Raw genomic sequence first — 284,525 nt, forward strand, 5'->3', positions numbered from 1 at the left:
TCACCGCCATACAAGTTTTGGTTTCGCTAATTGTGTTACAGAATTACCTGCCGGTGACTTTTAGCACACCATCTCACAGCCCTCTCTCAGAGACAAAATATGTAACTGGCCCTTCCCACCTCTGGCCCGAACAAAGCTCCTACACCTCTTCCCTGCCCAACACAACTAGACTCATATCTTGACATGAGGGATGGTGTGTAAAGTAAGTAGAGGGAGGGACATTGTAGTTGTGTATATTACTGCTGGTTGGTCAGTAGTAGTAGAGGGAGGGACATTGTGGTTTTGTATATTACTACTGGTTATTCAGTACAGTATTAGCTTTTAGTTCTGTACAGTTCTTTGCCATTTGTTTCTCCTCTATTCGGTAAGGTTCTGTTTCTGTGCATTCTTGCCCTTGTGTGTTAATTTGGTATGTGAATATTCATTGTCTCTATTTTTTCCTGTTAAAGAACCACTACCATTCTACTTTCCATGTCTGCTTGTGTATGTCAATAAAGTATCCCTGTGTGTAACTCTGAGGTTGAATCATTCCCCATATCCTCTGACCGGGGACAGTGCTAGCGGGTAACAGACCAGCAAAATACAGAGAATGGTGTATATTACTGAGCACAGTGGTGTGCAATTATTGATGTACATCATTACATAATGTGTAGGTCCCCTTGTATGTCCAGTGCCCTGACCACTGTTTTGTTTCGATGTACTTATGGAGACAACACTGTTCCTACCAAAACAACACCACAACCCTGATGACCTCCACCTGTCTGCCACAGAACAAGCTGAAGAAGTCAAGATTAATTTGGATAAGTAATAAATGCTGTATCCCACATGCTACAAGTTGCACTGTGCCAGGGTATCTGTGATGGGATCTGGTTTGTTGGTTTGATGTGAGGACTGTTAATGATGTTTGTTGTACTAATGATTCTGATGTGCTGCTTGAAAAACGAAATCTGTTAATATCAAGCAAAGGAAACCCAGTGCCTAAATTGGTCTTGTGGTCCTGTGAAACAAATAGTCAATTTCTCTCTGTTACCTAGGTAGAGGAGACATTGCCCTGCCCTATATCTCCCTAGACTCTAAGGGCACGGGGCTGGATTTCTACTAAGCTAACATATTGAAATATTTTAAGTTGGTCATACCAAGGATAGTTTAGCCATTAGATGTATAATTGTAGGATCCCTGTAGGTATAAAACGAATATAAAAAATATATAACAAAAATATTTTTACATGTATTTGATGAAACTTACTGCTATTATCCTTTCGAAACACATTGAACCATAACAGATTCATACATGGAAAAAAAGATAGTCAAAAAATAAATCAAAAGGACATTTGTTTTGAAGTGTCTGTCCTATCTATGTGGTAGATCTACATCTCTTGTGTTTGTTAGAGTCTCATCTTTCGATAGAGTGGTCATAATAGTTTGTAGCCCAAACTGTTCGGCATACAGACGTTTTCGTGAGAAGACCGAATTTCGTAATGTCTCCTGGACTTTCAAACACCTCCGTAGCTCTGCCACTTTTCACCGCAGATGCGGAAGGCCGATATCGGCAGATGCTGAGGATTGAGACTTGGCCCATTAAACGGACAGATTTTGATGGGGATTGTATTCATATGCTAATTAGATTTTCGCACAGGTGCATGCATTGACTCCATATTTTAAAATGATGTGTGCATGTGTTGGAGTGTCAGTGTCAGTATGTGTGAGTGTATGGGTAGAGTCCAGTGTGTGTGCACAGTCAAAAAATAGTAAAAGTGTCGTTGCAGATTGTCCGGGTAGCTATTTGGTTAACTATTTAGCAGTCTTATGGCTAGAGGTAGAAGCTGTTCAGGAGCCTTTTGGTCCCAGACTTGAATGGCTGGAGTCTGACAATTTTTAGGGCCTTCCTCTGACACTGCCTGGTATAGAGGTCCTGGATGGCAGGGAGTTCGACCCCAGTGATGTACTGGGACATATGCACTACCCTTATGGACGGATGCAGAGCAGTTGCCATACCAAGCTGTGATGCAGCCTGTCCAGACACTCTCCATGGTGTTGCTGTTGAACATTTTAAGGATCTGAGGGCCCATGCCAAATCTTTTCAGCTTCCTGAGGCGGAAGAGGCGTTGTCGTGCCCTGTTCGTGACTGTGTTGGTGTGTTTGGACCATGATAGGTCCTTAGCGATGTGAACACAAGGAACTTAAAGCTCTTGACCCACTCCTGTACAGCCTAGTGAATGGGGGCGTGTTTGGCCAGGATCCTTTACTGGGATTCATGGACATTAGCTGCAGCCACCTCGTCCAGTCAGCCACCTCGTCCAGTCAGCCACCTCTTCCAGTTCATCTTGAGTGAGTGATTTATTGAAAATATTGAAAAATACATTTTGAAAATGTTTGAGAAACTGCCCTGTCATTGGATTATAAGAAGAATTGTTGACATTCAACATTCATTAATTGGAGAGGGATGACATTCCTCAGCTGTATACCTAAACTAATGTGGACTGTGATGCACATTGTCAAAAGGCACATGGGTGTCCTCTTCCTTTTCCACAAAACTTTGAAAATGAGCTATGTGAGTGCATTGCCTAATGCAGATTTAATGCGACATACTGTTTAAGTAATTGAGATTCAGTAGATACTGTTGATAAATGGTTTAAGGAACTAAAGCTAAATCGACATTTTTTAAGAAAGAGACAAAGTTTTTCAATATAATAAGAGGGTGAAGCCATGAAGATAGGATTAATCATGAAATGTTTTAAATATTCTCTGCATTCTGTTATCCTCTTTTTGATCTCAGTCCTTCCTGTTTCTCCAATTAAAGTATCTGTCTCGTCTTTGAACTTCTTTCCCAGATGTTTTTAGAATATTTTGCACTTGTTTTGATGTTTCTATCACAATCAATGCAAAAGTTATTGCGAACAAGAGATTTAAATGCATTTTTAAATGATTTCCTTATTTCTATCAAATCAACACATACATTTTTATGCAAATCAAAGGTTGTATCTGGTGTAATTCTCCTGTCTTATCTGGTGTCCTGTGTAAATTTAAGTATGCTCTCCCTCTCGAAGGACCTGAGCCCTAGGACTAGGCCTCAGGCCTGATGACTCCTGGCTGTCCCCAGTCCACCTGGCCGTGCTGCTGCTCCAGTTCCTGTTCACCGGATGTGCTACCTGGTCCCTGACCTGCTGTTTTCGACTCTCCTTCTCTCTCCCTCTCTTCCTCATCTCTACCACACCTGCTGTGTCGACCTCTGAGTGCTCGGCTATGAAAATCCAACTGACATTTACTCCTAAGGTTGTAACCTCTACAACCACTGATTATTATTTGACCCAGCTGGTCATCTATGAACGTTTGAACATCTTGAAGAACAATCTGGCCATGTTCTGTTATAATCTCCACCTGGCACAGCCAGAAGAGGACTGGTCACCCCTCAGAGCCAGGTTCCTCTTTGAGTTTCTTCCTAGGTTCCTGCCTTTCTAGGGAGTTTTTCCTAGACACCGTGCTTCTACATCTGAATTTCTTGGTGTTTGAGGTTTTAGGCTGGGTTACTGTATAAGCACTTTGTGACATCTGCTGATGCAAAAAGTGCTTTATAAATACATTTGAATTGATTTATAAAAGTAGGCCAGACATTTTTTGAATAATTAGCACTTATTTTGATGTTCCTATGACAATCAATGCAAAAGTTATTGCGAACAAGAGATTTAAAGGTGAATGTCTGATATAAAACCTACTTTACCTCGGTGAGGGACCTCATAACTATAAAAGGAATTGATTTTGCAAGTAGGAAGTGACACTTTTGTGACAGCAGCAATCTGAACGCAGATGCTGTGTGCAATTGTATTCAACGTGTGATGGCTTTTGACATTGATACACTGTAGGCCAAGCCCATCTTTCACATTCACTTATTTTGGCTACTACGACTCTGACATTGGGGCAGGACACATTTTGCGACTGTAGTCTGGGGTTATGCCCCCATTTTAAATAAAAACTCATTTTAAATGCTCATTTGAGAAAAGTATTCAGACAAATCTTAACTTGCAAATGTACAAGGATTTAAGGGGGGCCTTGCAGCGGGGAACTTACTCTGGTACAGTCCAATCATTCTTGGGGGCCATGGCCATTCATACTGTACTGAATACTGGTGTGACTGTAATGTGAATATATTCAATTAAACTACCATTTTGTACTTTTTCTCTACTACTGTATGAATAATTTCCCAGTATTTTTCTTACTTCCCCTATTTCAGGATGTTACTACTGCTGCTCTACACACGGTATGGTTTGAAACTTAGCAAAATATTTTCAATGTATAATACAGTTACTTTACTGTAATAATAAACAGAAACATACAGTTGAAAACATTTACAAAAAAATGTTGGTATGGCAGGTCAAACTCAAATCCACTCTACACAATTATCAAAAATAAAATCATGGCTGCCTCTCTCTTGCATGAAGTTAACACATGCAATACACTATTACAGATCATCAATCTATAAACTCTATGATTTTGGAGAGGCACTACCTGCCATGGTGGAGACCTCTGCTGGTTATGGGTACCTGTCCCACTCCACTGCTAGTGATGTAGGCATCTGCTGGTTATGGTTAACTATGTCACCCCTCTCCACTGGTAGTGGTGGAGACATCTGTTGGTTATGGTTACCTCTCCTACTCCACTGGTAGTGGTGGAGACATCTGCTGGTTATAGATACCTGTCCCACTCCACTGGTAGTAATGGAAGAATCTGCTGGTTATGGCTATATGTATTCCACTGGTAGTGGTGGAGGCCTCTGATGGTTATGGCTACCTGTACCACTCCACTGGTAGTGGTGGAGGCCTCTACTGGTTATGGCTACCATGTCAACCTGCTCCACCTGCTCTACTGGTTATTAAGCCTGTCCCACTCCACTGCTAGTGACGGAAGCATCTGCTGGGTATGGTTACCTGTCCAACTCCACTGGTAGTGGTGGAGACATCTGTTGGTTATGGTTACCTGTCCCACTCCACTGCTCATGATGGAGTCCTCTGATGGCTATGGTCACCTGTTCCATTTCACTGCTCGTGATGGAGAACTCTGCTGGTTATGGTTACCTGTCCAACTACACTGGAATTAGAGGAGACCTCTGCTGATTATTGTTATCTGTCCCAATCCACTGCCCATGATGGAAGCCTCTGCTAGATATGGTTGCCTGTCCCACTCCACTGGTAGTGGTGAAGGCCTCTCCTGGTTATGACTACCTGTCCCACTCCACTGGTAGTGGGGGTGGCCTCTGCTGGTCATGGCTACCTGTCCTTCTCCACTGGTAGAGGTGGAGTACTCTGATGGTTATGGAAGCCTGTCCCACTCCACTGGTAGTGGTGTAGGCCTCTGCTGGTTATGACTACCTGTCCTACTCCACTGGAAGTGGTAGAGGCCTCTGCTGGTTGTGGCTACCTGTCGTACTCCACTGGTAGTGGTGGATGCCTCTGCTGGTTATGACTACCTGTCCAACTCCACTGGTAGTGGTGGAGTACTCTGCTGGTTAGGCTTACCTGTCCTACTCCACTGGTAGTGGTGGAGGCCTCTGCTGGTTATTGTTATCTGTCCCAATCCACTGCCCATGATGGAAGCCTCTGCTAGATATGGTTGCCTGTCCCACTCCACTGGTAGTGGTGGAGGCCTCTTCTGGTTATGACTACCTGTCCCACTCCACTGGTAGTGAGGGAGGCCTCTGCTGGTTATGACTACCTGTCATACTCCACTGGTAGTGGTGGAGGCCTCTGCTGGTTATGACTACCTGTCCAACTCTACTGGTAGTGGTGGAGTACTCTGCTGGTTAGGCTTACCTGTCCTACTCCACTGGTAGTGGTGGAGGCCTATGCTGGAAATGAGTACCTGTCCCAATCCACTGCCCATGATGGAGGCCTCTGCTGTTTATGGTTACCTGTCCCAATTCCACTGCTTCTGATGGAGGACTCTGATGGTTATGGTTGCCTGTCCCACTCCACTGGTAGTGGTAGAGGCCTCTGCTGGTTATGGCTACCTGTCCTACTCCACTCATAGTGGTGGAGGCCTCTGCTGGTTATGACTACCTGTCCAACTCCACTGGTAGTGGTGGAGTACTCTGCTGTTTAGGCTTACCTGTCCCTCTCCACTGTCAGTGGTGGAGGCCTCTGCTGGTTATGACTACCTGTCCTACCCTACTGGTAGTGGTGGAGGCCTATGCTTGTTATTGTTACCTGTCCCACTCCACTTGTAGTGGTGCAGGCCTCTGCTGGTTATGGCTACCTGTATCTTCCCACTCCACTGGTAGTGGAGGAGGCCTCTGCTGGTTATGACTACCTGTCCCACTCCACTGGTAGTGAGGGAGGCCTCTGCTGGTTATGGCTTCCTGTCCTTCTCCACTGGCAGAGATGGAGTACTCTGATGGTTATGGAAGCCTGTCCCACTCCACTGGTAGTGGTGTAGGCCTCTGCTGGTTATGACTACCTGTCATACTCCACTGGTAGTGGTGGAGGCCTCTGCTGGTTATGACTACCTGTCCAACTCCACTGGTAGTGGTGGAGTACTCTGCTGGTTAGGCTTACCTGTCCTACTCCACTGGTAGTGGTGGAGGCCTATGCTGGAAATGAGTACCTGTCCCACTCCCCTGATAGGGGTGGAGGCCTCTGCTGGTTATGGTTACCTCTATCTTCCCACTACACTGGTAGTGGTGGTGTCCTCTGCTGGTTATGGGTTACCTATCCCATTCCACTGGTAGTGGTGGAGGCCTTTGCTGGTTAAGGTTACCTGTCCTACTCCACTGGTAGTGGTGGAGGCCTCTGCTGGTTATTGCTACCTACGTCACCCACCTCCACAGGTAGTGGTAGAGAAATCTGCTGATTATGGTTACCTGTCCTAACAAACTGATAGTGGTGGAGGCCTCTGCTGGTTATTGCTACCTACGTCACCCCACTCTCCTGGTAATGGTGGAGAAATCTGCTGGTTATGGCTACCTGTATCTTCCCACTCCACTGGTAGTGGAGGAGGCCTCTGCTGGTTATGGTTACCTGTCCCATTCCACTGGTAGTGGTGGAGGCCTCTGCTGATTATGGTTACCTGTCCTAACAAACTGGTAGTGGTGGAGGCCTCTGCTGGTTATTGCTACCTACGTCACCCCACTCTCCTGGTAGTGGTGGAGAAATCTGCTGGTTTTGGCTACCTTTCCAACTCCACTGGTAGTGCTGGATGCCTTTGCTGGTTATGGCTACCTGTCACACTCCACTGGTAGTGGTGGAGGCCTCTACTGGTTATGGTTGCCATGTCAACCTGCTCCACCTGCCATGGAGGAGACCTCTGCTGGTTATGGTTACCTGTCCCAATCCACTGCCCATGATGGAGGCCTCTGCTGTTTATGGTTACCTGTCCCAATTCCACTGCTTCTGATGGAGGCCTCTGATGGTTATGGTTGCCTGTCCCACTCCACTGGTAGTGGTAGAGGCCTCTGCTGGTTATGGCTACCTGTCCTACTCCACTCATAGTGGTGGAGGCCTCTGCTGGTTATGACTACCTGTCCAACTCCACTGGTAGTGGTGGAGTACTCTGCTGTTTAGGCTTACCTGTCCCTCTCCACTGTCAGTGGTGGAGGCCTCTGCTGGTTATGACTACCTGTCCTACCCTACTGGTAGTGGTGGAGGCCTATGCTTGTTATTGTGTACCTGTCCCACTCCACTTGTAGTGGTGCAGGCCTCTGCTGGTTATGGCTACCTGTATCTTCCCACTCCACTGGTAGTGGAGGAGGCCTCTGCTGGTTATGGTTACCTGTCCCATTCCACTGGTAGTGGTGGAGGCCTCTGCTGATTATGGTTACCTGTCCTAACAAACTGGTAGTGGTGGAGGCCTCTGCTGGTTATTGCTACCTACGTCACCCCACTCTCCTGGTAGTGGTGGAGAAATCTGCTGGTTTTGGCTACCTTTCCAACTCCACTGGTAGTGCTGGATGCCTTTGCTGGTTATGGCTACCTGTCACACTCCACTGGTAGTGGTGGAGGCCTCTACTGGTTATGGTTGCCATGTCAACCTGCTCCACCTGCCATGGAGGAGACCTCTGCTGGTTATGGTTACCTGTCCCAATCCACTGCCCATGATGGAGGCCTCTGCTGTTTATGGTTACCTGTCCCAATTCCACTGCTTCTGATGGAGGCCTCTGATGGTTATGGTTGCCTGTCCCACTCCACTGGTAGTGGTAGAGGCCTCTGCTGGTTATGGCTACCTGTCCTACTCCACTCATAGTGGTGGAGGCCTCTGCTGGTTATGACTACCTGTCCAACTCCACTGGTAGTGGTGGAGTACTCTGCTGTTTAGGCTTACCTGTCCCTCTCCACTGTCAGTGGTGGAGGCCTCTGCTGGTTATGACTACCTGTCCTACCCTACTGGTAGTGGTGGAGGCCTATGCTTGTTATTGTTACCTGTCCCACTCCACTTGTAGTGGTGCAGGCCTCTGCTGGTTATGGCTACCTGTATCTTCCCACTCCACTGGTAGTGGAGGAGGCCTCTGCTGGTTATGGTTACCTGTCCCATTCCACTGGTAGTGGTGGAGGCCTCTGCTGATTATGGTTACCTGTCCTAACAAACTGGTAGTGGTGGAGGCCTCTGCTGGTTATTGCTACCTACGTCACCCCACTCTCCTGGTAGTGGTGGAGAAATCTGCTGGTTATGGCGACCTATGTCACCCCTCTCCACTGTTAGTGGTGGAAGCCTCTGCTGGTTATGGGTCCCTGTCCCACTCCACTGGTAGTGGTGGAGGCCTGTGCTGGTTATGGGTTACCTATCCCATTCCACTGGTAGTGGTGGAGGCCTCTCCTGGTTATGTCTACCTGTCCTACTCCACTGGTAGTGGTGGAGGCCTCTCCTGGTTATGTCTACCTGTCCTACTCCACTGGTAGTGGTGGAGACATCTGTTGGTTATGGTTACCTGTCCCACTCCACTGCTCATGATGGAGTCCTCTGATGGTTATGGTTACCTGTCCAGTTTCACTGCTCGTGATGGAGAACTCTGGTGGTTATTGTTACCTGTCCAACTACACTGGAATTAGAGGAGAACCTCTGCTGGTTATTGTTATCTGTCCCAATCCACTGCCCATGATGGAAGCTTCTGCTAGATATGGTTGCCTGTCCCACTCCACTGGTAGTGGTGGAGGCCTCTTCTGGTTATGACTACCTGTCCTACTCCACTGGAAGTGGTGGAGGCCTCTGCTGGTTATTGTTATCTGTCCCAATCCACTGCCGATGATGGAAGCCTCTGCTAGATATGGTTGCCTGTCCCACTCCACTGGTAGTGGTGGAGGCCTCTGCTGGTTATGACTACCTGTCCAACTCCACTGGTAGTGGTGGAGTACTCTGCTGGTTAGGCCTACCTGTCCTACTCCACTGGTAGTGGTGGAGGCCTCTGCTGGTTATGACTACCTGTCCTACTCCACTGGTAGTGGTGGAGGCCTCTGCTGGAAATTAGTACCTGTCCCACTCCCCTGGTAGGGGTGGAGGCCTCTGCTGGTTATGGTTACCTCTATCTTCCCACTACACTGGTAGTGGTGGTGTCCTCTGCTGGTTATGGGTTACCTATCCCATTCCACTGGTAGTGGTGTAGGCCTCTGCTGGTTAAGGTTACCTGTCCTACTCCACTGGTAGTGGTGGAGGCCTCTGCTGGTTATTGCTACCTACGTCACCCACCTCCACAGGTAGTGGTGGAGAAATCTGCTGGTTATGGCTTCCTATGTCACCCCTCTCCACTGTTAGTGGTGGAGGCCTCTGCTGGTTATGGTTACCTGTATCTTCCCACTCCACTGGTAGTGGAGGAGGCCTCTGCTGGTTATGGTTACCTGTCCCATTCCACTGGTAATGGTGGAGGCCTCTGCTGATTATGGTTACCTGTCCTAACAAACTGGTAGTGGTGGAGGCCTCTGCTGGTTATTACTACCTACGTCACCCCACTATCCTGGTAGTGGTGGAGAAATCTGCTGGTTATGGCGACCTATGTCACCCATCTCCACTGTTAGTGGTGGAAGCCTCTGCTGGTTATGGTTACCTGTCCCATTCCACTGGTAGTGGTGGAGGCCTCTGCTGGTTTTGGCTACCTTTCCAACTCCACTGGTAGTGCTGGATGCCTCTGCTGTTTATGGTTACCTGTCCCATTCCACTGCTTCTGATGGAGGCCTCTGATGGTTATGGTTGCCTGTCCCACTCCACTGGTAGTGGTGGAGGCCTCTGCTGGTTATGTGAACCTGTCCTACTCCATTGGTAGAGGTGGAGTACTCTTCTGGTTATGGTTACCTTTACAACTCCAGTGGTAGTGGTGGAGTACTCTGCTGGTTAGGCCTACCTGTCCTACTCCACTGGTAGTGGTGGAGGCCTCTGCTGGTTATGACTACCTGTCCTACTCCACTGGTAGTGGTGGAGGCCTCTGCTGGAAATTAGTACCTGTCCCACTCCCCTGGTAGGGGTGGAGGCCTCTGCTGGTTATGGTTACCTGTCCTACTACACACGAAGTGGTGGAGGCCTCTGATGGTTTTGGCTACCTGTCATACTCCCCTGGGAGTGGTGGAGGCCTCTGCCTGTTATAGTTACCTGTACTACTCCACTGGTAGTGGTGGAGGCCTCTGCTGGTTTTGGTTACCTGTCCCACTCCACTGGTAGTGGTGGAGTCCTCTGCTGGTTATTGCTACCTACGTCACCCCACTCTCCTGGTAATGGTGGAGAAATCTGCTGGTTATGGCTACCTATGTCACCCCTCTCCACTGTTAGTGGTGGAGGCCTCTGCTGGTTATGGGTACCTGTCCCACTCCACTTGTAGTGGTGGAGGCCTCTGCTGGTTATGGTTACCTGTCCAACTCCACTTGTAGTGATGGAGGCCTCTGCTGGTTATGGTTGCATGACCCATTCCACTGGTAGTGGTGAAGGCCTCTCCTGGTTATGACTACCTGTCCCACTCCACTGGTAGTGGTGGAGGCCTCTGCTGGTTATTGCTACCTGTCCCATTCCACTGCTTGTGGTGGAGGCCTCTGATGGTTATGGATGCCTGTCCCACTCCACTGGTAGTGGTGGAGGCCTCTGTTGGTTATGACTACCTGTCCTACTACACTGGAAGTGGTGGAGGCCTCTGATGGTTTTGGCTACCTGTCATGCTCCACTGGGAGTGGTGGAGGCCTCTGCTGGTTATGACTACCTGTCCTACTCCACTGGTAGTGGTGGAGTACTCTGCCTGATAGAGTTTCCTGTACTACTCCACTGGTAGTGGTGGAGGCCTCTGCTGGTTATGGTTACCTGTCCATCTCCACTTGTAGTGGTGGAGGCCTCTGCTGGTTATGGTTGCATGACCCATTCCACTGGTAGTGGTGGAGGCCTCTGCTGGTTATGGTTACCTGTCTCACTCCACTGGTAGTGGTGGAGTCCTCTGCTGGTTATTGCTACCTACGTCACCCCACTCTCCTGGTAATGGTGGAGAAATCTGCTGGTTATGGCTACCTATGTCACCCCTCTCCACTGTTAGTGGTGGAGGCCTCTGCTGGTTATGGGTACCTGTCCCACTCCACTGGTAGTGGTGGAGGCCCTTGCTGGTTATGGGTACCCGTCCAACTCCACTTGTAGTGTTAGAGGCCTCTGCTGGTTATGGTTACCTGTACTACTCCACTGGTAGTGGTGGAGTACTCTGCCTGTTATAGTTACCTGTACTACTCCACTGGTAGTGGTGGAGGCCTCTGCTCGTTATGGTTACCTGTCCCACTCCACTGGTAGTGGTGGAGGCCTCTGCTGATTATGGTTACCTGTCCCACTCCACTGGTAGTGGTGGAGGCCTCTGCTGGTTATTGCTACCTACGTCACCCCACTCTCCTGGTAATGGTGGAGAAATTTGCTGGTTATGGCTACCTATGTCACCCCTCTCCATTGCTAGTGGTGGAAGCCTCTGCTGGTTATGGGTACCTGTCCCATTCCACAGGTAGTGGTGGAGGCCTCTGCTGGTTATGGTTACCTATCCCACTCCACTTGTAGTGGTGGAGGCCTCTGCTGGTTATGGTTACCTGTCCCACTCCACTGGTAGTGGTGGAGGCCTCTGCTGGTTATGGTTACCTATCCCACTCCACTTGTAGTGGTGGAGGCCTCTGCTGGTTATGGTTACCTGTCCCACTCCACTGGTAGTGGTGGAGGCCTCTGCTGGTTATGGTTACCTGTCCATCTCCACTTGTAGTGGTGGAGGCCTCTGCTGGTTATGGTTGCATGACCCATTCCACTGGTAGTGGTGGAGGCCTCGGCTGATTATGGTACCTGTCCCACTCCACTGGTAGTGGTGGAGGCCTCTGCTGGTTATTGCTACCTACGTCAACCCACTCTCCTGGTAATGGTGGAGAAATTTGCTGGTTATGGCTACCTATGTCACCCCTCTCCATTGCTAGTGGTGGAAGCCTCTACCTGTCATACTCCACTGGTAGCTGTGGATGCCTCTGTTGATTATGGTTACCTGTCCTACTCCACTGGTAGTGATGGAGGCCTCTGCTGGTTATGTTTACCTGTCTGATTCCATTGATAGTGGTGCAGGCCTCTGCTGGTTAGGCCTACCTGTCCTACTCCACTTGTAGTGGTGGGGGCCTCTATTGGTTATGGTTATCTGTCCCGCTCCACTGGTAGTGGTGGAGGCCTCTGCTGGTTATGGTTGCCTCTCCCACTCCACTGGTGGTGGTGGAGGCCTCTGCTCGTTATGGATACCTGTCCCATTCCACTGGTAGTGGTGGATGCCTCTGCAGGTTATGTTTACCTGTCCGATTCCATTGATAGTGGTGGAGGCCTCTGCTGGTTATTGTTGGCTGTCCCACTCCACTGTAATTGGTGGAGGCCTCTGCTGGTTATGAATACCTGTCCTACTCCACTGGTAGTGCTGGAGGCCTCTGCTGGTTATGGCTACCCGTCATACTCCACTGGTAGCTGTGGAGGCCTCTGCTGGTTATGTTTACCTGTCCGATTCCATTGATAGTGGTGGAGGCCTCTGCTTGTTATTTGTTACCAATCCCATTCCACTGTTAGTGGTGGAGGCCTATGCTGGTTATGTTTACCTACGTCACCCCACTCCACTGGTAGTGGTGGAGGCCCCTGCTGGTTATGGTTACCTGTGTCTTTACACTCCACCGGTAGTGGTGGAGGCCTCTGCTGGTTATGGATAGCTGTCATACTCCACTGGTAGCTGTGGAGGCCTCTGCTGGATTTGTTTACCTGTCCGATTCCATTGATAGTGGTGGAGGCCTCTGCTTGTTATTTGTTACCAATCCCATTCCACTGTTAGTGGTGGAGGCCTATGCTGGTTATGTTTACCTACGTCACCCCACTCCACTGGTAGTGGTGGAGGCCCCTGCTGGTTATGGTTACCTGTGTCTTTACACTCCACCGGTAGTGGTGGAGGCCTCTGCTGGATATGATTACCTGTCCCACTCCATTGTAGGGGTGGAGGCCTCTGCTGGTTATGGTTGCCTGACCCACTCCACTTGTAGTGGTGGAGGCCTCTGCTGGTTATGGTTGCCTGACCCACTCCACCTGTCATGGTGGAGGCCTCTGCTGGTTATGGTTACCTGTCCCACTCCACTGGTAGTGGTGGAGGCCTCTGCTGGTTATGTTTACCTGTCTGATTCCACTGGTAGTAGTGGAGGCCTCTGCTGCTTATGGTTACCGAGGTCACCCCACTCCACAGGTGGTGGTGGAGGCCCCTGCTGGTTATGGTTACCTGTCCTACTCCACTGGTAGTGTTGTAGGCCTCTGCTGGTTATTATACCTGTCCAACTCAACTGGTTAATGCAGGAGGCCTCTGCAGGTTATGGGCGCCTGTCCCACTCCACTGGTTGTAGTGGAGTCCTCTGCTGGTTATGGTTACCTGTGTCTTCACACTCCACAGGTAGCGGTGGAGGCCTCTGCTGGATATGGTTAGCTGTCCAACTCAACTGGTTAATGGAGGAGGCCTCTGCTGGTTATGGTTACCTATAGCACTCCACTGGTTGTGGTGGAGGCCTCTGCTAGTTATGGATACATGTCCAACTCAACTGGTTAATGGAGGAGGCCTCTGCTGGTTATGGTTGTCTGTCCCACTCCGCAGGTAGTGGTGGAGGCCTCTGCTGGTTATGGCTACCTGTCCCACTCCACTGTTAGTGGTGGAGGCCTCTGCTGGTTATGTTTACCTGTCCGATTCCATTGATAGTGGTGGAGGCCTTTGCTTGTTATGGGTTACCAATCCCACTCCACTGGTAGTGGTGGAGGCCCCTGCTGGTTATGGTTACCTGTGTCTTTACACTCCACTGGTAGTGGTGGAGGCCTATGCTGGTTATGGCTACCTGTCCCACTCCACTGGTAGTAGTGGAGGTCTCTGCTCTTTATGGATACCTGTCCCACTCCACTGGTAGTGCTGGAGGCCTCTGCTGGTTATGGCTAACTGTACTCCACTGGTAGTGGTGGAGGCCTCTGCTGGTTATGGCTACCTGTCCTACTCCACTGTTAGTGGTGGAGGACTCTGCCGGATATGGTTACCTGTCCCATTCCACTGGTAGTGGTGGAGGTCTCTGCTGGTTATGGCTACCTATGTCACCCCACTCCACTGGTAGTGGTGGAGGCCTCTGCTCGTTATGGATACCTGTTCCACTCCAATGGTAGTGGTGGAGGCCTCTGCTGGTTATTGCTACCTTCGTCACCCCAATCCACTAGTAGTGTTGGAGAAATCCGCTGGTTATGGTTATCTGTCCCATTCCACTGTTAGTGGTGGAGGCCTTTGATGGTTATGGTTACCTACGTCACCCCACTCCACTGGTAGTGGTGGAGGCCTCTGCTGGTTATGGATACCTGTCAAACTCAATTGGTTAATGGAGGACACCTCTGCTGGATATGATTACCTGTCCCACTCCATTGTAGGGGTGGAGGCCTCTGCTGGTTATGGTTGCCTGACCCACTCCACCTGTAGTGGTGGAGGCCTCTGCTGGTTATGGTTGCCTGACCCACTCCACCTGTCGTGGTGGAGGCCTCTGCTGGTTATGGTTACCTGTCCCACTCCACTGGTAGTGGTGGAGGCCTCTGCTGGTTATGTTTACCTGTCTGATTCCACTGGTAGTAGTGGAGGCCTCTGCTGCTTATGGTTACCGAGGTCACCCCACTCCACAGGTGGTGGTGGAGGCCCCTGCTGGTTATGGTTACCTGTCCTACTCCACTGGTAGTGTTGTAGGCCTCTGCTGGTTACCGTTAACTGTGTCACCCAGCACCACTGGTAGTGGTGGAGGCCTCTGCTGGTTATTATACCTGTCCAACTCAACTGGTTAATGCAGGAGGCCTCTGCAGGTTATGGGCGCCTGTCCCACTCCACTGGTTGTAGTGGAGTCCTCTGCTGGTTATGGTTACCTGTGTCTTCACACTCCACAGGTAGCGGTGGAGGCCTCTGCTGGATATGGTTAGCTGTCCAACTCAACTGGTTAATGGAGGAGGCCTCTGCTGGTTATGGTTACCTATCGCACTCCACTGGTTGTGGTGGAGGCCTCTGCTAGTTATGGATACATGTCCAACTCAACTGGTTAATGGAGGAGGCCTCTGCTGGTTATGGTTGTCTGTCCCACTCCGCAGGTAGTGGTGGAGGCCTCTGCTGGTTATGGCTACCTGTCCCACTCCACTGTTAGTGGTGGAGGCCTCTGCTTGTTATGGGTTACCAATCCCATTCCACTGTTAGTGGTGGAGGCCTATGCTGGTTATGTTTACCTATGTCACCCCACTCCACTGGTAGTGGTGGAGGCCCCTGCTGGTTATGGTTACCTGTGTCTTTACACTCCACTGGTAGTGGTGGAGGCCTCTGCTGGTTATGGCTACCTGTCCCACTCCACTGGTAGTAGTGGAGGTCTCTGCTCTTTATGGATACCTGTCCCACTCCACTGGTAGTGCTGGAGGCCTCTGCTGGTTATGGCTAACTGTACTCCACTGGTAGTGGTGGAGGCCTCTGCTGGTTATGGCTACCTGTCCTACTCCACTGTTAGTGGTGGAGGACTCTGCCGGATATGGTTACCTGTCCCATTCCACTGTTAGTGGTGGAGGCCTATGCTGGTTATGGTTACCTACGTCACCCCTCTCCACTGGTAGTGGTGGAGGTCTCTGCTGGTTATGGCTACCTATGTCACCCCACTCCACTGGTAGTGGTGGAAGCCTCTGCTCGTTATGGATACCTGTTCCACTCCAATGGTAGTGGTGGAGGCCTCTGCTGGTTATTGCTACCTTCGTCACCCCAATCCACTAGTAGTGTTGGAGAAATCCGCTGGTTATGGTTATCTGTCCCATTCCACTGTTAGTGGTGGAGGCCTTTGATGGTTATGGTTACCTACGTCACCCCACTCCACTGGTAGTGGTGGAGGCCTCTCCTGGTTATGGCTACATATGTAATCTCTCTCCACTGGTAGTGGTGGAGGCGTCTGCTGGTTATGGTTACCTGTCCGATTCCACTGGTAGTGGTGGAAGCCTCTGCTGTTTATGGTTACCAAGGTCACCCCACTCCACAGGTGGTGGTGGAGGCCCCTGCTGGTTATGGTTACCTGTCCTACTCCACTGGTAGTGGTGTAGGCCTCTGCTGGTTACCGTTAACTGTGTCACCCAGCACCACTTGTAGTGGTGGAGGCCTCAGCTGGTTATGGATACCTGTCCCACTCCACTGGTAGTGGTGGAGGCCTCTGCTGATTATGGTTACCTGTCTCACCCCTCTCCACTGGTAGTGGTGGATGCCTCTGGTTACATGTGTAACTCCAATGGTGGTAATGGAGGACTCAGCTGGTTGTGGTTACCTGTGTCACTCCACTCCAATGGTGGTGATGGAGGACTCAGCTGGTTATGTTTCCTGTGTCACCCCACTCCACTGGGGGTGATGGAGGACTCAGCTGGATGTGGTTACCTGTGTCACCTCACTCCAATGTTGGTGATGGAGGACCCAGCTGGTTATGTTTCCTGTATTTGTTTTTTTTACGTGTTATTTCTTACATTGGTTCCCCAGGTAATCTTAGGTTGATTACATGCAGTCGTGAGCTACTGGATATAAGAGAAACGTCATCTCACCATCATTTCGACCAGTAATACGACTATCCTGAAGCGGACCCTGTGTTTTGCCCTCCACCCAGGATAATGGATCGGATCCCAGCCGCCGAACCAAAACAAAGACTCTGTAAAAGGGGCAGTCGAAGCGGTCTTCTGTTCAGGCTCCGGAGAAGGGCACATCGCGCACCGCTCCCGAGCATACTGCTTGCCAATGTCCAGTCTCTTGACAGCAAGGTTGATGAAATCCGAGCAAGGGTAGCATTCCAGAGAGACATAAGAGACTGTAACGTTCTTTGCTTCACGGAAACATGGCTCACTCAAGACACGCTATCGGAGTCGGTACAGCCAGCTGGTTTCTTCACGCATCGTGCCAACAGAAACAAGCATATTTCTGGTAAGAAGAGGGGCGGGGGTGTATGCCTTATGATAAACGGGACGTGGTGTGATCACAACAACATACAGGAACTCAAGTCCTTCTGTTCACCTGACTTAGAATTACTCACAATCAAATGTCGACCGCATTATCTACCAAGAGAATTCTCTTCGATTATAATCACAGACACATATATTCCCCCCTAAGCAGACACATCGATGGCCCTGAACAAACTTTATTTGACTCTATGTAAACTGGAAACCACATATCCTGAGGCTGCATTCTTTGTAGCTGGGGATTGTAAACAAGGCTAATCTGAAAACAAGACTCCCTAAATTTTATCAGCATAACGATTGTGCTACCAGGGCTGGTAAAACCCTGGATCATTGTTATTCTAACTTCCGCAACGCATATAAGGCCCTCCACCGCCCTCCTTTCGTAAAAGCTGACCACAACTCCAATTTGTTGCTCCCAGCCTATAGACAGAGACTAAAACAGGAAGCTCCCGTGCTCAGGTCTGTTCAACGCCGGTCCGACCAATCTGATTCCGCGCTTCAAGATTGCTTCGATCAAGTGGATTGGGATATGTTCCGCATTGCGTCAAACAACAACATTGATGAATATGCTGATTCGGTGAGCGAGTTTATTAGCAAGTGCATCGGCGATGTCGTACCCACAGCAACTATTACAACATTCCCAAACCAGAAACCGTGGATTGATGGCAGCATTCGCGCGAAACTGAAAGCGCAAACCACTGCATTTAACCAGGGCAAGGTGACCGGACACATGACCGAATACAAACAGTGTAGCTATTCCCTCCGCAAGCCAATCAAACAAGCTAAACGTCAAAATAGAGACAAAATAGAGGCGCAATTCAACGGCTCAGACACAGAAGGTATGTGGCAGGGTCTACAGTCAATCACGGATTACAAAAAGAAAACCAGCCCCGTCGCGGTCTTGCTCTCAGACAGACTAAACATCTTCTTTGCTCGCTTTGAGGACAATACAGTGCCACTGACACGGCCCGCTACCAAAACCTGCGGACTCTCCTTCACTGCAGCCGACGTGAGTAAAACATTTAAACGTGTTAACCCTCGCAAGGCTGCAGGCCCAGATGGCATCCACAGCCGCGTCCTCAGAGCATGCGCAGACCAGCTGGCTGGTGTGTTTATGGACATATTCAATCAATCCTTATCCCAGTCTGCTCTTCCCACATGTTTCAAGAGGGCCACCATTGTTCCTGTTCCCAAGAAAGCTAAGGTAACTGAGCTAAACAACTACCGCCCCGTAGCACTCACTTCCGTCATCATGAAGTGCTTTGAGAGACTAGTCAAGGACAATATCACCTCCACACTACCTGACACCCTAGACCCACTCCAATTTGCTTACCGCCCCAATAGGTCCACAGACGACGCAATCGCAACCACACTGCCCTAACCCATCTGGACAAGAGGAATACCTATGTGAGAAAGCTGTTCATCGACTACAGCTCAGCATTTAACACCATAGTACCCTCCAAACTCGTCATCAAGCTCGAAACCCTGGGTCTCGACCCCGCCCTGTGCAACTGGGTACTGGACTTCCTGACGGGCCGCCCCCAGGTGTTGAGGGCAGGTAACAACATCTCCACCCCGCTGATCCTCAACACTGGGGCCCCACAAAGGTGCGTTCTGAGCCCTCTCATGTACTCCCTGTTCACCCACGACTGCGTGGCCATGCACGCCTCCCACTCAGCAATCAAGTTTGCAGACGACACTACAGTGGTAGGCTTGATTACCAACAACGACGAGACGGCCTACAGGGAGGAGGTGAGGGCCCTTGGAGTGTGGTGTCAGGAAAATAACCTCACACTCAACGTCAGCAAAACAAAGGAAATTATTGTGGACTTCAGGCAACAGCAGAAGGAGCACCCCCCTATCCACATCGACGGGACAGTAGTGGGGAGCAGCTGCCAACATACTGACTCAACTCCAGCCACTTTAATAATGGAAAAATTGATGTAAAAAATGTATCACTTGCCAATTTAACCAATGTCACTTAATATAAAGTTGACATATCTTACATTACTCATCTCACATGTATATACTGTACTCTATACCATCTACTGCATCTTGCCATGCATCTTACATGTAATACATGTATCACTAGCCACTTTAATCAATGCCACTTTTATATGTTTACATAGCCTGACATTACTCATCTCATATGTATATACTGTACTTGATACCATCTACTGCATCTTGCCTATGCCGTTCTGTACCATCACTCATTCATATATTTCTATGTACATATTCTTCATCCCTTTACACTTGTGTGTATAAGGTAGTTGTTGTGAAATTGTTAGGTTAGATTACTCGTTGGTTATTACTGCATTATCGGAACTAGAAGCACAAGCATTTCACTACACTCGCATTAACATCTGTTAACCATGTGTATGTGACAAATAAAATTGTATTGGTTTATTTCCCATCCCTGTTCCCACTGTCTGACCTCAACCTAACTCATATTACCCCCTCTCTGTTCCAACTGTCTGACCTCAACCTAAGTCATATTACCCCCTCCTTCTTCCCACTGTCTGACCCTCTGCCCTTTCCCACTGTCTAACCTCAACCTAACTCATATTACCCCTCTCTGTTCCAACTGTCTGACCTCAACCTAACTCATATTACCCCTCCCCGTTCCAACTGTCTGACCTCAACCTAACTCATATTACCCCCTCCTTCTTCCCACTGTCTGACCCTCTCCCCTTTCCCACCCTCTGACCTCAACCTAACTCATATTACCCCTTCCTGTTCCCACTGTCTGACCTCAACCTAACTCATATTGCCCCCTCCCTGTTACCACTGTCTGACCACAAGATCCTTCATTCTCTCTTACCTCAGCTGAGGTTTCAATACAAGGTTAAAGGATGAGTAGAGGGATTGATCCTTGAGATTGTAAAAAAAGATTAGCTGCAGTTGAAATCAAGCAGGTAGACATTTGAAGTAGAAGTATGAGAAACATTCTTAGAAAGTTTCTGATTACTGTTGCTTGGTTTTATAGTTAGGTACAGTAACTCCAGTGAATTTGAGCAGGAAGTTAATGTATTATAAAAGTATTATATGTTTCCACTACGTGGAGCAGTGTCCAGTAATACAGTGGAAATAAATAACTATTGACTGCCAAGCTGATTAGACAGCACCAACTTTTTGAAGGTTCTACATTTGTTAAATAACAGTTTTGTATTTTACTAACCTAATGCAACAGGTTAAACTGATAAGGTTACTGGAAATGGGTTTTGGGATTGTTTCTTTTCATTTCAGTTTGAAATTGGGTATACAGAAGGATGGAAATGTTTTTAAATGTTTTTAAATAGTTTCAGTAGGTCAGGGAAAGGACAGGGAGAGGAAATATTTGAATGGTGTCGCATGCCCTCTATAACTGACTTTTACATTGAGGCCTGATCAATCTCACTGGAACTGACAGGAACAGGTGGGATTTAATGATAAAATGACTGAGAAACAGCAAATCAAATTAAAATAAAATCAAATTTGACATCAGCTGATGTCTCAAAGTGCTGTACAGAAACCCAGCCTAAAACCCCAAACAGCAAGCAATGCAGGTGAAGAAGCACGGTGGCTAGGAAAAACTCCCTAGAAAGGCCAAAACCTAGGAAGAAACCTAGAGAGGAACCAGGCTATGAGGGGTGGCCAGTCCTCTTCTGGCTGTGCCGGGTGGAGATGGCCAAGATGTTCAAATGTTCATAAATGACCAGCATGGTCAAATAATAATAATCACAGTAGTTGTCGAGGGTGCAACAAGTCAGCACCTCGGGAGTAAATGTCAGTTGGCTTTTCATAGCCGATCATTAAGTATCTCTACCGCTCCTGCTGTCTCTAGAGAGTTGAAAACAGCAGGTCTGGGACAGGTAGCATGTCCGGTGAACAGGTCAGGGTTCCATAGCCGCAGCCAGAACAGTTGAAACTGGAGCAGCAGCACAGCCAGATTGACTGGGGACAGCAAGGTGTCATCATGCCAGGTAGTCCTGAGGCATGGTCCTAGGGCTCAGGTCCTCCCAGAGAGAGAAAGAAAGAGAGAATTAGAGAGCGCATACTTAAATTCACACAGGACACCGGATAAGACAGGAGAAGAACTCCAGATATAACTGACCCTAGCCCCCCGACACATAAACTACTGCAGCATAAATACTGGAGGCTGAGACAGGAGGGGTCAGGAGACACTGTGGCCCCATCCTATGATAGCCCCAGACAGGGCGAAACAGGCAGGATATAACCCCACCCACTTTGCCAAAGCACAGCCCCCACACCACTAGAGTGATATCTTCATCCACCAACTTACCATCCTGAGACAAGGCTGAGTATAGCCCACAAAGATCTCCGCCACGGCACAACCCAAGGGGGAGCGCCAACCCAGACAGGAAGATCACATCAGTGACTCAACCCACTCAAGTGACGCACCCCTCCTAGGGACGGCATGGAAGAGCACCAGTAAGCCAGTGACTCAGCGCCTGTAATAGGGTTAGAAGCAGAGAATCCCAGTGGAAAGAGGGGAACCGGCCAGGCAGAGACAGCAAGGGCGGTTCGTTGCTCCAGAGCCTTTCCGTTCACCTTCACACTCCTGGGCCAGACTACACTCAATCATATGACCCACTGAAGAGATGAGTCTTCAGTAAAGACTTAAAGGTTGAGACCGAGTCTCAGTTATGAAAATAATAAAACAATCAAAAAGGTAAGTAACCTTCATAAAAACCCTTACAATGTCATTCTAAATATAAAACCCTTCCTCGCACACACCTCTCTAACAACTGTTATATCATACTGAAAAGGAAGATTAAGGACTAACCCATACAAGTGAACAGATATTCAGAAGGTCCAACATCATTTGTCATTCAGCAACTGTTACATTGAGTACATGGTTATATTCTGTTATACTATGTGTCTACTTTAAACACATTCCTCATCCCAATCATAAGGGACAGTCACCCTTTTGACACATAGCACAGAAAATTGGGTACATTTCACAACATCATCTAGTTTGCCTATTTGCACAAACATCAAACATTGCAGGTTTAGGTATTATTAATTTACCTGTCATGGGGGATTTGCAACACAGTATACAATTGTCCATTCTATGTTTTTTGGCTGGCCCACTTATACCAGCCATTTTTTGTTGCTTTTCAAAAAAATCTATGTTTGATTCAGGAGTAGTTTCTGCATTGTAGCCTCCCCAGTTGGTAACAGATCTTCTTCATCAACCCACTTTCTTGTGGTTTTGTCATTGTCTTAGTTGGTGTAATATGCTAGTGGGAGATGATTTTACAATTTCTTCTAGGTTTGCCGCTGTTACTTTCAAGGTCATTCTACCGTTCTTCATCTGTCCTGGTTTCCACTGTCTGTTAGGAAGACCATGTGAGTGCAGAGAAGTTGATGGTAGGGAGTCTCCTTCCCATTCTCCTGTCGTTGTTTCTCTGTCCCCTTGGACAGTGCCTCTGTCAGGGGTATCTGCCAGAGTAGGTGTGTCACCAGGAGCAACAGGCATGTCACTCCTCCCCATCCCTGGACTCTCTGGATATTCAGGAAACATTGCAATCAATATATATTTACGCTCAGTGTGTCATCAGAGTTCTCTGTTGGAATTGCCCGTCTTCCTGTTGGAAAGTTAATCTGTTTGTTTCTCCACGCCATTTCCGGTCACAACTTGCAGACTTGTTTACGTGTTGCTGTGCCTTTTGTTGCCAACCTTACTTTGCTACCTGACAACTTTACGGTGTTTGCTTTTTAATTACCGTTTATATTTTTGTTTTTTCCCTCACTCAACTTTTTTTCAATTCAACTTTTTCACTTTTTCACTTTATCTGGACATGGTTCATCAGGACCACCACCAGCCGAAGCTAAGTAGTAACATTAACACGATGCCTTCTAATTGCTGTCGCTGTACTCATAATATACAGGAGAACGATCACCTTAAGGCGAGGATAGTTGTGATGCAAGCCCAGCTTCAGACGTAATCGTTAGGCAAGGGTAATTTCAGTGTAGGAAAGGATGAAACAGTGTCTGTGCCACCAGTAAATACAGATAGTAACGTTAGTATAAATCTCCTCGCACGGTCCCTGCAGCCGGACAACTTTCTCATGGCTTCTGAAGGGAAATGCTGTACGAATGCTCAACCGGTGTTGCTCATTCAGCCGACAGAATCTTTCAACTGGTTTTCTCCATTAAGCAGCGAGTCAAAGTCTGAGGCTGTGCCTTCTCTTGTCTCTACTCCTCCCGTTACGGGGTCTGAGCTTCCCACCATTAGCTCTGACAAATTGAAAACCCTAGTCATTGGCGACTCCATTACCAGCAGTATTAGACTTAAAACAAATCATCCAGTGATCATACACTGTTTACCAGGTGGCAGGGCTACTGATGATGGTGCTGGCTAAAGCTATAACAGGCGAGTGTAGAGAGTATGGAGATATTGTTATCCACATCGGCACCAACGATGTTAGGATGAAACAGTCAGAGGTCAACATAGCTTCAGCGCGTAAATCAGCTAGAAAGTGTCGGCATTGAGTAATTGTCTCTGGCCCCCTCCCAGTTAGGGGGAGTGATGAGCTCTACAGCAGAGTCTCACAACTTAATCGCTGGTTGAAAACTGTTTTCTGCCCTTCCCAAAAGATAGAATGTGTAGATAATTGGCCCTCTTTCTGGGACTCACCCACAAACAGGACCAAGCCTCACCTGCTGAGGAGTGACGGACTCCATCCTAGCTGGAGGGGTGCTCTCATCTTATCTACCAACATAGACAGGGCTCTAACTCCTCTAGCTCCACAATGAAATTGGGTGCAGGCCAGGCAGCAGGCTGTTAGCCAGCCTGCCAGCAAAGTGGAGTCTGCCACTAGCACAGTCAGTGTCGTCAGCTCAGCTATCCCCATTGAGACCGTGTCTGTGCCTCGACATGGGTTGGGCAAAACTAAACATGGCGGTGTTCGTCTTAGCAATCTCACTAGGACAAAGACCTCCTCCATTCCTGTCATTATTGAAAGAGATCGTGATACCTCACATCTCAAAATAGGGCTACTTAATGTTAGATCCCTTACTTCAAAGGCAATTATAGTCAATGAACTAATCACTGATCATAATCTTGATGTGTTGGCCTGACTGAAACATGGCTAAAGCCTGATGAATTTACTGTGTTAAATGAGGCCTCACCTCCTGGTTCCACTAGTGACCATATCCCCCGTGCATTCCGCAAAGGCGGAGGTGTTGCGAACATTTACAATAGCAAATTTCAATTTACAAAAAAATGTATGATGTTTTCGTCTTTTGAGCTTCTAGTCATGAAATCTATGCAGCCTACTCAATCACTTTTTATAGCTACTTTTTACAGGCCTCCTGGGCCATATACAGCATTCCTCATTGAGTTCCCTGAATTCCTATCGGACCTTGTAGTCATAGCAGATAATATTCAAATTTTTGGTGACTTTAATATTCATATGGAAAAGTCCACAGACCCACTCCAAAAAGCTTTCGGAGCCATCATAGACTCAGTGGGTTTTGTCCAACATGTCTCTGGACCTACTCACTGCCACAGTCATACTCTGGACCTAGTTTTGTCCCATGGAATAAATGTTGTGGATCTTAATATTTTTCCTCATAATCCTGGACTATCGCACCACCATTTTATTACGTTTGCAATTGCAACAAATAATCTGCTCAGACCCCAACCAAGGAGCATCAAAAGTCGTACTATAAATTCACAGACAACACAAAGATTCCTTGATGCCCTTCCAGACTCCCTCTGTCTACCCAAGGACGTCAGAGAACAAAAATCAGTTAACCACCTAACTGAGGAACTCAATTTAACCTTGCGCATACCCTAGATGCAGTTGCACCCCTAAAAACTCAAAACAGTTGTCATAAGAAACTAGCTCCCTGGTATACAGAAAATACCCCAGCTCTGAAGCAAGCTTCCAGAAAATTGGAACGGAAATGGCGCCACACCAAACTGGAAGTCTTCCGACTAGCTTGGAAAGACAGTACCGTGCAGTATCGAAGAGTCCTTAATGCTGCTCGATCATCCTATTTTTCCAAATTAATTGAGGAAAATAAGAACAACTCGAAATGTATTTTTGATACTGTCGCAAAGCTAACTAAAAAGCAGCATTCCCCAAGAGAGGATGGCTTTCACTTCAGCAGTAATAAATTCATTAACTTCTTTGAGGAAATCATGATTATTAGAAAGCAAATTATGGACTCCTCTTTAAATCTGCGTATTCCTTCAAAGCTCAGTTGTCCTGAGTCTGCACAACTCTGCCAGGACCTAGTATCAAGAGAGACACAAGTGTTTTAGTACTATATCTCTTGACACAATGATGAAAATAATCATGGCCTCTAAACCTTCAAGCTGCATACTGGACCCTTTTCCAACTAAACTACTGAAAGAGCTTCCTGTGCTTGGCCCTCCTATTTTGAACATAATAAACGGCTCTCTATCCACCGGATGTGTACCAAACTCAATAAAAGTGGCAGTAATAAAGCCTCTCTTGAAAAAGCCAAACCTTGGCCCAGAAAATATAAAAAGCTATCGGCCTATATAGAATCTCCCATTCCTCTCCAAAATTTTAGAAAAGGCTGTTGCACAGCAACTCACTGCCTTCCTGAAGAAAAACAATGTATTCGAAATGCTTCAGTCTGGTTTTAGACCCCACCAAATCACTGAGACTGCACTTGTGAAGGTGGTAAATGACCTTTTAATGGCATCAGACCGAGGCTTTGCATCTGTCCTCGTGCTCCTAGACCTTAGTGCTGCTTTTGATACCATCAATCACTATATTCTTTTGGAGAGATTGGAAACCCAAATTGGTCTACACGGATAAGTTCTGGCCTGGTTTAGATCTTATCTGTCGGAAAGATATCAGTTTGTCTCTGTGAATGGTTTGTCCTCTGGCAAATCAACTGTAAATTTCGGTGTACATTTCAATGAAACATGGTGAAGCCCCAAAATTGCCCTCGCTAGAAGCCTGTGTGTCAGACATAAGGAAGTGGATGGCTGCAAACTTTCTACTTTTAAACTCGGACAAAACAGAGATGCTTGTTCTAGGTCCCGAGAAAATCTGACAATTAATCTTAATGGTTGTACAGTCGTCTCAAATAAAAGGACCACGGTGTTACTCTGGACCCTGATCTCTCTTTTGACAAACATATCAAGACTGTTTAAAGGACAACTTTTTTCTATCTACGAATCAGAAACTTTCTGTCCAAAAATTAAATTATGCAGAAAAATGTATCCATGCTTTTGTTACTTCTAGGTTAGACTACTGCAATGCTCTACTTTCCAGCTACCCGGATAAAGCACTAAATAAACTTCAGTTAGTTCTAAATACGGCTGCTAGAATCCTAACTAGAACCAAAAAATGTGATCATATTACTCCAGTGCTAGCCTCCCTACACTGGTTTCCTGTCAAGGCAAGGGCTGATTTCAAGGTTTTACTGCTAACCTACAGAGCATTACATGGGCTTGCTCCTACCTATCTCTCTGATTTGGTCCTGCCGTACATACCTACACGTACGCTACGGTCACAAGACGCAGGCCTCCTTATTGTCCCTAGAATTTCTAAGCAAACAGCTGGAGGCAGGGCTTTCTCCTATAGAGCTCCATTTTTATGGAATGGTCTGCCTACCCATGTGAGAGACGCAGACTCGGTCTCAACCTTTCAGACTTTACTGAAGACTCATCTCTTCAGTGGGTCATATGATTGAGTGTAGTCTGGCCCAGGAGTGTGAAGGTGAACGGAAAGGCTCTGGAGCAACACACCGCCCTTGCTGTCTCTGCCTTGCCGGTTCCCCTCTTTCCACTGGGATTCTCTGCCTCAAATCCTATTACAGGGGCTGAGTCACTGGCTTACTACTGGTGCTCTTCCATGCCGTCCCTAGGAGGGGTGCGTCACTTGAGTGGGTTGAGTCACTGATGTGATCTTCCTGTCTGGGTTGGCGCTCCCCCTTGGGTTGTGCCGTGGCGGAGATCTTTGTGGGCTGTACTCGGCCTTGTCTCAGGATGGTGGATGAAGATATCCCTCTAGTGGTGTAGTGGCTGTGCTTTCGCAAAATGGGTGAGGTTATATCCTTCCTGTTTGGCCCTATCATTGGATGTCTCCTGACCCCTCCTGTCTCAGCCTCCAGTATTTATGCTGCAGAAGTTTATGTGTCGGGGGGCTAGGGTCAGTTTGTTATATCTGGAGTACTTCTCCTGTCTTATCCGGTGTCCTGTGTGAATTTAAGTATGCTCTCTCTCTTTCTTTCTTTCTTTCTTTCTTTCTTTCTTTCTTTCTTTCTTTCTTTCTTTCTTTCTCTCTCTCGGAGGACCTGAGCCCTAGGACCATGCCTCAGGACTACCTGGCATAATGACTCCTTGCTGTCCCCTGTCCACCTGGCCATGCTGCTGCTCCAGTTTCAACTGTTCTGCCTGTGATTATTATTATTTCACCATGCTGGTCATTTATGAACATTTGAACATCTTAGCCACGTTCTGTTATAATCTCCAACGAGCACAGCCAGAAGAGCACTGGCCACCCCTCATAGCCTGGTTCCTCTCTAGGTTTCTTCCTAGGATTTTGCCTTTCTAGGGAGATTTTCCTAGCCACCGTGCTACTACACCTGCATTGCTTGCTGTTTGGGGTTTTAGGCTGGGTTTCTGAGATATCAGCTGATGTACGAAGGGCTATATAAATACATTTGATTTTGATTTTTGATTTGATCCATCTGCTTCCAAGAAGTCTTTTGTGGTTATAATGGATACTCCAGAGTCCCATTCAGGAATGTTCTTATAGTATAGATGTTTTGGCGGTTGTCGGTCCTCGCATTAAATGGTACATAATTTATAGCTGCAGACTAGTAGAAGATTTGCTCTTATTCTGTCGGCATCGATAGTCTCAGAGTTTAACCATTTCCACTCGTGTAGCCAATGCTTCACGTGGTTTGGTTAGGAATTCAACAACCATTACAACCTTAGCCTATACTGAGGTTTTTGTGGTCTCTAGTCAAGCATTTGCCTGGTCTGAAGTGGATTTCTCCAGATGGGGGTTTTATTCGGAAAAGTAGAAAGGGCTGTCCAATGAGCCAGATCATGTCTGTGCTCAGGGGGGCGGGCCAATGACTTAGTTAAACTTTGAAGGGAATACAATTCTCTCATAATAATGTTTCAACATCCACTTACATAATTTCACAAATAGTTTCATCTTTACTCATTCATTTTCTACAATAATTAGACTCACACCTCATAACGGAGGCTCCTGTATAAACAGTTATGGTAATGTGGCTGTATTGTCTTTCATAAGGTCACAAATTTAAACAAAACGGACCAGGTCGTAGCTGGCTTCTCCACCGACTGTTTACACATTCTCCAAAACATGGATATTGTTCAGTTCTCAAGTTCTGTGATGTAGAAGAAGTTCCTTTGTTCTACTGTGAAACTCTCTCTCTATATATACTGCATGGCCAGGGGAGAGAGTCTCCTCCAGGAATTTACGACCTGAGATAACAAAACCTGGGTGTTGGGGAAAGAGAGAGGTGGTGAGAGAGAGGGGGATGGTACTCGCTATACCCAAAGAGGGCCACGTCAAGACAACTGTCAGCAAATTACTTCAGCCCTGTGACCACACCTTCTCTCCACTGAACTCTGCAACTCCTTCCTTCAGTTTTTCAAGGACAAATCACCAAAATAAACTCATCAATGACTGATCAATCTCACTCAGACACCCATCCCTCTGTCAACCTCCCAACAGTCACCCCTGAAACCCAGCCCTCTTAATTTGCCCCCATTGACTCTCCCTATATCTCAAAACTTATCATGTCATCCAAGACTACAACTTTCTCCCTGGAACCTCTCCCTACTGTTCTCATCAAAGTCTGCCTGCCTGCTCTCTAACCATATTTCACACACATCGTCAACCTCTCTCTCACCCATGCTACTGTCCCCTCTAATTACGAAACAGCTGCTCACCCACATCTTAAAAATGCCAGCACTGGAAGTCACCATCCTCAATAACTTCCGCACCATTTCCAAACCCCCCTCCTTGACAAGATTCTGGAAACATACTGTTGCCTCCCAATTACAAACCCACCTGCTAATCAACAACCTGTTTGAGCCCCTCCAGTCTGGTTTCCGCCCCCTCCACAGTAGTGAAACTGCACTCCTCAAAGTTATTAATGAACTCCTAACCTCTGCTGAGGGCTTGGGTGTTGAGGGAACTGCCCTCTCCTGGCTACAATCATACCTCACAAACTGGACCCACTACATCACCCTCAATGGCCAGATCTCAGACTCAGCTGCAGTTATAAAGTTTGTCCCCTGGGGCTCTGTGCTATGGTCCCTCACTCTTCATCCTCTACATCCTCCCCCTTGGTCAGATCCTCAATCATTTCAACATTGACTTCCACTGCTTTGCCGATGACACCTTCTGGAAACAGAAGATACTCTACAGGAATGACGGAGTCCATCCAAATCATCTTGGCTCCTGGACTCCTGTCCACGCACTTCAAGGCTGCGTTGAAACAATTATTTATCAATGACCCAAGACCAGCTCAGCTAATCCCTACCATTGTGACAATAATTGCCCTGAATACCTTTGTTAATCCTACGGCTATTGGATGCGGTAATCATAAGCCTATGAACCAGAGTTACACTGTTAGCACTGAGGCGGTGTGCAATAGTAGGAAGAACACTTTGTGCAGCTCACCCTACACTATCAAGTCTTCTTTTGATAAGCTTCCCATTAAAGCATTACAAACAGTCAAGCAACCCAGAAAAGTGCTAAAAAAAAAACATATTAACATATGCAGCCTGATTATTAACAAGGTCCATGAAGTCAATGACTTGCTTGTAACAGATGGCATTCATATTCCGACTATCGCAGAAACCCACCTGAGGGCACACACTTAGTCTGTTGTGGAATCTGTAATGAATGTATTGTAACGTTTAAAAATTTGGATAACTGCCTTAATTTTGCCGGACCCCAGGAAGACTAGCTGCTGCCTTGGCAGAAGATAATTGGGATCCATAATAAATACAAATACACTCAAATATTCCAGTCAGTTGCTCTATACAGAAGTGGTCAGATGACTCGGATACTATGCTAAAGAACTGTTTTGCTAGCACAGATTGGAATATGTTCCGGTATTCATCCAATGGCATTGAGGAATACACCACCTCAGTCATCGGCTTCATCAATAAGTGCATCGACGACGTCGTCCCCACAGTGGCCGTACGTACATATCCCAACCAGAAGCAATGGATTACAGGCAACATCCACATCGAGCTAAAGGCTAGAGCTGCCGTTTTCAAGGAGCGGGAGACTAATCCGGACGCTTATAAGAAATCCCTCTATGCCCTCAGAAGAAACATCAAACAAGCAAAGTGTCAATACAGGATTAAGATTGAATCCTACTACAGGTTTTGTACATATGTTACTCTGAATCTCGTTAGATGTGGCAGGGCTTGAAAACTATTATTGATTACAAAGGGAAACCCAGATGCGATCTGCCCAGTACCTACCAGATTACCTAAATGCCTTTTATGCTAGCTTCGAGGCAAGCAACACTGAAGCATGCACGAGAGCACCATCTGTTCTGGATGACTGTGTGATAACGCTCTCGGTAGCCTTTTAAACAGGACAACATTCACAAAGCCGCTGGGCCAGACAGATTACCAGGATGTGCACTCAAAGCATGCATGGACCAACTGTCAAGTGTCTTCACTGACATTTTCAACCTCTCCCTGACCGAGTCTGTAATACCTACATATTTCAAGCAGACCACCATAGTCCCTGTGCCCAAGGAAGTGAAGGTAATCTGCCCAAATGATTTTGTCACGAAAAGATGCTCGACTATGCATATAATTGACAGCTTTGGATAGGAAACACCCTGACGTTTCCAAAACTGCAAAGATATTGTCTGTGAGTGCAACAGAACTGATGTTACAGACGAAACCCAGATAAAAATCCAACCAGGAAGTGCCGCATTTTTTGAAACCGCCTCATGCCAATGATTCCTTATATGGCTATGAATGAGCTACGAATGAGCTTACTTTTTCCACGTATTCCCCAATGTGTCTACAGCATTGCGACATCTTTTTACGCATTTCCATTGAAGAATAGCTGTAAGGGACCATATATAGCAAGTGGTCACATGGTGTCTCCCGCAGAAAATCTTGCGTAAAATACTGAGGTAGCCATTTTTTCAATCGCTTCTTATGAGAAACCAATTGCCTCTACGGATAAATTATCGAATATATATGTTAAAAACACCTTGAGGATGGATCCTAAACAGCGATTGCCGTGTTTCTGTCGATATTATGGAGCAATTTCTTTTTAAAGTTTGGCGTTGTAGTGGTAGCATTTTCCAGTCGATTTCTCAGCCAAGCATGATGAACAATGGGAGCTATTTCGCCTACAAAAATAATAATTTTGGAAAAAAGGAACATTTGCTATCTAACTGGGAGTCTCCTGAGTGAAAGCATCCGCAGTTCTTCAAAGGTAAATGATTTAATTTGGTTGATTTTCTTATTTTCGTGAAAATGTTGCCTGCTGCCTTCAGAGCCTAGCACAAATGCTTGTCTAGCGTTGGCTGTAACGCATATTTTGAAAATCTGAGATGACTAACAAAAGGCTAAGCTTGTGTTTGAATATATTTCATTTGCGATTTTCATGAATAGGAAAAGTTTCTAGGGGTATTAATGTCCCCTGCGTTATGCTAATTCGTTTGAGGCTATGATTACGCTCCCGGATCTGGGATTTCTAGTCGCAAGAAGTTAACTGATGCCTCCAGAGAAGAAACCTCTCTCATTGTCATCAAAAGCATAGGTTTACCTCCACTGTAATCACATTCTACCATACCCTTGTCTGTACATTATTCCTTAAATATTTAATCTACCACGCCCAGAAATCTTCTACTTTTATTCTCTGTCCCCAACGCACTAGACGAACAGCCTTTAGCCGTACCCTTATCCTACTCCTCCTCTGTTCCTCTGGTGATGTAGAGGTTAACACGGGCCCTGTAGCCCCCCGTTCCACTCCTATTCCCCAGGAGCTATAATTTGTTGACTTCTGTAACTGTAAAAGCCTTGGTTTCATGCATGTTAACATTAGAAGCCTCCTCCCTAAGTTCTTCTCACTGCTTTAGCACACTCCGCCAACCCTGATGGATGTCCTAGCCGTGTCTGAATCCAGGCTTGGGAAAGCCACAATAAATTCTGAAATTTCCATCCCCAACTACAACATTTTCTGCCAAGATAGAACTGCTAAAGGGGGTGGAGTTGCAATCTACTGCAGAGAGAGCCTGCAGAGTTCTGTCATGCTATCCAGGTCTGTGCCCAAACAATTCGAGCTTCTACTTCTAAATATCCCCCTTTACAGAAATAAGTCTCTCACTGTTGCCGCTTGTTATATAGACCCCCCTCAGCCCCAAGCTGTGCCCTGGACACCATATGTGAAGTAATTGCCCCCCATCTATCTTCAGAGTTTGTTCGGCGACCTAAACTGGCATATGCTTAAAAACCTCTTAAGGATCGACCCCATTTTTTTACAGTTTTCTACTAAAATGACATACCCAAACTACCTGTAGCTCAGGCCCTGAAGCAAAGACATTCATATTATTGGTAGCATTTGAAAGGAAACACTTTGAAGTTTGTGGAAATGTGGTAGGAATGTATGAGAATATAACACATTAGATAATAAAGATAATAAAAGTAAAGTAAAAGATAATACAAAGAAAAAAACAACCACTCTTTTTTCTTTTTTTGTACCATCATCTTTGAAATGCAAGAGAAAGGCCATAATGTATTATTCCAGCCCATGTGCAATTTAGATATTGGCCACTAGATGGCAGCATTGTATGTGCAAAGGTTTTTATCTGATCCAATGGACCATTTCATTTCTGTTCAAAATGTTGTGTCAAGACTGCCCAAACGTGCCTAATTTGTTTATTAATATCTTTTCATGTTCAAAACTGTGCACTCTCCTCAAACAATAGCATGGTATTATTTCACTGTAATAGCTACTGTAAATTGGACAGTGCAGTTAGATTAACAAGAATTTAAGCTTTCTGCCAATATCAGATTTGTCTATGTCCTGGGAAATGTTCTTGTTACATACTCATGCTAATGGCATTAGCCTACATTAGCTCAACCGTCCCACAGGGGACCCACCAATCTTGAAGAAGTTCCGGCCGTCATGCAATCTAATTTAGATGTCCTCAATCTCACACAAATTATCATGGAACCTACCAGGTACAACCCGAAATTCGTAAACACGGGCACCCTCATAGATATCATCCAGATGAACCTGCCCTCTAAATACACCTCTGCTGTCTTCAACCAGGATCTCAGCGATCACTGCCTCATTGCCTGCGTCAATAAGCATTTTTTTTCAATAAGCATTTTTCTACTGCTGGCCATGCATTCCACCTGGCTACCTCTCCCCCGGTCAACAGCTCTGCACCCCCCACTACAACAAAAGAGCACTCTTCCTTTGGCTAAATGGAGAAATCTGGAAATTGATGAAAGAACGAGATTATGCTCTAAAAATAGCCCTAAAATCTAAATTAGAGCATGACAGACGTAGGTTTACCATGTTGAGAAATAAGGTGATGAAAGAAATCAGACAGGCCAAGGCAAACTTTTTTATTAACATAATTGGTGAAGCAAAGGGAAATTCTAAATTGATATGGGAGAATCTAAAAAAGTTAACAGGGAAAGACCATAGTAACACTGCAAAAAGACTAGAAATCATGGTGAATAACAATCTAACACAGGATGCAGTCGAAATAGCAATAGCCTTCAATTCCTACTTTATTGACTCTGTCAGGGTACTGACACAGAACCCCTCCACTTGTTTCTTGGGCTCAGTGCTAGTGAATGACACTCAACCTGTCTTCATCATAAGGGAGGTTTCTGAGTCAAAGGTGAACAAGGTGATTAGCTCACTAAAGAACTCTAAAGCCAAAGGTGTGTTTGGGATGGACTCTACCTTTCTTAAAAACTACAAAGAGTCACTCATTGGCCCCATTACTAAGGTCACCAACACATCTATTGGTCTCGGTGTGTTTCCAAGGGTATGGAAGTCGGCCATAATAACGGCCATCTTTAAATCAGGCGACCCTGCTAACGTGAGTAACTACAGGCCCATTAGTATATTACCTGTGGTGTCAAAGGTTGTTGAAAAGTGTGTAGCAGAACAACTGATTGCCCACCTCAACAACAGCCCCTTCACATTACACTCCATGCAGTTTGGCTTCAGAGCGAAACACTCCACAGAAACGGCCAACTGCTTTCTTCTGGAAAATGTGAAGTCCAAGATGGACAAAGGGGGTGCTGTTGGGGCTGTGTTTCTGGACCTAAGGAAGGCTTTTGATACTGTTAACCATGAGATTCTCATCACAAAATTGTCCAAGTTCAACCTTTCCCCTGATGCCTTGAGATGGATGAAATCATACCTTGAAGGCAGAACTCAGTGTGTCAGAGTGAGCAATGAGCTGTCGCCCACTCGTAGCTATGATGTGGGCGTGCCCCAAGGGTCAATACTGGGGCCCCTCCTGTTCAGCCTGTACATTAATGATCTGCCTTCTGTCTGTACTGGTTCTGAAGTTCAAATGTATGCAGATGATACAGTGATATATGTGCATGCAAAGAGCAAACAACAAGCTGCACAAGAACTCACTACTGTAATGGTCCAGGTTACAAAGTGGCTCAGTGACTCGTGTTTGCATCTCAATGTGAAAAAAACTGTTTGCATGTTCTTCACAAAGAGGGCAACATGGGTGCTGGTCATGGGTGCACCTCAGCCACGCTCAAGGTCCTAAATGATATCATAACCGCCATCGATAAGAGACAGTACTGTGCAGCTGTCTTCATCGACATGGCCAAGGCTTTTGATTCCGTCAATCACCACATTCTTATCGGTAGACTCAACAGCCTTGGTTTCTCAAATAACTGCCTGCCCTGGTTCATCAACAACTTCTCAGACAGAGTTCAGTGTGTCATCTCGGAGGTCCTTTTGCCTGGACCTCTGGCAGTCTCTATGGGGGTGCCACAGTGTTCAATTCTCAGGCCGACTCTTTTCGTTGTATACATCAATGATGTTTCTCTTGTTGCTTTTGATTATCTGATCCACCTCTACGCAAACGACACCATTTTGGAAACCACTCAGCCCTTCTTTGGACACTGTGTTAACCTACCTCCAGATGAGCTTCATGCCATACAACTCTCCTGACATGGCCTCCAAATGCTCTTAAATGCAAGTAAAACTAAATGCATGCTCTTCAACCGATCGCTGCCCGCACCAGCCCGCTCGTCTAGCATCACTACTCTGGACAGTTCTGACTTAGAATATGTGAACAACTACAAATACCTGGAAGTCTGGTTGGACTGTAAACTCTCCTTCCACACTCACATCTCCAATCCAAAATTAAATCTAGAATCGGCTTCCTAGAATCTCAGCTCACTGGTCACCATAGCAGCACCCACCCATAGCGCGGGCTCCAGCAGGTATATTTCACCTGTCAACCCCAAAGCCAACTCCACATTTGGCCGCCTTTCCTTCCATGTCTCTGCTGCCAATGACTGGAACGAACTGCAAAAATTACTGAAGCTGGAGACTCATATCTCCCTCTCTAACTTTAAGCATCAGCTGTTAGAGCTGCTTACAGATAATTGCACCTGTACATAGCCCATCTGTAGATAGCCCATCCAACTACCTCATCCCCATATTGTTATTTATTTGTTTTGATCCTTTGCACCCCAGTATCTCTACTTGCACATTCATCTTCTGCACATCTATCACTCCAGTGTTTAATTGCAAAATTGTAATTATTTTGCCCCTCGGCCTATTTATTGCCTTTCCTCCCTAATCTTACTTCATTTGCAGAGACTGTATTTATATTTTTCTATTGTGTTATTGACTGTATGTTTGTTTATTCCATGTGTAACTCTGTGTTGTTATTTGTGTCACACTGCTTTGCTTTATCTCGGCCAGGTCGCAGTTGTAAATGAGAACTTGTTCTCAACTGGCCTACCTGGTTAAATAACAATAAAATAAAAACATCAATGCAACAAAACATCCTTAAGCTCAACAGTGATAAAACTGAACTCCTCCTTATAGGCACCAAATCCATCCTCACCAAAGATGACACCACGATCTCTCCCTCCATGCACACAACTACACCCTGTCATTTGACCACCACATTAGACAGACTGTCAAATGCTCATTCTTCCACCTTGCCAAAGGCCTCGTCCGTCCTGCTGCTGAAATCCTCATGACTACTGCTACTCACTACTCTCCGGCATCAAATTAAGGGCCCTCCATAAGCTCCAAAGGGACTCCTCACCCACACTAAGTCCTGGCAGCACATCACCCCTGTCCTCTGTGAACTCTACTAGCTCCCAACGAAATTGAGAGACTTGGATCTCGACCTTTAAGTCTTCATTGAAGACTAATTTCTTCAGTAGGTCCTATGATTGAGTGTAACCCTATTACTGAGTCACTGGCTACTTGTGCTCTTCTGTGCCGTCCTTAGGAGGGGTGCGTCACTTGAGTCATTGACATGATCTTCCTGTCCGGGTTGGCACCACCCTCGGGTTCGTGCCATGGGGGAGGTCTTCATAAGAAAGTTGGTGGTTGAAGATATCCCTCTAGTGGTGTGGGGGCTGTGCCTTGGCAAAGTGGGTGGGGTTATATCCTGCCTGTTTGGCCTTGTCCGGTGGTATTGTCGGATGGGGCCACGGTGTCTCCCGACCCCTCCTGTCTCAGCTGCCAGTATTTATGCTGCAATAGTTTGTGTCTGGGGGCTAGGGTCAGTCTGTTATATCTGAAGTAATTCTCATGTTGTATCCGTTGTCCTGTGTGTATTTAAGTATGCTCCCTCTAATTCGCTCTCTTTTTCTCTCCCTCTTCTCTCGGAGAACCTGAGCCCTAGGACCATGCATCAGGACACCCTGGCCTGATGACTCCTTGCTGTCCCCAGTCCACCTGATCATGCTGCTGCTCCAGTTTCCACTGTTTTGCCTGCGGCTATGGAACCCTGACCTGTTCACTGGACGTGCTACCTTGTCCCGGACCTGCTGTTTTCGATTCTCGCTACCGCACCTGCTGTCTCTTACTCTGAATGATCGGCTATGAAAAGCCAACTGACATTTACACCTGAGGTGCTGACTTGCTGCACCCTCTACAACCACTGATTATTATCTGACCCTGCTGGTCATCTATGAACGTTTGAACATCTTGGCCATGTTCTGTTATAATCTCCACCTGGCACTGCCAGAAGAGGACTGGCCACCACTCAGAGCCTGGTTCATCTCAGTTTCTTCCTAAATTATGGTCTTTCTAGTGGGGTTTTCCTTGCCACCTTGCTTCTACATCTGCATTGCTTGCTGTTTGGAGATTAAGGCTGTGTTTCTGTTCAGCACTTTGTGACATCAGCTGATGTTAAAAGGGCTTTATAAATACATTTGATTGATTGATTACAAGCTCCTCCTTCTGACCTACGAACCTTTTCTCCCCCACCAATCAACACGCAGACTCCGTTCCCCCACAGCGGGCCACCTTACCATCCCCCAGGTTGAAGCTCCAGAGCTTCGGCCACAGGGCTAGGCTCTGTAACTCTCTCCCTCCAGCCACCCATGACTCAGAGTCCATCACTATCTTTCAGTCCCCCCTAAAGCTTTTAAATGAAACAAGCATTCACAATAATTCAAAATAAAATCTTTATTATTCAATGAATAATGGAGTCATGGTTTCTGTCCTCAACACACAATATCAAACAATGAAGCCAACACACATGCGGAACATGGGTAGCTCTGCATCCAGTTATTTCACAATAAAACAAATGTCAAACTAGCCTTCTAAAAAGCACGGTTTGGCAGCGCCAGTCCAATATACATCCAACTTGAGTGAGGAATAACATAGAATAACACAGGCGCGGAATCCGACATGAATTTAATTAATTATTATTACCCATGTCCAGCTTCTGGTATAATTCTAGATTAAATAAATATTCAAGTAAATGTAAAAATCTAGAGGATTTGGGAATCAGCCAATTGATTGCCATGGCTTAATCACTCCTCCATCAGTGGGGCCCCACTGGTTTTGCCTGTGCTGAAATCACACAAACTTTGTTGAGAAATGTAACAAAAAGCCTGGTCTAAAGGGGCTGTGATGAAAGCCTCAATTCTCATCACACATATTAGGAACAATAACAACAAGACGTGCTAACAAATTTTCTCCCACAAGGAATAACCTAGCTGAATGAGCTACTGTAAACAGTCAATGCCAAACACAAGGATAGTGGTGTAGCTGTCAATGACACAGTTTTTTTTCTACCCCAAACAGAAATAAACATATATTTACACTCAATACACAATAAAAGGTGTCTCCATTTAGCAATCACTAACTATAGTCATAAGAAATGTCACTGACCATCAACATCATCATCATCATTTCTTTCCTGTTAATACGACAACAGCTTTATTTTAAACTAAGGCGAAACCTTGTACCTAAAAATGGCATGTCATTCAGAGTCATTTTCACACCTCCGTCAGTCATATTCCTCCATGACAAATCTAAACAAACATAAAATATTCCACTGTAAAATTGAATAAGAGTTAAAAAGAAATGCAATAATAATCCTGAAGCTCAACAACATGACCTCATGCTTCGGCTTGTATTAAAAAAATCCACTACAAATCATCCATTCTGTTTCCAACAAGACCGTTAAGTAATACGGCAAGACAACTCGGCAAAGATTTTTACTTTCTGGCATAAATTAAAAATGAAAGTATTGGGTCAAATCCAATGCAAAGTGAAACTGTCTGTATTTTCATGTTATGGGTGTGCTTGTCATCAGCAGGGACTGGAGAGTTTGTCAGCCTCAAATTTAAAATGACAATATCTCCAAATTATTATGACTTAAAAACCTCCAATTATAAATGATAGAAATTCATATACAAAAATTGAAAGCATTTAATAAGAAAACTAAAAGGTGTGCAACATGACATGCAAATGACCTGGTTTGACTGTTTCAAGTTATCTATAAGGGTGAGTGACTAATTGTGTACTGTTTTGGTGGAGTGAATGTACAAGACAACTCTCATTTGGCTTCAGTCATGGCTGCTGCATTTCTTAATGGGCAATATGAAAAATGTGGCTAAATGAGGAAGTTCAGTCCCCCTTTAACCATTAGTTGGGCAACTTCTTCCTTCTCCGTTGAAACTTCCAGACCAATACTGATGGAAGCCCGGTATGAAACGAAGCATCTATCCTCAAGCTATAATTTGTATCACAATAATGCTTGGTTTGATTACAATTTTCATATTTGATCTTGTGAAACAATGTGTGTGCATTAGTGTGAGTGTGTGTATGTGTAATACCATTTTCACTTCATGGATTGATACTCTGGTCAAGCAGGGGAGATTTTCATGAAAATGCACGTTTCACAATAATCTCAAGATTCGTTAAGTGCATATTTCTCGCACTATACATGTAATCATATAATATCACAATTAAGGTGAAGGAGAACTACTAACAACTGGGGGATTGATGCAGTAACTGTGGCAGCCGCCAGTACTACAACAAATGGTTTGACGTCCTAGGCTCCTAATCACTTTATCGCTCAAATTAGCATTGTATAATTTACCGTGACAGAAAAGTCTCTTCAAATGGATCCCATTATAAGCCAAAATAAAACAAACACATTTTATATTTGTCATGAATAAATACTTCCTCCAACCTTATAGTCTTTCAGCTATCTCAAAACTCACTTTGTTGCATTGCCAAATAAACAGGCCAGTAGAGAGAGAGGATATGTGCCATAAGGGCTAATATACTGTATATTATCTGAGTAACAAACTCCTTATCAAATCTCATGATCATGAACTACTTTCAAGAGTTCAAGAGATGATAATGACATTAAACAGTCAAGCTAAAATGGTAGACCGTTGGAACAATAAGAAGATAGCCCTACCTTTCTGAGCAAGCTGGGTCAATGTACATATGCACACTTGTATATAAGTACAGAAATATACACTCTTAGGTGTGCATATGTATGTACAAAGACACACTTACATGGACATACATAGGTTTGTTTATCTATACACAGGGGCGACAGGGTAGCCTAGTGGTTAGAGCGTTGGACTAGTAACCGAAAGGTTGCGAGTTCAAACCCCCACTGTTCCTAGGCCGTCATTGAAAATAAGAATTTGTTCTTAACTGACTTGCCTGGTAAAATAAAAAAAATAAACATACATACATACAGCTACAGCATACATTGAGAAATTCTGAGGAAAGCTACTGCAAACCCAGTTTCATGCTGGGTTGCTGCTACGGTAATACTGGTAGGCAGGATATCACAGTTTATATATAATAAGTCTTCATTGCAATGAGGCTGGGTTGGATTTTTTGTTCGCATTTGTTTCACTTCTGCCTAAAGTCTGATGTGAGGACAGGGAAGGGCTTGTGCTAGATTAGAGGAATGGCCTCACACCTGTCTCTCCGGCTGTCAGTCGGACAGAATGTGCACAAAGGACATGGGGAAAACTCCTTTCCTCTCGGGATGTCCTTCTATGTGCCCGATCTGAAAGAGATAAAAAAAGAGTTGGATAATGATGAATACATATTTTACTGTGACAGCTTCACAATGAGGCTGACATGAGTGACACGTACATGAGTATACTCTCATACTTCAATAATTTGGTGTACTTGTTTTTTTTATCTTTACTTATGATCCCTGATCTAAAAGGATTGGAAAGGAGAAAAATTCATGGCAGAAGCTTCCCCTAGCCTACCTGACAACTTCTGCCATACAGTATCGCCGTCACCTTTCTGGTATAATTGTTTACAATTTCATCATTTAGCAGACACTTTCATCCAGAGTGACTTACAGACAGTTGTCAGTCAGCCTAGTCCTCTTAGATCATCAAAGAAAGGCAATGGATTTGGTTACGTTCAGGAGTGTGCAACCTACTGAATGTTGATGATAGAAATGCTTTGAATAAAACTTTGAATAGGGATTCCTTACTCTAAATATCACAGAGGCCTCTGTTCATATATTAATTTCTTAGCAATACACAATATTGTGCCCCACTGAACGGGGACCAGATTTCAAACCTCTCATCAACAGTTTATGGCTCTCTTGAAATGATAAACATGTCAAATGTAAGCAACACTGTGGAGTTACTTTTCAAACTCCCAGAGATACTTCTTAGTTCTCAGACGAAGCTTCATTGCCATGAATGCTGACAGGTGAGGCTTTGGCCACATTAACATTTTGTGTCTGAATATTTCAGACGGAGCCAATGCTTTTTCAATAGGATAAATCCGTTGCCAGATGAATGTCAACACAGATGGTTGTCCAACAAAACCACACAAATTGTCAGTCTTTTAACTTATGCAACTCATCTGAACTCATCCTAAAAAAAAGAGATGAGTTGCACTTTTGATGGACAAGAACAGACAATGATGTACGCCATATAGGATTTTATCCATGTTCATTTATGAGTGTGGCTGCAGCCTGATGCAGGACAAATACTCACCCACCACTCCGGGTCCTCTTCTCCTGTGACGATGATAACCTCTCCCTCTGCAAAGGTCAGCTCATCATCGTTATCTGCCTGGCAGTCGTAAATGGTCTTCACCCGTCTAGTTTTACTCTTCCCCTGGTTGAAAATGCAATAAGCTTAGTATGTTTACATTACTGTCAGAGTACATTGATATATTTTCACATGGTGTATGTCTTGATAAAATTATACTTTGAGTTGTAAAAATTGTTCTTGTTAAAACCAGTTCAGCCTTGAAAGGTTTTAAGCAGGGTTGAAGGCAATGTTTACACATTCATGGTAAACGCTGCATATGTCAGCTTAATCGGAAATGACCTAACGCGGATCTCCCGCGATTTCGGATTGAATCCAGCCATAGGTACTACAACAAAAAGCACTATCTTTAGTCAGCACTCACAGTGTTGATCTTCCGAGGCAGCGGCACAGGCATTTCCACTGCACATGGCGGGGATCCATTGGTGTCCTCGCTGGCCTGTCTGGGGGATAGCTCCACCTGTTGACTGCAAGACTGCTTGTCCATCGCAGTCTGCACGGCCTCGCCCAGAGGGAGCCGCTCACTGACAGGGGGCTTTGGAGGGATTTCGCTCAGTTGAGGCTTGGGCGGGAGGTCCTTGAGCTGCGGTTTGGGCGGGAGATTCGACAGTTGTCGTTTCGGGGGTCGGTCAGAGAGCTGGGGCTTGGGGGGAAGATCTGACTTCTGGGGCTTGGGAGGCAGTTCACTTAGCTGTGTTTTTTTAGCCAATGGGGCCCTCTGAGGCATGTCTCCGGGGGTCTGCAGTGGCTGGGGCGATTTTTGGTAAGACTCTAGTTGGGCGCAGGTTGACCTCTGTAGAACCTCCGGAGGTTGGCAGAGCTTGTCCACTGAAGGGAGGTGGATAGTGTCGATCTTCCGTAGTGCCACTTCAAAAAGACAGGGTGAGGCGTTAAAAAGTGTCAACTTGCATGAACTTATTTTGGTATATTTTGGGTTAACAGTATCCTTAATAAATTGTACACATGTAGTGCTGGTTTCCAGACAAATTAAGCTTGTCCAGGACTAAAAAGCATTCTCAATGGGGATTCTCCATTGAAACAACGTTTTAGTCCAGGACTAGGCTTAATCTGTGTCTGGTAAACTGGCCAGTAATCTATTCTGTGTGATTTCTTTCATTGTTGCACATTTTCTGTCAAATAAGAGAGAAAACATAATACCTTTTTGAGGTAGTTTGGGTAGAACCCTTGGACCAAGTGTTGACTTTGTATTACTAATGGTAGCGCTGAAAGAGAGATACGATGACCCATTATACAATGTGATCTTAGCCTCTGAAGGTTGAGGGGTCCATTTCTGAATGTTTGCATGTACTGTGTAAGTGCTTAAGTTCTAAGCCATCTTTTTGGTTGTTGACTCTCATAATCAAATCAAGTTATATTGGTCACATACACATATTTAGCAGATGTTATTGCGGGTGTAGCGAAATGCTTGTTTTCCTAGCTCCAACAGTGCAGTAATATCTAACAATTCACAACAACACATGCAAATCTAAAAGTAAAATAATGGAGTTAAGAAATATATAAATATTAGGACGAGCAACGTCGGAGTGGCATTGACTAAAATACAGTAGATTAGAACACAGTATATACATATGAAATGAGTAAAGCAGTATGTAAACATTATTAAAGTGACGAGTGTTCCATTATTAAAGTGACCAGTGATTCCATGTCTATGTACATAGAGCAACAGCCTGAAGGTACAGGTTTGAGTAATCAGGTGGTACCCGGCTAGTGATGGCTATTTAACAGTCTGATAGATAGAAAGCTGTTTTTCAGTCTCTCGGTCCCAGCTTTGATGCACCTGTACTGACCTCGCCTTCTGGATGGTAGCGGGGCGAACAGGCCGTGGCTTGGGTGGTTGATGTCCATTATGATCTTTTTGGCCTTCCTGTAACATTGGTGTCCTGGAGGGCAGGCAATGCGCCACCGGTGATGCGTTAGGCAGACTGCACCACCCTGTACAGAGCCCTACAGTTGCGGGAAGTGCAGTTGCCATACCAGGCGGTGATACAGCCTGACAGGATGCTCTCAATTTGACCATTTTAGATCGTCGGTGATGTGTACGCCAAGGAAGAATTTCACCTTCTCCACTGCGGTCTGGTCGCTGTGGATGGGACGTGCTCTCTCTGCTGTTTCCTGAAGTCCACGATCAGCTCCTTGATTTTGTTGATGTTGAGTGAGAGATTATTTCCTGGCACCGCTCCACCAGGGCCCTTACCTCCTCCCTGTAGGAAGTCTCGTCATTGTTGGTAATCAGGCCTACTGTTGTGACGTCTGCAAACTTGATGATTGAGTTGGATGGGTGAACAGGGAGTACTGGAGGTGGCTGAGCACGCACCTGTGTGGGGCCCCAGTGTTGAGGATCAGCAAAGTGGAGGTGTTGTTTCCTACCTTCACCACCTGAGGGCGGTCCATCAGGAAGTCCAGGACCCAGTTGCACAGGGCGGGGTTCAGACCCAGGGCCCCCTGCTTAATGACGCGCTTGGAGGGTACTACTATTTTGAAGGCTGAGCTATAGTCAATGAATAGCATTCTTACATAGGAATTTCTCTCATCCAGATGGGATAGGGAAGTGTGCAGTGCAATGGCGATTGCATCATCAGTGGATCTATTGAGGCGGTATGCAAATTGAAGTGGGTCTAGGGTGTTAGGTAAGGTAGAGGTGATATGATCCTTAACTAGCCTCTCAAAGCACTTCATGATAATAGACGTGAGTACTACGGGAACAATGGTGAAGCAAGTGGGGACAGCAGACTGGGATAGGGAGAGATTAAATATGTCCGTAAACACGCGGCTAGGGATGCCATCTTGGCCAGCAGCCTTGCGAGGGTTAACACGTTTAAATCTTACTCACGTCAGCCACGGAGAACGAGAGCCCGCAGTCCTTGGGAGCGGGCCGAGTCGGTGGCACTATGTTATCCTCAAAGCGGGCGAAGAAGGTGTTTAGCTTGTCTGAGCGCAAGACATCGGTGTCCGCGACGTGGCTGGTTTTCCCTTTGTTTTGTAGACCCTGCCACATAAGTCTTGTGTCTGAGCCGTTAAATTTGTATTCGACCATATTCCAAAATACGTAAACTGTAAGTCATCCACAAAATTAAATACCTCTTTAATTGTGAGCACTGTTGATAAATGCATCTGCTAAATATGCGATTGGCACTATTGCGCTGAGCCTGGAAAGGCTGAATGAGTGAGTTGAAGCAGCGGGGATGGTACTGTACCTCTGCTGCTGCTCAAACTTGTTTCCAGGTGAGGTCCTGTTTGTAGGCGGGTGAGTGGACACGCTTCCTGTGTGGGAAACAGAGTGAAGATTTATGGCCACATGCCTTACTGGGGCATGCTGAGATTTGGAACATACATTTTTGGATTTTTAAATGAATTATATACAGTGTACAGCTATTAATACTTGAAGAATATAACTTAGAAATGCCTGATGAACTTAGTTTCAATGTCATTGATGTTCAGTCCTTATATGAATAGCTCTGTCTATACGTTTGAGCGCTAACATTTCTCCAGCCCCATCCCTCATCTTTTTAAAGTGGGGGGTGGGACCGATTTATTGTTGTTTCAATCCAAACTACCCCTTTAAAGGGACAGTTAACTCCAAAATCAAAGTTTAATAGATATTTTCAGACATCAAAAGATGAGATAAGTCCATGGCCATGTATCAAAATGGAAAAGATAACTTTGGAAACAAGTATATTAATTAAGACTTTTAAGTGCTTATCTTCTGGGGATCCAAGGAACTGCTTGTTGTATTATTTGTTATGGAAAGAAGTGGAGGGCGCTTAACCAACGTTAGTCAAGGTGCAACCCAAGTTAGCATCTTTGAAAAAGAAAAGGTACAATGATTGCACACGATCAGAAATGTAGATGAAGGCCATTGATGAAGGCCCAAACGTCAAGCTTTTAATAGTGTCTTAAATAAAATAACATGTTTTTAATGGTGAGTGAGTGTTGCACCTTTTCAATGTATAATCATAGATCATTATGGAACTGTATAATAATAAGATATGAGAGGCCCTCTAGCTGATATATTAATGATATATGCCAACCATGCCTTTTTGCTCAGTCATACAGTTTCACAATGCTCTAAGACTGTATCCATTAGTTAATTAATGTTTATAAGCCAATATAAATGCTTGAATTCCAATGGAGGGTTTATGTCAAAATGAGTCATATGAATTACAATTAAAAACTTATATGGGTGTTACACATAAAGGGGCGGTTTTCCAGACACAGATTAAGGCTAGTCCTGGACTAAAAAGTATTTTCAATGGAGATTCTTCATTGAACGCACAATTTAATATCCAGGACAATGCGTAATCGGTGTCTAGGAACCACCCCAAAATGACTCAAATGTAAACTACTAAACTTGGTTGATCGTAAGGAAAAATACATAATATGTATCAGCAATATGTGACAGTGGGAATGCATTCAGCACTTGGCCTCTATTTCATTTTTTCTGCTCGCAGAGGAAGTGAAACAAAATGAGAAACAAAGAGGAACAGAAGGGACGTTCAGATATAAATATGTTCTGTAGAACAAACATGCCCCTGACACGTAGAATAAGAAATCTCGTCAGCTCTATTCATAGCATTTCTTCTGCAGCGTTTGACAATTTTTCGCTACTGAACATGGCCCTGGGGTAAACTATCGAGCACATATGGTAGAGTGCAAAATGCGTGGAATTGAATAAATAGGCTGTTATCAATAACATAATGGTGGTGCATTCCATTCCCAACTGGTGCAAGTGTAGCCCAGTCTGATCCAGTAAACCATAGATTTCCCCTTTAGAGACTATTCATTAGAGATTTGAGTAATACTAAATATAAGGAAAGACTATGTACTCTTTTCTCTTTTGTGTGTTCAGGAGGATGCAAAGTTACAGAACATCCAGATAGAAAGGGATCATGTGAACCAGATCTTATTGTATGTAGTGTAGAATAGGGAATCCAGTCAGCACTATTTACTTCTATATATAAGGTTCACAACATGTCACTGGAAACATGCACAGTGTTGTTTTAAACTTTTTGACCGCCGTCCCACTCACCCCAACCGGTCCCACCCGTGCTTTGGGGGCCTTGCAGGACTGGGCTGGGGGGGTCTGAGAGGGTACGCTTGTGCCCGGGGGGAGGGGGTGGGGGTCTCTTCTTAAGGGTGGAGATGCCCCCGCTGCCTCCAGTCTGGGAGCCCAGGGGAAGGGAGGTAGGCGGGCCAGTAGAGGGTGCTAGAAAATACAGGTAACGAGAGGCATGCTGTGATTGGTTAAAACAAGAGGGCAAAAATCTTGTCTTATGGAGGCATGCTACAGAGCTGTTATCTATGATCAAAGCCATATTTAATTCAGAAAGAGGGTACTGTAAAGATGCAAAGATTGAACAAGATGTTCAAGTTGATTTCTCTGACACAAAGCGGAAGGCACTATCATTCTATTTTGACATGAACAAACTATTCAAAAACACTGGATTATTCCATGCATGAACTGCATAATTGTGAAAACTCTGTACATCAGTCAATCAAATGTATTTATAAAGCCCTTTTTATATCAGCAGATGTCAAGCTGGGATTTTGGAACATACATTTTTACATCTTTAAATTAATTATATAGAAATGCGGGAAATAAGGGAAAGGGGGATACCTAGTCAGTTGTACAACTAAATGCATTCAACTGAAATGTGTCTTCCGCATTTAACCCCTCTGAATCAGAGAGTTGCGGGGGGCTGCCTTAAATCGACATCCACGTCTTCAGCGCCCGGGAACAGTGGGTTAACTGTATACAGTGTACAGCCATTAATACTTGAAGAATATAACTTAGAAATGCCTGAAGAGCTTAGTTGCAAAGTCATTGATGTTCAGTCCATATATCAATAGCTCGGTCTATAAATTTGAGCGCTAACATTTCTCCAGCCCCATCCCTCATCTTTTTAAAGTGGGGGGTGGGACCACTTTGTTGTTGTTTCAATCAGACTGCCCCTTTAAAGGGACAGTTCACTCCAAAATCAAAGGTTAACAGATATTTTCAGACATCAAAAGATGAGATAAGTCCATGGCCATGTATCAGAATGGAAAAGATAAACACCATATAATTTCTTGATTTCATTGGGTTTTACCATCAAGGACCACTTTGGAAACAAGTATATTAATTAAGGCTTTTAAGTGCTTATCTTCTGGGGATCCAAGGAACTGCTTGTTGTATTATTTGTTATGGAAAGAAGTGGAGGGCCAACTTTAGTCAAGGTGCAACCCAAATTAGCATCTTTGAAAAAGAAAAGGTGCAATGATTGCACACTATCAGAAACGTAGATGAAGGCCATTGATGAAGGCCCAAACGTCAAGCTTTCAATAGTGTCTTAAATAAAATAACATGTTTTTAATGGTGAGTGAGTGTTGCACCTTTTCCTTTTCACCCCAATTGTAGTTTTTTTAGGTCTGAAAACATCTGACAAATGTTGATTTTGGAGTGAACCTTCCATTAAGATAATGGAACACTTTAGTTGAAGGACCTTGTTATACTGCTTTCAAACCAGTCATAGAGCATTATGGAACTGTATAATAATGTACATCAATCAATCAATCAAATGTATTTATAAAGCCTTTTTACATCAGCAGATGTCACAGTGCTGTACAGAAACCCAGCAACAAAAAAAAGCTATCCATTCAGATATAGAAGCACTGTGACCAGGAAAAACTCCCTAGAAAGGCAGGAACCTAGGAAGAAACCTAGAGAGGAACCAGGCTCTGAGGGGTGGACAGTCCTCTGGTTGTGCCAGGTGGAGATTATAAGAGTACATGGCCATTTAGGCCAGACCGTTCTTCAAGATGTTCAAATGTTCATAGAAGACCAGCAGGGTCTGATTAAATTCAATTGACGCCGACTAGAATTCAATAAATCTTTCCAGAGTTGTTTATGCATTGTCTTTGTTTAAAAGCTATGCTTGATTTACAGACGTTTGTCTGGTACAATGAAATATTCCCTGTTACAATGGAATATTTATATATAATGGAATTCATATATTTGGATTTCACCTAAACCTGTCTTTGGTTTTATTGTGTATGTGAAAAAGAGCTACTATTTTAACACGGCAATGTGGGTGTGATTGAGTTGAACACCAAGTGTTGGTGTATTGGTGGCGTAGCCTGCAACTATAACATTCCTTGTTAAGACTTATGGAAACTGTGCTGTGATCCTCCATAACACCTTTCTCTTATTCCGCCCTCCAAAAAGCAGCAATCTTTCGGTTGACAAAGAGACCTGATGTATTTTATAAAATACATGATTCTCAGTTGCTACTGCCATAACCAGGACCATTGGAAAGACTCCTATGCAAAGCACATTTATTTTTTCTTTATATAATAGATTAAAATTAGATGAATAATATTATTCATATTACCTTTCCCTGCTGTCCTGCTGGGTAGTGTAGTCCCGTTAGGTCCTGGTGAGGGAGACATGTCTGTGGAGGTGTTGTAGACTGGGTTGGCAAAGGCCCCGTAGGATAGGCGCTGTTTGTCCCTGTGAGGGGTGTAACCCCCCGGGAGTGTCAGCTTGTCCTGAGGGGAGGACATACTGGAGGAGTGGCCGAAGCTCTGGGGCTGCGGAGAGCGGTCTTTTTTCACAGGACTTGGCTGTGAGGGGTCAATAGTAAGAGGTCAGAGACTGCTCATACCTATCCAGGACTGCAAGAAGAATGGCATCATATTCCCTATTGTGAATAAATACAGTACCAGTCAAAAGTTAGGACACACCTACAAATTCAAGGATATTGAAGACATCACAACTATGAAATAGCACATGTGGAATCATGTAGGAACCAAAAAAATGTTAGATTTCAGATTCTTCAAAGATGCCACCCTTTGACTTGATTGAATGCTTTTCCAACCGTCTTGAAGGAGTTCCCACATATGCTGAGCACTTGGTGACTGCTTTTCCTTCACTCTGCGGATCAACTCATCCCAAACCATCTCAATTGGGTTGAAGTTGGGTGATTGTGGAGGCCAGGTCACCTGATGCAGCACCATCAATCTCCTTCTTGGTCAAATAGCCCACACAGCCTGGAGGTGTGTTGGGTCAAGTGTGCCTTGAATTCTAAAAAACAGACAGTGTCACAAGCAATGCACCTACACAATCACACCTCCTCGTCCAATCTTCACGGTGGGAACCACACATGTGGAGATCATCAGTTCCCCTACTCTGCGTCTAACATGGACATTGCGTTTGGAACCAGAAAATTTGGACTCATCAGAACAAAGGACAGATTTCCACTGCTCGTGTTTCTTTGGCCAAGCAAGTCTCTGCTTCTTATTGGTGTCCTTTAGTAGTGGTTTCTTTGCAGCAATTCAACCATGAAGGCCTGATTCACACAGTCTCCTCTGAACAGTTGATGTTGAGATGTGTCTGTTACTTGAACTATGTAAAGCATTTATTTTGGCTGCAATCTAAGGTCCAGTTAACTCTAATGAAATTATCCTCTGCAGCAGAGGTAGCTCTGGGTCTTCCTTTCCTGTGGCAGTCGTCATAAGAGCCAGTTTCATCATAGAGCTTGATGGTTTTTGCAACTGCACTTGAAGAAACTTTCAAAGTTTGACGTGTTAAAATAATGGACTGTCATTTTCTTTGCTTATTTGGACTTGGACTTGGTCTTTTACCAAATAGGGCATTCTTCTGTATACCACCCTTACCTTGTCACAACACAACTGATTGGCTCAAACACATTAAGGAAAGAAATTACACAAATTAACTTTTAACAAGGTACACCTGTTAATTGAAATACATTTCAGGTGACTACCTCATGCAGCTGGTTGAGAGAATGCAAAGAGTGTGCAAAGCTGTCATCAAGGCAAAGAGTGGCTACTTTGAAGTATCTCAAATATAAAATACATTTTGATTTGTTTATTAGGTTACATGATTTGGTTACGTTACATGATTCCATATGTGTTACTTCATAATTTTGAAAATAGTCAAAATAAAGAAAAACCCTGGCATGATTAGGTGTATCCAAACTTTTGACTGGTATTGTAGGTCCTTTCAGAATGACTAACAGACAAATAGGCTAAATGGACTATCTGAGTTGTCCCTTGTATTTTATTATTATTTTCCATGCACACTCACAGGGCCCTATATACTTTACTTAAAACATTTCATTTCACCTTTATTTAACCAGGTAGGCCAGTTGAGAACAAGTTCTAGGAAGCCGATTCTAGATTTAATTTTGGATTGGAGATGCTTAATGAGTCTGGAAGGAGAGTTTACAATCTAACCAGACACCTAGGTATTTGTAGTTGTTCACATATTCTAAGTCAGAACCGTCCAGAGCAGTGATGCTAGTCGGGTGAGCGGGTGTGGGCAGCAATCGTTTGAAGAGCATGCATTTAGTTGTACTAGCATTTAAAAGCAGTTGGAGGCCACGGAAGGAGTGGTGTATGGCATTGAAGCTCGTTTGGAAGGTTAACACAGTGTCTAAAGAAGGGCCAGATATATACAGAATACTGTCCTGTGCGAAGAGGTGGATCAGAGAATCACCAGCAGCAAGAGCGCATCATTGATATATAGAGAGAAAATAATTGAACCCTGTGGCACCCCCATAGAGACTGCCAGAGGTCCGGACAACAGGAATCTATCTGAGAAGTAGTTGGTGAACCAGGTGAGGCAGTCATTTGAAAAACCAAGGCAGTTGAGTCCACCAATAAGAATTCGGTGTCAAAAGCCTTGGCCAGGTCGGCTGCACAGCACTGTCTTTTATTGATAGTGGTTCTGATATCTGATATTGATAGTGGTTCTGATATCCTTCGGCTGAGGTGCACCCATGACCAGCTCTGAAACCAGATTGCTTAGTGTAGAAGGTACAGTGGGATTCGAAATGGTCGGTGATCTGTTTGTTAACTTGGCCTTCAAAGACTTTAGAAAGGCAGGGCAGGATGGATATAGGTCTATAACAGTTTGGGTCTAGAATGTCTCCCTCTTTGAAGAGGGGGATGATCGGGGGCAGCTTTCCAATCTTTGGGGATCTCAGACGATACTAAAAAGAGAGGTTGAACAGGTTAGTAATAGGGGTTGCAACAATTTAGGCTGATCATTTTAGAAAGAGAGGGTCCAGATTGTTTAGCACAGCTGATTTGTAGGTATCCTGATTTTGCAGCTCTTTCAGAACATCAGCTGTCTGGATTTTAGTGAAGGAGAAGCGGGGGTGGGGGGGCTTGGGCAAGTTGCTGCAGGGGTTGCTGAGCTGTTGGCCGGGGTAGGTGTATAGCCAGGTGGAAAGCATGGCCAGCCGTAGAAAAATGCTTATTGAAATGATCGATGGTGGTGACAGTGTTTCCTAGCATCGGTGCAGTGGGCAGCTGGGAGGAGGTGTTCTTATTCTCCATGGACTTTACAGTGTCCCGAAAGTTTTTGGAATTAGTACAACAGGATGCTAACTGACTGAGTATATTGGTTCCTGACTTCCCTGAAAAGTTGCATATTGCCGGGGATATTCGATGCTAATGCAGAATGCCACAGGATGTTTTTGTGCTGGCAGTCAAGTCTGGGGTGAACCAAGGGCTATATCTGTTCTTAGATCTACATTTTTTGAATGGAGCATGCTTATTTAAGATGGCGAGGAAAGCACTTTTAAAGAGCAACCAGGCATCGTCTACTGACTGGATGAGGTCAATATCATTCCAGGATACCACGGCCAGGTCAATTAGAAAGGCCTGCTCGCTGAAGTGTTTTAGGGAGCGTTTGACAATGATGAGGGGTGGTCGTTTGACCACGGACCCATTACGCACGCAGGCAGTGATTGCTGAAATCATGGTTGAAGACAGCAGATTTGTATTTAGAGGGCAAGTTGGTCTGGATGACATCTAAGAGGTTGCCCATGGTTATGGATTTAGGGTTGTACCTGGTAGGTTCCTTGATAATTTGTGCGAGATTGAAGGCATCTATCTTAGATTGTTGGACAGCCGGGGTGTTAAGCATGTCCCAGTTTAGGTCACCTAGCAGTACGAGCTCTGAAGATAGATGGGGGGCAATCAATTCACATATGGTGTCCAGGGCACAGCTGGGGGCTGAAGGTGGTCTATAACAAGCGGCATTGGTGAGAGACTTGTTTCTGGGAAGGTGGATTTTTAAATATAAAAGCTTGAATTGTTTGGGCACAGACCTGGATAGTATGACAGAACTCTGCAGGCTATCTCTGCAGTAGATTACAACTCCGCCCCCTTTGGCAGTTCTATCTTGTCGGAAAATGTTATAGTTGGGGATGGAAATTTCAGGGTTTTTGGTGGTCTTCCTAAGCCAGGATTCAGACACGGCTAGGACATCAGGGTTGGCGGTGTGTGCTAAAGCAGTGAATAACACAAACTTGTGGAGGAGGCTTCTAATGTTAACGTGCATGAAACCAAGGCTTTTATGGTTACAGAAGTCAACATATTAGAGCGCCTGGGGAATGGGAGTGGTGCTGGGGGCTGCAGGGTTAACCTCTACATCACCAGAGGAACAGAGGAGGAGTAGGATAGTGAAATAAGATAGGGGTTCAACAGTGAAATAAGATAATAATCACTGACCAAAACAGCAATAGATAAGGCATTTTGACATTATGGAGAGGCATGTGTAGCCGAGTGATCATAGGGACAAATGAGTCAGGGAGCCAATTCAGTAGTTGTTACTACGCTAGGTGAGCTGGAGACACGGCGATTCAGACAGCTAGCAGGCCGGGGCTAGCAGATGGGCATCAGGCAATGTCGCAACGGAAGAACCTGTTGAAACCACCTCGGACGGTTACGTTGCCAGACCAGTTGTGATGGATTGGCGGGGCTCCGTGTAGGCAGTAAAGAGTTCAGGCCAATTGGCAAAATAGATATTGTAGCCCAAGAATTGGCTGGTGGACCTCTTTGGCTAGCCGGGAGATGGGCCTAGCTCGAGGCTAGCTCCAAGCTAACTGGTGCTTGCTTCGGGACAGAGATGTTTCCCAGGATTAGCCACTCAGTGGCTAGCTGCGGTGATCCGGTGTAAAGGTTCATAGCTTGCGGTAGGAATCCGGAGATGAGGTAGAGAAAAAGCAGTCCGATATGCTCTGGGTTGATATCGCAATGTGCAGACTGGCAGGAGTTGACCGGGCTGAGGCTGGCTGATGTCCGAGTTAATGTTGAGGACCGCTAGCAGTGGCTAACTGACTACTAGCTAGTAGCAAGTTAGCTGGCTAGCTGCTGATGGGGGTTCCGGTTCTAAAGTATAAAAATAACAAATCCGAATCACATTGGGTGAGGAGGGTTGCAGGAGAGGATATCCAGTCCGTAGATAGAAAGTGAGATGAAAATATATACAAATTATATACGACGAAAATTATATATACACGGAACAGGTCAAAACACACGTCCGACTGCTACGCCATCTTGGAACTACCACACACTTACACACACTGACACTCCAAAACACACACTCCATCATTTGCACACACGCACAATACGCACATAGATTTACACTGAATTGACACACACACAAACACACACCATCATCATATACGCTGCTGTTAATCATATATCCTGATGTCTAGTCACCTTACCCCTATACATATCTGCCTCTACCACTCCAGTATCCCTGTATATTGTTAATATGGTACTGACCCTGTATATAGTCACCTTACCCCTATACATATCTACCTCCATCACTCCAGTATCCCTGTATATTGTTAATATGGTACTGACACTGTACATAGTATGATTACCCCTATACATATCTACCTCCATCACTCCAGTATCCCTGTACATTGTTAATATGGTACTGGTACTGTATGTAGTATGATTACTTACTTGATAGTGTTCTTCATATTCTTATTTTCATACTGTGTGTGCTTTTGTTTTACCTTATTCGTTTTAATATTACATTGTTATTGCATTGTTGCACTTGCAAGAAAGGCATTTCACTCTATTTGTGCATGTGACATTAAAACTTGAAACTATAACCAAACAAGATCACTATAAGTATAAGAAACAAGACCAGATCGATGCTGCTGCCTTTGTCTTTCCAAGTGTGCAGTTTAACGTATGACATGGATACATATTGTAGCGCATTCTGAACGTATTCAGACCCCTTCACTTTTCCACATTTCTCTGACATGACAACCTCATTCTAAAATGGATTAAATAAAAACAATTCTTCATCAAGTGTCACGTCTGTAGGGAACCTGGCACCATCCCTAGGGTGAAGCATGGTGGCAGCATCATGCTGTGGGGATGTTTTCAGCGGCAGGGACTGGGAGACTAGTCAGGAGCGAGGGAAAGATGAACGGAGCAAAGTACAGAGAGATCCTTGTTGAAAACCTGCTCCAGACCACTCAGGACCTCAGCCTGGGGTGAAGGTTCACCTTCCAACAGGACAACGACCCTAAGCACACAGTCAAGACAACGCAGGAGTGGCTTCGGGACAAGTCTCCGAATGTCCTTGAGTGGCCCAGCCAGAGCACGGACTTGAACCCGATCGAACATCTCTGGAGAGACATGAAAATAGCTGTGCAGTGATGCTCCCCATCCAGCCTGACAGCGCTAGAGAGGATCTGCAGAGAAGAATGGGAGAAACTACCCAAATTCAGGTGTGCCAAAATGATAAAAAACAGTTTTTCCTTTGTCATTATGGGGTATTGTTTGTAGACTGATGTGGGGGGGGGGGGGACTTTTAATCCATTTTAGAATAAGGCTGTGAAGTAAAATGTTTTGGAAAAGTCAAGGGGTCTGTATATTCATTAAATTCAATCATTCATTGTTTTGTTAATTCAGTCATGATGGAGTACCTTATCATCAAGGTCATCATCACTCTCGTCTATTTCCTCCAGTCGCAGGTTCCACTCATACTCCACATGGACGTGAGCGTTAAACTTCCCCTCTGCCGCCTCCATCAGCTAGAGGGTGAGAAGGAAAAATAAAGCTATAAATAGAGGGAGAGTGAGAGACAGACATACAGACAGATTGAGAGAGAAAGAGAGACAGAGAGAGAGACAGTGAGACAGAGAGAATGAGCGAGATACATACAGAGAGAGAATGAGCGAGAGAGAGAATGAGAGATAAACAAAGGAGAAAAAGGCTAAGTTACAGAGTGTGACAATATTAATAGTATATATTTACATGACCATATCACAGACAGGATAGATTATGGGAAGAGGCAATAACAGTGTTGTGTGCAACGTGTGAAAAAGTGTATGATATGATAATTCCCATAGTTGAGAGTACTAGCATGCTTTTCTACATGAAGCAAAGCCAGTTCAGCTAAGACTTCCTAGCTTAACATGGCGGCCTATTTAAGTTGAGTTCTGCACACGCATCCTCTGCTCCTGCACTGCAAGCTTTGCGCTGGAGTTTCTTGCTGCCCATGCTGCAACTATGCTGTTACTCGCTACGCATTGTCTGTTTACTGCTAAACCAGCACAACCCCAGCCTCCACCTGTCAGGGGGATTGGTACAGCTATACCTGTAGTTTATTATTATGGTAACGATTGAGCATCGCTATGGCACTGAGCTACCCTGAAGCTGCAGAGCCTAACAACAAGACCTAATGTATTCTAATTTACTTCTAATAAATGGTTAAATCAATACATTGTTTTCCCTGTCTGAACAGACCAGGTTACATTGACTAGTTACATTGTGAGAGCTAGTCACAATACTGAAAAAGTTGTACTGGTAGACATGCAATAGTGTAGTCATGTCATATAGTACAGTACCTTCAGAAAGTATTCATACCCCACAATTCCACTGTTTTACAGACTGAATTCAAAATTGAAGAAAGAAATGTTTTTCTCACCCATCTACACACAATACCCCTGAATGAGAAATAACTAGTTTTTAGAAATGTTTGCAAATTTATTGAAAATTAAATACAGCAATATCTAATTTACATAAATATCCACACACCTGAGTCAATACTATGTAGAATTAGTTCCGTTCAGTTTCTTTTTAAATCCTGAAAAACTCCCCAGTCCTTAATGATTACAAGCATACCCACAACATGATGCAGCCACCACTATGCTTGAAAATATGGAGAGTGGTACTCAGTAATGTGTTGTATTGGATTTTCCCCAAACATAACACTTTGTATAAAGGACAAAAAGTGAATTGCTATGCCACATATTTTTCAGTATTACTTTAGTTACTTGTTGCAAACAGGATGTATGTTTTGGAAAAAATGTATTCTGTACATGCTTCCTTCTTTTCACTCTGTCAATTAGGTTATTAGGTTATCAATAACTACAATGTTATTGATCCGTCCTCAGTTTTCCCATATCACAGCTATTACACTCTGTAACTGTTTAAATTCATCATTGGCCTCATGGTGAAATTGATACACCATCCAAAGTGTAATTAATACCTTCACCTTGCTCAAAGGGATATTCAATGTCTGCTTCTTTGTTCTCACCCATCTACCAATAGGTGACATTTTTTGCGAGTCATTGGATTTGCGAGTCACTCCCTGGTCTTTGTGGTTGAATCTGTGTTTGAAATTCACTGCTCGACTGAGGAACCTTACAGATACAGTAATTGTATGTGTGGTATTCTGCCCTTGAGTTGCGTTCCCATGCAAAACTAGACAGATAGCTAACAACTAAGTCCCAAGGCGTGACTTTTCTTGAATTAATATATTGAAAACGTTTATGTTGTGAAAAAACTTATATTTTCCAAGGCTGAAGCGTGACAATAAATAACTACATTGAAAGACCTGCACCATAGCGTTGTTTGTAGCTGCTTCTATGCGTGCAGAACAAATTCTCTACTTCCTGTTTGCGTAGTCTTTCTAAGTACCAGAAAGCTCCACTAGTGGGCAATTAACACCATTGAACACAATGAAAATCCAATTTAACCATTGTAATAAAATAATCTGTTACCTTCTAACAGGAAGGCAGCACATGTGGTGTACAGAGATGAGGTAGCACATTTTTACTCCTGAACATATTTAGGCTTGCCATAACAAAGGGGTTGAATACTTATTGACTGAAGACATTTCAGCACTTTAATTAATTTAATTTGAAAACAACAAAATGTAGAAAAAGTCAAGGATTGTGAATACTTTCTGAAAGCACTGTACATACTGTATGCCACTTGATGTTTGTATTATGTGATTGGATGTGGTGATACTGTGGGAGGTTTGTTTCAACCACTAGCTGCCAGGTTGACAGAGGTATTCAGGGGAGTTAAAGAAGCATACGAGGGTGCTCACATTGTCCGCACTTCGACGGGACATAACATGCTTTCCTTGTATTCATATTGTATTCATATTCAATATTGTAGTCGTAAAACCCTAATACGTACTTTCAGATTTTCCTAACTTAATTGTTACATTTCTTTTTTTTCTCTTCTTTAAAAAAAAATCACTTGTACTGTTCACACTTAAGTCCACAATGTAGGGGGGAAAGAGGTTCTAAGTGTTGTGTTCTAGGTGGACAGATCAGCTAATTAGAATCAGAAGTTGTCCTCTGTTGCTAGTAATGACAGGGGGAACTGGAGCACTAAAAGACCATGTCTGTCAGTCTCTAAAACAGTTTGATGTTGCTGGAAATAATCCAGCCTTCTAGATATTGATGCCTATAAGGCTGATACTCACCGATTCCTCGTACTGGGTATCTCGCAACCTTCTTGCAATGTCCAGAGCAGTCTCTCCACTTTGATTGGCTGAAAGAACAAGTAGCCAGCGGTCACCATAAGTGCGGAGCCTCATGACGTGATTTGTAATTTGATGATGGTTTTCTTATATGGCGGGATAAATTAAGTTGTAATGAATTGATTTGAAATGACATTACATGACATGCATCAACAAAAGTCAGATGATGTTTTAATGTTGTGAGGGAAATTATGGTTTTAGAAAAACAGACTGGATAAATACTTAATAATTGTTAAATTGTTAAATACTGTGATAAAGGAGCAGATAATTACTTGACTGCTTTTTACAATTACAGTAGTTACTTTTCCTAAACTATTTGATATATGCCTGAAAGTAAGAAAGAAAATATTTCTGAAGAAAAAAAGTAATTGTAAAGTAGTTGACATATTTCATAGCTATCCAGAACAAACAAATCATGTCTCTCTCCATCTCCAACCTCTCCAAAAAAACACCTTGGTTTGCCTCACATATTTCAGTCATATGAAATCTAAGATTAAAAACATGCAATGAGATGACAAGTCCGACAGGGACAATCTGAGAGTTTGCACACACCGATGTCGATGGCTGGTTTGCCCCGCAGTAGCAGTTTCAAACATTCTTGTTTTTCGTACAGACAGCAGTAGTGTAGTGCAGTGTTTCCATTCTCCGTCTGCCTGTCTAGATTACCACTGGGGGTGGAGAGTGAGAGAGACTGATAGTCAAATTCTAGTGATACAAAGAATAAAAAGGTAAACCTTAAGATAATCATTAGTAAGTCATTAACAAGTATTTAGTAAAAGTGTTGGTTATACGTTCCAACTTTAAATGTGTGATTGAGTTCCCTCTGCCGGGACACTAGCGTCATATACCTGTTTTGCACCAGGAAGTCCACTAGATGCAGGGAGGTCTGGTCAGCAGTCCTCACAGAGTAGTGGAGGGCAGTCTCACTGAGCTCCTGTTGGGAACGAGTCTGTGTTTCAACTACAGTACCAGTCAAAAGTTTGGACACACCTACTCATTCAAGGGTTATTTATTTATTTGTACTATTTTCTACATTGTAGAATAATAGTGAAGACATCAAAACTATGAAATAACACATATGGAATCATGTAGTCGCCAAAAAATTATTAAACATATCAAAATATATTATATATTTGAGAATCTTCAAAGTAGCCACCTTTTGCCTTGATGACCGCTTTGCACACTCTTGGCATTCTCAAATCAAATCAAATTTTATTTGTCACATACACGTGATTAGCAGATGTTAATGAGAGTGTAGCGAAATGCTTGTGCTTCTAGTACCGTCAGTGCAGTACTATCTACCTTATACACACAAATCTAAAATATATGTATATGAATATGTACATATAAATACCTGGATGAGTGGTATAGGCATCGTGCAATAGATGGTATAAGGTACAGAATATACATATGATATGAGTAATGTAAGAAATGTAAACCAAAATATTTGATCATTTACTCCATAAGAATATGTACATATAAATACCTGGATGAGTGGTATAGGCATCGTGCAATAGATGGTATAAGGTACAGAATATACATATGATATGAGTAATGTAAGAAATGTAAACCAAAATATTTGATCATATTACTCCAGTGCTAGCCTCGCGACACTGGCTTCCTGTCAAGGCAAGGGCTGATTTCAAGGTTTTACTGCTAACCTACAAAGCATTACATGGGCTTTCTCCTACCTATCTCTCTGATTTGGTCCTGCCGTACATACAGTGGGGCAAAATAGTATTTAGTCAGCCACCAAATGTGCAAGTTCTCCCACTTAAAAAGATGAGAGGCCTGTAATTTTCATCATATGTACACTTCAACTATGACAGACAAAATGAGAAAAAAAATCCAGAAAATCACATTGTAGGATTTTTTATGAATTTATTTGCAAATTATGGTGGAAAATAAGTATTTGGTCACCTACAAACAAGCAAGATTTCTGTCTCTCACAGACCTATAACTTCTTCTTTAAGAGGCTCCTCTGTCCTCCACTCGTTACCTGTATTAATGGCACCTGTTTGAACTTGTTATCAGTATAAAAGACACCTGTCCACAACCTCAAACAGTCACACTAAAAACTCCACTATGGCCAAGACCAAAGAGCTGTCAAAGGACACCGGAAACAAAATTGTAGACCTGCACCAGGCTGGGAAGACTAGGTAAGAATAGGTAAGCAGCTTGGTTTGAAGAAATCAACTGTGGGAGCAATTATTAGGAAATGGAAGACATACAAGACCACTGATAATCTCCCTCGATCTGGGGCTCCACGCAACATCTCACCCCATGGTCATTCACTAGATCCCCCCCGTGTGGTTCTGGGATTTTTGCTCACAAAAACAGTGAGCAAAAATCCCAGAACCACACGGGGGGGATCTAGTGAATGACCTGCAGAGAGCTGGGACCAAAGTAACAAAGCCTACCATAAGTAACACACTACACACAAATCCTGCAGTGCCAGACTCCTGCTTAAGCCAGTACATGTCCAGACCCGTCTGAAGTTTGCTAGAGAGCATTTGGATGATCCAGAAGAAGGTTGGGAGAATGTCATATGGTCAGATGAAACCAAAATAGAACTTTTTGGTAAAAACTCAACTCGTCGTGTTTGGAGGACAAAGAATGCTGAATTGCATCCAAACCATACCTACTGTGAAGCATGGGGGTGGAAAAATCATGCTTTGGGGCTGTTTTTCTGCAAAGGGACCAGGATGACTGACAGAGTAAAGGAAAGAATGAATGGAGCCATGCATCATGAGATTGAGTGAAAACCTCCTCCCATAAGCAAGGGCATTGAAGATGAAACGTGGCTGGGTCTTTCAGCATGACAATGATCCCAAACACACCGCCCGGGAAACGAAGGAGTGGCTTCATAAGAAGCATTTCAAGGTCCTGGAGTGGCCTAGCCAGTCTCCAGATCTCAACCCCATTGAAAATCTTTGGAGGGAGTCGAATGTCCGTGTTGCCCAGCAACAGCCCCAAAACATCACTGCTCTAGAGGAGATCTGCATGGAGGAATGGGCCAAAATACCAGCAACAGTGTGTGAAAACCTTGAAGACTTACAGAAACCGTTTCACCTCTGTCATTGCCAACAAAGGGTATATAACAAAGTATTGAGATAAACTTTTGTTATTGACCAAATAATTGGTCTCTCATATTTTTAAGTGGGAGAACTTGCACAATTGGTGGCTGACTAAATACTTTTTGCCCCACTGTACCTACACGTACACTACAGTCACAAGACGCAGGCCTCCTAATTGTCCCTAGAATTTGTAAGCAAAAAGCTGGAGGCAGGGCTTTCTCCTATAGAGCTCCATTTTTATGGAATGGTCTGCCTACCCATGTGAGAGACGCAGACTCGGTCTCAACCTTTCAGACTTTACTGAAGACTCATCTCTTCAGTGGGTCATATGATTGAGTGTAGTCTGGCCCAGGAGTGTGAAAGTGAACGGAAAGGCTCTGGAGCAACGAACTGCCCTTCCTGTCTCTGCCTGTCTCTGCCCTCTTTCCACTGGGATTCTCTGCCTCTAACCCTATTACAGGGGCTGAGTCACTGGCTTACTGGTGCTCTTCCATGCCGTCCCTAGGAGGGGTGCGTCACTTGAGGGGTGCGTCACTGATGTGATCTTCCTGTCTGGGTTGGCGCCCCCCCTTGGGTTGTGCCGTGGCGGAGATCTTTGTGGGCTATACTCGGCCTTGTCTCAGGATGGTAAGTTGGTGGATGAAGATATCCCTTTAGTGGTGTAGTGGCTGTGCTTTTGCAAAAAGGGTGGGGTTATATCCTTCCTGTTTGGCCCTATCATCGGATGGGGTCACAGTGTCTCCTGACCCCTCCTGTCTCAGCCTCCAGTATGTATGCTGCAGAAGTTTATGTGTCGGGAGGCTAGGGTCAGTTTGTTATATCTGGAGTACTTCTCCTGTCTTATCCGGTGTCCTGTGTGAATTTAAGTATGCTCTCTCTAATTCTCTCTTTCTCTCTTTCTTTCTCGCTCTCGGAGGACCTGAGCCCTAGGACCATGCCTCAGGCCTACCTGGCATGATGGCTCCTTGCTGTCCCCAGTCCACCTGGCCGTGCTGCTGCTCCAGTTTCAACTGTTCTGCCTGTGATTATTATTATTTGACCATGCTGGTCATTTATGAACATTTGAACATCTTGGCCATGTTCTGTTATATTTTCTCCACCCCGCACAGCCAGAAGAGGACTGGCCACCTCTCATAGCCTGGTTCCTCTCTAGGTTTCTTCCTAGGTTTTGGCCTTTCTTGGGAGTTTTTCTTCTACACCTGCATTGCTTGCTGTTTGGGGTTTTCGGCTGGGTTTCTGTACAGCACTTTGAGATATCAGCTGATGTACGAAGGGCTATATAAATACATTTGATTTGCTTTGATTATTAAAGTGTCATTATTTAGAGTGGCATTGTTTAAAGTGACTAGTGATTGGGTCTCAATGTAGGCAGCAGCCTCTCTGAGTTAGTGATTGCTGTTTAGCAGTCTGATATCCTTGAGATTGAAAAACAGCTTCTGTCTCTCGGTCCCAGCTGTGATGCACCTGTACTGACCTCGCCTTCTTGATGGTAGCAATGTGAACAGGCCGTGGCTCGGGTGGTTGTTGTCCTTGAAGATCTTTTTGGCCTTCCTGTGACATCGGGTGCTGTAGGTGTCCTGGAGGACAGGTAGTTTGCCCCCGGTGATGCATTTCGCAGACCACACCACCCTCTGGAGAGCCTTGCGGTTGAGGGTGGTGCAGTTGCTGTACGATGCGGTGATACAGCCCGACAGGATGCTCTCGAATGTGCATCTGTAAAAGTTTGTCAGGGATTTTTCAGCCTCCTAATATTGACGAGGTGCTGTTGTGCCTTCTTCACCACACTGTCTGTGTGGGTGGACCATTTCAGTTTGTCAATGATGTGCACGCCGAGAAACTTAACTTTCCAACTTCTCCACTACTGTCCCTTTGATGTGGATAGGGCGGTGCTCCCTCTCTCTGAGAGGTTGTTATCCTGGCATCACACTCTGAGTGCCCTGACCTCCTCCCTGATTACCGTAGTTGTTGGTAATCAAGCCCACTACTGTTGTGTTGTCTGCAAACTTGATGCTTGAATTGGAGGTGTGAATGGCCACGCAGTAATGGGTGAACAGGGAGTACAGAATGGGGCTGAGCATGCACCCTTGTGGGGCCCCAGTGTTGAGGGTCAACGAAGTGGAGACATTGTTTCCTACCTTCACCACCTGGAGGCGGCCCATCAGAAAGTCCAGGACCTAATTGCACAGGTCGGGTTGAGACTCAGGGCATCCAGTTTAATGATGAGCTTGGAGGGAACTGTCGTGTTGAATGCTGAGCTGTAGTCAATGAACAGCATTCTTACATAGGTATTCCTCTTGTCCAGATGGGATAGGGCAGTGTGCAGTGTGATGGCGATTGCCTCGACTGTGGACCTGTTGGGGAGGAAAGCAAATTGAAGTGGGTCTAGGGTGGCAGGTAAGGTAGAGGTGATATGATCCTTGCCTTGTCTCTCATAGCACTTCACGACGACAGAAGCGAGTGCTACCGGACTGTAGTAATTTAGTTCAGTTACCTTTGCTTTCTTGGGTACAAGAACAATGGTGGGCATGTGGGGACAGCAGACGGGATAGGGAGCGATTGAATATGTCAAAAACTCTCTAGCCAGCTGGTCTGCGCATGCTCTAAGGACGCAGCTAGGGATGCCGTCTGGGCCAGCAGCCATGCGAGAGTTAACATGCTTAAATGTCTTACTCACATCGGCCACGGAGAAGGAGAGGGGGGGGCCACGTCCTTGTTAACGTGCCACGATGGTGGCACTGTATTATCCTCAGAGGGAAAATAAGGTGTTTAGTTTGTCTGCAAGCAAGATGTCAGTGTCCGTAACGTGGCTGGTTTTCTTTCTGTAGTTCGTGATTTCCTCTAGACCCTGCCACATACGTCTCGTGTCTGAGCCGTTGAATTGCGACTCCACTTTGTCCCTATACCAACATTTCACTTGGTTGATTGACTTGCGGAGGGAATAACTACACTGTTTATATTTGGCCTTATTCCAGGTCCTCTTTCCACGGTTAAATACGGTGGATCGCACTTTCAGTTATGCGCGAATGCCGCTATCCCTCCACGGTTTCTGGTTAGGGTAGGTTTTAATAGTCACAGTGGGTACAACATCTCCTATGCACCTCCTTATAAACTCACTCACAGAGAGAGCGTATAGATCAATGTTATTCTCTGAGGCTGACCGGAACATTTCCCAGTCCGCGTGATCAAAACAATCTTGAAGCGTGGATTCCGATTGGTCAGACCAGCGTTGAATGGTTCTAGTCACAGGTACATCCTGTTCGAGTTTCTGCCTATAAAGACGGTAGGAGCAAGATGGACTCGTGGTCGGATTTGAGGAAGGGAGGGCGAGGGAGGGCCTTGTATGCATCGTAGAAATTAGAGTAGCAGTGATCGAGTGCATTGCCCTTGCGAGTGCTGAAATCAATATGCTGATCAAATTTAGGTAGCCTTGTCCTCAAATTTTCTTTGTTAAAATCTCCAGCTACAATATATGCAGCCTCAGGATATATGGTTTCCAGTTTGCATAGAGTCCAGGGAAGTTCCTTGAGGGCCATTGTGGTGTCTGCTTGACGGGGAATATGCACAACGGACAAGAACCCTTCTTCCCAGAGAGGTGTTTATCTCTGTCGGCACGACGCATGAAGAAGCTCGATGGCTTCACCGACTCCAACAACGTATCCCGAGACAGCCATGTTTCCGTGAAACAGAGAATGTTACAATCTCTGATGTCTCTCTGGAAGGCAACCCTTGCTCGAATTGTGTCTACCTTGTTGTCAAGAGACTGGACATTGGTGAGTAGTATTCCCGGTGAGTGGTGGGCGATGTGCATATCTATGGAGCCTGACCAGAAGGCTGCTCCGTCTGCCCCTTCTGCAGTGGTGTTGCTTTGGGTCGACTTCTGGGATTAGGTCCATTGTCATGGGTGGGCGGTCCAAACCAAGGATCCGCTTCGGGAAAGTCGTATTCCTGGTCGTAATGTTGGTAAGTTGACGTCGCACTTATATCCAATAGTTCCTACCGGTAATAACGCTTAAGATTTTCTGTGCTAACAATGTAAGAAATAATACACACACCAGTAAGAGAGGCGACCATCGCTGTCGGTGCCATCTTGTGTCTCTCAATCAGCTTCATATGGAATGCTTTTCAAAATGTCTTGAGGGAGTTGCCACATATGCTGAGCCCTTGTTGGCTCCTTTTCCTTCACTCTGCGTTCCAACTTATTCCAAACCATCTCAATTGGGTTGTGGTTTGGTGATAGTGGAGGCCAGGTCATCTGATGCAGCACTCCATCATTCTCCTTCTTGATCAAATACACAGCCTTTGCACAGCCTGGAGGTGTGTTTTGGGTATTTGTCCTGGTGAAAAGCTCTCAAGGCAAAGGGTGGCTACTTTGAAGAATGTCAAATATAAAATATATTTTGATATGTTTAACACTTTTTTGGTTCTACATGATTCCATGTGTTATTTCCTAGTTTTGATGTCTTCACTATTATTCTACAATGTTGAAAATAGTAAAAATAAAGAAAATTAGTAGGTGTGTCCAAGCTTTTGATTGGTCCTGTAAATAAAATATACATAAATAAAATACATCAAATAACGCCACTTTCATAACCACATCTTCGTCCAGTGATGCCAAATTGTTTTGGAATTGTGACCACTTGAAGCTTTCTGAATTGTTTTCTGACTCGTTGTGCACTTCAGTTAATATGCTATTTAAGAATAAAATGAACACAGCTACCCTTACCTTTCCTGCCTCGGGCAGGGGCTCCATAAGCTCCGCCCCCTCGGCATAAATCTGGATAAGTAACAGCAGATCTCGGGAGCGCACCGCCTCCGACAACTTGCCTGGAACCGTGGCTTTGCCAGTCTGGTGGGCAAATTTGTGGTCCAGGTATTTAGCGTTGATGTACTCCTTCCTCACCGTCCTGCCATAGAGAATATAAGGTTTGTTTCTTATCATAATTATCTGTTTGCCAGTGAACTAATACTTAGGCCGGTATCAGAAATGCATTTGATTTGCACCATATGGAGATCATTTATATTTATTGACACAGTCAGGGGTGAAAGTAAGCAGGTACGGGTCAAGTAAATAGTGGTGGTACACCGTATCGGTAAAAGATTTGCCTATCACAATAACAGCACTCCCTGGTTTGAACCTTTGAAGTTCAGATGGAACAGTTGAAAAAGTAACTGGACTGACTGTAGGCCTCCTGCAGAATCCTTGCAGTAAAAATAATAGACCAAATGTTCATTTTTGTCTCGGAACAGGATTAGAGAAATATGATTTCTCTCGTTCATTTTTTCTCTCGTTCATTTTTTCCCCCACCAAATAAAATATGCATCCATATTAACTGAAATGTTATCAGAAACATGTTGGATCGTTTTCACAGATTTTAAATTCCTTAAAACCAGTTTAACTGTTGTAATTTGGAAATTTTGCACAGAAAATCTTCCTGGTACCTAAACCAAATCTAATGATATTCGTCACATGCTTCGTAAACAACAGTTGTAGACTAACAGTGAAATGCTAACTTACGGGACCTTCTAACAATGCAGAGAGTGAAAATTAAAACATAATAATAAAAGTAATAGATACACAATGAGTAACAATAACTTGGCTATATACAAGAGGTACCAGTACCGAGTCGATGAGCAGGGATACGAGGTCATTAAGGTAGATATGTACATAGAGTATAACTTGAGTATACATTTTTACATCCATCAAATGGCTGGTGTGCTTTTGGAATTAATTTACAGGGGATGAACGTGTGCAGCAGTGGAGGCTCCTCAGAGGAGGAAGAGGAGAACCACCCTACTGAGTGATTTTTTTTATTCTTATAGTGAAACATTGAAAAAGTTATAATTTTTTGACAAAACTACCCTAAATACAGTATACTTATTTAACTGATTAAAGCACACTGTTTTGAAATTAAGGTCTATAGTAGCCTCAACAGCACTCTCTGGTGTAGCACAATGGTGTACCCGGAGGACAGCTAGCTTCCGTTCTCCTCTAGCTACATTGACTACAAAACCTAGGAGGCTCATGGTTCTCACCCCCTTCCATAAACTTGGAACATGGAAAATATAAATCTAGCTGTTTTTTCTATATATCGGCAGGACAGAACAGCTGTGTCCAGTAAGGTGACGGAAGGGGGTGTGTCTCTTTGTCAACAAAAGTTGGTGCGCAGTCTCAAGGTTCTGCTCATCCGAATTAGAAAACCTCATGATAAGCTGTAGACCACACTATTTCCCAAAAGAGAGCTTTCAAGAGTTTGCAGCTGTCTATTTACCACCAGGCCATAAGCAAATAAAAAAATGCAGAAGCTACATCTGGTAAGAGGAGGGGTGGGAGTGTGTGTTTTTTTTGTCAATAACAGCTGGTGCGCGATGTCTAATAATAAAGAAGTCTAGTGGTATTTGCTCACCTGAGGTAGAGAACCTTATGGCAAGATGTAGACCAAGAGAGTTCTCATCTGTATTATTCGTAGCCGTCTATTTACCATCACATATCGATGCTGGCACTAAGATTGCACTCAACCAACTCTATAAGGCCATAAGCAAACAAGAAAATGCTCACCCAGATGTGGTGCTCCTAGTGGCTGGGGACTTTAATGCAGGGAAACCATTTTACCTAATTTCTACCAGCATGTCTTATGTGCAACTACAGGCAAAAAAAATCAAAATCACATCTACTCTACACAGAGATGCATACAAAGCTCTCCCTCGCCATTCATTTGGCAAATCTGACCATAACCTCATCCTCTTAATTCCTGCTTACAAGCAAAAACTGAAACAGGAAGTACCAGTGATGAGCTCAATATGGAAGTGGATCGATGAAGTGGATGCTAAGCTACAGGAATGTTTCGCTAGCACAGATTTGAATATGTTGTGGGATTCATACTATGGCATTGATGAGTTTACCACATCAGTCACTGGCTTCATTAATAAGTGTATGGACAATGTAGTCCCCCGAGTGACCGTGCATAAATAGCCTGACCAGAAACAATGGATTACAGGCAACATCTGAACTGAGCTAAAGGCAATGAGCGGGACACACATTTGGATGCTTATAAGAAATCCCGCTACGCCTGTGTACGAACAATCAAACAGGCAAAGTGTCAATACAGCACTAAGATCGAATCCTACTAAACCAGCTCTGATGCTCATCCGATATGGCAGGGCTTGCAAACTATGATGATTGACCAAGGGAATACCAGCCACAAGCTGCCCAGTGACGCGAGTCTACCAGACAAGCTAAATGCATTCAATGCTTGGTTCAAGGCAAGCAACACTGAACCATGCATGAGAGCACCAATTGTTCCGTAGCCGATGTGAGTAAGGCTTTTTAACAGGTTAAAATTCACAAGGCCGCAGGGCCAGACGGATTACCAGTACTCAGAGCATGAGCTGACCAGCTAGCAAGTGTCTTCACTGACATTTTCAACCTTCATCCATTGTAGGGTGCCGTCTTTCATATGGGACGTAATGTCTTGACCCTCTGTGGTAACTAAAGATCCCATGGCACTTATCGTAAGAGTAGGAGTGTTAACCCCAGTGTCCTGGCTAAATTCCCAATCTGGCCCACATACGATCATGGCCACCTAATCATCTCCAGCTTCTAATTGGCTCATTCATCCCCTTCCTCTTCTCTGAAACTATTCCCTTGGTAGTTGCTGTAAATTAAAATGTGTTCTCAGTCAACATACCTGGTAAATTAAGGGTTAAATAAATACAAATAAAATGTAATACCTACATGTTTCAAGCAGACCACCATAGTCCTCATGCCCAAGAACGCCAAGGTAACCTGTCTAATGACTACGTCCTGTATGCCCTGTAGCACTCAGATCTGTAGCCATGAAATGCTTTGAAAGGTTGGTCATGGCTCACATCAACACCATTATCCCAGAAACCCCTGACCCATGCCAATTTGGAAATGCCTCCAAAGATGATGCAATCTCTATTGCACTCCACACTGCCCTTTCCCAACTGGACAAAAGGAACATCTATGTGAGAATGCTGTACATTGACGACAGCTCAGTGTTCAACACCATAGTGCCCACGAAGGTCATCACTAAGCTAAGGACTCTGGAACTTAACACCTCCCTCTGCAACTGGATCATGGACATTCTGATGGGACACCCCTAGGTGGTGAGGGTAGGCAACAACACATCCGCCACGCTGACCCTCAACACGGGGGCCCCTCAGGGGTGCATGCTTAGCTCCCTCCTGTACTCCCTGGTCACCCTCGACTGTGGTGCCGCACACGGCTCCAACACCATCATTAAGTTTGCTGATGACACAAAGTTGTAGGCCTGATTACTGACAACGATGAGACAGCCTACAGGGAGGAGGTTAGAGACCTGACAGTGTGGTGCCAGGACAACAACCGCTCTCTCAACGTCAGCAAGACAAAAGACCTGATAGTGGAATACATGAAACGGAGGGCCGAGCACGCCCCCATTCAAATCGACGGGCTGTAGTGGATACGGTCGAGAGCCTGAAGTTCCTCGGTTTCCACATCACTAAAGACCCATCATGGTCCAAGCACACCAACACAGTCGTGAAGAGGGCACGACAACGCCTCTTCCCCCTCAGGAGGCTGAAAAGATTTGGCATGGGTCCTCTGATCCTCAAAACGTTCTACAGCGGCACGAGAGAGCATCGTGACTGGCTGCATCACCGTTAGCATGGCAACTGCTCGAAGGTAGTGCGTATGGTCCAGTACATCACTGGGGCTGAGCTCCCTGTCATCCAGGACCTCTATACCAGATGGTGTCAGAGGAAGGCCATGAAAAGACTCCAGCCAAAGACTCACAAAGTCAAAGACTCACAGTCTGTTCCCTCTGCTACCGCAAGGCAAGGGGTACCGGAGTGCCAAGTCTGGGAACGAAAGCCTCCTGAACAGCTTCTACAGCTTCTACGACTGCTGAATAGTGAATAATACAGCTACCCGGATGTTTTGTTTTTCACCCCCTACCTACATGTACATAGCACTTCAATCAATAACCTAACCAAACCTACATGTATATATTACCTCAATCAATAACCCCAACTGCCTCATACCCCAGTACACTGACTCAGTGCCAGTACTCCTTGTATATAGCCTCGTTATTGATTTATTTGAAAATCAGATTGAAACATTATGACAAAAGACATATCTTTTGAAACAAAAGACATCATTATTAATTATGCCCCTCCAGATAGGAGGTCCTGTACCGGCAAGTAATTACATTTACTTTCAGCCCCGGACACATATATTCGCAACCTGCTATGATGACAACCATTTTAGATTTCAGATGGGTTGAAAAGGTTAGATTCACATTGATTTCAAATGACTGATGTTAATTCAATAACACTCACATGTCACTTGATGGGGTGGGCTTTGGCGAGGGACATGGAATATTGCCTTCCATGATGCCATTGAAACTACTGTTCCCTATGTTCTTAGCCAGCTGAGGAGAGAGAGCAGAACAGGTGGGTTGAATAACATGTAAACTGCCTTTGAAACAGACAAAGTTTAGGAGTTAAACATACCATATACTGTGCCTTTCAAACGTATTCAGACCCTTTGGATTTCTTCGCATTATATTGTGTCAATACATGTTATAAACACATTTGGCATCGATTACAGATGTGAGACTTTCTGGGTTGGATTGTACAATATTTGCCCATTATTCTTTTCAAAATTCATCAAGCTCTATAAAGATGTTGGGGATCATGACTAGACAGCAATTTTTAAATCTTTCCATAGATTTTCAAACATATTTAAGTCAAAACTGTAAGTTGGCCACTCAGGAACATTCACCGTCTTCTTGGTAAGCAACTCCAGTGTAGACTTTGGCTTGTGTTTTAGGTTATTGTCCTGCTGAAAGGTGAATTCTTCTCCCAGTCTCTGGTGTAAAGCAGACTAAAGCAGGTTTTCCTCAAGGATTTTTCCTGTGCTTAGCTATATTCCATTTATTTTTATCCTGAAAAACTCCCCAGAATTTGCTGATGTCAGGCATACCCATACCATGATGCAGCCACCACCATGCTTGAAAATAAGGAGGCAGTTATTCAGTGACATGTTGTGGTGGATTTGCCCCAAACATATATATATTTTAACATTTTATTTCACCTTTATTTAACCAGGTATGCCAGTTGAGAACAAGTTCTCATTTACAACTGTAAAAATAAAGCAAAGCTGTGCAACACAAACAACACAGAGTTACACATGGAATAAACAAACGTACAGTCAATAACACAATAGAAAAGTCCATATACAGTGTGTGCAAATGAGGTAAGGCAATAAATAGGCCGTAGCGGCAAAGTAAATACAATTTAGCAATTAAACACTGGAGTGATAGATGTGCAGAAGATGAATGTGGAAGTAGGGATACTGGGGTGCAAAGGAGCAAAAAATAAATAACAGTATAAGGATGAGGTAGTTTGATGGGATATTTACAGATGGGCAATGTACAGGTGCAGTGATCTGTGAGCTGCTCTGACAGCTGGTGCTTAAAGTTAGAGGGGTTATGAGTCTCCAGCTTCAGTGATTTTTACAATTCGTTCCAGTCATTGGCAGCAGAGAACTGGAAGGAAAGGAGGCCAAAGGGAGAATTGGCTTTGGGGATGACCAGTGAGATATACCTGCTGGAGCGTGTGCTACGAGTGGGTGCTGCTATGGTGACCAGTGAGCTGAGATAAGGCGGGGAATTACCTAGCAGAGACTTGTAGATGACCTAGAGCCAGTGGGTTTGGCGATGAATATGAAGCGAGGGCCAGCCAACGAGAGTGTACAGGTTGCAGTGGTAGTGTCACGCCCTGTTCTAAGTATTTTGTGTTTTTTTTCATGTATTGGGTCAGGCCAGGGTGTGGCATGGAGTTTTTGTATTGTGGTGTGTTTTGTCTTGGGGTTTTGGTGTGTATGTATTTGGGATTGTAGCTAGTGGGGTTATCTAGCAAAGTCTATGGCTGTCTGGAGTGGTTCTCAATCAGAGGCAGGTGCTTATCGTTGTCTCTGATTGGGAACCATATTTAGGCAGCCATATTCTTTGAGTTTGTCGTGGGTGATTGTCCTTAGTGTCTTTGTTCCTGTCTCTATGTTAGTTTACACTAGTATAGGCTGTTTCGGTTTTCATTACGTTAAGTTTGTTGTTGAGTCTGGAAGGATCGGTTGAAGAGCATGCATTTAGTTTTACTAGCATTTAAGAGCAGTTGGAGGCCACGGAAGGAGTGTTGTATGGCATTGAAACTCGTTTGGAGGTTAGTTAAAACAATTTCCAAAGAAGGGCCAGAAGTATATAGACTGGTGTCGTGTGGGTAGAGGTGGATCAGGGAATCACCAGCAGTAAGAGTGACATCATTGATGTATACAGAGAAAAGAGTCGGCCCGAGAATTAAACCTTGTGGCACCCCTATAGAGACTGCCAGAGGTCCGGACAACAGGCCCGTCGATTTGACACACTGAACTCTATCTGAGAAGTAGTTGCTGAACCAGACGAGGCAGTCATTTGAGAAGCAAAGGCTGTTGAGGCTTTGTATTTAGGCCAAAAAAGTGTATTTCTTTGCTGTGTTTTTTCCCCTCAGTATTCTTTAGTGCCTTGTTGCGTACAAGATGCATGTTCTGGAATATTTGTATTGTGTATGTTTGTATTATTCTTTTCACTCTGTCATTTAGATCATTATTGTGGAGTCTCAACATTGTTGTTGATCCATCCTCAGTGTTCTCCCATCACAGCCATTGAACTGTTTTAAAATCACCAATGGCCTCATGGTAACATCCTTAAGCAGTTTCATTCCTGTCCTGCAGCTCAGTTCAGAAGGAATCTGTTCTTTAAATTCAATACTTGACTGAGGGAACTTACAGATGTTGTATGTATGGGGGACAGAGGAAGGGTTAGTCATTTAACAATTATGTCAACCCCTTTAGAGGATTATTTCACACAGAGTGAGTAACTTATTATGTGATGTGTTCAGCCAAATCTTGCAAAGGGGCTGAATACTCATGAATACTCATGGAACAATTATATATATATATATATATATATATATATATATATATATATATATATACACACACACACACACACACATATACATATATATATATATACTGCTAAAAAAAATAAAGGGAACACTTAAACAACACAATGTAACTCCAAGTCAATCACACTTCTGTGAAATCAAACTGTCCACTTAGGAAGCAACACTGATTGACAATAAATGTCACATGCTGTTGTGCAAATGGAATAGACAACAGGTGGAAATTATAGGCAATTAGCAAGACACCCCCAATAAAGGAGTGGTTCTGCAGGTGGTGACCACAGACCACTTCTTAGTTCCTATGCTTCCTGGCTGATGTTTTGGTCACTTGCAGATCATCCAGGATGGCACATCAATGCGAGCTGTGGCAAGAAGGTTTGCTGTGTCTGTCAGCGTAGTGTCCAGAGCATGGAGGTGCTACCAGGAAACAGGCCAGTACATCAGGAGACATGGAGGAGGCCGTAGGAGGGCAACAACCCAGCAGCAGGACCGCTACCTCCGCCTTTGTGAAAGGAGGAGCAGGAGGAGCACTGCCGGAGCCCTGCAAAATGACCTCCAGCAGGCCACAAATGTGCATGTGTCTGCTCAAACGGTCAGAAACAGACTCCATGAGGGTGGTATGAGGGCCCGACGTCCACAGGTGGGGGTTGTGCTTACAGCCCAACATCGTGCAGGACGTTTGGCATTTGCCAGAGAACACCAAGATTGGCAAATTCGCCACTGGCGCCCTGTGCTCTTCACAGATGAATGCAGGTTCACACTGAGCACGTGACAGACGTGACAGAGTCTGGAGACACCGTGGAGAACGTTCTGCTGCCTGCAACATCCTCCAGTATGACTGCTTTGGCAGTGGGTCAGTCATGGTGTGGGGTGGCAGCCCTCCATGTGCTCGCCAGAGGTAGCCTGACTGTCATTAGGTACCGAGATGAGATCCTCAGACCCCCTGTGAAACCATATGCTGGTGCGGTTGGCACTGGGTTCCTCCTAATGCAAGACAATGCTAGACCTCATGTGGCTGGAGTGTGTCAGCAGTTCCTGCAAGAGGAAGGCATTGATGCTATGGACTGGCCCGCACGTTCCCCAGACCTGAATCCAATTGAGCACATCTGGGACATCATGTCTCACTCCATCCACCACGCCACCAACAGACTGTCCAGGAGTTGGTGGATGCTTTAGTCCAGGTCTGGGAGGAGATCCCTCAGGAGACCATCCGCCACCTCATCAGGAGCCTGCCCAGGCGTTGTAGGGAGGTCATACAGGCACGTGGAGGCCACACACACTACTGAGCCTCATTTTGACTTGTTTTAAGGACATTACATCAAAGTTGGATCAGCCTGTAGTGGGATTAAAATATAAAGTGGGATTAAAATAGATTTAATTTAACACTAAATGTGAGGAAATCTAAGGGGTCTGAGTAGTTTTGCAAGGCACTATGATTAAACTAAGATACAATAAAAGTATATGTTGACAGGGAACATTGTCTTGGACAGTATATATACAAAATCACACACCTGGACAAAGAAATTAGGAACGAGATTAAGCAGAGTCCTAGACTAAAAATATGCAGTAATTCCATAGAGATAAATTAGTCTGAGTCATGGAAACTGACCCTTTAGACATCCATCACAAACATAACATATACATTCATTGCATAATGCCAATGTCAAACACATCATGCATCTCATTGACAAGAAACACAAAGTAACACAAATACACCAACATATTTATTTTCATATTGTGTATAAAAAAATGACTCCAAGCTACACTTGAATGTTTAAAACCTGATAGAAAGTATGTAGAATTATAATGGACCGATATCATTTTTGATACCGGCCCAGAAATTCATTTTGACAAACAAATTGTGTGGCCCTGGAGCCTCAAGATGTGTCAGGATACCAGTATACACTGAGTGTACAAAACATTAAGAACACCTTCCTAATATTGATTTGCACTCCCCTTCTGCCCTCAGAGCAGCCTCAATTCGGCGGGGCATGGACTCTACAAGGTGTAGAAAGTGTTCCACAGGGATGCTGGCCCATTTGGAATCCAATGCTTCCCACAGTTGTGTCAAGTTGGCTGGATGTCCATTGGGTGGTGGACCATTCTTAATACACACGGGAAACTGTTGAACGTGAAAACCCCAGCAGCGTGGCAGTTCTACCTACTACCATAACCCATTCAAAGGCACTTAAATCTTTTGTCTTCCCCATTCACCCTCTGAATGGCACAGACACAATTCATGTCTCAATTTTTATAAGGAGACATCAAAAAGGGATCATAGCTTTCAACTAGATTCACCTGGTCAGTCTATGTCATGGAAAGAGCAGGTATTCATAATGTTTTGTACACTCAGTGTACGCGTCAACATACCAAGAGTTCGGAGCTCCCCAGTTTGTCTAGCTCCATGGACTGGATGCGGGAGATGTGGACACCCATTTCCCTGTGGATCCCAGAGCACTCGATACACGTCAGGATGCCAAGATTAGTAGACAGCCATTTTGGCTCTGCAAAGAAAGAACAGATGACAACAGTGTCCGGGGCAAGTCTAGCGGGTATGTCTCCACCTTCAGCACACACTATAAATTATACCCTTGTGCATGGCATCGAATCGTGGTACCACCGCTATATACTATACACTCCCCTCGCTCTAGGACCCCTCTCATTCAACGCTATCGCTCTCTTTATCAATAATACAAAAAAAATACAAGAGGATGGGAATTTCCTAAACAATAAGACAACAGAAGTTGAGGGCGCATGCACACTAATAATTCAATATTAAACTGATTATTGCAGTAGGCCGAGTATGGCATTAGTCATACAAATACCTTACTCTGCTTATCTTAATCGGTGTAAGGTCATAATCGAAGTAAGCATATGTTGATTAAAATGCTTGTATTATTTTGCAATCTTTCTAATTATTAGGACATGTAAACAGCTTAAGTTCCAGCAGTGTATTTGATCTGCGCCATGTGCTAGCAACGCAAGCCTCCCTCTTACGCATGAGTGAAGTATAGTTTTAAAACAAACAAACTTTACATGTCCAAACTCAGAATCAAATTGGCTTCCCAAAAATAACAAGTTGCTGTTTTGGAACATTTATTTTGGTTAGGGACTTTTCTGCATTTATCAAAGTTCCATCAGGTAGCCTGATTTCAGATCAGGCTACCTGATTATCAGGGAAATCCTTCTTCTTGAAAAGCATGTAAACATTTAATCAAACTATTATATGAATCTCAGTACTCACAATAATTGTATTGTGTGCATGTAAATGTACCCACTGAAGTAAATTGACAACACAAAAACAATCAAAGGTTTATGTAGGGATTTAAGACACAATTACACTAGATATAAATAACAAACCAAATTGTTCAGCATTGAAGAATGAATTCATTACGTCTATTGTTTTGTCAATACTCAAAAAACATTGCAATGTGAAAGATGCGGGAAGCAGATAGCACCCTTTAAATAAATGCATTTGAAAAGCCATGCAAATATTGGGTGGTTGTTTAATGAGAACAAAGAGAAAGGGAGAAGAAAAAGAGAGAAAGAAAGGGGCAAAAGAGGGAGAGAGAAGGAATGGGACATATACACATGGGGTGAAAGAGGGGGAGAGGAGAGACAAGGAAGGAGAAGGGGAGCAGAGAGAAGGAATGGGGCAGATACACATGGAGTGAAAGAGGGGGAGAGAGGAGAGAGAAGGAAGGAGAGGGGGAGAGGAGGAATGGGGCAGATACACATGGAGTGAAAGAGGGGGAGAGGGAAGAGAGAAGGAATGGGGCAGATACACATGGAGGGAAAGAGGAGAGAAGAAATGGGGCAGATACACATGGAGTGAAAGAGGGGGAGAGGAGAGAGAAGGAAGGAGAGGGGGAGAGGGGGGAGAGAAGGAATGGGGCAGATACACATGGAGTGAAAGAGGGAAAGAGGGGAGAGAGAAGGAAGGAGAGGGGGAGAGAAGGAATGGGGCAGATACGCATGGAGTGAAAGAGGGGAGAGGGGAGAGAGAAGGAATGGGGCAGATACGCATGGAGTGAAAGAGGGGAGAGGGGAGAGGGAAGGAATGGGGCAGATACACATGGAGTGAAAGAGGGGGAGAGGGGAGAGAAGGAAGGAGAAGGGGAGCAGAGAGAAGGAATGGGGCAGATACACATGGAGTGAAAGAGGGGGAGAGGAGAGAGAGAAGGAAGGAGAGGGAGAGCAGAGAGAAGGAATGGGGCAGATACACATGGAGTGAAAGAGGGGGAGAGGGAAGAGAGAAGGAATGGGGCAGATACACATGGAGGGAAAGAGGAGAGAAGAAATGGGGCAGATACACATGGAGTGAAAGAGGGGGAGAGGAGAGAGAAGGAAGGAGAGGGGGAGAGGGGGGAGAGAAGGAATGGGGCAGATACACATGGAGTGAAAGAGGGAAAGAGGGGAGAGAGAAGGAAGGAGAGGGGGAGAGAAGGAATGGGGCAGATACGCATGGAGTGAAAGAGGGGAGAGGGGAGAGAGAAGGAATGGGGCAGATACGCATGGAGTGAAAGAGGGGAGAGGGGAGAGGGAAGGAATGGGGCAGATACACATGGAGTGAAAGAGGGGGAGAGGGGAGAGAAGGAAGGAGAAGGGGAGCAGAGAGAAGGAATGGGGCAGATACACATGGAGTGAAAGAGGGGGAGAGGAGAGAGAGAAGGAAGGAGAGGGAGAGCAGAGAGAAGGAATGGGGCAGATACACATGGAGTGAAAGAGGGGAACCTCTCTGATTCAGAGGGCTTATCTTCTCTAGGGTAGGGGACAGCATTGGAAATTTTGGATGAAAAGCGTGCCCAAATTAAACTGCCTGCTACTCAGCCATAAAAGCTGAATATGCATATAATTAGTAGATGTGGATAGAAAACACTTTCTAAACCTGTTTGAATGATGTCTGTGAGTATAACAGAACTCATATGGCAGGCAAAAACCTGAGAAAAAATCCAACCAGGAAGTGGGAAATCTGAGGTTTGTAGTTTTTCAACTTTTGGCCTATCGAATACACAGTGACTATGGGGTCATATTGCACTTCCTAAAGCTTCCACTAGATGTCAACAGTCTTTAGAACCTTGTTTGATGCTTCTACTGTGAGGTGGGGGCGAATGAGAGGGGAATGAGTCAGAGGTCTGCCAGAGAGCCACGAGCTGGCCACGCTCGTTCACGTGATAGTTAGCTTGCGTTCCATTGCAATTCTGAAGACAAAGGAATTCTCCAGTTGGAACATTAATGAAGATTTATGTTAAAAACATCCTAAGGATTGATTATATACATCGTTTAACATGTTTGTACGGACTGTAATGGAACTTTTTGACTTTGTCTGCTCCTAGTGAATGAATTTGGAATACTGGGCTAAACACGCAAAAAAAAAAAAAAGAGATTTTTGGACATAAATTATGGACTTTATCGAACAAAACAAACATCTATTGTGGAACTGGGATTCCTGGGAGTGCATTCTGATGAAGATCATTAAAGGGAAGTGAATATTTATAATGCTATTTCTGACTGCCAACATGGCGGATATCTGTTTGGTTTGATTTGTTGTCTGAACGCTGTACTCAGATTATTGCATGGTTTGCTTTTTCCGTAAAGTTTAAAAACAATCTGACACAGCGACTGCATTGAGGAGAAATGGATCTAAAATTCCATGCGTAACAGTTGTAACTTTTAGCAATGTTTATTATGAGTTTTTTTGTAAATTGATGTGGCTCTCTGCAAAATCACTGGATGTTTTGGAACTACTGAAGGTAACGCGCCAATGTAAACTCTTTTCGGATATAAATATGAACTTCATTGTGTAACATGAAGTCCTATGAGTGTCATCTGATGAAGATCATCAAAGGTTAGTGATTCATTTTATCTCAATTTCTGCTTTTTGTGAATCCTCTTTTTGGCTGGAAAAATGGCTGTGTTTTTCTGTGACTTGGCTCTGACCTAACAATCGTTTGGTGTGCTTTCATTGTAAAGCCTTTTTGAAATCAGACACTGTGGCTGGATTTACAACAAGTGTATCACTAAAATTGTGTGAAATATTTGTATGTTTGAGGAATTTTAATTATTGGATTTCTGTTGTTTTGAATTTGGCGCCCTGCAGTTTCACTGGCTGTTGACGAGGTGGGACGCTAGAGGTTAAATGTGGAAGACACATTTATTTTAAATGCATTCAGTTGTGCAACTGACTAGGCATCCTTCCCTTTATATTAATAACCTCTACATGATCAATGTCTTGAAATTGGGACAATTGTTGCTCAATATGTGACTAGAATGGCATTGCAAATAACAGACAACTTTCCGGGACAACAAATTATTGTTAATCTGCAAAGTCCAATTTACAGTAGCTATTACAGTGAAGAAATAACATGCCAGAAGTTTGAGGATAGTGCACAACAACAAAACACTTTTATCAAGGCAACTAGTTTGATACATTCACTTCTGTTGGTAAATACTTTACTTACATTCAGTAATCTTGCTCTATTTTGTCATCCTGAGGGTCCCAGAGATAAAATGCAGCATAGTTTGGTTTGATAAAATAAATGTTTATATCGTAACACGATCCATGTTGAATACAGAGTTTTGCATGGATTCATCAAAACAATTTATGAAATCTAATTGGCAAAACTTTGCTTAACCCAGTCAAGTTCAGTTTCTGTGCAATCCTCAGACACTCAACCAAACGTGTTTCATCATTTTACATTACGTATTGGCTACACAACACGTCAATTGGCTACACAACACGTCAATTAGTCCAGGAAGGTCAGCCATCATTATACACCAATGAGACGAGCGGTGTTCATTTGGTCCAATGAACATCAATCGTTTTGAAATATAGCTAGCTAGATAGCAAATGAGCTGGACTTTCCAGCATTCAGCAAACAGCCATCATGTTAGAGCAGTGCGCAACAGTTTTCATTCTAAGAATGAAAGCAAACAACGCATGGTACTTTACGCTACACAGCGGTTCGTTCTCTTCTACAAACTTTTCTTAAAACTGAAAAAGTGAAACATGGCTACTAAGAGTGGAAAAGCTAAATAGAAGTCCAAGTATATTAATTTGGATGAGATTATTGCAGAAATTTATCGGGAGTGTGACACAGAACGAATGGATGAGGACTCCGAGTGAGCACAATTTTGATTCTAGCGCGAAATAAACATTTGGAAGGAAAATATCCACTTTTAGATCAGTAAGTAAAATAAGTTTTTGCTTCTCATGCTAATACAGTTGTTTAAATGTGACCCGTTTCAGGAAACTAGGCGTATGTCGCTGGTCACTACTTCACACGAGAGCCATTTGAATGTAAACTTTTTTTATTTATTAAAATGCATTTTGGGGCAGAAATGCCTTCTGGAACATGTGAACTTTCATGTGCCTTAATAACAAAATTGTATACCATCTGTAAATATGAATACAATTGTTAAATTACGAGCTTAGTTGATTTGGCCACAGAAAAAGTCAACAACCTTCTTGCTAGCCATGATTGGCTAAGATAATGAGCTGGACATGCCGAGAGATGAGTTCAGATTGGTCTGCCATGTAGCACGCTTCTGTCTACTTGAGCTGGTCTGTATGTGTAGGTGTTACGAATCCCTTTTGGCCCGACAGTCTAGGGGGGATGGTAATGAGACCCGTAACATAACTCATACAAATTCTAATAGTGACAAAGTAAAAGTGAGAATGAAATAACTACGACAACTGAAATCTACCGTCAAACTCAGGGTTTATTAATAAACACACGGTAATGGGGGGAGCAGTAAAAGGGGCTGAGCTGGACCCAAGGAAAGAAACAATAAGTATTCAAAAACACCCCTAAGCTAGACTAGCCTACTTTAACAACAGCTAACTAACTAACCAAAAATACAGTGGGTGGTCCGCCTAGTTCTAACTAGTTTATTTAACAAAGTAACCTACGGGTAGTGTATGCCCATGGGCGACTTGTCTTGGTTCCCCCTTTTCCCAACAGCAAACAAACAAACACCATAACCAAAAACAATACTCACAGGTGATGACAAAGTGCTTATGGAGGTGCTCAAACAAAAGAGAGGTCAATACACAAAGAGAGAGTGAAACAGAGAGACCTACAGACATGGCATTTACAGAGAGATTGAGCTCTACAGCAAACAAAGGGTTTTTAAACAAAGGGAAAGGAACGGTGATTGGGTAGGAAACAGGAGGAGGTGTGTCTTCTGATTGATGATTGTTGACTGATTGTGGAGTGATGATTTTCACCTGTGAGGGGAGAAGGAGAGAAAAGAAACACACACACAGGATACTTGTATCCGTAACAGTAGGTAATCCTGTTGAAGCAGCTTTAAAAAATATATATTGCATAGTAGAACTGCGTAAGTGTTGCTCTCCACTTTCTGGAGGACCGAGGTTTGAAATCAGTGGAATTAGAGTATGATAGCTAAGGAGATGAAGAAAACACCTGTCTCTGGATTACATCTTCAAACTAAGGTCAACCATGGCATCCGTGACAGGGAGAAGAGTCCGCTCATGATGTTCATGTGTAAGATAGTCTAGCTAGCTAAATGTTCAGATATTACACATTTCACATTTTTACAAAGTCATTTTCATTTCAATTTAAAGTGTACTGTTAGCTAGCTAGCTGTCACAATCGTTGTAAGAACATTTGGACCAAAGCGCAGCGTGATATGGGTTCCACATATTTATTGAAGTGAAACGCACAAAACAATAAAGAACAAACGAAAAGGGATGTCAATTAAGTGCTCACAGGCAATTTTTTTTAAATATTAATTTTACCTTTATTTTACTAGGCAGGTCAGTTAAGAACAAATTCTTATTTTCAATGACGGCCTAGGAACAGTGGGTTAACTGCCTGTTCAGGGGCAGAACGACAGATTTGTACCTTGTCAGCTCGAGGATTTGAACTTGCAACCTTTCGGTTACTAGTCCAACGCTCTAACCCCACCCACCACTAGGCTAGTGGTGGGTGGTATAAGGTGCTTTAGTAACAAAACGGATGGCTCTGTGATAAACTGCATCCAGTTTGCTGAGTAGAGTGTTGGAAGCTATTTTGTAGATGACATCGCCGAAGTCGAGGATCGGTAGGATAGTCAGTTTTACTAGGGTAAGTTTGGCGGCGTGAGTGAAGGAGGCTTTGTTGCAGAATAGAAAGCCGACTCTAGATTTGATTTTAGATTGGAGATGTTTGATATGAGTCTGGAAGGAGAGTTTACAGTCTAGCCAGACACCTAGGTACTTATAGATGTCCACATATTCTAGGTCGGAACCATCCAGGGTGGTGATGCTAGTCGGGAGTGCGGGTGCAGGCAGCGAACAGTTGAAAAGCATGAATTTGGTTTTACTAGCGTTTAAGAGCAGTTGGAGGCCACGGAAGGAGTGTTGTATGGCATCGAAGCTCGTTTGGAGGTTAGATAGCACAGTGTCCAAGGACGGGCCGGAAGTATACAGAATGGTGTCGTCTGCGTAGAGGTGGATCAGGGAATCGCCCGCAGCAAGAGCAACATCATTGATATATACAGAGAAAAGAGTCGGCCCGAGAATTGAACCCTGTGGCACCCCCATAGAGACTGCCAGAGGACCGGACAGCATGCCCTCCGATTTGACACACTGAACTCTGTCTGCAAAGTAGTTGGTGAACCAGGCAAGGCAGTCATCAGAAAAACCGAGGCTACTGAGTCTGCCGATAAGAATATGGTGATTGACAGAATCGAAAGCCTTGGCAAGGTCGATGAAGACTGCTGCACAGTACTGTCTTTTATCAATGGCGGTTATGATATCGTTTAGTACCTTGAGCGTGGCTGAGGTGCACCCGTGACCGGCTCGGAAACCAGATTGCACAGCGGAGAAGGTACGGTGGGATTCGAGATGGTCAGTGACCTGTTTGTTGACTTGGTTTTCGAAGACCTTAGATAGGCAGGGCAGGATGGATATAGGTCTGTAACAGTTTGGGTCCAGGGTGTCTCCCCCTTTGAAGAGGGGGATGAATGCGGCAGCTTTCCAATCCTTGGGGATCTCAGACGATATGAAAGAGAGGTTGAACAGGCTGGTAATAGGGGTTGCGACAATGGCGGCGGATAGTTTCAGAAATAGAGGGTCCAGATTGTCAAGCCGATAAACAGCTGCCTCTGATTGGAAACCATACCAGGCCAACATAGAAATCAACAACCTAGATTACCCACCCTAGTCACACCCCGACCTAACCACAATAGAGAATAAAAAGGATCACTATGGTCAGGGAGTGACACTAGCTAACGTTAACACAATTGGGAATGTAATATTTTGTCATACAGTGAATAGTTGGTCTGGATTTACAGAACCAGAAATGTATTAAACTGTTGTTTTGTTATGTCCTCTCTCAAAGTTATGGCGACAGTGACTACAGACGGTATCTTGATGCATATAAGGAATAAAGCGATGAGAACAGTGTGAGCTTCACCCCCCTTAACCGTCTGAAGAAAGGGCGTCAAATGCGTTCACTATGACCTTGTCCTTCACCACTTCTACCGTGAGACTGAGCCAGCAACCTGTACACAGCATCCAGTCGAAGCTATCAACTGCCTTATCACTCATGAGTCATGAGTCCACTTGGAGTGAGCAGGGAGAGAGATCCCGTCCAAACTTCTCTCATGCTGCTGGTGCACTGGTGGGAAAATGGACAAGACATAATGGACTGTATAGGGCAGTGTCGGCTCAGGTGAGAGACATTATCTAGGGTCATCCACTTTGAACATGTGCCATTGGGAGGAAGAACTGAAACACTATCTAAAGCAGAATATGAATAGACGCTGGAAGAAGAGTGCAGGGAAGGAGGGGGGTGGTCAACTGTGTCTGTACATTTATTTAGGATTGGTTTTGGAGGTTTACACACTGGGAAGCTTATTGTAATTTAGATTAAAATGCATTGAGATACCGATCTGTTATTAACATGTCACTTGTTACATTGTAAAACAGGGATGAACAAGGGCTGTCATGAAAAAAGTTAATACTGGTAATATGAGTAGTAAAAACTGTCTATATACGGTCCCCTGTTTGTAGATGTACATTCTAACCGCGTGTGCTTAGTTGAAGGTCTTCAATTTGAGTGATAGACTCAACGTGAAGCACTAAGGACTGTCATTCTAAATTTGGGTTGAAAAAGTTTTACCATGTTAACAGAATTCTCATGTTAAGGCGTATCAATACATATGGCTTTCTGGATGATATATAGCACAATTGACTTGAGCATGTTTTAGTATGTTTATAACAATATAAGTGGACTAGCAGCAGTGACTAACGTGTTATGGGTTAGGTGGAATGATTATGTGGAAATGTTTTTGTAGCAGAAGGCTAAGAACATACGGGGCCATGTGTTTGAGACAATGTTTGCATAAGGGTGTTAGTTGCAGATTCTAGCAGATATAGTGTTGTCATTTCAGACACTATTGTCAAATTTCAGTGACAAATAAAAAAGGTACAACACATGAAAGAATAGCCACAGATCCCTGTACACAGGAGGCCACATCACTGGAAGGGAAGTTCGCTGTAGTAGTAGCATCATATCTCCTGCAGAGGGGGCCAAATGATAGGTGACCATTGCTGTACATTCATACTCCAGGGTGAGGGTAACTTAATGAACTATTCTAACCTGATACAAACTTGTCTTTTTGAGAGTTATTCATAAGACTGGGCGTAAGATCCTTTTGGGTGCGACTGCAGCATGTGAGACATCCCGTGGTTTTACTATCTGCAGGAAGTCAGCTGTATGGAAACTTGCATGAAGGAGCACATTATAGTGTGAACTGTGACAACACACAGTTATAACAGTTGAGCTCTCATGCTATCTTAATCTGCATAGACAAACCGTCGCTGTTTCCACCCATCTGCTAAACTGCCACGAAGACAAGATGTACTTTCTATAAAAGCTGAGAGCCAACCGTTCATTGGGCTTTTAACTCTGCACTGTTGAGTGGATTGTTAACCACTCCATTTTTGCAAATCTTTAAATGAAGTTGTTGTTTGAAGAATCCACAGTCTCTCTCTTCCATTTGGTTATAATTTCCACCACATTCCTAACTACTGGCGATGTTTGTTGGTCTTTCTGGCGCTTATAGCTGCCGAAGCGTCACCCAGATGAGTGCTACGCTTCAGTAGTGGACTATCCAGCCTACCTACAGAGGAGGCAGCGACAATGTACGAGGTGCCTGATGAAGATCTCCGGACCAGTCTAAGTAACTGACTGACTCTGCGCCATTGAAGCTCCTTCCGCTTAAACTAGTACTCAGCCTTTCTGAACTGCCTGGCTGAACAACACCTTACCATCTGAAGCTGTGGAGTGGAAGATCATCGCCCAAGACCTGCCAGATCTACATTTGTTTTGTTCGTTTTAAAGTTGTATTTGAGATTGTCTTTGTAATGAAAAGCGCTTATATAAAATAAATCTATTATTATTGTTATTACTATATGTTTGGGGTGATGAGAGATCACAAACCACATGAGGGTGCAAACAGACACACACTCTCTCACTCACCAGATGCACCACAGTCACAGCAGATTTCGTTGCCAGGTATCCGTAGCACGTCTTCTATGATGGCTTTGGTCAGGTCCTCCAGGGTGTCCTCTCCTCCTGTACTCTGCTCCCCGTGGAACGCCTTGTTCAGTGCCTCCTCTTTACTGTTGGTCAGCACCGATATCCAGCTGCACACATATATATACTGTATACAGTGACACCCTTGAGCAAAAAGGACTTCATAAAATAAATCATTCAAATACTGAGCTATATTGTATGCTAAAAAAAATTGGGACATTATTCTATACTAATACAATTTCTCAGAGAAAGAGATTTTGTTTAAAAAGTAATACATTTTTTTCTCAAAGAGACGGGACAAAATTATTGACTCCCCTGTTTTCAATACTTCACCTTACGAGGATAATGGCACCAAGATAAAAAAATATATATATGTTTTATGAGATTGGATAATACATTGGGAGGGTTCTTAGACCATTCCTTATTTCTTTTTGTGGTAAATTAATAATGTTGATGTGTGCTTGGGGTTATTATCTTTCTGAAGATCCATTTGTGGCCAAGTTTCAGCCTCTTGACAGAGGCAACCAGGTTTTAACTAAAAATGTCCTGGTACTGGGTAAGGTTCATGATGCCATTGACCTTAACAAGGACCAGTGGGAAGCAAAACCGATCCCCCACCATATTTTACAGTCCCCAAATGCACTAAACACCATGTCAGAGTCTCCTTCATACTGAGCACTGACATTCAGGTGTGCACATGCACACACAACATATAGTCGATTATCTTACATCACAAACTCCTGTTCATCTTCAGCCTGGAAATGATATGTGCGATTATCTGTAAAAGAGAAATGACAGACATACCTTAGTGCATAGCTAGTATTACTAGATTAGAATGACTAGAAGTAAAAACACTGTGGGAGCCCTATTTTTACACAAACAAAAAGACAAAGAGCTTCTCCCTCACTGTCTCTGAGCCTGGGCTTGGTGAAACACATAAAATACTTGAACATTGAAGTGTGTGCTGTGTTTTGGTATAGTGGTAGCAGACAGGGGGTCCATATCTGCGTTAGTCCTTCACAGTGTCACTTTCTTTTTGAAGTATTTGTCTTTATTCAAACAGTAGGATATATCATTGTCTTCTGTCAGATACCGCGACATCTGCACTGATTTGTCTCGTATCTCTCCAAGACTAATGGGATAGATCAAAAGAAGTCCGGCGACAATGATCATAACTTTCCAAAATATATCCTCGGTTGTAATGATGCTTGGTCATAGCTCGTGCCTCGTCTCTTAAAAAAGCTTTCCAGAACATGCAAACTGCTTTTTATACTGTTCAACATACAGTGGGGAGAACAATTATTTGCTACACTGCAGATTTTGCAGGTTTTCCTATTTACAAAGCATGTAGAGGTCTGTATGGAGGTGGAAATGTGATTTTCTGGATTTTTGTTTTAGATTCTGTCTCTCACAGTTGAAGTGTACCTATGATAAAAAAAATACAGACCTCTACATGCTTTGAAAGTAGGAAAACCTGCTAAATTGGCAGTGTATCAAATACTTGTTCTCCCCACTGTACCTTGTGTCAATTGAAGCTTATCCTCAATACTGACAAAACTAAACTATCTAATGCAAGAAATAGACCTCTGAACCTTTCACCTATTACTACCTGTCAGGGCAAGGAGATTGAGGTTGTAACCTCATATATATATATCTTGGAATTGATGACGGCCTCTTTTAAATTGCATATTCAACAACTTACAAAAAAATTGAAGCTGAAGCTGAAATTGGGATTTTATTTTAGGAATAAGGCCTGTTTTTCTTTTGAAGCCAGAAGGAGGCTAGTATCAGCTACATTTATGCCTTTACTAGACTATGGGGATATTTTATATATGAATGCTTCCGCTCAGTGTTTGAGATCAATTGACACTCTTTACCATGGCACTTTGAGATTTATTTTAAACTGAAAAACCCTTATTCACCACTGCACTTTGTATAGGGTAGGCTGGCCTTCTCTAGTCACTCGTAGGCTCAGTCACTGGTATACTTTTATTGACAAAGCCATTTTGGGTTTACTACCTTTTTATCTGTGCATTTTTATTGTTCAGAAATGTGGTGGGTATTCTCTTCGTTCGCTGCTAACTGTTCCAAATGTCCGAACTGAATTTGGTAAAAGTGCGTTTTATTTTTTTACTCTGCGCCATCGTCTTGGAACACCTTCCAAAATACTTTTAAACTGGAAGAACTTGTCCCGATTGGTGTTTTTAAATCACTGATGAAAGATTTTGAGGCGGATTCCCTGACCTGTCAATGTTTTTAATTTGCTGTTTTATACTCTTGTGATTTCAATGGTTTTTACTAGATTACTTGTAGTTTTTCATGTTGTCTGACTGTAAATTTTGTAATGACTTGGTTAGCTATATATACAAGGCCTAATCCGTAGGTTCTTTTCAATGTGTTGCCACATTTAATAACATACATTTCAAGGCACAAACGACATGCTAATGCCATGTTCCCAACTGCCGACATGTTCTGACGCATACGCCCTAACAGACAGTATGAATTACTTTGAAAGTTGACCAACTTGGAAACTCACTTTTGAGAAAACCGTCTTTCAATGTTTTGGTACTACTATTGAAGAGCCCTTCTTTGTCTACACCCATTCAGCATTGTTCACACCCTCTTACGCCAGCCCCACCCAACTCTTTAAGGATTCACATGTGAGGTCATGTGCTAAACAGTGAGTAGTGTCCAGATAAGTGTCCAGATAAAAATATTTTATAAATATTAGATGATGTTTACTCAGACACACTTGTCTAAATTGATGGGTCATGTGACCACTTTCAGCGGTGGAAAAAGTACTAAATGGTCATACTTGAGTAAAACTAAAGATGCATTAATCGAAAATGACTCAAGTAAAAGTAAAAGTCACCCAGTAAAATACAACTTGAGTAAAAGTCTAAAAGTATTTGATTTAAAAAATACTTAAGTATCAAAAATAAATGGAATTGCTAAAATGTACTTAAGACTTTTGAATCCAAAATGGCGTAGCAGTCAGAGGCCTTTGTCCTGTCGTGTCCCTTGTATATATCTTTATCTTCGGATATCATTTAAAAAATATTTTCCTAAACCTCAACTTCCAAATACTCTCCTGCAACCCGCCTCATCCAATGTGGCGTGGATCTGTTCTTTTTCTTATTTTTTTCTAAAGTATTTCTATTTACTTCAGATCTGGAATCCCTCAACTGAATCTAGCCAGCTAACTACCTACCAGCTATCAGTCAGCAAACCATTGCTAGCGGTCATCAGCGAACCTTTAGCTCGGAAAGCTCTCGCCAGTTCGAACAACATGACTCAAACCACAGCATAATGGACCTATTATTATTCTTTTTTTTTATCCCACATCCCCGGATTCCTACCGCAAACTCTGAACATTTTCATCTGGATCTTCGTAACTAGCTAACCGCAATCCCGGGTGACTACTCCTGGTTAGCGTTTCCATCCTGGAGCAAGCCCACTCCTGGGCTATAATATCAGGACCCCTTCTACTGCCGGTACGGGGCACGGAACCCCGCCGATCCTCTACGACTGGAATACCGACATAATCTGCCCAAGGACTCCAAAAGGTCCCTCAGGCGCGACGCCCGCTGAAGGCCCATTCTGCTAAACACGGCCTACTAGCTACCTAGAGCTACTTGGAACCCTACTAATTCCACGACTGGTCTATCGACATCACCGCACAAAGAGGCAAAAACAGACTTACCCCCATCGCGACGTCCCCCAAAGGCTAACTTGCTAGCACCAGTCTGTTAACTTCTAGAAGGCTTGCCACTGTCTGCTAACTGCTAGCCCCGGTCTGCCAAGTGTTTGCTTGCGAACCCAGTCTGATAACTGCTAAATTGCCAGCCCCGGTCTGTTAACTACTAGCTTGTTTAGCCCCGGCCTACTACTGTTAGCATCGGCGTGCTAAATGTCTGAATCGCCGTGTCCCCAGTCAGCCCAACGACTCACTGGACCCATATGTTCACATGCTTAAACACCTGCATTGCTTGCTGTTTGGGGTTTTAGGCTGGGTTTCTGTACAGCACTTTGAGATATCAAAGTTATTGATGTACGAAGGGCTATATAAATCAATTTGATTTGAAAAATACATTTGATTTACAGTTCTGCTATTGAGTCAAGGACATCTAGTTGAAAATAATAAAATTGATGGAAAATATATTTTCTAAAATGAATGTATTATTAAAGCTGTTTTGACATTTATTTCCTTTTCTTCACTGTCTTCATCCATAATCGTTGATTACAAGATTATACAATTACTGAGCTAGCCCTACATGTCATAGAGTTGGTGGTACCATTCAGCCAAACTCAGGCACCAGACCTTCACTTTCAACTATACTAATCTCCCATGGACATATTCTGCGTGTAGACCAAGATAATCTACCAGGACCGAATGGAATGCGTGAAATCCGAGCAGCATTAGTTCAGTGGGGTGGAGACTCAATTTCTAACACGTATGAACACAGAAGTTAATCACGCAGCTGACCAAATTACACAAGATTTTACAACTCTTCTAATCTCATCTACCCCTCCCACTTGTATCCTCACTCTACTGCTACCAAGAAATAGTATATTCTAAGGGATTACGTTCTCCTTCAAAAAAGTTGATGTGCTTTATGATTAGCTACGATTAGGGGGTTCACTATGATTAGCTATTGAGCTATGAATATTTATCTAAGATTTTGACAACTATTACTGCATTGTATCAGGCACAGCCCAAGTATGTGAAAGTATTTGACATACAGTATTCAACCCAGGTCTGGTGCAGACGGCCGATTCCATTCCTGTAGAGTCAATTATTAATAAAACTGTCTGCTAATTTATCATGTCATTAATATATGATGTTATATATTATATCATTCTAAAATAATATTATAGGAACTCACGGGAGATGAGGTCAAAGCACTTCTTGTCCTCCCCACTGGGTTTGACCTGGCAGGTCAGTAGGTTCAGTCTCACCGGCTGTCGGTTAGACTAGATGACAGAGAGATAAATAACATACGCAATAGGTGAAGAAATTAAAGGATGAATTAATCAGCCAGTTGTTGAACATCAGTATTTTGAAAAGATATGACATGTTGATAGAACGTTGGTTCAAATTATTTTTGTCCGGTAGGATTTGGCTTCTGGACAAGAGTGTAACTCTGATACTGTGTTGCAATGGATTATGGGTAATGTAGTGCAATATAGTACTACTCACTGTGGCATGTGCGATAGTGAGAATGCCGCTCTTCACAGAACATTTCCTCCTTTGCCACACCTTCCGTAACCTAGGAAAAAAGGAAATACATTTAGGAATAACATTTTTTACACTTCTTAATCTTAAAAATGTACCCAGATAACCCAGACAAACAAACTCTGACAAAGTGCCTTCAGAAAGTATTCATACCCCTTGACCTTTTCCAAATGTTGTAATGTTACAGCATGAAATCAAAATGATAAAAAAAAAATCTCACCCATCTACACACAATAGCCCATAATGACAAAAGTGAAAACATGTTTTTAGAAATATTTGCAAATTTATTGGAAATTAAAAACATAAATATTTAATTGACATAAGTATATACCCCTGAGTCAATACATGTTAGAATCACCTTTGGCAGTGATTACAGATGTGAATTTTTCTCAGTAAGTCTTTAAGAGCTTTGCACACCTGCTTGCCATAGATTTTCAAGCCTATTTAAGTCAACACTGTAACTAGGCCACACAGGAACATTCACTGTCGTCTTGGTAAGCAATTCCAGTGTATATTTGGCCTTGTGTTTTAGGTTATTGTCCGACTGAAAGGTGAATTTGTCTCCCAGTGTCTGGTGGAAAGCAGACAACCAGGTTTTCCTCTAGGATTTTGCCTGTGCTTAGATCTATTCCATTTATTTTTATCCTAAAAACTCCTGAGTCCTTGCCAATGACAAGCATCACTGCTTGCAATGGCTGCATCACTGCTTGGTATGGTAATAGCACCGCTCTCGATCGCATGGCGCTACAGAGGGTTATGCAGACAGCCCAGTACATCACTGGGGCCGAGCTCCCTGCCATCCAGGACCTATATCAGGCAGTGTAAAAAGAAGGCCCAGAGAATCATCAAAGGCCCCAACCACTCAAGCCATAGACGACTTTCTTTGCAGCCACATGGCATGAGGTAACGGTGCATCAAGTCTGACACCAACAGGCTCTTGAACAAAACTCGCTCCATCATCTTCTCACTCACACATAATATGCACAAAGATTTATACTGACTCTACACACCTGCAGACCCACTCATATAGAAGCTGCTGCTACTCTGTTTATCTTATATCCTGATGCCTAGTCACCTTACTCCTATACATATCCACCTCTATCACTCCAGTATCCATGCACATGTAAATATGGTATTGGAACTGACTTTTAAATATTTCCTGTATTCAAACTCAGCAAAAAAAGAAACGTCCTCTCACTGTTAAATCACTGCGTAAATATTTGTATGAACATAACAAGATTCAACAACTGAGACATAAACTGAACAAGTTCCACAGACATGTGACTAACAGAAATGGAATAATGTGTCCCTGAACAAAAGTAACAGTCAGTATCTGGTGTGGCCACCAGCTGCATTAAGTACTGCAGTGCATCTCCGTCTCATGGACTGCACCAGATTTGCCAGTTCTTGCTGTGAGATGTTACCCCACTCTTTCACCAAGGAACCTGCAAGTTGGTATAGACTTGACGGACTAGACGGGTCTCATTCCCTCTCAAACAAAAAGGACAAATCTATAATTTCTCTCTGGTAGACACGGCCTACCTGGCACCCCAAACAAACAACAAGTCAAAACTGTTACAGTCGTCATTAAAAAATTATGTTAAACACTATTAATGCACACAGAGTGAGTCCATGCAACTTATTACGTGACTTGTTAAGCAAATATTTACTCCTGAACTTATTTAGGCTTGCCTTAACAAAAGGGTTGAATACGTATTGACTCTTCAGCATTTCTTTGCAAATTCAATTGTAAAATAAACGTTTTCAAAATAACCTCATTCCACTTTGACATTATGGGGTAGTGTGTGTAGGCCCATGACACAAAATATCAATTTAACAAATTGTTAATTCAGGCTGTGTGAATACTTTCTGAAGGCACTGTATTGTAAGTCAGCGTTCACATCACCACATCTCCAAATTTACCCATCCATCCACTCTTTCACCATCCACTCTTTCACCCACCCATCACTTTTCTTCATCAAATTGCCCTTCTTCTCACTGCCAAAGTCCTTGTTCCCCTGTAGCTGGTGCATATTGTATCCACTCTGCTTGCTCTGAGAGTCCTGAAATACCCAGTCACAGGGTTCAATGTACATAGACACACTCCTTCACATGCTCACACTACTTTACACAGACACACTCCTTTAGACACACTACCAGAGATAAACACTAATTTACAAAGACACAATCCTTTACACAGACACACTACTCCTTTACATGCTCACACTACTTTACACAGACACTCCTTTAGAACAACTACCAGAGATAAACACTACTTTACAAAGACACACTCCTTTAGACACACCACCAGAGATAAACACTACTTTACATGCTCACACTACTTCACACACACACTCCTTTAGAAAAACTACCAGAGATACACTACTTTACACGCTCACACTACTTTACACGCTCACACTACTTTACACGCTCACACTACTTTACAAAGACACACTCCTTTAGACACACCACCAGAGATAAACACTACTTTACATGCTCACACTACTTCAGACACACTCCTTTAGAAAAACTACCAGAGATAGACACTACTTTACACGCTCACACTACTTTACACGCTCACACTACTTTACAAAGACACACTCCTTTAGACACACCACCAGATATAAACACTACTTTACATGCTCACACTACTTCACACAGACACACTCCTTTAGAAAAACTACCAGAGACACTACTTTACATGCTCACACTACTTCACATGCTCACACTACTTTACACAGACACATTCCTTTAGAAAAACGACCAGAGATAAACACTACTTTACAAAGACACACTCCTTTAGACACACCACCAGAAATAAACACTACTTCACACGCTCACACTACTTCACACGCTCACACGCTCACACTACTTCACACGCTCACACTACTTTACACGCTCACACTACTTTACACGCTCACACTACTTTACACGCTCACACTACTTTACACGCTCACACTACTTTACACGCTCACACTACTTTACACGCTCACACTACTTTACACGCTCACACTACTTTACACGCTCACACTACTTTACACGCTCACACTACTTTACACGCTCACACTACTTTACACGCTCACACTACTTTACACGCTCACACTACTTTACACGCTCACACTACTTTACACGCTCACACTACTTTACACGCTCACACTACTTTACACGCTCACACTACTTTACACGCTCACACTACTTTACACGCTCACACTACTTTACACGCTCACACTACTTTACACGCTCACACTACTTTACACGCTCACACTACTTTACACGCTCACACTACTTTACACGCTCACACTGCTTTACACGCTCACACTGCTTTACACGCTCAAACTACTTTACATGCTCACACTACTTTACATGCTCATACTACTTTACATGCTCATACTACTTTACACAGACACACTCCTTTAGAAAAACTACCAGAGATAGACACTACCTCACATGCTAACACTACTTTACAGAGACACACTGCTTTAGAAAAACTACCAGACATACACTACTTCACATGCTCACACTACTTTACATGCTCACACTACTTTACATGCTCACACTACTTTACATGCTCACACTACTTTACATGCTCACACTACTTACATGCTCACACTACTTACATGCTCACACTACTTTACATGCTCACACTACTTTACATGCTCACACTACTTTACATGCTCACACTACTTTACATGCTCACACTACTTTACATGCTCACACTACTTTACATGCTCACACTACTTTACATGCTCACACTACTTTACATGCTCACATTACTTTACATGCTCACACTACTTTAGAAAGACTACCAGAGATAGACACTACTTTACATGCTCATACTACTTTACACAGACACACTACTTTACACAGACACACTACTTTACACAGACACACCCCTTTAGACAAACTACCAGATAAACACAACTTTACATGCTCATACTACTTTACAGACATACTCCTTTAGAAAAAATACCAGAGATACACTACTTTACATGCACACACAACTTTACATGCTCACACAACTTTACATGCTCATAGTACTTTACATGCTCACACTACTTTACACAGACACACTACTTTACACAGACACACTACTTTACACAGACACACTACTTTACACAGACACACTACTTTACACAGACACACTACTTTACACAGACACACTACTTTACACAGACACACTACTTTACATGCTCACACTACTTTACACAGACACACTACTTTACATGCTCACACTACTTTACAGACACACTACTTTACATGCTCACACTACTTTACACAGACACACCCCTTTAGACAAACTACCAGAGATACACTACTTTACACAGACACACTACTTTACACAGACACACTACTTTACATGCTCACACTACTTTACATGCTCACACTACTTTACGTGCTCACACTACTTTACACAGACACACTACTTTACATGCTCACACTACTTTACATGCTCCCACTACTTTACACGCCTACACTACACAGACACACTACTTTACACGCTTACACTACACAGACACACTACTTTACATGCTCACACTACTTTACATGCTCACACTACTTTACACAGACACACTGCTTTAGAAAAACTACCAGACATACACTACTTTACATGCTCACACTACTTTACATGCTCACACTACTTTACATGCTCACACTACTTTACATGCTCACACTACTTTACATGCTCACACTACTTTACATGCTCACACTACTTTACACAGACACTACTTTACACAGACACACTACTTTAAACAGACACACTACTTTACATGCTCACACTACTTTACAGACACACTACTTTACATGCTCACACTACTTTACATGCTCACACTACTTTACATGCTCACACTACTTTACACAGACACACTACTTTAAACAGACACACTACTTTACATGCTCACACTACTTTACAGACACACTACTTTACATGCTCACACTACTTTACATGCTCACACTACTTTACATGCTCACACTACTTTACACAGACACACTACTTTACACAGACACTACATGCTCACACTACTTTACATGCTCACACTACTTTACACAGACACACTACTTGACATGCTCACACTACTTTACACAGACACACCCCTTTAGACAAACTACCAGATAAACACTACTTTACATGCTCACACTACTTTACATGCTCACACAACTTTAGACACTACTTTACACAGACACTACTTTACACAGACACACTACTTTACACAGACACACTACTTTACACAGACATACTACTTTACATGCTCACACTACTTTACATGCTCACACTACTTTACATGCTCACACTACTTTACACAGACACACTACTTTACACAGACACACTACTTTACACAGACACACTACTTTACACAGACACACTACTTTACACAGACACACTACTTTACATGCTCACACTCCTTTACACAGACACACTACTTTACACAGACACACTACTTTACATGCTCACACTACTTTACACAGACACACTCCTTTACACAGACACACTACTTTACATGCTCACACTCCTTTACACAGACACACTACTTTACACAGACACACTACTTTACACAGACACACTACTTTACACAGACACACTACTTTACACAGACACACTACTTTACACAGACACACTACTTTACACAGACACACTACTTTACACAGACACACTACTTTACACAGACACACTACTTTACACAGACACACTACTTTACACAGACACACTACTTTACACAGACACTACTTTACATGCTCACACTCCTTTACACAGACACACTACTTTACACAGACACACTACTTTACAGACACACTACTTTACATGCTCACACTCCTTTACACAGACACACCCCTTTAGACAAACTACCAGAGATACACTACTTTACACAGACACACTACTTTACATGCTCCCACTACTTTACATGCTCACACTACTTTACGCAGACACACTACTTTACATGCTCACACTACTTTACACAGACACTACTTTACACAGCCACTACTTTACATGCTCACACTACTTTACACAGACACACTACTTTACATGCTCACACTACTTTACATGCTCACACTACTTTACATGCTCACACTACTTTACGCAGACACACTACTTTACATGCTCACACTACTTTACAGACACACTACTTTACATGCTCACACTACTTTACGTGCTCACACTACTTTACGTGCTCACACTACTTTACGTGCTCACACTACTTTACGTGCTCACACTACTTTACACAGACACACTACTTTACATGCTCACACTACTTTACATGCTCACACTACTTTACACAGAGACACTTCTTTAGAAAAACTACCAGAGATAGACACTACCTCACATGCTAACACTACCTCACATGCTAACACTACTTTACAGAGACACACTGCTTTAGAAAAACTACCACACATAGACTACTTTACAAGCTCACACTACTTCACATGCTCACACTACTTTACAAAGACACACTACTTTACGTAATCACACAACTTTACGTGCTCACACTACTTTACACAGATACACTACTTTACATGCTCACACTACTTTACATGCTCACACTACTTTACACAGACACACTACTTTACACAGACACACTACTTTACACAGACACACTACTTTACATGCTCACACAACTTTACATGCTCACACTACTTTACACAGACACTACTTTACATGCTCGCACTACTTTACACAGACACTACTTTACATGCTCGCACTACTTTACACAGACACACTACTTTACATGCTCACACTACTTTACACAGACACACTACTTTACAGACATACTCCTTTAGAAAAACTACCAGAGATACACTACTTTACATGCTCACACTACTTTACATGCTCACACAACTTTACACAGACACACTACTTTACACAGACACACTACTTTACACAGACACTACTTTACACAGACACTACTTTACACAGACACACTACTTTACATGCTCACACTACTTTACATGCTCACACTACTTTACACAGACACTACTTTACACAGACACACTACTTTACACAGACACACTACTTCACATGCTCACACTACTTCACATGCTCACACTACTTCACATGCTCACACTACTTTAGACACACTACCAGAGATACACTACTTTACAGACACACTCCTTTACCTTACAGACACACTCCTTTACAGACACACTACCAGAGATAGACACTACTTTACCAATAAATCCCAAATAATCACAAACAGAGTGGGAAATGGTTACAGGACAAAATAAAGAAAGCCAATGATTATTATTGAGGGGACAGCACTTACTCTCCTAGACTTCAGTCAGAGAATGCAGTGAAGGGAAGACAGGCTGTATGTCAGAATGCACCAATGTTGAAGTATCAAGAACAGGGGTCTCCAACAGGTAGATTTGCAAGCTACCAGTAAGCTCGCAGCCCACCTATGAGTAGCTCGCCAAGCAATTCTGAAAGTAGATGGATTTTTTTCAATTGTTCCATCACAAACTGTCATAAACATAAATCTCCTGCCGACTATCCAATCAAAGCCACAGTATCCCACCCCTGCTTAGCCACTATTAACTTAAAAATCCAAACGTAACAATATCTGACTTAATTTGCAGCAATATTGCCCGTCTGCCTGTTTGGTGGTCGCGCTTATCACTCTGTATCTAGCCAGTTAGCGATGCTAATGAGAACTGTGTTGTGGGTAGACAAAGACTTTCTCCATAAACCTTCTCAAATAAACATTAACTGCAAAGTAGGCTGACTATACAGTTGGGCAAAAAAGTATTTAGTCAGCCACCAATTGTACAAGTTCTCCCACTTAAAAAGATGAGAGAGGCCTGTAATTTTCATCATAGGTACACTTCAACTATGACAGACAAAATGAGAAAAACATCCAGAAAATCACATTGTGGGATTTTTAATGAATTTACTTGCAAATTATGGTGGAAAATAAGTATTTGGTCAATAACAAAAGTTTATCTGAATACTTTGTTATATACTCTTTGTTGGCAATGACAGAAAATTTCTGTAAGTCTTCACAAGGTTTCCACACACTGTTGCTGGTATTTTGGCCCATTCCTCCATGCAGACCTCCTCTAGAACAGTGATGTTTTGGGGCTGTTGCTGGGGGCAACAAAGACTTTCAACTCCCTCCAAAGATTTTCTATGGGGTTGAGATCTGGAGACTGGCTAGGCCACTCCAGGACCTTGAAATGCTTCTTACGAAGCCACTCCTTCGTTCCCCAGGCGGTGTTTTTGGGATCATTGTCATGCTGAAAGACCCAGCCACGTTTCATCTTCAATAGCCTTGCTGATGGAACGAGGTTTTCACTCAAAATCTCACGATACATGGCCCCAATCATTATTTCCTTTACACGGATCAGTCATCTTGGTCCCTTTGCAGGAAAACAGCCCCAAAGCATGATGTTTCCACCCCCATGCTTCACATGGATTTGTTAAAATCATAATTATATGTTACCCTCCCCGCCACAGCAATAACCTGCTGGTTATTATAGAGAGGTAAATCTCTGTATGGTGTTCTTTGGATGCAACTCAGCATTCTTTGTCCTCCAAACACGACGAGTTGAGCTTTTACCAAAAAGTTATATTTTGGTTTCATCTGACCATATGACATTCTCCCAATCTTTTTCTGGAACATCCAAATGCTCTCAGACGGGCCTGGACATGTACTGGCTTAAGCAGGGGGACACATCTGGCACTGCAGGATTTGAGTCCCTGGCGGCGTAGTGTGTTACTGATGGTAGGCTTTGTTACTTTGGTCCCAGCTCTCTGCAGGTCATTCACTAGGTCCCCCAGTGTGGTTCTGGGATTTTTCCTCACCGTTCTTGTGATCATTTTGACCCCACAGGGTGAGATCTTGCGTGGAGCCCCAGATCGAGGGAGATTATCAGTGGTCTTGTATGCCTTCCATTTCCTAATAATTGCTCCCACAGTTGATTTCTTCAAACCAAGCTGCTTACCTATTGCAGATTCAGTCTTCCCAGCCTGGTGCACGTCTACAATTTTGTTTCCGGTGTTTTTTGACAGCTCTTTGGTCTTGGCCATAGTGGAGTTTGGAGTGTGACTGTTTGAGGTTGTGGACAGGTGTCTTTTATACTGATAACAAGTTCAAACAGGTGCCATTAATACAGGTAACGAGTGGAGGACAGAGGAGCCTCTTAAAGAAGAAGTTACAGGTCTGTGAGAGCCAGAAATCTTGCTTGTTTGTAGGTGACCAAATACTTATTTTCCACCATAATTTGCAAATAAATTCATTAAAATCCTACAATGTGATTTTCTGGATTTTTTTCTCATTTTGTCTGTCATAGTTGAAGTGTACCTATGATGAAAATTACAGGCCTCTCATATTTTTAAGTGGGAGAACTTGCACAATTGCCCCACTGTATTATGATTATTTACATAAATTGGGTGGCCATTATTTTGCTAACTTTGCCATGAGAGGCTGCAGCAGCAGGCCAAACAGCAGCATCATAATTAGACCAACACATTCCGCTCTTGCTAGAAGCAGTGAATTATGTTTTCTTCCAAACCCCCAAAATTGTCTTCTGGTGTGATTTAAGCATTGACATGGACTCAGAACATACATTTTCATTGTTGGTCTATGAATAACTGTAATACAAAAAAACTGGAAAAAGAAAACAAAAAAAAAAAAACGGGAAAATACATAAGATGATTTTATGGGGCCTGTCATGCCAAATATTGTTTTATGAACCACTATTTTACCAGGTGTATCGACAGAAGAGCAGAATGTACCTATTTAAAAGCTCTTTAAAAAATGTGTAGCTTGCGACATTCTTTATAAGTAGCCCTCGTGCTAGAAAGGGTTGGATACCCCTGATCAAGAAAACAGTAAATACAGAGAGTGGTTAGTATTATTAATTTCAGGAAAAATACCACTCCTCAGGTAATTGGCTACTATAAAAGGGAATAAGGGATGCCTATATCCACACCTTAAAAGTGCACTATGCAGAAATCAATCCACCGTTTCCTGGTTGCTAAAATGTTTATAGTTTGTCTAATTTCAGATTATGTGACAAAAAAATGCAAGAATAGGGTAGAGAATCACTGTACCATCTAAACCGCCGTGAAATATATTTTCCAGAACCCAAACTATTTTATTTCTGCTGTTTTGAAGCTGGTGTACAAAACTGAAAAGACACAAAAACTAAATTTAAGAACGGTAAGCATAGGAATAGAGCACATAGAACAGATTTACCGCTTCTTAGACTTGCTTTCAATAACAAATCTATAACTCACATGTCTATGTTGATTTGGTCAGGTCCCCCAAAACATTACATACTGCAGCTTTAACAGTTATATTTAACAATATTATTCCTGCTTTTAAGGCTTGAGGGGAAGTAAAACGATGTTGAATGGACTTTGACTGGGATGTGATTTTGGGTAAATTCTGATTAATAAAGAGGGCAACATTTTATGGTTGAAGATTTACCTGTAAGTATTCAAATACAAATCCGAGACCCACCATGGCTAAATCAGATCTATACTATACTCTTTTCAGAAGGATGCTAAATACCATTAGGGTACGGTATGGTTTTCCTTGTGGGACTATTACTCCCTGCACCAAGGACATACTGTATGGTTACGGCTCCGGAAAAGAAGAGTGTTCCATCAGGGACCACGTTGGAAACAAGTGGAATGGCTTTAAAGTGTAATCCCCTGGGTTGTACTCAGTGCATCACCCCCCCCCCCCCCCCCCAATAAATGTAGCAGTGAATAAATAAAAAAATAACATGATCTAAAGACACATCCATTATCCAATGCTCAAAACAAACCAGGTTTATATTAGACTGAGCAGTCAGTGTAGCACAACACTGGTTCCCAGCAAGGGGTTACTTGACACTGGCTACCAGCATGGTACAGCACTGGCCACTCTGACTTATCTAAAGCTGGCTTAAGACAATGAAAAGTCTACTAAATGTGGGGTAAAGTAAAGTGCTTTCGGAAAGTATTCAGAGCACTCAACATTTTGTTACGTTTACAGCCTTATTCTAAAATGTATTCAACGTTTTTCCCCCCTCAATCTACACACTATACTCCATAATGGCAAAGCAAAAAACAGGTTTTAGAAATGTTTGCACAAAAAATTGAAATATTAAATTGACATAAGTATTCAGACCCTGTACTCAGTACTTTGTTGAAGCACCATTGACAGCGATTACAGCCTTGAGACTTCTTTGGTACGACGCTACAAGCTTGGCATACTTATATTTGGGGAGTTTCTCCCATTCTTCTCTGTAGATCCTCTCAAGATGTCAGGCAAGATGGGTAAAGTTGCTGCACAGCTATTTTCAGGTCTCTCCAGAGATGTTCGATCGGCTTCAAGTCCGGGCTCTGGCTGGGCTACTCAAGGACATTCAGAGACTTGTCCTGAAGCCACTCCTGTGTTGTCTTGGCTGTGTGCTTAGGGTCGTTGTCCAGTTGGAAGGTGAAGCTTCGCCCCAGTCTGAGGTCCTGAGCACTCTGGAGCAAGTTTTCATCAAGGATATCTCTGTACTTTACTCCGTTCATCTTTGCCTCGATCCTGACTAGTCTCCCAGTCACTGCCGCTGACTGGGAGACTAGTCTCCCAGTCCCACAGCATGATGTCTCCACCACCATCCTTCAGGGATGCTGCCAGGTTTCCTTCAGATGTGACGCTTGGCATTCAAGCCAAAAAGCTCAATCTTGGTTTCATCATACCAGAGAATCTTGTTTCTCATGGTCTGAGAGTCTTAGGTGCCTTTTGTCAAACTCCAAGCCGGCTGTCACGTGCCTTTAACTGAGGAGTGGCTTCCGTCTGCCACTCCATAAAGGCCCGATTGGTGGAGTGCTGCAGAGATATTTGTCCTTCTGGAAGGTTCTCCCATCTCCACAGAGGAATTTCGGAGCTCTGTCAGAGTGACCATCGGCTTCTTGGTCACCTCCCTGACCAAGGCCCTTCTTCCTGATTGCCCAATTAACCCGGGCAGCCAGCTCTAGGAAGAGTCTTGGTGGTTCCAAACTTTTTCCATTTAACAATGATGGCTGCAACCGTGTTCTTGGGGACCTTCAATGCTGCAGACATTTTTTGGTACCCTTCCAAAGACCTGTGCCTCGACACAATCCTCTCTCGGAGCTCTACGGACAACTCCTTCGACCTCATGGCTTGGTTTTTGCTCTGACATGCACCATCACCTGCGGGACTTTATATAGACAGAGGTGTGTCTTTCCAAATCATGTCCAATCACTTGAATTTACCACAGCTGGACACCAATCAAGTTGTAGAAACATCTCAAAGATGACCAATGGAAGCTCAAATTTGAGTTTAATAGCAAATGGTCTGAATACTTTTTGTATTTTTAATACATGCACGAGAGCTACATGAAAAAAATTAAATGTTGCAAGCTAAAAAATTTTTTTTTACAGCTTTTAAATAGGCACATTCTTCTCCTTTGTCAAAATACCTGGTAAAATAATGGTTATTAAACAGTGACATTCCACCTAAATGTATATTTTATAATTTCCCAAATTCTGTTAACTCGGTTTTATTTCCCTGTTTTTTTCTGTTTTTTACTCTCAATATTAAATGGATGTTCTGAGTCTGTCAATGCTTAAATAAAATCAGAAGTATATTATCGTGTATTTATTTTCTGTCTCTCTAGACAATGCAGACTGGTCTCTTATCAGATCACCCTGGAGTGGATGCTTAGGGGAGAACAACTAGGTCGAGGCCAACGACGGGTACTCCAAGCCTCTGTGGCTACATTGGATTCAAGGAAGTAGAGGAGGCTAATATGAACTTATACGAATAACATTTTCAAGAAATAACATTGTAGTAAATGTTTTTAATATAAACAATTTAATGTTATTATAAAACACATAACAATTTCACAGTTAATATGCCATTCACACAGTCACTCAGCATTAGTTAGACCTGGGATTTACAAACATGTTCCTGGAGAACAAACTTCTTGTAGGTTTTCACTCCAACAGGTTTTGGAGACAGCTAGTCTTGGGGTCTGACACAACAAATACTGACACAACAAAGACATTACAGACAAAAATAATTACAACTTACAAACACTACCGTTCACTATAGCACAATTCTAGTGGGTCAGAAGTTTACATACTGTACGTTAACTTGACAGTGCCTTTAAACAGCTTGGAAAATTCCAGAAAATGTCAAGGCTTTAGAAGCTTCTGATAGGCTAATTGACATAATTTGAGTAAATTGGATGTGTACCTGTGGATATATTTCAAGGCCTAGCTTCAAACTCACTGCCCTTTTGCTTGATATCATGGGAAACTCAAAAGAAATCAGCCAAGACCTCAGAAAAAACATTGTAGACCTCCACAAGTCTGGTTCATCCTTGGGAGCAATTTCCAAATGCCTGAAGGTATCACGTTCATCTGTACAAACAATAGTACGCAAGTATAAACACCATGGGAGCACGCAGACGTCATACCACTCAGGAAGGAGACGCGTCTCCTAGAGATGAACGTACTTTGGTGTGAAAAGTGCAAATCAATCCCAGAACAGCAGCAAAGGATGTTGTGAAGATGCTGGAGGAAACAGGTACAAAATGATCTATATCCACAGTAAAACAAGTCCTACAGTGGGGCAAAAAAGTATTTAGTCAGCCACCAATTGTGCAAGTTCTCCCACTTAAAAAGATGAGAGAGGCCTGTAATTTTCATCATAGGTACACTTCAACTATGACAGAAAAATGAGAAAAAAAATCCAGAAAATCACATTGTAGGATTTTTAATTAATTTATTTGCAAATTATGATGGAAAATAAGTATTTGGTCACCTACAAACAAGCAAGATTTCTGGCTCTCACAGATCTGTAACTTCTTCTTTAAGAGGCTCCTCTGTCCTCCACTCATTACCTGTATTAATGGCACCTGTTTGAACTTGTTATCAGTATAAAAAGACACCTGTCTGCAACCTCAAACAGTCACACTCCAAACTCCACTATGGCCAAGACCAAAGAGCTGTCAAAGGAACCCCAGAAACAAAATTGTAGACCTGCACCAGGCTGGGAAGACTGAATCTGCAATAGGTAAGCAGCTTGGTTTGAAGAAATCAACTGTGGGAGCAATTATTAGGAAATGGAAGACATACAAGACCACTGATAATCTCCCTCGATCTGGGGCTCCACGCAAGATCTCACCCCGTGGGCTCAAAATGATCACAAGAACGGTGAGCAAAAATCCCAGAACCACACGGGGGGACCTAGTGAATGACCTGCAGAGAGCTGGGACCAAAGTAACAAAGCCTACCATCAGTAACACACTATGCCGCCAGGGACTCAAATCCTGCAGTGCCAGATGTGTCCCCCTGCCTAAGCCAGTACATGTCCAGGCCCGTCTGAAGTTTGCTAGAGAGCATTTGGATGATCCAGAAGAAGATTGGGAGAATGTCATATGGTCAGATGAAACCAAAATATAACTTTTTGGTAAAAACTCAACTCGTCGTGTTTGGAGGACAAAGAATGCTGAGTTGCATCCAAAGAACACCATACCTACTGTGAAGCATGGGGGTGTTTTTCTACAAAGGGACCAAGACGACTGATCCGTGTCAAGGAAAGAATGATTGGGGCCATGTATCATGAGATTTTGAGTGAAAACGTCCTTCCATCAGCAAGGGCATTGAGGATGAAACGTGGCTGGGTGTTTCAGCATGACAATGATCCCAAACACACCGCCCGGGCAATGAAGGAGTGGCTTCATAAGAAGCATTTCAAGGTCCTGGAGTGGCCTAGCCAGTCTCCAGATCTCAACCCCATAGAAAATCTTTGGAGAGAGTTGAAAGTCCATGTTGCCCAGCAACAGCCCCAAAACATCACTGCTCTAGAGGAGATCTGCATGGAGGAATGGGCCAAAATACCAGCAACAGTGTGTGAAAACCTTGTGAAGACTTACAGAAAACGTTTGACCTCTGTTATATACCCTTTGTTGGCAATGACAAAGTATTCAGATAAACTTTTGTTATTGACCAAATACTTATTTTCCACCATCATTTGCAAATAAATTCATTAAAAATCCTACAATGTGATTTTCTGGATTTTTTTTCTCGTTTTGTCTGTCATAGTTGAAGTGTACCTATGATGAAAATTACAGGCCTCTCTCATCTTTTTAAGTGGGAGAACTTGCACAATTGGTGGCTGACTAAATACTTTTTTGCCCCACTGTATATCAACATAACCTGAAAGACCGCTCAGCAAGGAAGAAGCCACTGCTCCAAAACTGCCTTTGAACCTGTTAGGGATAGGGGACAGCATTTTCACTTTGGATGAACTGCGTGCCCATAGTGAACTGCATCCTACTCTGTCCTAGATGCTAACATATGCATAGTATTATTACTATTGGATAGAAAACACTGAAGTTTCTAAAACTGTTTGAATTATGTCTGAGTATAACAGAACTCATAGGGCAGGCAATCTTCCAAACAGGAAGTGGAAATTCTGAGGCTGGTCGAATTTGAAGTCATCGCCTATTCACACCCTAATAAGATATGGATCTGTTCACACTTCCTACGCCTTCCACTAGATGTCAGCATTCAGTAGAACGTGGAATGAAGCCTCTAGTGTGATATTTGACTGAATGGGAGGGGAATGAGTCACTGGCCTGACAGAATGCCATTTCCTGGTTGCACAATTTTCTGTTGATATCGCCTGCGTTCCATTACTCTGTAGACAAAAACGAATGCTCCGGGTGGAACGTTATTGCATATATATGAAAATAACATGGATTGATTCTCTACTTACTTTGACCAGTTTATTCGACCTGGAATGTGTATTTTTGACGTTTTCGTCCGAGTTCGCCTGGACCAGCTCCAGATATTGGGCATGTGAGCTAAACGTGGTAGCAAATGCAGCTAATTGGACACTAGTAATGGACATTATGGAACAAAACAACGATTTATTGTGGAACTAGGACTCCTTGCACTGCATTCTGATGAAAGATCACCAAAGGTAAGGGAATATTTATGATGTAATTTCGTATTTCTGTTGACTCCAACATGGCGGAGAAATATATTTACTTCTGAGCGCTCTCTCAGATTATTCTTTTTTCGGAACGTTTAAAAAAAAAAATCTGACACAGCGGTTGCATTAAGAACCAGTATCTGTAATTATATGTAAAACATGTATCTTTCGTCAAAGTTTGTGATAAGTATTCCTGTATTACTGACGTAGCTCTCTGTAATTACTCCTGATATTTTGGAGGCATTTCTGAACATGGCATCAATGTAAACCGATATTTGTGGATATAAATATGCATATTATCGAAGAAAACATAAATGTATTGTGTAACATGATGTCATATGAGTGTCATCTGATGAAGATTATCAAAGGTTAGTGATTAATTTGATCTCTAATTCTACTTTTGTGACCATCTTTGGCTGGGAAAAATGGTTGTGTCTTTTTGGATTTGGTGGTGATCTAACAAATATATGTTGTGTTTTCACTGTAAAAAAAATAAAATAATCGGACATGATGGGTAGATTAACAAAATGTTTATCTTTCATTAGCTGTATTAGACTTGTTAATGTGTGATAGTTAAATATTTCAAAAAAATATTTTTGAATTTCCCGCGCCACCTTTTCAGCGGAATGTTGGGGGGGTTCCGTTAGCGGAACGTGTGTCCTAGACAGGTTTTAACAAAGCCAGATTACTGTTTGCAATTGCACATGGGGACAAAGATCGTACTTTTTGGAGAATTGTCCTCTGGTCTAATGAAACAAAAATAGAACTGTTTGGCCATAATGACCATCGTTATGTTTGGAGGAAAAACTGCCACCACCATGAAACACGGTGGTGGCAGCATCATGTTGTGGGTCTGCTTTGCTGCAGGAGGGACTGGTGCACTTCACAAAGTAGATGGCTTCATGAGAAATAAAAAATTATGTGGATATATTGAAGCAACATCTCAAGACATCAGTCAGGAGGGACTGGTGCACTTCACAAAATAGATGGCTTCATGAGAAAAAAAAAAAAAAGAAGTTAAAGCTTGGGTCTTCCAAATGGACAATGACCCCAAGCCTACTTACAAAGTTGTGGCAAAATGGCTTCAGGAGAACAAAGGCAAGGTATTGGAGTGGCCATCACAAAGCCTTGACCTCAATCCTATGGAAAATGTGTAGGCAGAACTGAAAAAGTGTGTGTGAGCAAGGAGGCCTACAAACCTGACTCAGTTACCCCAGCTCTGTCAGGAGTAATGGGCCAAAATTCTCCCAACTTATTGTGCTAAGCTTGTGGAAGGCTACCCGAAATGTTTGACCCAAGTTAAACAATTTAAAGGCAATGCTACCAAATACTAATTGAGTGTATGCAAACTTCTGACCCACTGGGAATGCGATGAAAGAAATTAAAGCTGAAATAAATCACTCGACTATTATTCTGACATTTCACATTCTTAAAATAAAGTGGTGATCCTAACTGACCTAAGACAGGGATTTTTACTGTTATTAAATGTTAGGAATGGTGAAAAACTGAGTTTAAATGTAGTTGGCTAAGGTGTATGTAAACTTCAGAATTCAACTGTAGATATAAAAATGAGCGATGGCCGAGCGGCATAGGCAAGGTGCAATAGATGGTATAAAATACAGTATATACATATGATATGAGTAATATAAGATCTGTAAACATTAAAGTATCATTATTTAAAGTGGCATTGTTTAAAATGACTAGTGATCCATTTATTAAAGTGGCCAATGATTGGGTCTCAATGTAGGCAGCAGCCTCTCTGAGTTAGTGATTGCTGTTTAGCAGTCTGATGGCCTTGAGATAGATGTTTTTCAGTCTCTAGGTCCCAGCTTTGATGCACCTGAACTGACCTCACCTTCTGGATGGTAGTTGTGTGAACAGGCAGTGGCTCGGGTGGTTGTTAGCCTTGATGATGTTTTTGGCCTTCCTGTGACATCGGGTGCTGTAGGTGTCATGGAGGGAAGGTAGTTTTCCCCCGGTGATGCATTGTGCAGACCACACCACCCTCTGGAGAGTCTTGCGGTTGAGGGCGGTGCATGGCTGCAAACTTAAAGATTTAGTTGGAGGCGTGCATGGCCACGCAGTTGTGGGTGAACAGGGAGTACAGGAGGGGGCTGATCATGCACCCTTGTGGTGCCCCAGTGTTGAGGGTCAATGAAGTGGAGATGTATCCTACCTTAACCACCTAGGGGTGGCCCGTCAGAACCCAATTGCACAGGGCGGGGTTGAGGGCCTTTAGCTTGATGATGAGTTTGGAGGGTACTATGGTGTTGAATGCTGAGCTGTAGTCAATGAACAGCATTCTTACATAGGTATGCCTCTTGTCCAGATGGGATAGGGCAGTGTGCCGTGTGATGGTGATTGCATCTTCTGTGGATCTGTGGGGGTGGTATGCAAACTGAAGTGGGTCTAGGGTGGCCGGTAAGGTGGAGGTGATAAGATCCTTGACTAGTCTCAAAACACTTCAGAAGTGAGTGTTACTGGGTGTTAGTAATTTAGTTCAGTTATCTTTGCCTTCTTGGGTACAGGAACAATGGTGACCATCTTGAAGCATGTGGGGACAGCAGACTGGGATAGGGAGGAATTGAAAAGTCCGTAAGCACACCAGCCAGCTCGTCTGTGCATGCTCTGAGGTCGTTGATAGGGATGCCATTTGGGCCAGCAGCCTTGCGAGGGTTAACGCGTTTAAATGTTTCACTCACGTCAGCCACGGAGAAGGAGAGGGGGGGGGGGTGCAGTCCTTTTTAGCAGGCCGCGACTGTGTCACTGTATTATCCTCAAAGCGGGCAAAGAAGGTGTTTAGTGTTTCTGGAAGCATGCCGTCGGTGACCGGTTTTCTTTTTGTAGTCCTTGATTATCTGTGTATTTGTGTATTTTTATCTGACCGGAACATTATTGCACTTAATTATGGCCAACGTCACTCAGTTACTCGACTACTATTGTTATTTGCCTAGCCTCACTTTACTTCAGAGATTACTAACCGCTAGCCTAACTAGATACCATCTCATTGTTTACTTCCTTCCTTCCGTTTTGATTTCCTTTCTTGAAGACCAATCGTAAGATGCTTCTTTGTCCCGCATCCTGTAATTATCCATCTTAGAACCAGGAGGAAGAGTATCTACCTGATTACAGACTCTATGGAAGTACGAAGCAGGCCTTTGTTTTTTAAACTTGTTACATCAAACACATGTATCTGGCAATTCAATGCCGGGACACCAATCATTGTTTAAGTAACAATAAATGCACAGTTTTATATTTATTTTGAGTCATTTCAGACATTTTTACATTTTCATATAAAATACAGAATACTCTAAATACTCAAACAATGGACCTAAAAACTGTCTGGGGTACTGACAAACATCCAGGCAAGTGTTATAAAGGGCCCTGAAGTGCTTTTGAGTTAACTTCTCCGTTAACATTTAATTGAGAAGGTTTTTGGGGAAAGTCTTTCTGCCTACCCACAAGACTGTTCTTATTAGCATCGCTAACTGGCTACATACGAAGTGATAAACAAACCCGCGCACTAAACAGACAGAGACAATATTGATGGAGATTAATGATCAGATATTGTGTTACGTTTGGCTTTTTAAGCCAATAGTGGCTAACCAGGGGTGGGATAATCTGGCTTTGATTGGGTAACAGCCAGTTCTATGTTTAAGAGAGTTTGCGATGGATCGATTGAAAAAATCCATGTACTTTCAGAATGAATTGGTGAGCTACTCATAGGTGGGCTGTGAGCTACTGGTAGCTTGCAATCTACCTGTTGGCGACCCCTTCTGTAAGCTATATGTAAAAACAAAAACATAAAACACAATTTCATGTGCTCAAAACATTTTATTTGTGCCTTTCGTACACCTATGAAAACAGAAAGCATATGTGTTGGAATGTGGTAACAGTGTACTTTTTTTTTATAAAGGTCAGCAAATGCACAGTCAAATTATGGAAAGATCAGAAGCCTACATATCATTATAAGCGCTAAGTGTGCTTGATAAATAGTGAAACTCAGCACAAAAGCAAGTGATGTTTTAATGAATATAAGTGTCGATATGACAGAGGTTAAAAATAGTAGATTATTGTCAGTTTACGCTTACATGGTGCGTGTTCACGCAATGGCATCTGTTGGAGCATGTCCATGTCACAGACAACGAAAGCTAGTGAGTGCATTGTAGGGCCTGCTCTCTCAGTGATGACATTTTGTGCTGATAATCAGCCCATAGCATTGTCACCGGCATGTTCTATCCAAACGGTGCCGTCCCTTCCTCCCTCCTGTCTGACCGTTTCATTTGATGGTGGTGCAGGCATCTGCTCAGTGTGCACCGTTCTATCTTTTTTTACATTTAGGCCACAGAATCAGAAGAATATTCATCAGAGATGTCATTCATTTCCAGAGTAGACTGATAAGACTGCGTGGATTCGTTGGACTGATTAATTCCACTGTCAGGAGATGGAGCAAAGCAGGCCCTACTGTCAGCAGAAGATTAAATGACATGCCCACGTAAAATTGGTGATAATCATATCACATTTTAGTTGTCACAATGCATCGAATACAACCGAATGAATTCCCTTACCGTGAAATGCTTACTTAAAAGCCCTTAACCAACAATGCAGTTATAAGAAAAGAAGAGTTAAGCAAATATTTACTAAAAAAAAGTAACACAACAACAATAATGAGGCTATATACAGGGGGGTACCGGTAAATCGAGGTAATATGTACATGTAGGGGGTTAAACGGCGAGTTAGCAGCAGTGTAAAAAAAAAGGGTGCGGGGGCAATGCTAATAGTCCAGGTAGCCATTTGATTAATTGTTCAGCAATCTCATGGCTTGGGGGTAGAAGCAAGGAAGCCTGTCAGAAAGTCCAGGATCCAGGTGCAGAGGGATGTGTTTAGTCCCAGGGTCCTTAGCTTAGTGATGAGCTTTGTGGGCACTATGGTGTTGAACGCTGAGCTGTAGTCAATGAACAGCATTCTCACATAGGTGTTCCTTTTGTACAAGTGAGAAAGGGCAGTGTGGAGTGCGATTGAGATTGAGTTATTTGAGGATCACACAGTGGCCCAGAACAGCTGGTGCTCTCATGCATGCTTCAGTGTCGCTTGCCTCGAAGCGAGCATAACAGGCATTTAGCTCGTCAAGTTATAGTCTGTAATAGTTTGCAAGCCCAGCCATAAACTACGAGTGTCAGAGCCAGTTGATGCCTGGTTGATGGTTCTTCTGAGGGTATAGCGGGATTTTTTATAAGCATCCGGATTAGTATCCAGCTCCTTGAAAGCAGCAGCTCTAGCTAGGTACGAATGTTGCCTGTAACTAGTGGCTTCTGGTTTGGATATGTACGTACGGTCACTGTGGGGACGACGTTGTCGATGCACTTATTGATGAAGCCGGTGACTGAGGTGGTATACTCCTCAATGCTATCAGATGAATCCCGGAACATATTCCAGTCTGTGCTAGCAAAACCGTGTCATCGAACCACTTCCATATTGAGCGAGTCACTGGTACTACCCGCTTAAATTTTTGCTTGTAAACAGAAATCAGGAGGATATAATTATGGTCAGATTTGCCAAATGGATGGCTAAGGAGAGCTTTATACACGTCTCTGTGTGGAGTAAAGGTCTAGAGTTTCTTTTCTCTCTCTCTGGTTGCACATGTGACATGCTGGTAGAAATTAGGATAAACCCGATTTAAGTTTGCCTGCATTAAAGTCCCCGGTCACTAGGAGCGTCGCTTCTGGATGAGGATTTTCTTGTTTGCTTATGGACTTATACAGCTCGTTGAGTGCGGTCTGTTTGTTGTATTAAGATTCTAACAACGAGTGTATTATATAGACTCATTTTGAAAAAGCCAAGGATAGAGGGGGGGATTTTTTTTTTTAAATGGCAGAGTAATACATTTTTTTACTTTTTAAATTAATGAGCAGTCCAAATGATTGCTTTAATGGTTCAAGTGTTAATGCTAAGCAGTAGAGAGTAATCGGATCCAATTTTTAGATCAAACCCTCAACATTCCAATCTCAGGGCAGACACTAACCACAAGGCCACTGAGTTGGTAACTGATGTGGGGTGAATAATGGTGGTGTACCTGAGGTCTATTATCATGTACACTTTGGTGGAACTGCAGTGTGCTCCAAGTGGGAGATGCATTAGGGGAGAGACTTAATCTCATGTTTTATGTAACTGCTGGATACAGCATGTACAGTACCTCCTGGTGGACATGACAGTGTTTCCCTGGCAAAACACGGCTCAGTGGGTATGAGGCATGAGACTTTCTCCATTACAGTTATCGCACTTCTTATGCAGAAAAGTATAGAACAATGGACTGTTGAAATGGGTTTCGTTTGTGATTCTTATGCGTTTGAGTCAGCTGAGGAAGAGAAGTATGGAGGTAGAAGGAATGGATGGTCAAAGGTAAAATGAGAAATAATGAAAGGATTGACTGATATATTTCCATTTCATTGAGAACTTGTGAATGTTAGCAGGTAGATATGGTCATAGAAGATTATTTATGTTTAAGAAAACAGATGTATTTTAGAGAAATGTTAGAGCATTACCCAAGGATACAAAACCACACTATAAAAGTCAACAACATGGCATAGGCAGGGCCAATACCAAAATCCAAATAAACATTGAACTAAGTATGGTGCCCTGCTGCACTCCCATGGTGTGTTAGACAAAAAGAGCTACCTCCTTTTGGTCCAGCTGCAGAGATGATTTAATGAGGTCTCTTAGAGCCGTCAACTGCTTCTTCTCCTCATCCTGGGTCTGCTTTATCTGTGGAGTGAGAACCATTGACATCACAACAAATTCACATCAGTCACAATCAAATCATGTACAATGAATGGAGAGATATACAGTACCAGTGAAAAGATTGGACATACCTACACTCATTTCAAGAGTTTTCCTTTATTTAAAAAATAAATTACATTGTAGAAATGAAATAAGACACATGGAATCATGTAGTAACCAAAAAAGTGTTAAACAACTCAAAATATATGTTTTATTCTTCAAAGTAGCCACCCTTTGCCTTTGACAGCTTTGCACACTCTCGGCATTCTCTCAACCATCTTTTAAAAATATTTTTTAAATTTGACCTTTAACTAGGCAAGTCAGTTAAGAACAAATTCTTATTTTCAATGACGGCCTAGGAACAGTGGGTTAACTGCCTATTCAGAGGCAGAACGACAGATTTGTACCTTGTCAACTCGGGGGTTTCAACTTGCAACCTTCCGGTTACAAGTCCAACGCTCTAACCACTAGGCTACCCTGCTGACCCAATGAGGTAGTCACCTGGAATGCATTTCAATTAACCTTTTTGGGTTAGGGGGCAGCATTTTCACTTTTGGATGAATCGCGTGCCCAGAGTGAACTTCTTCCTACTCTGTCCCAGACGCTAATATATGCACATTATTAATAGCATTGGATAGAAAAAACTCAGAAGTTTTTAAAACGGTTTGATTGTCTGTGAGTATAACAGAACTCATTTGGCAGGCGAAAACCTGAGAGAAATCCAACCAGGAAGTGGGAAATCTGAGGTTTGTAGTTTTTCCCAACTCGGCCCCCATTGAAGGTACAGGGTGATATTAGTTATGTTTCGCTTCCACTAGATGTCATCAGTATTTAGAACCTGTTTTGAGGATTCTACTCTAAAGGAGGGGCTCATAAGGGCTCTTTGAGTGAGTGGTCTGGCAGAGTGCCACAGCCTCGGTCTGGCGCGCTCATGTGAAAGGTAGCTACGTTCCACTCAATTTGTACAGACAAAGGAATTGTCCGGTTGGAACGTTAATGAAGCTTTATGTTAAAACCATCCTAAAGATTGATTCCATACTTAGGTTGGCATGTTTCTACGGGCTGTAACGGACTCTTTTTAACTTTTCGTCCCACGTTCGGTGCGACCTGAACGCGCTTTGGATTTGTTTACCCCTAACAAAAGAAGATATTTGGATATAACTGATGGATATTATTGAACAAATCAAAACATTTATGGTGGAACTGGGATTCCTGGGAGTGAATTCTGATCAAAGGTAAGTGAATATTTAAAATGCTATTTCTGAGAAATGTTGACTACCCAATATGGCGGGTATCTTTTTGGCTGCTTTGTTGTTTAAAGGCTGTACTCAGATTATTGCATGGTTTGCTTTCTCCGTAAAGTAAAAAAAAATCTGGCACAGCGGTTGCATTAAGGAGAAGTTTATCTAAAGTTCCATGTATAATAGTCGTATCTTTATCAATGTTTATTATGAGTATTTCTGTAAATTGATGTGGCTCTCTGCAATATCACCGCATGTTTTATCAGTTGTGTTGTGACAAGGTAGGGGTGGTATACAGACGATAGCCCTATTTGGAAAAAGTCCATGTCCATATTATGACAAGAACAGCTCAAATAAGCAAAGATAAATGACAGTCCATCATTACTTTAAGACATGATGCAATTCAAGGTCAGTCTGGAAAATTTCAGGAACTTTGTGCAGACGCAAAAACCATGAAGCACTATGATGAAACTGGCTCTCATGAGGACCGCCACAGGAAAAGAAGACCCAGAGTTACCTCGCTGCAGAGGATAAGTTCATTAGTTACCAGCCTCAGAAATTGAAGCCCAAATAAATGCTTCACAGAGTTAAAGTAACAGACATCTCAACATCAACTGTTCAGAGGAGACTGTGTGAATCAGGCCTTCATGGTCAAATTGCTGCAAAGAAACCATAACTAAAGTACACCAATAAGAAGAAGAGACATGCTTGCGCCAAGAAAAACAAGTAATGGACATCCTACAGGCGGAAATCTGTCCTTTGGTCTGATGAGTTCAAATTTGAGATTTTTGGTTCCAACCTCCTCGTCTTTCTGAGACACAGAGTAGGTAAACGGATGATCTCCGCTTGTGTGGTTCACATCGTGAAGCATGGAGGAGGTGTGATGGTGTGGGGGTATTTTGCTGGTGACACTGTCTGTGATTTATTTAGAATTCAAAGCACACTTAACCAACATGGCTACCACAGCATTCTGCAGCGATACGCCATCCCATCTGGTTTGCGCTTAGTGTGACTATCATTTGTTTTTCAACAGGAAAATGACACAAGACACACCTGCAGGCTGTGTAAGGGCTATTTGACCAATAAGGAGAGTGATGCATCAGATGACCTGGCCTCCACAATCAGCTGAGTTGGTTTGGGATTTTTTGGACCGCAGAGTGAAAGACAAGCAGCCAACAAGTGCTGAGCATATGTGAGAACTCCATCAAGACTGTTGGAAAAGCATTCATCATGAAGCTGGTTGAGAGAATGCCAAGAATGTGCAAAGCTGTCAAAGGCAAAGGGTGGCTACTTTGAAGAATATAAAATATATTTGGATTTGTTTAAAAATTGATTCCACATGTGTTATTTCATAGTTTTGATGTCTTCGCTATTTTTCTACAATACAGAAAATAGTTAAAATATAGAAAAGCCCTTGAATGAGTAGGTGTCAAAACATTTGACTGGAACTTTAAATGAAAACATAAAGCCATACAGCAGAGAGACCAACATAGCCTTTTGTCTAATCATTTTTAAATGTAAATATGACCTACGTTATACAGGTCAGCTGCAAGTTTCTCAATATACTGCTTCAACTTGTCTGCGGTTTTCAATCCATCCTGAAAAAAGCTGAAGAAGAAAGAGTAGTCTGGTTTTCTAGCATAAGCACATATACATAAACATACACTGCTCAAAAATAAAGGGAACACTAAAATAACACATCCTAGATCTGAATGAATGAAATATTCTTATTAAATACTTTTTTCTTTACATACTTGAATGTGCTGACAACAAAATCACACAAAATGTATCAATGGAAATCAAATTTAACAACCCATGGAGGTCTGGATTTGGAGTCACACTCACAATTAAGTGGAAACCACACTACAGGCTGATCCAACTTTGATGTAATGTCCTTAAAACAAGTAAAAATGATGGCTCAGTAGTGTGTGTGGCCTCCACGTGCCTGTAGGATATCCCTACAACGCCTGGGCATGCTCCTAATGACGTGGCGGATGGTCTCCTGATGGATCTCCTCCCAGACCTGGACTAAAGCATCTGCCAACTCCTCGACAGTCTGTGGTGCAGCGTGGCGTTGGTGTATGGAGCGAGACATGATGTCCCAGATGTGCTCAATTGGATTCAGGTCTGGGGAACGGGCGGGCCAGTCCATAGCATCAATGCCTTCCTCTTGCAGGAACTGCTGACACACTCCAGCCACATGAGGTCTACCATTGTCTTGCATTAGGAGGAACCCAGGGCCAACCGCACCAGCATATGATCTCACAAGGCATCTGAGGATCTTATCTCGGTACCTAATGGCAGTCAGACTACCTCTGGCGAGCACATGGAGGGCTGTGCGGCCCCCCAAAGAAATGCCACCCCATACCATGACTGATCCACTGCCAAACCGGTCATGCTGGAGGATGTTGCAGGCAGCAGAACGTTCTCCACGGCGTCTCCAGACTGTCACATCTATCACATGTGCTCAGTGTGAACCTGCTTTCATCTATGAAGAGCACAGGGCGCCAGTGGCGAATTTGCCAATCTTGGTGTTCTCTGGCAAATGCCAAACGTCCTGCACGGTGTTGGGCTGTAAGCACAACCCCCACCTCATACCACCCTCATAGATTCTGTGAGTCTGTTTCTGACCGTTTGAGCAGACACATGCACATTTGTGGCCTACTGAAGGTCATTTTGCAGGGCTCTGGCAGTGCTCCTCCTGCTCCTCCTTGCACAAAGGCGGAGGTAGCGGTCCTGCTGCTGGGTTGTTGCCCTCCTACGGCCTCCTACGGTCTCCTGATGTACTGTCTCCTGGTAGCGCCTCCATGCTCTGGACACTACGCTGACAGACACAGCAAACCTTCTTGCCACAGCTCGCATTGACATGCCATCCTGGATGAGCTGCACTACCTGAGCCACTTGTGTGGGTCGTAGACTCAGTCTCATGCTACCACTAGAGTGAAAGCACCGCCAGCATTCAAAAGTGACCAAAACATCAGCCAGGAAGCATAGGAACTGAGAAGTGGTCTGTGGTAACCACCTGCAGAACCACTCCTTTATTGGGGGTGTCTTGCTAATTGCCTATAATTTCCACCTGTTTAACTTCTTCGATATAGGGGGCACTCTTAATTTTTGGATTAAAAAACATTCCCGTTTTAAACAAGATATTTTGTCACGAAAAGATGCTCGACTATGCATATAATTGACAGCTTTGGAAAGAAAACACTGACGTTTCCAAAACTGCGAAGATATTATCTGTGAGTGCCACAGAACTGATGCTACAGGTGAAACCAAGATGAAATTTCAAACAGGAAATGCCCCAGATTTTGAAGGCGCTGTGTTCCAATGTCTCCTTATATGGCTGTGAATGCGCAAGGAATGAGCCTAGACTTTCTGTCGTTTCCCCAAGGTGTCTGCAGCATTGTGACGTATTTGTAGGCATATCATTGGAAGATTGACCATAAGAGACTACATTTACCAGGTGCTCGCTTGGTGTCCTCCGTTGCAATTATTGCGTAATCTCCAGCTGCGTGTATTTTTCCATTTGCTTCAGAGGAGAAACCCAACTGCCACGAATGATTTATCATCGAATAGATATGTGAAACACACCTTGAGGATTGATTCTAAACAACGTTTGCCATGTTTCTGTCGATAGTATGGAGTTAATTTGGAAAAAAGTTTGGCGTTGTAATGACTGAATTTTCGGGGGGTTTTCTTAGCCAAACGTGATTAACAAAACGGAGCGATTTCTCCTACACAAACAATCTTTTTGGAAAAACTGAACGTTTGCTATCTAACTGAGAGTCTCCTCATTGAAAACATCCGAAGTTCTTCAAAGGTAAATCATTTTATTTTAATGCTTTTCTTGTTTGTGAAAATGTTGCCTGCTGAATGCTAGGCTTAATGCTATGCTAGCTATCAATACTCTTACACAAATGCTTGTGTAGCTATGGTTGAAAAGCATATTTTGAAAATCTGAGATGACAGTGTTGTTAACAAAAGGCTAAGCTTGTGAGACGATATATTTATTTCATTTCATTTGCGATTTTCATGAATAGTTAACGTTGCGTTATGGTAATGAGCTTGAGGCTATGATTACGCTCCCGGATACGGGATTGCTCGACGCAAGAAGTTAAGTGTACCCTTTATTTTTTTGAGCAGTGTATATTTTTTAATACGTTTTGCTTTCACAATACAATGGTTTGCATACAATGGCTTGTATTTTGATATCTAACATGAAGTTCTTTGTCCTTCACATACGTTTGATTATTCCAACACTTGTGTTGCCTTTGCCATGCAGCGATCTTACGGAAGTTGATATTTTAACCGCAACTGCTTGAGGGAGTACTAAGTAACCCAAAACTCATCCCTTCCACTCACAATACATCCCATAATCTGGGTTGGCAGCGTCCAACTTTTTTAAATTTTATGCTGCAGTAGTTTATGTGTCGGGGGCTAGGGTCAGTCTGTTATATCTGGAGTATTTCTTCTGTCTTATCCGGTGTCCTGTGTGAATTTAAGTACGCTCTCTCTCTTTCTCTCTTTCGGAGGACCTGAGCCCTTGGACGATGCCTCAGGACTACCTGGCATGATGACTCCTTGCTGTCCCCAGTCCACCTGGCCGTGCTGCTGCTCCAGTTTTAACTGTTCTGCCTGCGGCTATGGAACCATGAGTTGTTCACCGGACGTGCTACCTGTCCCAGACCTGCTGTTTTCAACTCTCTAGAGACAGCAGGAGCGGTAGATATACTCTCAATGATCGGCTATGAAAAGCCAACTGACATTTACTCCTGAGGTGCTGACTTGTTGGACCCTCGACAACTACTGTTATTATTATTATTTGACCACGCTGGTAATTTATGAACATTTGAACATCTTGGCCATGTTCTGTTATAAACTCCACCCGGCACAGCCAGAGGACTGTCCACCTCTCAGAGCCTGGTTTCTCTCTAGGTTTCTTCCTAGGTTTTGGCCTTTCTAGGGAGTTTTCCCTAGCCACCGTGCTTCTACACCTGCATTGCTTGCTGTTTGGGGTTTTAGGCTGGGTTTCTGTACAGCACTGAGATATCAGCTGATGTAAGAAGGGCTATATAAATACATTTGATTTTAATCAGCATGGGGCCGAAATAAACGGCTCCTATTTGATGATTTTAATAGTGTAATTGATCTCTTACGATTTTTCTTATGTGTACATCTGTAGTATGGTTATTGTTTTTACTGTTGCATCCCCGACTGTGCTACAAATGTCCCAAGATACTGATTAATGGATAAACACTGCCTTTTCTGGTGTGAACAAGACATTTAAGTATGAGCTGGAAGTTGTGTCAGTATACTTACTTGCACTGTGCATGGTAGTACCTTATGAGGTTCTGGAGCAGGTCAACTCCCTTCTTAGTTTTGATCTCATTCACTTTGATCAGGTACTGTTGGGACATGAAGAAAAATGGACGATATTTGGAATGACAGCCTCTTCCGCAAATCAAAACAATTTAAAAAAAATGTACAATCAGAAACCAGTCATCTAAACTTTTCAATTGTATGGCACACAAATCCCAATGTTTGAGTGTGCTTGGTGGATTGTAGTGTGTGTGTGTGTGTGTGTGTGTGTGTGTGTGTGTGTGTGTGTGTGTGTGTGTGTGTGTGTGTGTGTGTGTGTGTGTGTGTGTATGCTCAGGAAGTTGTGGCATGAGTGACTGAGTAAGTGATAAGCAAGAATTGTCTTGTACATTCCTGGGCATCCAGCTGTTGTAGCTGATCATGATGAAAAGGGTGTGGCACCAAGAGAGGCATGAGCGTAGGTGTGGCTGAAGGACAGATTTTGTCAAATTAACATCAGATTTAACTTTTCGTAGCAGGTTAGGAGAATTTACGCAGCAGGTTAGGATTAACGTAGCAGGACAGAAAAAAATTGCTTAAGGTTTGGAAAAAAGTCTGGGTTGGTTGTCAAAAGCTGGATATCTTCTAGCCATGACTGAAGGACACCCCCTTCAGCACCATGGACAGGGCCACAAGCTAAAGGATAAAAGACAGGTGTTTCCTGTTCAGCACCATGGAGTCTCAAACCTCTGCACAGAAAACACATGCACTCACTACCGCACCTTGGACAGCGGCACTGGCTGATTCATAGTGGACAGTGGCACTGGTTGATTCACAGTGGACAGCGGCACTCACTTTAGCACTGCTGAACGCTCATAGGGGCACTGGTTGATTCACAGTGGACAGCGGCACTCACTTTAGCACTGCTGAACGCTCATAGGGGTAGAATGGGGAATCTGGTTGGATAGAACCGGTTTTAGCATGGAAAATACCTTTAAGGGGTTTCAACCTCTTAAAGTAGTCAACTGGGTGGGACTTCTTATGGGTTAAGTAAGGATCACATAATTTCATCTAGGTCATCAGGAAGAATCAATGAATTATACTCCTGAGCAAACATTCCAGAAAGCAGGTGGCAGTAAATCACCAACACTGGCTTTATACCTCTTCAGATAACACTATCCAGGTGGCAGTCTACTGTGCTAAAGGAGCTCCTTAAACTTGACCCCAAAAAACATCTGGGTCAGATGGTTTAGACCCTTTCTTCTTTAAGGTTGCTGCCCCTATTATCACAGAGCCTCTCTCACATATCTCCTCTCTGGGGAGGTTCTCAGTGCTTGGAAGGCAGCCACCGTGCATCCTTAATTTAAAGGGGGAGATCAAGCTGATTCTAAATGTTATAGGCCAATTTTGATCTTTCCCTGTTTATCAAAAGTGTTGGGAAAAACTTGATTTCTTGATGTCTGTAGTATTCTCTCTGGTCTGGTATGCAATCTGGTTTCTGCTCAGCTTATGGATGTGTCACTGTAACCTTGAAGGTTTTAAATTGTCACCATTACCCTTACTTCTAAGCAATGTTGTGCTGCTATTTTTATTGACTTGGCCAAAGCTTTTGATATGGTAGACCATACCATGGTGTCTCTGAGGGGTCTTTGGCCTGGTTTGCTAACTACCTCTCTCAAAGAGTGCAGTAAAAAAGTCAGAATATCTGCTGTCTCAGCCACTACCTGTCACCAAGAGAGTACCCCAAGGCTCGATCCCAGGCCCCACACTCTTCTCGATTTACATCAACAACATAGATGAGGCAATAGGAAGCTCTCGCATCCATTTATATGCAGATGTTAGAGTATTATACTCAGCTGGCCCCTTCCCGGAGTTTGTGTTAAACGCTCTACAACAAAGCTTTCTTAGTGTCCAACAAGCTTTCTCTGCTCTTAACCATGTTCTGAACACCTCCAAAACAAAGGTCATGTGGTTCAGTAAGAAGAATGCCCCCCACTGTGTGATTACTACCTCTGAGGGTTTAGAGCTTGAGGTAGTCACCTCATACCAGTACTTGGGAGCATGGGTAGACGTTACACTGTCCTTCTCTTAGCACATATCCAAGCTGCAGAATTAGATCTAGACTGTGTTTCCTCTATCGTGTTCGCTTCTCTTTCACTCCAGCTGCCAAACTAACCCTGATTCAGATGATCATCCTACCCCATGCTAGATTACGGAGACATCATTTATAGTTCAACAGGTAAGGGTGCTCTCGAGCGGCGAGATGTTCTTTACCATTTTACCATCAGATTTGCATTTCCTTATAGGACACCAATGCACTCTACAGTGCATTCAGAAAGAATTCAGACGCCTTTCCTTGTTCCACATCTTGTTATATTACAACCTTATTCTAAAATTGATAAAATTACATTTTAAACTCACATCAATCTAAACACGATACCTCATAATGACAAAGCAAGATCAGGCTTTTATTTTTTGTGATAACTGTTTTTTATTGGGTGACAAGGGCAATACAATCATAAAAAAAACAATTACACTCAAACATCCTGATTGTATGCTAGCCATTTCCTTATATGAAGGTCATGTAGTGGTAACCAGCAGTGAACAATACGTTTTCTGGCAGCAGTCAACCCAGCCAGCTAAACTTTTCGCTGTTTCTCATTCAGCTGCATACCTGTATCATTGTTAAGCAACAGTATAATAAATTCAAGGGGGAAAGTTTTATCACTCATGTCAGAGAGAATATACAACACTGTCCTCAAACTCGTAAACCTCAGGACATGCCATATCATATGATTGTATGTGCCAAGTGTATTGAAGTTACATAGGTGACAGTATGGGCTTTGAGCCGGTTTTGCATGAAATCTTACAACTGGTATACAGTAGGATCTATGTCAAAGTTTAAGATGAATTCATAAATCCTACCAGACATTGAACCAATCAATAGCCTCCACGACAGCCAAATAGTTTACCCATGCTTTATACATTGAAAGATATTTCTGCTTTAAATCATTGAGAATAAATAGCAGACACAAAACCTCTGGCCTGGAATGTAAAAATCCATTCTATAACTGGGTGCCTTCCCAAACTTGTATCCATGGGACCCCGTAGTCACGAAGAGCTGACAGCCGTCTAAGATATAGAACCCCATAGGGATGAAGAGCTGACAGCAGTCTAAGATATAGAACCCCATAGGGATGAAGAGCTGACAGCAGTCTAAGATATAGAACCCCATAGGGATGAAGCGCTGACAAGATGTAGAATGGACCCCATAGGGATACAGAGCTGACAGCAGTCTAAGATATAGAACCCCATAGGGATGAAGAGCTGACAGCAGTCTAAGATACAGAACCCCATAGGGCTGAAGAGCTGACAGCAGTCTAAGATATAGAACCCCATAGGGATGAAGCGCTGACAAGATATAGAATGGACCCCATAGGGATACAGAGCTGACAGCAGTCTAAGAAATAGAACCCCGTAGGGATGAAGAGCTGACACGATATAGAATGAACCCGATAGGGAAGTAGAGCTGACACGATATAGAATGAACCCGATAGGGAAGTAGAGCTGACCGCTAAGATATAGAACCCCATAGGGATGAAGATCTGACAGCAGTCTAAGATATAGAACCCCATAGGGATGAAGATCTGACAGCAGTCTAAGATATAGAACCCCATAGGGACAAAGAACTGACAGCAGTCTAAGATAAAGAACCCCATAGGTATGAAGAGCTGACAAGACATAGAATGAACCCCATAGGGATGAAGAGCTGACAGCAGTCAGGCTGTAAAAGGAAGTAAAAACTAACTTCTGGAGATAGTGATCATACATAAATCAGCATCTCCAAAACAGTTGGTTAAATGGTCAACAACTTTTAATCATCCACAAGACGTGCTTATCAGTGTTGTGCAGGTTCTGAGTGAAACCAACAACATGATTCGTTCAGTAGAAGAGAAATGTATGTTATTATTGCAGGATTTCTGATCACTGGCAACGAGAAAGTAGGAAAATAAAACTTGATTTTATGAGAAGTGGCCAAGAGAAGAAGGGTCTGTCTAAGGGAAAACGGAATCAAGACAACAGCCCCAACGACACAATACTTGTACAGAAATGTAAGAAGCTCTCTCTGGCTCAGCAGCAGAGGATGCTAGATGCTGAGGAGGTAAACTAATAGAATCCCTCTTATGCCTTATCTCAGCTGGTGTACATATGAAATCGGATGGAATCTATATGAACATGATGGTTAACAGCTTTGCAGTAGAATTTTTAGTGGATACGGGTGCTGAAGTCACTGTATTGCCCATATCTTATGCAAAATATATTCAGTTGAAGTCAGAAGTTTACATACACTTAGGTTGGAGTCATTAAAACTCATTATTCAACAACTCCACAAATTTCTTGTTAACAAACTATAGTTTTGGCAAGTTGGTTAGGACATCTACATTGTGCATGACAAGTAATTGTTCCAACAACTGTTTACAGACAGATTATTTCACTTATAATTCTTATATTATCACTTATATTTCAAGGCCTACCTTCAAACTCACTGCCTCTTTGATTGACATCATGGGAAAATCAAAAGAAATCAGTCAAGACCTCAGGAAAAAGAATTGTAGACCTCCACAAGTCTGGTTCATTCTTGGGATCAATTTCCAAACGCCTGAAGGTACCAGGTACATCTGTACAAACAGTAGTACACAAGCATAAACGTCATGGGACCACGCAGCCGTCATACCACTCAGGAAGGAGAAGCGTTCTGTCTCCCTAGAGATTAACCTACTTTGGTACAAAAGTGCAAATCAATCCCAGAACAGCAGCAAAGGACCTTGTGAAGATGCTGGAGGAAACAGGTACAAAAGTATCTATTTCCACAGTAAAACGAGTCCTTCATCGACATAACCTGAAAGGCCGCTCAGCAAGGAAGAAGCCACTGCTACAAAACAGCCATAAAAAAGCCATACTATGGTTTGCAACTGCACATGGAGACAAAGATCATACTTCTTGGAGAAATGTCCTCTGGTCTGATGAAACAAAAATAGAACTGTTTGGCCATAATGACCATCGTTATGTTTGGAAGAAAAATGGGGAGGCTTGCAAGCCGAAGAACACCATTCCAACCGTGAAGCAACGGGGGTGGCAGCATCATGTTGTGGGGCTGCTTTGCTGCAGGAGGGACTGGTGCACTTCACAAAATAGATGGCATCATGAGAAATGCAAATTATGTGGATATATTGAAGCAACATCTCAACATCAATTTTTCAGAGGTGTCTTTGTAAGACGCAGAGTAGGTAAACGGATGATCTCTACATGTGTGGTTCCCACCACATGAAGCATGGAGGAGGAGGTGTGATGATGTGAGGGTGCTTTGCTCGTGACACTGTCGGTAATTTATTAGAATTCAAAGCACACTTAACCAGCATGGCAACCACAGCATTCTGCAGCGATACACGATCCCACCTGGTTTAGGGGGCTAATCATTTGTTTTTCAACAGGACAATGACCTAACACACCTCCAGGCTTTGTAAGGGCTATTTGACCAAGAAAGAGAGTGATGGAGTGCTGCATCAGATGACCTGGCCTCCACAATCACCCGACCTCAACCCAATTGAGATGGTTTGGGATGAGTTGGACAGCAGAGTGAAGGAAAAGCAGCCAACACTAGCTCAGCATATGTGGGAACTTCTTCAAGACTGTTAGAAAAGCATTCCAGGTGAAGCTGGTTGAGAAAGTGCCAAGAGTGAGCAAATCTGTCATCAAGACAAAGTGTGGCAACTTTGAAGAACCTCAAATTTAAATATATTTAGATTTTTTGGTTACTAGATGATTCCATGTGTGTTATTTCATAGTTTTGATGTCTTCACTATTAACAATGTAAAAAATAGTAAACATTGTCATGACTTGCCCTTTTGGGTGAGGATCATAGGTTTCAGATCCACCACCCTCCCACTACAGTTTGATGGCGGTCGTAAATACCTGCAGAAACTCTCTCCCACACAACGAAAGGGAAGTTAAAGGACTAGATGAAGACTACACAGGAACATTCAGTCTGTAGCTGTTTAAGTACTTTAGTCTAGTAAACTTGACTGAGTGTGACGTATTCATTATAACAGAGCTACAACTACAAAATACCTTGCTCTCTGATGGACAAATCAGAGACTTTCTGTCAAATTACTCCCCAGATGGACCAGTGATTTCAACAGAGAGACAACAAAGACATACACACTGTAGTACTGTCGACCACTCCCAACCGGTCACGTTGCACAGAGTGGTGTAACTGTCTAAGACACTGCATAGCAGTGCAAGCTGTATTGCTACGGATGCTGGATCAATAGCCATGCTGCCCTCGACTGGGAGACCCATGAGATGATTGTAGGGTTTTGCTTTCTCTCCCTCGAAAAACAGAAAGAATTCTAAATAACAAACTAGCTTTATTTACAAATTAGTAACAATGTCTCACCCCATGTTCAAGAATGGCTTTTTCTCGCTCATTTGACAAAATAATCTCCAAAATATTGTTATTTTTTAAACAAAGCGATTATTATTATAAATACATTTATATAATTCATAATTATATAAAAGCCTGTTGGATATTCTCACAGATATATTATTAACCCTGTTATTAGCTGGACAATACATATTGGTCATTTTGGTAATGGCTCCCGAGTGGCGCACAATGGGATTGCCTTGCAGTTCTCCAACTGTATCCACTGAAAGTGCGCCAGGTTCAAGGCACGAGGGCAGGGGGCACGGGATGGGCCGCAGAGCCGCGCAAAGAAGACCGACCTAGCCCATGGGGAAGGGAGGAGGAGGAAGGGGAAGGGGGGTGGACCCCCACCCCGCCACACTGGCAACACTTTAAGGGGCATTGCACTAATAATGGAGCTGACTAAGGAAACGTTCCGCTGTTCTGTTCTTAGTGCCAGTCTGCACGTTCAAACTAAAACAATGTAACTAATAATGGCATCTTCATGCTTTCGTTAATAAAATAATGATAAAAATATTATTTCAAAATGCCAATGTTTATTTAGTTATGGATCCATAATGAATTACTATGGGAATAAATATCACTGAATTACAGAAATATCCTCCAATCCTCTATATGTTATTATTGGCGGAGAGTCATGTCATATTTTCTGATATACTGTAGGCCTACTGTAGGTGAAATGAGTCTCACTAGTGTTGAGTAATGTGCTGTTAAAAGTGGTGTAGGTTTTATTTATTTAAAGAGCATATTGAAGTTCGAAGCAATAGGATTTGAAGGAATAGACTACAACTATTTTAGCACCGTTTCGCGCTGCTCTGAGACAAGCATGGGGACTGGCCTTAATAAATCAATGAGATTTTTATTTTCACTAAATCTCTGTTTGCCTATTCGTTGGACTAGAATTAGAAAATTAGGGTGTAGAAATGTTATGCTCTTAGTGCAACCTTTATTAAACTAGGCAAGTCAGTTAAGAACAAATTCTTACTTACAAGGCCAGTCTACTCCTTCCTCCCGCATGCGGGCACGCGGAGACCGCACGACACAGGGATTCGTTAGCTACATAACACACTACTGTATTCCCGACCGTCAAATTGTACACTGCCATATTTTCCGTTCCATCCTAACGGAAACCCAGAGGGTTTTTGTTTTTCTTAGAATAGAAACACCATTCTATTAATTAATTAAATCAATTAAGCAAGTACCAGTCAAAAGTTTGGACACACCTACTCATTCCAGGGTTTCTTTATATTTACTATTTTCTACATTGTAGAATAATAGTGAAGACATCACAACTATGAAATAATACACATGGAATCAGTTAAGGACACATTCTTATTTACAAGGACAGCCTACTTCTTCCCGCCCGTCGGGGAATTGAACCCCGGTCTCCCGTGTGCCTGCATTCTCTTGTACAGGCACTATTGAAGGCTACCAAATGCTTTCAAAGATGCCCTCTGGTGGTCAAACTAGCACTAACTAGCATTAATGGTACCAGTGGTGCACACTTAAGTAACGTGCCATAGAATTCTGCGGCACCAAACAAGCTGCGCCGCAGCATGCTGCAACTTTTGAAGGACGAACCGCTGTACACGTTGATCCAGAGCATCCCAATCGGTGACATGTCTGGTGAATATGCAGGCCGTGGAAGAACTGGGACATTTTCAGCTTCCAGGAACTATGTACAGATACTTGCGAAATAAGGCCGGCATTATCATGCTGAAACATGAGGTGACGGTTGCGGAATCAGGATCTCGTCACGGTATCTCTGTGCATTCAAATTGCCGTAGATAAAACACAAATGTGTTTGTTGTCCGTAACTTATGCCTGCCCATACCCTAACCTCACCGCCACCATAGGGCACTCTGTTCACAATGTTGACAGCAAACCGCTCACCCAAGACATCATACAAGACGTCTGCCATCTGCCCAGTACAGTTGAAACCGGGATTCATCCGTGAAGAGCACTCTTCTCCAGCGTACCAATGGCAATCAAAGGTGAGCATTTGCCAACTGACGTCGGTTATGACGCCAGACTGCAGTCAGTTCGAGAACCTGGTCAAGACCCCCAGTGTTTTGCCTAGTTAAAAATGAGAAATTCTGACAGTTTGCCAACTGTGCGGGTGGCTGGTCTCAAATTATTATTATACCTTTGTTTCAACAAGGAACACAGAAAGAGATCAAGGTCTCGTTTACAGCTGGGCCCTGCATGTACATGTTTACACAGACAGTTTAGGTACAATGATTCAAAAACTAAAACAAGAAACAAAACCATCACAGATAATACAAAAAAACAAAAAAATACAGATGAAGAAGCCGGATGTGGAGGATCTCGTCACTATTTTTGTGCATTCAAATTGCCATCAATAAAATGCAATTGTGCTCGTTGTCCATATCTAATGCCTGCCCATACCATAACCCCACCGCCATCATTGGGCACTCTGTTCACAACGTTGACATAAGAAAACCGCTCGCTCACACAATGAATGTGGGCTGAATGTACTGCCAAATTCTCTGAAATGACATTGGAGGCAGCTTATGGTAGAGAAATGAACATTCAATTCTCTGGCAACAGCTCTGGTGGACATTCCTGCAGTCAGCATGCCAATTGCACACTCTCTCAAAACTTGAGACATCTGTGGTATTGTGTTGTGTGACAAAACTGCACGTTTTAGAGTGGCATTTTATTCTCCAGAGCACAAGATACATCTGTGTAATAATCATGCTGTTTAATCAGCTTCTTGATATGCCACACCTCTCAGGTGGATTGATTATATTGGCAAAGGAGAAATGCACACTAACAGGGAGATGTAAACACATTTGTGCACAACATTTTAGAGAAATAAGCTTTCTTTGCATATGAAAAACACATGTTGCGTTTATATTTTTTTTCAGTCACAGAGAGTGGAGGAAGAGCGAGAAGCTAAAGCAGAGCATGATAGAAAGTATGTGCACATATTATCCCATCCACATGCAAGCACACAAACTCACTGACCTTGCACATCTGTAACTGGAAGTGACGTCGCTCCTTCTCCATCTCCTCTGCAATCTCAGCTCCGGTAATCTCAGTCCGAATCATCCCATGTTGTTTAGCATGCTCCCTCTTCTCTTTCTCAATTTTGGTGCTGGGGGAAAAATCCAGAATTCCACTCAAGGTTAGGATCACATTCAAAATACAGTCACAGAGAATACAATACAAAAAATGTAAGTTGACTTACACAAGCATATGCACGCACACAAATGTACAGTACAGCAAACTTACAACTTAGCCTCATAGTCCTTCCATGTCTTGTCAAACGGCTTCTTTATGTCCTGAAGATTAACGAGGAAAGAATCCAATCAAATCATTGCAAATAAATCAATATTAGCATTTTTCTCAATCATGTACAACGACTCTTTTGGAGCTGTGGTCAATTGTACCTATAGAACAAGGTTCTTCCACCTTTTCTAGCATGAGAGCTTTTAAAAAATATATAAACATATCGTGAGCTACAAATTGTTTGGGTAACACTTTTTGGTAGCTCATATAATATGGTCATGACACTGTCATGACACATATTTAGACCTGTTGTGACATATATTGCATTATTTTATGGCTGGTTATGACACCTACGTAATAGTGTCAAAACCCACAAAACCTACCACACAAAGCAAAACATTTCATTACACCATAGCCTACGTGTCAACAATATGTTTGTTAATTAACACACAATATGTCTCAAAATATGTAAATGACAGTGTTACGACATATTACGACATAGGTTATGATCGTGTCATAACGTGTTATGACGCTGTGTGTCAAGTAAAGTGTTACCCTTTTTTTTTTTATAGCTTACAAATTGGCACATCCTCTACCCTGAAACTCTTCCCTGGGTTATTGGTGTACAAGATATGTATTTTCTGTCGACCTACCCGGTCAAATACCAAGTCTGTCGACATACCCGGTCAAATACCAACTCTGACGACATACCCGGTCAAATACCAACTCTGTCGACATACCCTTTCAAATACCCAACTCTGTCGACATACCCGGTCAAATACCCAACTCTGTCGACACACCCGGTCAAATACCCAACTCTGTCGACACACCCGGTCAAATACCCAACTCTGTCGACACACCCGGTCAAATACCCAACTCTGTCGACACACCCGGTCAAATACCCAACTCTGTCGACACACCCGGTCAAATACCCAACTCTGTCGACACACCCGGTCAAATACCCAACTCTGTCGACACACCCGGTCAAATACCCAACTCTGTCGACACACCCGGTCAAATACCCAACTCTGTCGACACACCCGGTCAAATACCCAACTCTGTCGACACACCCGGTCAAATACCCAACTCTGTCGACACACCCGGTCAAATACCCAACTCTGTCGACACACCCGGTCAAATACCAACTCTGTCGACCTACCCGGTCAAATACCAACTCTGTCGATACACCCGGTCAAATACCAACTCTGTCGACACACCCGGTCAAATACCCAACTCTGTCGACACACCCAGTCAAATACCCAACTCTGTCGACACACCCGGTCAAATACCCAACTCTGTCGACATACCCGGTCAAATACCCAACTCTGTCGACATACCCGGTCAAATAACCACTCTGTCGACATACCCGGTCAAATAACAACTGTCAATATACCTGCTCAAATAACAACTGTCAATTTACCTGGTCAAATAATAACTGCCAACATACCTGGTCAAATAACAACTCTGTCAACATACCTGGTCAAATAACAACTGTGTCAATATACCTGGTCAAATAACAACTGTCAATATACCTTTTCAAATAACAACTGTCAATATACCTTTTCAAATAACAATTGTCAATATACCTGGTCAAATACCAACTGTGTCAATATACCTGGTCAAATAACAACTGTGTCAATATACCTGGTCAAATAACTGTCAATATACCTGGTCAAATAACAACTGTCAATAAACCTGGTCAAATAACAACTGTCAATAAACCTGGTCAAATAACAACTCTGTAAATATACCTTTTCAAATAACAACTCTGCCAATATAACTGGTCAAATAACAACTGTGTCAATATACCTGGTCAAATAACAACTGTCAATATACCCGGTCAAATAATAACTGTCAACATACCTGGTCAAATAACAACTTTGAGACCACATAATTCTGTTTTCTCTGTTTTATATTTCCTTGTTTTGAAGACCACCATAATACCTGTGCCCAAGAACAATAAAGTAACCTGCCTAAATGACTACCGACCCGTAGCACTCACGTCTGTAGCCATGAAGTGCTTTGAAATGCTGGTCATGGCTCACATCAATGCCATTATCCAAGAAACCCTAGACCCACTCCAATTTGCATACCAACCCAACAGATCCACAGATGATGCAATCTCTATTGCACTCCACACTGCCCTTTCCCACATGGACAAAAGGAACACTTATGTGAGAATGCTATTCATTGACTACAGCTCAGCTATCAACACCAGTGCCCTCAAAGCTCATCAATAAGCTATAAGGACCCTGGGACTAAACACCTCCCTCTGCAACTGGATCTTGGACTTCCTGACGGGCCCCCCCCAGGTGGTAAGGGTAGGTAACAACACAACTGCCAAGCTGATCCTCAACACAGGGGCCGCTCAGGCGTGTGTGCGCAGTCCTGTTCACTCATGACTGCATGGCCAGGCACGACTCCAACACCATCATTAAGTTTGCCAATGACAACAGTGTGTAGGCCTGATCACCGACAATGACGAGACAGCCTATAGGGAGGAGGTCAGAGACCTGACAGTGTGGTACCAGGATGACAACCTCTCCCACAACGTGATCAAGACAAAAGAGATGATTGTGGACTGCAGGAAGAAGAGGACAAAGCACGCCCCCATTCTCATCGACAGGGCTGCAGTAGAGCAGGTTGAGAGCTTCATGTTCCTTGGTGTTCACATCACTAACAAACTAACATGGTCCATGCACACCAAGACAGTCGTGAAGAGGGCACGACAAAACCTATTCCCCCTCAAGAGACTGAAAAGATTTGGGATGGGTCCTCAGATCCTCAAAAGTTTCAACAGCTGCACCATCTAGAGCATCCTGACTGGTTGCATCACTGCCTGGTATGGCAACTGCTCGGCCTCAGTGAGTAGTGCGAACGTCCCAGTACATCACTGGGGCCAAGCTTCCTGCCATCCAGGACCCCTATACCAGGCAGTGTCAGAGGAAGGCCCTAAACATTGTCAAAGATTCCAGCCACCCTAGTCATAGACTGTTCTCTCTGCTACCACACGGCAAGCGGTACCGGAGTGCCAAGGCTAGGTCCAAGAGGCTTCTAAACAGCTTCTACCCCCAAGCCATAAGACTCCTGAACACCTGATCAAATGGCTACGATGACTATTTGCATTTGCCCCCCATTTACACCGCTGCTACTCTCTTTTGTCATCTCACTTTAATAACTCTACCTACATGTACATATTACCTCAACTAACCAGTGCCACCGCACATTGACTCTGTACCGGTAGCCCCCTGTAATGTAGTCCCGCTATTATTATTTTACTGCTGCTCTTTAATTACTTGTTACTTTTATTTCTTATTCTTATCCATATTTTTGTTAAACTGCATTGTCGGTTAGGGGCTCGCATTTCACTGTAAGGTCTACACCTGTTGTATTCGGTGCATGTGACTAATACAATTTAATTTGATGATTTGATGTACACTCATGCATTAACAAGAAAAAAGGCCCAGCAGAATTTTGGGGATGACATCAGGAAATGGCAGTCAAAAATAGGAATATTTATTTTGGACAGTGTATTAAAGGAAAGCCAGAGTGAAAAACCCCACTGATTAGTACTTCTGAGATTTACTATGTAGATTTTCAGATTTAGGTTTAATAATGTTATGGGTCAGTAAATCTTTGCAAAGAGACAGCCTCTTATTAACTTGGCAGGACGTGATGAGGTCGTGGATTTTATCCAATACAGCAACAACTTACCCCCTTAACTCCTTTGAGGTCCCCTTTGAGAAGAGAGTCCAGGGTGAAGATCACATTATGGCTCAAGCTCTGGAGCTGTGGATGAGACAGAGGATGGTTAATTCTCAAAACAACAAAAGATTATATTTTGATGGGAATTTGGCAGCTCTAATCACAGTACTTGAATTTGAGGTGTCATGCACAGAGCCAGTGAATGACATAACCAATACACACATTTATCTTTGTGGTTCTTCGATATTGCCTGGCTCAATTGACCCTTCGCTAAGATCTGCCCCAGAATTTTGGCCAACCAATCGCAGTGCTCCAATGGATAGCAACTGTGGTCGACTCCCAAGTCTCGGACAAGATCACCTTTGAAACACATGAAAGCCATTGAGGGCATTACAAAATAGTTTTCATACAAAAACAAATTGTTTAAATGGCTAAATAATTTAATAAGGCACTATTTGCTACTGTGATTCCTGAAATGCAGAGCCTGTTGTATTAAAAACACAGTTTGAGACCATTGTGAGGGGATTTCGCATGTGGTTAGAATGTGGCTTCCAGGGAAAATGTTGTCAGAGGTTGCAACAGTAACCAAGGGGGTAGGGCTTAGCGAAGGATCAATTGGTAAGAGAATGGCACCAGCAACACCGAGGTCATGGATTTAATTCCAAAAGGAATCATTACAGACATCCTAGAAATGTTTTCACCGTTTTGGACAAAAGCACCTGCAAAGTGGAATATTTTAATTATATTGCCAGGATTGCATTTGATCTGCCACTTGGAAGGTTACAAACACCTTAGCCAAATACATTTCAACTCAGTATGACTGACATTCCTGACATTTAATCCAAGAAAGAATTCCCTGTTTTAGGTAAATTAGGATCACCACTAAATTTTAAGAATGTGAATTGTCAGAATATTAGTAGAGAGAATTATTTATTTCAGATTTTATTTCTTTCATCACATTCCCAGTGGGTCATACGTTTACATACACTCAATTAGTATTTGGTTGCATTGCATTTAAATTGTTTAACTTGGGTCAAACATTTTGGGTAGCCTTCCACAAGCTTCCCCAAAATTCTTCCTGACAGAGCTGGTGTAACTGAGTCAGAATTGTAGGCCCCCTTGCTCACACACGCTTCTTCAGTTCTGCCCACAAATTGTCTATAGGCTTGAGGTCAGGGTTTTGTGATGGCCACTCCAATACCTTGACTTTGTTCTCCTTAAGCCATTTTGCCACAACTTTGGAAGTATGCTTTGGGGTCATTGTAAATTTGGAAGACCCATTTAACTTCCTGACTGACGTCTTGAGATGTTGCTTCAATATATCCACGTAATTTTCATTTCTCATGATGCCATACATTTTGTGAAGTGCAACAGTCCCTCCTGCAGCAAAGCAGCCCCACAACATGATGCTGCCACACCCGTGTTTCACGGTTGGGATGGGTTTCTTCGGCTTGCAAGCATCCCCCTTTTTCCTCCAAGCATAACTATGACATAATTTTCTGGAATTTTCCTAGCTGTTTAAAGGCACAGTCAACTTTGTGTATGTAAACTTCTGACCCACTGGAATTGTGATACAGTGAATTATAGGTGAAATAACAAGTTAATGACTCCAACCTAAGTGTATGTAAACTTCCAACTTCAACTGTACACGCACACACACAACGCACGCACACACACACGCACACACAACCGTTCAATAGTTTAGGGTCACTTACAAATGTGCTTGTTTTTGAAAGAAAAGCACATTTCTTGTCCATTGAAATAACAAAATTGATCAGAAATATAGTGTAGACATTGTTAATGTTGTAAATGACTATTCTAGCTGGAAACGGCAGATTTTTCATGGAATATATACATAGGCGTACAGAGGCCCATTATCAGCAACCATCACTCCTGTGTTCCAATGGCACAGTGTTTATTTTTTAATTTCACCTTTATTTAACCAGGTAGGCTAGTTGAGAAAAAGTTCTCATTTGCAACTGCGACCTGGCCAAGATAAAGCGTAGCAATTCGACACATACAACAGAGTTACACATGGAATAAACAAAACATACAGTCAATAATACAGTAGAACAAAAGAAAACAAAAAGTTTATATACAGTGAGTGCAAATGAGGTAAGTTAAGGAAATAAAGTAAAGCAAAGTAATTACAATATTGCAATTAAACACTGGAATTGTAGATTGGCAGAAGATGAATGTGCAGGTAGAGATACTGGGGTGCAAAGGAGCAAAATAAATAAATAAATAAATACCAGTATGGGGATGAGGTAGATAGATAGATAGCCTATCTGTAAACAGCCCATCTATGTACATGTGCAGTGATCTGTAAGCTGCTCTGACAGCTGGTGCTTAATGCTAGTGAGGGAGATGTGAGTCTCCAACTTCAGAGATTTTTGCAATTCGTTCCAGTCATGGGCAGCAGAGAACTGGAAGAAAAACGACCAATGGAGGAATTGGCTTTGGGTGTGACCAGTGAGATATATCTGCTGGAGAGCGTGCTACGAGTGGGTGCTGCTATGGTGACCAGTGAGCTGAGATAAGGCGGGGCTTTACCTAGCAGAGACTTGTAGATAACCTGTAGCCAGTGGATTTGGCAACGAGTATGAAGCGAGGGCCAACCAACGAGAGCGTACAGGTTGCAATGGTGGGTAGTGTATGGGGCTTTGGTGACAAAACGGATGGCACTGTGATAGACTGCATCCAGTTTGTTGAGTAGAGTGTTGGAGGCCATTTTATAGATGACATCACCGAAGTCGAGGATCGGTAGGATGGTCAGTTTTACGAGGGTATGTTTGGCAGCATGAGTGAAGTGTAAAACTTGCTAACATTGAAAGTCAATATATATAAAAAAATATTTAAATAAATAAGAGTTCTTAACAGGGTGTGTTTTTTTTTTATTACGTAGGTAGGTAGGTGTCTGTCTGTGTCTGTGTCTGTGTCTGTGTCTGTCTGTCTATTTTTTTCCGATATTCCCCCAAATGGATTTTCGGAGAGACAGTCTGTCAAGGTTTTTCCAGCTGTTTTCAAAAGTGTTTATTTTCATGTTATTCCCCCTGTCATTCTAAGCTGAGACATGCTCATTCGCTTTTTAGCTATTCTCAAAGGTAACCTTATGGACTTTCTGTTTCAATGACAATGTTGCGATATAGGAAGCCGATTCTAGATTTAATTTTGGATTGGAGATGCTTAATGTGAGTCTGGAAGGAGAGTTTACAGTCTAACCAGAGCCATCCAGAGTAGTGAGGCGGGCAGGTGCGGGCAGTGATCGATTGAATAGCATGCATTTAGTTTTACTTGCGTTTAAGAGCAGTTGGAGGCCACGGAAGGAGAGTTGTATGGCATTGAAGCTCGTCTGGAGGTTAGTTAACACAGTGTCCAAGGAGGAGCCAGAAGTATACAGAATGGTGTCGTCTGCCTAGAGGTGGATCAGAGAATCACCAGCAGCAAAGAGCAACATCATTGATGTATACAGAAAAGAGTCGGCCTGAGAATTTAACCCTGTGGCACACCCATAGAGACTGTCAGAGGACCGGACAACATTCTCTCTGATTTGACACACTGAACTCTCAGAGAAGTAGTTGGTAAACCAGGTGAGGCAATCATTTGAGAAACCAAGGCTATCGAGTCTGCCAGTAAGAATGTTGTGATTGACAGAGTCGAAACCCTTGGCCAGGTCGATGAATACGGCTGCACAGTATTGTCTCTTATCGATGGCGGTTATGATGTCGTTAAGAACCTTGAGCGTGGCTGAGGTGCACCCATGACCAGCTCTGAAAGCAGATTGCATAGCGGAGAAGGTACAGTGGGATTCAAAATGGTCAGTAATCTGTTTGTTAACTTGGCTTTCGAAGACCTTAGAAAGACAGGGTAGGATAGATATAGGTCTGTAACAGTTTGGGTCTAGAGTGTCTCCCCTTTTGAAGAGGGGGATGACCGCGGCAGCTTTCCAATCTTTGGGAATCTCAGACGATACGAAAGAGAGGTTAAACAGGCTAGTAATAGGGGTTGCAAAAATTTCGGCAGATATTTGTAGAAAGAGAGGGTCCAGATTGTCTAGCCCGGCTGATTTGTAGGGGTCCAGATTTGCAGCTCTTTCAGAACATCAGCTATCTGGATTTGGGTAAAGGAGAAATGGTGGGGGCTTTGGCAGGTTGCTGTGGAGGGTACCGGGCAGTTGACCGGGGTAGGGGTAGCCAAGATGAAAGCCTGGCCAGCCGTAGAGAAATGCTTGTTGAAATTCTCAATTGTAGGGGATTTATCGGTGGTGAGTGTTTCCTAGCCTCAGAGCAGTGGGCAGCTGGGAGGAGGTGCTCTTATTCTCCATGGACTTTACAGTGTCCCAGAACGTTTTTGAGTTAGTACTACAGGATGCACATTTCTGCTTGAAAAAGCTTGCCTTAGCTTTTCTAACTGCCTGTGTATATTTGTTCCTAACTTCCCTGAAAAGTTGCATATCACGGGGTCTATTCGATGCCAATGCAGAACGCCACAGGATGTTTTTGTGCTGGTCAAGGGCAGACAGGTCTGGAGTGAACCAAGGACTATATCTATTCCCAGTTCTAAATTTTTTGAGAGGGGCATGCTTATTTAAGATGGTGAGGAAAGCACTTTTAAAGAATAGCCAGGCATCATCTACTAACGGAATGAGGTCAATGTCATTCCAGGATACCCCGGCCAGGTCGATTAGAAAGGCCTGCTCGCAGAAATGTTTCAGGGAGCGTTTGACAATGATGAGGGGTGGTAGTTTGGTTGCACACCCATTACGGATGCAGGCAATGAGGCAGTGATCGCTGAGATCTTGATTGAAAACAGCAGAGGTGTATTTGGAGGGTGAGTTAGTTAGGATGACATCTATGAGGGTGCCCGTGTTTACTGATTTGGGGTTGTACCTGGTAGGTTCATTGATAATTTGTGTGAGATTGAGGGCATCAAGCTTAGTTTGTAGGTTGGCCGGGGTGTTAAGCATGTCCCAGTTTAGGTCACCTAGTAGCACGAGCTCAGAAGATAGATGGGGGGCGATCAATTCACATATGGTATCGAGGGCACAGCTGGGGGCAGAGTGAGGTCTATAGCAAGTGGCAACAGTGAGAAACTTGTTTCTGGAAAGGTGAATTTTTAGAAGTAGAAGCTCAAATTGTTTGGGTACAGACTTAGATAGCCTGCAGAGTTCTGTATTACTATCTCTGCAGTAGATTGCAACACTGCAACCACCAAAAACCTTGACATTTCCATTCCTAGCTATAACATTTTCCGCCAAGATAGAACTGCCAAAGGGGGCAGTTCTATCTTGGCGGAAAATGTTATAGCTAGGAATGGAAATGTCAAGGTTTTTGGTGGTTTTCCTAAGCCAGGATTCAGACACGGCTAAGACATCTGGGTTAACAGAGTGTACTAAAGCAGTGAGTAAAACAAACTTAGGGAGTAGGCTTCTAGTAGGCATGAAACCAAGGCTTTTACGGTTACAGAAGTCAACAAATGAGAGCACCTGGGGAGTGGGAGTGGAGCTAGGCACTGAAGGACCTGGATTAACCTCTACATCACCAGAAGAACAGAGGAGAAGTAGGATAAGGGTACGGCTAAATGCTATACGAACTGGCCGTCTAGCACGTTCGGAACAGAGAGTAAAAGGAGCACGTTTCTGGGCACGATAGCATAGATTAAAGGCATAGTGTACAGACAAAGGTAAGGTAGGATGTGAGTACATTGGATGTAAACCTAGGCATTGAGTAATGAAGAGAGAGATATAGTCTCTAGAGATGTTTAAACCAGGTGATGTCATCGCATATGTAGGAGGTGGAACAACATGGTTGGTTAAGGCATATTGAGCAGGGCTAGATGCTCGACAGTGAAATAAGACTGTAATCACTAACCTGGACAGTAATGGACAAGGCATATTGATATTAGAGAGAGGCATGCGTAGCCAAGTGAACATGTGTCCAGTAAGTGGTTGGGCTGGCTGGGGACAGTTAGCAGGCCGATGCCAACAAGCTAACAGTTAGTAGGCCGGGGCTAAACAAGCTAGCAGCTAGTAGACCGGGGCAAGCTAGTAGTTAGCAGGCCAGGTTAGCAAGCAAGCAGTTAGCAAGGGCTAGCAGTTACAGACCGTGCAGGTAAGCTAGCAGTTAGCAGGCCGGGGCCGGAAGCTAGCAGTTAGTAGACCGGGGCAAGCTAGCAGTTAGTAGGCCGGGTTAGCAAACAGTTAGCAGGGGCGAGCAGTTAGCAGACCGGGTTAGCAAGCAAGCAATTAGCAAGGGCTAGCAGTTAGCAGACCGGACAGGCAAGGTAGCAGTTAGCCGACCGGGATAGCAAGCAAGCAGATAGCAGGGGCTAGAAAGTTAGCCTTTGGGGGACGTCGCGATGGGGGTAAGTCTGTTTTTGCCTCTTCGTGCGGTGACGTCGATAGACCAGTCATGCCTAGCTCAGGCCTAGCTGGTTAGCATAATGGGCCTTCAGCGGGCGTCGCGCCTGAGGGGCCTGTTGGGAGTCCTCGGGCAGATTATGTCGGTATTCCAGTCTTAGGGGATCTGTGGGGTTCCAGGCCCCATACCGGCTGTAGAAGGGGTCCGGATATTGTAGCCCAGGAGTATACTTCGGTGGTAGCACAGGAGCCCCTCCCGGGCTAGCTTCAAGCTAATTTCTGCTTGCTCTGGGATGGAAACGCTAGCCAGGAGTAGTCATCCGGGATTGCGGTTAGCTAGTTGTGAAAATCCAGATGAAAATGTTCAGTTTGCGGTAGGAATCCGGGGATAAAAACAACAGGTCTGTTATGCTCTGGTTAGAGTCACGTTGTTCGAACTGACGAGAGCTTTCCGAGCTGAAGGTTAGCTGATGACCGCTTGCAATGGTTTGCTGACTGATAGCTGGCAGTTAGCTGGCTAGCTTCAGTTGAGGAATTCCAGATCCGAAGTAAATATAAATACTTCAGGGAAAAAAAGCAGATCCACGCCACATTGGGTGAGGCAGGTTGCAGGAGAGTATTTAGATGTTGAGGTTTAGCAAAATATTTTGAAGGATATGCGATGAAAAAGAGGTGAAACGATATATACAAGGAACACGACAGGAGAAAGACGTCTGACTGCTACATGGCGTAGCAGTCAGCATCCCTCTCAGCACTGCCTGGACTGCGCAAAAATGCAAATGCTTTCCGTTTGAGTTATATTAGGTGTTATTTTCATTGGATTGTAGATTGTGTTAGCTAATCCAATTTAATAATGTTAAATTGATCATTAGAAAACCCTTTTGCAATTATGTTAGCATAGCTGAAAACTGTTGTTCTGATTAAAATAAGCAATAAAACGGGCCTTCTTTAGACTAGTTGAGTATCTGGAGCCTCAGCATTTGTGGGTTCGATTACAGGCTCAAAACGGCCAGAAACAAAAGTACTTTCTTTTGAAACTCGGCAGTCTGTTCTTGTTCTGAGAAATGAAGGCTTTTCCATGCGAGAAATTGCCAAGAAACTGAAGATATTGTACAATGCTGTGTTCTACTCCCTTCACAAAACAGCGCAAACTGAATCTAACCAGAATAGAACGAGAAGTGAGAGGCCCCGGTGCACAACTGAGCAAGAGGACTGTTGCAGGAATTAAATTGCTCTATGTTTTAATACCCAATTAAAATTAAACACACTGTCAATTCATAAGGATTTGTAAGACCCTTATTTTATATTAATGGACAGAGCCCAGTCTTAAAGTCAAGCAGAGTTTATTCACGAGAGTACTGAACACGATACAGTTTACCACAGGTTATAAACTGAAAATGACGCCATTAGTTCCAGCACCAACCCGTCTCTTCTCCCACCCTGGTACAAAGGCAGTATCTCAAGCCTTCCCACATCGTCTCCCTATCAATTTAATATAATTTATGGCCGAGCCAAGGTCTTCTTGTGTAGATAAGCATTCTAGCCAGTGTGAAGATATAGTTCATTCATTTCTACCAAGGAACAGACAGTCATTGTTCTAATTTTTGATTATATTTAGTACTAGGATTAAGAAAGAAAATTCATACATATACAGTAACATAATAGTATTCTGATTAGTCAGTCCTGATTGAAATGTATACATAATTAGTCATTATTGATAAAAATTCCCTTAACAAGGACAATAGAGTTACATTAGAGTGTATAGTTTGAGAAACAGATGCCTCACAAGTCCTCAACTGGCAGCTTCATTAAATAGTACCCGCAAAACACCAGTCTCAACGTCAACAGTGAAGAGGGGACTCCGGGATGCTGGCCTTCTAGGAAAGTTGCAAAGAAAAAGCCATATCTCAGACTGGCCAAAAAGAGAAAGAATTTAGATGGGCAAAAGAACAGACACTGGACAGAGGAACTCATATATATATATATATATATATATATAGATAGTACCAGTCAAAACTTTGGACGTGAAGACATCAAAACTATGAAATAACATATATGGAATCATGTCATTACCAAAAAAAGTGTTCAACAAAATATATTTTATATTAGAGATTCTTCAAAGTAGCCACACTTTACCTTAATGACAGCTTTGCACACTCTTGGCATTCTCTCAACCAGCTCCATGATGTAGTCACTTGGAATGCATTTCAATTAGCAGGTGAACCTTAATTTGTGGAATTCCTTTCCTTTATCATGTGTTTGAGCCAATCAGTTTTGTTGTGACGAGGTAGGGTTGGTATACAGAAGATAGCCCTATTTGATAAAAGACCAAGTCCATATTATGGCAAGAACAGCTCAAATAAGCAAAGAGAAACAAAAGTCTGTCATTACTTTAAGACATGAAGGTCAGTCAATCCGGAAAATTTCAAGAACTTTGAACGTTTAATCAAGTCGCAAAAAACATCAAGGGATGATGAAGAAACTGGCTCTTATGAGGACCGCCACAGGACAGGAAGACCCAAGGTTACCTCGGCTGCAGTGGATAAGTTCATTAGAGTTAACTGCACCTCACATTGCAGACCAAATAAATGCTTCACAGAGTTCAAGTAACAGACACAGAAGATGACCCTATTTGGTAAAAGACCAGCTGAAAAAAAGCAAAGATAAACGAAGGTCCATTATTACTTCAAGCAAAGGTCAGTCAATCTGGAAAAATTCATGAACTTTGAACGTTTCTTCAAGTGCAGTCGCAAAAACCATCAAGAGCTATGATGAAACTGGCTCTCATGAGGACTGCCACAGGAAGGGAAGACCCAGAGTTATCTGCTGCAGAGGATAAGTTCATTAGAGTTTCCAGCCCAAATAAATGCTTCACAGGTTTCAAGTAACATACACATCTCAACATCAACTGTTCAGAGGAGACAACGTGAATCAGGCCTTCATGGTTGAATTGCTGCAAAGAAACCACTACTAAAGAGCACCGATAATAAGAAGAGACTTGCTTGGGCCAAGAAACAGGAGCGATGGACATTAAACCGGTCGAAATCTGTCCTTTGGTCTGATGAGTCCAAATGAGAGATTTTTGGTTCCAACCGCCACGTCTTTGTGAGACGCAGAGTAGGTGAACGGATGATTTCCACATGTGGTTCCCACCGTGAAGCATTGAGGAGATGGTGTGGGGATGCTTTGCTGGAGACACTGTCTGTGATTTATTTTGAATTTAAGGCAAACTTAACCAGCATGGCTACCACAGCATTCTGCAGCGATATGCCATCACATCTGGTTTACGCTTAGTCGACTATCATTTGTTTTTCAACAGGACAATGACCCAAACACATCTCCAGGCTGTGTAAGGGCTATTTGACCAAGAAAGAGAGTGATGGAGTGCTGCATCAGATGACCTGGCCTCCACAACCACCCAACCTCAACCCAATTGAGATGGTTTGGGATGTGTTGGACCGCAGAGTGAAGGAAAAGCAGCCATAAAATGCTCAGCATATGTGGGATCTCCTTCAAGACAGTCATCAAGGCAACGGGTGGCTACTTTGAAGAATCTCAAATATAAAATATATTTTGATTTGTTTAACACTTTTTTGGTTACTACATGATTCCATATCTGCTATTTCTTAGTGTTGATGTCTTCACTACTATTCTACAATGTAGAAAATAGCAAAAATAAAGAAAAACCCTTGAATGAGTGGTGTCCAAACTTTTGACTGGTACTGTACATTTAAAAACATAGTGTAGTGTATATATGTGCATCTATCAGTTACACATACTAGTAGGTCGCATGGGGGAGAGGCGTTGTGCCTTGAGGTGTTGCTTTATTTGTTTTTTGAAACTAGGTTTGCTGTTCACTTGCAGTATATAAGATGGAAGGGAGTTCCATGCAGTCATGGCTCTGTCTAATAACGTTCCCTTGAATTTGTTCTGGACATGGGGACTGTGAAAATCCCTGGTGGCGTGTCTGGTGGGGTAAGTGTGTGTGTCAGTGATGTGTGTAAGTTGACTATGCAAACAATTAGGAATTTCCAACACCTTGTTTCATATGAAAAGAAGTGACTCAGCCAGTCTTTCCTCAAATCTGTTCTGGGCCAGCTGCAGATTAACTTGATCTTTCCTTGGAGAATTGACCACATGACTGGACAATAATCAAGTTAAGATAAAACTCGAGCCTGCAGGACTTTCTGGAGTGGGGTGATAAAAAAGCAGAGTATCTCTTTATTACAGACAGACCTCTCCCAATATTTACAACCATTGAATCTATATGCTTTGACCATGACAATTTACAATCTAAGGTAACACTAAGTAATTGAGTCTCCTCAACTTGTTCAACAACCACACCATTCATTACCAGATTAAACTGAGGTCTAGAATTTAGGGAATGATTTGTACCAAATACAATGCTATTAGTTTTAGAGATGTTGAGGGCCAGTTTATTACTGGCCACCCATTCCAAAACAGACAGCAACTCTTTGTTAAAGGGTTTCAGTGACATATTTAGCTGTGGTTGCTGATGCGTATATGGTTGAATCATCAGCATACATGGACACACAGGTTTTATTGAATGCCAGTGGCAGGTAATTTGTAAAAAAATATTGTGTGGACAGATGTTGTTTGGAAGGAACACGCAACATTATATGTGGAGAAAATAAGGCCCAGCACATCAACATCAAAACCTCATCCCACCTGTAAACTATAGTGGAGGGAGCATCATGGTTTGCGGCTGCTTTGCTGCCTCAGTGCCTGTACAGCCTGCTATCACCGATGGAAAAATTAATTCCCAAGTTATTCAATACACTTTGCAGGAGAATGTAGGGAATCTGTCCGCCAATTGAAGCTCAACAAAAGTTAGGTGATGCAACAGGACACAAACCCATTAGATGAAAATCAACAACAGAATGGCTTGAACAGAAGAAAATACGCCTTCTGGAGTTGGCCAGTCAGTCCTGACCTCAACCCGATTGAGATTCTGTGGCATAACCTCAAGAGAGCAGTTCACACCAGACATATCAAGAATATTGTAGAACTGAAAGGTCTGATCCGCAACTACCGAAAACATTTGTTTGGTCCCATCTTGATTACTGTCCGGTAATATGGTCTAGTACAGCACAGAAAAACCAAGCAAAACTACAGCTTGCTCAAAACGGAGAAGATGAAAATAAAACCTAATATAACTCAAACGGAAAGCATTTGCATTTTTGCGCAGTCCAGGCAGTGCTGAGAGGGATAGTTTGGCCTGCTATTTGTTGATGAAACAAAAGATGAAACAAAAGATGAAACAAAAGGCGACTCAGTAGAGCGTGACGTGCGTAGGAGGAGATTGTAGCTGAAACCTTTGGTGCGATAGTCACACTCTTGGCGATGGCTGCATCTTGTAAGCAGGTTCATCATAGTATCATGAATTTCGATGGGTTTATAAAGTGCAATCGATGCTGTAAACACTCGTGTGCCAAAGAAGGGTCAACCTGTTATTATTCAATCCAAGGGTTCCCATACTTTTCCCAACCTGCACTGGTGTGATCAATAAAGAGATGAAAAATGATAATTATGTGTCTGTTAGTAGTTTAAGCAGACTGTGTTTGTCTATTTGTCTTACCGTGGACTGATCAAGGCTTTTAGAGATACTTTTGTAACCTTTTACAGCTTTATGCAAGTCAACAATTCTTCATTTTAGGTTTTCTGAAATCTCTTTTGTTAGAGGCATGGTTCACATAAGGCAATGATGAAAAACAGATCAAATGTTATGACCAATTTATGCAGAAATCTAGGTAATTCTAAAGGGTTCACATACTTTTTCTTCCCACTGTACAGTGCGATGTCACTCACAGGGCAGTTCTTGGGCCTTTACTCATCTCTATTTTTACAATTGATTTGCCACTGGTCTTAAAAAGCTAGAATGACTATGTATGCAGATGATTCCACACATGTCAGTAACCAAATCCAGAGAGCTCACTGAAATTTAAAATAAGGATTTAGAGTATCAGAATGGGTGATTAATAATAAACTGGCCTTAAATACATCTAAAACGAGAAGCATTGTCCGTGTTTCAAAATATTCTCTAAGACCTAAACCTCAACTGGAGTTGTACATAAAGGGTGTGAGCATTCAGCAAGTCGAGGAAGCTAAGCTCCTAGGTACAGTATAACATTGGATGGTCAATTATCATGGTCAAGTCATATTGACAAAGTTGTTGTGAAGATTGGAAGGGGTGTCTGTAATAAAAATATGTTCTGCGTTTTTTGACACACAAAACAAAGCCAACACCTCATTTGGCCGCCTTTCCTTCCAGTTCTCTGCTGCCAGTGACTGGAACGAATTGCAAAAATCGCTGAAGTTGGAGACTTGTATTTCCCTCACCAACTTTAAACATCAACTATCTGAGCAGCTAACCGATCGCTGCAGCTGTACATAGTCCATCTGTAAATAGCCCACCCAATCTACCTCATCCCCATACTGTTTTTATTTCATTTACTTTTCTGCTCTTTTGCACACCAGTATCTCTACTTGCACATCATCATCTGCTCATTTATCACTCCAGTGTTAATCTGCTAAATTGTAACTATTCACTCCTATGGCCTATTATTGCCTACCTCCTCATTGCCTTTTGCACACACTGTATATAGACTCTTTTTTCTACTGTGTCATTGATTTGTTTATTGTGTTATTGGCTTGTTTATTGTTTACTCCATGTGTTACTCTGTGTTGTTGTCTGTGTCACACTGCTTTGCTTTATCTTGGCCAGGTCGCAGTTGCAAATGACAACTTGTTCTCAACTAGCCTACCTGGTTAAATAAAGGTGAAATAAATCCAATTTAAAAAACACACAAAACAAACTGTACTAGTTGAGGCTTTGGTCCCATCTTGATTACTGTCCGGTAATATGGTCTAGTACAGCACAGAAAAACCGAGCAAAGCTACAGCTGGCTCAAAACAGAGAAGCATGCCTTGCTCTTAACTGCACATACAGAAATAACATAAACATGCATACCAGACTTTCATGGTTGAGGGTTGATGAGAGATTAACTACTTATCTTCTAGTTTTTATTATAAAATTAAAAATGTCATATTGTCTGCATAATCAATTAACATTCAGCTCAGACTCCCATACACACCCAACAATACATGCCACCAGGGATCTTTTCACAAGTCCAAAACGAACTCACGGCAACAGTTTAATACAGAGCCATGATCACTATCTGTTTATTAAATCCCCTTAAAAAATCTCACCAGGTTCTTCAGAAGTGCGGACAGCTCCTTGACGAGGCTGGAGAACTTGACAAAGGCGGTTCCTAGATCGGGGTTGTCCCTGCTGATGAAGTTGCTACCAAACTTGTCCAGTGCCTGGCCATAATTCCCTTCATTCTGGACGTGATCTGCAAGCAGAGGTGACACAACACATGAAAAAAAAAAACATGTTCACTCAAAACAAGGGATTCATTAATAACGTTTGGGTCCTGGAGCTAAGTATGCTGTCCCTTTCATATTCAACAGACCAAAATATTTTCTTCACATATAACTGGTACCCTAAGTCTATGAAATGTATATAGACATTATGGATATTATATCGTTCTTTATTTGCGGTGGCATTTGGGAATGGCATTTTGGAAAATCACCTAATATGGCAGCTTAATGACTTGAGTATTTACCATTATGATAACATTGCGCCAAAAGTAGGAGTAGTAACATCAATTTTTTTTATTGAGGATTTTCTTAAATTGAGGCCACAGAAGGTCATTAACCCTTGAAAAATATTTAGCTTAAGTGATGATTAATCTTTTCACTCACAATGTAATTTCCCTTCATATAAATTGAGTAACATCAAACTTTGTATTTAGACACACCAAATTATCAATGAAATCCTCAAATGTATGGTGGGATTAGCCAATACTTTTCTTTAATATAGACCCTCCCCCGATAACGGTTTGCCACTGGGGGGAATGCTGAAGGTCCTTGTAGATCTTTGTAATGAGTGATTTTGAAGTCGGAAACATCAATGACATAAAATATAGGGACCCATTATATTTGTTTTAAAAAGTTTCCATTTTAACAGCAGACTTTGTTTTTAATGATCAATATAACATCCAAAAGAATAGATAGATCTCAAAATCCAAAAGTATTCGCACCTCTAGACTTTTTCCACATTTTTTTTTGTTTCGGCCTGAATTTCTATGTGATTAAACTGAGATAATGCCAATGTGGAATTATGTTTTTAGAAATGTTTACAAATTAATACAAAAATAAAAAGCTGAAAGATCTTGAGACAATAAGTATTCAACCCCTTTATGGCAAGCCTAAATAAGGTCAGGAGTAAAATGCTGCTTAACAAGTCACATAATATTTTCAGACCCTTTACTCAGTACCTTGTTGAAGCAGTTTTGGCAGCCATTACAGCCTGGAGTCTTCTTGGGTATGACACTACAAGCTTGGCACACCTGCATTTGGAGAGTTTCTCCCAATCTTCTCTGCAGATCTTCTCAAGCTCCATCAAGTTGGATGGGGAACATCGTTGCACAACTATTTTCAGGTGTCTCCAGAAATGTTCGATCGTGTTCAAGTCCGGGCTCTGGCTGGGCCACTCAGGAACATTCAGAGACTTGTCCCAAAGCCACTCCTGCGTTGTCCCATTGGAAGGTGAACCTTCACCCCAGTCTAAGTTCCTGAGGAGGTTTTCATCAAGGATCTCTCTGTACTATGCTCTGTTCGTCTTTCCCTCGATCATGACTAGTCTCCCAGTCCCTGCCGCCTAAAAACATTCCCACAGCATGATGGTACCCTATTCTGGTACCCTTCCCCAGATCTGTGCCTCGACACAATCCTGTCTCGGAGCTCTACGGACAATTCCTTCGACCTCATGGCTTGGTTTTTGCTCTGACATGCGCTGTCAACTGTGGGACCTTATATAGAAAGGTGTGTGCCTTTCTAAATCATGTCCAATCAATTGAATTTACCACAGGTGGACTCCAAACAAGTTGTACAAACATCTCAAGGATGATCCATGGAAACAGGAGGCACCTGAGCTGAATTTCGAGTCTCGTAGAAAATGGTCTGAATACTTACATAAATAAGGTATGTTATTACATTTGCAAACATTTCAAAAACCTATTTTCACTAAGTCATTATATGGTATTGTGTGTAGATTGATGAGCTTTAAAAAAAATAAAAAAATACAAAATGTGGAAAGTCAAGGGGTCTGAATCATTTCCAAAAGTATCTGGACATCCCTTCAAATGAGTGGATTTGGCTATTTCAGCCACACCCATTGCTGACAGGTGTATAAAATCGAGCACACAGCCATGAAATCTCCATAGACAAACATTGGCATTAAATTGGCCTTATGAAGAGCTCAGTGATTTTCAATGTGGCACCGTCATAGGAAGCCAACTTTCCAAGAAGTCAGTTTGTCGAATGTCTGCCTTGCTAGAGCTGCCCCAGTGCCCCAGTGATGGATGTTAGCCAGGTGAGAGTTAAGTTGAGAAAGGGCAAGGGCATAAGGGCATTGTGCATGTCCTGACCTTGGTGGTTGAATATCCCTCCAGGGTTGACACATGGGCTAATAAGGGGGCAGCAGTAGACAGATGGGGGTTGGATAGAATGGAACAGGCTAAAGGAAGATTGAGCATACAGCTACAGGTTGAAGCTATAGTGACCTAGTAATATAGTCATTAGGTATAAGCCTATAGAACTGTCAACTTTAACAGTTAGACAAACTCACTGCAGTAAAAATGAAACGGTTGCCGGAATAACATATTGTTGTCCCACCCAATCAAATATTTAAAAAATTACTGTGCCCGACACACATTCCATAATTGACAGACATTCTATGGTGAAGTTGTTCATGTGAAAGCCTTGCATCGATTTATATTGGAGGGACACAGGACGACAAAGTATCATCACTTATATGTGAATTCGAGTTCAGAGCAATCTGACCGCATATCGAATGCCTTTCAATCCCATTCCCCCAGAGAATATTGTCGTCAGAGCCACTATTACTTTACTCATGCCATGTGTTACCATTAAAGACACCAATATAAATTGTGGGGAAAAACTATGAGGCGTTGGTACTAGCTGGGACTGTCATTCAGACGTGGGTGTTTTAAAATTCAGCTTTCGATATTTGAACTCCCTCCACTGTGACAGTACACCAGCTTGTAACAAACCAACTTGTAATTGTGCTTGCTGCCACATGGTGCACCATGGGTCTCCTTCACTGAGGTAAAACAAGAAAACTTAATTTTGAATGGTCAGAACTATACACCCACTGTATGTGGTACATACAGGAAGAAAACCAATAACAATGTCGACAGTCCCACCGCCACACATACATGTTTGTGCAGTGATTAATCACATATTTGATGCACTGAGCTAGAGGTGCAAAACCAGAACAGTTGAGAGGATGAGGCCTTTCGGGGAAGTGTAGGAGTATGGACTGAGTAAGAGGACGAGACTACCTTGACCAGAGTTGTAGATGGCTTTCACAGACTTCTTCACCTTCTGTAAAGCAGTCCGGTCTTGATCCAAAGCCTGAGGATGGGGAGATAAGAGAAAAGGGAGATGAGATCAGACACATTCAAAAGTCTTCAAGATACAGTGCCAGGCAAGGAAATCATTTAAGAAACCGAGGCTGTTGAATCTGCCAATAAAAATGTTGTATTACCAGAACATGTATTAAACTATATTTTAAACATAATCATCGATGACTGTAGAAGTTGAGGGGATCAACATTTTTCAGAGAGGACCCTTACAGACCTAAGCAGAAATTAGTTGTATTTTGTAGTTTATTTGACTTTTGAAATGCTCAAGGTAGTTGAATATACAGTGGGGGAAAAAAGTATTTAGTCAGCCACCAATTGTGCAAGTTCTCCCACTTAAAAAGATGAGGCCTGTCATTTTCATCAGGTACACTTCAACTATGACAGACAAAATAAAATAAAAAAAATAAAAAATAAAAGAAAATCACATTGTAAGATTTTTAATGAATTTATTTGCAAATTATGGTGGAAAATCAGAACAGTACAGAGTAGTGATGCTGGACGGGTGGGCAGGTGCAGGCAGCAATCGGTTGAAGAGCATGCATTTAGTTTTACTTGCATTTAAGAGCAGTTGGAGGCCACGGAAGGAGAGTTGTATGGCATTGAAGCTTGTCTGGAGGTTAGTTAACAGTGTCCAAAGAAGGGCAAGAGGGAAAACAGAATGGTGTCGTTTGCGTAGAGGTGGATCAAATAATCACCGGCAGCAAGAGCGACATTAATGTATACAGAGAAAAGAGTACTCCCGAAAATGGAACCCTGTGGCACCCCAATAGAGACTGCCAGAGGTCCGGATAACAGGCCCTCCGATTTGACACACTGAACTCTATCAGAGAAGTAGTTGGTGAACCAGGCAAGGAAATCATTTAAGAAACCGAGGCTGTTGAATCTGCCAATAAAAATGTTGTGATTGACAGAGTCGAAAGCCTTAGCCAGGTCAATGAATACAGCTGCACAGTAATGTCTCTTATCGATGGCGGTTTTGATATCATTTAGGACCTTGAACATGGCTGAGGTACACCAATGACCAGCTCTGAAACCAGATTGCAAAGCGGAGAAGGTACAGGGCACGGTGGTCTATAGCAAGCGGCAACGGTGAGAGACTTGTTTCTGGAAAGGTGTATTTTTAAAAGTAGAAGCTCAAATTGTTTGGGATAGTAAGACAGGACTCAGCAGGCTCTATGCAGTAGGATGCAACACCGCCCCGTTTGGCAGTTCTCTCGTCAGAAAATGTTATAGTTAGGGACGAAAATTTCAGGGGTTTTGGTGGTCTTCCTAAACTAGGATTCAGACACGGCTAGGACATCCGGATTGGCAGAGTGTGCTAAAGCAGTGAATAAAACAATCTTGAGGAGGCTTCTAATGTTAACATGCATTTTTTAAATCAAATTTTACCTTTATTTAACTAGGCAAGTCAGTTAAGAACAAATTCTTATTATCAATGACGGCCTAGAAACAGTGGGTTAACTGCCTTATTCAGGGGCAGAACGACAGATTTGTACCTTGTCAGCCCGGGGATTTGAACTTGCAACCTTTCAGTTACTAGTCCAACGTTCTAACCCCTAGGCTACGCTGTCGCCCCAAACAAAAGGCTTTTACGGTTACAGAAGTCAACAATTGAGAGCACCTTGGTAGTAGGAGTGGAGCTAGGCACTGCAGGGCCTGGATTAACCTCTACATCACCAGAGGAACAGAGGACGAGTAGGATAAGGGTACGGCTAACGGCTATCAGGACTGGTCGTCTAGTGTGTTCAGAGTAAAAGGAGCAAATTTCTGGGTGCGAGAGAATAGATTCAAGGCATAATGTACAGACAGAGGTGGTAGGATTTGAGTACATTGGAGGTAAACCTAGGCATTGAGTAATGATGAGAGAGATATTGTCTCTAGAGAAGTTTAAACCAGGTGATGTCACCGCATTTGTTCGAGGTGGAATTAAAATGGTGGTTAAGGCATATTGAGCAGGGATAGAGGCTCTACAATGAAATAAGACCATAATCACTAACCAGGACAGTAATGGACAAGGCATATTGATATTAGAGAGAGGCATGTATAGCAAGCTAGCAGACCGGGGCTCGCAAACTAGCAGACCGGGGCTCGCAAGCTAGCAGACCTCAGAGGGACGTCTCGATGGAGGAAAGTCTGTTTTAGCCTCCGCGTGCGGTGACGTTGATAGACCAGTCGTGATGGATTATTAGGGTTCCGAGTAGCAGAGGGGTCCAAGCAAAATAGGTATAGTGGCCCGAGAAATTGGCCGATGGATCTATACAGCTAACAGTCCAAAATGCTCTAGACAGCTAGCGGGCCGCTGCTAGCAGATGGGCATTCAGGGGACGTCGCAATGTAGAGGCCAGTTGGGTACCCCACTCGAGCAGAATACGTCGTAGTCCAGTCGTGAGGAATCGGCGGGGTTCCGTGCCCCGTACCGGCAGTAGAAGGGGTCCGGGTATTGTAGCCCAGGAGTGGCTGATGGGCCTTTTTAGCTAGCCGGGAGAAAGGGCCTAGCATGGGCTAGCCCCAGGCTAATTGGTGCTTGCTCCGGGACCGACGTTAGCCACTAGTCACTTGGATAGCAGCTAGCTAGCTGCAGATGATGAAGAACATTGTTGTTACATAGGACTTTAGAAATTGCTTTATGAAGTGGAATTAAGTTAGTCACTATTCCTCATGTACAGTAGTTACACAAAGTCTCAGCTCATTGCTATGCAATTAAAATGCAATTACCAAAGTATTTTGAAACAACATGCTAATAAAACATTGCTCCAAAAGCAATTACACTTTTATTACACAGGCACAGGAACAGTTTAATATTACGTTTTACTAATACAAGATACCTTAATGCCAAACAACCAAGGTTGGTGGTATGTGTTTACAGTACAGCATGGTATCTCTGAAGTGAGGAATATACACACAGTACCAGTCAAACGTATGGACACACCTACTCATTCAAGGGTTTTTCTTTACTATTTTCTACTTTGTAGAAAAATAGTGAAGACTTCAAAACTATGAAACAACACATATGGAGTATTCTAGTAACCAAAAAAAGTGTTAGACAAATTAAAATATATTTATAGTAGCCACCCTTTGCAAACTCTTGGCATTCTCTCAATCAGCTTCATGAGGGATGCTTTTCCAACAGTCTAGAAGGAGTTCCCACATATGCTGAGTTGGCTGCTTTTCCTTCACTCTGCGGCCCATTTCATCTCAATTGGGGTTGAGGTCGGGTGATTGTGGAGGCCAGGTCATCTGATGCAGCACTCCGTCCCTCTCCTTGGTCAAATTGCCCTTACACAGCCTGCAGGTGTGTTTTGGGTCATTGTCCTGTTGAAAAGCAAATGATAGTGCCACTAAGCGCAAACCAGATGGGATGGTGTGTCGCTGCAGAATGCTGTGGTAGCCATGCTGGTTAAGTGTGCCTTGAAATCGAAATAAATCACAGACAGTGTCACCAGCAAAGCACACCCTCACCATCACTCCTCCTCCATGCTTCATGGTGGGAAACCACACACATGGAGATCATCCGTTCACCTACTCTGCGTCTCACAAAGATACGGCGGTTGGAACCAAAAATCTCAAATTTGGACTCACCAGACCAAAGGACAGATTTCCACTGGTCTAATGTCCATTGCTCGTGTTTCTTGGCCTCGTCAAGTCTCTTCTTATTATTGGTGTCCTTTAGTAGTAGTATCTTTGCAGCAATTCGACCATGAAGGCCTGATTCACACAGACTCCTCAGAACAGTTGATGTTGAGATGTGTCTTTTACTTGAATATATTTGGGCTGCAATCTGAGGTGCAGTTATTCTAATGAATTTATCCTCTGCAGCAGAGGTAACTCTGGCTCTTTTCTTGTGGCGGTCCTGATGAGAGGCTGCAGTTGAATAAACTTTCAAAGTTCTTGAAATTTTCCGCATTGACTGACCATGTCTCAAGTAATGATGGACTGTTGTTTCTCGTTGCTAATTTGAGCTGTTCTTGCCATAATATGGACTTGGTCTTTTACCTGTATCCCACCCCTACGTTGTCATAACACAAATGACAATGACAATGATATATCAAATGTATTAAGAAGGAAAGATCTTCCACAAATTAACTTTAAAAACTTATTGCGACTAGGGGGCGATATTTACATTTTTGGATGAAAAATGTTCCTGTTTTAAACAAGATATTTTGTCACGAAAAGATGCTCGACTATGCATATAATTGACAGCTTTGGATAGAAACACTGACGTTTCCAAAACTGCAAAGATATTGTCTGTGAGTGCAACAGAACTGATGTTACAGACGAAACCCAGATAAAAATCCAACCAGGATGTGCCGCATTTTTTGAAACCGCCTCATGTCAATGACTCCTTATATGGCTGTGAATGAGCTACGAATGAGCTTGCGTTTTCTACGTATTCCCCTAGGTGTCGACAGCATTGTGACGTCTTTTTACGCATTTCCGTTGAAGAATAGCCGTAAGGGACCATATTTAGAAAGTGGTCACATGGTGTCTCCCGCAGAAAATCTTGCGTAAAATACTGAGGTAGCCATTTTTCCAATCGCTTCTTATGAGAAACCAATTGCCTCAACGGATATATTATCGAATATATATGTTAAAAACACCTTGAGGATGGATCCTAAACAACGTTTGCCGTGTTTCTGTCGATATTATGGAGCTAACATGGAAAAAAGTTTGGCGTTGTAGCATTTTCTGGTCGATTTCTCAGCCAAGCATGATGAACAAACGGGAGCTATTTCGCCTACAAAAATAATATTTTTGGAAAAAAGGAACATTTGCTATCTAACAGAGTCTCCTGAGTGAAAACATCCGAAGTTCTTCAAAGGTAAATTATTTAATTTGGTTGCTTTTCTTATTTTTGTGAAAATGTTGCCTGCTGCCAGCAGAGCCTAGCATAGCATTATGCCATGATAAACTTACACAAATGCTTGTCTAGCGTTGGCTGTAGCGCATATTTTGAAAATCTGAGATGACAGTGTTGTTAACAAAAGGCTAAGCTTGTGTTTGAATATATTTCATTTGCGATTTTCATGAATAGGAAAAGTTTCTAGTGGTATTTATGTCCGCTGCGTTATGCTAATTCGTTTGAGGCTATGGATCGCAAAAGTTAAACAAGGCACACCTGTAAATTACTTCATAAGCTGTTTGAGAGAATGCCAAGAGTGTGCAAAGCTGACATCAAGGCAAAGGGTGGCTACTTTGAAGAATCTCAAATATATATATACACTTTGATTCATTTAACACTTTTTTTGTTACTACATGATTCCATATGTGTTATTTCAAACTATTATTCTTCAATGTAGAAAATAGTACAAATAAAGAAAAACTTGAGTAGCTGTGTCCAAACTTTGGACTGGTACTGAAAATGTTTTATTTTCACACCTTTATATGACTCCCCAAATTCATCATTATGGCACAAGGTGGAATTTATATTAATTCAATCTGAGGTCATGTTTGATAAATAAGCCTTTGGTAGTAGCACATTGAAGTAGGCTAGCCTAGAGAGAAAATAACTTGAGAATTCAATTATTGCAGCATTGTAGTTATTTTTACAATGTTCACACATCTCCTCAAATCACCATTGGATGACTTCCAGCTATGCCACAAGGTCATAGGTTCTCACAAGAGAAAGAGGCAACACCTGTTTTCTGCAGCAAAGGCAAAGGGCTTGAAGAGAAGCAAAAAACTGTATGCAACACTCCCAACAAAGATGCCTCAAAGAGAAGAGGTGCTCATAACAATTAAACAGCTTGCTGTTACCGTGTTTGAAAACTTATGAACAAAAGACTTAAATACAAGGTAACTGAGATGACAGAGATATAAAGAAAGCACTGACCAACATTAGCCTTGTGTGATAATGTACACGGTATGGTAAAGACAATCATAAATTGATAGGCAATGGGAACCGAAACTACACTAACATTGCCATTTGACAGAGCAATTCCACTTTATAATTGCTGACTCAAGCAGTTCAATATGTGCTATGGAAAGGGAGGCGGTGCCATTTATACCGAAAGGGGAAAGATCCATTCCTTCCCTACATTAGTGAGGAATCAATTTCACCACAATGTATTTATGGCCAGCAATAATAAAATAGCAAGAGGATCCAAGGTCCCAACCCCTCATATTCAAAGCAAAAAGGGATAAGACAAAGCAACATCCATTAGTGCAAGTAAAGTACAACACTGGAGGACACCCTTACATAAGGCAAAATAAATTAAATCAAGGAATATTGATTTTCCATGTGCCCAAGCATGTTAACACAGACGCAGTACTCAATATCAGAGACTGTGTGTGTGTGTGTGTGTGTGTGTGTGTGTGTGTGTGTGTGTGTGTGTGTGTGTACTGTTGCACCCATGAGGCCAGTTTCACAGACAGAGGCTTGATGAGGGGTATTGACACACAGTAACCATAGAAACCATCTTGCCAGTCTTTTTTGGAACAAGTGCTTTTCTTGGACAACAGTCTTCAAACCCAGATGGGATGTAGTAAGGCTGTAAACCAAAGGAAGATGTTGTAGGGCAATTCCACAGACCAAATCTGTACCAATCATAGATGTCTATGTATCACAGATTTGGACATCACAGCACAGAAGAGCTCAGTACAGTAGAGCACAGTAGAATAGAGATTAGTACAGTAGAGCACAGTAGAAGAGTTTAGTACAGTAGAGCACAGTATAATAGAGTTTAGTACAGTAGAATATAGTTTAGTACAGTAGAGCAAAGTAGAATTGAGTTTAGTACAGTAGAGCACAGTAGAATCGTTTAGTACAGTAGAATACAGTAGGACAGAGTTTAGTACAACAGAGCACAGTAGAAGAGTTTAGTACAGTAGAGCACAGTAGAAGAGTTTAGTACAGCAGAGCACAGTAGAAGAGTTGAGTACAGTAGAGCACAGTAGAATAGAGTTTAGTACAGCAGAGCACAGTAGAATAGAGTTTAGTACAGTAGAGCACAGTAGAATAGAGTTTAGTAATGTAGAGGACAGTAGAAGAGTTTAGTACAGTAGAGCACAGTGGAATAGAGTTTAGTACAGTAGAGCACAGTAGAATAGAGTTTAGTACAGCAGAGCACAGTAGAATAGAGTTTAGTACAGCAGAGAACAGTAGAATAGAGTTTAGTACAGTAGAGCACAGAAGAGTTTAGTACAGCAGAGCACAGTAGAAGAGTTTAGTACAGGAGAGCACAGTAGAAGAGTTTAGTACAGTAGAGCACAGTACAAGAGTTTAGTACAGTAGAGCACAGTAGAATAGAGTTTAGTACAGCAGAGCACAGTAGAATAGAGTTTTGTACAGCAGAGCACCGTAGAGAGTTTAGTACAGCAGAGCACAGTAGAATAGAGTTTTGTACAGCAGAGCACAGTAGAAGAGTTTAGTACAGTAGAGCACAGTAGAATAGAGTTTAGTACAGTAGAGCACAGTAGAATAGAGTTTAGTACAGCAGAGAACAGTCGTATAGAGTTTAGTACAGTAGAGCACAGTCGAATAGAGTTTAGTACAGTAAAATAGAGTTTAGTACAGTAGAGCACAGTAGAAGAGTTTAGTACAATAGAATAGAGTTTAATACAGTAGAGCACAGTAGAAGAGTTTAGTACAGCAGAGCACAGTAGAGCACAGTAGAATAGAGTTTAGTACAGTAGAGAACAGTAGAATATAGTTTAGTACAGTAGAGCACAGACGAATAGAGTTTAGTACAGTAGAGCACAGTAGAATAGAGTTTAGTACAGCAGAGCACAGTAGAATAGAGTTTAGTACAGTAGAGCACAGTAGAATAGAGTTTAGTACAGTAGAGCACAGTAGAATAGAGTTTAGTACAGCAGAGAACAGTCGTATAGAGTTTAGTACAGTAGAGCACAGTCGAATAGAGTTTAGTACAGTAGAGCACAGTAGAATAGAGTTTAGTACAGTAGAATAGAGTTTAGTACAGTAGAGCACAGCAGAAGAGTTTAGCACAGTTGAATAGAGTTTAGTACAGCAGAGCGCAGTAGAATAGAGTTTAGTACAGTAGAGAACAGTAGAATATAGTTTAGTACAGTAGAGCACAGACGAATAGAGTTTAGTACAGTAGAGCACAGTAGAATAGAGTTTAGTACAGCAGAGCACCGTAGAGCGTTTAGTACAGCAGAGCACAGTAGAATAGAGTTTTGTACAGCAGAGCACAGTAGAAGAGTTTAGTACAGTAGAGCACAGTAGAATAGAGTTTAGTACAGTAGAGCACAGTAGAAGAGTTTAGTACAGTGGAGCAGAGTAGAGCACAGTAGAATAGAGTTTAGTACAGTAGAGAACAGTAGAATATAGTTTAGTACAGTAGAGCACAGACGAATAGAGTTTAGTACAGTAGAGCACAGTAGAATAGAGTTTAGTACAGCAGAGCACAGTAGAATAGAGTTTAGTACAGTAGAGCACAGTAGAATAGAGTTTAGTACAGTAGAGCACAGTAGAATAGAGTTTAGTACAGCAGAGAACAGTCGTATAGAGTTTAGTACAGTAGAGCACAGTCGAATAGAGTTTAGTACAGTAGAGCACAGTAGAATAGAGTTTAGTACAGTAGAATAGAGTTTAGTACAGTAGAGCACAGCAGAAGAGTTTAGCACAGTTGAATAGAGTTTAGTACAGCAGAGCGCAGTAGAATAGAGTTTAGTACAGTAGAGAACAGTAGAATATAGTTTAGTACAGTAGAGCACAGACGAATAGAGTTTAGTACAGTAGAGCACAGTAGAATAGAGTTTAGTACAGCAGAGCACCGTAGAGCGTTTAGTACAGCAGAGCACAGTAGAATAGAGTTTAGTACAGCAGAGCACAGTAGAATAGAGTTTTGTACAGCAGAGCACAGTAGAAGAGTTTAGTACAGTAGAGCACAGTAGAATAGAGTTTAGTACAGTAGAGCACAGTAGAAGAGTTTAGTACAGTGGAGCAGAGTAGAATAGAATTTAGTACAGCAGAGCACAGTAGAATAGAGTTTCGTACAGTAGAGCACAGTAGACGAGTTTAGTACAGTAGAGCACAGTAGAATAGAGTTTAGTACAGCAGAGCACAGTAGAAGAGTGTAGTACAGTAGAGCACAGTAGAATAGAGTTTAGTACAGTAGAGCACAGTAGAATAGAGTTTAGTACAGTAGAGCCAGGTAGAATAGAGTGTAGTACAATAGAGCACAGCAGAATATAGTTTAGTACAGCAGAGCACAGTAGAATAGAGTTTCGTACAGTAGAGCACAGTAGAATAGAGTTTAGTACAGAAGAGCTTAGTACAGTAGAATATAGTTTAGTACAGCAGAGCACAGTAGAAGAGTTTAGTACAGCAGAGCACAGTAGAATAGAGTTTAGTACAGTAGAGCTTAGTACAGTAGAGGACAGTAGAATAGAGTTTAGTACAGCAGAGCACAGTAGAGTTTAGTACAGTAAAGCACAGTAGAATAGAGTTTAGTACAGCAGAGCACAGTAGAATAGAGTTTAGTACAGCAGAGCACAGTAGAATAGAGTTTAGTACAGTAGAAGAGTTTAGTACAGTAGAGCACAGTACAAGAGTTTAGTACAGTAGAGCACAGTAGAATAGAGTTCAGTACAGCAGAGCACAGTAGAAGAGTTTAGTACAGTAAAGCACAGTAGAATAGAGTTTAGTACAGTAGAGCACAGTAGAATAGAGTTTAGTACAGCAGAGCACCGTAGAGAGTTTAGTACAGCAGAGCACAGTAGAATAGAGTTTAGTACAGCAGAGCACAGTAGAAAAGAGTTTAGTACAGCAGAGCACAGTAGAAAAGAGTTTTGTACAGCAGAGCACAGTAGAAAAGAGTTTAGTACAGTAGAGCACAGTAGAATAGAGTTTAGCACAGTAGAGCACAGTAGAATAGAGTTTAGTACAGTAGAATAGAGTTTAGTACAGTAGAGCACAGTAGAATAGAGTTTAGTACAGCAGAGCACCGTAGAGAGTTTAGTACAGCAGAGCACAGTAGAATAGAGTTTAGTACAGCAGAGCACAGTAGAAGGGTTTTGTACAGTAGAGCACAGTAGAATAGAGTTTAGTACAGTAGAGCACAGTAGAATAGAGTTTAGTACAGTAGAGCACAGTAGAAGAGTTTAGTACAGTGGAGCAGAGTAGAATAGAATTTAGTACAGCAGAGCACAGTAGAATAGAGTTTCGTACAGTAGAGCACAGTAGACGAGTTTAGTACAGCAGAGCACAGTAGAATAGAGTTTAGTACAGCAGAGCACAGTAGAATAGAGTTTAGTACAGCAGAGCACAGTAGAAGAGTGTAGTACAGTAGAGCACAGTAGAATAGAGTTTAGTACAGTAGAGCACAGTAGAATAGAGTTTAGTACAGCAGAGCACCGTAGAAGTGTTTAGTACAGTAGAGCACAGTACAAGAGTTTAGTACAGTAGAGCACAGTACAAGAGTTTAGTACAGTAGAATAGAGTTTAATAAGGTAGAGCACAGTAGAAGAGTTTAGTACAGCAGAGCACAGTAGAAGAGTTTAGTACAGTAAAGCACAGTAGAATAGTTTAGTACAGCAGAGCACAGTAGAATAGAGTTTAGTACAGCAGAGCACAGTAGAATAGAGTTTAGTACAGTAGAGCACAGTAGAATAGAGTTTAGTACAGTAGAGCACAGTAGAAGAGTTTAGTACAGTAGAGCACAGTAGAATACAGTTTAGTACAGCAGAGCACAGTAGAATACAGTTTAGTACAGTAGAATAGAGTTTAGTACAGCAGAGCACAGTAGAATAGAGTTTAGTACAGCAGAGCACAGTAGAATAGAGTTTAGTACAGTAGAATAGAGTTTAGTACAGCAGAGCACAGTAGAATAGAGTTTAGTACAGCAGAGCACAGTAGAATAGAGTTTAGTACAGTAGAATAGAGTTTAGTACAGTAGAGCACAGTAGAATAGAGTTTAGTACAGCAGAGCACAGTAGAATAGAGTTTAGTACAGTAGAATAGAGTTTAGTACAGTAGAGCACAGTAGAATAGAGTTTAGTACAGTAGAAGAGTTTAGTACAGCAGAGCACAGTAGAAGAGTTTAGTACAGTAGAAGAGTTTAGTACAGCAGAGCACAGTAGAAGAGTTTAGTACAGGAGAGCACAGTAGAATAGAGTTTAGTAGAGTAGAGCACAGTGGAAGAGTTTAGTACAGTAGAATAGAGTTTAGTACAGTAGAGCACAGTAGAAGAGTTTAGTACAGTAGAGCACAGTAGAAGAGTTTAGTACAGTAGAAGAGTTTAGTACAGTAGAGCACAGTAGAATAGAGTTTAGTACAGTAGAGCACAGTAGAAGAGTTTAGTACAGTAGAGCACAGTATAAGAGTTTAGTACAATAGAGCACAGTAGAATATAGTTTAGTACAATAGAGCCAGGTAGGATAGAGTTTAGTACAATAGAGCACAGTAGAATAGAGTTTAGTACAGTAGAATAGAGTTTAGTACAGCAGAGCACAGTAGAATAGAGTTTAGCACAGTCAAACATAATTTAGTACAGTAGAGCACAGTAGAAGGGTTTAGTACAGTTGAATAGAGTGTAGTACAATAGAGCACAGCAGAATATAGTTTAGTACAGTAGAGAACAGTAGAATATAGTTTAGTACAGTAGAGCACAGACGAATAGAGTTTAGTACAGTAGAGCACAGTAGAATAGAGTTTAGTACAGCAGAGCACCGTAGAGAGTTTAGTACAGCAGAGCACCGTAGAATAGAGTTTAGTACAGTAGAGCACAGTAGAATAGAGTTTAGTACAGTAGAGCCAGGTAGAATAGAGTGTAGTACAATAGAGCACAGCAGAATATAGTTTAGTACAGCAGAGCACAGTAGAATAGAGTTTAGTACAGAAGAGCTTAGTACAGTAGAATAGAGTTTTGTACAGCAGAGCACAGTAGAAGAGTTTAGTACAGTAGAGCACAGTAGAATAGAGTTTAGTACAGTAGAGCACAGTAGAATAGAGTTTAGTACAGCAGAGAACAGTCGTATAGAGTTTAGTACAGTAGAGCACAGTCGAATAGAGTTTAGTACAGTAGAGCACAGTAGAATAGAGTTTAGTACAGTAGAGCACAGTAGAATAGAGTTTAGTACAGTAGAAGAGTTTAGTACAGCAGAGCACAGTAGAATAGAGTTTAGTACAGTAGAGCACAGTCGAATAGAGTTTAGTACAGTAGAGCACAGTAGAATAGAGTTTAGTACAGTAGAATAGAGTTTAGTGCAGTAGAGCACAGCAGAAGAGTTTAGCACAGTCAAACATAATTTAGTACAGTAGAGCACAGTAGAAGGGTTTTGTACAGTAGAGCACAGTAGAATAGAGTTTAGTACAGTAGAGCACAGTCGAATAGAGTTTAGTACAGTAGAGCACAGTAGTACAGTAGAGCACAGTAGAATAGAGTTTAGTACAGTAGAATAGAGTTTAGTACAGCAGAGCACAGTAGAATAGAGTTTAGCACAGTCAAACATAATTTTGTACAGTAGAGCACAGTAGAAGGGTTTAGTACAGTTGAATAGAGTGTAGTACAATAGAGCACAGCAGAATATAGTTTAGTACAGTAGAGAACAGTAGAATATAGTTTAGTACAGTAGAGCACAGACGAATAGAGTTTAGTACAGTAGAGCACAGTAGAATAGAGTTTAGTACAGCAGAGCACCGTAGAGAGTTTAGTACAGCAGAGCACCGTAGAATAGAGTTTAGTACAGCAGAGCACAGTAGAAAAGTGTAGTACAGTAGAGCACAGTAGAATAGAGTTTAGTACAGTAGAGCACAGTAGAATAGAGTTTAGTACAGTAGAGCCAGGTAGAATAGAGTGTAGTACAATAGAGCACAGCAGAATATAGTTTAGTACAGCAGAGCACAGTAGAATAGAGTTTAGTACAGAAGAGCTTAGTACAGTAGAATAGAGTTTTGTACAGCAGAGCACAGTAGAAGAGTTTAGTACAGTAGAGCACAGTAGAATAGAGTTTAGTACAGTAGAGCACAGTAGAATAGAGTTTAGTACAGCAGAGAACAGTCGTATAGAGTTTAGTACAGTAGAGCACAGTCGAATAGAGTTTAGTACAGTAGAGCACAGTAGAATAGAGTTTAGTACAGTAGAGCACAGTAGAATAGAGTTTAGTACAGTAGAGCACAGTAGAATAGAGTTTAGTACAGTAGAGCACAGTAGAATAGAGTTTAGTACAGTAGAGCACAGCAGAAGAGTTTAGCACAGTCAAACATAATTTAGTACAGTAGAGCACAGTAGAAGGGTTTTGTACAGTAGAGCACAGTAGAATAGAGTTTAGTACAGTAGAGCACAGTAGAATAGAGTTTAGTACAGTAGAACACAGTAGAATAGAGTTTAGTGCAGTAGAGCACAGTAGAATAGAGTTTAGTACAGCAGAGAACAGTCGTATAGAGTTTAGTACAGTAGAGCACAGTCGAATAGAGTTTAGTACAGTAGAGCACAGTAGAATAGAGTTTAGTACAGTAGAGCACAGTAGAATAGAGTTTAGTACAGTAGAAGAGTTTAGTACAGCAGAGCACAGTAGAATAGAGTTTAGTACAGTAGAAGAGTTTAGTACAGTAGAGCACAGTAGAAGAGTTTAGTACAGTAGAATAGAGTTTAGTACAGCAGAGCACAGTAGAAGAGTGTAGTACAGTAGAGCACAGTAGAATAGAGTGTAGTACAATAGAGCACAGCAGAATATAGTTTAGTACAGCAGAGCACAGTAGAATAGAGTTTAGTACAGTAGAGCACAGTAGAATAGAGTTTAGTACAGAAGAGCTTAGTACAGTAGAATAGAGTTTAGTACAGCAGAGCACAGTAGAAGAGTTTAGTACAGCAGATCACAGTAGAATAGAGTTTAGTACAGAAGAGCTTAGTACAGTAGAATAGAGTTTAGTACAGTAGAGGACAGTAGAATAGAGTTTAGTACAGTAGAGCACAGTACAAGAGTTTAGTACGGTAGAGCACAGTAGAATAGAGTTTAGTACAGCAGAGCACAGTAGAATTGAGTTTAGTACAGTAGAATAGAGTTTAGTACAGCAGAGCACAGTAGAATAGAGTTTAGTACAGCAGAGCACAGTAGAAGAGTTTAGTACAGTAGAATAAAGTTTAGTACAGTAGAGCACAGTAGAATAGAGTTTAGTACAGTAGAGGACAGTAGAATAGAGATTAGTACAGAAGAGCACAGTAGAATAGAGTTTAGTACAGTAGAAGAGTTTAGTACAGTAGAGCACAGTAGATTCGTTTAGTACAGTAGAGCACAGTAGAATCGTTTAGTACAGTAGAGCACAGTAGAATAGAGTTTAGTACAGTAGAGCACAGTAGAATAGAGTTTAGTACAGTGGAGCACAGTAGAGCACAGTAGAATAGAGTTTAGTACAGTAGAGCACAGTAGAATAGAGTTTAGTACAGCAGAGCACAGTAGAATAGAGTTTAGTACAGCAGAGCACAGTAGAAGAGTGTAGTACAGTAGAGCACAGTAGAATAGAGTTTAGTACAGTAGAGTACAGTAGAATAGAGTTTAGTACAGTAGAGCACAGTAGAATAGAGTTTAGTACAGTAGAGTACAGTAGAAGGGTTTAGTACAGTAGAAGAGTGTAGTACAGTAGAGCACAGTAGAATAGAGTTTAGTACAGTAGAGCACAGTATAATAGAGTTTAGTACAGTAGAGCACAGTAGAATCGTTTAGTACAGTAGAGCACAGTAGAAGGGTTTAGTACAGTAGAGCACAGTAGAATAGAGTTTAGTACTGCAGATCACAGTAGAATAGATTTCAGCACAGTAGAATAGAGTTTAGTACAGTAGAATAGAGTTTAGTACAGTAGAGCACAGTAGAATAGAGTTTAGTACAGTAGAAGAGTTTAGTACAGCAGAGCACAGTAGAAGAGTTTAGTACAGTAGAAGAGTTTAGTACAGCAGAGCACAGTAGAAGAGTTTAGTACAGGAGAGCACAGTAGAATAGAGTTTAGTAGAGTAGAGCACAGTGGAAGAGTTTAGTACAGTAGAATAGAGTTTAGTACAGTAGAGCACAGTAGAAGAGTTTAGTACAGTAGAGCACAGTAGAAGAGTTTAGTACAGTAGAAGAGTTTAGTACAGTAGAGCACAGTAGAATAGAGTTTAGTACAGTAGAGCACAGTAGAAGAGTTTAGTACAGTAGAGCACAGTATAAGAGTTTAGTACAATAGAGCACAGTAGAATAGAGTTTAGTACAGTAGAATAGAGTTTAGTACAGCAGAGCACAGTAGAATAGAGTTTAGCACAGTCAAACATAATTTAGTACAGTAGAGCACAGTAGAAGGGTTTAGTACAGTTGAATAGAGTGTAGTACAATAGAGCACAGCAGAATATAGTTTAGTACAGTAGAGAACAGTAGAATATAGTTTAGTACAGTAGAGCACAGACGAATAGAGTTTAGTACAGTAGAGCACAGTAGAATAGAGTTTAGTACAGCAGAGCACCGTAGAGAGTTTAGTACAGCAGAGCACCGTAGAATAGAGTTTAGTACAGTAGAGCACAGTAGAATAGAGTTTAGTACAGTAGAGCCAGGTAGAATAGAGTGTAGTACAATAGAGCACAGCAGAATATAGTTTAGTACAGCAGAGCACAGTAGAATAGAGTTTAGTACAGAAGAGCTTAGTACAGTAGAATAGAGTTTTGTACAGCAGAGCACAGTAGAAGAGTTTAGTACAGTAGAGCACAGTAGAATAGAGTTTAGTACAGTAGAGCACAGTAGAATAGAGTTTAGTACAGCAGAGAACAGTCGTATAGAGTTTAGTACAGTAGAGCACAGTCGAATAGAGTTTAGTACAGTAGAGCACAGTAGAATAGAGTTTAGTACAGTAGAGCACAGTAGAATATAGTTTAGTACAGTAGAAGAGTTTAGTACAGCAGAGCACAGTAGAATAGAGTTTAGTACAGTAGAGCACAGTAGAATAGAGTTTAGTACAGTAGAATAGAGTTTAGTACAGTAGAGCACAGCAGAAGAGTTTAGCACAGTCAAACATAATTTAGTACAGTAGAGCACAGTAGAAGGGTTTTGTACAGTAGAGCACAGTAGAATAGAGTTTAGTACAGTAGAGCACAGTAGAATAGAGTTTAGTACAGTAGAACACAGTAGAATAGAGTTTAGTGCAGTAGAGCACAGTAGAATAGAGTTTAGTACAGCAGAGAACAGTCGTATAGAGTTTAGTACAGTAGAGCACAGTCGAATAGAGTTTAGTACAGTAGAGCACAGTAGAATAGAGTTTAGTACAGTAGAGCACAGTAGAATAGAGTTTAGTACAGTAGAAGAGTTTAGTACAGCAGAGCACAGTAGAATAGAGTTTAGTACAGTAGAAGAGTTTAGTACAGTAGAGCACAGTAGAAGAGTTTAGTACAGTAGAATAGAGTTTAGTACAGCAGAGCACAGTAGAAGAGTGTAGTACAGTAGAGCACAGTAGTATAGAGTGTAGTACAATAGAGCACAGCAGAATATAGTTTAGTACAGCAGAGCACAGTAGAATAGAGTTTAGTACAGTAGAGCACAGTAGAATAGAGTTTAGTACAGAAGAGCTTAGTACAGTAGAATAGAGTTTAGTACAGCAGAGCACAGTAGAAGAGTTTAGTACAGCAGATCACAGTAGAATAGAGTTTAGTACAGAAGAGCTTAGTACAGTAGAATAGAGTTTAGTACAGTAGAGGACAGTAGAATAGAGTTTAGTACAGCAGAGCACAGTAGAATTGAGTTTAGTACAGTAGAATAGAGTTTAGTACAGCAGAGCACAGTAGAATAGAGCAGAGCACAGTAGAAGAGTTTAGTACAGTAGAATAAAGTTTAGTACAGTAGAGCACAGTAGAATAGAGTTTAGTACAGTAGAGGACAGTAGAATAGAGATTAGTACAGAAGAGCACAGTAGAATAGAGTTTAGTACAGTAGAAGAGTTTAGTACAGTAGAGCACAGTAGAATCGTTTAGTACAGTAGAGCACAGTAGAATCGTTTAGTACAGTAGAGCACAGTAGAATAGAGTTTAGTACAGTAGAGCACAGTAGAATAGAGTTTAGTACAGTGGAGCACAGTAGAGCACAGTAGAATAGAGTTTAGTACAGTAGAGCACAGTAGAATAGAGTTTAGTACAGCAGAGCACAGTAGAATAGAGTTTAGTACAGCAGAGCACAGTAGAAGAGTGTAGTACAGTAGAGCACAGTAGAATAGAGTTTAGTACAGTAGAGTACAGTAGAATAGAGTTTAGTACAGTAGAGCACAGTAGAATAGAGTTTAGTACAGTAGAGTACAGTAGAAGGGTTTAGTACAGTAGAAGAGTGTAGTACAGTAGAGCACAGTAGAATAGAGTTTAGTACAGTAGAGCACAGTATAATAGAGTTTAGTACAGTAGAGCACAGTAGAATCGTTTAGTACAGTAGAGCACAGTAGAAGGGTTTAGTACAGTAGAGCACAGTAGAATAGAGTTTAGTACTGCAGATCACAGTAGAATAGATTTCAGTACAGTAGAATAGAGTTTAGTACAGTAGAATAGAGTTTAGTACAGCAGAGCACAGTAGAATAGAGTTTAGTACAGTAGAGCACAGTAGAATATAGTTTAGTACAGCAGAGCACAGTAGAATAGAGTTTAGTACAGTAGAGCACAGTATAATAGAGTTTAGTACAGTAGAGCACAGTAGAATAGAGTTTAGTACAGTAGAGCACAGTAGAATAGAGTTTAGTACAGTAGAAGAGTTTAGTACAGTAGATCACAGTAGAATAGAGTTTAGTACAGTAGAGCACAGTAGAATAGAGTTTAGTACAGCAGAGCACAGTACAAGAGTTTAGTACGGTAGAGCACAGTAGAATAGAGTTTAGTACAGCAGAGCACAGTAGAATTGAGTTTAGTACAGTAGAATAGAGTTTAGTACAGCAGAGCACAGTAGAATAGAGCAGAGCACAGTAGAAGAGTTTAGTACAGTAGAATAAAGTTTAGTACAGTAGAGCACAGTAGAATAGAGTTTAGTACAGTAGAGGACAGTAGAATAGAGATTAGTACAGAAGAGCACAGTAGAATAGAGTTTAGTACAGTAGAAGAGTTTAGTACAGTAGAGCACAGTAGAATCGTTTAGTACAGTAGAGCACAGTAGAATCGTTTAGTACAGTAGAGCACAGTAGAATAGAGTTTAGTACAGTAGAGCACAGTAGAATAGAGTTTAGTACAGTGGAGCACAGTAGAGCACAGTAGAATAGAGTTTAGTACAGTAGAGCACAGTAGAATAGAGTTTAGTACAGCAGAGCACAGTAGAATAGAGTTTAGTACAGCAGAGCACAGTAGAAGAGTGTAGTACAGTAGAGCACAGTAGAATAGAGTTTAGTACAGTAGAGTACAGTAGAATAGAGTTTAGTACAGTAGAGCACAGTAGAATAGAGTTTAGTACAGTAGAGTACAGTAGAAGGGTTTAGTACAGTAGAAGAGTGTAGTACAGTAGAGCACAGTAGAATAGAGTTTAGTACAGTAGAGCACAGTATAATAGAGTTTAGTACAGTAGAGCACAGTAGAATCGTTTAGTACAGTAGAGCACAGTAGAAGGGTTTAGTACAGTAGAGCACAGTAGAATAGAGTTTAGTACTGCAGATCACAGTAGAATAGATTTCAGTACAGTAGAATAGAGTTTAGTACAGTAGAATAGAGTTTAGTACAGCAGAGCACAGTAGAATAGAGTTTAGTACAGTAGAGCACAGTAGAATATAGTTTAGTACAGCAGAGCACAGTAGAATAGAGTTTAGTACAGTAGAGCACAGTATAATAGAGTTTAGTACAGTAGAGCACAGTAGAATAGAGTTTAGTACAGTAGAGCACAGTAGAATAGAGTTTAGTACAGTAGAAGAGTTTAGTACAGTAGATCACAGTAGAATAGAGTTTAGTACAGTAGAGCACAGTAGAATAGAGTTTAGTACAGCAGAGCACAGTACAAGAGTTTAGTACGGTAGAGCACAGTAGAATAGAGTTTAGTACAGCAGAGCACAGTAGAATTGAGTTTAGTACAGTAGAATAGAGTTTAGTACAGCAGAGCACAGTAGAATAGAGCAGAGCACAGTAGAAGAGTTTAGTACAGTAGAATAAAGTTTAGTACAGTAGAGCACAGTAGAATAGAGTTTAGTACAGTAGAGGACAGTAGAATAGAGATTAGTACAGAAGAGCACAGTAGAATAGAGTTTAGTACAGTAGAAGAGTTTAGTACAGTAGAGCACAGTAGAATCGTTTAGTACAGTAGAGCACAGTAGAATCGTTTAGTACAGTAGAGCACAGTAGAATAGAGTTTAGTACAGTAGAGCACAGTAGAATAGAGTTTAGTACAGTGGAGCACAGTAGAGCACAGTAGAATAGAGTTTAGTACAGTAGAGCACAGTAGAATAGAGTTTAGTACAGCAGAGCACAGTAGAATAGAATTTAGTACAGCAGAGCACAGTAGAAGAGTGTAGTACAGTAGAGCACAGTAGAATAGAGTTTAGTACAGTAGAGTACAGTAGAATAGAGTTTAGTACAGTAGAGCACAGTAGAATAGAGTTTAGTACAGTAGAGTACAGTAGAAGGGTTTAGTACAGTAGAAGAGTGTAGTACAGTAGAGCACAGTAGAATAGAGTTTAGTACAGTAGAGCACAGTATAATAGAGTTTAGTACAGTGGAGCACAGTAGAATCGTTTAGTACAGTAGAGCACAGTAGAAGGGTTTAGTACAGTAGAGCACAGTAGAATAGAGTTTAGTACTGCAGATCACAGTAGAATAGATTTCAGTACAGTAGAATAGAGTTTAGTACAGTAGAATAGAGTTTAGTACAGCAGAGCACAGTAGAATAGAGTTTAGTACAGTAGAGCACAGTAGAATATAGTTTAGTACAGCAGAGCACAGTAGAATAGAGTTTAGTACAGTAGAGCACAGTATAATAGAGTTTAGTACAGTAGAGCACAGTCGAATAGAGTTTAGTACAGTAGAGCACAGTAGAATAGAGTTTAGTACAGTAGAAGAGTTTAGTACAGTAGAGCACAGTAGAATAGAGTTTAGTACAGTAGAGCACAGTAGAATAGAGTTTAGTACAGTAGAATAGAGTTTAGTACAGTAGAGCACAGCAGAAGAGTTTAGCACAGTCAAACATAATTTAGTACAGTAGAGCACAGTAGAAGGGTTTTGTACAGTAGAGCACAGTAGAATAGAGTTTAGTACAGTAGAGCACAGTAGAATAGAGTTTAGTACAGTAGAGCACAGTAGAATAGAGTTTAGTACAGTAGAGCACAGTAGAATAGAGTTTAGTACAGTAGAGCACAGTAGAAGAGTTTAGTACAGTAGAGCACAGTAGAATAGAGTTTAGTACAGCAGAGCACAGTAGAAGAGTGTAGTACAGTAGAGCACAGTAGAATAGAGTGTAGTACAATAGAGCACAGCAGAATATAGTTTAGTACAGCAGAGCACAGTAGAATAGAGTTTAGTACAGTAGAGCACAGTAGAATAGAGTTTAGTACAGAAGAGCTTAGTACAGTAGAATAGAGTTTAGTACAGCTTAGTACAGTAGAATAGAGTTTAGTACAGCAGAGCACAGTAGAAGAGTTTAGTACAGCAGATCACAGTAGAATAGAGTTTAGTACAGAAGAGCTTAGTACAGTAGAATAGAGTTTAGTACAGTAGAGGACAGTAGAATAGAGTTTAGTACAGTAGAGCACAGTACAAGAGTTTAGTACGGTAGAGCACAGTAGAAGAGTTTAGTACAGCAGAGCACAGTAGAATAGAGTTTAGTACAGCAGAGCACAGTAGAATTGAGTTTAGTACAGTAGAATAGAGTTTAGTACAGCAGAGCACAGTAGAATAGAGTTTAGTACAGCAGAGCACAGTAGAAGAGTTTAGTACAGTAGAATAAAGTTTAGTACAGTAGAGCACAGTAGAATAGAGTTTAGTACAGTAGAGGACAGTAGAATAGAGATTAGTACAGTAGAGCACAGTAGAATAGAGTTTAGTACAGTAGAAGAGTTTAGTACAGTAGAGCACAGTAGAATTGTTTAGTACAGTAGAGCACAGTAGAATCATTTAGTACAGTAGAGCACAGTAGAATAGAGTTTAGTACAGTAGAGCACAGAAGAATAGAGTTTAGTACAGCAGAGCACAGTAGAATAGAGTTTAGTACAGCAGAGCACAGTAGAATAGAGTTTAGTACAGCAGAGCACAGTAGAAGAGTGTAGTACAGTAGAGCACAGTAGAATAGAGTTTAGTACAGTAGAGTACAGTAGAATAGAGTTTAGTACAGTAGAGCACAGTAGAATAGAGTTTAGTACAGTAGAGTACAGTAGAAGGGTTTAGTACAGTAGAAGAGTGTAGTACAGTAGAGCACAGTAGAATAGAGTTTAGTACAGTAGAGCACAGTATAATAGAGTTTAGTACAGTAGAGCACAGTAGAATCGTTTAGTACAGTAGAGCACAGTAGAAGGGTTTAGTACAGTAGAGCACAGTAGAATAGAGTTTAGTACTGCAGATCACAGTAGAATAGATTTCAGTACAGTAGAATAGAGTTTAGTACAGTAGAATAGAGTTTAGTACAGCAGAGCACAGTAGAATAGAGTTTAGTACAGTAGAGCACAGTAGAATAGAGTTTAGTACAGCAGAGCACAGTAGAATAGAGTTTAGTACAGTAGAGCACAGTAGAATAGAGTTTAGTACAGTAGAGCACAGTAGAATAGAGTTTAGTACAGTAGAAGAGTTTAGTACAGTAGATCACAGTAGAATAGAGTTTAGTACAGTAGAGCACAGTAGAATAGAGTTTAGTACAGCAGAGAACAGTCGTATAGAGTTTAGTACAGTAGAGCACAGTCGAATAGAGTTTAGTACAGTAGAGCACAGTAGAATAGAGTTTAGTACAGTAGAAGAGTTTAGTACAGCAGAGCACAGTAGAATAGAGTTTAGTACAGTAGAGCACAGTAGAATAGAGTTTAGTACAGTAGAATAGAGTTTAGTACAGTAGAGCACAGCAGAAGAGTTTAGCACAGTCAAACATAATTTAGTACAGTAGAGCACAGTAGAAGGGTTTTGTACAGTAGAGCACAGTAGAATAGAGTTTAGTACAGTAGAGCACAGTAGAATAGAGTTTAGTACAGTAGAGCACAGTAGAATAGAGTTTAGTACAGTAGAGCACAGTAGAATAGAGTTTAGTACAGTAGAGCACAGTAGAAGAGTTTAGTACAGTAGAGCACAGTAGAATAGAGTTTAGTACAGCAGAGCACAGTAGAAGAGTGTAGTACAGTAGAGCACAGTAGAATAGAGTGTAGTACAATAGAGCACAGCAGAATATAGTTTAGTACAGCAGAGCACAGTAGAATAGAGTTTAGTACAGTAGAGCACAGTAGAATAGAGTTTAGTACAGAAGAGCTTAGTACAGTAGAATAGAGTTTAGTACAGCAGAGCACAGTAGAAGAGTTTAGTACAGCAGATCACAGTAGAATAGAGTTTAGTACAGAAGAGCTTAGTACAGTAGAATAGAGTTTAGTACAGTAGAGGACAGTAGAATAGAGTTTAGTACAGTAGAGCACAGTACAAGAGTTTAGTACGGTAGAGCACAGTAGAAGAGTTTAGTACAGCAGAGCACAGTAGAATAGAGTTTAGTACAGCAGAGCACAGTAGAATTGAGTTTAGTACAGTAGAATAGAGTTTAGTACAGCAGAGCACAGTAGAATAGAGTTTAGTACAGCAGAGCACAGTAGAAGAGTTTAGTACAGTAGAATAAAGTTTAGTAGAGTAGAGCACAGTAGAATAGAGTTTAGTACAGTAGAGGACAGTAGAATAGAGATTAGTACAGTAGAGCACAGTAGAATAGAGTTTAGTACAGTAGAAGAGTTTAGTACAGTAGAGCACAGTAGGAGTTTAGTACAGTAGAGCACAGTAGAATCGTTTAGTACAGTAGAGCACAGTAGAATAGAGTTTAGTACAGTAGAGCACAGTAGAATAGAGTTTAGTACAGTGGAGCACAGTAGAGCACAGTAGAATAGAGTTTAGTACAGTAGAGCACAGTAGAATAGAGTTTAGTACAGCAGAGCACAGTAGAATAGAGTTTAGTACAGCAGAGCACAGTAGAAGAGTGTAGTACAGTAGAGCACAGTAGAATAGAGTTTAGTACAGTAGAGTACAGTAGAATAGAGTTTAGTACAGTAGAGCACAGTAGAATAGAGTTTAGTACAGTAGAGTACAGTAGAAGGGTTTAGTACAGTAGAAGAGTGTAGTACAGTAGAGCACAGTAGAATAGAGTTTAGTACAGTAGAGCACAGTATAATAGAGTTTAGTACAGTAGAGCACAGTAGAATCGTTTAGTACAGTAGAGCACAGTAGAAGGGTTTAGTACAGTAGAGCACAGTAGAATAGAGTTTAGTACTGCAGATCACAGTAGAATAGATTTCAGTACAGTAGAATAGAGTTTAGTACAGTAGAATAGAGTTTAGTACAGCAGAGCACAGTAGAATAGAGTTTAGTACAGTAGAGCACAGTAGAATAGAGTTTAGTACAGCAGAGCACAGTAGAATAGAGTTTAGTACAGTAGAGCACAGTATAATAGAGTTTAGTACAGTAGAGCACAGTAGAATAGAGTTTAGTACAGTAGAGCACAGTAGAATAGAGTTTAGTACAGTAGAAGAGTTTAGTACAGTAGATCACAGTAGAATAGAGTTTAGTACAGTAGAGCACAGTAGAATAGAGTTTAGTACAGTGGAGCACAGTAGAATAGAGTTTAGTACAGTAGAGCACAGTAGAATAGAGTTTAGTAGAGTAGAGCACAGTAGAATAGAGTTTAGTACAGTAGAGCACAGTAGAATAGAGTTTAGTACAGTAGAGCACAGTGGAAGAGTTTAGTACAGTAGAACACAGTACAATAGAGCCAGGTAGGATAGAGTTCAGTACAATAGAGCACAGTAGAATAGAGTTTAGTACAGTAGAATAGAGTTTAGTACAGTAGAGCACAGTAGAAGAGTTTAGTACAGTAGAGCACAGTACAATAGAGCCAGGTAGGATAGAGTTTAGTACAGTAGAGCACAGCAGAAGAGTTTAGCACAGTCAAACATAATTTTGTACAATAGAGCACAGTAGAAGAGTTTAGTAAAGTAGAATAGAGTTTAGTACAGCAGAGCACAGTAGAATAGAGTTTAGTACAGTAGAGCACAGAAGAATAGAGTTTAGTACAGCAAAGCACCGTAGAGAGTTTAGTACAGCAGAGCACAGTAGAATAGAGTTTAGTACAGCAGAGCACAGTAGAATAGAGTTTAGTACAGTAGAATAGAGTTTAGTACAGCAGAGCACAGTAGAAGAGTTTAGTACAGTGGAGCACAGTATAATAGAGTTTAGTACAGTAGAGCACAGTAGACGAGTTTAGTACAGTAGAGCACAGTAGAATAGAGTTTAGTACAGTAGAGCACAGTAGAATAGAGTGTAGTACAGTAGAGCCAGGTAGAATAGAGTGTAGTACAATAGAGCACAGTAGAAGAGTGTAGTACAATAGAGCACAGTAGAATAGAGTTTAGTACAGTAGAGCACAGTAGAATAGAGTTTAGTACAGTAGAGCAAGGTAGAATAGAGTTTAGTACAGCAGAGCACAGTAGAATAGAGTTTAGTACAGCAGAGCACAGTAGAATAGAGTTTAGTACAGTAGAGCACAGTAGAATAGAGTTTAGTACAGTAGAGCACAGTAGAATAGAGTTTAGTACAGTAGAGGACAGTAGAATAGAGTTTAGTACAGTAGAGGACAGTAGAATAGAGATTAGTACAGTAGAGCACAGTAGAATAGAGTTTAGTACAGTAGAAGAGTTTAGTACAGTAGAGCACAGTAGAATCGTTTAGTACAGTAGAGCACAGTAGAATCGTTTAGTACAGTAGAGCACAGTAGAATAGAGTTTAGTACAGTGGAGCACAGTAGAGCACAGTAGAATAGAGTTTAGTACAGTAGAGCACAGTAGAATAGAGTTTAGTACAGCAGAGCACAGTAGAATAGAGTTTAGTACAGCAGAGCACAGTAGAAGAGTGTAGTACAGTAGAGCACAGTAGAATAGAGTTTAGTACAGTAGAGTACAGTAGAAGGGTTTAGTACAGTAGAAGAGTGTAGTACAGTAGAGCACAGTAGAATAGAGTTTAGTACAGTAGAGCACAGTATAATAGAGTTTAGTACAGTAGAGCACAGTAGAATTGTTTAGTACAGTAGAGCACAGTAGAATGGTTTAGTACAGTAGAGCACAGTAGAATAGAGTTTAGTACTGCAGATCACAGTAGAATAGATTTCAGTACAGTAGAATAGAGTTTAGTACAGTAGAATAGAGTTTAGTACAGCAGAGCACAGTAGAATAGAGTTTAGTACAGTAGAGCACAGTAGAATAGAGTTTAGTACAGCAGAGCACAGTAGAATATAGTTTAGTACAGTAGAGCACAGTATAATAGAGTTTAGTACAGTAGAGCACAGTAGAATAGAGTTTAGTACAGTAGAGCACAGTAGAATAGAGTTTAGTACAGTAGAGCACAGTAGAATCGTTTAGTACAGTAGAGCACAGTAGAAGGGTTTAGTACAGTAGAGCACAGTAGAATAGAGTTTAGTACTGCAGATCACAGTAGAATAGATTTCAGTACAGTAGAATAGAGTTTAGTACAGTAGAATAGAGTTTAGTACAGCAGAGCACAGTAGAATAGAGTTTAGTACAGTAGAGCACAGTAGAATAGAGTTTAGTACAGCAGAGCACAGTAGAATATAGTTTAGTACAGTAGAGCACAGTATAATAGAGTTTAGTACAGTAGAGCACAGTAGAATAGAGTTTAGTACAGTAGAGCACAGTAGAATAGAGTTTAGTACAGTAGAAGAGTTTAGTACAGTAGATCACAGTAGAATCGTTTAGTACAGTAGAGCACAGTAGAATAGAGTTTAGTACAGTAGAGCACAGTAGAATAGAGTTTAGTACAGTGGAGCACAGTAGAATAGAGTTTAGTACAGTAGAGCACAGTAGAATAGAGTTTAGTAGAGTAGAGCACAGTAGAATAGAGTTTAGTACAGTAGAGCACAGTAGAATAGAGTTTAGTACAGTAGAAGAGTTTAGTACAGTAGAGCACAGTAGAATCGTTTAGTACAGTAGAGCACAGTAGAATAGAGTTTAGTACAGTGGAGCACAGTAGAATAGAGTTTAGTACAGTAGAGCACAGTAGAATATAGTTTAGTACAGTAGAGCACAGTAGAATAGAGTTTAGTACAGTGGAGCACAGTAGAATAGAGTTTAGTACAGTAGAGCACAGTAGAATATAGTTTAGTACAGTAGAGCACAGTAGAATAGAGTTTAGTACAGTAGAGCACAGTAGAATAGAGTTTAGTACAGTAGAAGAGTTTAGTACAGTAGATCACAGTAGAATCGTTTAGTACAGTAGAGCACAGTAGAATAGAGTTTAGTACAGTAGAGCACAGTAGAATAGAGTTTAGTACAGCAGAGCACAGTAGAAGAGTGTAGTACAGTAGAGCACAGTAGAATAGAGTTTAGTACAGTAGAATAGAGTTTAGTACAGTAGAGCACAGTAGAATAGAGTTTAGTACAGTAGAGCACAGTATAGAGTTTAGTACAGTAGAAGAGTGTAGTACAGTAGAGCACAGTAGAATAGAGTTTAGTACAGTAGAGTACAGTAGAAGGGTTTAGTACAGTAGAAGAGTGTAGTACAGTAGAGCACAGTAGAATAGAGTTTAGTACAGTAGAGCACAGTATAATAGAGTTTAGTACAGTAGAGCACAGTAGAATCGTTTAGTACAGTAGAGCACAGTAGAAGGGTTTAGTACAGTAGAGCACAGTAGAATAGAGTTTAGTACTGCAGATCACAGTAGAAGATTTATACAGTAGAATATACTTTAGTGCAGTAGAGCACAGTAGAATAGATTTCAGTACAGTAGAATAGAGTTTAGTACAGTAGAATAGAGTTTAGTACAGCAGAGCACAGTAGAAGATTTTAGGACAGTAGAATAGACTTTAGTACAGTAGAGCACAGTAGAATAGAGTTCAGTAGAATAGAGTTCCGTACAGTAGAATAGAGTTTAGTACAGCAGAGCACAGTAGGAGTTTAGTACAGTAGAGCACAGTAGGAGTTTAGTACAGTAGAGCACAGTAGAAGAGTGTAGTACAGTAGAGCACAGTAGAAGAGTGTAGTACAGTAGAAGAGTGTAGTACAGTAGAAGAGTGTAGTACAGTAGAAGAGTGTAGTACAGTAGAGCACAGGAGAATAGAGTTTAGTACAGTAGAGCACAGTAGAATCATTTAGTACAGCAGAGCACAGTAGAATCGTTTAGTACAGCAGAGCACAGTAGAAGGGTTTAGTACAGTAGAGCACAGTAGAATAGAGTTTAGTACTGCAGATCACAGTAGAAGATTTATACAGTAGAATAGACTTTAGTACAGTAGAGCACAGTAGAATAGAGTTCAGTACAGTAGAATAGAGTTTAGTACAGCAGAGCACAGTAGAAGATTTTAGTACAGTAGAATATACTTTAGTACAGTAGAGCACAGTAGGAGTTTAGTACAGTAGAGCACAGTAGAAGATTTTAGTACAGTAGAATAGACTTTAGTACAGTAGAGCACAGTAGGAGTTTAGTACAGTAGAGCACAGTAGAATAGAGTTTAGTACAGTAGAGCACAGTATAATAGAGTTTAGTACAGTAGAGCACAGTAGAATCGTTTAGTACAGTAGAGCACAGTAGAAGGGTTTAGTACAGTAGAGCACAGTAGAATAGAGTTTAGTACTGCAGATCACAGTAGAAGATTTATACAGTAGAATATACTTTAGTGCAGTAGAGCACAGTAGAATAGATTTCAGTACAGTAGAATAGAGTTTAGTACAGTAGAATAGAGTTTAGTACAGCAGAGCACAGTAGAAGATTTTAGGACACTAGAATAGACTTTAGTACAGTAGAGCACAGTAGAATAGAGCACAGTAGAATAGAGTTCAGTAGAATAGAGTTCCGTACAGTAGAATAGAGTTTAGTACAGCAGAGCACAGTAGGAGTTTAGTACAGTAGAGCACAGTAGGAGTTTAGTACAGTAGAGCACAGTAGAAGAGTGTAGTACAGTAGAGCACAGTAGAAGAGTGTAGTACAGTAGAAGAGTGTAGTACAGTAGAAGAGTGTAGTACAGTAGAAGAGTGTAGTACAGTAGAAGAGTGTAGTACAGCAGAGCACAGGAGAATAGAGTTTAGTACAGTAGAGCACAGTAGAATCATTTAGTACAGCAGAGCACAGTAGAATCGTTTAGTACAGCAGAGCACAGTAGAAGGGTTTAGTACAGTAGAGCACAGTAGAATAGAGTTTAGTACTGCAGATCACAGTAGAAGATTTATACAGTAGAATAGACTTTAGTACAGTAGAGCACAGTAGAATAGAGTTCAGTACAGTAGAATAGAGTTTAGTACAGCAGAGCACAGTAGAAGATTTTAGTACAGTAGAATATACTTTAGTACAGTAGAGCACAGTAGGAGTTTAGTACAGTAGAGCACAGTAGAAGATTTTAGTACAGTAGAATAGACTTTAGTACAGTAGAGCACAGTAGGAGTTTAGTACAGTAGAGCACAGTAGGAGTTTAGTACAGTAGAGCACAGTAGAATATTTTAGTACAGTAGAATAGAGTTTAGTACAGTAGAGCACAGTAGAATAGAGTTTAGTACAGTAGAGCCAGGTAGAATAGAGTGTAGTACAATAGAGCACAGTAGAATAGAGTTTAGTACAGTAGAGGACAGTAGAATAGAGTTTAGTACAGTAGAATAGAGTTAAGTACAGCACAGCACAGTAGAATAGAGTTTAGTACAGTAGAGCACAGTAGAAGAGTTTAGTACAGTAGAGCACAGTAGAATAGAGTTTAGTACAGTAGAGCACAGTAGAATAGAGTTTAGTACAGCAGAGCACAGTAGAATAGAGTTTAGTACAGCAGAGCACAGTAGAATAGAGTTTAGTACAGCAGAGCACAGTAGAATAGAGTTTAGTACAGCAGAGCACAGTAGAATAGAGTTTAGTACTGCAGATCACAGTAGAAGATTTATACAGTAGAATATACTTTAGTGCAGTAGAGCACAGTAAAATAGATTTCAGTACAGTAGAATAGAGTTTAGTACAGTAGAATAGAGTTTAGTACAGCAGAGCACAGTAGAAGATTTTAGGACAGTAGAATAGACTTTAGTACAGTAGAGCACAGTAGAATAGAGTTCAGTAGAATAGAGTTCCGTACAGTAGAATAGAGTTTAGTACAGCAGAGCACAGTAGGAGTTTAGTACAGTAGAGCACAGTAGGAGTTTAGTACAGTAGAGCACAGTAGAAGAGTGTAGTACAGTAGAGCACAGTAGAAGAGTGTAGTACAGTAGAGCACAGTAGAAGAGTGTAGTACAGTAGAAGAGTGTAGTACAGTAGAAGAGTGTAGTACAGTAGAAGAGTGTAGTACAGTAGAGCACAGGAGAATAGAGTTTAGTACAGTAGAGCACAGTAGAATCATTTAGTACAGCAGAGCACAGTAGAATCGTTTAGTACAGCAGAGCACAGTAGAAGGGTTTAGTACTGCAGATCACAGTAGAAGATTTATACAGTAGAATAGACTTTAGTACAGTAGAGCACAGTAGAATAGAGTTCAGTACAGTAGAATAGAGTTTAGTACAGCAGAGCACAGTAGAAGATTTTAGTACAGTAGAATATACTTTAGTACAGTAGAGCACAGTAGGAGTTTAGTACAGTAGAGCACAGTAGAAGATTTTAGTACAGTAGAATAGACTTTAGTACAGTAGAGCACAGTAGGAGTTTAGTACAGTAGAGCACAGTAGAATAGAGTTTAGTACTGCAGATCACAGTAGAAGATTTATACAGTAGAATATACTTTAGTGCAGTAGAGCACAGTAGAATAGATTTCAGTACAGTAGAATAGAGTTTAGTACAGTAGAATAGAGTTTAGTACAGCAGAGCACAGTAGAAGATTTTAGGACAGTAGAATAGACTTTAGTACAGTAGAGCACAGTAGAATAGAGTTCAGTAGAATAGAGTTCCGTACAGTAGAATAGAGTTTAGTACAGCAGAGCACAGTAGAAGAGTGTAGTACAGTAGAGCACAGTAGAATCGTGTAGTACAGTAGAAGAGTGTAGTACAGTAGAAGAGTGTAGTACAGTAGAAGAGTGTAGTACAGTAGAGCACAGGAGAATAGAGTTTAGTACAGTAGAGCACAGTAGAATCATTTAGTACAGCAGAGCACAGTAGAATCGTTTAGTACAGCAGAGCACAGTAGAAGGGTTTAGTACAGTAGAGCACAGTAGAATAGAGTTTAGTACTGCAGATCACAGTAGAAGATGTATACAGTAGAATAGACTTTAGTACAGTAGAGCACAGTAGAATAGAGTTCAGTACAGTAGAATAGAGTTTAGTACAGCAGAGCACAGAAGATTTTAGTACAGTAGAATATACTTTAGTACAGTAGAGCACAGTAGGAGTTTAGTACAGTAGAGCACAGTAGAATAGAGTTTAGTACAGTAGAGCACAGTATAATAGAGTTTAGTACAGTAGAGCACAGTAGAATCGTTTAGTACAGTAGAGCACAGTAGAAGGGTTTAGTACAGTAGAGCACAGTAGAATAGAGTTTAGTACTGCAGATCACAGTAGAAGATTTATACAGTAGAATATACTTTAGTGCAGTAGAGCACAGTAGAATAGATTTCAGTACAGTAGAATAGAGTTTAGTACAGTAGAATAGAGTTTAGTACAGCAGAGCACAGTAGAAGATTTTAGGACAGTAGAATAGACTTTAGTACAGTAGAGCACAGTAGAATAGAGTTCAGTAGAATAGAGTTCCGTACAGTAGAATAGAGTTTAGTACAGCAGAGCACAGTAGGAGTTTAGTACAGTAGAGCACAGTAGGAGTTTAGTACAGTAGAGCACAGTAGAAGAGTGTAGTACAGTAGAAGAGTGTAGTACAGTAGAAGAGTGTAGTACAGTAGAAGAGTGTAGTACAGTAGAAGAGTGTAGTACAGTAGAGCACAGGAGAATAGAGTTTAGTACAGTAGAGCACAGTAGAATCATTTAGTACAGCAGAGCACAGTAGAATCGTTTAGTACAGCAGAGCACAGTAGAAGGGTTTAGTACAGTAGAGCACAGTAGAATAGAGTTTAGTACTGCAGATCACAGTAGAAGATTAATACAGTAGAATAGACTTCAGTACAATAGAGCACAGTAGAATAGAGTTCAGTACAGTAGAATAGAGTTTAGTACAGCAGAGCACAGTAGAAGATTTTAGTACAGTAGAATATACTTTAGTACAGTAGAGCACAGTAGGAGTTTAGTACAGTAGAGCACAGTAGAAGATTTTAGTACAGTAGAATAGACTTTAGTACAGTAGAGCACAGTAGGAGTTTAGTACAGTAGAGCACAGTATAATAGAGTTTAGTACAGTAGAGCACAGTAGAATCGTTTAGTACAGTAGAGCACAGTAGAAGGGTTTAGTACAGTAGAGCACAGTAGAATAGAGTTTAGTACTGCAGATCACAGTAGAAGATTTATACAGTAGAATATACTTTAGTGCAGTAGAGCACAGTAGAATAGATTTCAGTACAGTAGAATAGAGTTTAGTACAGTAGAATAGAGTTTAGTACAGCAGAGCACAGTAGAAGATTTTAGGACAGTAGAATAGACTTTAGTACAGTAGAGCACAGTAGAATAGAGTTCAGTAGAATAGAGTTCCGTACAGTAGAATAGAGTTTAGTACAGCAGAGCACAGTAGGAGTTTAGTACAGTAGAGCACAGTAGGAGTTTAGTACAGTAGAGCACAGTAGAAGAGTGTAGTACAGTAGAGCACAGTAGAATAGAGTTCAGTACAGTAGAATAGAGTTTAGTACAGTAGAATAGAGTTTAGTACAGCAGAGCACAGTAGAAGATTTTAGTACAGTAGAATAGACTTTAGTACAGTAGAGCACAGTAGGAGTTTAGTACAGTAGAGCACAGTAGAATAGAGTTAAGTACAGTAGAATAGAGTTAAGTACAGCACAGCACAGTAGAATAGAGTTTAGTACAGTAGAGCACAGTAGAATAGAGTTTAGTACAATAGAGCAGAGTAGAATAGAGGTTAGTACAGTAGAGCACAGTTGAAGAGTTTAGTACAGCAGAGCACAGTAGAATAGAGTTTAGTACAGCAGAGCACAGTAGAATAGAGTTTAGTACAGAAGAGCTTACTACAGTAGAATAGAGTTTAGTACAGTAGAGGACAGTAGAATAGAGTTTAGTACAGCAGAGCACAGTAGAATAGAGTTTAGTACAGTAGAGCACAGTAGAATAGAGTTTAGCACAGTGGAGCACAGTAGAATAGAGTTTAGTACAGTAGAGCACAGTAAAATAATTTAGTACAGTAGAGCACAGTAGAAGAGTTTAGTACAGTAGAGCACAGTAGAATAGAGTTCAGTACAGCAGAGCACAGTAGAATAGAGTTTAGTACAGCAGAGCACAGTAGAATAGAGTTTAGTAAAGTAGAATAGAGGTTAGTACAGCAGAGCACAGTAGAATAGAGTTTAGTACAGTAGAGCACAGTAGAATAGAGTTTAGTACAGCAGAGCACAGTAGACGGGTGTAGCACAGTAGAGCACAGTAGAATAGAGTTTAGTACAGTAGAGCACAGTAGAATAGAGTTTAGTACAGTAGAGCCAGGTAGAATAGAGTGTAGTACAATAGAGCACAGTAGAATAGAGTTTAGTACAGTAGAATAGAGTTAAGTACAGCAGAGCACAGTAGAATAGAGTTTAGTAAAGTAGAATAGAGGTTAGTACAGCAAAGCACAGTAGAATAGAGTTTAGTACAGTAGAGCACAGTAGAATAGAGTTTAGTACAGCAGAGCACAGTAGACGAGTGTAGCACAGTAGAGCACAGTAGAATAGAGTTTAGTACAGTAGAGCACAGTAGAATAGAGTTTAGTACAGTAGAGCCAGGTAGAATAGAGTGTAGTACAATAGAGCACAGTAGAATAGAGTTTAGTACAGTAGAGCCAGGTAGAATAGAGTGTAGTACAATAGAGCACAGTAGAATAGAGTTTAGTACAGTAGAGCAGAGTAGAATAGAGTTTAGTACAATAGAGCAGAGTAGAATAGAGGTTAGTACAGTAGAGCACAGTAGAAGAGTTTAGTACAGCAGAGCACAGTAGAATAGAGTTTAGTACAGCAGAGCACAGTAGAATAGAGTTTAGTACAGAAGAGCTTACTACAGTAGAATAGAGTTTAGTAGAGTAGAGGACAGTAGAATAGAGTTTAGTACAGCAGAGCACAGTAGAATAGAGTTTAGTACAGTAGAGCACAGTAGAATAGAGTTTAGTACAGCAGAGCATAATAGAATAGAGTTTAGTACAGCAGAGCACAGTAGGATAGAGTTTAGTACAGTAGAGCACAGTAGAATAGAGTTTAGTACAGCAGAGCACAGTAGAATAGAGTTTAGCACAGTGGAGCACAGTAGAATAGAGTTTAGTACAGTAGAGCACAGTAGAATAATTTAGTACAGTAGAGCACAGTAGAAGAGTTTAGTACAGTAGAGCACAGTAGAATAGAGTTCAGTACAGCAGAGCACAGTAGAATAGAGTTTAGTACAGCAGAGCACAGTAGAATAGAGTTTAGTACAGCAGAGCACAGTAGAATAGAGTTTAGTACAGTAGAGCACAGTAGAAGAGTTTAGTACAGTAGAGCACAGTAGAATAGAGTTTAGTACAGCAGAGCACAGTAGAATAGAGTTTAGTACAGCAGAGCACAGTAGAATAGAGTTTAGTACAGCAGAGCACAGTAGAATAGAGTTTAGTACAGCAGAGCACAGTAGAATAGAGTTTAGTACAGCAGAGCACAGTAGAATAGAGTTTAGTACAGCAGAGCACAGTAGAATAGAGTTTAGTACAGCAGAGCACAGTAGAATAGAGTTTAGTACAGCAGAGCACAGTAGAATAGAGTTTAGTACAGCAGAGCACAGTAGAATAGAGTTTAGTACAGTAGATTAGAGTTTAGTACAGTAGAGCACAGTAGAATAGAGTTTAGTGCAGTAGAGCACAGTAGAATAGAGTTTAGTACAGTAGAATAGAGTTTAGTACAGCAGAGCACAGTAGAAGAGTTTAGTAGAGTAGATAACAGTGGAAGAGTTTAGTACAGTAGAACACAGTACAATAGAGCCAGGTAGGATAGAGTTCAGTACAATAGAGCACAGTAGAATAGAGTTTAGTACAGTAGGATAGAGTTTAGTACAGTAGAGCACAGTAGAAGAGTTTAGTACAGTAGAGCACAGTACAATAGAGCCAGGTAGGATAGAGTTTAGTACAGTAGAGCACAGCAGAAGAGTTTAGCACAGTCAAACATAATTTTGTACAATAGAGCACAGTAGAAGAGTTTAGTAAAGTAGAATAGAGTTTAGTACAGCAGAGCACAGTAGAATAGAGTTTAGTACAGTAGAGCACAGTAGAAGGGTTTAGTACAGTTGAATAGAGTTTAGTACAGCAGAGCACAGTAGAATAGAGTTTAGTACAGTAGAGCACAGAAGAATAGAGTTTAGTACAGTAGAGCACAGTAGAATAGAGTTTAGTACAGCAAAGCACCGTAGAGAGTTTAGTACAGCAGAGCACAGTAGAATAGAGTTTAGTACAGCAGAGCACAGTAGAATAGAGTTTAGTACAGTAGAATAGAGTTTAGTACAGCAGAGCACAGTAGAAGAGTTTAGTACAGTAGAATAGAGTTTAGTACAGCAGAGCACAGTAGAAGAGTTTAGTACAGTGGAGCACAGTAGACGAGTTTAGTACAGTAGAGCACAGTAGAATAGAGTTTAGTACAGCAGAGCACAGTAGAAGAGTGTAGTACAGTAGAGCACAGTAGAATAGAGTTTAGTACAGCAGAGCACAGTAGAAGAGTGTAGTACAGTAGAGCACAGTAGAAGAGTGTAGTACAGTAGAGCACAGTAGAATAGAGTTTAGTACAGTAGAGCACAGTAGAATAGAGTGTAGTACAGTAGAGCCAGGTAGAATAGAGTGTAGTACAATAGAGCACAGTAGAAGAGTGTAGTACAATAGAGCACAGTAGAATAGAGTTTAGTACAGTAGAGCACAGTAGAATAGAGTTTAGTACAGTAGAGCACAGTAGAATAGAGTTTAGTACAGCAGAGCACAGTAGAGGAGTTTAGTACAGCAGAGCACAGTAGAATAGAGTTTAGTACAGAAGAGCTTACTACAGTAGAATAGAGTTTAGTACAGTAGAGCACAGTAGAATAGAGTTTAGTACAGCAGAGCACAGTAGAATATAGTTAAGTACAGCAGAGCACAATAGAATAGAGTTTAGTACAGCAGAGCACAGTAGGATAGAGTTTAGTACAGTAGAGCACAGTAGAATAGAGTTTAGTACAGCGGAGCACAGTAGAATAGAGTTTAGTACAGTAGAGCACAGTAGAATAGAGTTTAGTACAGTAGAGCACAGTAGAATAGAGTTTAGTACAGTAGAGGACAGTAGAATAGAGTTTAGTACAGTAGAGGACAGTAGAATAGAGTTTAGTACAGTAGAGCACAGTAGAATAGAGTTTAGTACAGTAGAATAGTTTAGTACAGTAGAGCACAGTAGAATCGTTTAGTACAGTAGAGCACAGTAGAATAGAGTTTAGTACAGTAGAGCACAGTAGAATAGAGTTTAGTACAGTGGAGCACAGTAGAGCACAGTAGAATAGAGTTTAGTACAGTAGAGCACAGTAGAATAGAGTTTAGTACAGCAGAGCACAGTAGAAGAGTTTAGTACAGCAGAGCACAGTAGAAGAGTGTAGTACAGTAGAGCACAGTAGAATAGAGTTTAGTACAGTAGAGTACAGTAGAATAGAGTTTAGTACAGTAGAGCACAGTAGAATAGAGTTTAGTACAGTAGAGCACAGTATAATAGAGTTTAGTACAGTAGAGCACAGTAGAATCGTTTAGTACAGTAGAGCACAGTAGAAGGGTTTAGTACAGTAGAGCACAGTAGAATAGAGTTTAGTACAGTAGAGGACAGTAGAATAGAGTTTAGTACAGTAGAGCACAGTAGAATAGAGTTTAGTACAGTAGAGCACAGTAGAATAGAGTTTAGTACAGTAGAGCACAGTAGAATAGAGTTTAGTACAGTAGAAGAGTTTAGTACAGTAGATCACAGTAGAATCGTTTAGTACAGTAGAGCACAGTAGAGAGTTTAGTACAGTAGAGCACAGTAGAATAGAGTTTAGTACAGTGGAGCACAGTAGAATAGAGTTTAGTACAGTAGAGCACAGTAGAATAGAGTTTAGTACAGTAGAGCACAGTAGAATAGAGTTTAGTACAGTAGAAGAGTTTAGTACAGTAGAGCACAGTAGAATCGTTTAGTACAGTAGAGCACAGTAGAATAGAGTTTAGTACAGTGGAGCACAGTAGAATAGAGTTTAGTACAGTAGAGCACAGTAGAATAGAGTTTAGTACAGTAGAGCACAGTAGAATAGAGTTTAGTACAGTAGAGCACAGTAGAATAGAGTTTAGTACAGTAGAAGAGTGTAGTACAGTAGAGCACAGTAGAATAGAGTTTAGTACAGTAGAGTACAGTAGAAGGGTTTAGTACAGTAGAAGAGTGTAGTACAGTAGAGCACAGTAGAATAGAGTTTAGTACAGTAGAGCACAGTAGAATAGAGTTTAGTACAGCAGAGCACAGTAGAATAGAATTTAGTACAGCAGAGCACAGTAGAAGAGTGTAGTACAGTAGAGCACAGTAGAATAGAGTTTAGTACAGTAGAGCACAGTATAATAGAGTTTAGTACAGTAGAGCACAGTAGAATCCTTTAGTACAGTAGAGCACAGTAGAAGGGTTTAGTACAGTAGAGCACAGTAGAATAGAGTTTAGTACTGCAGATCACAGTAGAATAGATTTCAGTACAGTAGAATAGAGTTTAGTACAGTAGAATAGAGTTTAGTACAGTAGAGCACAGTATAATAGAGTTTAGTACAGTAGAGCACAGTAGAATAGAGTTTAGTACAGTAGAGCACAGTAGAATAGAGTTTAGTACAGCAGAGCACAGTAGTATAGAGTTTAGTACAGTAGAGCACAGTAGAATAGAGTTTAGTACAGCAGAGCACAGTAGAATAGAGTTTAGTACAGTAGAGGACAGTAGAATAGAGTTTAGTACAGTAGAATAGAGTTTAGTACAGTAGAGCACAGTAGAATAGAGTTTAGTACAGTAGAAGAGTTTAGTACAGTAGAGCACAGTAGAATCGTTTAGTACAGTAGAGCACAGTAGAATAGAGTTTAGTACAGTAGAGCACAGTAGAATAGAGTTTAGTACAGTGGAGCACAGTAGAGCACAGTAGAATAGAGTTTAGTACAGTAGAGCACAGTAGAATAGAGTTTAGTACAGCAGAGCACAGTAGAATAGAATTTAGTACAGCAGAGCACAGTAGAAGAGTGTAGTACAGTAGAGCACAGTAGAATAGAGTTTAGTACAGTAGAGTACAGTAGAATAGAGTTTAGTACAGTAGAGCACAGTAGAATAGAGTTTAGTACAGTAGAGCACAGTATAATAGAGTTTAGTACAGTAGAGCACAGTAGAATTGTTTAGTACAGTAGAGCACAGTAGAAGGGTTTAGTACAGTAGAGCACAGTAGAATAGAGTTTAGTACTGCAGATCACAGTAGAATAGATTTCAGTACAGTAGAATAGAGTTTAGTACAGTAGAGCACAGTATAATAGAGTTTAGTACAGTAGAGCACAGTAGAATAGAGTTTAGTACAGTAGAAGAGTTTAGTACAGTAGAGCACAGTAGAATCGTTTAGTACAGTAGAGCACAGTAGAATAGAGTTTAGTACAGTAGAGCACAGTAGAATAGAGTTTAGTACAGTGGAGCACAGTAGAATAGAGTTTAGTACAGTAGAGCACAGTAGAATAGAGTTTAGTACAGTAGAGCACAGTAGAATAGAGTTTAGTACAGTAGAGGACAGTAGAATAGAGTTTAGTACAGTAGAGCACAGTAGAATAGAGTTTAGTACAGTAGAGCACAGTAGAATAGAGTTTAGTACAGTAGAGCACAGTAGAATAGAGTTTAGTACAGTAGAAGAGTTTAGTACAGTAGATCACAGTAGAATCGTTTAGTACAGTAGAGCACAGTAGAGAGTTTAGTACAGTAGAGCACAGTAGAGAGTTTAGTACAGTGGAGCACAGTAGAATAGAGTTTAGTACAGTAGAGCACAGTAGAATAGAGTTTAGTACAGTAGAGCACAGTAGAATAGAGTTTAGTACAGTAGAGCACAGTAGAATAGAGTTTAGTACAGTGGAGCACAGTAGAATAGAGTTTAGTACAGTAGAGCACAGTAGAATAGAGTTTAGTACAGTAGAGCACAGTAGAATAGAGTTTAGTACAGTAGAGCACAGTAGAATAGAGTTTAGTACAGTAGAAGAGTGTAGTACAGTAGAGCACAGTAGAATAGAGTTTAGTACAGTAGAGTACAGTAGAAGGGTTTAGTACAGTAGAAGAGTGTAGTACAGTAGAGCACAGTAGAATAGAGTTTAGTACAGTAGAGCACAGTAGAATAGAGTTTAGTACAGCAGAGGACAGTAGAATAGAATTTAGTACAGCAGAGCACAGTAGAAGAGTGTAGTACAGTAGAGCACAGTATAATAGAGTTTAGTACAGTAGAGCACAGTAGAATCGTTTAGTACAGTAGAGCACAGTAGAAGGGTTTAGTACAGTAGAGCACAGTAGAATAGAGTTTAGTACTGCAGATCACAGTAGAATAGATTTCAGTACAGTAGAATAGAGTTTAGTACAGTAGAATAGAGTTTAGTACAGTAGAGCACAGTAGAATAGAGTTTAGTAAAGCAGAGCACAGTAGAATAGAGTTAAGTACAGTAGAATAGAGTTTAGTACAGTAGAGCACAGTATAATAGAGTTTAGTACAGTAGAGCACAGTAGAATAGAGTTTAGTACAGTAGAGCATAGTAGAATAGAGTTTAGTACAGTAGAAGAGTTTAGTACAGTAGAGCACAGTAGAAGAGTTTAGTACAGTAGAGCACAGTAGAATAGAGTTTAGTACAGTAGAGCACAGTAGAATAGAGTTTAGTACAGTGGAGCACAGTAGAATAGAGTTTAGTACAGTAGAGCACAGTAGAATAGAGTTTAGTACAGTAGAGCACAGTAGAATAGAGTTTAGTACAGTAGAGCACAGTAGAATAGAGTTTAGTACAGTGGAGCACAGTAGAATAGAGTTTAGTACAGTAGAGCACAGTAGAATAGAGTTTAGTACAGTAGAGCACAGTAGAATAGAGTTTAGTACAGTAGAGCACAGTAGAATAGAGTTTAGTACAGTAGAAGAGTGTAGTACAGTAGAGCACAGTAGAATAGAGTTTAGTACAGTAGAGTACAGTAGAAGGGTTTAGTACAGTAGAAGAGTGTAGTACAGTAGAGCACAGTAGAATAGAGTTTAGTACAGTAGAGCACAGTAGAATAGAGTTTAGTACAGCAGAGCACAGTAGAATAGAATTTAGTACAGCAGAGCACAGTAGAAGAGTGTAGTACAGTAGAGCACAGTAGAATAGAGTTTAGTACAGTAGAGCACAGTAGAATCGTTTAGTACAGTAGAGCACAGTAGAATCGTTTAGTACAGTAGAGCACAGTAGAAGGGTTTAGTACAGTAGAGCACAGTAGAATAGAGTTTAGTACTGCAGATCACAGTAGAATAGATTTCAGTACAGTAGAATAGAGTTTAGTACAGCAGAGCACAGTAGAATAGAGTTTAGTACAGTAGAGCACAGTAGAATAGAGTTTAGTACAGCAGAGCACAGTAGAATAGAGTTTAGTACAGTAGAGCACAGTAGAATAGAGTTTAGTACAGCGGAGCACAGTAGAATAGAGTTTAGTACAGTAGAGCACAGTAGAATAGAGTTTAGTACAGTAGAGGACAGTAGAATAGAGTTTAGTACAGTAGAATAGAGTTTAGTACAGTAGAGCACAGTAGAATAGAGTTTAGTACAGTAGAAGAGTTTAGTACAGTAGAGCACAGTAGAATCGTTTAGTACAGTAGAGCACAGTAGAATAGAGTTTAGTACAGTAGAGCACAGTAGAATAGAGTTTAGTACAGTGGAGCACAGTAGAGCACAGTAGAATAGAGTTTAGTACAGTAGAGCACAGTAGAATAGAGTTTAGTACAGCAGAGCACAGTAGAATAGAATTTAGTACAGCAGAGCACAGTAGAAGAGTGTAGTACAGTAGAGCACAGTAGAATAGAGTTTAGTACAGTAGAGTACAGTAGAATAGAGTTTAGTACAGTAGAGCACAGTAGAATAGAGTTTAGTACAGTAGAGCACAGTATAATAGAGTTTAGTACAGTAGAGCACAGTAGAATCGTTTAGTACAGTAGAGCACAGTAGAAGGGTTTAGTACAGTAGAGCACAGTAGAATAGAGTTTAGTACTGCAGATCACAGTAGAATAGATTTCAGTACAGTAGAATAGAGTTTAGTACAGCAGAGCACAGTAGAATAGAGTTTAGTACAGTAGAGCACAGTAGAATAGAGTTTAGTACAGCAGAGCACAGTAGAATAGAGTTAAGTACAGTAGAATAGAGTTTAGTACAGTAGAGCACAGTATAATAGAGTTTAGTACAGTAGAGCACAGTAGAATAGAGTTTAGTACAGTAGAGCACAGTAGAATAGAGTTTAGTACAGTAGAAGAGTTTAGTACAGTAGATCACAGTAGAATCGTTTAGTACAGTAGATCACAGTAGAATAGAGTTTAGTACAGTGGAGCACAGTAGAATAGAGTTTAGTACAGTAGAGCACAGTAGAATAGAGTTTAGTATAGTAGAGCACAGTAGAATAGAGTTTAGTACAGTGGAGCACAGTAGAATAGAGTTTAGTACAGTAGAGCACAGTAGAATAGAGTTTAGTACAGTAGAGCACAGTAGAATAGAGTTTAGTACAGTAGAGGACAGTAGAATAGAGTTTAGTACAGTAGAGCACAGTAGAATAGAGTTTAGTACAGTAGAGCACAGTAGAATAGAGTTTAGTACAGTAGAAGAGTGTAGTACAGTAGAGCACAGTAGAATCGTTTAGTACAGTAGAGCACAGTAGAATAGAGTTTAGTACAGTGGAGCACAGTAGAATAGAGTTTAGTACAGTAGAGCACAGTAGAATAGAGTTTAGTACAGTAGAGCACAGTAGAATAGAGTTTAGTACAGTAGAGCACAGTAGAATAGAGTTTAGTACAGTAGAAGAGTGTAGTACAGTAGAGCACAGTAGAATAGAGTTTAGTACAGTACAGTAGAAGGGTTTAGTACAGTAGAAGAGTGTAGTACAGTAGAGCACAGTAGAATAGAGTTTAGTACAGTAGAGCACAGTATAATAGAGTTTAGTACAGTAGAGCACAGTAGAATCGTTTAGTACAGTAGAAGAGTGTAGTACAGTAGAAGAGTGTAGTACAGTAGAAGAGTGTAGTACAGTAGAGCACAGTAGAATAGAGTTTAGTACAGTAGAATAGAGTTTAGTACAGTAGAGCACAGTAGAATAGAGTTTAGTACAGTAGAGCACAGTAGAATAGAGTTTAGTACAGTAGAGTACAGTAGAAGGGTTTAGTACAGTAGAAGAGTGTAGTACAGTAGAGCACAGTAGAATAGAGTTTAGTACAGTAGAGCACAGTAGAATCGTTTAGTACAGTAGAGCACAGTAGAATCGTTTAGTACAGTAGAGCACAGTAGAAGGGTTTAGTACAGTAGAGCACAGTAGAATAGAGTTTAGTACTGCAGATCACAGTAGAAGATTTATACAGTAGAATATACTTTAGTGCAGTAGAGCACAGTAGAATAGAGTTCAGTACAGTAGAATAGAGTTTAGTACAGTAGAATAGAGTTTAGTACAGCAGAGCACAGTAGAAGATTTTAGGACAGTAGAATAGACTTTAGTACAGTAGAGCACAGTAGAATAGAGTTCAGTACAGTAGAATAGAGTTCCGTACAGTAGAATAGAGTTTAGTACAGCAGAGCACAGTAGGAGTTTAGTACAGTAGAGCACAGTAGGAGTTTAGTACAGTAGAGCACAGTAGGAGTTTAGTACAGTAGAGCACAGTAGAAGAGTGTAGTACAGTAGAGCACAGTAGAAGAGTGTAGTACAGTAGAAGAGTGTAGTACAGTAGAAGAGTGTAGTACAGTAGAAGAGTGTAGTACAGTAGAGCACAGGAGAATAGAGTTTAGTACAGTAGAGCACAGTAGAATCATTTAGTACAGCAGAGCACAGTAGAATCGTTTAGTACAGCAGAGCACAGTAGAAGGGTTTAGTACAGTAGAGCACAGTAGAATAGAGTTTAGTACTGCAGATCACAGTAGAAGATTTATACAGTAGAATAGACTTTAGTACAGTAGAGCACAGTAGAATAGAGTTCAGTACAGTAGAATAGAGTTTAGTACAGCAGAGCACAGTAGAAGATTTTAGTACAGTAGAATAGACTTTAGTACAGTAGAGCACAGTAGGAGTTTAGTACAGTAGAGCACAGTAGGAGTTTAGTACAGTAGAGCACAGTAGAATATTTTAGTACAGTAGAATAGACTTTAGTACAGTAGAGCACAGTAGAATAGAGTTTAGTACAGTAGAATAGAGTTTAGTACAGCAGAGCACAGTAGAAGATTTTAGTACAGTAGAATAGACTTTAGTACAGTAGAGCACAGTAGGAGTTTAGTACAGTAGAGCACAGTAGGAGTTTAGTACAGTAGAGCACAGTAGAATATTTTAGTACAGTAGAGCACAGTAGAATAGAGTTAAGTACAGTAGAGCACAGTAGAATAGACTTTAGTACAGTAGAGCACAGTAGAATAGAGTTCAGTACAGTAGAATAGAGTTTAGTACAGCAGAGCACAGTAGAAGATTTTAGTACAGTAGAATATACTTTAGTACAGTAGAGCACAGTAGGAGTTTAGTACAGTAGAGCACAGTAGAAGATTTTAGTACAGTAGAATAGACTTTAGTACAGTAGAGCACAGTAGGAGTTTAGTACAGTAGAGCACAGTAGAATAGAGTTCAGTACAGTAGAATAGAGTTTAGTACAGTAGAATAGAGTTTAGTACAGCAGAGCACAGTAGAAGATTTTAGTACAGTAGAATAGACTTTAGTACAGTAGAGCACAGTAGAATAGAGTTTAGTACAGTAGAATAGAGTTTAGTACAGTAGAGCACAGTAGGAGTTTAGTACAGTAGAGCACAGTAGGAGTTTAGTACAGTAGAGCATAGTAGAATATTTTAGTACAGTAGAATAGACTTTAGTACAGTAGAACACAGTAGAATAGAGTTTAGTACAGTAGAATAGAGTTTAGTACAGTAGAATAGAGTTTAGTACAGTAGAATAGAGTTTAGTACAGTAGAATAGAGTTTAGTACAACAGAGCACAGTAGGAGTTTAGTACAGTAGAGCACAGTAGAAGAGTTTAGAGCATAGTACAGTAGAGCACAGTAGGAGTTTAGTACAGTAGAGCACAGTAGGAGTTTAGTACAGTAGAGCACAGTAGAATAGAGTTCAGTACAGTAGAATAGAGTTTAGTACAGTAGAATAGAGTTTAGTACAGCAGAGCACAGTAGAAGATTTTAGTACAGTAGAATAGACTTTAGTACAGTAGAGCACAGTAGGAGTTTAGTACAGTAGAGCACAGTAGGAGTTTAGTACAGTAGAGCACAGTAGAATATTTTAGTACAGTAGAATAGACTTTAGTACAGTAGAGCACAGTAGAATAGAGTTTAGTACAGTAGAATAGAGTTTAGTACAGTAGAATAGAGTTTAGTACAGTAGAATAGAGTTTAGTACAGTAGAATAGAGTTTAGTACAGTAGAATAGAGTTTAGTACAACAGAGCACAGTAGAAGAGTTTAGAGCATAGTACAGTAGAGCACAGTAGGAGTTTAGTACAGTAGAGCACAGTAGAATATAGTTTAGTTGCCTACCCAGAGCTTAGAGGTTGGAGGGGACTATGGTGTTGAACGCTGAGCTGTAGTCGATGAACAGCATTCTCACAGTTATTTACCCTCTTGTCCAGGTGGGAAAGAGCAGTGTGAAGTGCAATTGAGATTGCGTCATCTGTGGATTTGTTGGGGCAGTATGTGAATTGGAGTTGGTCTAGGGTGTCTGGGATGATGGTGTTGATGGGTTTCATGACAAGCCTTTCAAAACACTCCATAATTATAGATGTGAGTGGTACGGAGCGACAGTCGTACCACAGCAGATTACCTTGGAATCCTTGTGAACAGGGACAATTGTGGTCAGTTTGAAACGTGTTGGGATTACAGACTGCGGCAAGGAGAGATTGAAAATGTCTGTTAAGACACTTGTCAGCTGGTCTCTGTGTGCTGTAAGAACGAGCCCTGGTATTCCGTTTGGCCCGGAGGCCTTAGAACAATATAATTAAAACAGTGAAGAGTAATAGAATATAAATAAATAAATAAATAATAGGGAAAAGTGGGCTTAACATGTTATTACTTTTACTTTTCAATTAATTAACTATTAGCTTATTAACTATTAGCTTTCCTTATGACTACCATCATCACTACTAGCATTACTACCACTACTATCTGTACCTACTAAAACTATTACCACCATCATCATCACCGTTACATCAGTACAACTACAACTACCATTACTACTACCACCACCATTAAACTACTAATGATCTCTCTATCTGTACTGTCTTTCTGACAATCTCTTGAGATCATTTCTTAAAAGCTTTCCCAATAATGCCCTCCTAGGTCTACATAATGTTTCAAGTTCTTTGCCAATATCCTTCTCTCATCATTTTGACCTCCTCGGCTCAAAGACTGGGCTTCGACTATACAAAAAGTGAGCATTCACTGTCTAAATCTGATGTAAAATATAAATCCCAAGAATACATGAAAGGTGAGGTAGAGGGAGGAAGAGAATGACAGAGAGAGAAAAATAGAGACAGAGAAAGGTCTACAGCCAGAGGTGAGGGGGAGGGAAGAGAACCGCGGAATGATGCTTCGTGTCACCGGCGGTCCTTGTTGCCACAGCAACCACGACCCCGGCATGTGGGTCACCTCAGTGTCAGATGTACTGCCTGAACTGGAGCTGATGACAAAGTCTGCTTAGTGAACGTCTACACACTCTTTGCACAGTTGTGACATTGTGCTGCCTGTAATTTCTGTATTTTCAAGTAATGTGTTGGCAGCATCACTTTATGGGTATGCTTGTCACCAGCAGGGAATGGAGAGTTTGTCAGGATCATGAAAGGAGCAAAGCCCAAGTAAAAAGTTGAAAACCTAACCCCAGCTTACATTAGTTTGTAAGATGGCCTTAACTTTTGGCTATTTACTGTATTAGAAAAGTGATGTTTTTCAGTGGCACAATTACACTTTTTTATTTGCAATTTAAAGTTTCAATTTAAAGTTTCATTTAGTCCTAGACGTGCATCGAACATATCAATTATTAATTTGTAGACAAACTGAAATTAAAGCCAGACTAAGTCAGTGGAACAGATGGAAGTATCCAAGAGAAAGAGAAATTTCCTTCAAATGTTGATATTCGATTGCATTGACAACCAAAGAATTCAAGTTCCCTTTTGAAATACAACTCATTTTAAGCCCATTAACTTACGAAGTTAAAAAATGAGTTGAATTCACATATCCAAATCAACCAAAAATAAAAGTAAAACATTTAGATTATGCCAGCGGCTCAGATGTAAATGTACATTTTTGGATGCGTTGTCAACCCAGCACAATTCAATATCACTTTTCTAATACAGTAAATAGCCAAAAGTTAAGGCCATCTTACAAACTAATGTAATATTCAACCTTAAAATGAGTAACACGTCCATGGTCACATTGAGGTTAGTGTACCTATACATTTCTTCTTCTGTAATCATATACCTGTAAAGCGTACATGTTCAAGATACCATGTACAGGTCATTGCAGGTCTGTGGAGATCTTCACGATTGCTGTAATAATCTGTGCAGAATTTCTACAGCACTGATCACTTGCATTTTGTACTTTTAATGTAATCTCAACTGCAATTCAGGTAATTTGGTTGTGCTTTTAGATGAATCAGAGTGATAACACAATAAACTGATGAATAAATAAACTAAATATCTGATTTGAACTTCGCTGTGCTTTTAGATAGTTGAAAGAGCAGTGATAGACATTTGGGTGACAACTAAAGCATAAATTGGACATTGTTTTTCCATTGGAATTCGGTGGTGGTTGAAATGGTTGAAAGCATAGTGAAAATTCAACTCACTTTTAGCTGTCTTTTGAAGGTGAACTTTTTAAAAACTTCTCATTCTATTCTAAATTAGGCACCAGTCTGATTTTAGAACTGGACATAGCACTGCCACTATGCTTGTTTTAGATGATGCATTAAATTGCTAAGATCGTAAAAAAACATTGTGCTGCCCTATTTCTAGAGCTTTTTAAGGCATTCAACATCGTTGGCCATTCCCTACTCATTCTTAAATGGGCCTGGAGTAAGTCTTGCAAATGGTTTAAGAGCTATCTGACAAACAGGATACAATGTGTGCTTTCTGATGGTGTCAAGTGTAGTTTCCTGGATATTACGAAAGGTGTACCACAGGGGTCGGTACTGGGACCTGCTCTCTTTACTATACTGAATAAATGCAACATTTTTTTATATTTAATGAGTTACAGTTCATAAGGAAAACAGTCCATTTAAATTAATTAATTAAGCCCTAATCTATGGATTTCACATGACTGGGAAAACAGATAAGCATCTGTTAGTCACAGATACCGTGAAAAAAAAAGTAGGGGCAGAAAACCCATCAGTAGCTGGTATGACCACCATTTGCCTCATGCAGCACGACACATCTCCTTCGCATAGAGTTGATCAGGTTGTTGATTGTGGCCTGTTGCTGGATATTGGCGGGAACTGGAACACGTTGTCGTACACGTCGATCCAGGGCATCTCATCATGCTTAATGTGTTGACATGTCTGGAGAGTATGCAGGCCATGGAAGAACTGGGACATTTTCAGCTTCCAAGAATTGTGTACAGATAGTTGTGACATGGGGCCTTACATTATAATGCTGAAACATGAGGTGATGGTGGCAGATGAATGGCATGACAATGGGCTTCAGGATATCTTCACAGTATTTCTGTGCCTTCAAATTGCCATCGATAAAATGCAATTGTGTTCGTTGTCCATAGCTTATGCCTGTCCATACCATAACCCACAACCACGGGGCACTCTGCTCACAACATTGACAGCAAAACCAGCAAACCACTCACCCACAAGACAACATACACTTGGTCTGCGATTATGAGGCCAGTTGAACATACTTCCAAACTCTGAAAAATATGTTGAAGGGCCTCCCAAGTGGCGCAAGGCACTGCATCGCAGTGCTAGCTGTGCCACTAGAGATTCTGGGTTCGAGTCCAGGCTCTGTCACAGCCGGCTGCAACCAGGAGACCCATGGGGCGGCGCACAATTGGCCCAGCGTCATCCTGGTTAGGGGAGGGTTTGGCCAGCAGGGATGTCCTTGTCCCATTGAGCACTAGCGACTCCTCTGGTGGGCCGGGCGCAGTGCACACTGACAGTCGCCAGGTGTACAGAAATGACAGAAATTGGGGAGAAAAAGGGGTAAAATAAGTAAATAAAGAAAAAAACATGGAAAAACAACAAAAATGTATTAAATAAAAAACACATATATATAATTATATATAGAAAGTGGATTATGGTAGAGAATTTAAATGACATTTTCCTGCAGTCAGCATACCAATTGCCCACATCTGTGGCATTGTGTTGTGTGACATAACGGCACATTTTAGAGTGGCCTATTATTGTCCCAGCACAAGGTGCACCTGTGTAATGATCACTGTTTAATCAGCTTCTTGGGATGTAAACAAATTTGTGCACAAAATTTGAGAGAAATATGCTTTTTGTGCATATGGAACATTTCTGGGATATGAACAAAAACTCTCTCTATAGATAATAATAATATTGGTCCATGTATTAAATCCTGTAATATTAATCTCTATGCAGACGTACAGTTATGTATGCCATTGCACCAACTGTTGACCAAGCTAAGTTAGAGCTGCAATCTGATTTTGTTGAATTACAGAAAGCCCAATTTGATTTAAAACGTGTACTTAGTGCAGGAAAAATGAAAATATATATGTGACTCACCACCTGGATTTGGTCATATGTAGCAAAATTTGAAATTGTGTTTTTTTACATTGGATAAAAGTAGAGACTCAGAGATACAAAATGGTATATCATACAATGTATTTTTGAGGAACAATGGGAAAGTAATTCTGCTTTAAAAATTGATAAACTTGTAAACTCACTTTTGAGAAAATGGCCTTCAAATGTTTTGGTATCGAGTGAAGATTTCTTCTTTGTCTACACACCCATTCAGCATTGTTCACACCTTCTTAAGCTGTACCCCTACCCATATCGTTTCGCTCTCGGAGCGTTCAGAGCCCACACTTGACGCTCTAGCCAATGATTTGTTTACCTCTGGAAAACATAAAAACAGCCTAACCAGCTCTGCTGGCAACAATTTCATTATACTTTTTTGCTGATGTTTACTGACACGGGCCATATTCAAAGGGTGTTGTACACTATAGCTTAAGACATAAAGATGGCTAGCTAGCTAGCTAGTAAACAATGAACCTAGTTAGGTAAACGAATTTTAGGTCACACACACGTCACGAGCCAGCCAGCTAATGTTAGCTAGTTAAACAACAATGAACATAGTGCCAAATCATGTCGGTACTACCCTGCATGAATCTGCTGGGAGCTAACCAACCAGGTTCATTGTTAGCTAGCTCATATTAGGTTCTAACTAGCAAAACAAATGGTTCTGGGATACAAATAATAACATCATACATGTAACGTTAGCTAGGGAGCCAGCCAGCTAATGTTAGCTAGCTAGCTAACAGTACACTAATTTGACATAAAACCACCTTGTGTCAAAATTTGAAATGTGTAATATCTGGAAAATGTAGCTAGCTGGCGCTAGACTGTCTTACCTGTATACATCATCATGCATGATGGACTCGTCTCCCTGTCACAGATGCCATGCCACGGTTGCCCTTAGTTTGAATATGTAATCCGGAGACAGGTGTTTTCTCCATCTCTTTAGCTATCATTCTCTAATTCCACTGATTTCAAAACTTGATCCTCCAGAAAGTGGAGAGCAATACTTATGCAGCTTCACTATACAATATTTTTTTTTTTACTGCGTTCGACAGGATTACCAACACAGACTGACCAGCTCAAATAGACAGAAACCTTCTATATACACATCCAAACTCCTCTCTCGGCATGTCCAGCCCACTCATCTCAGCCAATAATGGCTAGTGGGAAGGTTGCTGACTTTTTCTGTGGCTTAACCAACAAGGTTTGTAATTAAACATTTTGATTCGTATTTACAGATGGCATACACGTTTTTTATTAAGGCACATGAAAGTTCACATGTTCCAGAAGGCATATCTGCCAAAAAACTGTGACACTGGCTGTAACACAACAAAATGTGGTGTTGAAATATAAGATACCAAACCCGTTTGTTGGTAAACTCAAGGACCCGCTTGTCTCCAAAGTTGGTTAAATCCACCTTTAGTTTTAACGCACCACAGTTACCTTACAGAACAAATTCCACCTGGATTCCCTGGTGCTGATAGGGCAGTTTAAAACTATGCTATTAAAGGAGTTCACTGAAGTGTGCAACTATTATAACTTGTAATAACCTGTTTCAATGTATTTATAGCTGTCTTTTTGGGGGGTGGGGGGTATTTATGGAATGTTTGTCCTCAGGGCACCATTGCAAATGAGCTCCCCTGAATTGGGCTCCCCTGAATAAATACAAGTAAATAGGTTATAATCTCACTGATCAACCAAACATTACCCAATTATCCATCTTGAAATGATGTGGTGTGCCCAGTGGGTTGGATCTGAGTAAAAATGCTCTCACAGCAAGGAACTTGGCATGTGGTACAGGCAGACTTCTCCTTTAACCAACGGCGGGGTAGTTTTTGTCCTCGAGGACCGCAAGAGTGTCACATTTTCACTCCAGCGCTAATTAAACACACCTGATTAAACTCATTGTGATGATTTCCTGGACCCAGATTGAACCTATTCCTAGACTAAAAACACCTTGAATAAAGATTCACCTTTTTCATAGCTATTCTCCATAGACGAGTAGTGCAGTTAGCTAATAAAGCACTGTATTAAAATAAAGGTGGTAGAGGACAAAGACTAGGGCTGTTCTGAGTACTCCATCAAAACTAGTATCGTAACGATATGGAGAATTGTCACAATATGATTATGATAAGAGTATTTTTGTAATTATGCGTGATCTAAAAATAATATATGTTTTTAGCAGCCAGCACGCATCTCTTTCATGTCACTCAAACAGTGCGAAGTGCAGTGCGCTCTAAATAATTCCACTATTTTAAAAACAATTACATTTTTTAGATCATGAGTATCAGCCAATCTGACTATTAACTGTCAATTTAGGGATACGGTTACGAATACGGCCAGATCGGGACACCCCTAGCAATGACAGTGCACTAGCAATGGTTCTACAGCAATGTTCTCCTCAGCTCACCCAGTACTTAAAAAGCCTGGATCTGACCGAGATGACCTTGAGAACTCCAACCTGCCCTTTTCAGGTAAGCTCCTCCAACACCATCTGGCCCCTCACAAGCTACTGGAGCCCTTCCAGTCAAGTTTCGGGGCTAGACACCGCAGCGAGACTGCCCTGGTAAAGGTCACCAATGACCTCTTCATGAGTGCTGACTCTGGGACTGCCATCATCCTCATACCATTGGACCTCAGTGGAGCATTGGACAAGGTCCTCCGAGTGAGGGGAAATCTTTTTTTTAATTTTTTTTTTACTATGGCATGTGTATGTGCCTTGGGTGGCAGAAACGAGCTTTACAAATTAAATGAATTATTAGGAGTATGATTATTATTCCAAATCGAAATATAACATTTTTGGCGTTGGTGTGCAGCCATTTTTAATATACAGGCTGCAGATCACACTATGGGAAGGTTTTTGCATTGTTTTCAACAGAGCACTTCACTTCCTACTTCATTAGAAAATGTGCCTTGTTGGAAAATTTGAATGTTCAAATGGCTGTGGTATGGATAAAATGAATTAAGCATGGCTTTTAGTCCAGGAGACACCTGATAATGAGAGTTCTCTCTCTTGCACACAGGCATGCAGGCGCACACACACACACACACACTTCCAGAACTCAGATGCAAGACCATTTCTGCAATGTGAGCCAAACACAACTGACAACCTCATTCAGCATTCTCTTGTCCAAGTCCAAAACAATGAACTGGGTCAGCAAAGACCATAAAGAAAGGTGTCAATCACCAGTATTTAGATTTGCCAAGGACAAGCGTGCAAAGTGCTGTTACTCAGCAAAAACCTACCAAACACAAATACATCAAACAAACAAACACATTCAGGCTTAACATAGCCATTGTGTCCATTTCAAGTTTGTAGGAATAGTTACACATCTATGGGACAATATCAAATGATGTCATGAGAGAGACTGGATTTTAGCATAAAAAATACACACACACTCTCACCCACACTGATGTGCATACAGCCAGACAATGCAGCTGAACATACATCACACTGCCAAGCTATTTGGTCAGAAGGTGCACGCACTCACGTCTCTTGATCTCAATGGAGCCACTTCACTAAACCCAACATTTAGCCCTCAACTTTCTTTCGCTCTTCCTCTACCTATTTTTCTTGTCCATTCTCCCTTCTCCTCTGTCCTTTTCCTAACCCTCTATCACTACCTGTCCTGCTCTCCCTCTCAGACTACCACTATTCAACTCCCTTTCCCTTTCCAAACCATCCCTGAGAGCGACTGCCAAAGGCAAATTAGACAGCACTCATGTAGAGCTGCACCAGTTATCGTCAAGGAAGAAACACTAAACCTTTGCAAGATTACAACCTTCCCTCTCAGCACAGCTAAAAATGGCCCACTTTGCAAGTGGTCAGGGATAGATGGAAGTGTTATAGCACAGAGACAAGTGCTGAGGTGGACGTTTCATGAACTTTTATGACAGAAGGCTGCAGCAGCGACAGGGCTTTCAACATTATGTTGAAGGCAAAATAGCAGACGTGCATAAAGATGTTCCACAAATGCCATGTATGCTAAGTTTGCCGTGTTATAAATTGCTCTCTGTTACTCTTTTTTTGTATCTGCATGATCACAGTATACATGACCCCAATTCTATTTCCATAACACCGGCATTTATAAAAATCAAAACATTTGATTGCACTGATTTATGGGCATATTGAACCACTCAGTGGATAGTTCTAAAACAATGACGTCATATCTGTATTCTGACATCTTTATGACTATTGAGAATTTGCTAAATCATTTGGGTTATTCAACTGGAAATGACTCACTAACCAATCACACTGCTCCATTTCATAGCATTTCTCACTAACCCCCTTGAGTCTGACATAACTCTGTCAAACTCATTTATATTACAAAGGACTATTGGTGCATTTACATACAAGATTTAACCCAGTGTATTACCCAAAAGGCTCAGACTTTTCCATTTCTTTGTGGGCCGGCACCCGTGTCACACTGGGCCATGGCTCCGGCAGACCAAAGCCAGGACATGGTACTTTTCAGCTTTCATTTACATAACAATGGCTAACTGTGAATGGTAACACCTCACAAAGCTCTGTTTTGATTATCCAGAGGTTGTTTCTCACAATCAAAGCCAGCTATGGAAACCCAATTTCCATAGTCTAACCACCTGCACATTCTTTGCAATTAATTATTTCAATTAAAAATCTATATTTTTATTTCCTATTCAATTTGGAACTCATTTCATGTATGTTTTCATGGAAAACAAGGACATTTCTAAGTGACCCCAAACTTTTGAATGGGAGTGTTAATTTGAGATTCTTCAAAGTAGCCACCCGTTGCCTTGACAGCTTTGCACACTCTTGGCATTCTCTCAACCAGCTTTTCCAACAGACTTGAAGGATTTCCCACATATGCTGAGCACTTGTTGGCTACTTTTGATTCATCCAAAACCAACTCAATTGGGTTCAGGTCGGGTGATTGTGGAGGCCAGGTCATCTGATGCAGCATGGTAAAATAGCCCTTACACAGATTGGAGCGGTGTTGGGTCATTGTCCTGTTAAAAAACAAATGATTGTCCCACTAAGCACAAACCAGATGGGATGGCGTATCGCTGCAGAATGCTGTGGTAGCCATGCTGGTTAAGTGTGCCTTGAATTCGCAATAAATCACTCAGTGTCACCAGCAAAACACCCCCACATCACACCTCCTCCTCCATGCTTCACAGTGGGAACCACACATGCGGAGATCATCCGTTCACCTACTCTGCGTCTCACAAGGACATGGCGGTTGGAACCAAAAATGTCTTCTTATTGGTGTCCTTTAGTAGTGGTTTCTTTGCAGCAATTCAACCATGAAGGCCTGATTCACGCAGTCTCCTCTGATCAGTTGATGTTGAGATGTGTCTGTTACTTGAACTCCGTGAAGCATTTATTTGGTCTGCAATCTGAGGTGCAGTTATTCTAATGAATTTATCCTCTGCGGCAGAGGTAACTCTGGGTCTTCCTTTCTTGTGGCGGTCCTCACGAGAGCCTGTTTCATCAATAGCGCTTGATGGTTTTTGCAACTGCACACACATTTTCCGGATTTACTGACTGACCTTCATGTCTTAAAGCAATGATGGACTGCCGTTTTTCTTTGCTTATTTGACCTGTGCTTGGTCTTTTACCAAATAGGGCTATCTTAGTTGTTTAACACTTTTTTGGTTACTACAGGATTCCATGTGTGTTATTTCATAGTTTTGATGTCTTCGCTATTATTCTACAATGTATTAAATAGTAGAAATAAAGAAAAACCCTGGGATGAGTAGGTTTGTTGATGGATGACAATAGCTGGAATGACAATACTAAATACTTATGGTGGACAATAAGATTTGGAAGACGAGGTGCATTTGACTATAAAATCACTTTTTGTCCCTCAAACACTATTTCTAGATTTGTATTTATATGGATTCATCTATTATAGTAAAATTTCATGAAAAATATTTTCTATTTTTTTTTAAAAGCAAAAGAGACTTACTAGATACAGGCTGAAAAAAATACTATTTTCACACCAGAACGACAAAAAGCAGCAGGTGGCTGCGGGGTGTTATCCCCCTGCTCCAACCTGTATATGCATGTGTGTCTTTTGGAGGGGTTAGGATAAAGCGGAAGTCAAATTTCCGCTGGACCTTGTGTACAATTCATGAATAAAGTGACATTAATCTTAATTGGGCACTAATGAACAGGATAAAGGAAGGGTGAAATGTTTCACCTACGAACAATCCTCACAGCTGTCTTACATGCTGACCAGACCGGACACATCGCGTGCACGAGCGTCGCAAAATACATTTAGAAATCCATGTTATTCAATTATTGCACCCACAATGCTCGCGAGCGACTGTGTTGCCAAGGGCTAAAATAGAAGTCCTTCCTATTTCTGATGCAGATCGCGCTGCAAGTTCTGCCTCTCCCATCTCCTCATTGGTTTAAAGAAGCAGGTACCCACATGCCATCTCCTCATTGTTTATACCCACGTGGGTGACTGAAAGATGTTTTGCTGGTTGTCGTGGTAATACTATGGAAGTGTAGATGCCAATCACCATATAAGTTCAAAGATGAAAAAGCCTGAAAGGAGGAGAGATGACTAGAAACTATTTGGTTGGCCGTTTTATGTGTGGATTCATTGTTGGAGTAGAGAACCTTGTGCATTTCAGGTAAAATAACTCAATGTTTATATCCCATGACAAATTAGCTAGCAACAGCAAGCAAGCTAAATAGGACAAATTAGCTAGCAAGTGCAAGCTAACTATCTAAATTGCCATACATGTTTAATGATTTTCGACCCGTCCCCAAATTAATGTCATTGGTTCAGAGTTTGTTTTAATATTTGAACCTACGTGTCGTGATCGCATTTGGTGTAGGGGGACAAAATTTATTTATGCACGATGCGCGTGCAGCCGGTTTGGGTTCCGTGTTACAGTAGAGTTAGTAACAACATTTCTGACATGATACATCAGGAAACAAATTCTTAACCACAAACCTCGGACCCCTCACTCCTTGACACAGGTTAGGGGAGTTGTTATTGTTGCCTTGACAGAGGAAAGAAGTAGTAGGGGCAAAGTTTTACAAAGAGGGAACTTATTTAATGACACTGAAGAGCACTTCAAATATGCAAAATCATGTTTGGGTGGTTTCCACTGACCAAAACAACAGAGATGTGGAAATCAACATTAACTGACTACTGTATAGGTGAGTCGTGTGTGTATCCATCAGATGTGCTGTTCTCTAACTGCCATACTTTTAATTAAGCATTATGATAGTCTTACTGCCCCATCTATCATGACACTGCACCATCCTAGTGTTTCTACCATTACACCTGAAACTCAAAACTAATTGAGCAGCTCAACCCCTTCTTTTGTTACATTTAGGGCACACTGTTTTCCTATTACAGTGACAAAGAGAATCCATGAGACTCAAATCTCAGTCGAGACCACAGCAGCAGTAACCATGAATGGTTTGGTGACCTCACTCCCGAGGACAGGAGACAGGGCTTGTGTAACGCTGCCATAGTGCATCGCCCCGCCACTGTCCCCAGACAAAGTCACAACAGCGTCAGTCAACTCCACCACAATGACACCAGATGAGCCAGGCAATTTTCCTTCCACAAAGACACAGCTCAGTCCCAAAAGCTACCCTATAAACCAGTCGAGACGACCATGTATTCTTTACCTTTCAAACTGACCAAAAAAAAATCCTAAATCAGAGCGAGTGATTCTGGTACTATTGTACTGATGAAGATCAAAGAGGTACAGTATGTAAAATAATGTAAAAGTCAGTCGCAAAATTCCATAGACTGATATTTGGACCAATAGTTTAATTATTCTTAACTGCTGTTAGTCATGGGGAGCACCAATTGTTTTTATCAACGGCAGATAATTTATCTCAGGCAGATCACATTGACCATCCATAGAAAATGATCCTTAGATTGCCCATCTTTATACATGTTAATCATCTTTACCCTATAGAGAGGACAGAGTTGTCGTTAGAATGTGTTAGAATGTTGTTAGAATGTGAGGCTCAAAAGCTTATAATTAATGTTGGACTGCTCATGTTGGAAGAATGCATGTTATCCATTCCTGTTGTTCACAATAGTGTTGTACGGTATACCGTAACTTTGGTACATTTTCGATAATACAACATGAAAAACGGTTCGGTACCTGCATTTTTCTAACTCTCGGTTCTTCCATCAAATGTGTCTCATGTCAACAAAATTAAATCAAATGTTATTCGTCACATGCTTTCTAAACAGGTATGGACTAACAGTGAAATGCTTACTTATGGGCCCTTGTAAACGATGCAGAGAGAAAATAGAGAAATAATAGAAAAGTTATTATACGTAATAATAAATACACAATGAGTAATGATAGGTTGGCTATATACACAGGACACCAGTACCGAGTTGATGTGCAGGGGTACGAGGTAATTGAGGTAGATATGTATGCATGTGTCTGCGCCTATGTTTGTGTTGCTTCACAGTCCCCACTGTTCCTTAAGGTGCATTTTTCTGTTTTTAAAATCTGATTCTACTGCTTGCATCAGTTACCTGATGTGGAATAGAGTTCCATGTAGTCATGGCTCTGTGTCGTACTGTGAGCCTCCCAAAGTGTGTTCTGGACTTGGGGACTGTGAAGAGACCTCTGGTGGCATGTCTTGTTGGGTATGCATGGGTGTCTGAGCTGTGTGCTCGTCGTTTAACTCTCTGGGATATGTGGGATGGTAGTGTCTCACCTCAAATATGTTTGTTTTGTTCAATAAAGTCCATCATTTATGGCCAAATACCTACTTTTTGTTCACGTGTTTAGCCCAGTAATCCAAATGCATAATGCGATATCACTTGTTCAGACGAAATGTCAAAAAAGTTCTATTACAGTTCGCAGAAAAATGTCAAACGATGGATAGAATCAATCTTTAGGATGTTTTTATCATAAATCTTCAATAATGTTCCAACCGGAGAATTACTTTGTCTTTAGAAATGCAATGTAACGCAGCTACCTCTCACGAGCGTGTGCGAGACTGTGCTCATGGCACTCTGACAGACCTCTGGCTCAAACAGCTCTCATTCTCTCCTCCTTCACAGTAGAAACCTCAAAAAAGGTTCTAAAGACTGTTCAAATCTAGTGGAAGCCATAGGAAGTGCACACTGTAGACAATGTATATTCGATAGGCAATGACTTGAAAAACTACAAACCTCAGATTTCCCACTTCCTGGTTGGATTTTTTCTCAGGTTTTTGCCTGCCATATGATGTTATACTCACAGACATCATTCAAACAGTTTTAGAAACTTCAGAGTGTTTTCTATCCAAATGTACTAATTATATGCATATTCTAGCTTTTGGGCCTGAGTAGCAGGCAGTTTACTCTGGGCACCTTATTATCCAAGCTACTCAATATTTCCCCCCAGTCCCAAAGAAGTTAAACATCTGTGCTTTTAACATGCCAATACCTCTCTCAAATACAAGTAGTGATGAAGTCAATCTCTCCTCCACTTTGAGCCAGGAGAGATTGACATGCATAGTATTAATGTTTGCTCTCTGTGTACATCCAAGACCCAGCCATACTGTCCTGTTCTGAGCCAATTGCAATTTTCCTAAGTCCCTCTTTGTGGCACCTGACCACATGACTGAACAGTAGTCAAGGTGTGACAAAACTAGAGCCTGTAGGACCTGTCTTGTTGATAGTTCTGTAAAGAATGTAGAGCAGCGCCTTATTATGGACAGACTTCTCCCTATCTTAGCTATTGTTGTATCAATATGTTTTGACCATGACCAACTTGCTGGATTTCCACATTATTCATTACGAGGTGTAGTTGAGGTTTAGGGTTGAGTGAATGATTTGTCCCAAATACAATGCTTCATTTTTTTATTTAGGGCTAACTTATTCCTTGCCACACATTCTGAAACTAACTGCAGCTCTTTGTTAATTGTTGCAGTAATTGTAGTCACTGTAGTAGCTGACATGTAGAGTGTTGATTCATCAACATACATACACACTGGCCTTACTCAAAGCCATTGGCATGTTGTTAGTAAATATTGAAAAAGTAAGGGGCCTAAACAGCTGGGGAAAACCTGTTTCTACATGGATTATGTTGGAGAGGCCATCATTAAAGAACACCCTTTGTGTTCTGTTAAACAGGTAACTCTTTATCCATATTATAACAGGAGGTGTAAAGCCATAACACGTTTTTCCAGCAGACTTTGATGGATAATGTCAAAAGCTGAAATGAAGTCTAACAAAACAGCCCCCACAATATTTTTATTCTCAATTTCTCTCAGCCAATCAGTAATTTCTGTAAGTGCTGTGCTTGTTGAATGTCCCTCCCTATAAACATGCTGAAAGCCTGTTTTTTACTGTAAAATAGCATTGTATCTGATCAAACACAATGTTTTCCAGAAGTTTACTAAGGGTTGGTAACAGGCTGGTTGGTCTGCTATTTGAGCTAGCAAAGGGGGATTTCTATTTTTAGGTAGCAGATTGACTTTTGCTTCCCTCCAGGTCTGAGGGCACACACTTTCCTAAGATGCTTAAATTGAAGATATGACCAATAGGAGTGGCAATATTGTCCCTATTATCCTCAGTAATTTGCGATCCAAGTTGTCAGACCCCGGTGGCTTGTCATTTTTCACCTCTTCCACACTGACTTTACAGAATTCAAATATACGTGGATGTGTAGTGTCAGCGTTTGTTGCTGGAATGTCATGCCTAAATTTGCTAATCTTGGCAATTAAACAATGATTAAAGTGGTTTGCAATATAAATTGGTTTTGTGATGAATGAGCCATCTGATTCAGTGGATGAAGGAGCTGAGTTTGCCTTTTTTCCCTAAATTTCATTGAAGGTGCTCCAAAGCTATTTACTGTCATTCTTTATGTCATTTATCTTTGTTTCATAGTGTAGTTTCTTATTTTTATTCAGATTAGTCACATGATTTCTTAAATTTGCAGTACTTTTCATAAATGTGTCAAGTGCAATGTCTGTTTGCTCCTCATTACACACCACGGACCAACAAATATTCTTTACATCAACAACATAGGAATCACTACAAAACTTATTGTATGACCTCTTATACACTAGATTAGGCCCAGAATTTGGACCTTTGGATTTCCTAGATATGGCTACTATGTTGTGATCACTACATCTGATGGATCTGTACACTGCTTTCAAGCACATTTCTGAAGCATTACTAAAGATATGATCAATACATGTTCATGATTTCAACATGTCCTGAATGGCAGTGATGTACTGGGCTGTACTCACTACCCTCTGTAGCGGCTTGCGGTCGGATGCCAAGCAGTTGCCATACCAAGTGATGATGCAGCCAGTCAATAACTTAATGATCTGAGGGGCCAGGCCAAATCCTTTCAGCCTCCTGGGGCGGCAGGTAGCCTAGTGGTTAGAGCGCTAGGACAGTAACCAAAAGGTTGCTGGATCAAATCCCTGAGCTGACAAGGTAAAAATCTGTCTTTCTGCCCCTGAACAAGGTAGGTAACCCACTGTTTCCAGAAGGCCGTCATTGTAAATAAGAATTTGTTCTTAATGGACTTGCCTAGTTAAATAAAGGCTGAATCCTGAGCGAGAAGAGGCATTGTTGTGCCCTCTTCACGACTGTATTGGTGTGTTTGGACCATGATAGATAAAAACCCAACAAGCATGTGTTACTAGAAAGCTAACAAATCCTATACATGGGAATTCCTGTATTGGATACATGGTAAATGCTAACTAGCGTGAGCAAACAAACAAACCCCAAGGACAGACAACTCAACGTTATACAAGTATCTCAAAAGGCTACTCACAGTTTACTACACACACAAAACAAATATTACACGGCAGGAGGGGATCCAGGATCCCTTTATCCAGAATGGGATTGTCTCTAGCAGCTGCTGTTACCAAGATGCTTGATATTGCAAGCCACTAGCTAACAAGTTAGCAAACCAAATACACAGCTGGATATAATAAATGTTGCACATCTTAGATAATTCACTTTAAACTAGGGCTGCCTGAATTAAATCAGTTTTGTCAAGTTAACTTTTTGTAATTTTAGTGCACTCATTTTCATTAATCGTGATTCATCGCACTGAAAGTAATTGAAAGTATTCTAAATACACTAAAACATCCTAAATATATACAGCTAAAAAACAACAATGCTATGTCAAAACAAGTTTACATTAAGGTTAAAGAAAGTGGGCTGTCAATTTACCAGATTTTCCTAACCATTACAAAAAAAAGAGGTGACTATTCATGTAATATTTTTTAATAATATTTTGGGATTAATCACAGCAAATCCTGCAATTAACTTGATTAAAAACTACTTTAAACAATAGTTGTGAATTTCATACAGATGTAAATAACATGCTGACCTGGAGTGACTGACATCATCACAAGGCTCCCATTTGCTCATTGTGGTTCTATGTAAACACAAATGACATGGCTTAAATCAGCCGTTTGGGGAATGTTTCATAATGAATAATCTGACATGTGAAATTAAGAACATGATGTGCTTTATCTATTACCTTGTGCACAAGTTGACTGGAGGTATTTATTAAAAGCACAAATATTGAAATGTATTCAAAAATACACAAAAAAAACGGATTGAAAATCATAACATGGGTATTTCAAAATACATATAAGGTCCAACCCTAGTGCTAACACACACACACACATTTGTTAGAAACATGAATACAGATATAAATCGCCTCGCAGAACCACAGTGCGATTATCTTCAAACTACATAAACTGAAACAAGGCCCGGATTGAAACAACAGTTAATTGAATAGAGCCACCTCATATTTGACATGCACAATTTAAAGCACTCCACACTGAGATGAAGTCTGTCGTTACCGCATTATTACTACAGTAAGTTTGTACTGGTGCGTTTTATGTCTGCATCGGTAGCCCTGAAATGTTTGGAAAGCCCAGAGGCTCTATCGCGCTCTCTCTCGCTCTCTGGATTAGATTATCAGTATCGGAAAATGCATTACTCTCTGTTCATGCTCTCCCTCTATGTTCTTTCTCTCGCTCTCTGACAGATCTGGTCATAGTCCAACTCTGGATCCCATTTTGACAATACCAAACTACTGGTTCAAGTTTATTTTTATTTTTATTTATTTTTCTCCCCAATTTCGATCTCGTCTCATCGCTGCAACGGGCTCAGGAGGCGAAGGTCGATTCATGCGTCCTCCGAAACATGACCCACCAAACACCCAGCCACTTAACCCGGAAGCCAGCCGCAGCAATGTGTCGGAGGAAACACAGTCCACAGAGGTCAGCCTGCAGGCACCCGGCCTGCCACAACGAGTCACTATAGCGTGATGAGTAAAGCCCCCCCCGGTCAAACCCTCCCCTAACCTGGACGACACTGGGCCAATTGTGGACCTCGAATCACAGCCTACAGTCTAGGATTGAACCCGGGTCTGTAGTGATGTCTCTAGCACTGCGCCACTCGGGAGGCCCATGGTTCTAGTTTCTATTGAGGAAAATCACCTGCTGATGTTGATTATCTGCACTTGTTAGAATCTCAGCCCTAATCATGAAAAGCTTTTTTTTTTCATGGACAATGACATTCAACCACCATTGCAAATGTACAGTTCAGTCAAGTGTTTATTACACAAAGCCTTCACTTGTTTTTTTTTATATTTTATTTTCTGGCATGGCCGAAAATAAAATATCTTACAAAAACAAGTGAAGGCTGAAGATTGTCCATTGGAATTGCAATCTGTGCTTATATTCCAAAATAAATCAGACTTGTGCTATGGTAACCATGGCTCTTTAAGGGATGAATGATTTGTACAAGTGAACACACAAGTAGGCGTCGGCAAGAATACACACATCTCTCCATTTGCCGCTTTTTTGCTGATGCAACTCAAATCGACACAAAACACAATATACAGATCTACATTGCATTTTACAGTATAAGCCAAATATAGGCCCATTGAACTATGCCTGTGTGTGTATGAATCATGGCTTGAATCATCGTCAACAAATGAACACACAAACACACCTCAGTTCTATGGCAGTGTGTGTAGGCAGGGAAGTGGGGTGATTGAAGGCTTTGTTTTAACAATGAAGGCAAGTCAATTACAACAACGTAGATGACATGAACATCCTCTTTTTGTATATGTTCATCCATACAGTATGAATTCAGATTTGTGCTCAGTGACTTGTGAACTATTGATTTGGTGATCCATAGATTTAGTTGCTTGGCAACTCATCCTGTGGCAGTGTGTGTAGGCCTTCTAGAAGACTAACAACATACGAAATGCTTCAGTCTGGTTTTAGACCCCATCATAGCACTCAGACTGCACTTGTGAAGGTGGTAAACAACATTTTAATGGCGTCAGACTGAGGCTCTGCATCTGTCCTGGTGCTCATAGACCTTAGTACTGCTTTTGATAACATCGATCAGCACATTCTTTGAGAGATTGGAAACCCAAATTGGTCTACACGGACAAGTTTAGATCTTATCTGTCGGAAAGATATCATTTTGTCTCTATGGATCGTTTGTCCTCTGACAAATCAAATGTAAATTTCAGTGTTCCTCAAGGTGACGTTACAGGACCACTTTTGTTTTCAATATATATTTTACCTCTTGGTGATGTCATTCGGAAACATAACTTTCACTGCTATGCGGACGATACACAGCTGTACATGTCGATGAAACATGGCGAAGCCCCAAAATTGCCTTCGCCGGAGCCCCAAAATTGCCTGTGTTTCTGACATAAGAAAGTGGATGCGGCAAATGTTTTACTTTTAAACTCGGACAAAACAGAGATGCTAGTTCTAGGTCCCAAGAAACAAAGCAATCTTCTGTTGGATCTGACAATTAATCTTGATGGTTGTACAGTCATTTCAAATAAAACTGTAAAGGACCTCGACGTTACTCTGGACCCTGATCTCTCTTTTGACGAACATATCAAGACTGTTTCAAGGACAGCTTTTTTCCCCCACCTACGTAACATTGCAAAAATTCTTGGGAAAAAACTAAAAAATTATAATAAAATCGGTAAATTCCTGTCCAAAAATGATGCATAAAAAGTAATACATGCTTTTGTCACTTCTAGATAAGACTTCTGCAATGCTCCACTTTCCAGCTACAGCACTAAATAAACTTTAGTTTACTGCTAAACACAGCTGCTAGAACCAAAAAAAATCATCATATTACTCCTGTGCTAGCCTCTCTACACTGGCTTCCTGTTAAGGCAAGGGCTGATTTCAAGGTTGTACTGCTAACCTACAAAGCATTACATGGGCTTGCTCCTATCTATCTTTCCGATTTGGTTCTGCCGTACATACCTGCACATACGCTGCGGTCACAAGACGCAGGATGTCCCTAGAATTTTTAAGCAAACAGCTGGAGGCAGGGCTTTCTCCTATAGAGCTCCATTTTTATTGAATGGTCTGCCTATCCATGTTAGAGTCTCGATCTTTAAGTCTTTATTGAAGACTCATCTCTTCAGTTGGTCATATGATTGAGTGTAGTCTGACCCAGGGGTATGAAGGTGAACGGAAAGGCACTGGAGCGACGAACCACCCTTGCTGTCTCTGCCTGGCCGGTTCCGATCTCTCCACTGGGATTCTCTGCCTCTAACCCTATTACAGGGGCTGAGTCACTGGCTTACTAGTACTCTTCCATGCCGTCCCTAGGAGGGGTGCGTCACCTGAGTGGGTTGTGTCTCTGACATGATCTTCCTGTCTGGGTTGGCGCCCCCCTTGGGTTCATGCCGTGGGGGAGATCTTCGTGGGCTATATTCGGCCTTGTCTCAGGGTAGTGGTGTGGGGGCTGGGCTTTGGCAAAGTGGGTGGGGTTATATCCTGCCTGGTTTGCCCTGTCCGGGGGTATAGTCAGACGGGGCCAGTGTCTCCCGACCCCTCCTGTCTCAGCCTCCAGTATTTATGCTGCAGTAGTTTATGTGTTGGGGGGCTAGGGTCAGTCTGTTATATCTGGAGTATTTCTCCTGTCTTCTCCGGTGTCCTGTGTGAAGACCTGCTGTTTTCGACTCTCTCTACCGCACCTGCTGTCTCTAACTCTGAATGATCGGCTATGAAAAGCCAACTGACATTTACTCCTGAGGTGCTGACCTGTTGCAACCTCTACAGCCACTGTGATTATTATTATTTGACCCTGCTGGTCATCTATGAATGTTTGAACATCTTGGCCATGTTATAATCTCCACCTGGCACAGCAAGAAGAGGACTGGCCACCTCTCAGAGCCTTGTTCCGCTCTAGGTTTCCTCCTAGGTTCCTGCCTTTCTAGGGAGTTTTTCCTAGCCAACGGGCTTCTACATCTGCATTGCTTGCTGTTTGGGGCTTTAGGCTGGGTCTCTGTACAGCATTTTGTGACATCGGCTGACATAAAAAGGGATTTATGAATACATTTGATTGATTGATCCGGAATTTAATTTAATTGCTCCATCGATCACTACATACATCCATCTGCCCTCACATCCTAGAAGTCGTCAAAATTATGCGATTTATGTAGGCTGTTTTCTGAGGGGGGGTAAAATAAAAAATAAAATAATAATAATATAATATTCTACCCCATGGACGAGACTATTATATAATCTATCCCATGGACGAGACTATAATATTCTACCCCATGAACGAGACTATAATATTCTACCCCATGAACAAGACCTATTAGTGCTGTTTTTTGGTTGTCTGGTTGCAATCAGTCATGAGAACTATGCCACAACATTAGAATTTAGACTGTTTGACAATTTGCGTATTTCACACCATCCCTCATCCAACGCTTAACCCACATTAGCTGACATGGTGCCACGTTGAAAGTCACTGAGCTCTTCAGTAAGTCCATTCTACTGCCAATGTTTGTCTATGGAGATAACATAGCTGTGTGTTTGATTCTATACACCCATCAGCAATGGGTGTGGCTGAAATAGCCAAATCCACCAATTTGAAGGGGTGTCCACATACACCATATATACAAAAGTATCTGCAGTCGTTATGAATGCTGGACTTGTGGTTCACTATGAGCAGAAGAATACACCGGAAGTTGAAACTTACCGATTCTACCAGTGAAATTAAAATGCACTCATTCTAGCTTGTGGTTTGGATAATGTTGATGTTTATGACAACAAAATAATGTTGCTAATATAGTAATGACGATGCAGTGGCAGTTCCAAGGTAAAAATTTCCCTTTCAACTTTTGCATTTCTTTGTTGCAATGAAAATTAAATGGAACTCCATTTAGACTCTCGGGAAGGGATTTGCATTTTTACCTTTCAAGACGATTCGATACCCATCTACATGGGCTCCAATACCACAGGAACAACACATTTTAGTTTGAAATGATTCGGTGCGATTCGGTTCGATTAGAGAATGAATCGATGAGAAACAATGCATAAACACATTCATGCTGCTGATGGAGATGATGAGGGTGTGTGTGTGATGCATGTCTATGGTGTAGGTACCTAAGTCATTAGGGGGACGAGGCAACTACCAACCCCATTAAAAATGTACTCTGTAACCATTAATAATTAGGGAAAGGGGATACCTAGTCAGTTGCACATCAATGCATTAAGCTAAAATGTGTCTTCCCCATTTAACCCAACCCCTCAAATCAGAGGTGCGGGGGGATGCCTTAATCAACGTCCATGTCATTGGCGCCCAAGGAGCAATTGCTGTTGGGGATTAACCGCCTTGCTCAAGGGCATTTTTACACCTTGCCGGCTCGGGGAGTCGAACCAGCGACCTGCCACCTTAACTGTGTTATAGTATGTCTTCACTGGCATTTTCAACCTCTCCCTGTCCGAGTCTCTAATCCCAACATGTTTCAAGCAGACCACCATAGTCCCTGTGCCCAAGAACACTAAGATAACCTGCCTAAATGACTACTGACCCATAGGCTGGTCATGGCTCACATCAACACCATTATCCCAAAAATCCTAGATGATGCAATCTCTATTGCACTCCACACTGCCCTTTCACACCTGGACAAAAGGAACACCCATGTGAGAATGCTATTCATTGACTACGGCTCAGCGTTCAACACCGTAGTGCCCTCAAAGCTCATCAATAAGCTAAGGAACCTGGGATTAAACACATCCCTCTGCAACTGGATCCTGGACTTCCTGACGGGCTGCCCCCAGGTGGTAAGGGTAGGTAACAACATCTGCCACGCTGATACTCAACATGGAGGCCCCTCAGGGGTACGTGCTCAGTTCCCTCCTGTACTCCCTGTTCACTCATGAATGCACGGCCAGGCACGACTCCAACACCATTATTAAGTTAACTGATGACACAACAGTGGTAGGCCTGATCACCGACAACGATGAGACGTGGCAGGAGGTCAGAGACCTGACAGTGTGGTGCAAGGACAAGAACCTCTCCCTCAATGTGATCAAGACAAAGGAGATGATTGTGGACTACAGGAAAAGGAGAAATGGGCACGCTTTCATCGACGGGGCTGTAGTGGAGCAGGTTGAGAACTTCCTTGGCGTCCACATGACCAACAAACTAACATGGTCCAAGCACAACAAGACAGTTGTGAAGAGTGTACGACAAACCTATTCCCCCTCACGAGACAGAAAAGATTTGGCATGGGTCCTCAGATCCTCAAAAGGTTTTACAGCTGCACCATCGAGAGCATGGTTGCTTCACTGCCTGGTATGGCAACTAATCGGCCCAGACCGCAAGGCACTACAGAGGATAGTGCGTACAGCCCAGTACATCACCGGGGCCAAGCTTCCTTCCATCCAGGAGCTCTGTACCAGGCGGTGTCAGAGGAAGGCCCTAAAATGTGTCAAAGAGTCCAGCCTAGTCATAGACTGTTCTCTCTGCTACTGCGCGGCAAGCGGTACCGGAGCGCCACGTATTAGGTCCAAAGAGGCTTCTAAACAGCTTCTACCCCCAAGCCATAAGTCTCGTGAACAGCTAATCAAATGACAACCCGGACTATTTGCATTGCCTCCAACCCTCTGCTGCTACTCTCTGTTATCATCTATGCATAGTCACTTTAATAACTCTACCTATATGTACATATTACCTCAATACCGGTGCACACGCACATTGACAATACCAGTATCCCCTGTAAATAGCCCCGCTGTTGTTATTTTACTGCTGCTCTTTATCTCTTACTTTTTTTGTTAGGTATTTTCTTCAAACTGAATTGCTGGTTAAGGGCTTGTAAGTAAGCATTTCACAGTAAGGTCTACACCTGTTGTATTCAGCGCATGTGACAAATATAATTTGATTATACAGACAAAATACATTTAAGTTTAAGAGATGTGAAGTGTGACAAGAAAAGAGCTGTGCAGTCACTGCAGTGCAATGAACCCAGTGTGCCAACATCAAAAGACCATCATGCACCTCTTCTCTGCCCCAGGTGATTCATCACTTTTGCCTTGCATTTCCCCAAGAGAATATGAACACGCTAGGAAACCAGAGAGTTGTCAACTGGAAGCCTAAATATAGGCATTAAAATGATTCAAAGTGAAAACAATAGCCTATAATAGACCGACAACTGCGTCATAGCAATCTGTGAGCTCATCGGTCTTCCTTTACGTTCCAATACATTCGCCACAGTTGACCAATTAGCTGATGTAGATCTCATTGCAAGCCCATTTTTTTGAGGATTTTATTGGACAAGGGCATAGTTACAGAGCCTGTTGAGCATTGGTGGACAGGAAAAGAAGCAACACTCGCTCACCATTAAATATTCTTCGTTTTATTTAGCAAGAGATTCTGAAGAAGGCTATGAAGGCCGAAAAATCGATCTTTTAAACTTGCTTAATAAAACTACCCATTTTTAATAGCTAGTGTCCTTTTCCTGTCCAATGATGTTTGCATATTTTTAGGTTGCACCTCTACTCACGTTGGTTGAACACCCTCTACTTCTTTCCATGGTGAACATTGGTCACAGTTCGCCCAACCAGGGCTAACAACGTATTAAAATTCCAGTAGCATCATTGTAGCCTCAAATATATCATAATTTAAAGAATTTGCATTGTGCTGTTTCACATCACTGGTTCACTTTACTACACAGAATGCTTATACACAAATTCCCCAGTAAAAACATGTAGGCGTGTTGGTGTTGCATGATCATTGGTGTTGGTGTTGCATGATCATTGAGAAGCGAAATAACAGTTGTTTTTCCCCAATGCAATGTGTAGACTGCGTCATGATTATGTTTGTGCTACTACAATGTCCTTAGGTTGTACCCTACATCCTAAATTAACCTACAAAAAATATATATTTTAAAATGTTCTTTTTTTATTTAAGCCGTTTAGAAATGAGGCAGAGACGTAAATAAACTAACACATGCACAGCAACACGGCTGTTCACCGAGTAGGAGTTTTCACTGGGTGATAAGTGACTGCATCCGTTTTGTAACTGGGTGCCCCCGTTTTGTAACGAGTGCCACTGTAACAGTAATGCTTCCGTCCCTCTCCTTGCCCCAACCTGGGCTTGAACCAAGGACCCTCTGAACACATCAACAACTTCCTACAAGACGCGCCATTACCTATCGCTCTGCAAATGCCACCACAAATCCAACTTTTCAGAGCGAGTGACGTCACTTACACTTAACACTGCTAACTATCTAGCCATTTCCCATTAGTTACACCCCGTTCAAAGCAGAAGTCAAGCACGTGGAGTATTATTTTTTATTTAACTAGGAAAGTCAGTTAAGAACAAATTGTAATTTACAATAACGGCCAAGGAACGACAGCTCGGGGATTCGATCTTAGCAACCTTTCGGTTACTGGCCCAACGCTCTAACAACTAGGCTACCTGCCGCCCCAAAAGTAGAGTACCGTAATTTCCGGACTATAAGCCGCTACTTTATTCCCACACTTTGAACCTCGCGGTTTATACAATGACGCGGCTAATTTATGGATTTTTCCCGCTTTCACAAGATTCATGCCACCAAAAAACTGAGCACCGTCACATAATGTGACGTAAATCGAGCGCGCTCAAACTTCCCATCATTCTGATTACGGTAGTCATTTTGTCACCCCCATCATGGCAAAGACACGGAGAAATGCATATGATGGTGCAGCTTTCAAGTTGAAGGCGATCGATCTGGCTGTTGGAAAAGGAAATAGAGCTGCTGCATGGGAGCTTGGCCTTAATGAGTCGATGATAAGACGTTGGAAACAGCAGCGTGAGGAACTGACTCAGTGCAAAAATACAACAAAAGCTTTCAGAGGGAAGAAAAGCAGATGGCCCAAAGTATTTGCAGCTACTCGACATCAGTGTAAATCGTGCATTTAAGGTGGCGCTCCTTGTTCAGTGGGAGGCTTGGATGACAAGTGGGGAGAAATCCTTCACTAAAACGGGCCGCAGGCGAAGAGTATCTTATGGTCAAGTCTGCCAGTGGGTCCTGACAGCGTGGAGCATTGTCAAAAAATCCACTATCATCAACGGGTTTCGAAAGGCTGGACTGCTGCGTGTTGAAGGGGCAGCATGAGCTCAGCGGGGTATTTGCCTCCGGATGAAAGTGATGAGAGCGACAATGAAAACGATCCAACATCGGATGAAGCAATTCTGAGGCTATTCAACTCCGACACCGAAGGAGATGACTTCAGTGGTTTCAGTGCACAGGAGGAGGAAGATAGTGACCAAAGACTTTCTTGGTAGGCTACTGTTTGAACTTTTGTTACAAGCAGTGTTTCGTTAAAGCCTATTTATTTTTGTTACAACGCCGTGTTTCGTTTAAAGGCTGTGTAAAGTTAATTTGTTTCAATGTACCGGTAGGCACCTGCGGCTTATAGACATGTGCGGCTTATTTATGTACAAAATACATATTTTTTTTATAATTCAGTGGGTGCGGTTTATATTCAGGTGCGCTTAATAGTCCAGCAATTACGGTAATGAGAGTTTCAGAGTTTTTGCATGAATAAGGGTTTGCGCTTAATAAAATCCCCATATGTGCTTTATCTGCCTTCACAATGAAAACTAGTTTGAAAGTTCAAACATTTATTTTATGGAAAATATATGTTCTTTAACGATGCAACATGCTGACTTATTGACAATATGACCGGTGCAGATTACTGTTCGATTATAGAAGGGCTCCATCACAGGTTTTGCCCAGTCACGTCACGGGCCATAACTCGGTGCACCCCAAGCTTAGCCTAATCGAACTCCCTGATTTTTACTGAGAGGAGGCGTGGCAAGTTTGCTCTGCCATCCAAAGCTATATGGTTACAAGTTGTGTAGCGAGCAGTGTGGGAATGACATTTCTAAATTCTTACAAAACAGACAAGGTGGAATTGTAGACCTACATTATCGATGTATACAATGTAGCCTAGGAAACAGCACTGGTGACTAGGCTGGGTTAAGTGTACCCTATCAGTATATGGCATTGCAATATCACACAGCTTTGCTGCACTGTACAGTGGCATATTTGAGTCAAATAATTTTACAATCATTGCATAGCCAATGCTTTGCTGCACATGTGAACTGCCATGGCCATAAACAGCCTAACTATTCAAAAAAAATATATATAATAATAATAATATAGAAAAACTAATAGGGTGTGGGAACCCTGCTCGACGGCATATCAAAGTTCCAGTGTGGGAACCCTGCTCTACGGCATATCAAAGTTCCAGTGTGTGAACCCTGCTCTACGGCATATCAAAGTTCCAGTGTGTGAACCCTGCTCTACGGCATATCAAAGTTCCAGTGTGGGAACCCTGCTCTACGGCATATCAAAGTTCCAGTGTGGGATCTCTGCTAGTTTTAAAGATATGGTATTCAGAGAAATTGGAATAGTAGGCAATATAACCAATCATTGCCCACCTTTCACTTGTATCATTGCACATACTGCAAATCACTAGCAGAGGGCAATTTTTTAAATAAATGTTCACATTCATTCTGTTGGTAATGCAAATTGGATAGTAAGTCTAAAAGTAGCAGAAATCCCACTCTAGACCTTTGATATGCCCATACAGAATATTATGTTCAACAATATAAAGAACAATTTGGCACAAATTTGGCACAAAAGTAAAGCTTCATATGACACTAAGTGTTGCTTTGTAGCACCTACAGATTAAACATTATGGTGTCTTAAAGGGATAGTTCACCCAAATTACAAAATGGCATTTTGGGTTCCTTACCCTGTAAGCAGTCTATGGACAAGGCATGACAGCAACCCATACCATGGTTTAGTTTCCCTGACACTGTTTCCAGAGGCTAACATTTTAGCATGTGGCACAAATACTATTAAAGTCATGGGACCAATATTAGCAGGTGGAAACAGTGCCAGGGAAACTAAAGCAAAGCATGGATTGCTGTCACACCTAGTCCATGGACTGGTTACATGGTAAGGAAACCAAAATGTCATTTTGTAATTTGGGTTAACTATTTAGCAGACACTCTTATCCAGAGCAACTTACAGGAGCAATTAGAGAGATACGTGCCTTGCTCAGGAGCACATCAGCAGATTTTTTACCTTTCAGTTTCTGGTCAACCCTCTTAACTACCTGCCGCCTATAAAAGGAGGCCGGGTATGGCCAAAATGTTATCAATATGGCAACTTTGATCAATTATTTCTCAATTATGCTTTAAGATACAGATGTCAAATGTCAACAGTCTTCCTCCACGTTGTTTTATTTAATTTCGTGAAAATCCCCAATCATGGTCTTTTTCTGTCCTGGTTTCGTATGGAATCCCTCCTACCATCCTTGGGACCGTAAATATTAAAATAGACCTACCAGAACAATGGGCTTATCTGACCATTCATTCTTCCGCATGCCAACACTCATCCCTGTGGAAAATGCGTGGCCCCTATTGCACAACGTGAACGCATTGTAGCCTAACATAGCCTGCCCTTCAGGTATAGCAGAATGAATGCTGTGTTGAAGCAGTTCGAGAGAGAGTTGGGTCCGATTTCATTCAATTTCAAGAGCCGAGTATGGACTAATTGCAAGTGCAATTGCATGACATTCACGTAACTCATAGTTGAGTTTATATGTTTGTTCCCTGTGCTCATCTCATTGCCAATTAAGCGTTTTTTGCACGGCCTTACCTCCTCCAGAACATTGACGGTGTTCTTACAGCTCTGCAACCGGGTGGTGAAACTGGAAGTCGTGGGGGAATTGTAGTCCTCGGTGGTCTCCGAGAGGAACTCGGATACCGAGATCTGGTCTGGCATCCTTTACCACGGAAAAAGATGAGTGGAAAATCAAAAAACCAACACCACGAATTAGAGATTGAAATAGGAATTGTAGGCTACGGAATCAACCTTTGTTGAGGTACAGCCCACACGATGAGAGAATTTTTTTAAGAATCCGTTGGATATGGTGAAATGTCCAGCCCAAAACGTACTCTCCACACTATTTCCAACCTTTCCCTCTATCCAAGCTTTAATTACACCCTTTCAGCTGTAAAAACCCGATTCAGTTGTGTTCCCGAATCCTCCAAAAACAAATGGTATGCACGGGCGACAGATGTCCTCATTGCCAAATGTGGTGATACGTTTTTCAAGAACAAGCTTTTAGGCACCAAGAGACAATTCAGTTATTGCAATTATTGTAGAGACTCTGGCAGCCGCTTATCTTTCCCCTTGTTTTTTTTTCTCTCTCGCCCTATCTGCTGTCTGTCATTAGCGCACGCACGCCATGTCTCTCCCCGCGTTCGTGACGAAAATAAACAAGGAAAAGCTTTGCGCATGTCTCTGCCCTGTGGAGACAAACAGAAGTGGGAGGTAAAATCATTGACATAATGATTTAGGCGTGTAGAATACATTTGTAAGTGTGGAACTGATTAATTGTGAACATGAAATAATACTCTGTAGTTGTAAACACATATACTCAAACGTGTAACTGATGAGTTGTGAACATTAAAAAAACGAAATTGTTGAAATTACGCAATTATTGCCACACATGTCAATTTCACACTCAGACTTTAAGCTGTACTTTTGCCCCTACAATGACAAAAATATTGGTAGATGTGCAAACAGCCATTTGCAAGTAAGGCGAGAGCGAGCATGAGATCTGGGAGGTGGGACCTGTTTCTTCTTCTATGAGGCTTAATGACTGTGGCATCAAATAAATGTTGCATTACCGCCACCAACTAGTCTGGAGTATAACTCCCTTATACCTTGCTTTAAAAAAAAAATCCACAAATAGTCTACAATAACCCATACACTCATTTAAAACTCACCTACCTACTCCGCTAAATCTATTTAGTCATACCTCAGGCCAAAAAAGCTTGTAAGGGATTACTGATATCCTAACATCACTGTCGGGCAAAGAGTCAATATCAAAACTCAAAAGAACAGACAATGACTTCTGTTTCACCACTCACACCACCCTTTCTGCGTCACATCAAACGATGAGCATCACAAATACCGGGAATCTTCCACTTCAGTTGGTCCATTTTCACATTTACCCCAACCCCCATTAATCAGTCCTTTCAATGGTGCCCTGCTCCCACTGAACAACAGAAACAAACAATTATTACAAAACCACTTCAGCAGGAGCAGCGGCCAACCCCCTCCCATCGATGGAGGAATGTGTTCTCCACCACACCACCATCCTCCATCGGATCGGATCCGTCATGGACCAAATGATGGAGAGAATGGACCGATGGGAGAGGAGTGGTCTCCTCTCTCCACCTTCGGCTTCCCCAGCTCAAGACTCCCTTTCTCCTTTCTCTCCATCCCCCGGCTCCAGCGCTCTCCGTCTTGCGCTCCCGAGGGATTATGATGGAGCGGCGGCGGGGTGTCAGGGGTTCTTACTCCAACTGGAACTGTACCTGGCGACCGTGAGACCCACTCCCTCGGGAACGAAGAGGGTGAGTGTCCTCGTCTCCTGCCTGACGGGTCGTGCTCTGGAGTGGGCGAACGTGGTCTGGAATGGCCCAGACTCAGCGAAGGAGCACTACCCAGAGTTTACCCGCCGCTTTCGTGCCGTGTTTGACCACCCTCCAGGGGCACGAGCGGCGGGAGAGCGACTGTTCCATCTTAGGCAGGAGAGGAGGAGCGCCCAGGATTACGCGCTGGAGTTCCAGACCTTGGACGCTGGATCTGGGTGGAACGACAGGGCCCTTATCGACGGGACACCGCTCTCTCCCTAGATGAACTAATTGACATGTCCATCCGGCTGGACAATCTGCCTGCTGCCCACCGGCATTCGGAGAGGGTCCTGTGTGCAACCTTCCGGTTACTAGTCCACCGCTCTAACCACTAGGCTACCCTGCCGCCCCAGGGTTTCAGGTGCAGCTGGGAACTTTATGGATCGTGGACTGGCCATCAAGTTGGGTGTTCCGCTTGTGCCGATAGATTCTCCCTTTCCCGTGCACTCCCCATAAGGTTCAGGGTTGGTCAGGGAGGCCACGGTTCCACTGGACATGGGGACGCAGGGGAATCATAGGGAGCGTATAAGTCTCTTTATTATGGATTCGCCTGCGTTTCCAGTGATGCTGGGGATTCCCTGGCTGGCTCGGCACAATCCTAAGATTTCGTGGAGACAGGGGGTTCTCCAGGGGTGGTCAGAGGAGTGTTCTGGAAGGTGTCTGGGAGTTTCCATCGGTGCCACATCAGTGGAGAGTCCAGACCAGGGTGCGCATCGGTGCGCATGCCCCCCGAATATGCCAATTTGGCAATCGCTTTCAGTAAAAAGAAAGCGACTAAATTACTACCTCATTGACCGGGAGGGGATTGTGCGATAGATCTCCAGGTTAACGCTGTGTTTCCCAAGAGTCATGTGTACCCATTGTCCCAGGAGGAGACGTTGGCTATGGAGACATATGTCACAGAGTCTCTGAGACAGGGGTACATTCGGCCCTCCATCTCACCCGTCTCCTCAAGTTTATTTTTTGTGAAGAAAAAGGAGGGAGGTTTGCGTCCGTGTATTGATTATAGAGGTCTAAATGCCATCACAGTGGGGTTTAGTTACCCACTACATCCGAGTCAGACCGAGGCTCCTGCGGTGGAGGAGTGGGTACAGCGCTCCAAGGAGACCTGCAGGGCCGTCCAGGAATCCCTCCAGTGGACGGCAGAAGAGGAGTGCTGACCGCCACCACAGTGAGGCCCCCGTGTTTGTACCAGGGGACAGGGTCGGGCTCTCGACCCGAAACCTACCACTCCACTTGCCCTGCCGGAAGCTGGGGCCGTAGTGTGTAAGGCCTTCAAAGTCATGAAGAGAATAAACGAGGTGTGTTATCGATTACAACTTCCTTCCTATTATCGTATTAACCCCTCGTTTCATATGTCTCTCCTCAGACCGGTGGTAGCTGGTCCCCTGCAGGACGGTGAGGTGCCGGAGGTCCCTCCTCCCCCTCTGGACATCGAGGGGTCCCCGGCGTACACTACGGGCCATTCTAGACTCGAGACGCCGGGTGAGGTGCCTGCAGTACCCCGTGGACTGGGAGGGGTAGGTCCGGATGAGAGGTGCTGGGTACCGGTAGGGGGCATTTTGGATCCGTCGATGTTGAGGGATTTCCATCGCCTGTTGTTAATTTGGTTATTAGTTGGGCTTTATTAGACAGCCGGCCCGCCTGCTCTTGGTACGGGATTGTTCTATGTGTACTTGTCGTGCACGCATGTATGTCACGGCTGTTTCGTGTACGTGAGCTGTTTTTTGATACAGTTTAGTTCCCCTGTGGTTTGGGGTATTTGTATTGAGTGGCGTCTGCTTTTTCACCTGGTCGGTGTATTAAAGACGTTTCTACTCTGAACTCTCTGTCTCCTGCGTCTGACTCCTTCCTCCACTACACCCCGGACATTACACCCCCCTTTGAAGAAAGTCAAGGGATGATCTGGAGTAAAGGTTCAGAGCTTGCGATAGGAATCCGGAGATATGGTGGAGAAAAGCAGTCTGATATGCTCTGGGTTGATATCGCCCTGTGCAGGCTGGCAGGAGTTGACCGGGCTGAAGCTGGTAGATGTCCCAGTTAATGGTGATGGCTAACTAGCAGTGGCTAACTGACTACTAGCTAGTAGCTAGTTAATTGGCTAGCCTCCGAAGGGGGTTATGGTTCTAAAGTATAAAAAATTGCAGATCCATACCGCATTGGGTGAGGCGGGTTGCAGGAGAGTATGTTCCGTCCGTAGATGGAAAAATATGATAGAAAATCTATACGAAAAATATATGAAGAAAGAAATTATATATACAAGGGACGGGACAAGACAATCAAAACATCCCACTGCTACGCCATCTTGGATCTTTTTGGGCTGCATTCTGTACTGACCTTTAATTAATGTAAAACCATCTCTCAAACATTTACTTTTTGTATGTGCCCACTCTCCAGGACATCAGTTCTGTATGTGAATCCATGATAACAATGAAGACATTGTTGTGGACGGAATTGCTGAATCTCCACAAGACCTGGAAGGAGTCTGAGGACAAAGTAAGGGAAATGATCTTGGCGAAACTGAAGATGGACCACAGGCAGATTGAGGTTTAGCGAGCCCACAGGACTGCAAAACACATCACCGGCCTAGGTGATCGCAGCAAAAGGTGGCGCTACAAAGTATTAACTTAAGGGGGCTGAATAATTTTGCACGCCCAATTTTTCAGTTTTTGATTTGTTAAAAAAGTTTGAAATATCCAATAAATGTCGTTCCACTTCATGATTGTGTCCCACTTGTTGTTGATTCTTCACAAAAAAATACAGGTAAACAAAGTGGCATGGTTTAAAGTGGCTAGTGATACATGTATTACATAATGCAGTAGATGATATAGAGTACAGTATATATGTATACATATGAGATTAATAATGGGAATTGATGGGAATTGATGTAAAATATATCACTAGCCACTTTAAACAATGCTACTTAATATAATGTTTACATACCCTACATTATTTAAGTGGCTGGAGTTGAGTCAGTGTGTTGGCAGCAGCCACTCAATGTTAGTGGTGGCTGTTTAACAGTCTGATGGCCTTGAGATAGAAGCTGTTTTTCAGTCTCTCGGTCCCAGCTTTGATGCACCTGTACTGACCTCGCCTTCTGGATGATAGCGGGGTGAACAGGCAGTGGCTCGGGTGGTTGTTGTCCTTGATGATCTTTATGGCCTTCCTGTGACATCGGGTGGTGTAGGTGTTCTGGAGGGCAGGTAGTTTGCCCCCGGTGATACGTTGTGCAGACCTCACTACCCTCTGGAGAGCCTTACGGTTGTGGGCGGAGCAGTTGCCGTACCAGGTGGTGATAAGCCCGACAGGATGCTCTCGATTGTGCATCTGTAGAAGTTTGTGAGTGCTTTTGGTGACAAGCCGAATTTCTTCAGCCTCCTGAGGTTGAAGAGGCGCTGCTGCGCCTTCTTCACGATGCTGTCTGTGTGGGTGGACCAATTCAGTTTGTCTGCAATGTGTATGCCGAGGAACTTAAAACTTACTACCCTCTCCACTACTGTTCCATCGATGTAGATAGGGGGGTGTTCCCTCTGCTGTTTCCTAAAGTCCACAATTATCTCCTTAGTTTTGTTGACGTTGAGTGTGAGGTTATTTTCCTGACACCACACTCCGAGGGCCCTCACCTCCTCCCTGTAGGCCGTCTCGTCGTTGTTGGTAATCAAGCCTACCACTGTTGTGTCGTCCGCAAACTTGATGATTGAGTTGGAGTCTTGCGTGGCCACGCAGTCGTAGGTGAACAGGGAGTACAGGAGAGGGCTCAGAACGCATCCTTGTGGGGCCCCAGTGTTGAGGATCAGCGGGGTGGAGATGTTGTTACCTACCCTCACCACCTGGGGGCGGCCCGTCAGGAAGTACAGTACCCAGTTGCACAGGGCGGGGTCGAGACCCAGGTTCTCGAGCTTGATGACGAGTTTGGAGGGTACTATGGTGTTAAATGCTGAGCTGTAGTCGATGAACAGCATTCTCACATAGGTATTCCTCTTGTCCAGATGGGTTAGGGCAGTGTGCAGTGTGGTTGAGATTGCATCGTCTGTGGACATATTTGGGTGGTAAGCAAATTGGAGTGGGTCTAGGGTGTCAGGTAGGGTGGAGGTGATATGGTCCTTGACTAGTCTCTCAAAGCACTTCATGATGACGGAAGTGAGTGCTAGTCGTTTAGCTCAGTTACCTTAGCTTTCTTGGGAACAGGAACAATGGTGGCCCTCTTGAAGCATGTGGGAACAGCAGACTGGGATAGGGATTGATTGAATATGTCCGTAAACACACCAGCCAGCTGGTCTGCGCATGCTCTGAGGGCGCAGCTGGGGATGCTGTCTGGGCCTGCAGCCTTGCGAGGGTTAACACGTTTAAATGTTTTACTCACCTCGGCTGCAGTGAAGGAGAGTCCGCATGTTTTGGTTGCGGGCCGTGTCAGTGGCACTGTATTGTCCTCAAAGCGGGCAAAAAAGTTATTTAGTCTGCCTGGGAGCAAGACATCCTGGTCCGTGACTGGGCTGGTTTTCTTTTTGTAATCCGTGATTGACTGTAGACCCTGCCACATACCTCTTGTGTCTGAGCCATTGAATTGCGATTCTACTTTGTCTCTATACTGACGCTTAGCTTGTTTGATTGCCTTGCGGAGGGAATAGCTACACTGTTTGTATTCGGTCATATTTCCGGTCATCTTGCCTTGATTAAAAGCTCGCGCTTTCAGTTTCACGAGAATGCTGTCATCAATCCACGGTTTCTGGTTTGGGAATGTTTTAATCGTTGCCGGTGACATCGAACGCCGAGCACCGCCCGAACAAGGAGAGGCAACGACTTCGGCAGAAGTTGTGACAGTACCTCCCCCCCCGACGCGCGGCTCCAGCAGTGCGTCGACACCGGCCTCGGGGATGACCCGGAGGGCGAGGTGCAGGGCGATCCGGATGGAGACGGTGGAATTCTGATAACATGGAAGGATCTAACACGTCCTCCACCGGAACCCAGCATCTCTCCTCCGGCCCGTAACCCTCCCAGTCCACGAAGTACTGAAGGCCCCTCGCCCGACGTCTCGAATCCAAAATGGATCGAACAGAGTACGCCGGGACCCCCTCGATGTCTAGAGGAGGCGGAGGAACATCACGCACTTCAGCCTCCTGGAGCGGGCCAGCCACCACCGGCCTGAGGAGAGACACATGGAACGAACGGTAATTAGTGGGCAGTTGTAACCTATAACATACCTCGTTCACTCTCCTCAGAACTTTAAACGGCCCCACAAACCACGGACCCAGCTTCCGGCAGAGCAGGCAGAGGGGCAGGTTTCGGGTCGAGAGCCAGACCCTGTCCCCTGGTGCGAACACTGGGGCCTCACTGCGGCGACGGTCTGCGCCAATTTTATGGCGCCTTATGGCGGTGGACGTGGGCTGCCTCCCAGGTTTCCTCAGCGCACCGAAACCAATTGTCCACCGCAGGAGCCTCGGTCTGGCTCTGATGCCAAGGAGCCAGAACCGGCTGATACCCTAATATACATTGAAAAGGGGTAAGGTTAGTGGAGGAGTGACGTAGCGAGTTCTGAGCCATCTCTGCCCAGGGCACGAACTTCGCAGAAACCTACCCACATCCTGGTTAACTCTCTCCACCTGCCCATTACTCTCGGGGTGAAAACCTGAGGTAAGACTAACCGAGATCCCCAGACGCTCCATGAACGCCTTCCAGACCCTTGATGTGAACTGGGGACCCCGATCAGACACTATATCCTCAGGCACCCCATAGTGCCGGAAAACGTGTGTAAACAGGGCCTCTGCAGTTTGTAAGGCCGTAGGGAGACCGGGCAAAGGGAGGAGACGACAGACAACCGATCCACAACAACCAGGATCGTGGTGTAACCCTGTGAAGGTCGAAGATCAGTCAAAAAATCCACCAACAGGTGCGACCACGGCCATTGAGGAACAGGTAGAGGTTGTAGCTTACCTCTGGGCAGGTGTCTAGGAGCCTTGCACTGGGCGCACACCGAGCAGGAGGAAACATAAATCCTCACGTCCTTAGCTAAAGTGGGCCACCAGTACCTCCCATCAAGACAGCGCATCGTCCGACCTATGCCAGGATGACCAGAGGAGGGTGACGTGTGAGCCCAATAGATCAATCGGTCGCAGACAGCAGACGGAACGTACAGACGACCAGCTGGACACTCCGGGGGAGAGGGCTCTGCACGTGACGCCCGCTCAATGTCCGCGTCCAGTTCCCACACTACAGGCGCCACCAGACACGAAGCTGGGAGTATGGGAGTGGGATCCATGGATCGCTCCTCTGTGTCATACAGCCGAGACAATGTGTCTGCCTTAACGTTCTGGGAGCCTGGTCTGTAAGAAAGAGTAAACACAAAACGAGTGAAAAACATGGCCCACCTTGCCTGGCGAGGATTCAGTCTCTTCGCCTGCCAGATGTACTCCAGAATGCGGTGGTCAGTCCAGATGAGAAAAGGGTGTTTAGCCCCCTGAAGCCAATGCCTCCACACCTTCAAGGCTTCTACGACACCTTCTCGGTTCCCCACATCATAGTTTCGCTCCGCTGGGCTGAGCTTCTTCGAAAAGAAAGCACAGGGGCGAAGCTTCAGTGGCGTGCCCGAACGCTGAGAGAGCACTGCTCCTATCCCAGCTTCGGATGTGTCCACCTCCACTATGAATGGCAAAGAGGGATCCGGATGAGCCAACACAGGCACCGAGGTAAACAGGTGCCCAAAAGCCCTGTTCGCCTCAGCCGACCACTGCAAGCGCACCGGGCCCCCCTTTAGCAGTGAGGTAATGGGACCAGCCACCTGACCAAAACCCCGGATAAACCTCCTGGTAGTAATTGGCAAACCCTAAAAAACGCTGCACCTCCTTTACCGTGGTTGGAGTCAGCCAATTACGCACGGCTGTAATGTGGTCGCTCTCCATCTCCACTCCTGAAGTGGAAATCCGATGCCCTAGGAAGGAGATGGATTGTTGGAAGAACAAGCATTTCTCAGCCTTGACATATAGATCATGCTCCAACAGGCGACCAAGCACCCTGCGCACCAGGGACACATTTGAAGATCTCATCTACAAATGATTGGAAAACTGATGGAGCATTCATCAACCCATATGGCATGACAAGGTACTCATAATGACCTGAGGTGGTGCTAAATGCCGTCTTCCACTCATCACCCTTCCGAATACGCACCAGATTGTACGCACTCCTGAGATCCAATTTTGTGAAAAAGCGTGCCCCGTGCATTAACTCAATAACCGTATTGATCAGAGGTAGCGGGTAACTATATTTCACTGTGATTTTATTTAGACCTCGATAATCAATGCACGGGCGTAAACCGCCATCCTTTTTTTTCACAAAAAAGAAACTCGAAGAGACTGGTGAAATGGATGGCTGAATGAACCCTTGATGCAGGGATTCAGAGACATATGCCTCTATAGCCTCCGTCTCCGCTTGCGACAGGGGATACACGTGACTCTTGGGATATGCAGCGTCTACCAGGAGATCTATCGCACAATCCCCCCGTCGATGGGGTGGTAATTGAGTCGCCTTCTTTTTACAGAAGGCGAGAGCCAAATCGGCATATTCAGGGGGGAATGCGCACGGTGGAGACCTGGTCTGGACTTTCCACCGTAGTAGCACCAACGGAAACCCCTAAACACCTACCTGAGCACTCTCGCGACCACCCCGTGAGAGCCCTCTGTGGCCAAGAAACAGTGGGGTTATGACAAGCTAACCAGGCTAGGCCTAGCACCACAGAATACGCAGGAGAATCTCTCCTTGTGACCCTCCTGCGTTATCATACACAAAGGTGCGGTTACCTCCCTGATAAACCCTGACCCTAATGGTCGACTATCTAAGGCATGAATAGGGAAAGGCATATCCACAGAAACAATAGGGATCCCTAAACTATGAGCTAAACTTTTATTAATGAAATTCCCAGCCGCACCTGAATCTACTAGCGCCTTATACTGGGAATGCATGGAAAAAAAGCTGGAAAAGAGACCGAGACAAACATTAGTGCAACAGAGGGCTCTGGATGAGAATGGTGCCTACTCACCTGGGGTGATGCCAGAATGCCCTGCCTGCCTTCTCTATTCCCAGAGGAACCAACCCGGCACCGACCAGCAGTGTGCCCTCTGCGACCATGAATGGTGCTCGAGCGGGAACCCCCTCCGGTCTCCCTGCGCAACATCCCTCCCAATTCCATAGGTTCGGGAGAGAGGGTGCGGGAGGATGGAACAACCAGACCCCGATCTAGACGTCCACGAGTAGCCAGCATGTTGTCCAGCCTGATGGACATGTCCACCAGCTGGTCGAAGGTGAGGGTGGTGTCTCTACAGGCCAGCTCCCGACAGACGTCCTCACGTAGACTACAACGGTAATGGTCGATCAGGGCCCTGTCGCTCCATCCAGCGCCGGCAGCCAAGGTCCTAAACTCCAAAGCAAACTCCTGTGCACTCCTCGTCTCCTGCCTCAGATGATAGAGGAGCTCACCCGCTGCTTTGCCTTCGGGTGGATGGTCGAATACTATCTGGAATTGGCGGGTGAACTCCTCAAAATGGTCCAACGCCGCATCCTCCTTTCTACACACAGCGCTGGCCCATTCCAGGGCTTTCCCGGTGAGGCATGAGACGAGGGCGTAACTCTTCTCACGGTCAGATGGTACTGGGGAGACCGTGGCCAGATACAAGTTCAGCTTTAGGAGGAAACCCTGGCAGCCGGCAGTATCTCCGTTGTATCCCATGGGTAGGGATAAATGGATCTTCGGTTCCGGAGGGGAAAAAGCGCTCAAGGGAGATTCTGGTTGTTGTGGTGGTGGTGGTGCTGGAGAAACTCCCTGTCTCTCCCAGCGATCCATATTCTGGACAATGCGATCCATTACCGTGCTCAAACAGTCAATCGCCTCCACTTGTTCCCGGAAACATTCCTCCAACTCCATGGGCGTAGTGTCCTCTCCTGCTGACTTCATATTTTTATGGTCAGAGATTCTGTCAGCATCGTGTGTATAGGTGGCATGGAAGTCAGGCGCAGGAGAGTCAAAATGAAGTGTAAATGGAGACTTTTAATAAATGTCAACAGAACATGCTCCATAACACTAAAACGTACAGACATGAAAAAACATGGGTACGAGGACCCGTCGCGCACCAACACAACAAAATAACAACACTGACAATTAAACAATCTCTGACAAAGACATGAGGGGAAACAGAGGGTTAAATACACAACAGGTAATGAATGGGATTGAAAACAGGTGTGTGGGAAGACAAGACAAAACCAATGGAAAATGAAAAATGGATCAATGATGGCTAGAAGACCGGTGACGTTGAACGCCGAGCACCGCCCGAACAAGGAGAGGCAACGACTTCGGCAGAAGTCGTGACACAAAGAGTCAAATAAAGTTCGTTCAGAGCCATCGATGTGTCTGCTTGGGGGGGAATATATATGGCTGTGATTATAATCGAAGAGAATTCCCTTGGTAGATAATGCGGTTATTGGCGTGTATTGTAATGTATACTGCTGTTATAGTTTGTCTGCCCCATCTCTGTTCTCCTCCGGGCTGAGGGGAATGGCTGGCTGTGTGACTTCACTGCCGTAGCCGAGGTGTTCAAAATCAGACCTGATCTGCTGCTGTTACTCTTTAATGATCTGCCTCCATGCCTAAACTGAGTGCTGTGTATTTCACTAGGACCAAGTGACCTCTTTTTTTTTGAGTGGAACATCCCCTCACCAACCTAAGTGAACTTGTCAAAAATCTAATGCAGATATTGAATGAAGCAGGACAATTATTTTTGAGTGGAACATCTATTTCTCATAGAAATCCCCACATTGCTGCAAATGTTGGTTGCAATTACCCAACATAGTGTACATTGTATCGGACACATGAATGTGGAAGGACCACCAGAGGGCAGGCTGGGCTCACGGATAGTAGTCCAACAAGGCATGGGAGACAAGGTAACCAGAGGCAATTAAGCACAGCTGACGGTACTAATGACATGTTCTCCTTCCCCTATAAGAGAGAGTATGGAACCAGCAGAGGGGGGGAAACTATCTCTGGAAGATGGCCACTGAGATAGAGGAGCTATCCATGAAGAACCACTAGACGGTGACAATCCCGTGACTTTTGTTGTAGTTTAAAGATAATCGTATTGTGTTCCTGTTTCATCTGGAGAAGATGTATGTTTTTTTTTCCTTGGGAGATTTTCATTGATTATGTTGGAGTGTTTGTGTTGACCAAATGCCCTCAATGGAGAACTGTGTTCAATCGAGAAAATCTACTCCTGACTCGCCCAATTACTTGGTCCGCTCACATGAAGGTTAAAAATGGTATATGTTTTCGCAAACTTAATGTTTTGGTATTTTTTATCACTAATGCAGGATATTAGTAGTAGAACTATACTTTAAATTTGGAAATAGAAAGTATTATATTATGCTTGAAACCTGAGTTTTCTGCTATGAATTCCTTACTGTTGTGAAATAAAGATGACTGAATCTGTCTTTCACGTAGATTATTTTTGAACCACCAATTTATTGTTTATCACTGTCAAATGTATTCGTCTCTCCAGACTGCAGATAACACATGTAGCTGAGTTCAAACTAACATGCCTCCAGTGTCTCTAGTAGCATTCATCCTTCTCACCTTTTGTATCCTGCATCACTCCTGACAAATATCTTTGAGTGGGACTTTGAGTGGGACTTCAGATAGCTAACTGAAAAAATTATAACTTTTTGCTATCAGTTGAAATATAAATAAGATGTGTTTTGTACTCGTTATTTCTAAAAGTTTCTTGATGAAATAGGCAGCCTGCTGTATACAATAAGAATCGGACCATTATAACCAATTGGGCCTTAAATGTTATGCGTTATTATAATTGTACCAATATCAGCACAAACCGGGTTCAGTTAATCTGTGTGTCACCAAACAGTTTGGGGAGCCTGACATAGAACTGAGCACTCACTTGTAACTAATCTTCTTTGACACCATCTGTATATCACTCCACACTATACTGTTTTTAATTTTACTTTTATTTAACTAGGCATGTCAGTTAAGAGCATAGTCTTATTTGAGATGACTGCCTAGGAACAGTGGGTTAAAAGCCTTGTTCAGGGGCAGAACGACAGATTTTTTACCTTGTCAGCTCGGGGATTCGATCTAGCAACCTTTCAGTTACTGGCCCAACGCTCTAAACACTAGGATACCTGCTGCCCCTCTGTAAACTGGCCATCTCTGTATACCTGGCTAGATACCTACTGCAACCCTCATCCTTTCCATACAACACCTGTTCTGCCAGTCACGTTCTGTTAAAGGTCCCCAAAGCACACACATCCCTGGGTTGCTCCTCTTTTCAGTTCACTGCAGTTAGCGACTGGGACAAGCTGCAAAAAACACTTAAACTGGACAGTTTTAGAGCAATCTTAATAACCATGTTCTCTTATATCCAGCCAGAAGAGCACTGGCCACCCCTCAGAGCCTGATTCCTCTCTAGGTTTCTTACTAGGTTCCTGCCCTTCTAGGGAGTTTTTCCTAGCCACCATGCTTATGCATCTGCATTGCTTGGTGTTTGGGGTTTTAGGCTGGGTTTCTGTAGCACTTTGTGACATCTGCTGATGTAAAAAAGGGCTCTATAAATAAATAGGATTTGATTTTATCTCCAACTCTACATTCACTTGGACACTTACACCTGTGGCTACTTTGCGTGATGTATTGTCTCTACCTTTTTAATGAAAGTTAACATCCAGGTCATGTGACATGATTAACCAAAACACAGGCCCCTATACATGAGTTACACAGAGGGAAGTGCAAACTTACTTTTGTAAGTTTTAATTAAGGAACCAGATGAGGGACACAATCTTGTTGGCTGTCAGGTCCTCTGCAGCCAGTTCCTGCACCCTCATGTACACAGTGTTGTGGTAGAGCTTGGAGGACCTGTCAAGGTGTTGTAATGTCTTGTTGGTCGTCAGGTCCTCTGCAGCCAGTTCCTGCACCCTCATGGACACAGTGTTGTGGTAGAGCTTGAAGAACCTGTCAAGGTGTTGTAATGTCTTGTTGGCCGTCAGGTCCTCTGCAGCCAGTTCCTGCACCCTCATGGACACAGTGTTGTGGTAGAGCTTGAAGGACCTGTCAAGGTGTTGTAATGTCTTGTTGGCCGTCAGGTCCTCTGCAGCCAATTCCAGGACCCTCATGGACACAGTACTGTGGTAGAGCTTGAAGAACCTGTCAAGGTGTTGTAATGTCTTGTTGGCCGTCAGGTCCTCTGCAGCCAGTTCCTGCACCCTCATGGACACAATGTTGTGGTAGAGCTTGTAGGACCTGTCAAGGTGTTGTAATGTCTTGTTGGCCGTCAGGTCCTCTGCAGCCAGTTCCTGTACCCTCATATGGACACAGTGTTGTGGTAGAGCTTGAAGGAACTGTCAAGGTGTTTTAATGTCTTGCTGGTCATCAGGTCCTCTGCAGCCAGTTCCTGCACCTTCATGGACACAGTGTTGTGGTAGAGCTTGAAGGACCTGTCAAGGTGTTGTAATGTCTTGTTGGTCATCAGGTCCTCTGCAGCCAGTTCCTGCACCCTCATGGACACAGTGTTGTGGTAGAGCTTGAAGAACCTGTCAAGGTGTTGTAATGTCTTGTTGGCCGTCAGGTCCTCTTGTCGTGGAGGATCGTTACAAAATATAACACTTACAAGGACTTGTGAATTCAATATAGGCTTTTAATACAAACATATCAGAAGCCTAGATGGTCCGCGGAACACACACTTTTCCAGAGCACTGATTCTGATTTATACACATACAACATATGAGTCCATCCCACATGCAAATTAAGTTACTTCCCTCAGTCCATCTGCCACCATTATCTTTCAATCTGTGCTTCCTGCTTGTTCACGCCCAATAACACCCATATCTGCTTTCAGTCAAGTTATAATGGTGCCAGGACCTCTTCATGTCCCAAAAATAATACATGCCCATCTTATCCTATGGGCCCCTTATGTTTGGCTTGACCTTATTAGGACTAGTAGACTATGTGTCTCTTCTGTTCATGTCCTAAAAATATATGCCCTATGTCTATAGTCCATCAGTTGGTCATTTGGCTGACCCCCTCCTTTGTATGTCCCTCTGACCTTGGTATGTCCAGCTGGCCTTACTTTGGCTTCCTGTCCTATACAATAGCCAATGCATTTTACCAGAATGGCAAATGCACTCTAAGTGTATCTTTCTCTTGTGGTACAGTATTAAGTTTCTCCCTATATGTACATCTTTCTCCCACACTCTGCAGCCAGTTCTTGCACCCTCATGGACAGAGTGTTGTGGTAGAGCTTGAAGAACCTGTCAAGGTGTTGTAATGTGTTGGGAAGCACTGCACCAGCATCACTACTTCTGTGGCCTCCAGCCTTGCCCATGGTATGCTACAACACTATCCACAGCTGCTTGACCAGGTTGTCTGACGGGCCCTGCACCTGTCCAAAGTAGTTTCAAATGAGGTTCATGTTGTGCATGTTCTTGCTGCCAATGCGTTACTGATTGTACATGAGGTCATTCCATGAGCACTGCAGGTTCATCAGATTGTCTTGGTCCTCCAGCAGCTCGGCTTGCTCTATCATTAACGAAGTGTCTCCCACCATCTCAGGCACTGCACAGGAAGAGAGGATAAATATTAATACACAAATACATTGTAACTGTACAGTGTCACATCAAATGCAATGCAAGCCAAGAATAATTAGTTCCCAATCAAGTGTCATGTAATGGTGCAGCTGAACATACTGTACATGAAAATATATTATTCAGGTTCTCCATGACTGAGGCAAGCTTACTGTGTTACATTCCAGCATATTTGACGTCCTTCAGGTTCTCAATGGTGTTGATGCTTTGCCTCCAGTCATTGCTGACTTCTGCCAGGGAGTTCTGGATGTCCTTCACATCCCACAGGGAGCTGATGAAACCCTGAACAGTCTAACTGGGAATAGATTGCAGCCTGGAGAGTGCGGATAGACAATTGCAAATGGTTTAGATAGGGTTTTACATGAATCCAAAGGGCAGTACCGAATGCAGCCAATGTCAAAGCTAGATCAATTATTTTCTACATTCAGTTGTGTGTCTACTAAAACTCCAGATCTATCTGGGTGATCAATAAATCGTGGGATTTATGTCAGTTGCTAGGTCTGAGCAGGTGAGTGATTCCTTTTCTAATGATTATGCTGGCTAGATGGCTATGGCTCCATACAAAATCAAGCTAACGTTAGCTAACTAGCTAGCTTAAAAATAGCTTGAAAAATAGCTTCACCTAATCGGTTTTGGTACCTTGTATCCAGTGGTGTAAATTACTTAGGTTAAGATACTTTAAAGTTCTACTTAAGTAGTTATTTTGGGGTATTTGTATTTTACGATTTATATTTTTGACTACTTCTACTTCACTACATTCCTCAACAAAATAATGTACTTTTTACTCCATACATTTTCCCTGACACTCAAAAGTACTCGTTACATTTTGAATACTTAGCAGGACAGGAAAATGGTCCAATTCACGCACTTATCAAGAGAACATCCCCGGTCATCCCAACTGCCTCTGATGTGGCAGATTCACTAAACACATATGCTTTGTTGGCTATCCGGAAATTAAAAACATTTAAAAGTAATTGTGTAATTATTTATAATTATTTACAATTATTTATACATTTACTTTTGATACTGAAGTATATTTAAAACCAAATACTTTGACTTTTACTCAAGTAGTATTTTACAGCATGACTTTCACTTTTACCTGAGTCATTTTCTATTATGGTATCTTTACTTCTACTCAAGTATGACCTTCTGGTACTTTTCCCAACACCGCAATTATCAGCCTACTGTCACGTTCTGACCATCGTTCATATGTGTTTTCCTTGTTTTAGTGTTGGTCAGGACGTGAGCTGGGTGGGCATTCTATGTTGTGTGTCTGGTTTGTCTATTTCTATGTTTGGCCTGATATGGTTGCTATGCCCCATCAACCAGGCAAAGCGTCAATACAGGACTAAGATTGAATCATACCACACCGGCTCTGACGCTTGTCAGATGTGGCAAGGCTTGCAAACTATTTACAGACTACAAAGGGAAGCACAGCTGCGAGCTGCACAGTGACACGAGCCTACCAGACAAGCTAAATGACTTCTTTGCTTGCTTCGAGGCAAGTAACACTGAAACATGTATGAGAGCATCAGCTGTTCTGGACGACTGTGTGATCATGCTCTCCATAGCCGATTTGAGTAAAACCTTTAAACAGGTCAACATTCACAAGGCCGCAGGGCCAGACGGATTACCAGGACATGTATTCTGAGCATGTGGTACATTTTGAAGATACGCATGCTCATCCCCAGAATCTTTTCACTTGTCTATTCTCAAACGATAAAGCTAAGAACATTAACAACTTCCTAGTTAAGTTAAGTACTGCAAGCATGCGCTGACCAACTGGCAAGTGTATTCACTCGCATTTTCAACCTGTCCCTGATGGAGTCTGTAATACCAACATGTTTCAAGCAGACCACTATTGTACCTGTGCCCAAGAACACTAAGGTAACCTGCCTAAATGATTACCGACCCGTCGCACTTACGTCTGTAGCCATGAAGTGCTTTGAAAGGCCGGTTATGGCCCACATCAACACCATTATCCCAGAAACCCTAGACCCACTCCAATTTGCATACCACCCCAACAGATCCACAGATGATGCCATCTCTATTGCACTCCACACCCGGACAAAAGGAACACCTATGTGAGAATGCTATTCATTGACAACAGCTCAGCGCTCAACACCATAGTGCCCTCAAAGCTCATCACTAAGCTAAGGACCCTGGGACTAAACACCTCCCTCTGCAACTGGACACTGGACTTCCTGACGGGCCGCCCCCAGGTGGTAAGGCTAGGTAACAACACATCCGCCACGCTGATCCTCGACATGGGGGCCCCTCAGGGGTGCGTGCTCAGTCCCCTCCTGTACTCCCTGTTCACTCTTGACTGCATGGCCAGGCACAACTCCAACACCATCATTAAGTTTGCAGATGACACAAGAGTGGTAGGCCTGATAACCGACAACGATGAGAAAGTCTATAGGGTCAGAGACCTGGCCGTGTGGTGGCAGGACAACAACCTATCCTTCAACATTATCAAGACAAAGGAGATGATTGTGGACTACAGGAAAAGGAGGACTGAGCATGCCCCCATTCTCATCAACAGGGCTGTAGTGAAGGAGGTTGAGAGCTTCAAGTTCCTTGGTGCCCACAACAAACAATCATGGTCCAAACACACCAATATAGTTATGAAAAGGGCACAACAAAGCCTGCTCCCCCTCAGAAGACTGAAAAGATTTGGCATGGGTCCTCAGATCCTCAAAAAAATTATACAGCTGCACCATCGAGAGCAGTGGTTACACCACTGCCTGTTATGGCAACTGCTGGGCCTCCGACCGCAAGGCACTACAGAGGGTAGTGTGTACGGCCCAGTACATCACTGGGGCCATGCTTCCTGCCATCCAGGACCTCTGTACCAGGCGGTGTCAGAGGAAGGCCCTAAAAATTGTTAAAGACTCCAACCACCCTAGTCATAGACTGGTTTCTCTGCTACCGCACGGCAAGCGGCAAGTCTAGGTCCAAAAGACTTCTAACAGCTTCTATCCCCAAGCCATAAGACTCCTGAACAACTAATCAAATAGTCACCCAGACTATTTGCACTGCCCCCCTTATTTTACGCTCTGTTAATTATCTATGCACTTTAACTCTACATACATACTCTAACACACACACACACGTATCATTCTTAACTGCACTGTTGGTTAATGGCTTGTAAGTAAGCTCTTCACTGTAAGGTCTACTACACCTGGTGTATTCGGCATATGTGACAAATAAAATTAGATTTGATGTAATGTGGAAACTAAAAGGTGTGCAACATAAAATATTGTCTAATTTACATTGTGTAATTTATTGACTGCCCCTAACTAGCCCTGGAGACAGGCTATTTAAAGTCAAAACAACTTTGCCACAGTCGCACAACAGCCAGCTGAAGCTAATTGGTGAAATAATTTGTCTTGCCTGCTAACACACACAAGATACACCCACATCAAACCACACCGCGAAACCAACTCATGTTTGAATTCAGTAATGGCTGCTAATATTTCTGAATTAACCACTAAAACGAGGCCAAATCAGGAAGTGCAGTCATCCTTTAACTATCTTTTGTCCATAAAAACAGCTGGACGTAATGACGTCACACCAAAACATTCTAAAAGTTTGCGTAAAAACCTACGGTGTTGAATTAAAATAAAGTGGTTGAAGTGCTTCCATTAGCAATTTAGGCAAATTGCGTATTAATAAATTGGCGACAGCCTGTATGCCCTCCCACCTTTTTCATGTCTCAGGTAACCAGCATGGATAGAATGCAATAATTGATCCATATTTGCCATATTCTAATAATTATTCTGTGCCAACCTATAGCCACGGTCCATGCCATGGTGAAAGTTGCATTCTTGAAGATCTGAAATAATTGGAAGGTGAAACTTGCATCCGGACAACCAGAAATGCAAGTCGAAGCAATTCAAGAATTCTTGATAATCAGGACAATCCTTGTCCTGCAAAGAAACATTGTTTTTATAGTTGAAAGCATTATTTTGCACGCATTAGGCATTTAGAATTAAATGAGGAGTGGAGCTTTATAGTTAAGTCATGAACTCACGTGCTGCCCGTACCTTCACAATTATTCAGAAATCATCATTTATTCGAAAAACACAGTTTCTATCATCATTTGTTGCAATGAACAACGTTTTACAAAATAAAAATACACCCCTCTCAAATGCACACAGTTCTTGTCGTTCTTTAGAAAAGTAAATCGATTTTTTTCTCACCCATCTACACACTATACCCCATAATGACAAAGTGAAAATATTTCTTTATATTACATTTTTTTAATTGAAAATTAAATACAGAAATATCTGATTTACATACAGTACCAGTCAAAGTTTGGACACAACATTAAAGGGTCTTTCTTTATTTAGACTATTTTCTACATTGTAAAATAATAGTGAAGACATCAAAACTATGAAATAACACATATGGAATAATGTAATACCCCAAAAAGTGTTTGCGTTGATGACAGCTTTGCACACTCTTGGCATTCTGTTAACCAGCTTTACCTGGACTGCTTTTCTAACAGTTTTGAAGGAGCTCCCACATATGATGAGCATGTGTTGGCTGCTTTTCCTTCACTCTGCGGTCCAACTCATCCAAAACAATCTCAGCTGGGTTGAGGTTGGGTGATTGTGGAGGCCAGGTCATCTGATGCAGCACTCCAGAATTCTCATTGGTCAAATAGCCCTTACACAGCCTGGAGATGTATTTTGGGTCATTGTCCTGTTGAAAAACAAATTAAACACATGAAAAACAAATGATAGTCCCACTAAGCGCAAACCAGATGGTTCAGTGTGCCATCTTGGGTAAGTGTGCCTTGAATTCTAAATCAATCACAGACAGTGTCACCAGCAAACCACACCCACAACATCACACCTCCTCCTCCGTGCTTCACGGTGGGAACCACACATACGGAGATCATCGGTTCACCTATTCTGTGTCTCACAAAGACACGGCGGTTGGAACCAAAAATCATACATTTGGATTCATCAGACCACCGGTCTAATGTCCAGTGCTTGTGTTTATTGGCCTATGCAAGTCTCTTCTTCTTATTGGTGTACTTTAGTAGTGTTTTGTTTTGCAGAAATTTGACCACGAAGGCCTGATTCACAGTCTCCTCTGAACAGTTGATGTTGAGATGTGTCTGTTACTTGAACTCTGTGATGCATTTATTTGGGCTGCAATTTCTGAGGCTGGTCACTCTAATGAATTTATCCTCTGCAGCAGAGGTAACTCTGGGTCTTCCTTTCCTGTGGAAGTCCTCATAAGAGCCAGTTTCGTCATAGCTCTTGATGGTTTTTGCGACTGCACTTGAAGAAACTTTCAAAGTTCTTGACATTTTCCAGATTGACTGACCTTCATGTCTTGTTTCTCTTTGCTGATTTGAGCTGTTCTTGCCCTAATATGGACTTGGTCTTTTACCAAGTAGGGCTATCTTCTGTATACCACCCCTACATTGTCACAACACAACTGATTGGCTCGCATTAAGAGGAAAATAAATTCCACAAATTAACTTTTAACAAGGCATACCTGTTAATTGAAATGCATTCCAGGTGACTACCTCTTGAAGCTGGTTGAGAGAATGTCAAGAGTGTGCAAAGCTGTCATCAAGGCAAAGGGTGGCTACTTTGAAGAATCTCAAATATAAAATATGTTTTGATTTGTTTAACACTTTTTTGGTTACTACATGATTTCATGTGTTATTTCAACGTTTTGATGGAATCAAAGGATTCCTGGAACTGCCTTCTGATGAAGATATTCAGTAGCTCTAAGTGAATATTTATAGTGTTTTTTGTAGCTTCTGTTGACGCCAAAATGGTGGCTATTTATTTGGGTCCTGAGCGCGGTTCTCAGATTCTTCTCAAGTTTTTTTTAAAAATCTGACACAGCGGTTGCATTTATCTTTAATTCTGTGAATAACACTTGCATCTTTTAACAATGTTCATTGTGAGTATTTCTGCAAAATCACTGGATGTTTTGGAATCAAAACATTACTGCATGTAACACGCCCATTGTAAACTGAGATTTTTGTATATATATATATATATGCACATTATCGTACAAAACACACAATACATGTATAACATGATGTCCTATGAGTGTCATCTGATGGAGATAATCAAAGGTTAGTGATTCATTTTATCTATATTTATGCTTTTGTGACTGTGAAATATCGCTCTGTGTGTTTTTGAATTTGGTGGTCATCTAACATAAATATATGTTGTGTTTTTGCTGTAAAACATTTAAAAAATTGGACACGATGGGTAGATTAAAAATATGTTTATCTTTCATTTGCTGTATTGGACTTGTTAATGTGTGAAAGTTAAATATTTCTAAATAATATTTTTATCAGCTGAATGGGAGGGCGTGTTCCCTTCAGGGAACTCCTTGTTCCCCCCTAGCACCAAAACAAGCCTATATGCTGAACAGCAACTGTCGGGGGCCAAAGCATTTCGGTGGGAGATGCGCAGTGCTGGACATGAATATGTGACTCAAATACCATCAAGATAGAGTTAATGTGATTCTGTTGAACGACAAAGACCTATCCAATTGTTTACCAGATCAATACAAAAGTGCATGCACGCCAGTAGCTCACTTGTGCCTTGTATGCACGCGCTAACTCACTGCTTAGGGAGAGATACGCATACATGCTGTTGTTATACTGTTTTAATACTTCAGCCTAATAGGACATGTTATACATCCTTGTTATACAGAATTAGAAATGTCAATGGTGCCTCGACACGAGCTCTACGGACAATTCCTTCGGCCTCATGCTTGGTTTTTGCTCTGACATGCACTGTGAACTGCGAGACCTTATATAGACAGGTATGTGCCTTTTCAAATCATGTCCAATCAATTTAATTTCCCGAAGGTGGACTATCTTTCCATATATTGTACATGGTATGACACTGATGGGATGTTGTGCAGAAGTATTTACTGGTTGCCGGAAACAGTGAACACAATTGCACACATTTCTCTTCTGATGAATACAATGTGTGAATATTTTGTGAACAAAACATTTAACATTGGATTTTGTATTTACTGGTGATGTTTGTATTTATTGTTTGGCAAAAGATGGTCTAAGATAGTCATGGAGTGTTCCTTTCTTGCACCCAAATATGACATTTCAACTTCCTACAGAACACAATAAATACAATTAATCATGAAATTAGCCTATGTACTTGTTATTACTGTGATCCAAGTGCTTTGAAATGTGTATGTTCCCTGTATGTATGTCTCTTGAATGATTTTTATACAACACATGCAACGTTTCTGTTTGGCTAAAGTTGCCCACCCATATACAGTGCATTCAGTAAGTATTTAGACCCCTTGACTTTTGCCACATTTTGTTACGTTACAGCCTTATTCTAATGTAATACCCTTGTTAAAACCAAGTATAGAGTTTATTTGTTATAATTAATTGGTATTAGATTTAAAAGGTGATCGAATTGCTCCTGAATTGTAATGTCGTAAATGTATTTATTTTGAATAAATATTTATTTAATGTACAAGTGAATAGGTTGGTTTATTTTTAAGTTTAAGTTTTGACCAATAAGGTATCTTGTTAAAACTTGTTAGAGATAGGGTCTAGTTTCCTGAATTTCTGCCTGACTGACATGCCCAAAGTAAACTGCCTGTTACTCAAGCCCAGAAACCAGGATATACCTATAATTGGTAGCATTGGATAGAAAACACTTTGACGTTTCTAAAACTGTTAAGATAATGTCTGAGACTATAACAGAATTGATATGGCAGGCAGAAATCCGAAGAAAAGCCAACCAGAATTTTTTTTTTTTGAGGTCCCAGGCTCTTATAATGTAAAACTATTGTTCCTATGTAAATCCGTCTCCCAGATTGCAATTTCTATTGCTTCCACTCGATGGCAACAGTCTTTATTCAAGGTTTCAGGCTTGTTTCTTGAAAAACAAGCAAGAATTTGGAGTTTTGGTTAGGAGACCATCGGAACAATATCAGTCTTTTGGCGCGTGAGGGAGAGCGTGCGCGCACACTAATTTTCCTTTCCTAATGAACATATTACTTTCCGTATGAAATATTATAGTTTATTTACATTTTAGAGTACCTGAGGATTAAAAAGAAACATCGTTTGACTTGTTTGGACGAAGTTTAGCAGTAGCTTTTTTGACTCCTTTTGTCTGCATGTTGAACGAGTGGATTACTGAAATCGATGGCGCCAACTAAACAGACGTTTTGGGATATAAAGAAAGATTTTATCTAACAAAACGACCATTTATGTTGTAGCTGGGACCCTTGGGTTTGAAAACAGAGGAAGATCTTCAAAAGTAACTGATTTATTTAATCGCTATTTGTGATTTTATGGAGCCTGTGATGGTTGAAAAATGTGTTGATGTGGGGCGCCGTCCTCAGACAATCGCATGGTATGCTTTCACCATTAAAGCCTATTGTAAATCGAACAATGCAGTTAGATTAACAAGAATTTAAGCTTTTAAATGATATAAGACACTTGTACGTCCATGAATGTTTAATATTCTGATTATTTATTTGAATTGCGCGCCCAATTTCACTGGATGTTGTCGGCTGGTGTCCCGCCTATCCCTAAGATTAAGCTGTGGCCAATGGGAGAGTTGACCTGGTTAACAGGAGGCCTAGGGGGAAAAAGTAAAGAGAGACGAGGAAAGAAAGAAAGATGGAGAGACATTATCAGTGTTGGTGAAGGAAAATTGATGAAAGAAGATGATAAAAGTAGAACAAAACCCCTACCTACCGAGTTTTGAAGGGAAATCCTGATTTTATTTTATAATTTAGTATTATTCTTTTGTTACGAAAGACCTAGTAGAGACTGAAGCTACCGTCTCATCATGGAGGTATTTGACAGCCTCGAGGTTAGCCTAGCATCGTGCGAGACCTGGAGAGAATTGCTTGTGGAAGATTAACAAGTTCATGTTTCCATATCTGTTGCTGCTAAGGAGTACTGTCTGCATTGATAGCTGTGCTTTGCTGTGAATCATATGAGGACACCTGCAATGAACTGCCATACTTCGTTGAAGGAATATCTACGAGTGGTGAGTAACCACAACGTGAGGTGCTTCTGGACTTCATGTGTGTCGTAATTTTTTTGAGCGCCAAAACCTCTTGGTGTTAGGGTGGCAGTATTTTCATTTTAGGAAACAAAACGTTCCCGTTTTAAACGGGATATTTTGTCAGGAAAAGATGCTAGAATATGCATATAATTAACAGCTTTCGATAGAAAACACTCTAACGTTTCCAAAACTGTAAAGATATTGTCAGTGAGTATAACACTGACAATATTGTTGCAAGCGAAAGCCTGCGAAAAATCCAATCCGGAAGTGCCCCAGGTTTTGAAAGCGCTTGCGTTCCAATGACTCCCTATATGGCTGTGAATGTACCATCAACGAGCTTATGCTTTCTACGTATTCCCCAGGGTGTCTACAGCATTGTGACATAGTTTTACGCATTTATGTTGAAGAATAGCCTTATGGGGGCACATTGCGTAAGTGGTCACATGGTGGCTCCGAGAGAGATTCTCGCGTAAAGTACAGAAGTAGCCATTACTCCAATCAGTCCTGGAGAAAAATTAATTGTCCCGACGGATATATTATCGAATAGATACTCGAAAAACACCTTGAGGATGGATTCTAAACAACGTTTGCCATGTTTCTGTCGATATTATGGAGCTAATTTGGAAAAAAAGTTGGTGGTGAATTGTGGTGACCGTAATTTCCGGGCGATTTCTCAGACAAACGTTAAGAACAAATGGAGCTGTTTCGCCTACAAAAATAATATTTGGGGGAAAAATTAACTTTGGCTGTCTACCTGGGAGTCAAAGGTAAACGATTTAATTTGATTGCTTTTCTGATTTCCGTGACAAGTTTGCCTGCTGCTAGCAAGGCATAATGCTATGCTAGGCTATAATAAACTTACACAAATGCTTGTCTAGCGTTGGCTGTAAAGCATATTTTGAAAATCTGAGATGACAGGGTGATTAACAAAAGGCTGAGTTGTGTTCCAATATATTTCACTTGTGATTTTCATGAATAGGAAGATTTTCTAGGAAGATTTATGTCCATTGCGTTATACTAATTAGTGTCAGATGATGATAACGGTCCCGTTCACAGGATGGGGTGTCACTAGAGGTTAAGCTTGAAATAATTTAGACATGGGTTGTGCACGACTCATTGGGATTTATTATTGTCATTGCTTTTGATGTGGTGCATTGAAAATGTAATAATACACATCTTGAACCGTATATATGTTGCCTTCGTGGAGTCAATTACTGTTTCAATTTAATTTAATGCATGGGAAAGTATATCCTTATACAAGTTAGTTAGTTTACAATAGGGACTCTATTTGGAGATGTCCTTCTCTGTCACACCGTGGCCTTAGTATTTTGTGTTTAGGCCAGGGTGTGACATGGGTGATTATGTGTTTGTCTTGTCTAGGGGTTTTGTAGATTGATGGGGTTGTGTTTAGTATAGTATTCTAGGTAAGTCTATGGTTGCCTAGAGTGGTTCTCAATCAGAGGCAGGTGTTTATCGTTGTCTCTGATTGGGAACCATATTTAGGCAGCCATATTCTTTGAGTATTTTGTGGGTGATTGTTCCTGTCTCTGTGTTTGTTGCACCAGATAGGGCTGTTTCGGTTTTTCATGTTTCTTGTTTTTGTATATTGTTCGTATTTTTCATCTTTCATTAAAGATGTATAAAGATAACCACGCTGCATTTTGGTCCTCCTGTCTTTCACCAGAAGAAAACCGTAACATTCTCACCTAACATCCCATGCTGTTCAGATATTCTACATAAGGTAATATCGTGAGAGTCAAATTCGAGCCTGGTGAGAGGGTTACTTTTTGGGTGGCTTGTCTAGGATTTTGATGGATATTTTCAGAAATGACTGGTGTACATTTTTTGTTCAATGTTTTCAACTGCTGAGATAAGATTCTACACTGACTCACCATTTGAAAATGTTGACTTGAAATTTGGGATTTCATTCTGACATTGCTGTATAGGCATAGACTTACAACATGGGTGGATGTTGAAGAGATTGTTACCTGGTGTAGAGAGAAACAACTAGCTACTAATCGTGCATTTGTCCTTAGCAGTGTTACAGAGGATCTGATGAGGTTCTGCTGTAAACGTTGACTTATGTTAAGGATTTTGGTCAAATTAGACTGCATGGTCGTTGTTCTTATTCAGCTTATAAAAAGCAGTATGTTTTGGTAGAGATATCAAACAACCTTAACGACATGGCTAGTGTTGGGATACCTGGAGAGTTGAGTCCCTGGAATGTACCCACAGTTTCACAAGTCACATCTCCTGTTGAGAGAGAGGGTGAAGATTTTCAGGCGACGCTATTATCCTTTCTAAGACATGAAGTTAAGACTGTAGCTGATGTTAAAGGCCTGCTAAGTCCCTCTGGTGCTGAAATGAACACTGAAATGGTTACTGCCGTAAGATCACTGGTAGAGAAATGCAACAATGTGCCATCTGAGACTCACAGGCTGCCTGTGTCGCGTGCGTGAGCGTTGCAAAATAAATGTACAAATCTATGTTATTCAATTATTGCACCCACACTGCTTGCACGCGCCAAGGGCTAAAATAGAAGTCAGTTCTATTTCTGATGCAGATCGCGCTGCAAGTCCTGCCTCTCCCATCTCCTCATTGGTTTATAGAAGCAGGTACCCACGTGCCATCTCCTCATTGGTTATACCCATGTGGGTGACTGAAAGACGAATGAAGTCAGTGGCGATAATGCACCTAATTTATGAAAGTTGCCAATCGCAATATAAAGTCAAGAGAAGAAAAATCCTGGAAGGAGGAGAGATGACTAGAAACGATTAGGTTGTCCTTTTTAAGTGTGGATTAATTGGCGGAGTCGAGGACCTTGTGCATTTCAGGTAAAATAACAACCCAATGTTTATTTCCCAGGACACTTTAGCTAGCAACAGCAAGCTAGCAAAAAAGGACAAATTAGCTAGCAAGTGCAAGCTAGCTAGCTACATTTGCATAAATGTTTACGGACAACCTAACCTAATTCTACCTCCGGCGCCAACAGAGATGGCCGCCTCGCTTCGCGTTCCTAGGAAACAATGCAGTATTTTGTTTTTTTTAACGTGTTATTTCTTACATTGGTACCCCAGGTAATCTTAGGTTTCATTACATACAGTCGGGAGGAACTACTGAATATAAGAGCAACGTCAACTCACCATCATTATGACTAGGAATATGACTCTCCCGAAGCGGATCATGTGTTTTGCCCACCACCCAGGACAATGGATTGGATCCCAGCCGGCGATCCTAAACAACGATGCCATAAAAGGGGCAAACAAAGTGGTCTTCTGGTCAGGCTCCGGAGACGGGCACATCGCCAATGTCCAGTCTCTTGACAACAAGGTTGATGAAATCCGAGCAAGGGTAGCATTCCAGAGAGACATCAGAGACTGTAACGTTCTTTGCTTCACGGAAACATGGCTCACTCGAGAGATGCTAACGGAGTTGGTGCAGCCAGCTGGTTTCTTCACGTGTCGACAGAACAAGCATCTTTCTGGTAAGAAGAGGGGCGGGGCCGTTGCGATTAACAAGACGTGGTGTGATCATAACAACATACAGGAACTCAAGTCCTTCTGTTCACCTGACTTAGAATTCCTCACATTATCTACCAAGGGAATTCTCTTCGATTATAATCACAGTCGCATATATTCCCCCCCAAGCAGACACATCGATGGCCCTGAACAAACTTTATTTGACTCTATGTAAACTGGAAACCACTATCCTCAGGCTGCATTCATTGTAGCTGGGGATTTTAACAAGGCTAATCTGAAAATAAGACTCCCTAAATTTTATCAGCATATCGATTGTGCTACCAGGGCTGGTAAAACCCTGGATCATTGTTATTCTAACTTCCGCGACGCATATAAGGCCCTCCACTGCCCTCCTTTTGGAAAAGCTGACCAGGACTCCATTGTGTTGCTTCCAGCCTACAGACAGAGACTAAAACAAGAAGCTCCCGCGCTCAGGTCTGTTCAACGCTGGTCCGACCAATCTGATTCCACGCTTCAAGACTGCTTCGATCACGTGGATTGGGATATGTTCCGCATTGCGTCCATCAACAACATTGACGAATACGCTGAATCGGTGAGCGTATTCATTAGAAAGTACATCGGCGATGCTATACCCAAAGCAACGATTAAAACATTCCCAAACCAGAAACTGGATTGATGGCAGCATTCGCCGAAACTGAAAGCGCGAACCAATGCTTTTAACCAGGGCAAGGTGACCAGAAACATGACTGAATACAAACAGTGTAGCTATTCCCTCCGCAAGGCAATCAAACAAGCGAAGTGTCAGTACAGAGACAAAGTAGAGCCGCAACGGCTCAGACACAAGAGGTATGTGGCAGGGTCTTACAGTCAATCACAGATTACAAAAAGAAAACCAGCCCCGTCGCAGACCAGGATGTCTTGCTCCCAGACAGACTAAATCACTTTTTTTGCTCGCTTTGAGGACAATACAGTGCCACTGACAAAGGCCCGCTACCAAAACCTGCGGGCTCTCCACTGCAGCCGACGTGAGTAAAACATTTAAACTTGTTAACCCTCGCAAGGCTGCAGGCCCAGACGGCATCCCCAGCCGCGTCCTCAGAGCATGCGCAGACCAGTTGGCTGGTGTGTTTACGGACATATTCAATCAATCCTTATCCCAGTCTGCTGTTCCCACATGCTTCAAGAGGGCCACCATTGTTCCTGTTCCCAAGAAAGCTAAGGTAACTGAGATAAACGGCTACCGCCCCCGTAGCACTCACTTCCGTCAACATGAAGTGCTTTGAGAGACTAGTCAAGGACCATATCACCTCCACCCTACACCTCCACCCTAAACCCACTCCAATTTGCTTACCGCCCCAATAGGACCACAGACGACGCAATCGCAACCACACTGCACACTGCCCTAACCCATCTGGACAAGAGGAATACCTATGTGAGAATGCTGTTCATCGACTATAGCTCAGCATTTAACACCATAGTACCCTCCAAACTCGTCAGACCCTGGGTCTCGACCCCGCCCTGTGCAACTGGATACTGGACTTCCTGATGGGCCGCCCCCCAGGTCGTGAGGGTAGGTAACAACACTAGGGCCCCACAAGGGTGCATTCTGAGCCCTATCCTGTACTCAATGTTCACCCACGACTGCGTGGCCATGCACGCCTCCAACTCAATCATCATCAAGTTTGCGGACGACACTACAGTGGTAGGCTTGATTACCAACAACGACGAGACGGCCTACAGGGAGGAGTGTGGTGTCACTCAATGTCAACAAAACAAAGGAGATGATTGTGGACTTCAGGAAACAGCAGAGGGAGCACCCCCCTATCCACATCGACGGGACAGTAATGGAGAGGGTAGTAAGTTTTAAGTTCCTCGGCATACACATCACGGACAAACTGAATTTGTCCACCCACACAGACAGCGTTGTGAAGAAGGCGCAGCAGCAACCTCAGGAGCAACCTCAGGAGGCTGAAGAAATTCGGCTTGTCACCAAAAGCACTCACAAACTTCTACAGATGCACAATCGAGAGCATCCTGTCGGGCTGTATCACCGCCTGGTATGGCAACTGCTCCGCCCACAACCGTAAGGCTCTCCAGCGGGTAGTGAGGTCTGCGCAACGCATCACCGGGGGCAAACTACCTGCCCTCCACGACACCTACACCACCTGATGTCACAGGAAGGCCATAAAGATCATCAAGGACAACAACCACCCGAGCCACTGCATGTTCAACCCGCTATCATCCAGAAGGCGAGGTCAGTACTGGTGCATCAAAGCAGGGACCGAGAGACTGAAAAACAGCTTCTATCTCAAGGCCATCAGACTGTTAAACAGCCACCACTAACATTGAGTGGCTGTTGCCAACATATTGACTCAACTCCAGCCACTTTCATAATGGGAGTTGATGGAAATGTATGTAAAAATGTATCACTAGCCACTTTAAACAATGCCACTTAATATAATGTTTACATACCATCTAATATATGTATATACTGTACTCATTTAAACTGCTGCATCTTGCTGCATCTACTGCATCTTGCCATCTTTATGTAATACATGTATCACTAGCCACTTTAAACTATGCCACTTTATGTTTATATACCCTACATTACTCATCTCATGTATATACTGTACTCTATACCATCTACTGCATCTTGCCTATGCCGTTCTGTACCATCACTCATTCATATATCTTTATGTACATATTCTTTATCACTTTACACTTGTGTATAAGGTAGTAGTTGTGGAATTGTTAGGTTAGATTACTCGTTGGTTATTACTGCATTGTCGGAACTAGAAGCACAAGCATTTTGCTACACTCGCATTAACATCTGCTAACCATGTGTATGTGACAAATAACATTGGATTTGATTTGATTTAATGCTTTTCAACCTGTCTCCAAATTAATATAATTTGTTCAGAGTTTGTTTTGATATTTTAACCTGTGTGTCGTGATCGCGTTTGTTGTGGGGGGACAAAATACATGTATGCACGATGGCGCACAATGACGCATGCGGCAGCCGGTTTTGGTTCCATGTCAGAGTTACCGTAAGCGCCGTATGTTCTCAGGTGTGATACCCACTTCTAGTGGTGAGGAAGAGTATGACGCATGGGCTGAACAAACCACCAATTTTCTAGAGGAATGGCAGTGCACCGACAATGTGAAAGAACAGAGAATAATAAAGTCTTAAAGGGCCTGCTGCTGACATTGTGAGGTTCTGCAAGACAGGAAACCCCCATGCTACAGCGATCAAATACATGAAGGCTCTAGAAACAGCATTCGGTACCACCGAAAGTGCACCTGATCTCATGGTAAGGTTCAGAAACACATTCTAGAGTGAAGGAGAAAAGCATACCTTCAGCTTACCTGTTGAGACAAATTGCTGCATACTGTGTATCGAAAAGGAGGCATTGAGCTGTCAGAGATGAATCGCACAAGCATTGGCCAAGTAGTGAGAGGTGCATCCTTACATGACATGGTTGCACTTCGTATTCGCATGACCTATAAGCTGTGTGAACCACCAACCTTTACTGAGCTGCTGAAAGAAGTAAGGGAGGAGGAGGAGGACATGATTCAAGACAGAAACACAACGAAGAGTGTTGTGAAGTAATCAGCTGATGCTCCTGTTGCTACAGTTTGCAAAGAAGCTAATTCTGAGTAAGAAGAAAAGAGCTAAAATGTTTAAAAACTGAAATGATGCGTCTCCTGTCTGCTAATGTCACAGCAGGTCAGATGTGGCATTTTTTAAAATCAAAAACAAGAAAGTAAATCAATCACAAGAACCGACACAAGCCGCCAGCAAACCCGGAGTGTTCTGTTATAGATGTGGAGAAGATGGCCATTTAAAGAGAAACTGTGAAGGTGAAGATAACTTGAGGAAAGTCAACACACACCTGATCAAACAAAAGCGGTCTATGGGAAACTACAGAGGGACCCGGTAAAGGAGCCGCCTGACTTAGGTGAAGATATGTTCCACAAAGTGCCACAAGTATGAAGACATGAAAGACATGCTACCTACATGTTTAGTTGGTCCAAGTTCTGTTGTTCCTGTACAGATTGAAGGTATCTATGCTAAAGCTTTACTAGATAGTGGTTCTCAGATTACGCTACTTTACAAATACTTTTATGACAAGTACCTGACGCATTTGCCATTGATTCCAGTAGGAAACTTAGAGATATGGGGACTTAGCCATCAAATGGATACTGATCAGAGCTATTTGTCGCTCAAGCTTGAGATATCAGGATCGGTTGTGGGTGTAGCAGAGACCATGGAAGAACTTGTGTTGGTATGTCCTGATCCGGCCATGAAAGGTGACGTGTCTATTTTGGTCGGCACAAATACGTCTGTAGTGTAGAGACTTGCAGAGAAAAGGAAGGTGAAGATTTCCTTAGCACATTACAAGTCCATCCTGTTATCAAGGAGGCATATGAGAGAAAGCTCAACTGATGAAAACGAAAAGAGAGGAGCGGTCTGGTTCGCACAGAAAACCTGTCACCCTGCCACCTGGTGGGCAGGTGAGAGTTACTGGAATTCCAAAGATACCATCTACTAAAACTCCAGGGCCCATAGGGAATAGGGTGCCATTTGGGACACTCCCTATTGCTTGTCATTTCTGGTCACAACTAGCAGACTTGTTTACGTGCTACTGTGCGTTTTGTTGCCAACCTTACCTTGCTACCTGACAACTTTACGTTTTTTATTTTTTAATTACCGTTTATATTTGTAGTTTTTCCCTCACTAAACTTTTTTTCATTCAACTTTTTCACTCCGGACGTTTTATCTGGACATGGTTCGTCAGGACTTCTGTTGGTAAAATTATGATTAAATTACTGAACAAATCACTTTAAATGGAACTGTAACTAAGTAAAACTTATACTCTGTTTTAATATATCTGATGAACAATATGAGTTCATAAGAAGGGATTGTGAGACACGGACAAGGAGTAATTAAAGTTAATGAACACCATTCCAACTAGGAAGAAACGAATGGGTTGGGGACTGTGTAAACACGTTAACCTAGCGTTGAACCTACAGAAACTTAGCTCTGGGGTTTTTAGATAAGACAGTGAGTGCATTCCTAGGTTTTCTGTTAATTAGAACTGTCAGCTCAGTGGTGATCGATAATGTTGAGGGGTCAAAAGTTACCTGGGAGTTGGCGCCCCCCCCTTGGGTTGTGCCGTGGCGGAGATCGTTGTGGACTAACCTCAGCCTTGTCTCAGGATGGTAAGTTGGTGGTTGACGATATCCCTCTAGTGGTGTGGGGGCTGTGCTTTGGCAAAGTGGGTGGGGTTATATCCTTCCTGTTTGGCCCTCACCGGGGGTGTCCTCGGATGGGACCACAGTGTCTCCTGACCCCTCCTGTCTCGACCTCCAGTATTTATGCTGCAGTAGTTTGTGTCGGGGGGCTAGGGTCAGTTTGTTATATCTGGAGTACTTCTCCTGTCCTATTCGGTGTCCAGTGTGAATTGAAGTGTGCTCTCTCTAATTCTTTCTTTCTCTCTCTCGGAGGACCTGAGCCGTAGGACCATACCTCAGGACTACCTGACATGATGACTCCTTGCTGTCCCCAGTCCACCTGGCTGTGCTGCTGCTCCAGTTTCAACTGTTCTGCCTTATTATTATTATTATTATTATTATTATTATTATTATTATTATTATTATTATTATTATTATTATTGGACCATGCTGGTCATTTATGAACATTTGAACATCTTGGCCATGTTCTGTTATAATTTCCACCCAGCACAGCCAGAAGAGGACTGGCCACCCCACATAGCCTGGTTCCGCTCTAGGTTTCTTCCTAGGTTTTGGCCTTTCTAGGGAGTTTTTCCTAGCCACCGTGCTTCTAAACCTGCATTGCTTGCTGTTTGGGGTTTTAGGCTGGATTTCTGTACAGCACTTTGAGATATCAGCTGATGTAAGAAGGGCTTTATAGATACATTTGATTTGAATAAGGCTGTAAAGTAACACATTTGGAAAAAAAAAGGGGGTCTGAACACTTTCCGAATGCACTGTATACTGTAAGTCCCACTCACCTCAGCCACTGGGAAGACAGCTTCTTGTCTCTGTTCCTATGATTAAATTTGTGTTTCTTGCAAGTTCTGTAAATGACAATGTAAGATACATGTAATAAAAATCAATATAAATATATTTATGAACATCACATCAACTTTGCAAAGCACTAGCAACTGTGTCAGTCCTAACAAAAGATGAGTTCTCACATTTTGTGGCACAGTGAAGTCTGATTTTCTTTCTCTACAACATCCGAGATCTGTCAAGGTTCTGGAAATTTGTCTCCAGAAAAAAATACATTTGTTAGATTAGGATTGTGAGCATGTTTGTCCCAGAGAAAGCTGCAATCTCTGATCTTTTTAGTGTTCTGGGCTAACTGGATGACAGTAATTAGCTAAGATGTTCTACTAGCTGGTTAAATCCTCAAGCCAGCTCGCCATCAAATGAACTTGACTTAAACTAATGTTAACTCCAAATGACAAGATAATGTATAACTTCTTAATGGTAGCTATCTATATGAGTTTTGGCGCTCGCGCCGTGGAAACGTTAAGAGCTAAACATGTGTATGCTAGCAAAGCTAAGTTAGGATGTTCGGAAATTTTAACACTCACCATAATTTCCATATTGTCCAAGTGTTTTTGTGAAATCCATCTCAGTTGTTCTTCTGTGTAAGTGGAATACTTTATTTTCAACAAAGTCTAATTCGTAACGACAATCACTCTCTTAGCTTTAGATAGCTAGCTATCTTTGCCTTTTTGCCTATATTTTGTGCGGATCCCTTTTTTGTAGAAATGTAAGGGGTGGCATATTGATGTAGCTAGAAAAATATGAAATTCTGCAGTCAACGAGTCACCACAAAGACAAGCGGCAAGTAGGAGAGAGACATAGCTAGCTAGGTCGAACAATTTTTATTTCTAATGTCAGTCAAACAGTCCCCACTATGAGAAGATGAAATTGCAAGGCGACAAAGCTAAGTAAGTTAACAATAAAAATGTATTCCCACGATTTCACAGGAAATTCACATGAATATGAAAGATAAGATGAGAAGACTGGTCCAGCAATGTTGCACATGTGTGCTTGGCTAACGTTAGCTAACTTAATGTAAGCTAGCTAACAAATATTTCTAAGAAGTTGGAGGGTGGCCCCATTTATATTGGCAAATTCATTTTTGTCAGCAGTAAGTAGAACTCTTCTGCTTCAGATATGTATTGTTATTTATTTAAACCCGACATTATAAGTTATAACGTATGATACTGTTCTTGTAGTCTTTATGTCATTCACAGTGTGGAATAACAGTGACATCTGTTTCCAGAGCAAAGCTTCCCCTAAACCAGGGATGGGAAACTCCAGTGCTCCAGGGCCTGATTGGTGTCACACTTTTCCTCCAGCCCTGTAGCTACTACTTTTAAATGGTACAAGGTAGACGGTAGATGGCAAATCGGATGTCATTGTTTTCAATGAGAGCACGACGGTAAATGCCATTGAGTCTGGCGTGAATGCCTTCAGCCGTCATGGTAGAAGGAACTTGCCACCAGAATTCAAATATTTAAGCTTTTGCCGTTTGCCGTAGTGTTGAAGATCAACCTGATGTTTGTTTTTTATCCAAACGACATGGAGGAAAAAATGTTTACTGAAATCACCATAGCCACACATACCTCTTGCTATTGCCATCTTTCTTGCTTTCTTGTCCCTCGTTTAAACGCAGCATAACACACATGATTAAACTAAATGCACACTAAACTGAAGACCATTATTAGTTGATCATTGGAGTCAGTTGTCTTAGCAGGGACTGGGGCAAACATGTGTCACCAATCAGGCCTCAAGGACTAGAGTTGCCCATCCCTTCCTTAGACACTGATCTAAGATCAGCCTGCCCTCCCCGAATCCTAAGTCTAACCATTGGTGGAGGATTTTTTTTTTAAATGGCCCTACGTCAGCACCTAAGGAAAATGTTGGTTGACCCTAAATGCTTTGTGCACACCCACTTGACATATAGATTTTATGAGAATATAGTTGCCTGAAGTAATGAGACAGCAGAAAAAATTCCACTCAGCAAAATGTCAGGTTGAAGATTTCACTTTTTCAAGTTAACAAGAATAGAATATTCCAATGGCAACAGGTTAGGTAATAATGTGAACCAACACCCATACCCACATTTGTATTTGGTCAGGCACAAAAATAGGAGTTCCATTACATGGGTGTTGGTCTGTAGATCTTTTGCAACTGTTGTCCATAGACGGGGCGGCAGGTAGCATTGGACCAGTAAAGTTATGCAAGGCTAAATGCCATTTAGACTGGGAAAGAGGTTGGCTTAAGCAGATGACCCTAACTCTGGGAAATGTCTTCTTCTACCTTATATTTGTTTCAGACAACCGATTCCACACAACAAGCAAGATGAAATCACTCGCCAGTGACAACGATGTCCTACCCCAGGCTCCCTAGCAGAGCAAGTGGGCATCTGTTCCATCCCCCAAAATTGGAGAAGACTCAAACGACTCAACTGACATACAGTGAACAAAAATATTAACGGAACATATAAAGTGTTGGTCCCATGTTTCATGAGCTGAAATAAAAGATCACAGAAATGTTCCATACTCACAAAAACGTATTTCTCAAAAGAAAATTGCACAGATGTGTTTACATCCCTGTTACTGAGCATTTCTATTTTTACAAGATAATCCATCCACCTGACAGGTGTGCAATATCAAGAAGCTGATTAAACAGCACGATAATTACACAGGTTCCCCTTGTGCTGGGGACAATAAAAGGCCACTGTATGTGCAGTTTTGTCACACAACACAATACCACAATAGTCAAGTTTTGAGGGAGCGTGCAATTGGCATGCTGACTGCAGGATGTCCGCCAGAGCTGTTGACCAAATAATAACATTTTCATTTCTCTACCATAAGCTGCCTCCAACGTAATTTTAGAGAATTTGGCAATACGTCCAACCGGCCTCAACCGCAGACCACCTGTAATCACGTCAGCCCAGGACCTCCACATCCGGCTTCTTCACCTGTGGGATCGTCTGAGTGGGGTGCTGAGGCGTATTTCTGTTTGTAAATAAAGCCTTTTTGTGGGGGAAAAAAGTATTCTGATTGGCTGGGCCTGGCTCCACAGTGGGTGGGCCTATGCCTTTCCAGGCCCAACCATGACTGCGTTCCTGCCCAGTCAAGTGAAATCCATAGATTAGGGCCTAAGGAATTTATGTAAATTCACTGATATCCTTGTATTTGTTATGGATACCCAGATGCTACTCTTCCTAAAGTCCCGAAAAATTAAGGCAGTTTATACAATAAAAAAAAGTTTCAATACATTCACAGATTTCACAACACACTGTGTGCCCTCAGGCCCCTACACCACCACATATCTACAGTACTAAATCCATGTGTATGCATGTGTCTGTACCTTTGTTTGTGTTGCTTCACAGTCCCCGCTGTTCCATAAGGTGTTTTTTTTCACCTTTGGTGACATGTCTTGTGGGATCGTCATGGATGTCTGAGCTGGAGCCAGTAGTTTAAACAGACCTCTGGTGACATGTCTTGTGGGGCAGTCATGGATGTCTGAGCTGTGTGCTAATAGTTTAAACAGACCTCTGGTGACATGCCTTGTGGGGTAGTCATGGATGTCTGAGCTGGAGCCAGTAGTTTAAACAGACCTCTGGTGACATATGTCTTGTGGGGCAGTCATGGATGTCTGAGCTGTGTGCTAATAGTTTAAACAGACAGGTGCATTCAACATGTCAATAACTTTCATAAATACAAGTCCTTTTTCGTGGCACCTGATCACACGACTGAACAGTAAAGTACAACACAACTAGGGCCTGTAGGACCTGCCTTGTTGATAGTGTTGTTAAGAAGGTAGAGCAACACTTTATTATGGACAGACTTCTCCCCATCTTAGCTACTATTTTATCAATATGTTTTTGACCATGACAGTTAACAATCCAGGGTTACTCCAAACAGTTTAGTCTCCTCAACTTGCTACATGTTCACATTATTCATTACGAGATGTAGTTGAGGTTTAGGGTTTAGTGAGTGTTTTGTTCCAAAAACAATGCTTTTAGTTTTAGAAATATTTAGGGAGGACTTATTCCTTGCCACCCACTCTGAAACTAACTGCAACTCTTTGTTAAGTGTTGCAGTCATTTCAGTCTCTGTAGTAGCTGACATGTATAGTGTTGAGTCATCCGCATACATAGACACTCTGGCTTTATTCAGTCAGTGGCATGTCGTTTGTAAAAAATGTAAGAAGCAAGGGGCCTAAACAGCTAATTCCTGATTCTACCTGGATTATGTTTGAGAGACTTCCATTAAACAACACCGTCTGTGTTCTGTTAGACAAGTTTTTATCCACATTATAGCAGGGGGTGTAAAGTGATATAGGGGTCACCTTGGGGTCATGATAGGGGCTGCACCAAATTATTGATGTATTATAATAATTGATTATGCTTATGTTGTATTAATAGAAGGGGAAGGGCTATAAGACCCGAGGTAGAAGCCACCGGAGAGGGAGACAGAACCGAGGATGAAGACGCAGGTACCTCCGGATCCATGCTGGATTATCCATAATCCGTAAAACTGTAATGTAACAAAATGTGGAAAAAGGGAAGGGGTCTGAATACTTTCCGAATGCGTTGTTATTTACAATGGTGTGGATAGACAGCATGGATATGAATAGAAAAGGTGTGTACAGCAGTAGTTACAGAGGCAAGAAAAAGTATGTGAACCCTTTGCAATTACCTGGATTTCTGCATAAATTGGTCATCAAATGTAATCTGATATTAATCTCAGTCTCAACAATAGACAAACATAGTGTGCTTAAACTAATAACACACAAATTATAGTATTTTTCTTGTCTATATTGAATACATCATTTAAACATTCACAGTGTAGATTGGAAAAAGCATGTGAACCCCTAGGCTAATGACTTTTACAAAAGCTAATTGGAGTCAGGAGTCAGCTAACCTGGAGTCCAATCAATGAGATGGGATTGGAGATGTTGGTTAAAGCTGCCCTGCCCTATAAAAAAACACTCACAAAATTTGAGTTTTCTATTCACAAGAAGTATTGCCTGATGTGAACCATGCCTCGAACAAAAGAGATCTCAGAAGACCTAAGATTAAGAATTGTTGACTTGCATAAAGCTGGAAAGGGTTACAAAAGTATCTCTAAAAGCCTTGATGTTCATCAGTCCATGGTAAGACAAATTGTCTACAAATGGAGAAAGTTCAGCACTTGCTACTCTCCCTAGGAGTGGCTGTCCTGCAAAGATGACTGCAAGAGGACAGCGCAGAATGCTCAATGAGGTTAAGAAGAAACCTAGAGTGTCAGCTAAAGACTTACAGAAATCTCTGGAACATTCTAACACCTTTGTTGATGAGTCTACGACACGTAAAACACTAAACAATAATGATATTCATGGGAGGACACCACGGAAGAAGCCACTGCTGTCCAAAAAAAACATTGCTGCATATCTGAAGTTTGCAAAAGTGCACCTGGATGTTCCCCAGTGCTACTTGCAAAATATTCCGTGGACATATGAAGCTACAGTTGAGTTGTTTGGAAGGAACATACAACAATAAGTGTGGAGAAAAAAGGGCACAGCACACCAACATCAAAACCTCATCCCAACTGTAAAGTATGGTGAAGGGAGCATCATGGTTTGGGGCTGCTTTGCTGCCTCAGGGCCTGGTCAGCTTGCTATCATCACCAGACAAAATTAATAAAATGAAGTTTATCAAGACATTTTGCAGGAGAATGTAATCCAATTGACGCTCAACAGAAGTTGGGGGATGCAACAGGACAACGACCCAAATCACAGAAGTAAATCAACAACAGGATGGCTTCAACGGAAGAAAATACGCCTTCTGGAGTGGCCCAGTCAGAGTTCTGACCTCAACCCCGATTGAGATGCTGTGGCATGACCTCAAGAGAGCGGTTCACACCAGACATCCCAAGAATGTTGCTGAATTGAAACAGTTTAGAAGTTTAAAGAGGAATGGTCCAAAATTCCTCCTGACCGTTGTGCAGGTCTGATCCGCAACTACAGAAAATGTTTCGTTGAAGTTATTGCTGCCAAAGGAGGGTCAATCACTGAAGCTGGAGACTCATGTCTCCCTCACTAACTTTAAGCGTCAGCTGTCAGAGCAGCTCACAGATCACTGCACCTGTACATAACCCATCTGTAAATAGCCCATCCAACTACCTCATCCCCATATTGTTATTTATTTATTTTGCTCCTTTGCACATTCATCTTCTGCACATCTATCACTCCAGTGTTTAATTGCTACATTTGTAATTACTTCACCACTACGGCCTATTTATTGCCTTACCTCCCTAATCTTACCTCATTTGCACACACTGTATATAGACTTTTCTATTGTGTTATTGACTGTATGTTTGTTTATTCCATGTGTAACTCTGTGTTGTTGTTTGTGTCACACTGCTTTGCTTTATCTTGGCCAGGTCGCAGTTGTAAATGAGAACTTGTTCTCAACTGGCCTACCTGGCTAAATAAAGGTGAAATAAATCAAATTAAAAACAGTTATTAAATCCAAGGGTTTACATACTTTTTCCACCTTGCACTGTGTATATTTACACGGTGTGTTCAATAAAGACATTAAAATGTATAATTGTTTGTGTGTTATTAGTTCAGCAGACTGTGTTTGTCTATTGTTGTTACCTATATAAAGGTCAGATCAAATTTTATGATCACTTTATGCAGAAATCCAGGTATTTCCAAAGGGTTCACATACTTTTTCTTGACACTGTATACAGGATGAGCCATGACTAGAATACAGTATATACAGTGCCTTGCGAAAGTATTCGGCCCCCTTGAACTTTGCGACCTTTTGCCACATTTCAGGCTTCAAACATAAAGATATAAAACTGTATTTTTTTGTGAAGAATCAACAACAAGTGGGACACAATCATGAAGTGGAACGACATTTATTGGATATTTCAAACTTTTTTAACAAATCAAAAACTGAAAAATTGGGCGTGCAAAATTATTCAGCCCCTTTACTTTCAGTGCAGCAAACTCTCTCCAGAAGTTCAGTGAGGATCTCTGAATGATCCAATGTTGACCTAAATGACTAATGATGATAAATACAATCCACCTGTGTGTAATCAAGTCTCCGTATAAATGCACCTGCACTGTGATAGTCTCAGAGGTCCGTTAAAAGCGCAGAGAGCATCATGAAGAACAAGGAACACACCAGGCAGGTCCGAAATACTGTTGTGAAGAAGTTTAAAGCCGTATTTGGATACAACAAGATTTCCCAAGCTTTAAACATCCCAAGGAGCACTGTGCAAGCGATAATATTGAAATGGAAGGAGTATCAGACCACTGCAAATCTACCAACACCTGGCCGTCCCTCTAAACTTTCAGCTCATACAAGGAGAAGACTGATCAGAGATGCAGCCAAGAGGCCCATGATCACTCTGGATGAACTGCAGAGATCTACAGCTGAGGTGGGAGACTCTGTCCATAGGACAACAATCAGTCGTATATTGCACAAATCTGGCCTTTATGGAAGAGTGGCAAGAAGAAAGCCATTTCTTAAAGATATCCATAAAAAGTGTCATTTAAAGTTTGCCACAAGCCACCTGGGAGACACACCAAACATGTGGAAGAAGGTGCTCTGGTCAGATGAAACCAGAATTGAACTTTTTGGCAACAATGCAAAACGTTATGTTTGGCGTAAAAGCAACACAGCCCATCACCCTGAACACACCATCCCCACTGTCAAACATGGTGGTGGCAGCATCATGGTTTGGGCCTGCTTTTCTTCAGCAGGGACAGGGAAGATGGTTAAAATTGATGGGAAGATGGATGGAGCCAAATACAGGACCATTCTGGAAGAAAACCTGATGGAGTCTGCAAAAGACCTGAGACTGGGACGGAGATTTGTCTTCCAACAAGACAATGATCCAAAACATAAAGCAAAATCTACAATGGAATGGTTCAAAAATAAACATATCCAGGTGTTAGAATGGCCAAGTCAAAGTCCAGACCTGAATCCAATCGAGAATCTGTGGAAAGAACTGAAAACTGCTGTTCACAAATGCTCTCCATCCAACCTCACTGAGCTCGAGCTGTTTTGCAAGGAGGAATGGGAAAAAATTTCAGTCTCTCGATGTGCAAAACTGATAGAGACATACCCCAAGCGACTTACAGCTGTAATCGCAGCAAAAGGTGGCGCTACAAAGTATTAACTTAAGGGGGCTGAATAATTTTGCACCCCCAATTTTTCTGTTTTTGATTTGTTAAAAAAGTTTGAAATATCCAATAAATGTCATTCCACTTCATGATTGTGTCCCACTTGTTGTTGATTCTTCACAAAAAAATACAGTTTTATATCTTTATGTTTGAAGCCTGAAATGTGGCAAAAGGTCGCAAAGTTCAAGGGGGCCGAATACTTTCGCAAGGCACTGTACATATAAAGTGGTTGAAACAGTATGTAAACACTACTGTTAAAGTAGAAAAATAGCATTGGATGCTTTGTGAATATGGGCCCCTGGTGCAATGTGTGATCTTAAGCATGAAACACACTGAGAATCTCATTGCCGATAGGTACATTTCACAGTGGGAGTCCGTTCCTTCTCTTGCTAGAACAAAAGCGATACCTGCTGCATGCAGACTCGGTAGCGGCAAACCTACCGATTTTACTTGTAGAATCGCAATGCCCGTCAGTGGCCAACAACTTGACATTGAGCCAATCAGGGAGGATGAACCCATACACTAAATACTTCATCCAAGCTAGCTAACCACTGTAGCTAGTATTGACATTATGATTAAATCCCAATGGATTAGCTATTTACATGAAACAGCTGCCTGTGTTAGCTGCCGAATTAGTACAGTGTCCTTACCTAGTTAGCTAACTAGCTATGTTGTGCTAGCTAGTGAATATGCTAACCTTAGGTAGCTAGATAAACATTTGGCTGGGCTGGCACTGGCAGTATGGTGAGTAAATTACATTTTCTTTGTCATCTTGCTATGTAGTTATCTAACTGTGGCAATCTGGCTAGTATCAACAAGGGTTTTCTCCAAAATAGCAACATTAGCGCAGATAGCTTGGAATCTAGACCATAAGCAATACACATGGATATGCATAGCCAAACAACGCTACTGCCACCTTCTGGTTTGGTTTTATTTTAACAATGTGGCTGACAACTTCCAAGGTCTTTGCTGCTGGTCGGATTGAAGCTGTGAATCCCTGACCTGATTTCACTAGGTGTGTTACCTTTTCCCATACCCCCGCTGATCAAGTTTTGCCTCTGCATTGCTTGTTCTTTGGGGTTTTAGGCTGGGTATCTGTACATCACTTTGTGACTGTTGTCCTGATTAACGTGAGACCAATAGTCAAGGTTTTGGAAGAACAGTGAGTGTTGTGTTAGGGTTGTGTATCCTTATTTTGCTAATGTGAATGTTTAGCTGATCTGAGTGGACTCAGTGGTTCACCTACTAGGGCCTTGATTGGCACAGTAACAAGATATGATGTGTAATGCCATTTTTGGGGACATTAATATCCTTTATTCTGAGAACAGGGCAACCATGTTCTGTGTATGTTTGGTGCGGCGTTGATGGAATATTCTCCTAACCCACAGAAAACTGGACACATGCTACGAACCCATAAAACTCATCTAGAACATTCATGTTGTATATTCTGAGGACATTGTAACCACATTCTAGATAAATTCTGCTTGCAACTGATACAGACACATTTTCCTGCAACGTTCTCATGAAAGGTGTCTATAACATTAATATCTTATATTCTGAGAACATGGAAACCATGTAATGTGAATGTTTGGAGGGACGTTGATGGAATATTCTCCTAACCTCAGAAAACTGGACACATGAATGTTCTTCCAACATCCAACGAAACACGTCTGTAACATTTATCATAACCCTTGATTTATTCCACATTTTGTTGTTACAGCCTGAATTTAAAATGGATTTTTAAAAAAATCCCCACCCATCTACACACAATACCCCATAGTGACAAAGCAAAACCATGTTTTTAAATGTTTTTATTGAAAATGAAACACAGAAATATCTAATTATCATAAGTATTAAACCCCTTTGCTAGACACTCCAAATTGAGCTCAGGTGCATTTTTGATCATCCTCAAGATATTGCTACAACTTGATTGTTTGAGTTTCTTCTGACCAGAGGGAGCGGGGCGCTCCGTGTCACACAACTTGGGTCCAGATCTGTTTCTTGCTTTCTTCTTAGGAACATGGCAACATTGAAAGGAATGATTTCTGGGGTAGCATTAAGTGTGGAGGTGGAGCAAATTAAGTTGAAGATTCCTGGTGTTTGTGACCCAGTTGGGAACTTAGTGAAACAGTCACTGTCAGTCCTTTTGAGTCAGTCTTTACCCAACAAAGTCATGTTAGGATATATCAGGTATACTGTTAGAGCTTTTGTGCCCAATCCACTGCAGTGTTTCAGGTGCCACATTTATGGTCATGTAGCAGCAGTGTATAAGTGAGATTCTAAAATGTGGGAAATGTGCAGAAATGTGCATAATTCATCTTATTATTTAACCAGGTAGGCTAGTTGAGAACAAGTTCTCATTTACAACTGCGACCTGGCAAAGAATAAAGCAAAGCAGTTTGACACATACAACAACAGAGTTACACATGGAATAAAAAAACATACAGTCAATAATACAGTAGAAAACATCTACAGTGGGGCAAAAAAGTATTAAGTCAGCCACCAATTGTACATGTTCTCCCACTTAAAAAGATGAGAGAGGCCTGTAATTTTCATCATAGGTACACTTCAACTATGATAGACAAAATGAGAAGGAAAAAAATCCAGAAAATCACATTGTAGGACTTTTAATGAATTTATTTGCAAATTATGGTGGAAAATAAGTATTTGGTCACCTACAAACAAGCAAGATTTCTGGCTCTCACAGACCTGTAACTTCTTCTTTAAGAGGCTCCTCTGTCCTCCACTCGTTACCTGTATTAATGGCACCTGTTTGAACTTGTCATCAGTATAAAAGACACCTGTCCACAACCTCAAACAGTCACACTCCAAACTCCACTATATGGCCAAGACCAACGAGCTGTCAAAGGACACCAGAAACAAAATTGTAGACCTGCACCAGGCTGGGAAGACTGAATCTGCAATAGGTAAGCAGCTTGGTTTGAAGAAATCAACTGTGGGAGCAATTATTAGGAAATGGAGGACATACAAGACTAAATACTTTTTTGCCCCACTGTATATACAGTGTGTGCAAATGAGGTAAGTTAAGGGAGGTAAGGCAATAAATAGGCCATGGTGGCGAAGTAATTTCAAAATACCAATTAAACACTGGAGGGAATGATGTGCAGAAGATGAATGTGCAAGTAGAGATACTGGGGTGCAAAGGAGCAAGATAGATAAATAAATAAATAAATACAGTATGGGGATGAGGTAGTTCGATGGGCTATATTACAGATGGGCTATGTACAGGTGCAGTGATCTGCTCTGACAGCTGGTGCTTAAAGCTCGTGATGGAGATATGAGTCTCTAGCTTCAGTGATCTTTTTTTTTGCAGTTCGTTCCAGTCATTGGCAGCAGAGAACTGGAAGGAAAGGCGGCCAAAGGAGGAATTGGCTTTGGGGATGACAAGTGAGATATACCTGCTGGAGCGCGTGCTACGGGTGGGTGATGCTATGTTGACCAGTGAGCTGAGATAAGGTGGGGCTTTACCTAGCAGAGACTTGTGGATGACCTGGAGCCAGGTATGAAGCGAGGGCCAGCCAACGAGAGCTCACAGGTAGTATATGGGGCTTTGGTGACAAAACAGATGGCAATGTGATAGACTGCATCCAATTTGTTGAGTAGAGTGTTCGAGGTTATTTTGTAAATGACATCGCCAAAGACAAGGATTGGTAGGATGGTCAGTTTTACGAGCGTATGTTTGGCAGCATGAGCGAAGGACGCTTTGTTGCGAAATGGGAAGCCGATTCTAGATTTAATTTTGGATTGGAGATGCGTAATGTGAGTCTGGAAGGAGAGTTTAGTCTAGCCAGACACCTAGGTATTTGTAGTTGTCCACATATTCTAAGTCAGAACCGTCCAGAGTAGTGATGCTGGACGGGTGGGCAGGTGCGGGAAGCGATCGGTTGAAGAGCATGCATTTAAGTTTTACTTGCATTTAAGAGCAGTTGGAGGCAACAGAAAGGAGAGTTGTATGGCATGGAAGCTCGTCTGGAGGTTAGTTAACACAGTTTGTGTAGTTTCGGTGGATAAAGTTGTCAGCTGTAGGGGTGGCCATGTTGCTGGGGGTCGGAAGTGTCCTGTATCGCAGAGGCAGGTTGAGGTGGCTAGAGTCAGAGTAGTGCAGAAGGTGTCGTATGCTGAGGCAGTGAAGAAAGCAGAGGAGGATGGGTCAAGGGTGAGGGATCCTGAGTGTAGTAGATATGTGCCAGCACAGAGTGATAGTCCAACGACTGATATACAGTGCATTCGGATAGTATTCAGACCCCTTGACTTTTTACACATTTTGTTACATTACGGCCTTATTCTAAAATCTATCTACACACAATACCCCATAATGACAAAGCAAAGACAGGTTTTTAGAAATTGCAAGCTTGGCACACCTGTATTCGGGGAGTTTCTCCCATTCTTCTCTGCAGATTCTCTCCAGCTCTGTCAGGTTGGATGGGGAGCGTCGCTGCAGATATTTTCAGGTCTCTCCAGAGATGTTTGATCGGGTTCAAGTCTGGGCTCTGGCTGGGCCACTCAAGGACATTCAGAGACTTGTCCTGAAGCCACTCCTGCGTTGTCTTGGCTGTGTACTTCAGGTCGTTGTCCTGTTGGAAGGTGAACCATTGCCCCAGTCTGAGGTCCTGATTAGGTTTTCATCAAGGATCTCTCTGTACTTTGCTCTGTTCATCTTTTTCTCAATCCTGACTAGTCTCCCAGTCCCTGCTGCTGAAAAACATCCCCGCAGCATGATTCTGCCACCACCAATCTTCACAGTAGGGATGGTGTCAGGTTTCCTCCAGAAATGATGCTTGGCATTTAGGCCAAAGAGTTCAATCTTGGTTTCATCAGACCAGAGAATCTCGTTTCTCATGGTCGAAGAGTCCATTCAGTGCCTTTTGGCAAACTCCAAGTAGGCTGTCAGGAGTGGCTTCCGTCTGGCCACTCTACCATAAAGGCGTAATAGGTGGAGTGCTGCAGAGATGGTTGTCCTTCTGGAAGGTTCTCCCATCTCCACAGAAGAACTCTGGAGCTCTGTCAGAGTGACCATCAGGTTCTTAGTCACCTCCCTGACCAAGGCACTTCTCCCCCAATTGCTCCGTTTGGCCGGGCGGCCAGCTCTAGGAAGAGTCTTGGTGGTTCCAAACTTCCATATAAGAACGATGGAGGTCACTGTGTTCTTGGGGACCTTCAATGCTGGATACATTTTTTGTACCCTTGACACAATCCTGTCTCATAGCTCTACGGACAATTCCTTCAACCTCATGGCTTGGTTTTTGCTCTGACATGCACTGTCAACTGTGGCACATTATACAGACAGGAGTGTGCCTTTCCAAATAATGTCCAATCAATTGAATTTACCACTGGTGGACTCCTGTTGTAGATCGTCAATGGAAACAGCATGCACCTGAGCTCAATTTCGAGTCTCATAGTAAAGGGTCTGAATACTTATGTAAATAAGGTATGTTTTTTATTTTTTTATAAATTTGCAAACATTTCTAAAAACCTGTTTTGCTTTGTCATTATGCGGTATGCAGATTGATAAAAAAATGTATTTAATCAATTTTAGAATAAGGCTGTAACGTAACAAAATTTGGAAAAAGTCAAGGTGTCAAGGTTAGCGTTCAGTACAGTTGTCAACTGTACTGCAGAAATGGAATGTAAAATCTGAGAAAATAGATGTGGTGGCAGCTGCAGAAAAGTAGTTTGATGGAATATTCTCGTAAACCGCAGGAAACTGGACACAATGTTCTTGCTATGTCCCATAAAAATAATCTAGAACATTAATGTTATATATTTAGAAAATTTAACCACATTTTAGATAAATTAATCTTGACATTAAGGGAAGGTTCTCCTCACTTTAACACCACAACATGCTAAAATGCTATCAGAAAGTTAACATAGATAGAATGTTCCCCTAACTAACGGAAAACTGGACACAAACATAAGGGGAACATTACGGGTAACATCACAAAAACAATCTCTCTCCTTTGAATTGTTAGCTGGGGGTCCTCCCTACAGGCCGTCCTGTTCTGCTTCCCTTTGGCACCAGCTCTTGCTGCAAGAAAAGAGTCCTCTGAAGAGTTCCTGCTGGATACAGGTCATTCAAATGATATCACACACATTTACAGTGCCTTCAGAAAGTATTCACACCTCTTTACTTTGTCCACATTTTGTGTTAAAGTGGGAATAAAATGTATTTAATTGTAGTTTTTTGTCAACAATCTACACAAAATACTCTATCAAAGTGGAAGAATAATCCTGACATAATCCTACAAATAAAACAATAATACAGTGAGGGTAAAAGTATTTGATCCCCTGCTGATTTTGTACGTTTGCCCACTGACAAAGAAATGATCAGTCTATCATTTTAATGGTAGGTTTATTTGAACAGTGAGAGACAGAATAACAACAAAAAAATCCAGAAAAACACATGTCAAAAAAGTTATACATTTATTTCAATTTTAATGAGGGAAATAGGTATTTGACCCCTCTGCAAAACATGACTTAGTACTTAGTGGCAAAACCCTTGTTGGCAATCACAAAGGTCAGACGTTTCTTGTAGTTGGCCACCAGGTTTTCACACATCTCAGGAGGGATTTTGTCCCACTCCTCTTTGCAGATCTTCTCCAAGTCATTAAGGTTTCGAGGCTGAAGTGTGGCAACTCGAACCTTCAGCTCCCTCCACATATTTTCTATGGGATTAAGGTCTGAAGACTGGCTAGGCCACTCCAGGACCTTAATGTGCTTCTTCTTGAGCCACTCCTTTGTTGCCTTGGCCGTGTGTTTTGGGTCATTGTCATGCTGGAATACCCATCCACGTCCCATTTTCAATGCCCTGGCTGAGGGAAGGAGGTTCTCACCCAAAATTTGACGGTACATGGCCCCGTCCATCGTCCCTTTGATACGGTGAAGTTGTCCTGTCCCCTTAGCAGAAAAACACCCCCAAGCATAATGTTTCCACCTTCATGTTTGACGGTGGGGATGTGTTCTTGGGGTCATAGGCAGCATTCCTCCTCCTCCAAACACGGCGAGTTGAGTTGATGCCAAAGAGTTCCATCTCATCTGACCACAACACTTTCACCCAGTTGTCCTCTGAATCATTGATGTTCATTGGCAAACTTCAGACGGGCTTTATGTGCTTTTTTGAGCAGGGGGACCTTGCAGGCGCTGCAGGATTTCAGTCCTTCACGGCGTAGTGTGTTACCAATTGTTTTCTTGGTGACTATGGTCCCAGCTGCCTTGAGATCATTGACCAGATCCTCCCGTGTAGTTCTGGGCTGATTCCTCACCGTTCTTGTGATCATTGCAACTCCACGAGGTGAGATCTTGCATGGAGACCCAGGCCGAGGGAGATTGACAGTTAGAATAATCGCACCAACTGTTGTCACCTTCTCACCAAGCTGCTTGGCGATAGTCTTGTAGCCCATTCCAGCCTTGTGTAGGTCTACAATCTTGTCCCTGACATCCTTGGAGAGCAATTTGTTCTTGGCCATGGTGGAGAGTTTGGAATCTGATTGATTGCTTCTGTGGACAAACTGAGATTAGGAGCACTCCCTTTAAGAGTGTGCTCTAATCTCAGCTCGTTACCTGTTTAAAAGACACCTGGGAGCCAGAAATCTTTCTGATTGAGAGGGGGTCAAATACTTATTTCCCTCATTAAAATGCAAATCAATTTATAACATTTTTGGCATGCGTTTTTCTGGATTTTCTTGTTGTTATTCTGTCTCTCACTGTTCAAATAAACCTACAATTAAAATTATAGACTGATCAAGTCTTTGTCAGTGGGAAAACGTACAAAATCAGCAGGGGATCAGCAGGGGATCAAATTTTTTCCCTCACTGTTTATTTTATTTTACCTTTATTTAACTAGGCAAGTCAGTTAAGAACAAATTCTTATTTTCAATGACGGCCTAGGAACAGTGGGTTAACTGCCTGTATATCTTGATTAGATAAGTAATCAACCGCCATGTTAGAATCACCGTGGAATGCGAGCCGCCTAGTGGGCCACTTTTGGTAAGCAGAACTTGCGCTGCGGGATCAACCTAGGGCTAAGTCATGTTGTTAGATGGAAGAGTTCAGTTGAAAATAAAAAATTTTAGGGAAAGTGAGCTGGGATTAGACCGTCGTGAGACAGGTTAGTTTTACCCTACTGATGATGTGTTGTTGCAATAGTAATCCTGCTCTTTCAGTAAGGTAAATTGTTAATATTCATCTATGCATGTGATGTCATCTAGTAACATCCCTATGATATTGATGTGTACAAGTCCGTACCATACTCCTTCCCGTTCCCCATTGAAAGTCAATATATATAAAAAATATTTACATAAATTACAATTACAGCAATTACAGCTGTGAGTCTTTATGGATCTCTAAGGGCTTTGCACACCTGGGTTGCACAATATTTGCACATTATTTAAAAAAATCTTCAAACTCTGTGAAATTGGTTGTTGATCATTGCGAGCCAGCCATTTCCATGTCTTGCCATAGATTTAAGCCGATTTAAGTCAAACTGTATTTAGGCTACTCAGGAACATTCAATGTCATCTAGGTAAGCAACTGCAATATACACTGCTCAGAAAAATAAAGGGAACACTTAAACAACACAATGTAACTCCAAGTCAATCCCACTTCTGTGAAATCAAACTGTCCACTTAGGAAGCAACCATGATCGACAATAAATTTCACATGCTGTTGTGCAAATGGAATAGACAGGTGGAAATTATAGGCAATTAGCAAGACACCCCCAATAAAGGAGTGGTTCTGCAGGTGGTTACCACAGACTACTTCTCAGTTCCTATGCTTCCTGGCTGATGTTTTGGTCACTTTTGAATGCTGGCGGTGCTTTCACTCTAGTGGTAGCATGAGACGGAGTTTACAACCCACACAAGTGGCTCAGGTAGTGCAGCTCATCCAAGATGGCACATCAATGCGAGCTGTGGCAAGAAGGTTTGCTATGTCTGTCAGCGTAGTGTCCAGAGCATGGAGGCGCTACCAGGAGACAGGCCAGTACATCAGGAGACGTGGAGGAGGCCATAGGAGGGCAACAACCCAGCAGCAGGACCACTACCTCCGCCTTTGTGCAAGGAGGAGCAGGAGGAGCACAGACGTGACAGAGTCTGGAGACGCCGTGGAGAACGTTCTGCTGCCTGCAACATCCTCCAGCATGACCGGTTTGGCGGTGGGTCAGTCAAGGTGTGGGGTGGCATTTCTTTGGGGGGCCGCACAGTGCCATGTGCTCGCCAGAGGTAGCCTGACTTCCATTAGGTACCGAGATGAGATCCTCAGACCCCTTGTGAGACCATATGCTGGTGCGGTTGGCCCTGGGTTCCTCCTAATGCAAGACAATGCTAGACCTCATGTGGCTGGAGTGTGTCAGCAGTTCCTGCAAGAGGAAGGCATTGATGCTATGGACTGGCCCGCCCGTTCCCCAGACCTGAATCCAATTGAGCACATCTGGGACATCATGTCTCGCTCCATGCACCACAGACTGTCCAGGAGTTGGCGGATGCTTTAGTCCAGGTCTGGGAGGAGATCCCTCAGGAGACCATCCGCCACCTCATCAGGAGCATGCCCAGGCATTGTAGGGAGGTCATACAGGCACACTACTGAGCCTCATTTTGACTTGTTTTAAGGACATTACATCAAAGTTGGATCAGCCTGTAGTGTGGTTTTCCACTTTAATTTTGAGTGTGACTCAAATCCAGACCTCTATGGGTTGATAAATTTGATTTCCATTGATCATTTTTGTGTGATTTTGTTGTCAGCACATTCAACTATGTAAAGAAAAAAGTATTTAATAAGAATATTTCATTCTTTCAGATCTAGGATGTGTTATTTTAGTGTTCCCTTTATTTTTTTGAGCAGTGTATATTTGGCTTCGTTTTAGATTATTTTACAATCCAAGATGGCATAGCAGTCAGACGTCTTTGTCCTTTCGTCTTGTCGTGGCCCATGTATATACCTTTATATATATTTTTTCTTCACATATCTTTTTATCTTTTTTTCTAAACCTCAACTTCAGAACACTCTCCTGCAACCCACCTCACCCAATGTGGTGCGGATCTGTTCTTTTTCTAAAGTATTTTTATTCACCTCGAATCCGGAATTACCCCAACAGAAGCTAGCCAGCTCACTAGCTTCTAGCTAGTAGTCAGCAACCACTGCTAGCGGTCATTAGCTAACGCTTAACCCGGAAAGCTCTCGCCAGTTTGTACAACGTGACTCAAACCAGAGCATACCGGACCTATTTTCTCTCCATATCCCCGGAAGCTGGACATTTTCACCTGGATCATCGCAGCGAGCTTGCTGCTATCCGAGTAACTACTGGTTAACGTCGATCCCGGAGCAAGCACCAATTAGCCTGGAGCAAGGCCATGCCAGGCCCTTTCTCCCGGCTAGCTAAAGAGGCCCATCAGCCACCCCTGGGCTACAATACCCGGACCCCTTCTACTGCCGGTACGGGGCACAGAACCCCGCCGATCCTTCACGACTACACTACGACGTAATCTGCTCGAGGGGGTACTCAACTGGCAACGTCCCCTGAATGCCAATCCGCTAGCCGTGGCCCGCTAGCTGCAAGCCACGGACCGCTAGCTGTCTAGAGCATGTTGGACTGTTAGCTGTATAGATCCATCGCCAATTTCTTGGGCCACTATACCTATTTTGCCAATTGGACTTGGACCCCTCTGCTACTCGGAACCCTATTAATCCATCACGACTGGTCTATCGACGTCACTGCACACGGAGGCTAAAACAGACTTTCCTCCGTCGAGACGTCCCTCTGAGGCCCTTCTGCTAGCTTGCACACCCTACCATACCTGTCTGCACATTATGCCTTGAATCTATTCTCTCACGCCAAGAAACCTGCTCCTTTTACTCTCTGCTCTGAACGCACTAGACGACCAGTCCTGATAGTCTTTAGCCGTACCCTTATCCTACTCCTCCTCTGTTCCTCTGGTGATGTAGAGGTTAATCCAGGCCCTGCTGTGCTTAGCTCCACTCCTACTCCCCAGGTGCTCTCATTTGTTGACTTCTGTAACCGTAAAAGCCTTGCTTTCATGCATGTTAACATGAGAAGCCTCCTCCCTAAGTTTGTTTTATTCACTGATTTAGCACACTCTGCCAACCCGGATGTCCTAGCTGTGTCTGAATCCTGGCTTAGGAAGACCACCAAACGGTGTTGCAATCTACTGCAGAGAGAGCCTCCAGGTCTGTACCCAAACAATTCGAGCTTGAACTTTTTAAAATCCTCCTTTCCGGCCTCCCGGGTGGCGCAGTGGTTAAGTGCGCTGTACTGCAGCGTCGGCTGTGCCACCAGAGACTCTGGGTTCGCGCCCAGGCTCTGTCGCACAATTGGCCTGGCGTCGTCCGGGTTAGGGAGGGCTTGGCCGGTGGGGATATCCTTGTCTCATCGCGCACCAGCGACTCCTGTGGCGGGCCGGGTGCAGTGCACGCTAACCAAGGTTACCAGGTGTTTCCTCCGACACATTGGTGCGGCTGGCTTCCGGGTTGGATGGGCGCTGTGTTATTTTTTTTTTTAAATACAACATCAAAAAATCCTCCTTTCCAGAAACAAGTCTCTCACCGTTGCCGCTTGCTATAGACCACCCTCTGCCCCAAGCTGTGCCCTGGACACCATATGTGAATTGATTGCCCCAATCTATCTTCAGAGCTCGTGCTGCTAGGTGACCTAAACTGTGACATGCTTAACACCCCAGCCATCCTACAATCTAAGCATGATGCCCTCAATCTCACACAAATGATCAATGAACCCACCAGGTACAACCCCAAATCCGTAAACACAGGCACCCTCATAGATATCATTGCAACCAACTCTCCCTCCAAATACACTTCTGCTGTTTTCAACCAATATCTCAGCAATCACTGCCTCATTGCCTGCATCCGTAATGGGTCTGCGGTCAAACGACCACCGCTCATCACTGTCAAACCCTCCCTAAAACACTTCCGCGAGCAGGCCTTTCTAATCGACCTGGCCCGGGTATCCTGGAAGGATGTTGACCTCATCCCGTCAGGAGAAGAAGCCTGATTATTCTTTAAAAGTGCCTTCCTCACCATCTTAAATAAGCATGCCCCATTAAAAAAAATTGAACCAGGAATAGATATGTGGTTCTCTCCAGACTTGACTGCCCTTGACCAGCACAAAAACATCCTGTGGCGTACTGCATTAGCATCGAACAGCCCCCGTGATATGCAACTTTTTAGGGAAGTTAGGAACAAATGTACACAGGCAGTTAGGAAAGCTAAGGCTAGCTTTTTCAAGCAGAAATGTGCATCCTGTAGCACAAACTCAAAAAAGTTCTGGGACACTGTAAAGTCCATGGAGAATAAGACCACCTCCTCCCAGCTGCCCACTGCATTGAGGCTAGGAAACATTGTCACCACGATAAATCCACAGTAATTGAGAATTTCAAGAAGCATTTTTCTACGGCTGGCCATGCTTTCCACCTGGCTACCCCTACCCAGGTCAACAGCCCTGCACTCCCCACAGCAACTGGCCCAAGCCTCCCCACTTCACCTTAACCCAAATCCAGATAGCTGATGTTCTGAAAGAGCTGCAAAATATGGACCACCACAAATCAGCCGGGCTAGACAATCTGGACCCTCTCTTTCTAAAATGATCAGTCAAAATTGTTGCAACGAGTATTACTAGCATGTTCAACTTCTCTTTCGTATCGTCTGAGATTCCCACAGATTGGAAAGCTGCAGCGGTCATCCCCCTCTTCGACCCGAACTGCTACAGACCTACATCTATTCTACCCTGGTCTAAAGTCTTTCGAAAGCCACGTTAACAAATAGATTACCGACCATTTTGAATTGAATTCTTCACTATGCAATCTGGTTTCAGAGCTGGTCATGGGTGCACCTCAGCCACGCTCAAGGTCCTAAACGATATCATAACCGCCATCAATAAGAGACATTACTGTGCAGCCGTATTCATCGACCTGGCCAAGGCTTTCGACTCTGTCGATCATAACATTCTTATTGGCAGACTCAACCGCCTTGGGTTTCTCAAATGATTGACTCGCCTGATTCACCAACTACTTCTCTGATAGAGTTCATGTGTCAAATCAGAGGGCCAGTTGTCTGGACCTCTGGCAGGTTCAATTCTCAGGCCGACTCTTTTCTCTGTATACATCAATGATCTCGCTCTTGCTGCTGGTGATTCTTTGGTCCACCTCTACGCAAACGACACCATTCTGGCCCTTCTTTGGACACTGTGTTAATTAACCTCCAGACGAGCTTCAATGCCATACAACTCTCCTTCCATGGCCTCCGACTGCTCTTAAATGCAAGTAAAACTAAACAAAGCATCCTTCACTCGTGCTGCCAAACAGACCCTCATAAAACTGACCATCCTACCGATCCTCGACTTCGGCGATGTCGTTTACAAAATAGCCTCAAACACCCTACTCAACAAATTGGATGCAGTCTATTACAGTGCCATCCGTTTTGTCACCATAGCCCCATGCACTACCCACCACTGTGACCTGTACGCTCTCGTTGGCTGGCTCTCGCTTCATACTCGTTGCCAAACCCACTGGCTCCAGGTCATCTACAAGTCTCTGCTAGGTAAAGCCCTGCCTTATCTCAGCTCACTGGTCACCATAGCAGCACCTACCCGTAGAACGCGCTCCAGCAGGTATATCTCACTAGTCACCCCCAAAGCCAATTCTTTCTTTGGCCGCCTCTCATTCCAGTTCTCTGCTGCCAATGACTGGAACGAACTGTAAAAATCACTAAAGCTGGAGACTCTTACCTCCCTCACTAGCTTTAAGCACCAGCTGTCAGAGCAGCTCACAGATCACTGCAACTGTACATAGCCCATCTGTAAATATCCCATCCATCCATACTTCATCCCCATACTGTATTTATTTATATATTTATCTTGCTCCTTTGCACCCCAGTATCTCTTCTTGCACATTTATCATCTGCACATTTAACCATTCCAGTGTTTATTTGCTATATTGTAATTACAGTTGTAAATGAGAACTTGTTCTCAACTAGCCTACCTGGTTAAATAAAGGTGAAATAAAATATAGATAAAATAAAACAATTGTTCTGCTGAAAGGTGCAATATTCTCCCAGACTGAACCAGGTTTTCCTTTAGTATTTTTCCTGTATTTAGCTCAATTCCGTTTATTTTTATTATAAAAGTAGTCCTTGACGATGACAAGCATACTCATTACATGATACAGGCAGTATTACTTTAGTGCCTTATTGCAAACAGGATGCATGTTTTGGAATATTTGTATTGTGTACAAGCTTCCTTCTTTTCACTCTGTTAGTATTGTGGAGTAACTACAATGTTATTGATCCATCTTCAGTTTTCTCCTATCACAGTCAATAAACTCAAACTGTTTTCAAATCACAATTGGCCTCATGGTGAAATCCCTGAGTGGTTTCTTTTCTCTCCGGTAACTGAGTTAGGCTGTAATACAACGACATTTGGAAAAAGTCAAGGGGTGCAAATACCCTCTGCAGGCACTGTAACTCATTCTGTCTCACACACACACACACACTATTTAGGTTAGTGTATAGTCAAGGCTTTGTCATTCAAAGAATATTGTGCCTTTCTTTTAGATCTGCCAAGCACACCTTGGCCGCTGCCAGCCACAACACCACTGTCCCTGACAGCTTCTCCCTGTGCTGCCTGCTCTGGGCCCATCAAGCAATACGACCCGTATTGGACCACGGTCGATGGACAGAGCCCATGAGAGCTGCCAATGACGGGATACTGGCCAAGCACCACAGGGAAAGACATCCTGGAGCGGGTGGATCTGCTCTTAACACCAGCCCAGAGAAGCTTCTGGATTCTTGACAGCTGTGGCATTATGTTACTGCAGAGTGTGAAACGGTCAGTCCCAGTCACATCCCCTGCCACGCTACCTGCTCCTGTAAACCCACCTGCGGGGCATCCTCCCCAGGATGCCGATGACCCAGGCTGCAGTCAAGAGGATGGTGAAAAAATGTAATGATTACCTGTCTACCTCAGTGATGGCTCCTCCATTAATTTATGTGGCTGTTAATTTACCACCACAGACAAATGCTGGCACTAAGACCGCACTAAGCAAACAGGAAACCACACACCCAGAGGCGGCGCTTCTAGTGGCCAGAGACTTTAAAGAAGGGAAACTTAAATCAGTTCTACCCAATTTCTATCAACATGTTAAATGTGCAACCAAAGGGGGAAAGAAATTCTAGATCACCTGTACTCCACACACAGAGACGCGTACAAAGCTCTCCCTCGCCCTCCATTTGGTAAATCCAACCACAACTCTATCCTCCTGATTGCCGCTAACAAGCAAAAATTAAAGCAGGAAGCACCAGTGACTCGGTCTATAAAAAAACTGGTCAGATGAAGCAGATGCTAAACTACAGGACTGTTCTGCTATCAGACTGGAACATTTTCCGGGATTCTTCCGATGGCATTGAGGAATACACCACATCCGTCACTGGCTTTATCAATAAGTGCATCGAGGACGTCGTCCCCACAGTGACTGTACGTACATACCCCAACCAGAAGCCATGGATTACAGGAAACATTTGCACTGAGCTAAAGGGTAGAGCTGCTGCTTTAAAGGTGCGGGACTCTAACCCGGAAGCTTACAAGAAATCCTGCTATGCCCTGCGATGAGCCATCAAACCGGAAAAGGTTCAATACAGGACAAAGATTGAATCATACTACACCGGCTCCGACGCTCATCTTATGTGGCAGGACTTGCAAACTATTAGACTACAAACGGAAGCCCAGCCGCGAACTGCCCAGTGACACGAACCTACCAGATGAGCTAAATCACTTCTATACTCGATTTGAGGCAAGCAACACTGAGGCATGCATGAGAGCATCAGCTGTTCCGGACGACTGTGTGATCACGCTCTCCGTAGCAGACGTGAGTAAGACCTTTAAACAGGTCAACATACACAAGGCTGTGGGGCCAGACAGATTACCAGGACATGTGCTCCGGGCATGTGCTGACCAACTGGCAGGTGTCTTCACTGACATTTTCAACATGTCCCTGATTGTGTCTGTAATACCAACATGTTTCAAGGAGACCACCATAGTCCCTGTGCCCAAGAACACAAAGACCTGCACGTCCTGGTAATCCTCCCTCTGCAACTGGATCCTGGACTTCCTGACAGGCTGCCCCCAGGTGGTGAGGATAGGTAGCAACATCTGCCACGCTGATCCTCAACACTGGAGCTCCCCAGGGGTGCGTGCTCAGTCCCCTCCTGTACTCCCTGTTCACCCACGACTGCATGGCCAGGCACGACTCCAACAAAATCATTAAGTTTGCAGACGACAACAGTGGTAGGCCTGATCACCGACAACGATGATCACCTCGCTACTTTTATAGCCTCACTTCTGTATATAGCCTGTCTTTTTACTGTTGTTTTATTTCTTTACCTACCTATTGTTCACCTAATACCTTTCTTGCAATATTGGTTAGTGCCTGTAAGTAAGCATTTCACTGTATTCGGCGCACGTGACAAATAAACTTTGATTTGATTTCATCAGACCAGAGAGGTAAAGTACTTTAAATGCTCAAAAAAAAAGCCAGACTTACAAAGCAGAAGGCCTCACTGCCACTGCCTTCTTTCAAGGGGAGCTGGAGGCCTCTAAGGCGTCCGCATAGCCAAAACAGTTCGGAAGATTATGTGCATATATTACGATGTTTTGTGGTGTTTTTCTTAGTTTTGGACTTCGATTAAGGCTTTTTTGATTGTTCAAGCAATTTTTCTTGAGGCAAGCCGAAGTCCGTACCCAAAGTCTACACCCCTTCGTCGGTGATTGGTAAACAGTAGGGATTCTTCAGTAAAGTCTTTGTTGTCATTCAATGAGAGACTACTTGTTTTCATGCACATAATTTTTTCTTTTAGAAATACTGCACCAAACATCTTAGTTTGATAAAAAAGTAAAGATAATTGACAGATTTCTTGAGTTATCTTAGATTAATTCTGACTATTTTGAGGAAGTGTATACTGGCAACGGCATCTCAAAATGGACAAACAGTAACGTTGACTATTTTTTCTAGTTTTTTTAAGCGAGTACTCGAACAAACTCGTTTGGTTCGTCTAGCCAACTTTGCCTATAGGCCTATTTATTTGGCAAGACAGCTGTGCATGGCTGCATATCGCTGTGTTTTGGATCTCCATTCACCTTTTATGTGGTGTGTTTACTGTTAATGTACTGTAACTAGCCTAAATATACATTGTGTCATAGCTTTATTTAGTTTACTAGGCCCACTTGTTACTGCTGTTTTGTTCTGCTTGCATTCATTCGTTCGCATTCCAATTGTGTTGATATTCTAAGCAAAACTGCTATTCAGTATTTTTGTTTGCATGCATGAATAACTAGACTACTACTTTCAAGCATTTAGATTGCATTATTTTGGTAAGACAGTTGTGTGTACCGCTACTTTCAAAGGGTAATTCCCTATTACAAACAGCCTATCTATCTTGTAGCCTATATTCATTACCAAAACAAGCCTTGCTTTAGTGTATATCCAATTACATATTATTTGTGACATCTGCAGAATACAACAGGTGTAGACCTTAATGTGAAATGCTTACTAACAAACCCTTAACTCTATTTCCTGAGCCCCAAGATGTACTGGGCGCCAAGATGTACCGGGCCGTACGCACTACCCTCTGTAGTGCCTTAGGGGCGAAAGCCGAGCAGTTGCCATACCATGTGGTAATGCAACCGGTCAGGATGCTCTCGATGGTGCAGCTGTTGACCTTTTTGAGGATCTGGGGACCCATGCTGGGGACCCAATCTTTTCAGCCTCCTGAAGGGGAAAATGTGTTGTCGTGCCCTCTTCACGACTGTCTTGGTGTGTTTGGACCATGATAGTACGTTGGTGTTGTGGACAACAAGGAACTTGAAACTCTCAACCCTCTCCATTACAGCCCTATCCGATCTGAAAGGGTGTGTGTTCGGGAATCCTTTTCCTGTTGTCCATGATCAGCTCCTTTGTCTTGATCACATCGAGGGAGAGGTTCTTGTCCTTGCACCACACAGTCAGGTCTCTGACCTCCTCCCTAAAGGCTGTCTTATTGTCAGTGATCAGGCCTACCACTACAAACTTAATGGTGTTGGAGTCGTGCTTGGCCATGCAGTCGTGGGTGAACAGGGAGTACAGGAGGGGACTGAGCACGCACCCGAGGTACCCCCGTGTTGAGGATCATGGAAGCAAATATGTTGTTATCTACCCTTACCACCTGGGGACAGCCCATCAGGAAGTCCATGATCCAGTTGCAGAGGGCGGTGTTTAATAGGGTTCTTAGCTTAGTGATGAGTTTTAGAATGAACCATTGCATATCTGTTCAAAATGTTGTATCAAGACTGCCAAAATGTGCCAAATTGGTTAAATCCTTTTAAGTTCACAATTGTGCACTCTCCTCAAACAATATTATGACATCCTCTCTCTGTAAATTGGACAGTGCAGTTAGATTAACAATCATTTAAACTTTCTGCCAATATCATATGTAAACTCAGCAAAAAAATATACTTTTTCAGGACCTTGTCTTTCAAAGATAATTGGTAAAAATCCAAATAACTTCACAGATCTTCATTGTAAAGGGTTTAAACACTGTGTCCCATGGTTGTTCAATGAACCATAAACAATAAATGACATGCACCTGTGGAATGGTCGTTAAGACACTAAAATTAACCTTGAAGTAAAACAATCTAACTATCCAAGTTTGTTGCATGAAGAAATAGGTTTTGATCATTAAGCATATAGTGTCTTCGGAAAGTATTCAGACCCCTTGACTTGTTCTACAATTTGATACTTTACAGCCTTATTCTAAAATGTATTAAATAAAATGTTTTCCTCATCAATCTACACACAATACCCCATAATGACAAAGTGAAAACGGAGACCTTTTGCTATGAGACTCAAAATTGAGCTCCGGTGCATCCTGCTTCCATTGATCATCATTGAGATGTTTCTACGACTTCATTGGAGTCCACCTGTGGTAAAGTCAACTGATTGGACATGATTTGGAAAGGCACACCTGTCTATATTAGATCCCACAGTTGACAGTGCATGTCAGAGCAAAAACCAAACCATGAGGTCAAAGAAGCTCCGAGACAGGATTGTGTCGAGGCACAGATCTGGGGAACGGTACCAAAACATTTCTGCAGCAGTGAAGGTCCCCAAGAACACAGTGGCCTCCATTATTCTTAAATGGAAGAAGTTTGGAACTAT

At 42.4% G+C, this 284,525-nt stretch overlaps 1 protein-coding gene across 4 annotated transcripts; it reads right to left on the minus strand.

Annotated features, from left to right (window-relative positions):
• Positions 1 to 38,107: 38,107 nt before the first annotated feature.
• Positions 38,108 to 223,759, minus strand: LOC109875090 (arf-GAP with SH3 domain, ANK repeat and PH domain-containing protein 1). 4 transcript variants are annotated; one of them, XM_031810254.1, is made up of 29 exons: positions 223,090 to 223,759; positions 150,996 to 151,068; positions 147,775 to 147,920; positions 134,196 to 134,270; positions 130,485 to 130,534; positions 130,218 to 130,347; positions 120,764 to 120,849; positions 116,977 to 117,052; positions 114,102 to 114,188; positions 98,739 to 98,747; positions 93,445 to 93,545; positions 91,447 to 91,516; positions 91,133 to 91,220; positions 86,976 to 87,024; positions 86,190 to 86,356; positions 76,066 to 76,199; positions 71,032 to 71,123; positions 66,416 to 66,596; positions 59,464 to 59,549; positions 59,168 to 59,283; positions 58,559 to 58,626; positions 55,761 to 55,868; positions 49,389 to 49,620; positions 47,048 to 47,224; positions 45,216 to 45,282; positions 43,159 to 43,223; positions 42,365 to 42,867; positions 41,944 to 42,066; positions 38,108 to 40,985 (listed from the first exon to the last, which is right to left on the minus strand). In XM_031810254.1, exons 1-29 carry the CDS (start codon positions 223,213 to 223,215, stop codon positions 40,911 to 40,913), a joined length of 3,360 nt encoding a protein of 1,119 aa, XP_031666114.1. In that variant the 5' UTR covers positions 223,216 to 223,759; the 3' UTR covers positions 38,108 to 40,910. The 4 variants fall into 4 exon arrangements, with proteins under 4 accessions (XP_031666114.1, XP_020322843.1, XP_031666115.1 ...); XM_020467254.2 differs by lacking the exon at positions 98,739 to 98,747 and having other exon boundaries at positions 223,090 to 223,758; XM_031810255.1 differs by lacking the exons at positions 116,977 to 117,052; positions 120,764 to 120,849.
• Positions 223,760 to 284,525: the final 60,766 nt, after the last annotated feature.

Source organism: Oncorhynchus kisutch, linkage group LG30 (genome assembly GCF_002021735.2).
Source record: "Oncorhynchus kisutch isolate 150728-3 linkage group LG30, Okis_V2, whole genome shotgun sequence".
Lineage (NCBI taxonomy): Eukaryota > Metazoa > Chordata > Actinopteri > Salmoniformes > Salmonidae > Oncorhynchus > Oncorhynchus kisutch.

Bases quoted from the DNA above. Each gene is read 5' to 3' on its own strand.
- LOC109875090 (XM_031810254.1), bottom strand. From the start codon at position 223,215: ATGCCAGACCAGATCTCGGTATCCGAGTTCCTCTCGGAGACCACCGAG. The intron at 117,053-120,763 runs GTAAGTATACTG...TTTCTTCTTCAG, and splicing joins TACTACCATGCACAGTGCAA to CTTTTTTCAGGATGGATTGA. The intron at 55,869-58,558 runs GTGAGTATCAGC...CTCACCCTCTAG, and splicing joins ATACCCAGTACGAGGAATCG to CTGATGGAGGCGGCAGAGGG.